At 36.0% G+C, this 250,108-nt stretch overlaps 9 protein-coding genes and 1 pseudogene across 10 annotated transcripts; 4 read left to right on the top strand and 6 right to left on the bottom strand.

Moving 5' to 3' along the window:
• Positions 1-12,205: 12,205 nt before the first annotated feature.
• LOC137404041 (ubiquitin-conjugating enzyme E2 J2-like) lies at positions 12,206-34,570 on the bottom strand. Of its 2 annotated transcripts, XM_068090195.1 has the most exons (6): positions 34,486-34,570; positions 28,447-28,653; positions 25,636-25,870; positions 20,451-20,498; positions 18,391-18,471; positions 12,206-12,652 (listed from the first exon to the last, which is right to left on the bottom strand). In XM_068090195.1, the coding sequence occupies exons 2-6, from the start codon at positions 28,581-28,583 to the stop codon at positions 12,578-12,580; spliced, it is 576 nt and encodes a 191-aa protein (XP_067946296.1). In that variant the 5' UTR covers positions 28,584-28,653; positions 34,486-34,570; the 3' UTR covers positions 12,206-12,577. The 2 variants fall into 2 exon arrangements, with proteins under 2 accessions (XP_067946296.1, XP_067946295.1); XM_068090194.1 differs by lacking the exon at positions 34,486-34,570 and having other exon boundaries at positions 28,447-28,663.
• Positions 34,571-34,914: 344 nt separating this feature from the next.
• Positions 34,915-38,866, bottom strand: LOC137404105 (riboflavin biosynthesis protein VVA0006-like). Its single transcript, XM_068090259.1, has 4 exons — positions 38,623-38,866; positions 37,778-37,907; positions 37,289-37,440; positions 34,915-35,906 (listed from the first exon to the last, which is right to left on the bottom strand). The coding sequence occupies exons 1-4, from the start codon at positions 38,752-38,754 to the stop codon at positions 35,691-35,693; spliced, it is 630 nt and encodes a 209-aa protein (XP_067946360.1). The 5' UTR covers positions 38,755-38,866; the 3' UTR covers positions 34,915-35,690.
• A 20,650-nt stretch (positions 38,867-59,516) lies between these two features.
• On the top strand, positions 59,517-96,794 carry LOC137405479 (tubulin epsilon and delta complex protein 1-like). Its single transcript, XM_068091756.1, has 9 exons — positions 59,517-59,630; positions 59,752-59,851; positions 63,081-63,304; positions 66,823-66,966; positions 73,088-73,276; positions 77,528-77,704; positions 86,341-86,466; positions 92,608-92,736; positions 95,746-96,794. The coding sequence occupies exons 1-9, from the start codon at positions 59,517-59,519 to the stop codon at positions 95,878-95,880; spliced, it is 1,338 nt and encodes a 445-aa protein (XP_067947857.1). The 3' UTR covers positions 95,881-96,794.
• Positions 96,795-96,842: 48 nt separating this feature from the next.
• On the bottom strand, positions 96,843-101,465 carry LOC137405480 (zinc finger MYND domain-containing protein 12-like). Its single transcript, XM_068091758.1, has 8 exons — positions 101,301-101,465; positions 100,856-100,997; positions 100,243-100,414; positions 99,614-99,783; positions 99,270-99,392; positions 98,729-98,849; positions 97,970-98,112; positions 96,843-97,148 (listed from the first exon to the last, which is right to left on the bottom strand). The coding sequence occupies exons 1-8, from the start codon at positions 101,405-101,407 to the stop codon at positions 96,960-96,962; spliced, it is 1,167 nt and encodes a 388-aa protein (XP_067947859.1). The 5' UTR covers positions 101,408-101,465; the 3' UTR covers positions 96,843-96,959.
• Positions 101,466-101,707: 242 nt separating this feature from the next.
• LOC137405481 (translation initiation factor eIF2 assembly protein-like) lies at positions 101,708-102,885 on the top strand. Its single transcript, XM_068091759.1, has 2 exons — positions 101,708-102,581; positions 102,720-102,885. The coding sequence occupies exons 1-2, from the start codon at positions 101,708-101,710 to the stop codon at positions 102,866-102,868; spliced, it is 1,023 nt and encodes a 340-aa protein (XP_067947860.1). The 3' UTR covers positions 102,869-102,885.
• A 7-nt stretch (positions 102,886-102,892) lies between these two features.
• LOC137405482 (large ribosomal subunit protein bL19m-like) lies at positions 102,893-124,023 on the bottom strand. The gene is made up of 8 exons (XM_068091760.1): positions 124,010-124,023; positions 121,213-121,309; positions 120,678-120,834; positions 116,805-116,929; positions 115,551-115,735; positions 112,508-112,645; positions 111,018-111,155; positions 102,893-103,258 (listed from the first exon to the last, which is right to left on the bottom strand). Exons 2-8 carry the CDS (start codon positions 121,283-121,285, stop codon positions 103,103-103,105), a joined length of 972 nt encoding a protein of 323 aa, XP_067947861.1. The 5' UTR covers positions 121,286-121,309; positions 124,010-124,023; the 3' UTR covers positions 102,893-103,102.
• Positions 124,024-125,182: 1,159 nt separating this feature from the next.
• Positions 125,183-134,435, top strand: LOC137403789 (vesicle-trafficking protein SEC22b-like). Its single transcript, XM_068089833.1, has 5 exons — positions 125,183-125,379; positions 125,632-125,741; positions 125,962-126,122; positions 126,653-126,799; positions 133,867-134,435. The coding sequence occupies exons 1-5, from the start codon at positions 125,305-125,307 to the stop codon at positions 134,019-134,021; spliced, it is 648 nt and encodes a 215-aa protein (XP_067945934.1). The 5' UTR covers positions 125,183-125,304; the 3' UTR covers positions 134,022-134,435.
• Positions 134,436-139,338: 4,903 nt separating this feature from the next.
• On the top strand, positions 139,339-212,673 carry LOC137405467 (uncharacterized). Its single transcript, XM_068091737.1, has 29 exons — positions 139,339-139,457; positions 141,554-141,752; positions 143,597-143,638; positions 145,179-145,301; positions 148,739-148,885; positions 151,276-151,393; positions 154,991-155,131; positions 164,345-164,391; positions 165,542-165,664; positions 167,213-167,309; positions 167,932-168,087; positions 169,174-169,372; positions 169,962-170,124; positions 170,610-170,796; positions 181,681-181,858; positions 191,132-191,261; positions 192,262-192,390; positions 192,667-192,795; positions 194,314-194,449; positions 198,087-198,206; positions 199,691-199,740; positions 200,637-200,841; positions 204,085-204,246; positions 205,071-205,156; positions 206,564-206,691; positions 207,745-207,913; positions 208,790-208,964; positions 209,594-209,775; positions 212,449-212,673. The coding sequence occupies exons 1-29, from the start codon at positions 139,440-139,442 to the stop codon at positions 212,541-212,543; spliced, it is 3,834 nt and encodes a 1,277-aa protein (XP_067947838.1). The 5' UTR covers positions 139,339-139,439; the 3' UTR covers positions 212,544-212,673.
• LOC137404090 (uncharacterized) lies at positions 159,070-160,577 on the bottom strand (annotated as a pseudogene).
• Positions 212,674-217,765: 5,092 nt separating the features above from the next.
• On the bottom strand, positions 217,766-240,057 carry LOC137403803 (mitochondrial ribosome-associated GTPase 2-like). The gene is made up of 8 exons (XM_068089859.1): positions 239,844-240,057; positions 233,470-233,609; positions 232,922-233,037; positions 232,364-232,527; positions 230,470-230,689; positions 228,954-229,090; positions 224,269-224,462; positions 217,766-218,051 (listed from the first exon to the last, which is right to left on the bottom strand). Exons 2-8 carry the CDS (start codon positions 233,604-233,606, stop codon positions 217,868-217,870), a joined length of 1,152 nt encoding a protein of 383 aa, XP_067945960.1. The 5' UTR covers positions 233,607-233,609; positions 239,844-240,057; the 3' UTR covers positions 217,766-217,867.
• Positions 240,058-250,108: the final 10,051 nt, after the last annotated feature.

Raw genomic sequence — 250,108 nt, 5'->3', positions numbered from 1 at the left:
ATAAAGTTCACTATCTAGTTGCAGTGCATTATTTGAAGGAGTTGGGAGGGGGAATTTCTGTCTTTAGGTTTGAAAAAGGGGGAATGGGGCAAAAAAGGTTAAGAACCACTGCTTTAAGGCGACTGCCTAGCTAGGTGGTTTAATCAGTACTGATGACTCATAATAGTCACACCTGGACTACCCATAACATTGCTGCAAGGTCACCATAGACCTATTAGTGGAGAACAGCCCATCATAAAGTGCTCCAAAAAAGTGATTTATTTTATATTAGGATGGATAAGCTGAAATAATGTTCTAGACCAGAATTTTATGCTGATTCTAAATATCTAATTTCTACACCTCTAAACTAGCCACCAGACTAATTATAATGCATTGCGTAATATAATAAATTAATAATATAATTTTTATAATGTACAAGTTTGATCAGTACAAAGCAGGACTGTGATACATCAAACTAGATCAAAATTTGTAGCTGATTTCAAATATCATATTATGAAATTTCAAAAATGCATGGATTTGAATTTATATTACTTAATAATATTATTATGTAAGTTATATGCGTAACTTGAAGTACATGTATGTATTAAATATGTTTGTGAATACCACCCACTTCCATTTGTTTTTGAACAAGACTTTGGAGCTTGTTCTGTGTATGTAATTGACAATTCTTTCAACTGGCCACAACATTTTTATAATATATTATGTAATACATGAATTTATTGATATAATTTCAAATTTCGCCAGTTTATCATTTGGGGAAAGCAAAGAGGTTGCAACACATCAAGATCAGAATTTGTAGTATATTTCAGCTTTAATATTTATATCTTTCTAAGTTGCATAGATTTGAAATTATACATGATATTATATAATATAATGGATTACATAATTTGTCTGCCTGTCGGTCTGATGTAGCACCGTGACTGTGTGTTATCTCCTACACATCTACAAGAAGGAAAAATGCGTCAAAAACTGTCACAGCTGTTTAAAGATTTGACCAAAATGTAGAATCTTTTTTCCTGTCTGTTTTCAGGGAAAGGTATCAGAGTGGAAATATTCTGCAAACTTTCAAAGATATAACCTGATACTTGATGTATAATAAACTACCTTCACCAGCATCCTCATCAGAATCTGTATTCTCTTCTTCAACACCAGTTTTGTTTCTACAGTCCTTGCACTGACACATATCTGTACATTGAGTTCAGCCTTCTGGCACTGGCATCTATTGGATGAACATCCTGTCTTACATCGACAAAAAATGTCTTTCATCACATCAAAAGGCGCTGAGTTATGTGTCATCCATGTGATTTTGAGATTGCCATTAGACAAAGTCCAGCCATGATTAGTGGGTAGGGGAGGATCAACTGTTGACTGCGCAGCTTTACGCCATATGGCTGCTTGGTAACCAGCTCTCATTACATGCAGCCTCAGTTTAACTTAGGTTGGAGGAAGGTTAGCTTGGGAATTCCTTAAAGGAGAGCAATAAACCGAATATCTTGCTTCATTTACCTTTTCAGTTGTGTCAATATTATAAAGCCTGCATATGAGTTTCTCTATAGAGAGCTGAGTATCATCATCGTCTACCTCAAACTCCAAGCCCAAAGAGCTTAATACGTTCATGAACTCAGGGTTCTGCTTGAGCAAATTCAGAAAGGATTTCTTTCCCTTTTGAATAAAATGTGCTGATACTATCGCAACCGCTGAGTGCATGTAGATCCAGAAGTGCCTGGCAGTAGGGTGGTGTTAGAATACCTGATACATTTCCAATGTGTATGTATCGCATTCGTTCTTTCTTCCCACAGAAGTAGTACAATTGATCTGTTGGAAGCTCATGTACCAAAGATATACAAATCCTAAACACATCTGTATCTTGACACTTTATCATCACCATACAGTTCGATCCTTTGTCTTCCATTATGTACTTTGTATGCGCTATCATTCTTGTGTCAGCTTCCTCATGATCTGATGCTAGACTCATTATATTTTTATTACTTGTTTTCCAATTAATTTGAAAACTGATCTTGTTGCACTTGGAAGAAAATGCTATGTATACATCAAGATTCTGTTTGATCTGTGCACTGCTCCACTCCTTACTCAAGAAAGCCACCAAAGCTTCTTTGTTAGCACCCTCTGCCACGAAGTCTGACCATTTTGGTACCATTTGATTTGGTCCAAAAAGTGTCACCTTTTGACTACCTTTCAATCCACGATGCATTCATTCTGTTGATTTGATGCTCACCTCAGGATAGCTATGTATCACAGACAAAATCCACCCGAAAAGAACCATATGATGTAGCGATTGAGCCTAGCATTTTTCATAGGACACTAGCAACCATTTCAAATGTTGCTGAGGGTTTCAAAGCTTGAATCTCAGCCATTCCATCAATGACCACAGCATCAAATTTTGGAAGGTTTTCAAATTTCGTGTAACATGTTGGATGTGGCGCTAGCTTTTTTTCCAATGCTGTCATAAGGGTAGACTTAGCTGTCTTCATCATCAATCCATCTGCATTTGCCAGGCTTCCAGCTTACATTGCCAAAAAAATAAAAAATTGCTTTTCTAAGATCGATGTTTTTCTGCTGACTGATTACAAGAAGATGGTTAAAGATGCATTATGTACACTGTAGACCTTTCTTACTAAAAGTTTTCTTAGCACTTTGACAAAGCAAAACCTGTCAGTTTGTTTGCCTTTAGTGGCGCATTGAATTCTACTTCTTGAGTTGTCATCCGTTTGGTGACAATATCTTGAAACTACTTTTCTCCGATCTGTCTTGCATTTTGTAAATCCCAGGCAATGTCAGTTGAAGCCTCCACTCCACTGACGATAGCAACAAGGTTTTGACTTTTGTGCTTGAATGGGTTGATTCGAGCTGATATGATTTCTTTGATGAGACATATTGTGTCTTCATCAGTTTTTCATGCTGATTCTGACAAACCTTGCTTGTCTGAGCTAGTGGAGTCTAATTCTAGAAGCTTCTTTATTTTTGTGTGCGCAGCTGTCCTTTGTGGATGAGCCATGGTCCATCTCTGTGAGACAGGTTGGGTTTTTGTGAATCCAATGAGACATCCTTGTGATATAAAATCACGATTGATGATCTGTTCTATTGCCATATCACAGGCAACGTTGGAGAATGGGCGGTGATGCTTATATTGAAAGGTAGAATAACCACGGTGATCTGCCATTGCTTGGTAAATTAGAGGGTGAGTCTTTGCCAGCTGCGTCATCTCCATATAGTAAAGTGTGCCATACCTTGCATAGTTGGAGTGGTCGTATGCAAAAAACCATGGCAAGAGTCGTTGTAGTTAGTTGACATGGAGGTTCCAATCAGATTCCCTTTTGGCTCGGACAAAACTTAGCAGCTGTGTCACCATTTCAATATACTTTACCCAGAATCTAAATGGGGGATTGCCTATTGAAGAGGTGACTATAAAATCTTGGAATGCCTGATTCATGTGGGTGAGTTCAGATTGATTACATTCAGTGGGATTTAAAACAGCTCTACTAACGTCCAAACTAAGAGAGTCAAGAGCACTAGAGGATTCAAGACTTATAGCGGGTTCATCCAACAATAGGTCATACGGTGCTTCTATGCAGAGTTTGTGCGCCATGATGGACCTATTGTAACTATGACCATTGATCACCCCTTTCAGGCTTCCATCAGCAATACATCGCGATTCTGTGATTATTTTGGCCCACCCAGCATCACCATACCTTTTGCCTATCACACCAAGGAAAGCCATCACTGTGTGGAAATCTCCTAATCTAGGAACAAGTCTTGGCATCAGAATGGGATTGAGGAATTGAATAGTTTGTGCTTTAAAATATATAGCTTGGTCAAACACTACTACTGCAGTTTCTATAGCAGACTTGTCAGCTTCATCGATACTTTTCTGAAGAACCCTAAACAAGGTTTCTCCACAATTTTCCACAAAATAGAAGACACACTCCTCATCATCCATGCTTTTTAACTCCAAACTGGGAAAACTGGTCTCATAGCAGTAATTCCAAGCAGGAAAATGGGGATTTTCTAAAATTTTAGAAGTTGTCCTCCTTCGAAATAAAATCGTCTTAGAACTTTCAAATGTGACCAGTTATAGGTGTAGAAACTATATCATTAAACTTAGCATGAAATTCTGGCCAAGAATCTGGTCTTACTTTATTCTCCATATTTATACAAATAAGAGTGAAAGATAGCTCGGGGCTGCTTCTCCACTATATTAACTACCTATACTATACTAAAAATTCTCCTGTGTCATGCAGCCCAAGACCAAAGTGTTAATGGAAAAAGAAAAGGTACTGCTGGTTGAGAAATGCAATATTAGCAGTCAAATGGCACTGCAGTGCAATAGGATAGCTGCAATGGTGGCTGCAATGGTAGCTGTAATGTACTGGGAGTTATTATGTACAACAAACAGCAATAATGAAAGAAAAAGATTATATGTTTATATCTCTCCCCTGCAATAAGAGAAATGCAATATTAGAAGTAAAATGGCAAGCTGCGGTGTAATATACACAGTTTGATAGTTGTTTGTGTTGAATGCAGAATGGTTTTGACGGCGATCTGTAACCAAAGTGAAAAAATGGTTCATGATCACAGAAACCGTAGTTAAGTCGGGTGTGTGAGATTTAGAGTTATCTACACTAGCAAAAGGAGAAAAATCTCAGCTATTTTGCAAAAAAAATTTGATTCCAGCTTAATTACAGCAGATTTATGGTCAATAAACTGAATGCATGTTTACCATAGATACATAAACCTAGATTGGCCAATAATAGCTATTCCCATCGGCTGCCTTGTCAGACTTAAATAGCATGACGCCACGTCATTGTATTGTACCTCATCCTTGACTGCACTGTTGTTAACAATGGAGCTAATCAAGAGAAGGTAACAAAATCACATTTATTTTCACATAAAAACCTTCTTGGATACATAATCCAGTAAACTAAAGCAATTCTGTGATAATATCTGATAACCACCATAGATTAAAACTAAAAAAGCTATGAACTGTTGCAAATAAATTATGAGCCATCAGGGCTTTATTTGCCACCCTCTCCTGTCCCCATTCTCTCTTTTCCTCTTCTCCAAAGAAGAAGTGAGAAGGGGAAAAGAGAGAAGGGGAAAGGAGAGGGGTGGGCAAATAGCCCACTCACTCAAAGAGCCAGACAGACCCTGGTTAGGTAAATAGACTAATATCTTGCTGAACTAAACATGACTAAATATGGTGAGTATGCAAGTATGTCTCAAGTCAAAAATGAGACAGAATGATTATTTTACAGCTGGCTATGTAGCTGGCTAGGTCACCAAAGCTGAAGTGTAATGATTGTTTCACTAGCATCGTGGATGTTACCAACAATGATGTGAACCAAGCAACGAATTCCCTAATCACAGATAAGAATCGTGGTGGCTTGACTTTGTCTTCGCCTGTGGTGATTGAGGTTTGCAAACAGACGGTGAGAAAGCGACGAGAGTGTTGCTTAGTAGTGCTGGATTGGTGAAAAACTTTCTCAGGCTAGCACTAATTGCCACCATGGAGAAGTTGCTGAGATTCAACATCATGCTATTGTTTAAGTGTAATTATCAAGCTAGTAGCCTAGCTCGTGAGATAGCAAAGAGATATATTCCGATTAGGGCGCATTATGAAGCTAAGAATAGAGCTGACACAGATAGCTCGTCTGGTCTTGACCCACCGGGTCAAAACCCGGGCACCTCTTGACCCACCGACCCGGGCACCTCTTGACCCACCGGGTCAGAGGTGCCCGGGTCAGGCCACCCAACCCGCGGGTCTTCCTATACAAAGACACGGGGAGGTTTATGGCTAAACAACAGCGGTTGTATATGGCTTTTTAAGTGCGATTGAAATTGAGTCGCATATAGTCCTAGAGCGGAAGGACCAGGCGAAATGAAACAAGGTGAATTAAGACTAGATTTTTACGTCTGCAACGATAGTTTTTGGACTATAGGTTTCACAATGTTTTTCGGCAAGAAATAATTAACATGTCGGTGGTCTGGGAGTTCATGAAGAAGCCAGTCACGAAAGGAAAATATCAAGTTATTTGTACAATATGCTAAAGCAAATTAAAGGTTGACTTGCAACAAAATTCACATTACAGTTATTTGGTATCATAAGATTCACCATGTCTTACTCCGTTGTGTTGTAGGTGTGAAATATATGGGAATGTGATTACAAGCTCTTAAAAGCTAAAAAACGAACAGTTAATCGCAGCCACACGAGACCGCCGTAGTTTGGAATCGCTTTCCAAAACGGCTCAAGCGGGACGTAGTTGTTACAGAATGGTTTCTGTTTACACTTTCATGCAACCTCATTCGTCGAAATATTTTTACAAATATACTTCACGCATTCGATAAAACCATGTCTATGGTTCTTATGCGTCTGTTTTATCATCATTGTAATGCTGTCACTTTTAGCACTGATATCTTATAGCTTACCATAAAAAATCGGTAAACTTTTTAACCTTAGCTCGAAGGAGTACATATCATTGTCTAATAATTATGATGAGCCTGTTGGTCACCTGTGATAATCGAAAAGTGCTGCAAAAATTATTTTCGAAGTATTGGGTCACGTGATCAGATTACGACTTGACGATTGAATAATGCCAAAACAAAACTATAAAGTAGCGAGCATCTATAATTTATACGGGGTGTTCGGTAAAACCCGAAGTGTTTGTCATAAACTAGTGCTACGATATGTTTTATATTGAGCTTTTTATTGGCTTTTCAATTCACGTGAGAACATCACGTGACAATACGATAACCAAACTGTAATGATTACGTCAGATAAATAAACAGATTCCAATCTACGATGGCTTTTCGTTTTTGAGCTTTTAAGAGCTTGTAATCACATTTCCACGTATTTGGCACCTACAACACAACAGAGTAAGACGTGTTGAATCTTTTGATACCAAATAACTGTAATGCGAATTTTGTTGCAAGTCAACCTTTAAGCTACAAAGAAGGGTCCACCTCAATACTATTGAGGCATTTACAATGAGGGCATCCTGAGGAATTTAAAAGCGTGTCTAAGAACCTTCAATCCAGCAAATTTATCTTATTTTCAGTTTCTTTCACTAATACCAGAAGTTTTAGGGAAGTGATGGATTTTTGCTTTCCATTATGCTGGGTTATCTATTTCTATATTTGTAAAGTATTTCTTAACTAATCTCTTGTTGATTATAATAGCAGTTGAAAATAAAATCTGTAATAAAAACACTAGCCAAATCATGCCATTAATCTATCACCCATTGAATAGCATTGATCCACCAATGTCTAGCCATAAATTGTAGATTGCATCTATAAACCAAGCCACAAAATATAATGATTGGTGTGATAATGATTTCTTTTAACTTAGTTTATTGATGTAACAACATTAGGCTGTAATGGAACTATCTCTTAACCTTAAATGAATAAAGAATCGCGCACCGTGCTGACCCGGTCCGCCCCGATTTTGGCCCTCATTGCTGACCCTGAGTCTGGTCCGACCCTGCATTCCTTGGTCTCGTTCCAGCTTTAGCTAAGAAAGCCATTGATTCCATTTCCCTGATCAGATCAAAACTTCACAGGCTCATCATATTTAGTAATGTTTAGTTCAGCATGATATTAGTCTATTCACCTAGCCAGGGTCTGGCGCTTCGGGTGGGTGGGCTATTTGCCCCCTCTCCTTTCCCCCTTCTCTCTTTTCCCCTTCTCACTTCTTCTTTGGAGAAGGGGAAAAGAGAGAATGGGGATAGGAGAGGGTGGCAAATAAAGCCCTGATGGCTCATGATTTGTGTGCAACATTTCATAGCTTTTATACTTTTAATCTATGGTGGTTATCAAAAATTATCACAGAATTGCTTTAGTTTACTAGATTATGTATCCAAGAAGGTTTTTATGTGAAAATAAATGTGATTTTGTCACCTTCTCTTGATTAGCTCCATTGTTAATAACAGTGCAGTCAAGCATGAGGTACAATACAATGACATTGCGTCATACTATTTAAGTTTGACAAGCTTTTTCCCTATTGGCCAATCTAGACAAACCTAGATTGGCCAATAGGGAAAAAGCCTGTCAGACTTAAATAGCATGACGCAACCAACCTCATTGTATTGTACCTCATGCTTGACTGCACTGTTATTAACAATGGAGTTAATCAAGAGATGGTGACAAAATCACATTTATTTTCACATTAAAACCTTCTTGGATACATAATCCAGTAAACTAAAGTAATTCTGTGATAATTTTTGATAACCACCATAGATTAAAAGTATAAAACCTATGAAATGTTGCACACAAATCATGAGCCATCAGGGCTTTATTTGCCACCTTTGGCTTTGTTTGCCACCTGTTTATATATCTATGATGTTTACCATTAGCGTGAAAACATAGTTTTGAGAAAACTGATGTTAAAGCTTGAGAAACAAAAACCAATGCACAATTTTGTTTACATTTCAAAACGTCATAGCAACCAATATCAAGAAGTTGTGATATTCATCTAGACTTTTGTATTTATATGCAAAAGGTTATGCTGAATTTAAAATTCTAAACAGATTTTAGTTGGTTGTCATAGAAATAGCTGTATATCTATAAGAAAGTGTAGGCATATAACTTACTTTTGCAGATATTAAAACGGCTTGGCAGTACTGTGAAATTGGGCACAGCCGCAGTATCATCAACAAAATCTTTAGAAAAATAATAACAGTAACATATTGTTCAACATCGGTCACTATATACTTTGACCTTGTAAATTCGAATGATTATTCTTATAATTAAATCTTATAAAATCTTATAAAATCGAATAAGTACATATTCTTATAATTAAATATTGTAATAATCTTATAAAAATCGTTAAAAAAATATTATTGTCATTTCTTTTACTTTCACTGCTTTGGACATCAGTTGGAATACCAAAGCACTCATTATAAGTGCCCAAAATGTCAGTGACTTTGAAATCGGCAAAACAGACACGATTACTTTTGAGTACTTCTATGTTAATTTCAGAAACCTTTGGCAATTGGACAATGCCATAGACTGGTAAAATGTACACATTTTTCTCGTGAAATGAGCACGACTTAATGGTTCTACTCTCTGTCGCATGGCCTTATCGGTGTTTCGTCGCCGGTCTTAATTTTGATTAAAAAAGGCTTGTCAAGTTTTAATGGCGATTTTAGGCCAAATTAATCTGTCTATTTATATATAATTCAATCCGATGAGTTAGTTTTAGGATATTGTCTACAGATTTCAAAGACTTGGTAACATATTTAAATAGGGTTATATGTGTTTTTTATCGTTATTATACTTAAATGACTCCATAAAAAGATGGTTAAATTTGTTGATGAGATTTGGGCACAAGGGTTTGAGACGGCCGTTCATGAATAATTTTCGTGAGTTGTGTTCACATATGCATTTATCATAAAGCTCCCAAACAATCGCTTCACTCGTGTTTGGTCTTGGGACTATACTATACAATATATAGTATAGTTAATAGGCTTATGAAGGTCACACATACTTAGTGCACATGTAACAACTGGCCAAGCAAATGATGCAAATATTTTTGTTTCAAAGACGTTAATTTTTGTTTCTGCATGCGTTATAAGTATGGTATGTCACTTGTTCATGTATATATATTTGTAGCATTTGATAGATTATTGTTATATAACTAATAGATTTGCAGACTCATAGCATATTATTTGATAGCATCATCGCAATAATCTAAACTCAGCTTACCATTGATCAACGCTCATAACTCCTTTTCTATTGCACATAAAAAGCTAGTTTTGGCTGCAAACTGTTGCAAACATATCAATGAGTGCAATGAGCTTTTATGCAACATTGTTAAATATAGGTATAAACTAAAATTATGTCTTCAAATTTATAAAGAATTAAAAATTGAAAGTTTCAACAAATTGTAAAGCAGGACACAGGCGATAATGTCATCGCTACTTAATTGAAAGCACTAGATATCAACTGGTAGAGGAATTTCTCGGCTTCTCCATACATATTTATTAAGAGATTTATTAAATTAGCAGGTGTATTGCATCGAAAGTGTTTAATATCGCTCCACTAGAAAGAGAGGGCAGAATATAGGCGACATTCGTTTTGCCTGTAAAAGGGCTAAATTTATATTTCCAAATATCTGATGAGCCATTTAAAACTACAACGCCAGCCTCTATTTAAACGCTACCTCTACATGACCACCACTATAAAGGAAGGGTTGAACAATAGAGTTCCATGGCATTAAATTAGAGGTTTTCCGGTGTATAAATCTGTAGGTCTTTATTTTTCCCGCCATAGCATGTTTTTTCCATAAAATACTATGTATTTGTGTAAGCCTAAGTTTTTCTCACCTCATGACGTTATATGTAAGTATTTTCACACACCCTACGTCCTACACACTCTACTGTAATACTATACTAATAAATACCTGCTGGTATTATTATCAGTCTGTGTAACAGCAATATGTATCGTCTGCATTTGTAACTCCCCAGATTAGCAATGCCCTACATCTGACCCTATTTCAAGCCTTCGAGTCCAGGCGTGTTATTCACAGGCTAAACGCTTTAGACCACTAGGCTATGGCAATCATTTTTCTTTTCCTTAAACTATGCCAAAGGGTAATAGACACAGCTATACCAAGCGTATGGCATGAATGAGAGTGACATGATGATTAGAACAAACGATAGTTTGAGCGTGAAGTGGGCAGGGGTGGTGGGGAAGAGGAGGGAGTGGCAAAGAAGATGTAGAAAAGAGATAAAGGTGTTTTAGGTGTTCTACATTGGTTTCACTATTAGCTAGATGTGTTAAATAGTTTGCAGAAAGCATGCATTAGATGTCACCTACTTCTATCACTATATCTCTCTGTTATCTTCCTAGTCAAATAACATAACATGATGTAACCAGATTCACAAAAAGCCAGCAAGTTGAAGCTAAACATTAATATTCCACAGCAAATAAAATATGGTAACTAACATTGCTTTAGCGCTAAATTTTGTGCTAATCACAGTTTGCAGCTACCGGTAATCGTAACTCCAGCATATACTGGTTACATAGTGACCTGTGAAAAGCTCCTAGGGTGCTGAAGTTTTTCTGCAGCTATTATGGTTTAAAAATTAGACAAATCTTCCTAACCAAACTCTGTCCTCGCTCATATCTCATTTTAAGAACTTCGCCTAACCAGAAAAAAGTGATTTCAATCATTTGCCAACAGGCAATACTGAATCATTAAGTCAACAGGCAATACTGAATCATTAAGTCAACAGGCAATACTGAATCGTTAAGTCAACAGGCAATACTGAATCGTTAAGTCAACAGGCAATACTGAATCATTAAGTCAACAGGCAATACTGAATCATTAAGTCAACAGGCAATACTGAATCATTAAGTCAACAGGAAATATTGAATCATTGAGTCAACAGGCAATACTGAATCATTAAGTCAACAGGCAATACTGAATCATTAAGTCAGCAGGCAATTATGAATCATTAAGTCAACAGGAAATACTGAATCATTAAGTCAACAGGAAATATTGAATCATTAAGTCAGCAGGCAATACTGAATCATTAAGTCAACAGGCAATACTGAATCATTAAGTCAACAGGCAATACTGAATCAATAAGTCAACAGGCAATACTGAATCATTGAGTCAACAGGCAATACTGAATCATTAAGTCAACAGGCAATACTGAATCATTAAGTCAACAGGCAATACTGAATCATTGAGTCAACAGGCAATACTGAATCATTAAGTCAACAGGCAATACTGAATCATTGAGTCAACAGGCAATACTGAATCATTAAGTCAGCAGGCAATACCAAATCATTAGGTAAACGCCACCAAAATCAGTATGTGAAGTAAAGAATGATTGACAGAAAAAAATGAAATGGCAACTATGAAAAACTTAACACCATACCACAAGTGTGAGTACTAGCAAAGGTGGAACCATAACACAAGTGCGACTACTAGCAAAGGTGGAACCATAACTAAAGTGTAACTATTAGCAGAGGTGGAACCACAACAGAAGTGTAACTATTAGCAAAGGAGGAACCTCAACAGAAGTGTGACTATAGCAAAGGTGGAACCATAACAGAACTGTGACTATTAGCACAGGTGGAACCATAACACAAGTGTGACTACTAGCAAAGGTCGAACCATAACACAAGTGAGACTACTTACAAAGGTGGAACTAGCAGTGTAAGAAGACAATTTCAATTCCCGCTTGTATTAACCATATTGTATATTTTTTTATCCATCTCAACGTGTATAACACACAACTTTCATTTACAGATGCACAAATAATTACATAATATAAAGGGTAACAAAATAATATGCATACAATTTTGTAAATAATCCACTTGATAATTGGTATTGTATATAAATGACACAAAAAACAAGACATGAAAAAGAGATAATGACAAAAGCATTTGACCTCTAACCTTCACTGAGATGAGTTCACCTAGTTACTCTAATAATACTTTGGACCAAAATGAAATAATACTTGTTGACAGCATTGCATTGGCAGCATTCGTCACAAGTACTAAAACTCTCAGTATTCTAGCAATATTTGCAAAACAAAATATTTCACGAATACTATGAGTTTGTTGGATTATTAGTGCAGTCACCACCTTGATGCACCTTCTTCTGCTTCACTTGTTCTTCAAGTTCCTAAAACCAAATGATGTGAAATCTAAGCTGAAACTAAAGGAAACCAGACTTTATTACTAATATTATAGTAGATTTCACTAATGTACCTGACCATTAAATTACTACTAGAGTAGATTTCACAAATGTACCTGACCATTAAATTACTATTATAGTAGATTTCACAAACATACCTGACCACTAAATTACTACTAGAGTAGATTTCACAAATGTACCTGACCACTAAATTACTACTAGAGTAGATTTCACAAATGTACCTGACCACTAAATTACTACTAGAGTAGAATTCACAAACGTACCTGACCACTAAATTACTATTATAGTAGATTTCACAAACGTACCTGACCACTAAATTACTACTAGAGTAGATTTCACAAACGTACCTACCAAAATCGCTGTTGTTAAGTCTCACAGCCAAATATTTTGAATAACACTGAATGTGTAATAGTCTGTTTATCACTAAAGACAGCGTTATGGGCTTGGCTAGGCTAGTGCTACGAATATGCAGTTGTTGAAAATCTTATATGTGTGCATGTAAACATAATTCCACAAAACTCAAATGGCAACAGAACTTGGAGCTTGAAAGGGTGTCCAGTGGGGTATCCAAACTATAAGTAGGTCTGGTAATGAGGTAAGAATGACTAATATTCTCAATGATTATTTGGAATTTTCAGCACTGTAATAAGTCTACGTGCACTGCACGTAATATGTGCACTGCACATAAATCAAAGCTTATTCATACTTAACAACTTGTTCAATAATTGCTCTGAAGTGAAACTAGAGCATATCACCTCACCACTTCAGACAGAGTGTCAATACTTTTACTGGCGATAAGAGCTTACTGGCGATAAGAACTTACTGGTGATAAGAACTTACTGGTGATATGAACTTACGGGCGATAAGAACTTACTGGTGATAAGAACTTACTGGTGATAAGAATTTACCGGTGAAAAGGGCTTACTGGCGATAAGAACTTACTGGTGACAAGAACTTACTGGCGATAAGAACTTACTGGCGATAAGAACTTACTGGCGATGAGAACTTACTGGCGATGAGAACTTACTGGCGATAAGAACTTACTGGTGATAAGAACTTACTGGCGAAAAGAACTTACTGGTGATGAGAACTTACTGGCGATAAGCCAATGAACAACAAATATGGCGCAATGAAATTTTATACGATTCTTTGCATAACCCAACCATAGGCAGAGAAGCTTGTTCACAGCGTATAGGGAAGAACACAAGGCTTTTTATATTAAAGATGTGGTTGCGTCAAAATGGTCGATTTAATGAAATTAAGACCAATAAAAGGCTAAAACATCAGCTACAATTTGATGCCATTTTTGTCTTTGTAGACCGATCCTGTCCAGAGATATATGCGTTTGAATGAGGCCATCTTTTAAAAAGCTCACATTCCAGCGGGCGCTTCATTCGTGACGTAACTAGTGATACACCCGAAAAGAGTCCACTAGCGATAAATATAAGGCCGCTTCATTAGCCAATCACCAGCACGAACTTTTTATATAGGTCGAAATAAATGTTATCACTCGTAAAACGTGTTGTCTGTGATCTCAAATTTAGGGACTTCACTCTATTATTAATTCGCATGGACATCGATATTTACTAAATTAATTATCATTGTTACTTTAATGAATTACTCGATCGACATATTTTATTGACGAACAACAAAATTGTAAAAATTACTGTAAAGTTACGGCAAAGGTGACTCCGAGTTTTCTGGGCATCAGGTGGTTAAAGTGCTACGGAAGAAGATAGGAGAATGGAGGTAAATTTATCTTTTACTTTGAGTCTCCTATAGATATACTGTTGAGTTTACATTCAGATTTTATTTCCCTGTTTGAGGTTATAATGTAATTTCCTGCGCGTGCGAGATACGTATGTACAGTGAGTTCTTGACGGCTTCTTCTTAATCCATAGCATCTAGCAATACAATGGCTTAGATTGATGAATATACTTAAAGGTTGATTTGCAACAAAATTCACATTACCGTTATTTGATATGAAAAGATTCACCATGTCTTACTCTGTCGTGTTGTAGGTGCAAAATATGTGGAAAGGTGATTACAAGCTCTTAAAAGCTCAAAAACGAATAGAAAATCGCAGCCACACAAGACAACCGTAGTTTGGATTATCTTTCCAAAACGGCTCAAATGTGACGTAGTTGTGAGAGATGCTTTCCGTTTACATTTTCATGCAACCTTATTCGTCGAAATATTTTCCCAAATATACTTCACGCATTCAATAAAACTATGTCTATTGTTCTTACGCGTCTATTTTATCGTCATTGTAATGCTGTCACGTTTAGCACTGGTATTTTATAACTTACGGTAAAAAATCGTTAAACTTTTCAACCTTAGCTCGAAGGAGTACATATCATTGTCTGATAATCATGACGAACCTGTTGGTCACCTGTGATAACCAAAAAGTGCTGCAAAAATTATTTGCGAAGTATTGGGTCACATGATCAGAGAACGACTTGACGATTGAATAATGGCGAAACAAAACTTTAAAGTAGCGAGAATCGATATTTGATACCGGGATCTTTGGTAAAACTCGAAGCGGTTGTCATAAACTAGTACTATGATAAGTTTTATATAAAGCATTGTATTGGCCTTTCAATTCACGTGAGAACATACGTGACAAGACGATAACCCAATTTCGTGGTTACGTCATCGAAATAAAGAGATTCCAATCTACGGCCACTTTTCATTTTTGAGCTTCTAAGAGCTTGTAATCACATTTCCACATATTTGGCACTTACAACACAACAGAGTAAGACATGGTGAATCTTTCGATACCAAATAACTATAATGTGAATTTTGTTGCAAATCAACTTTTATGGTGATAATTTTAGTACTCATTAATAGATGTCATAATTAATAAAATTATAACTTAATGCTATCACCAATCATCGTTATTATTTTTTATCGTTTCACCTAGCTATATTTGCGTTAAATTTTCTTTGGCAGTTTTATCTAATAAATTAGATTTATGATTTGACTTTAGATGTTCGCTTCTCACTTGTAGAAAGTGAAGAAAATCGATTGACCAATGCACATCTTTAACATCCAGAACCAAAGCTTCGAATCATTGGCTTGGCGTACTTATGCTTTATTCATTTTTAAAATTACACTCGCAATCTATCTAACCCCAATTTGAAAGCTTTCAGTAGATACGTGTTAGAATGACATATCTATGAACGAAATATATTTATTGCATTTGTTTTATTGATTACAGGATGTTTATGTGGCCCAGCTTTGTCAGTGTGGAAACTGCCATAAATGGGAAAGAGAGACTTGAATGTGTGCTGCATAAACCATGTTTTGTTTGAGTTTGTTGCAGTAGATGAGTTTGTCTTATTGTATTAGCTGGAACTATGTGAGTGGCCACGACTTGATGGATATTTTCAATAAAAGCTTTATGCTGAGGTGAGAATTTTTTGCTTGTAAAAATTATATAATAGAATAATATTGTTGAAGATAATGCAAAACATGATTTGCAGAACATTGAATATATCATAACACTGTTGACACCTGTGCTGAAATCTTTTCTGATAGATGGATTTATGAAGTGCATTCAGAGCTGCATGGACAGGCACTTTTGCATAGCTCGACCATTTGTTTAGCACTTGAATCAACTAATCAAATGTGACCAGTGAATTCTTTTCTACAAATTAATACCAATAATGACTCGATAACATTGACAGTTGACTACAAAATGTACATGAGTTGTAGGGATGTAGTTGGTTTCACCACATGTTCTTTTTAAAGACGCAGCTAACTTATTTTATTTACGGTAGTAAGAAACTAGTTTTCGGTGTGGGCAATGATATGCCGCCCGACCCCCAGGATAAGCGACGGGCATAATGAGGGCGGGGCTTTTGGGAGGCTGTATATCATTAGTGTGGGTAGCGACGGAACTGTGCTGATACAAAGACCTTACTCTACATAGTTTGCTTGGCAGAATTACCATAGACCGGTAGAATTGGTAGTCGGTACTAAGATGTTTACACAGAATTCAGAAGAAGCTAATATGACGTTTTTAATTTTCCTTGTTTGAAGCGTTTGAGACATTGTTAATAATGTATATGTAGATGGATTTAAAACTTTCTTCTAGCCAACACGAGCAAATACAAGATAAAATATATGCCAATAGAGCCGCGTAGGACTAGACTTTTATCGGATTTTAGGTCACTTACCCCCTGGCCACTTACCCCCTGGCCATACACCCCTGGTCAGTTACCCCCTGGTCACATACCCCCCTAGGCTATATACCCTCCCAAGTCAAGTACCCCCACACAACACATAATACAGTTTAACTTAAATCAGTTAATCTTTGGTTTAAATCACATGAACCACTTGCTAATTTGTCATGGCTTAATTACATGTAGTAGTTAATAATGAAAAATTAAAAATACACTTAAAAGTGAATGCATTTATTTACAATCTAATCACAAAATTTTATTTTAATACAAACAGACAGTAATTTACATGTATTTGCAAAACAAGCACATGTATGGACATTTATTTTTAGACAATCATGAAGTTACATTTGAATATTGTGTGCTATACCATTAAAGAATTCAAAAATTGGTCTATTATCATAGTCCGCAACTATTGTCTGTAGTCTCTGCAATACTGTATAGCTCGATATTTTGGCCTTTGTGTTGATGCCGGTTCACCAGCTATCAATTGGGTAATGGGGGACTTTATTTAGTGCTTGCTCTCAACGAAGTATGATCAAGAAATGCCAGAAGTTGGGATGGTAGGCACTGATGTTTGCTTGCATGTGTCTGTGCCATCCTTCAACATTATTGTTTGTGCGAGGCAAATTGTTAACAGCTTTTCCGTGATTACTCTACATTAAGTGAGGAAATCTCGGTTCACGTCGACCTCTACGTTGTTGTAGCCCAATGTACGTGTCTTCAAAATGGTCCACAACTGGTTGGGCGACTTCAGGTATGTTATCCGAAAATGTCTCAAATGGTTCCACGATGTCATTTACAGGCACGACTGTGAGAGCTGCCTTAGAGCGAATACACATCTTTATATCTACATCGTTCTGGTATTGCACCTGGAGGCCGTCATTTTGAACTTTCCTGTAGATTGCTTGTGATAGATGATAAAAGCATCCTTGTAATGTAGTATCGGGGAATGCAGTGTGAAGTGCATTTTAATAGCATTTTCAAAGTCTATCATTATGGATGTAGGAGGTAATTCCAGGTTCAATGCGTCCACCTGTCATTCACTCTTCAAAGATATCATGGAGAGGGGGTAAATGACCTGGGGGTATATAGCCTAGGGGGGTATGTGGACAGGGGGTAAATGACCGGGGGTATATGGCCAGAGGGTAAGTGGCCAGAGGGTAAGTGACCTGATACCTTTTATCGCAATAGCCGATGTGAATACAAGAGATAGAGGCAAGTTGTATCACGCGTTACATCATTTTGGGCAAGTCTGGGCATGTTTTTCCGGCCTGAGCGTTTTTACCGCGATCGAATTTTTTTGATTTTATTTTTCAAATATCTTGACAATGAGATCGTCTAACACAACAAACAACATATCAACTAATAGACAAAAAAAATACTTTCTTTTAAAATCAACTCAATTTTGACGCAACCACATCTAACGGGTAAAAGTTTTAAACTAAAATAACAATCGGATGAACTTGTGGGCACAACAGTAATTACAAAATGTTTACAACAAACAAACAAAAAACTTACCTTGGCAAGGTCAGGAAATAATTCCCAGAATTCACGATCTGCCAGGTTGAACTCTATGCTTTTTGCAGCAAAGTTCCTTTTCTGAAAGCAAGGTTTTAAATTCACTTTAAATTGGCCTTGCAGATAGAAACAAGCTTTTAGTTATAAAGCTTATTTAGTTTAAAATTCTATTTAAATGACGCCACAAGAAGAAAATATATGGCCAAACTTGGCAAATATTGATTAACACATTTTTTCATCTTTGAGCTGTTAAAAAACAGTTCAGTTTTATTAATTTGCTGACCATATCCAGCTAACACGTGGCCTCCTTCAGCTTGATGCTCTCCCAGGACTTAAACCGGTTTGCATGCTTTGTCGGCTCTTGGTTCCCACATGCTCAATTGTTTCCTATTTTCATTCCATCAAAGCTGGAAGTCTTTCCCACCCAGACTCACCAAATTTGTAACATCAAGCGATCTCTTGTTTTTTTTGCCTAATAATGTAAATCTCTAGTAGAAACTTTGCAACAATTGTCTTTATTCCTAATTAGTTAAAACTAGATTAACTGTTTTAAAGATGAACTGGCAACAAATTTTAATGATTTCCATCAGAAAGTATTTTCCAATCATTTCCAACTCTCTTTAATGTTTGAAGTGATTTGATTGTCAGGATGTCTCAAGATTAAAACTGGTGAATCTGGATCATAATTAAAACACACAGTTTAAGAATGTACGATTAGAATATTTATAGTTGTAAATAGTCCGACAGAATAGAGACGTGTAACGCTGCCACTCGAATGCAATAGCTAATATCAACTAATACAATGATATCAAATAGTGACATAATTTTGTATTTATGTTTCTTCTGGGCATTTAAACCGCGATCAAGTTTTATCGATTTTAATCACGAAACATCCTGGCAGTCAAATCACCTCAAACATCCAAAATAATTGTTAGCGATAGAAAAATACCGACACTTGGGTATAAAATCTACTAAATTTTTGTGAAGTTCATCTTTAAACCTAGGGTTTAACGATGGATATGGTGGCTACACGATGGTAAGATCTAACAATCGATCGAATATGCTCAGCCTCTTCATAATGTCCGACAGATGGTGGTCTCCTTGGCTAGGATTAATTTGATACAAAGTTCCTACCATCAGACAACCATCTGAATCACCTAAAATCTTGTGTTCTTGGTAAAGTGGTCTCTCCATTGATCTGCTCAACCTTTGAGCAAGTTTCACAGGCTCTGCTTCTATGTTGGAAGCGGAACGTTATCATTCATCTTTGCCTTAGTCTCATTTAAACCATATCCATCACACTTACAAGAATAGCTACAGTACCTTACAAAATCTCCTCTCAATGAATGGCTAGTATTCCTTACAAGAATAGCTACAGTACCTTACAAAATCCCCTCTCAATGAATGGCTAGTATTCCTTACAAGAATAGCTACAGTACCTTACAAAATCTCCTCTCAATGAATGGCTAGTATTCCTTACAAGAATAGCTACAGTACCTTACAAAATCTCCTCTCAATGAATGGCTAGTATTCCTTACAAGAATAGCTACAGTACCTTACAAAATCTCCTCTCAATGAATGGCTAGTATTCCTAAGCAATCGTTTAATAGAGCATTGATTGATTAATTGATTGGTTAATGTTGCGTGATATACTTTTACAAGAAGGTATTAAGTATTAAAATCCTGAGGGGAAATCCCTTACCAATTTCGTGTGGCTAGTCTGATGACATCACTAATGAAATGAAATGAATTTTTAGGATAAGCAGTTGAATGTCTAAAAGCAGTAAGAGTGAGAGAACAAAGAATATGAGAAGTGTTTGGAAGCAGAGATGTTGACCTTGTCGAGAAAGCCTCCTGGGTGGTCACTTCTTAGCCTTAGTATACCCATATAGCAATAGAGACAATTAATCTTGTTATTCTTGTTATTCGGTACTTTATGACAATTCTCACTTAGCGGAGAACCGACTATTTGGGTATCAAACATTTTTAAAACCAAAGAATAAAAACAGAATTTTTTGCTCTCAACACAATATATATTTAGTCACTGTATCAATACTTACGACTTCCATCGAGGATTTTAGACAGCCGACCGCTGGCTCATCTTCCAACTACAATAGTAGTACGAATATAATAGTAGTACGAGTATAATAGTAGTACGAGTATAATAGTAGTACGAGTATAATAGTAGTACGAGTATAATAGTAGTACGAGTATAATAGCAGTACGAGTATAATAGCAGTACGAGTATAATAGTAGTACGAATATAATAGTAGTACGAGTATAATAGTAGTACGAGTATAATAGTAGTACGAGTATAATAGCAGTACGAGTATAATAGCTGTACGAGTATAATAGCAGTACGAGTATAATAGTAATACGAGTATAATAGTAGTACGAGTATAATAGTAGTACGAGTATAATAGTAGTACGAGTATAATAGTAGTACGAGTATAATAGTAGTACGAGTATAATAGTAGTACGAGTATAATAGTAGTACGAGTATAATAGTAGTACGAGTATAATAGTAGTACGAGTATAATAGTAGTACGAGTATAATAGTAGTACGAGTATAATAGTAGTACGAGTATAATAGTAGTACGAGTATAATAGTAGTACGAGTATAATAGCAGTACGAGTATAATAGCAGTACGAGTATAATAGCAGTACGAGTATAATAGCAGTACGAGTATAATAGTAGTACGAGTATAATAGTAATACGAGTATAATAGTAATACGAGTATAATAGTAGTACGAGTATAATAGTAGTACGAGTATAATAGTAGTACGAGTATAATAGTAGTACGAGTATAATAGTAGTACGAGTATAATAGCAGTACGAGTATAATAGCAGTACGAGTATAATAGCAGTACGAGTATAATAGCAGTACGAGTATAATAGTAGTACGAGTATAATAGTAGTACGAGTATAATAGTAATACGAGTATAATAGTAGTACGAGTATAATAGTAGTACGAGTATAATAGTAGTACGAGTATAATAGTATTACGAGTATAATAGTAGTACGAGTATAATAGTAGTACGAGTATAATAGTAGTACGAGTATAATAGCAGTACGAGTATAATAGTAATACGAGTATAATAGTAGTACGAGTATAATAGTAGTACGAGTATAATAGTAGTACGAGTATAATAGTAGTACGAGTATAATAGTAGTACGAGTATAATAGTAGTACGAGTATAATAGTAGTACGAGTATAATAGTAGTATGAGTATAATAGTAGTACGAGTATAATAGCAGTACGAGTATAATAGTAGTACGAGTATAATAGTAGTACGAGTATAATAGTAGTACGAGTATAATAGCAGTACGAGTATAATAGTAGTACGAGTATAATAGTAGTACGAGTATAATAGTAGTACGAGTATAATAGTAGTACGAGTATAATAGTAGTACGAGTATAATAGCAGTACGAGTATAATAGCAGTACGAGTATAATAGCAGTACGAGTATAATAGCAGTACGAGTATAATAGTAGTACGAGTATAATAGTAATACGAGTATAATAGTAATACGAGTATAATAGTAGTACGAGTATAATAGTAGTACGAGTATAATAGTAGTACGAGTATAATAGTAGTACGAGTATAATAGTAGTACGAGTATAATAGCAGTACGAGTACAATAGCAGTACGAGTATAATAGCAGTACGAGTATAATAGCAGTACGAGTATAATAGTAGTACGAGTATAATAGTAGTACGAGTATAATAGTAATACGAGTATAATAGTAGTACGAGTATAATAGTAGTACGAGTATAATAGTAGTACGAGTATAATAGTATTACGAGTATAATAGTAGTACGAGTATAATAGTAGTACGAGTATAATAGTAGTACGAGTATAATAGCAGTACGAGTATAATAGTAATACGAGTATAATAGTAGTATGAGTATAATAGTAGTACGAGTATAATAGTAGTACGAGTATAATAGTAGTACGAGTATAATAGTAGTACGAGTATAATAGTAGTACGAGTATAATAGTAGTACGAGTATAATAGTAGTACGAGTATAATAGTAGTACGAGTATAATAGTAGTACGAGTATAATAGCAGTACGAGTATAATAGTAGTACGAGTATAATAGTAGTACGAGTATAATAGTAGTACGAGTATAATAGCAGTACGAGTATAATAGCAGTACGAGTATAATAGTAGTACGAGTATAATAGTAGTACGAGTATAATAGTAGTACGAGTATAATAGTAGTACGAGTATAATAGTAGTACGAGTATAATAGTAGTACGAGTATAATAGTAGTACGAGTATAATAGTAGTACGAGTATAATAGTAGTACGAGTATAATAGTAGTACGAGTATAATAGTAGTACGAGTATAATAGTAGTACGAGTATAATAGTAGTACGAATATAATAGTAGTACGAGTATAATAGTAGTACGAGTATAATAGTAGTACGAGTATAATAGTAGTACGAGTATAATAGCAGTACGAGTATAATAGTAGTACGAGTATAATAGTAGTACGAGTATAATAGTAGTACGAGTATAATAGTAGTACGAGTATAATAGTAGTACGAGTATAATAGCAGTACGAGTATAATAGTAGTACGAGTATAATAGCAGTACGAGTATAATAGTAATACGAGTATAATAGTAGTACGAGTATAATAGTAGTACGAGTATAATAGTAGTACGAGTATAATAGTATTACGAGTATAATAGCAGTACGAGTATAATAGTAGTACGAGTATAATAGTAGTACGAGTATAATAGTAGTACGAGTATAATAGTAGTACGAGTATAATAGTAGTACGAGTATAATAGTAGTACGAGTATAATAGTAGTACGAGTATAATAGTAGTACGAGTATAATAGTAGTACGAGTATAATAGTAGTACGAGTATAATAGTAGTACGAATATAATAGTAGTACGAGTATAATAGTAGTACGAGTATAATAGTAGTACGAGTATAATAGTAGTACGAGTATAATAGCAGTACGAGTATAATAGTAGTACGAGTATAATAGTAGTACGAGTATAATAGTAGTACGAGTATAATAGTAGTACGAGTATAATAGTAGTACGAGTATAATAGTATTACGAGTATAATAGCAGTACGAGTATAATAGTAGTACGAGTATAATAGTACCCTAGGACACTTATGTATTCGCGTCATCTAACTATCGCATTTTCGCGCAGGTATCCTCTGGCGAAAATTTCATGAGCGAAACTAAACTATCATAACGAACGAGCGAAAACGCGAAATTAAATAGCTTTGTTCATTGGTATTCACAATAAAATCGTCATATTAGAAATGCAGTTAACTTTGTGTGTGGTTGGGTTCATTGGGCATTTTCTGCTAAACTCATAGTTAATACGCCGACTGAGCAGCGTGGCAAAGCAAATTGAGATAACAAGTTCTTTTGGAAAAGCAGGCCTGTATTCCCTGGTTGCAAATTGGGGCAGCTCATATTAGGTGACTAGTTATGAGCATCTGGGGGTTTGGAGGGGCAGTATCAGCCACCTCAACAGGTTTATTTCATGTAGGGCCTCAACCGGGCATCTCACGTAAGTTTTAAAAGATTTTATCGGAAAGTATAAACATTTTTTCTATTATTTGAGATATGTTTGTTTTAGGTGATGTGACTGCCAGGATGTTTTCAGATTAAAATAGGCTAAACTTGACCGCAGTTGAAACGCTCAGAAAAAAGACATCTTTTTTCTTTTGAGCGTTTTAACAAAGATCAATTTGGCTGATTTTATTTTAAGTTCATCCGAAGGTTTTTACTCTTTCGTTGGGCCATTGCCAAACGGATGTTTGGTAAAACTTGACCTTTTGCAAACCTTTATAAAAGTCGTTAACAAAAATATTTTGCAGATCATGATAATAATGACGCCCAAGAACTATTAAAAGTTAACGTTTATCTCTATGGCTTGGAATAAAGTGATATTCTACAGCGATAAAAACCGTTCCCGTAGCCGTTGGGCAAATAACTGTTCGAGTTAATGATGTTGAGGTCGAGTTATCTATAGCAATTTATCATTGCATGGGAACGGACCAAACAAATCCGTTCGAGTTAACCAAGTGTTCGTGATAAAATTTTACATTTTATCCGAGGGCGAGTTCTCCGAGTTTGACTATACTTAACTGCCAAAAATTCCTAAAAAGTTGGGGCGGGTCAGCCGGCCAGCCGCCCCAGGGATAATGGGCCTGTGGAAAAGCCAAGACAAATGAGGAAGATGATGATATTAGTTTAGTCACTGAATTTGTAACTGATGAGGATGAAAGTCTGGTAGGGAAAGTCATAAAATTAAATAATAATTATTGTGGCGATGAATTTTATTACCAACCAAAAACAATAACAACCATGAGCATTGCCACCGCGTGCTATAAATACTTGAGATATAATATTGGTGCCACATCAGTCACGGCGACAAGGACCTAGACGTCATTGATAGTCCAAGAAACAAATAGCAGCAAGCGATCAAGTTGCATTGTCGATCTCGCCCACACATTTCTACCAGCAGTTCACAAATACAAACTAGTCCCAAATTGAAATTTTTTTTACTAGTGAACTGGACCTGAGGAATCTAATTATGTTTGCTTTACTGCATTTATTTTCACATCACTATATTTTCGCACTCATCAGATCCGCGAAATTAAGTTGCAGCGAAATTTTACTCTGTACGCTACTCACGAAACTAAATACTAGCGAAATATAAGTGTCTTAGGGTAGTACAGGTATAATAGTAATACAATAAGTTGATACAGATTTTATTGACATTTTGTGAGTGCTAGAGAGCAATGGGGAGGAGAAAGTGAAATCCGTGGTATGGTAGTTATGGTAGTTATAAAAGCATTCTGTAATACTTAGCGACCACAAATGAGTTGTCTGTACAGAATAGAAGCAATTTTTGCCAGACTTATAGGCAGTGCATGACAGCCACAAACTGTTGACAGTGTCAAAAGGCAGTTTCTCATCAATTTCACAGCTTGATTAGCTAGTAGGGCAAGAAGGTTAAAGTTCAAACACTCTCTAGGTGAAATTCTACCATTATGTTGATATATGTAAGGTATCAGGTTAAACACACTAACCTCTCCGAGCATTGACAACGGTTTACAACAATCATATATATAATTGTTGTAAACCGTATAGAAATAAATATATATATATATATTATAACAATGCCTATTGAGTTTAGCGATAGCTGAGTACACAGGGAGGGCTAGTTTGTGAAAAGGAAAAGAATCAATATTTATTTACCATGAAACTGAGGAGTCCTGTGAGTATAGTAGAGGTTGACCAAGATGGAATCCAGCTCTCAGGATGAAAGTCGCTCATCGACAGACAGAGTCTGACATTGCATTTGAATCGACCATTCGGTGTGATCATCAGAATGCTGGGAGGTTTGAACGGATATTGTTGAGGAAATACTAGTCTACCATGATAATAACCTCCCGCGAAGGGCGAGTCTTCTGGACCAGTGAGGACATAGTGCCTAAGTTAAAAAAGAAGGTTCCAAAACATCACTATTCAATTATCTTGTGAAAGTGCCGTCGGAATTCGTAAAACTGATGACGACGTTAAAAAAGTCTATCTGATAAAGAAAGAGGAATAAAAATGGGTGATGCTGAAACTAGCAACGCAGGCTAACATTAAAATATTGAAGATCAGTTATGACAGAAGGTTCAGAGCCAGGTGTTAAATTACAAGGAGCTGTAAATATAATTCTGACAGTTGAAATTTAAGAGTTTTTATGGCTACTGTTTGGTATGATATTAGCAATATGAGTGTTGTTGGGGTAGCTCTTAAGGGATTGATGATCAATTGCCTAAACTTGCTAGATGGTAAGCAGATCAGTTTCTAAACTTAGATGCTATCCAAAAATACTAGCTGCTCACACATCGCGTTAGTTGTGGTGAAAATAGGTATGCTGTTTAATCATTTTCGCTCTTTTTTTGGTTTTCATAAAGACGACATAGAATATTTTTAGCTTTTTAAAATAAAGGTGGAGTGAAAAATGAACTGTGTTGGGCAATGAGTGTCCTGAAGCTCGTGAAATAAAAGTAAGTTGGTCAGACTATGAAATTCTTTGCTAAATAGAACATCGATAATGAGACTAAGAAATTCCGTTTGCTAGACAAGCAAAACTGAAATTCCTCGACTTACAGCTTTTAAAAAACCAAACCACAAATTATCATCTTTTGAAGACTTAGACTGAAATTTAACCACAACATAAAGCAGCATATAAGCAAATAATAAGAACAGATAAGCAATTAACCAATTAACAAGTCATTCATGGCAGCATACCGTGTATTTCTGGATAAGCAATGTATGGCTGCTAATATTAGTAAACAAGTTCAGAAATGCATTTTTCCTTGTCAACCCTGTTTTATTTCAACCACATACATGTACATATCTATGCATATTTCAATCACATACATGTACATATGTATGCATATTTCAATCACATACATGTACATATATATGCATATTTCAACCACATACATGTACATATCTATGCATATTTCAATCACATACATGTACATATGTATGCATATTTCAATCACATACATGTACATATGTATGCATATTTCAACCACATACACGTACATATGTATGCATATTTCAACCATATACATGTACATATGTGTGCATATTTCAACCACATACATGTACATATGTATGCATATTTCAACCACATACATGTACATATGTATGCATATTTCAACCACATACATGCACATATGTATGCATAGTTCAACCACATATATGTACATATGTATTAGTGCTGGGCAGGAGTACTTCTTGGTCAACGAGTTTAGACCCGCCCCCTTCTGTTCGGGTTTTTCAAGTATCGGGTAGCTAGTAGTGCTAGGCTCGGTTATTTCTTTGTCTACGGGTTTTTCGGGTATCGGGTTTGTTGATATGGATTTTATGTTTAAATTTTCTAAACAGATATATTTTCAAATTTACAAAGCAATTATATTTATTTTCAATTTATTTATCATTTTTCACAGTTTTTATCGACTGACATTCGTACTCGCAGCGTTAACAGGCGGATTGTTAAACAGTCAAGATAGTCTGGGGCCACAGGGAATTTTCGTGTCAACAGGTGGCAGAAGATAGGGTCTATGGTAGCTTAATACTTAAGCATGTTCTATGGATTTCTCTGATTTTTTGTAGATGGTGCTCCAAATCTCATAAAAAACTTTATATTATCGGCTTTTTCCGTTAGTAAGGCTTGTTGGCTTAGTAAAACTTGGTTATAATGAATTATGTAATCCATAATAGCTAGCTGTGGTAATCAATTTAAACAGAGTTATTAAATTTTTACTGCTACTACTGAAGCTGATGACAGTTTCTAACAAGGCGATAGCGGAAACAGACTAAGGATCTATGTGTTATCGGTGAAAGCAAACACGCACCGTATTAAAAAAGGCATAGAATTGTTTACGAAGCCGATTTGGCTGATTGCGCAAATAAAATTTGATTTAAGTATTTCTACTCACCTTTTAATGACAAGTAATCACTGCTTGATTACAATATCTCCGGTAGGTATTGTAAATAAAGTACGGGATGCTTTATTCTATCTATTAAATTAAAGACTCGTAATACCCCATTGACGTGCCTCCTTAGCAAAAATGACACAGAAATGCCCTGTGGGCCCAGACTAAGAGCGCAGGGTGCAATAGACCGAGTTTTCGTTCACACTACCCGACGGATCCGTGTACCAAAACCCGAACTCGAAAGGCAAAACCCGAAGGACCGGAATACCTGAAATCTCTATTACCCGATACTCGAGAGAAGATAAACCCGCGAGTTCAACGAGTACTACTACCCGTGCCCAGCAATAATATGCATGCATATTTCAATTGACCTAAATTTAACCAGTGAATCATTTTTCATATTTTGTTATAGAAAACTCTCAACAACAATTTGGAATCTTTGTAGATATTCTTTATGGATGTTAACACAGCACAAATACCAGTTACAAACGTTTAAACAATCAAAATATACTAGTGATTCATATAGAAATATACTGCAACTAATACATAAAACACCGGCACCCACCAGTGTAAGAGATTGTCTGCCTTCGGACAAGCGATAACATATGGAACAGGGTCACTCATCAAGCGGAGATAATCTTTGCGCAGTCTTGCGTGAGCTGTTATAACTTGAGCCTCTTTTTTGGGAGTATTTGAAGCCATGTATGTACTGTATGTACTGCATCTACTGTATGTACTGCATCTACTGTATGTACTACCACTCCAACATGAACTGCAATAATAACTACACACAATTAAAACTGAATAAGATAACTCAGCAAGTCTGTTAATAATGTGTGTTAATTTATTCAGAAACGAATAACTCCCGACTAATAACAGAAACGAATACCTCCCGACTAATAACAGAAACGAATACCTCCCGACTAATAACAGAAATGAATACCTACCGACTAATAACAGAAACGAATACCTCCCGACTAATAACAGAAACGAATACCTACCGACTAATAACAGAAACGAATACCTCCCAACTAATAACAGAAACGAATGCCTACCGACTAATAACAGAAACGAATACCTTCCGACTAATAACAGAAACGAATACCTCCCGACTAATAACAGAAACGAATACCTACCGACTAATAACAGAAACGAATACCTACCGACTAATAACAGAAACGAATACCTCCCGACTAATAACAGAAACAAATAACTCCCGACTAATAACAGAAACGAATAACTCCCGACTAATAACAGAAACGAATACCTCCCGCCTACTAACAGAAATGAATACCTTCCGACTAATAACAGAAATACCTCCCGACTAATATCTGTGTAAAAATAGCCTACTAATAATCTGTGTAAAAATGGTAAAATTGTTTATGCTAACATTTCAATATCCTTGAATCAGCTCATAGCGAACACTAGAGTTAGTTCGCACCGCAACTTAAAACTTTTTACTGGTGATTATTTAAGATATGCTCATGTATATTTTATGTGAAACAAAAATGACATATTCTCTATGTTTCGGAGGTTTATGGCTAGTGTAAAGAACCCTACGAGTAATAGGATAAATACTTTACAAAGCCTTTAGAAAGTGAATATATGTACAAATAATAGGTGAATGCCCGGCGTTGCCGGGGTAGAAAAGTCGTTGCACAGAAAATTAATTTTTATTCAACATTTAACAACAGTTACCATTCTAACTTTTAAACTTCATATCATGAGAAAAGTGTTTTGTGCAGTTTAAATAAAGCGGAAAAATAAAACATTTGTTAAGGTTTTCAAACTTTGTCAAACAATTATAATTTTCAAACTTCATATCATGAAAAAAATGTTTTATGCAGGTCAAATAAATTAAGAAACAAAATGAAACAAATATAAAAGTGTTTAAATGTAAATATGAAATAATTTGCAAGTAATAGCTAAATTAAGCCTGTTTTGCTACGATTACAATAAAAGATGATTTGGTAATGATACAACTAATACGAACTGAGAAAACAAAATAAAAATCCTGAATATATTGAATTAATAGTACCAATTTGTGCATAGAAGTGTGTGTGTATAAAAAAGGTTACTGTTCCAGCAGAAACTATCCATCAAAACTTTGAATATGATGATACTGAGACCTCTCAATACTGGTGTAAATGTAAAAATGAGAAATTGGCTGCCTTTGTCTGGTACTTCGAGTGGAGTCTGACCGAGTGGAGAGAAAATGTAGAGGCTATTTCTACTCAAAATAATACAGTTGACCACGTAAAAAGTATTAGCCTTCACCACTTATTAGCAATTGAACCCATAGAGTTATCTCCCCCTAGAGTGATAACTGCGCATTCAACAACACGAGCGTTTCCGGTGCCAACAAGGAGCGTTTAGGCCACGCCCCTTTTTTGTGCTAGTCAATCGCAGTGATCGACAGAACAATAACGTCAGCCATGAGAATGATCATGAATTTCCAGTTAAGATAGTAATTATTGCTCATATTAAAGAAATGATGATTATAGTTTATTACTCTAATATATGCTTATTATTTAAAGCAATTCAATACCTACATGCATTGCAAAGGCACTGAATAGATGGTGTTAAGTAAATGAGTTAATGCAATCAGTTACTCCAATGATATACAGCCCCCACACATGAGGGGCTGTATATCATTGGTTATTCATAGATAAGATAGATAGTCATACTGGGGTTGTATTACATTGGTGTAATGGGAAGCTAATCGACTGCCATCAACTGAAAGTATTGACATTGTATGGTGATAGAGTGATTCATTGTCACCTCAGTTCACAAACAGCCCTTGCATGTAATCTTAGATTTCAATACATATCAATCAAATACATAGACTAGCTTGAAGCAAAGATGTCCACTAGTTAGTGGACATCTTTGCTTGATGTAAGCAAGCAAAAAGTTTGAAAGTTAGAGTAGTAAATGTTGTTATATGTTAGATAAAAATAAATTATACTTAATTATACTAAATTATAATTATTTAAAAATAAAATAGACTTTTTTATTACCTTATTTATTAAATAATTTTTCATTGTAATCATAGCTAAACAGATTATATTTAGCCATTACTTGCTAATTATTTTACATTTAAATACATTTACAGTTTTATTTTTTTTCCTAATTTATTTCAACAAAACACTTCTTTCATGATATGAAATTTAAAAGTTGTAGTTGTTTGAAAAAGCTTGCAAACCTTTAGAGTTGTTTTCTTTTTCCTCTTAATTCATTTAAACTGCTTAAAAATATTTTCTCATGATATGAAGTTTAAAAGTTAGAATAGTAAATGTTATATTAAAATAAATTTTCTGTCCAAATACTTTTTTATTACTCGGGCAACACCGGGTAGTACAGGTCATAGTTGATGGCAGTTGATTAGCTTCCCATCACACCAATGTAATACAACCCCAGTATGACTATGTATGTTATCTATGAGTAACTGCTTGCATTACCTTCACTTTCACTCACTATCTATTCAGTGCCTTGGCAAGTCATGTAGGTATCAGGGATTACGTGTATGTCACAATTTCCATTTTCATAATTCATTTCCATATTATTTCTATTTCCATAATGTTTCCCTACTTCATTTCCATATTATTTCCATAGCATTTCCATAATTCATTTCCATATTATTTCCATTTCCATAAAAGTTCCATAATTCATTTCCATATTAATTCCATTTCCATAATTCATTTCCATATTATTTCCATTTCCATAAAAGTTCCATAATTCATTTCCATATTAATTCCATTTCCATAATTCATTTCCATATTATTTCCATTTCCATAAAAGTTCCATAATTCATTTCCATATTAATTCCATTTCCATAATTCATTTCCATTTCCATAGCATTTCCATAATTCATTTCCATATTATTTCCATTTTCATACCATTTCCATACTTGTAAAATAAAATTTCCATATCCATTTCCTTAAAACTATGGAAATATTTATGTTTATGGAAATGAAAAAGTAAACATTTCCATAATATGTTTAGCAATCCCTGGTAGGTATTGAATTGCTTTAAATAATAAGCATATATTAGAGTAATAAACTATAATCATCATTTCTTTAATATGAGCATTAATTACTATCTCAACTGGAATTCATGATCCTTGTTTAACCCTTCTCATGGCTGATGTTATTGATCTAGTCAATCACTACGACTGACTAGCACAAAAAAGAGGCGTGGCCTAAACGCTCCTTGTTGGCACCGGAAACGCTCGTGTAGTTATCACTCTAGGGGGAGATAACTCTATGATTGAACCTTACAAACAACCTGGAAACACAAGTTCCCAAAAACACGAAAAAGCATTGTGTTTCATTGAGTTAATAGTTTCAATTAATATGCCATTTAGCATATGCAATCGAGAAAAGGTTATACAGTATATGATAAGAGCGATAAATTGCTAAGGACTGTATTGCACAGTGGTTAAATTCGTGGTTTGGAAACTTGCGGTTGCAATCACCGCAAAGTTTTATTTTACAGATACTTTTTTTGGTCGACTTGCACAAGAACAATGTTTATGGACATGTTGAGGACCATGAAGTGACATCAAGTGAATCATCACTATCATTTCTCAGAATCATCGCTTGTTTCTTAAAATCAATCAGGTTCATATCAAAAATATCGTCTTCTGTACAATCTAGCTCGTTTAGTATTCCCAATCCAGAAAGGCCTTTACGATTGCAGCAGAGCCTAACTGCTGCCATTCATCATATACCCACTTACACACTGTAACTAAAGAAAGATGGAGCTCTGAGGTCTTGTTCCCATTTAGGTTCCAAATACACTGCACACTGTCTTTAAATAGGTTGTTTATCCAGATATCTAAAGGTTGTAACACGCTTGTCAGACCTCCAGGGATGATTGCCCACCTGTATTTTTCCATCTACCAGCAATTTTTACAGATTCTACCATGTGTGTTTTAAACATGCCCTACACTAACGGAGACCACTTTTTTTGTAATCCTTCTGAACGACTAATCCATACTTTGTTAATTCAGAGGCTGAGTCTGTCCTCCTCCATCCACTAATTTGGATGACATTCACCAGTGCGTCCTTGGGAAGTTTTTCTTTTGACATTGTTTTGTGCTTGAAGATTAGCATGGGATTTAACTTTGCTTCATTTGACAAACAGCCAAAAATGACTGTTTATTTTGTCTTTGAGTGTTCTGCTGTTTTCACGAACACAGTTTTTTCTGATTTTGTTAACAGCTCCATTCAAGATCATATTGAGTGCTACAGGCGTTTCATCCATGCTTCCTGTGCACACTAGTGCATTCTTTTGACAACAAATTTGTGAAAACTTGTAACCTGATCAAGTTTTCTGGGCAAGCGCTGGGCAATTTTGGTGTTTTTGTTTTAAAACAAAATCATACCTTTTTATGAACTACGAGCACCAACAAGCACTGGCTTTAAAATATCTGATTTTTGCCTTCGAAGCTAGTTTAAGTGCGTTTAAACAAATAACATTCCTTTGTAACCATATAGCCATCTTGCTTACTTTCTTGGACCAAATCAAGTTTTACATTACACTATGCAGACCACATGTTAAATATACAGCTTTACTACTGGACACACCAATTAACAAGCTTGCCTTGAGATCAAAATGGTTCAAAATAAGGCAATCAGATATATATCTCACATAAAAGAGACAGTGTATATGCTGCAAGTGAAAGACTTGAAATTGACACACTTGCCAGAAGCCGCAAGAAAACAAGACATACCCTCCTACTTTGAATTCTATTTAACGAAGAGAAACACACTGCACTGTTAAGTTCATATGATGACCTGATACAAAACTGACCGGCATCTTTGGTTTCCACCAGAGCGATGGTCAATGGAGAACCACTGACAATACCAGCCAAGAACTATGCCCATCATAACAGCTGCCTATCATGAACTGTTAGAAAACTTAAATGAAAAATCTTTCACTAACCATGTACATAATAAAAAACTAACACTTTTAACACACTACCACTAACCTCCAACGCAATATAACTACCAAATGCTAGCTAATAACTTAAATTGTAGAAGCACACAGGCCTGCCAACCCAAGAGTGGGGCAATGCGTGAGATTTGGTTTTGGGGCAATTGATGTATCAATGATAGTATATATAAAATTGTGGAAATTGGGGCAAAAATCTCACGCCTTTTCATTTTTCCTTTAGGGTGATTGCGTGAGTCTCACGCCCAATGCGTGAGAGTTGGCAGGTATGGAAGCACACCACTTGTATTTGCTGTAGGCCTAGTGTGTTCGAAAAAAGAAGAGGTATGAGAAAAAAATCGAATAAAAATTAAGTTTTTGAAGTTGGCATTTCCTTATCGTCAATCACAGGTTAGAATAAAATGGGTACCCAATAAACAGATTACATTTGATAAATCTTTTGGAGACAGACAGTGTTTATAGTTGACGTGCTTCTCACACATACATAGTAGGCTATTTATGTTCTGAGATAATAGAGTTTATGGCATAACTAACAAAGAAATCGAACTTAAAATTACTTGGTGTTTTAATAATTATGATCACAACCGCAATTGAGCTAGGGACTTGTCTAGCTGACATTATAAAGAGCGAGAAAGCAAATCGCTCTTACCTACTCAGTAACTAAACGCATTTGCGAATCAAATACTATGAAGTTCAGTTACCAAAATGAATACTTTGTGCTTTATCACAAATGTATGTAACCAAATAATGTACTACTTCTACGCCATATACATATTGAATGACAATTTTTAAAACAGTCTCAACGGGAAAATCTTGGAAATGATGAGTGAAACTTCTAACTCGGAAATTTTCGTTTATAGATCCGTGAAAAGCAGATAATCAATGGAGCAAAGCCCGATTGAATATACCTATACGTGTTAGGTGTGCATGTGTTGAAAAAAACTCTATGATCGTGACTTTAAGACATTGGTCTATGAAAGGTCAGTACTTTCCTGTTCCGTTTTTTTTAAAAAGAAGACAACCTCTAATCAGACTACGAACCACGTGACAACTTGGTAAACTCATTCAATAAAGTTAATGAGCAAGAACATTATATTATATTACATTACATCACGACTAATGCAAGTAAAACATCTAAGGAATTTATGGCACCACTGGCAGAATTAAAATACAATAATATGAATGCGCAGCAACACAAATAGGTAACATTCACATATTTTTACTGTTTAATATCAAAATCCTAGTAAAAGGAGCTGATACCAGTGATATCTGGAGAAACTGAGAGCTTTCATGAATAAAAAAGTCTACGAAAATGTGTTGCAAATATAGGGGTATCAAAAATAGAACCACAAAGCAGAAAAAATGGTAAAATATGTCAACTGAAACAATGAGAACATAGTTCAACACGTCAATATACAACATGAGCATCTGCATAAATGATTGTAGTGAACTGTATACATTAATAAAGCTGTACTTTGGATTTGCTTTACCAAAATAGACTGCAAATGCCTAAAAATGACCTTGATGTCATATTACCTTAAAAAGTAACTATTCAAAGCTACTTAATCCTAATAAAGCACAATGGCAAAACACCTGTTAGTAGTTCAGCTCTACATTTAAAACATTAAGCCAAAGAGGTTTGTGGTGTCTGTGCTGTATCAGGTATGGTTGGTCTCAATGATTGCGAGTCACAGTTGGTTTGAATCTTAAAGAAGTACCATGCTACTTATCGATGAATTGAAACATGTAGAAATAGCAAGAATTTCAAAACTATTTTTCAAAAGGGGTAAAAACTGTGTGAAAATGTACAGAACAGATAGAAAAAATATTAATAATTTAGCAGGATGTTCTATCCTAGTTGGACGTGGAATTGTCTCTCATAATCCTCTCTCTAACTTGTGTCAGAGCTTCACCCAAATAATTTCTACCTTTCCAAGTAGCCCGGTTTTGTGCTAAAGGATTGTTAGCTCCCATACCAATCCCCCAAATTTTGTCTCTTGGACTCGCTTCTACCAGAGTTGTACCCTCTGTCGCAATTAGATGTGTTAACAGGTTTTTATTTTGAGTGAACTGTAACAATAACGTATAATAAACGCCTATAGAAACACTCTCATCAACATAGAGCATAGACAGCCTATACACTATCTCAAATATATTATTATACAGAATATTTTATAGTAATAACTGCTAGAGCATTGCAATGTATTAGAATAGACTATCAATAATATCACCTGCGCAATAGACGCATGCGCTTTCTTAGTAAATTTATGTTCCACTAGAACGCTCGAGCTCACACGTATGGTCTTGGTATAATGCATACTCAGCCCATATAAATAGTGCTGGCTAAACACTTGTTCATTGTACACTCAGTTTAGAGTGTATAAAGGTTCATCGATGAGAATAAAGCAAGAACAGTGAGCCACGTGATACCCAGGTTTCTTTTATTGTCAATCAGATAGATGAGTGTGGGTGCTTGAGGCGCTTGATGGGCTGGTTCTCAGGAACCAGTGTTTGGAAATCAAGTATTTTAGGTGTCATGACGGAAGTTATGGAGCGTATACGGGCAAAATAAATTTAGACGAGATGGTCTAAAAATTGTGGAAATGCATGGTGTTTACGCAGACTAACACACGGTTGGCACACAAGGTTGGATTTACTAATGTCGATACTTGAAACAAATGCGGACAGGAAACTGAAGTTTAGGAAGCTGAAAGGCCTCTTGTGTTATTAACAACTATAAACCTCATATGTAAGTAACAACTATAAACCTTATATGTAAGTAACAACTATAAACCTTATATGTAAGTAACAACTATAAACCTTATATGTAAGTAACAACTATAAACCTTATATGTAAGTAACAACTATAAACCTTATATGCAAGTAACAACTATAAACCTTATATGTAAGTAACAACTATAAACCTTATATGTAAGTAACAAATATAAACCTTATATGTAATTAACAAATATAAACCTTATATGTAATTAACAACTATAAACCTTACATGTAAGTAACAAATATAAACCTTATATGTAAGTAACAAATATAAACCTTATATATTATTAACAAATATAAACCTTATATGTAATTAACAAATATAAACCTTATATGTAATTAACAAATATAAACCTTATATATTATTAACAAATATAAACTTTATATATTATTAACAAATATAAACTTTATATGTAAGTAACAAATATAAACTTTATATGTTATTAATAAATACAAACCTTTTATACAAATCTTTAAGAAATACAAAAAAAACAAATACAAATCTTTAAGAATAAGATAAATGAGATAAACATTTGTTTGCCGTTATTATCATCAGTCATTTTCCATCTGAGATTCCCCTGATTTGAGAAAGACTGATTGTCCTTGAACTTTACCATCCGTTGAATTATGAAATAACTAGCACAAGTATGAGATTGCATCAATGTACGCAATACCTTTGCGTAGTTTCCGTTAAACACTACTTCGCGACACTGACGGGCCCAAACTTCTGGGTCAAACTTTTCAACTAGGCGTCCAAAAGACTTCTGTTGGGGAGGACTGGAGCTGGCGAGAATGCGCTTTGCCATTTGTGTATCTCCAAACATGACTAGAAACAAAAGCTGACCTTGTCTACATTCGGCATAACAAAGACACTACAACATACCTGAAGACAGCATATGATTTGCTATGCTTTTTAATTATGTTGGTTTTATGTAGAGATTTTTCAGATACAAACACATGTTCTAAATGATATTTCATGCAAAATATTAAATTGAACTCCAAAATTGCCGAATTACTCACATATAGCATCAATGTCCTACATATTTGAGATAACAAATTTTCATTATCTCGCCATGACAATAAGACTGTCTGTCGCATTCACGCAGTTTACCAACAGCCAAATAAGCTAGAGAAAACATATATTTATATAACAACAGTAATACCGGCTTTTTGATGCATCATGTACTGCTCAGCACAGTTGTAGGTCACTCCAGCCACTGTGAACTGACAAGAATGAAACTGGCTGAAAGGCGAATCTTTTTTGTAAAAGAAGGTAAATCTTTCCTTGGCAGGCTGAAACAATCACATATCTATACTTAGAAGAGAAGCTATTAAAATACAGAAAGCTAAACCTTACACACTTTCGTGATTTTTTGTGCTTTTTATGATTGCTGATTAATTGCATCAGGGCATTAAAAGTTATCATGGTTGTGTGAAATCACCTAGTAGCACAACAAACTGTATACTCCAGTATAAATTAGACCAAATAATACTTCATTCTAATCGGTATCAATCAATCGCAGTTTTTGCATCTGTGTTTTACATGTGGGTTGTGTTGTTACACATGGGTGTCACCCTTCTCTCAACATTTATTTTTACTGTAAATTTAATGTCGCAAAACTTAGGAAGTGCTTTCGGTGAGCTCTAAATGGCTGTCGTAGAATTGGAGATGAATGTTGAAAATTTTAATACAAAGAGAACCAACTCTAGTATTTGTGTATTTTAGCCAAGACTACATGAATAAGACAGACGACACAATACCTGTTGCCAGCAAATGAAGCTAATACTCTCTATCCCATCCCAATCGCACTGGACTACAAAGTTAGTGCCGTACGTAGCTGCATATGAGTTTGAATTGAGCTTCAATGTTACGCATTCACTTTTTTGTTGTTTGATAGAAAACATCAGCTTATAACTTATTCCATTGGTTTACGATATCACTATTTTTTTACTTTTTAATAGCACCTGTATGCCATTTTTATTTCAACAATACCACTTGACGACTAACCTCAAATACGTTGGCAGCATTAGAAGAGGAAGTTGATTCTCCAGAAGTACTTGCAAGATTCATTTGGGCACTTTTTCTTCTTTCTTTAGCGCTAGGTACTTTCACGGCCTTTGGTGCTGCTCGCTTAGGCATAATGACACTGGTCTTAGAATCGCAGTGTTATGCTTGGAAAATAAACTTACTAATTGATGGCGCAATTTACCTGTCCGAGCTGTGTCAGTGCTGTGGAGACCAAAACGGGAAACAGAAACGTTAGTTTCCCAACAGGCAGGCCAATTTTTTATACGGTAGGTTGGTTGAGCAACGGCCTATAGGGCGACAGACGCTTAGGCGACACTTGATTCAAAAGGCGACAAAGCGGACAGAAAAGCGACAATTCTGCCACTAATCGGCGACAACTTTGTTTGCTTTTTGTTTGAGGTAAATACTGAGAAGATATAATTAGTTTTTGTGCGTAGAACGGACATGTGTATAATGTAAAGCATGGGTTTGAGACTTGCAACAAAATTCACATTACAGCTATTTGAAATGAAAAGATTCACCATGTCTTACTCTGTTGTGTTGTAGAGGCAAAATATGTGGGAATGTGATTACAAGCTCTTAAAAGCTCAAAAACGAACAGTTAATCGCAGCCACACGAAACCGCGGTAGTTTAGATTTTCTTTCCAAAACGGCTCAAATGTGACGTAGTTGTGGGAGATTGTTTCCGTTTACACTTTCATGCAACCTTATTCGTCGAAATATTTTCACAAATATACTTCACGCATTCAATAAAACCATGTCTATTGTTCTTACGCGTCTATTTTTATCGTCATGGTAATTCTGTCACTTTTAGCAGTGATATCTTATAACTTTCCGTAACATATCGTTTAATTTTTTAGCCTTGGCTTGAAGGCGTACATATCATTGTCTGATAATCATGACGAGCCTGTTGGTCACCTGTGATAATCGAAAAGTGCTGCAGAAATTATTTTCGAAGTATAGGGTCACATGATCAGATTACGACTTGCCGATTAGATCAAGCCAAAACAAAACTGTAAAGTAGTGTCAGGGTTTGAAGCAATAGATGACCAAAAGTTAAAAGAAATAATAAATTGTTGGATCACCTAACACCACAACTGCTGCAAAACATTGCAGCAAGCACTGTGATGCATCAATAAGCAGACATGAAATATATGGCAATTGCTATGCTGCTGGAAATATTAAGCATAGGAGTTGTCCAACCAACCATTACAGCTGATGCAAAGCAATTATAAGGGACATCAGTTGGATTGGGAGTTGTCTGACCATTATAATGAAGAGCTTAATGAATGAAAAACAACATAAAATTGTTACTAAATCACGATTATTATTGATCAACACCACTTAATATGAAAGAGACTAACTGGCTACAACAATTATTAATGGATATTCAACGAAGCAAACAACTCTACAGAGTATCAGGCAAAAATGGAGGTATATCGCCAATATTACAGGAGCCAGCCAAATTTATGACTTGTTGGAGCGAAGAAGCAGCCGGCGTGCACCAGATCAGCAACCAGCCATCAGTGAAAGAATCATTTACAACACTTTATTTAGTATATTTAGTTATAGCTTATAACATCATTATAGTCTATAAAATGTTGTATTGTAGAGCAGTAGAAAAATATAGCATAATTATTCATTAACTCAGATATTGTATTTTATGAGAAAATATTGACGAAATGGTTGTAAAAAGAATGGCATAATATGATAATAGTTTCTCTTGCTTCATATAAATTAGCTAGCTAGTAGCGTCTTAAGACGAGGATTACTATAAAATTAATTTATAATGCTGCCACTGTTAGTTTTTGAGTTATGGCCAGTTTTGTACAATTTGTTACCGGACTTAGAATTTTTTTCACTTCTCGTTCACTTGTCGTCATGGAATCCCAACCACAGTAAGGAATTTTAGCTCACCGCAAGGAATTTGAAATAGAAATTACACAAAAGCTTACGCAAAGATCAAAAGTAAAACACAACCAACCAATGACATTCGACAATGGCTCAAGGTCAAGTATAAAAGAGGGGCAAAATCAAGGGAAGAGAGGAGAAGCTGGCAGCGAGCCAGACGGCAAAGGGGCGCCGCAAAGAAGAGCCAAGATAGGAGGATTAACATAAGCCCAAGATAGCCAAGGAGCCAGCAGCAACCAGCTCGCCGAGGATAGACCCAACAAACACGATTCACCCAAAAAGAGGTGGCAAGCCAGAAAGCCATAAAGCCCTAAGAGAAAAGAGCTAACTCAGCCGCCCCGGTTTACAGAAAGAGCTACTGCTACACGCCTAACAGATACTACTCATTTAACCTAGAAAAGGGCCATAACAAGATAGGATACACAGCATATTGTTATTTTTGCTTGAGTTAGTGAGTTTTGACAGAATAATTGTTATTTTGACCTTTAACGAAAATAGAGTTCACAGATCCGTGGAAACAAACCACTGGTGTGTTATTGTCGATTATAAAATAATTATCTGCAGACAATTGCAGATCTCACAATCCTAACACTACTTGTTGTGAGCATTGATAATTGGGCTCATTAATGGCAACAGTGTGATACTGTCAAACTGATTTCAAGGAAAATTATAGTAGTACCCATCCCCATTGATTGATTTGCTGGCTCAATTTTGCTTTATAGCAATGGTCCGATTTTTGTGGGGCAGAAGTGCCACTTAGTCTGCGGTCAAAATTTGTCTTGGGAGAAATTGAACTCAAGGTCCAAAGGCTAACCATTACACATAGAACCATAGAACCATTGTACTATTTCACTCAAAGGAAACTCACAAAAACAATACATTTATTATTATTTAAATATCAAATTATTATTATTAGCCTACTTTTTATATTCATTATTATAATAAATTTTAAATAAATATAATAAATTAAATTATTTAAAACTTCTCTCTTGACAGTAGCGAGCATCTATATTTGATACGGGTCTTCGGTAAAACCTAGAGCTGTTTGATGTCTACCTGCACTATGCATTCAGTTTCAGAGTGGCTTTCTCCTGAAAACCGAATGAAACCGAATCTTTATGTGTTACTTCGGTTTACTCATATGGGCATCATGAACCACATCGAACCAAGATTTGTATATTTATTAATAAATAGTAAACTAATAATTAATATTTGCAAAAAATGTTCAAGTAATGGTGTCATTTTCAATTATAATAATATTAATTAACCAATACGATTTGAAAAATGTTATCCTCTTTAAAATTTAATGAATCAACATCAAATTAATTTATTTAAAAACAATTGAATAAATATAAATAAAAAAATTATGATATGCTCAGGACAAATACAATCAATGAAGATTAATACCATAATAAAATATTACAAATATGAGTCTCTTAACTACAAAACATCACATGAGTTAATTTGGCAAAAGTCGAGACTATTGCTACAATTTGGATGAAAAAAACTCTAAACACATTTGCTGACCGATCAATGCTCAAACGAAACTTTGTTTAGGAAGCTGCTGCGTGGACATGCGCAAACACTGAATCGAATCGTGATGTAAAATTCGGTTCATACGCAGTTGTCTTCTCCCTCTGAATCGATGCATCGAGAGAATAACTATCGAAAAACCGAATGCACTCGAATCGTTATTCAGCACTAGTAAAACCCGAAGTGTTTGTCATAAACTAGTGCTACGATAAGTTTTATATTGAGCTTTTTATTGGCCTTTCAATTCACATGAGAACATCACGTGACAAGACAATAACCAAATTTCATGGATACGTCAAAAAAATAAACAGATTCCAATCGACGGCGGCTTTTCATTTTTGAGTTTTTAAGAGCTTGTAAGCACATTTCCACATATTTGGCACCTACAACACAACAGAGTAAGACATGGTGAATCTTTTGATACCAAATAACTGTAATGTGAATTTTGTTGCAAATCAACCTTTAACGTTTTATAAACTTTTTTTTAGAAATCGACATGAATAGTAGCACCAATTTTTTAAACAGCATTTATAAAGCTGTTGTTGAAGTCTAGCTGTCATAGTCTATATTGTTAGTTCTTTTAGAGAGAAATCGAAGATATCATGACGAAGGACTTCATTTTGCTTCTAAATAGCGCAAATGCCAAAAACGGAAGAAGGTATTAAAAAACACAAAGGGGTGTTTGTAATAATTAACACATAGACATAAACAATATCTGTAACACACGATGTGACATATACCAATGTCTATTAGCTACGGTTTAATGAAAGAATAAAATAGAGTATAGTCGCGGGCTAAGCAAGTACTAATAAGTGGGCACACAACTCCAAAATCTATTGTGGTATTAATATATACCATATAGCTGTCGATGTATATATTGACAGCTATTTAGTTTTACTTGATTATCTCTACGCCAGTTGCCCTTCCGTAAGACCGTAAGACGCGCCAGAATGTCCCTCACATTGAACTTGAAGTCACTCGAATTGTAGTCACGTGACTTATACACTGCTCGCGACATTTAATGTCTGCGCCATATTGAAAAGATAATCGTGTACTAAATGCGGGATCCAGTGATTACGCCTACAGGAGGTTACGTCTGCAAAGGATTTTGCCTCCAGGAGATTATGCCTACAAGCTGAGAGATTATGCCTACTATTTAGGATATTATGCCTATTATCTAGGAAATTATGCCTACTTTAGCTCTGTGAGGTACAAAATAAGGAATGACATGATGAATGCATGTTTTGCATGTGTTTATAGATGTGTTGTATATGTAAAGAAAATATCTTTACATAACTTTAGATATGATCCTATTATCCTTTCACCACAAAAAATACATCAATAAGTAAAGTACAATACAGCTACACAATGTAAGTATATATAAGTATGTATACTGTATATATATATATATAATTATACATATATACTCTATAGTATACAGCATATATAGTATATATATGCTATAGGTATACGAATATATGTATACACAGACACGCGTGCATACACTTTTAGGGTAATTAAGAAATAAAACACACAAATCAAAAATGCCAAGTATTAAATATTAAATAAAAAGTATTAAACTACATTACTTGCTCATGTAATGATGAGAATGCAGAGCTAAGTCGTTACTTAGCTTACCTAGGTCATCAAACAAAATATATAGATCTACCTAGAGTAGGTTATTGGGATCATGGTAATTTTAACAGCTGTTTATTTGCAACAGAGCAAAAACTTTTTTCCAAAGTTAAAATCCTATTTTTAATGAGGTATCAAGTAAAAATATAAACAAATGGATTTTTGAAGTTGTTAGTCTTATACATACAGACACGTGTCGACAGCTGAATATTCCTATATTCTATGAGCGGTCTACATTATTATTACAATGTCATTCGTCATAGTTGAATAGTATAGCATGTGCTGTTCGTGTTGAGGAGTTGTCAAGTCGTTAGTGAAACAACTCTCATGTGATCAAGTTAAATTAGGCCTATGGCTAGTACATGTATGCATGGTATGTACGCATGTTTTAAGTGGGTGGCTGCAGGTGAGAGGCCAAAGGTAGAGAGACCTTTACTCCTTATTAAGTCTCTGCCAGAGTAAGCTCTGGTTCTCAGACTATGAGTTGTGCTGTCTGACAACTAAATTGTTTCTAAAAAAGAAGGTTTGCTCAATTAAATGCTAGCGTTTCTATTTATACATTTTTAAATATAAAGCCAAATAAATTTAATTCTAAATTGTTTGCCCTTTACACTCACATGTAAAATGAAAAGGAGTTTTGGCAGTCAAATTTTGTAGAATTGTTTCATCAATAGCCAAAACCTTGTAAATTGAGGATATAAAAAATTATGTAAGATATAGTGATTATAATTATCATTTTAATGATATGTTACATTGTGTGTTACAGATATTACAGATACTAGAAATTCCACTGTCATACAGCCCACGACCAAATTGATATTGGAAAAAAGAAAGTGTACTGATGGTTGAGTAATGCAATATTAGCAGTCAAATGGCACTGCAGTACAATAGGATAATTGCAATGGTAGCTGTAATGTACTGGGTGTGGGTGTTTTTATATACAACAAACGGCAATAATGAAAGGAAAAGATTATGTTTATATCTTTCCTCCTGCAATAGGAGAAATGCAATATTGGCCAATATTAGAAGTAAAATGCACTGATATTATTAGAATAACCGATATTATTAATATAGTGATAATATAAAACCAATGCACAATTTTGTTTACATTTCAAAACGTCATAGCTAACAATATCAAGAAGTGATATTTATATAGATTTTTAGAACATCTATTTAAAAGAATGATTGGTCATGACAAACAGCAATTATGAAAGGAAAAGATTATATGTTTATATCTCTCCCGCTGCAATAGGAGAAACGCAATATTAGAAGTAAAATGCACTGATATTATTGAAATAACCAATATTATTAATATAGTAATACAGTAATAATAGAAAACCAATGCACAATTTTGTTTACATTTCAAAACGTCATAGCTAACAATATCAAGAAGTATCAAGTAGAATAGCCAAACTTATAATTAAATATCGTAATAATCTCATAAGAATCGTTAGAAAAATATATCATCGTCATTTCCTTTACTTACACTGCGTTGGACATCAGTTAGAATACCAAAGTACTGAAAATTGTCTAAAATGTCAGTTACTTTGAAATCGGCAAAATTGAAACGATTTCAGTACTCCTACGTTAATTACAGAAATCTTTGGCAATTCGACAATGCTATGGACTGTTGAAATGTGCACGTTATTTTTTCGTGAAATGCACACGACTTAATCGTTCTATTCTCTGTCGCTGGGCGTTTCAATGTCCGGTCTTAACTTTGATAAAAGTGAGGGTTAGCAAGTTTTAATAACGATTTTCGTGCAAATAAATCTGTCTATTTGTGTATAATCTGATCAGATGGGCAAGTTTTAGGATAATGTCGACCGTTTACATAAACTTGGTAACATATTTAAATAGGCTTATATGTGCTTTGTATCGTTATTATACTTTAACGACTCTACAAAATGAAGGTTAAATTTGTTGATGCAACTTCGAGATAAGGGTTCGTCTCATTGTTGATGAATAATTTTCAGGAGTTGTGTGCACATGTGCATTTATCATAAATCTCCCAACCAATCGCTTCGCTCGTGTTTGGTCGTGGGATAAGCTAAGAGTAATTGGCCATTAAACGGTGAGTAGTAATACATAAATAAATTTTTTATTCATCAAGCATTCAGTGTGGCATTTGCATACGACATACACAGCGAGTTGCTACGATGACTTTAATGGGTTTGCTACAGACCTATCTGACTGTTTGTATATGGTGCTCTGCGTCTCATAAAAACTTTAGATTATCGCCTTCTTTCGTTAGTAAAGCTTTGTTGGCTTATTAGCATGTAGACCTTGATTATAGTGAATTATGTAATCCATAATAGCTAGCTGTGGTAATCAATTTAACTAGAAGATGCTAAATTTTCGCTGCTACTAGTCAACATTGACGGCAGTTTCTGACAAGGCAACGGCGGAAACAGACTAAGGACACAAATATTATCGGTAAAAGCAACAAGCCCCGCATTAAAAAATTGCATAGATTTATGTTTACCTGGCTGATTTGACTAATTGCGCATGGCGCAAAGAAAATCTGATTTATGTATTTCTACCCATCTTTTAATGGCGAATAATCACTGCTTGACAACAATCTACCCGGTAGGTATGGTAAATAAGTTATGCAGTTATTCTTAGTTAAGCTTAGAATAACTGCATAACTATAATAAGATAGAATAAGTTAAGCTTTATTCTATTTATTAAACCTAAGACTTGTTATACCCCATTGTCGTGCTTCCTTGTGTCAGGGTTTGAAGCAATAGATGACCAAAAGTCAAAAGAAATAATAAATTGTGGGATCACCTAATACCACAACTGCTGCAAAACATTGCAGCAAGCACTGTGATGCATCAATAAGCAGACATGAAATATATGGCAATTGCTATGCTGCTGGAAATATCAAGCATGGGAGTTGTCCAACTATCACAGCTGATGCAATGTGAATATATGGGACATCATTTCGATTGGGAGTTGTCTGATCATTATAACGAAAAGCTTAATGAATGAAAAACAACATAAAATTGTTACTAAATCACGATTATTATTGATCAACACCACTTAATATGAAAGAGACTAACTAGTTACAACAATTATTAATGGATATTCAGCGAAGCAAACAACTCTACAGAGTATCAGGCAAAAATGGAGGTATATCGCCAATATTACAGGAGCCAGCCACATTAATGACTTGTTGGAGCGAAGAAGCAGCCGGCGTGCACCAGATCAGCAACTAGCCATCAGTGAAAGAATCATTTACAACACTTTATTTAGTATATTCAGTTATAGCTTATAACATCATTATAGTCTAGAAAATGTTGTATTGTAGAGCAGTAGAAAAATATAGCATAATTATTCATTAACTCAGATATTGTATTTTATGAGAAAATATCGACGAAATGGTTGTACAAAGAATGGCATAATATTATAATAGTTTCTCTTGCTTCATATAAATTAGCTAGCTAATAGCGTCTTAGAACGAGGATTACTGTAAAATTAATTTTATAATGCTGCCATTGTTAGTTTTTGAGTTATGGCCAGTTTTGTACAATTTGTTACCGGACTTAGAATATTTTTCACTTCTCATTCGCTTGTCGTCATGGAATCCCAACCACAGTAAGGAATTTTAGCTCACCGCAAGGAATCTGAAATATAAATTAAACAAAAGCTTACGCAAAGACCGCAAGTAAAACACAACCAACCAATGACATTCGACAATGGCTCAAGGACAAGTATAAAATAGGGGCAAAATCAAGGGAAGAGCAGGAGAAGCTGGCAGCGAGCCAGACGGCAAAGGGGCGCCGCAAAGAAGAGCCAAGATAGGAGGATTAACATAAGCCCAAGATAGCCAAGGAGCCAGCAGCAACCAGCTCGCCGAGGATAGACTCAACAAACACGATTCACCCAAAAGAGGTGGCAAGCCAGGAAGCCATAAAGCCCTGAGAGAAGAGAGCTAACTCAGCCACCCCTGTTTACAGTAAGAGCTACTGCTACACGCCTAACAGATACGTACTCATTTAACCTAGTAAGGCCATAACAAAATAGGGCTAAGCATATTGTTATTTTTGCTTGAGCTAGTAAGTCTTGACAGAATAATTGTTATTTTGACCTTTGGAGAAAAATAGAGTTTGCAGGCACTTAGAAACAAACCACTGGCGTGTTATTGTCAATTATAAGATAATTACCTGCACAGAGTTGCCTACAATAGATAGTAGGCCTCATAATCTCAATAATACTTGATACTTGGGCTCATCGATACAGCAACGCCTTACTGTCAAAACAAATTGAAAGGATAACTATAGTAGTGCCCATCTCCATTGATTGAGTTGGTATTTCAATTTTGCTTTATAGCAACGGTCTGATTTTTGTGGGGCAGAAGTGCCACTTTGTCTGCGGTCAAAATTTGTCTTGGGAGAAATTGAACTCAAGGTCCAGAGGCTAACCATTACACATAGAACCATAGAACCATTGTAGTATTTCACTCAAAGGAAACTCACAAAAAAACGATAAATATCATATTATTATTTAAATATCAAATTATTATTATTAGCATAATTTTTATATTCATCATTATAATAAACTTTAAATAAATATAATAAATTAGATTAAATAACAAATTTTTCCCTTGACACTTGGCATAAAAACGACATGAAAATGCCTTGTGGCCACCAGACTGTAAGAACAATAGACATGATTTTATTGAATGCGTTAAGTACATTTGTGAAAATATTTCGGCAAATAAGGTTGCAGGAAAGCGTAAACAGAAACCATCTACCACAGCTACGTCACATTTGAGCCGTTTTGGAAAGAGGATTCCAACTACGGCGGTCTCGTGTGGCTGCGATTAACTGTTTGTTTTTTTAGCTTTTAAGAGCTTGTAATCACATTTCCACATATTTTGCACCTACGACACAACAGAGTAAGACATGGTGAATCTTTTGTTATCAAATGACTGTACATTGTAATGTGAATTTTGTTGCAAGTCAACCTTTAAGTATGCTAATAAATATACTATACGGTTATTTAACAGAATGCTGACTAAATCATTAATGGATTGAAGTCTACAAGGAGAAAAAGTGTCATAGAGAAATCTTAATATGGATATCTCGTAAGTCAACTGTTTTAACATAGACTGTTAATGTATAATTTAGAAGAATTATGCTAATTTGACACTCACTCCAGTTCATATGCTAAATATTCATTTTTGCAGTATTTTCACTGGCTGAAGTTTTTACATTGCATCAATTAAGCCAGTAGATATATTACAAGTTTATGATATAATCTGTAAAAAATACAAACATCTAGTACATATTGTTTTGTTCAATTTTTTCATTCATCTTCAGTTATATTAGCACCATCGTGTCCAGGGTACATATTAAAATGGTCGCATTTGTATGTTCAATAGCACATCATCATATATCTTTCTGCTGACTGTTACCATCCTCACCCAATTAACAGATGTTCTATAAAGTAGAGTACAAAAAGAATGACATAAAAAAGCAATATGTTCTAGAGAATATCGAAAAGGATCTTTATGTAATCTATTTTGTCTAGCCTGACATGTCAGATAACATGCGTATTGCTATTACTATGATATTGCTATTCTTGCAATATTTATATATTGCAAAAAGGTTACTTCAACAAGCGAGCGCTGTTAAAATAACAGCATATTATAGCAAAATTTCAATAAACCACAGCTACATGAGAATATACAAACCTTTCGGTTTTAATAAACAAGGCAGATCAACATCACAACAAAAACTAATTCATTACTTGTCCAACAAGTTTATGAAAAGCTCCCAAAGCCACATATAATGAACTATCGCATGGATTCCATTGTCACAGACCCAAGCTGGGTACAGACATTAAGATTTGCTACTCTATTCAAAGCTAGCAGTAACATTACGAAGATCATCAAATTTCTAGCCTTGCCTATGATGCTTGCTCAACACATTGAAGAATCTTGGACCAGGTTGGCAAACAGATATGACAGACTTGCAAGATTTTGCTATCTGGCCACCCACCGCATGGTTTCAGTTCACAGGTCATACAAGAACTAGCAACAAGGTGAAAGGCTGGCAAGTGCACTTCAACCACATTGTATTTAGCAATGCTGCCCAAATATCGATAAATTAAATACATATTTATACAGAGAAGTTAAATTGACAGTAATCAATGCGAAACTCATATCAGCCAAAAAAATCACAAAAAAAGCTGAGAAATCATTTAAAACGGTTTAGGGAAGGCTGATGAAGCTACGGAATGATTATGACGAAAGTGATGCAATGACTGCCAGCCTAATGAAGGCATGTAGCCATCTTGTTTGTTATAATTATTTTGATTGATTCTAGTGCTGAACCATGAAAGCCGCTACCTAGGACTTGCAATTTAGATATTGCATTAGATATATGTAAAAGTGTATTGTACATACAGCCTGATACACGGCATTGCTCTTCTTATTTTACAGTTTTAAACCAATTTTAGCTCAAATGATAAATTCTTATAGCAGTGTTACCAATGTTTATCACTATTAACAATCACCAGCAAAAAAAAGTTTGAATTCATGGCTCATTTTTTTGATCAATCAACCAACACAAAATAATAAGAACCATTATATAATATAATATATATATAAAATATATATAACAAAGATATATATATTTATTATACTATTACTACTACTATTTATAAATTAGCCATAAATGAGACAATAAAACATACCACAAGGGCCCAGGAGAATGAAATAATTAAGTCCAATTTTACAGTCCAAACAACTCCAATTTTACAGATGTCCCATATCTTCACATTTCATCATCTGTGATGGTTAGACAACTCCCATGCTTGATGTTGTTATGCGTGGTTGTGGAGAAATACCCAGCGTTTCTACCAGAAATGTTATGGGTGGATATGGAGAAATTATGTTATGCGTAACTATCCAAATCCACATACAAAATCAGTGTTGAAATTGCTTGTCATATTATTCTATTTTGACTATGTTTAGTTTGTGCACTTTTGCTTAGCTTATTAGAACTAATTTGATTATTACTGGTTCAGGTACAAGTGAAGGTGTTAGCTGTTGTAAGGAATATTGATATTTACTAGTAAAAGTTAATTCTTTATTCTATAAGTCCAACAATTAAAATAAAATACTAACAAAATTTTAAACAATAATATTAGTGACAAAAGGTTAAGATAGCTAATAAACGTTACACCCTTACTCGAACGGTCGTCCATGTTTGTGTGCTCGGTCTACACGGCTGCGAGTTTTGATAGTCAGATGAGAGTCATGGCAGCCCTTATATGTTGAGGCTCTGTAGTTGATATAGGGAAGTAGAAGAGGATCAGCAGATGAGAGTCATGGCAGTCCTTATATGTAGAGGCTCTGTAGTTGATATAGGGAAGTAGAAGAGGATCAGCTGATGAGAGTCATGGCAGTCCTTATATGTAGAGGCTCTGTAGTTGATATAGGGAAGTAGAAGAGGATTAGCTGATGATGGCGAAGGAGGCTCCATAGTTAGGAAAAGGGTTGAGGCTCCATAGGCACAGGGAAGAGAAAGGGAGGCTCCAAAGGGGGGTGAGAGGCTTCTCAGTAGGCAGAAGAGAAAGCGTCCAAGGAAGCCGTCGGAAAGAAAGAGGGATGGAAATAGAGAAGCTGAGTCATTGGAGCTGTTCTCTTTTATAGATGTCTGGCATGTGAGGTGGCTAGCCTGTGGGAGAAGGTTGAGTGTTAAGGTTCAATGCTTTCTGTCAGGCGTGTGAAGATATCTTGTTTGCGTAAGTCTTCAGCTGATGCATGTGAAACAGACATGCAGGGTGGAGCTCGTTACTTACTCCTGGTGTCTAGGTCATGTTTGACAGGAATGGCAGAGCTGTATGTGACTCATTTGACTCATCTCTAATGTTTCTCTGATAGTTTTTTGGTGGCAGTGGTTGGTAGGTTTAATTGCTTCGACTTTCCTTTGGCATGTTCTCCATCTGGTGTTGACGCAATTTCTATGATTGATTCTTCCAATTCCTCCAATTTGGAAGTTTTTAATTTGCTTTTGAGTTTTTCTAATTGGATCTTTTGATGTGTTTGAGTGTCTTGCTGCTTGTACATATTATATGCTTATCCTGTGGTCTGGCTGCTATCCCGATCGGTATGTTGTTTTCGCAGTATTTCCATACAACAATGTTGCCAGCAGCATAGTAATTTTCCTAGATTTTCATAATTGCTTTTTGAGGTATTGTAGTACTTGCTGCCATGTTTTGTATCTGTTGTGGTATTTTACGATCCCACAATTTATTATTTCCTTTAACTTATCAGTCATTTATTGTTTTAGACTCTGAAAATATGAATATTGTCATCAGCCAGGGATCGCTAAACATATTATGGAAATGTTTACTTTTCCATATCAATTCCCATAAACATAAATATTTCCATAATTTTATGGAAATGTATTTAAAATTTTTATTTTAAAAGTATGGAAATGTTATGGAAATAGAAATGATATGGAAATGAATAATGGAAATGTTATGGAAATGGAAATAGTATGAAAATGAATTATGGAAATGTTATGGAAATGGAAATTATATGGGAATCAATTATGGAAATGGAAATAGTATAGAAGTGAATTATGGAGATGAATTATGGAAATGAATTATGGAAATGAATTATGAAAATGAATTATGGAAATGTTATGGAAATGGAAATAATATGAAAATGGAAATTGTAACATACACGTAATACAAAATATAAACAGAAGCAAGTTACACTGGCTAATATGTCTATATAGGTGTATATTTAAATGAAAGAACATTTAAAGTGCTAAGTGTATACATAAAACAAATAATAGGCATGAAAACAATGCCAATGCAGCGATAATCAGTGGTATTACATAAACTATTAAATAGGTTTGGAAAAAACTAACTCAAATTGTCTTTCGCTTGGTTACATGTACAGACAATGGTAACACACAAACACAGCTAACATCAGTGGTATTACAGAAACTATTGAACGGGCCTTGAAGAAATTAACTCAAATTTTCTCTTGCTCGGCTGCATGTGCAGACAATGGTAACACACAAACATAGCTAACATCAGTTCAGCTATTACAGAAACTATTAAGGGAATCTGAAAGAAACTATCTCAAATTGTCTCTGGCTTAGTTATAGGCAATGGTAGCATACAGCTTTGATGTTGCTTGGACCCTGAATAAAGTATATTAGCGAACAAATGTCATATTCATATTATGTATTAATAAATAAATCACATGTTCGGGAAGAGTTGACGATTGCACACCACTCATTTGGCATGCAAGCGCACACACATACGTACACACACTTTTGTCTTCAGCATATGTTGTAAACATGGGACGTCGAACACTGGTAAATTACAGCGACCATTATACATTTTCTGTTGACCCTTCTGGAACATACACAGTAATTTGTATACACTGTACAAAGAACTTGAAAGTTACTAATAAAACACAGAACTATTTATCTACACACCTGAAGGTATGTCAAATTAGGTTTAATTTGGATTACATTGAATGTTTTATTTTTACTCATTATATATTATGTGCAGATAGGATACATATACATGTACATGCATATACGCCATTTGTTCCATTACTAGACAGAATGTTTTTGTTGTCTCCATCTACGGTATTTGCTTCTGCAAACTTCCCATGCAACTGTAGCTGAATTTGGTGTGGTTCCTGTTGAAAGTCTATTGTAGTTTGTGGCCCCTGGGAAATGCGTTAGATAGCAGTTTCAGAAAATCGTGTCCGATGTTATCGGACACACACATACATACATGTATATTATTTATATATAAATATTTATATTAAACTATATTTAATATATATTATTGCATTATATTATTGCATTATTACATCATTATATTAAATCTATAATCATTATACTAGTTTTATTTCAAATTATAGGATTTTTTAAATCAGCTCATGTAAAAATGCAAAAGTACTATTGTCAGAGTCGCCATTGTCAATAAGAGATATGTTTTTGCAAAAGACTCTGCTGTCTTGCTTGTTTGTGATTCTCGTTTTGAAATTTGGTTTTCGACTTGTTACTCAGCAAAACTTTGCCAGTTTTGTAGCCAGTGCTTGTGTTGATCCAAAATATTGTATACGTTGTATATTAAAACTCCCCTAAACTATGAACTGCAAAATATACTTTCAGGCTAAGCATAAGAAGATATACAAAAGTGATTGCATAACAATCAGCTTCAACTAGCAAAGTTACTAATCATACAATCACAAGCTACCTAATGAAGAGTGAAGCTCATGCTAATCTTAAAAAGTTTGGTAAATACTACAAAAAGCAGAAAGAGATTGACGAGCGTACTATTGACTGGGTCGCGTGTGATTTGCCCCCTTTTGAGAAAATTCAATCCACCAAGTTCAAAAAACTTATTCACGCTTGTTAACCTCAATATAAGATTGCCTCAAGAGATAGATTTAGAAAGCAAATATCTCAAAGAGCATAAGCACCAAAAGTTTTTTCGAAAGTTTTGTTTGAGAGTGTGAAGTCTGTCTGTGCGACTGCAGACTGGTGGAGCAATAACCAGATGCGTACATATCTGGGTGTCATAGTGCACTGGATTACCGCGGATTAGAAACTGAGCTCTGCTATGCTGGCTTGCAGACGCTTCAGAGGCAGGCAAACTGGAGAAAACATTTGTGTTGTGTTTAATGAAATCATTCGAGAGCATGGTCTGCAGGACAAAGTGCAATCCGTAGTGACAGGTAATGCCAGCATTATGGTTAAAGGGTTTAGTTTACCGTCCATGAGTGAAGCCACTTTTGATTTGAATATCGAAATGCCAGAGGAGCCAACATCAGAGGAAGAAGATGATGATGACACGTGTGAGTCTATTGAACAAACAAGTGACAGTGAAGATGAATCTTCGTCAACTGTAGAACCGTCGGCCATTTCAATAGACAGACAGCATCAGTCATGCTTCGCACCTACCCTTCAGCTTTGCATCAAAGATGGATTTGGTGAAGCTGCAACTTCGCCCTATGAAAAGGTTTTGGCAAAGACTGCTCGTATTGTCAGATCAGTGAGAATGTCGATAGATGCATCTGAACTGTTAGAGAATGATGTTGGACAACTTAGACTACAAGCATCTAACGCAACAAGATGGAATTCCCAGCTCAACATGCTAAGGTCAATTCTGAAAGTATCAGAAAAGACTCGCTGAAGCTAGTGCTGGAACCTTGCTAACTGGAACTGACCGTGATCTCATTCAAGAGCTAATAACGATACTAACACCTTTTGAAGTCGTAACTAATTTACTACAGGCAGAAAACTCTGTCATAGCTAGCCTGATCATTCTTTGTGTTGAACAGCTGAAATCTTCGTTCTCTGATTTAGCAGATTCTGTTAACAGCCAGCAGGTAGGTAGCTTGAGAGATTCAATTAACAAACATTTAACAAAATATCTTGGCCTAGATGAAAATGAGTTTGCAACGTTTTTGGATCCTCGTTTTAAGGCAACGTTTGCTGAGCCTTCTGTGGTAAATAAGTCTCTTGGACATAGCCAAACTAACTTGTGATCCATCAAAGATTGAGGTAGGCAATGATAGTGGCGAACCAAGTCCAAAACGAAAGAAAGCTCTGTTTACAGTAATGAGGAAAAAACTGGTTCAGTGAACTCATCATGTGGTTCCAAGTCTAGGCTTGAGGTTGAATTTGAAAAATACGAAACAGAGGAGCTCCTTTCAGAAGGCAGTTACCCTCTTACCTACTGGGCTCAAAATTCTCTCAGGCTACCAAACACGGCAAAACTTGCTCTAAGGTTTTTGGCTTTCCCGGCATCTAGTGGATCTGTAAAACGTTTGTTCAGTGTTACAGGCAAAATTTTTAGACCGGACAGGTGTAGGTTAAAAGATAAAACATTTGAGGCTCTTATGTCTATACGCTGTTGTCAGAATGAATAAATAGATTGTGATATGAACAAATACTTGTGATGTACATGTGACATGTATGTCCTAGATATATTTTTATTTCCTGTCATTGTATTATTTCATTATTACCATACATGTATGTATACTAAATATACAAAGTATTTAGTTAAAATTTATTCAACTTTGCCACTACCAATGGTTTCATGCAGCAAGCAATCTTGTTGCAATCGTCAAGGAATTATAGGAATGGTATGTAAATGGAAATAATATGGAAATGAATTATGGAAATGTCATGGAAATGGAAATAATATAGAAATGAATTATGGAATTGTTATGGAAATTGTGACATACATGTAATCCATCAGCCACTATGTTGTTATATCTGTTGGCTGTTTACCAGCAGCACCTAGGGTTTTTTCTGCAAAGATCAAAGCATAATTTCTCAAAAAACCTAAACCAGAAGCTATTCGCAGATTCAAGTATCCATCAGAATTTGAGCTACATGTATATGCCAATTTAGGTCAAATTTGCGCTCGGATATTCTATCTTAAAATGTAAAATTATTGATATCATCTTGTAAGGAATTTGTTTTCTTTTAAATGAGTGTATAATACAATAATCGATTTTAAAACTACTAAAAATGAAACACATTTTTGTTTGTTCATGTTGTGGTCTCTGTATTAGAGATTATATGAAATGACCTTTTAGTTTGGAAACTAGCAATATTGTTTCCGGCTTTGGTCATGAAACTTTCTTCTACGCGCTTCCGCTACGAAACTTTACATTGATACGCGCCATTCGATAGATTTGTGTTAGCAAGAAACCAATAGCGATGACGGCAGCTAAAACACGTACCGGTGGTACTTCGATATAATATACATGTATTTCGTTCACTCGTTGGGAGCCAGTATAAACAGTTCAATGTTTTACAGCGATTCAAGTTAAACAACACGGCAATTGATTATTGGGCTGACGCGGTCTGATCAACAGAGCATTTATTTCATCTTCTCATAGTTCTTGACACTTATTTCACGCTGCATTTCTGTCGTCTGTATTAAGATATATATTACACAAAACTTCGGATTTCATTGTTAAAGTATGAGTTTACGGTAGCGGATTGCACACACGTCTTCGCTCCCAGCGTACCTTCTGTCTGTCGTGCCTAGCCGATTATACCATGCTGTGGCAGGCTTTTTATCGGTCACCTCGCAATTAATTTTGCAGCCAACTATGTCTGAAGATATAGCAAGCTAATGATTTAGTTACAACTATGCAAAAACAGTAAATGTAACTAAAATGTCAGTCTGGTTAGCTAATGGCTAATACACTGCTTGTTACAACCTCTTGTACTTCAGAGCCTGTTAAAAGTTATAAATTGATGATGGCCTACTTTCAGCTCACTTGAAAATATATTACTACAAGTAATTTGTGTTCATGTAATGGCTCATTTCGTGAACGCAGCAGCATCATTCTCAGATATTGTGATCAAAATTTTAAAACAATACGTCTATCGGAAAGCTTTTATGTTAAGCTTCTTCGTGGAATGAATTAGTCCGTGTTTTAATAAACTTCGCAATTCTAAAAGTTTAGTGCTATTTCAGTTGCAGCCAGTAGCGACTACAATCATAAATTTTATTGACAAAGTTCTGTAGCGTTTATATTAGCATATATAGAAGTGATAATAATAATAAGGATTTTGACAAATTGCATTAGATATGTAAAACGAATTGTTAAAAGGAAATAGTTAGTTTTTAACAGGCAAACTGCATGAATAGTTCTTAGTAACAATAAAATCATTGTGCTTTTACCTATAGTTAATCATAATCACCGGACAATCACCAGTCGTCTAATAATTATTGTTCGGTAAACTTTGCAGCATTTTTTTCACATCCATGCACGAGGCCTATATTCAATAGTATCATTTTCAATTAGTTTTTATAGAAGTCATTAATCAATTAATATTCATGGTTGCGGTTGCACTAGCAAAGTATTAGATAGGAAGTAACAGTTATGGATAATCGCCTAAAAAGCTCCATTAGTAACTTAATCCAATTCCTTAATTTTTTTGTGTGTCTATTCATGTTTTTGCAATTTTTCATGTCATTTGTCATGGAAAGTTGTGCCAAAAGCCTTTATAAAACAGAATACTGTGTCATCGAATTGAGTTTGGGAAGTTTGGACATGCATCAGTGTGGTTGGTACATATTAATTGAGTCTTTGATATGATTTATATCACAAGCCGCAAACATGCAGGCATTTTTCCTGACAAGCAGATGTATATCGTCAATGATATACAGCCTCCAAGGATAGCCGACAGCTCTCATATGGGCAGGGTTTAATGATGGAGCATTGTTGGGATGAACCCGAACACGGCACACGAACAAACAAATATGCTGAATAAAGTCCCTTGTAAATTTACAACTATTATGAACTATAGTGGTCATTTTACTTATCTGTTAAATTCATTTTGTTGTCAAATAAATATAGTATCCCAATGTTGTCACCATTATGATCAGTCAGTTGCCATTCACAAACATTCGTGATAATAATAGTCACAATCATAAAATAGCCCAAATTCGATTTTGTATTTAGATTTTGAGTATGAAAACTACACTGCACAGCTTTGCTTGTTGTCCCATCTTATTGGCCAGGTAAAACAATGTGACAACGATGAAAAACTTTGTCATTTTATATTAGGGGTGGCAAAATATTAATCAAAAACTAGGGAAAAAAGGCCGTTGTTCGGGTAATTTTGGGTAAATTATATTCAACTTGAAATGTTTATTTTGCATGGATCCATTATTTTGGTTAGGTGTTACCCCAACATTGTAGAAATTCAAGGTGTGCTATTGTGAACCGCGGGGTCTAGCGGCTGAATGAGCTAATAAAACAATAACGGCGAGTCGTGTTTTCCAAAACCTAACAAGGCAACGCGACTGCCCCGTGAGAATTGTGTTAGCTCCGAAACCCAGGCCAGCACAATCCTAACAGAGCTCGATCATTAAACCCCGCCCATATGAAAGCCGTCGGCTATCCTCGGGGGGCTGTATATCATTGATATCGTTAACTAAAACATTTATGGTATATGTCAAAAATTAAAAACGTGTTCAATCATTAGAGCTCAGTTACACTTCTGCAAGCCAAATAAAAAAGGTAATGAAGGAGCAAAGTCAGTTAAGGCAAGTTATAAATGTCAATTGCTTTCATGTTGATAAACGTAACATGTCATTGACAATTTGTATAAATCTTGCTGTAATCACATGTCAGTATGAGTCGGTGGGCCATAAGTAATATATCTTTTATAAAAATAACATAAGTGTATGCCCTTTGCAGGGAATTCTGGCAAGACATTAATTTTAAGTCTTTTGTTGAATGAACTCAATGCTTTAAAAGTATTATTTTTTGGAAACTTGATGATTTTCCATTGAAAAGTATTATGTACCGTCAGTATATTTCCGTATATTTGTAATAAAAATATGATCAGGTAATTGAATAAATTGTTCTGTGTGAAAATAGGCAAGAATTATGCTATGGTACAAGTCATTAAATGTGAATGTGCTTCGAAAATAGCATGTTTCTTGATGATTTAGTGAAAACTAAATTATTGTGAGCAAACTAACCATATTACAACTGTTTCAGCAGTTTATCATGCCTGAGTTTATCATGCCATGTGATGCCTGAGTCACTCCATTTCTAGTATATGACATTTTATACTCTCTTGCTTTGTCACTCTTTCAATTAGATAGCTTTCTTTCATGTCTCATGCAACCTATTTCCAAATATCTGACCATTGTACTCATCGGCGGTTTATTGGAAAAGTTTTTTATTGTGAATTTTGACCATGGCTCATTTAAGGATTCGAAATAGTTTTTTTTCGCACCTTTTATGTATGCAACAGAAAATGGCGCAAATCAAAGAAACTATAGAGTTGCTCACAAGAGTTCTCCGATACAATGGAATGTCCAAGATCAAATCAGAAGTGTTTCGACAAGCAAAGTTTGACAAACCAGAGGCAGTAAGTTTATGAAATTAGCAAGAGTAGTTGATTTATAGAGATACCATTTTGTTTGACATAATATTTAGGTGCCATTGCAATGATTTTCTTAGTTTTTAGTGTAGTGCTCAAAATTTTTCAGACGAATTCAATGTGGAAGTTGTTATTTGAAGTCATCTATTACCTCAAGCACCGCAAGATTGAAGATATCACAATACGAGCCTATTCAGAGCTCAGTCAAGGTATCACTTTGTGATAGGCTCTCCCTGAATGTTTTACGTTTATCTATAGCTTTTGTATCATCCTTGTTTTATTAATGGCTGGACCAGCACTGTTATAAGACTTGTATTTTACATGTTACATACCAAGACTTAATAGTTGTGTAGAGGTGTGTGCTAGTATATTACATACCAAGACTTAATAGTTGTGTAGAGGTGTGTGCTAGTATATTACATACCAAGACTTAATAGTTGTGTAGAGGTGTGTGCTAGTATATTACATACCAAGACTTAATAGTTGTGTAGAGGTGTGTGCTAGTATATTACATACCAAGACTTAATAGTAATGTAGAAGTGTGTGCTAGTATATTACATACCAAGACTTAATAGTTGTGTAGAGGTGTGTGCTAGTATATTACATACCAAGACTTAATAGTTGTGTAGAGGTGTGTGCTAGTATATTACATACCAAGACTTAATAGTTGTGTAGAGGTGTGTGCTAGTATATTACATACCAAGACTTAATAGTTGTGTAGAGGTGTGCGCTAGTATATTACATACCAAGACTTAATAGTTGTGTAGAGGTGTGTGCTAGTATATTACATACCAAGACTTAATAGTTATGTAGAGGTGTGTGCTAGTATATTACATACCAAGACTTAATAGTTGTGTAGAGGTGTGTGCTAGTATATTACATACCAAGACTTAATAGTTGTGTAGAGGTGTGTGCTAGTATATTACATACCAAGACTTAATAGTTGTGTAGAAGTGTGTGCTAGTATATTACATACCAAGACTTAATAGTTGTGTAGAGGTGTGTGCTAGTATATTACATACCAAGACTTAATAGTTATGTAGAGGTGTGTGCTAGTATATTACATACCAAGACTTAATAGTTGTGTAGAGGTGTGTGCTAGTATATTACATACCAAGACTTAATAGTTGTGTAGAGGTGTGTGCTAGTATATTACATACCAAGACTTAATAGTTATGTAGAGGTGTGTGCTAGTATATTACATACCAAGACTTAATAGTTGTGTAGAGGTGTGTGCTAGTATATTACATACCAAGACTTAATAGTTGTGTAGAGGTGTGTGCTAGTATATTACATACCAAGACTTAATAGTTATGTAAAGGTGTGTGCTAGTATATTACATACCAAGACTTAATAGTTGTGTAGAGGTGTGTGCTAGTATATTACATACCAAGACTTAATAGTTATGTAAAGATGTGTGCTAGTATATTACATACCAAGACTTAATAGTTGTGTAGAGGTGTGTGCTAGTATATTACATACCAAGACTTAATAGTTGTGTAGAGGTGTGTGCTAGTATATTACATACCAAGACTTAATAGTTATGCAGAGGTGTGTGCTAGTATATTACATACCAAGACTTAATAGTTATGTAGAGGTGTGTGCTAGTATATTACATACCAAGACTTAATAGTAATGTAGAAGTGTGTGCTAGTATATTACATACCAAGACTTAATAGTTGTGTAGAGGTGTGTGCTAGTATATTACATACCAAGACTTAATAGTTATGTAAAGATGTGTGCTAGTATATTACATACCAAGACTTAATAGTTGTGTAGAGGTGTGTGCTAGTATATTACATACCAAGACTTAATAGTTGTGTAGAGGTGTGTGCTAGTATATTACATACCAAGACTTAATAGTTGTGTAGAGGTGTGCGCTAGTATATTACATACCAAGACTTAATAGTTGTGTAGAGGTGTGTGCTAGTATATTACATACCAAGACTTAATAGTTATGTAGAGGTGTGTGCTAGTATATTACATACCAAGACTTAATAGTTGTGTAGAGGTGTGTGCTAGTATATTACATACCAAGACTTAATAGTTATGTAGAGGTGTGTGCTAGTATATTACATACCAAGACTTAATAGTTATGTAGAGGTGTGTGCTAGTATATTACATACCATGACTTAATAGTTATGTAGAGGTGTGTGCTAGTGAATTTCACAACAGCTGTTAATCACTCTAATGTGCGAATTGAATACTCATCAAACCTTTTATTAGATTTCTACACTTTTACTACAATTCTATTTGTCAACAGTTTTTTTTTTATAAATTATACCATAGTTGAGTCATTGAGTGGTGTTAGATCATCTTTTTAAAAGGAGATTGGATCTGTGTTCTTAGTTACTAACTTGCTTTTGTTACTAATCCACCTGAAACTGTGATAAGGATTGCTGTAATGTGCATCCGCCACAACTGTGTGCTTTATTTCACTTCCAAAATTATGTATTGACTGAAATCAGTCAATCTGAAACTTTTTCATAACATTGCTTTGATATTTATTTTTATTGTTTAGTTGAACTTTTTAAAATTTTTGCTAAATATTTTACTAACTTCATGCTACACGCAGGGTATCTTCAGCCTGGTTTCCATATGACAGCACAAGGTGCGCAACAAGGCGCACGACGTCGTGCGTAGGCCAGCTGTGATATGGAAACGTCAGCGCACGACGATCGCGCGACGCGCGTACGCTGATCGCAAGGATCCAACAGAATGGATCTTGGCGATGGGTGCGCGCGATGAAGTATCTCACAATATACTGCTAGACCTTTTCAACCTATACCACAATACAAGCGGAGGGCTGTGGCTCCGAAGAAATCGGTCTCACATACAAGAGAGTAAGCCTGGTTTTCATATGACAGCGCAATTTCGCAACAGAGGGCTGTTTTTTCGAAGAAATATGTCTCTCCTACGAAACAGTAAGGAAATTATCCACCCTGTCCAATGCAAGCATGACGCCTACGCGCGATATGGAAACACTGCATCGCTGCCCAAGAAATGCATTGCGCACAATCACTGGGCCGCGCACGATCATTGCGCTGTCATATGGAAACCAGGCTTTACTGTTACCATTTGGTGTTATGACTTTGTTTTGTAATTGAGACCCGTGAAAGTTGACCGTGAAATATTGCTTTCCTTCTTAGGACCACCCTGATCAGAGATTGCACTGGGCAGCCTCTGCGAGGTACCACCATGCTTTAGTAATTTCACACAATTTTTTCATGTCACCTAAAAGCAGTGTTTTTAGTAAATAAATATGCCTAATGCAGCAACTAAACTTCGTACCTCAAACTGAATGGAATTTCTGAAACTATTTTCCGTCTTCTCGAGTATGTCTATTACAGTTGAAAGTGCAGTAGTATACAAATACATAGATGTTATAAGTGAAGAATGTCAAGGTGTATAACTGGTATCATTGATATACGATTTTAGCGGAAGTTTGTATGTACGTGAAAACTGAGATGAAGATGCGCGGTTTCGTGTCACGCAGTTTTCACGAATTACCAAATGACATGTCGGAGGGAAGTCGAGAGTTGCTATTGGCATTCGGGTGGTTGATGTGCAGATCAGGTCTAGTTGAGATATTCATGGAGCAATGCTGCACCTTCTTAGATGGCTTGTCTGTTGAGGGTGACCTCGATGGTCTAACATCTCCAGTAAGTTATGTAAATTCTCTGCTATTAGGGGGAGCGCAGTTATGTGCCTTTTTTGTAGTGGACCAACACCTTTGTAACGCGTATGTGTCGTCTATAATGTTTAATGTTTTTAAATTTTCAATTCCTAACAATGACGGTGTGACAGCAATGTTTTGTGAAGCTCACCACTGGATCGTATCGCTTTATAACAAGCGACTTACCCTGGTAAGTCATCCAGACTTACTGCAATGCTAATCTACAATAATAGTGCTAAAAAGTCCATAGATTCTCCATTAACAAAGGTAAATGGGAACTAGTTTTTTTTAGTGAATATGCTTGTTATATTTACCAAATCATAAATCCAATTATTTATTTTTAAATCCAATCCCAAATCACTTTCAAATTTGTCCAAGTCAAATCGAATTACAGTCGACCCTCATTAAAACAGACCAATAAAGTTGTGTTGTCCAGTTTAGCCAATTGTCCCGGTTAACTGGTATGCCTATATATAGGTCTACTAGGTGAATTTCCTGCGTTACACGGGTAATAAAAAAGTTTTTCACCAAAAAATTATTTTAATTCAACATATACAACATTTACCACTCTAACTAGTAAATGAAGGTGTTTTTTATTTCTGTATGTGCTATAAGTTTAATTAAGTTAATGCTATTCATACTCAATATTTATAACATTTTGGGGAAATCTAGGCATGTATTGTTTTCTCGTCTTTACTATAGTAAGAGCTGTGTCTATCCTCCTGCATTAAAAAAACTTACATTTGGATGCACGGATATTAAGCCTAGCGCCCTACCATTAAACCATGCGGCCAGCTTGCCACTGCTTGGAATGATTGTACTTACAACTGTTACGCGTCATGATCTCTCATACCATCATGATCTTCAAATGTGCTAGTACTGACCAAACCATTATTCCATATTCATTCCCATAACTTTATCGCTATAACTGGACATACAACAAACCAACCAACAAACACTTAGCTTTATATATAGAAAAAGAATAATAATGCATAAATAAGAATATACAGTAGATATGCACAGGAAAAAATCACATGTAAGGTCTATACACATTAAACTATATATTGTGCACTGTCCTATACTGTGCACTGTCCTATACTGTGCACTGTTCTATACTGTGCACTGTCCTATACTGTGCACTGTTCTATACTGTGCACTGTCCTATACTGTGCACTGTCCTATACTGTGCACTGTCCTATGCTGTGCACTGTCCTATGCTGTGCACTGTCCTATACTGTGCACTGTCCTATACTGTGCACTGTCCTATGCTGTGCACTGTCCTATACTGTGCACTGTTCTATACTGTGCACTGTTCTATACTGTGCACTGTCCTATGCTGTGCACTGTCCTATGCTGTGCACTGTCCTATACTGAGCACTGTCCTATACTGTGCACTGTTCTATACTGTGCACTGTCCTATACTGTGCACTGTTCTATACTGTGCACTGTCCTATACTGTGCACTGTCCTATGCTGTGCACTGTCCTATGCTGTGCACTGTCCTATACTGTGCACTGTTCTATACTGTGCACTGTCCTATACTGTGCACTGCTCTATACTGTGCACTGTCCTATACTGGGCACTGTCCTATACTGTGTCTACATTAACTCTTTAAAGTCGAAATTAATTTTTTCAAAATTTAACATGGCCATATACTGTATAATCTGTCATAACTTGAGAAGTAATTGGTATAAATTCAATCTGAAAATTGTATCTGGTTCAGCACAGTATTTTCTTTTTAATGATAAATAGAATATCTAGATTTGTAAAATTCTTTTATTTCATAAAAGTGGGGAAAAAGATTTAGCGAAATAATTTTTAAATCGCCCTTAAAATGCAGGGGATTATTGGTAATAAAAACAGAAAAATATTGTTACACATATTGTGTGACCTCTCATGTTGGCTATGTCTATGATAGTGAGTACTGAATCCTTATCATCATAGTAGCTTTATTATTTTGCAATACAGAGGACATGTTTAGACATGCTAGAAGGAACGGTAATATTACCTCAATGGAAATTGGGAACAAAAAAATATATAGTCAGATGCACAACAAATTTTTCCAGTTGAAACTAAGTCTATGTTCTAGAACAATCTTCTGTACAAGACAGAAAACAATTTGTTTCTCGACCCAATACTTACTCAGAAACTTCCAAAATCAAACACGCCTGTAAAAAATTGAAAATTGGGTAAGCGTAACTATCCAGTCAGATCGGTTGATGAAAAACTTTGTTAAAATGCTTTTGATTGGTTGAAGCAGAATCGGAAACTCATGAAGATTTCACTTGACGAAATTCATGTTGATTGTGTTACTCGTTTCATAACAATGACAAAAATTAAACCAGATACTTGGCTTTGGCAATTTAGCCTTCATTTTTTATTACCCATTATGGAAAGATATAGAACGACTTATTGGCGATATAGGATTTCAAATTGGTTGTATCTTGTAGAGAATTCCGTGGAGAGCACAGCTACAAATTATTTGGCTACTGTTAGTGGTTGCCATGCAACAAGCAAATGAACAGCGCAATGTCAGAAAGCTGCTGGAAGCAGCTTGCCGACTTTGAAGAGTTAAAATATTTAGCCTGTGAAAAAATTACAGCTTAAATACAAAAAAATTAAATTGAATGTTAAACTTGCCTCTAGATGGCCTCATCAAAACATTTTGGAAAATAAAAGTCTGGATTATGTTTATCATGGAAATGTTTACTCTAAACACAGAGCACTAGCGTGTGAGCAGTTGCAAACTTTAGGTGAATAGAGATATCTACAAAATTAATAAGCGATTGAAATTTCCGATAAAATTAATGAAGGATAGACAACATCTGTAACGGGAAAATTAGTTGTGGGAATTTCGTTGTGTTGCAACCATTTGTTTAGTTACCATAAAATAAGTTGCTGTTTCAAACTGATTCAGACATACTTTGTGGATTTCTAACATTTATAAATCATGTAAGATTATATTTCACCATCAGGAAGTTTGAATAACATACAGATGATATGAATAAAAATACATTTTTATGAATAAAAGTGTATTCAGCGATTGCAAGTGCTTCGTATAAGCGACTCCGATAGACAAGTATTTTTTACTTTTAATAAATTTCACTGAAAATCATTATAATTCGATTATCAATTGTTTGAATATGACTGCGCATTGATTGCAGCTGCTATGCCAAAATCTGCTCTTTATTTGATATCTGGACTAACAGAGTTTGTTTCAATGAGTGCCGACTGTACATTTGCCCACACAAATCAAATGAAATTTAAATCACTTCAAATATGGTTTTTCCAATATTACAAATGACATTAGGGAACATCAGTGAACATAGCCCTACTTGCGACTTCTCTACTTTTTGTAGTTAAAAACTAAGCTATAAGTTGGAGTTTTTACTAAAACAGACAGACAGCGGGTAGTGTCCATGACACATCCTTTCTCATGTCTCTATATTTCTTTATTCACTTATAATAAGCAAAAAAATAAATAAGCTCTTTGCTTATAATTTAGCGTCGCAAGGCTGGCAGTGCTATGAACAGCAATGGAGAGAAATGTGACAAGGTCGCCTACCTTATTTGGTTAAACAGGAAGCTGCAGCTTAGTCTACGCAACATCAGCACTCTTGAAGCTCAAAAGGAAAAACTAACACACAGAGTAGGTCATTTTATCGGCCAAACTATTAGCTATCACTTGTGAGCCAATATTTGCTAGTGGTTAGTATGCTGTTGTTATACTAGCAGTCAGAGCTTCATATCTTTACTGTTGATAAGAACATTCAGACTCAGTATAATGTAGCTTATTGGTAAGGCTATTCATAAGATAAGGATCCCATATTCCATTATTACGTTTATATATACAATTTAGGTTCTAAAACATTCTGAAACAACCGGTTTATGAACCGGTTTATGGTTTTTAGAATGTCTCCTAGAATGCAAAAACTCATGATTAGTGTAGAGTAATCCCCTCCTACATTGCCGCTCTGCTGTATCATGAGTTTTACACTATTTGAGTTTCTTCACTTTCCTTTCACTCGTCATTTTGGTTTTGAAGTAGCTGAACTGAAGATTGTGTACACTGTACATCATTACGGTGTACAGCAGTACACTGTACAGCAGTACACTGTACAGCAGTACACTGTACAGCAGTACAGTGTATTTTATTGTCACTATGTGGCTCCAAGGGATTCTCTCCAATACACTGTCAGTGTTGGCAGAACCTACAGTCTAATGATATGACAGCCTCTAGCAATAAGCAGGTTGATGTCAGCTATAAAATAGAATCTGTAATACAAATAGCTTGAAATCGGTTTTTAGCTAATTAGTGGAATTTAGCCATATTTCTTTCGTATAGGGTGGCTCGCCGATGAGCGATTTCCATCGTTTTGCTATTTGCTATTCTGATGCTGATTGGTTCAAGAATATTTAGGATTGCCATTGCCTTTTTGATTCTTATCTCAGTCATGATTTCAGTTTATGTTAATCTTATTAAATTTCAGTATTGTACATGTATATCCCGTATACTATACAAGTGTGCCACATATAGAAGGACATGTATGTGCATGTATATCCCGTATACTATACAAGTGTGCCACATATAGAAGGACATGTACATGCATGTATATCCCGTATACCCTAGGACACTTATATTTCGCTAGTATTTAGTTTCGTGAGTAGCATACAGAGTAAAATTTCGCTGCAACTTAATTTCGCAGCTCTGTTGAGTGCGAAAATATAGTGATGTGAAAATAAATGCATTGGAACAAACATCATTAGATTCCTCAGGTCCAGTTCACTGGTACGAAATATTTTTCAATTTGGGACTACCGTACTTTTCGGACTATAAAACGCACCTCTATATAAGCTGCATCTGCTTTATTTTCCAAAAAACGATAATAAAACAATACATAAGCCGCACCTTAGTATAGGCCGCAGAACTAAGGACTATGCTTTTAACGTGGCAGCAACTTTGCCATTTAAAACGGAACAGTGCATAACGGCACAGTTTCGTATTATCCGACGCTTTTTAACTTAGTGCCTAACGGGACAGTACCGTGAGGCATTGTTTCGTTTTTTTTTCACTGCTAGAAGCGCACTAATTGGAGATTCCCGTTAGTGCACCCTAGCGGTGAAAGAAAAAGCCACAGATTAGCCGCACCCTTATATATGCCGCATGGCTCAAATCATCAGAAAAAAGTAGCGCCTAATAGTCCGAAAAGTACGGTAGTTTGTATTTGTGAACCGCAGGTAGAAATGTGTAGGCGAGATCAATAATGCAATTTGATCGCTTGCTGCCATTTGTCTCCTGGACTATCAATGACGTCAAGGTCCCTGCCGCAGTGACTGATGTGGTACCAATATTAGATTTCAAGTATTTATAGCACGCGGTGCCGCGGTGGCCATGGCTCCGGGTTGTTATTGCTCTTGTTTGGTTGGGAATAAAATTCATCACCACAATAATTATTATTCAATTTTATGACTTTCCCTACCAGACTGTCATCCTCATCAATTACAAATTCAATGACTAAACTAATATCATCATCGTCCTCATTTGTCTAGGCTTTTCCAAAAAAAACTTATTATCTTAATTCGTTTTGCCATGCTGCTCAGTGGGGGTATTAGCTATAATGAGTTTAGCAAAAATTGCCCAATGATCCAACCCATAGAGTTATCTTCCCCTAGAGTGATAACTACACGAGGGTTTCCGGTGCCAACAAGGAGCGTTTAGGCCACGCCCCTTTTTTGTGCTAGTCAGTCGTAGTGATTGACTAGATCAATAACAACAGCCATGAGAAGGGTTAAACAAGGATCATGAATTTCCAGTTAAGATAGTAATTAATGCTCATATTAAAAAAATGATGATTATAGTTTATTACTCTAATTTATTCTTATTTTTTAAAGCAATTCAATACCTACCAGGGATCGCTAAACATATTATGGAAATGTTTACTTTCCATAAACATAAATATTTCCCTAATTTTAGGGAAATAGATATGGAAATTTTATTTTAGAAATATGGAAATGGTATGGAAATAGAAATAATATGGAAATGAATTATGAAAATGCTATGAAATGGAAATAATATGGAAATGAAGTAGGGAAATGTCATGGAAATGGAAATAATATGGAAATGAAGTAGGGAAATGTTATGGAAATGAAATAATATGGAAATGTTATGGAAATGGAAATAATATGGAAATGAATTATGGAAATGTTATAGAAATGGAAATAATATGGAAATGAATTATAGAAATGTTATGGAAATGGAAATAATATGGAAATGAATTATGGAAATGTTATAGAAATGGAAATAATATGGAAATGAATTATAGAAATGTTATGGAAATGGAAATAATATGGAAATGAATTATGGAAATGTTATGGAAATGGAAATAATATGGAAATGAATTATGGAAATGGAAATGAATTATGGAAATGTTATGGAAATGGAAATAATATGGAAATGAAGTAGGGAAATGTTATGGAAATGAAGTAGGGAAATGTTATGGAAATGGAAATAATATGGAAATGAATTATGGGAATGGAAATTGTGACATACACGTAATCCCTGATACCTACTTGACTTGCAAAGGCACTGAATAGATAGTGTTAAGTAAGTGAGTTAATGCAATCAGTTACTCATAGATAAGATAGATAGTTATACTGGGGTTGTATTAAATTAGTGTGGTGGGAAGCTAATCGACTGCCATCAACTATGAGCTGTACTACTCGAGTTGCCTGAGTAATAAAAAGTCTTTGGACAGAAAATTTATTTTTATATAACATTTACCATTCTAACGTTTAAACTTCATGTCATGAGAAAATATTTTTAAGCAGTTCAAATGAATTAAGAGGAAAACAAACAACTGTAAAGGTTTTCAAGCTTTTTCAAACAACTACAATTTTTAAATTTCATATCATGAAAGAAGCGCTTTGTTGAAATAAATTAGGAAAAAAAATAAAACTGTAAATGTGTTTAAATGTAAAATAATTAGCAAGTAATGGCTAAATATACTCTGTTTAGCTATGATTACAATGAAAAATTATTTAATAAATAAGGGAATAAAAAAGTCTATTTTATTTTTATATAATTATAATTTAGTATAATTAAGTACAATTTATTTTTATTTAACATATAACAGCATTTGCCACTTTAACTTTCAAACTACATATTATGAGAAGTGTTTTGTGTAATTGAAATAAATAAAGAGAAGAGAGAAAATAAAAACCACTGTAAATGTTTTCAAGCTTTTTCAAACAACTACAACTTTTAAATTTCATATCACGAAAGAAGTTTTTTGTTGAAATGAATTAGGAAGAAAAATGAAACTCCAAATGTGTTTAAATGTAAATGTGAAATAATTAGCAAGTAATGGCGAACTATAATCTGTTTAGCTATGATTACAATAAAAAATTATTTAATAAATAAGGTAATAAAAAGTCTATTTTATTTTTAAATACTTATAATTTAGTATAATTAAGTATAATTTATTTTTATCTAACATATAACAACATTTGCCAATCTAACTTTCAAACTTTTTGCTTGCTTACATCAAGCAAAGGTGTCCACTAACTAGTGGACATCTTAGCTTCAAGCTAGTCTATGTATTTGATTGATATGTATTGAAATCTAATATTACATGCAAGGGCTGTTTGTGAACTGTGGTGTCATCGAATCACTCTATCACCATACAATGTCAATACTTTCAGTTGATGGCAGTCGATTAGCTTCCCATCCCACCAATGTAATACAACCCCAGTATGACTATCAATCTTATCTATGAGTAACCAATGATATACAGCCCCCCATGTGTGGGGGCTGTATATCATTGAAGTATCTGATTGCATTAACTCACTTACTTAACACTATCTATTCAGTGCCTTTGCAAGGCATGTAGGTATTGAATTGCTTTAAATAAAAAGCATATATTAGAGTAATAAGCTATAATCATCATTTCTTTATTATGAGCAATAATTACTATCTTAATTGTGGAAATTCATGATCATTCTCATGGCTGATGTTATTGTTCTGTCAATCACTACGACTGACTAGCACAAAAAAGGGGCGTGGCCTAAACGCTCCTTGTTGGCACCGGAAACGCTCGTGTTGTTGAAGGCACAGTTATCACTCTAGGGGGAGATAACTCTATGATCCAACCACACACGAAAATTGCCTGTGTTTCTAATATGACGATTTTATTGTGAATATCAATGAAGAAAGCCATTTAATTTCGCGTTTTCGCTCGTTCGTTATGATAGTTTAGTTTCGCTCATGAAATTTTCGCGAGAGGATATTGCCGCGAAAATGCGAAAGTTAGATGCCGCGAATACATAAGTGTCCTAGGGTACTATACAAGTGTGCCACATATAGAAGGACATGTACGTGCATGTATATCCCGTATACTATACAAGTGTGCCACATATAGAAGGACATGTACGTGCATGTATATCCCGTATACTATACAAGTGTGCCACATATAGAAGGACATGTACGTGCATGTATATCCCGTATACTATACAAGTGTGCCACATATAGAAGGACATGTACGTGCATGTATATCCCGTATACTATACAAGTGTGCCACATATAGAAGGACATGTACGTGCATGTATATCCCGTATACTATACAAGTGTGCCACATATAGAAGGACATGTACCTGCATGTATATCCGGTATACTATACAAGTGTGCCACATATAGAAGGACATGTACGTGCATGTATATCCCGTATACTATACAAGTGTGCCACATATAGAAGGACATGTATGTACCTGCATGTATATCCCGTATACTATACAAGTGTGCCACATATAGAAGGACATGTACGTGCATGTATATCCCGTATACTATACAAGTGTGCCACATATAGAAGGACATGTACGTGCATGTATATCCCGTATACTATACAAGTGTGCCACATATAGAAGGACATGTACGTGCATGTATATCCGGTATACTATACAAGTGTGCCACATATAGAAGGACATGTACGTGCATGTATATCCCGTATACTATACAAGTGTGCCACATATAGAAGGACATGTATGTACCTGCATGTATATCCCGTATACTATACAAGTGTGCCACATATAGAAGGACATGTACGTGCATGTATATCCCGTATACTATACAAGTGTGCCACATATAGAAGAACATGTACGTGCATGTATATCCCGTATACTATACAAGTGTGCCACGTATAGAAGGACATGTACGTGCATGTATATCCCGTATACTATACAAGTGTGCCACATATAGAAGAACATGTACCTGCATGTATATCCCGTATACTATATGAGTGTGCCACATATAGAAGAACATGTACCTGCATGTATATCCCGTATACTATACAAGTGTGCCACATATAGAAGGACATGTACCTGCATGTATATCCCGTATACTATACAAGTGTGCCACATATAGAAGAACATGTACCTGCATGTATATCCCGTATACTATACAAGTGTGCCACATATAGAAGGACATGTACGTGCATATAATGTAATTGTGGACGTTTAGAAAGCGATTTACGTTTTTGAAAGTGGTAAAATAATGGTTAATACTTGAAAAAACATTTAGTTCCTGTTTTGCAGAAATAGTCATCTGCTGGTTGGTAGGAGGGTTGGTAAGAGGGTTGGTTGGAGGGTTAGTAGGAGAGTTGGTAATAGGGTTGGTAATAGGGTTGGTAGACGGGTTGGTTAGAGGGTTGGTAGGAGGTTTGCTTTATTGGTTAATTAGCCACCAGCTATAAGGTATTGCCATGTTTATCTTGATGCAGATACACAACCTGACTAAAGGTGTTAGTATTGACTCAGTCATTCGGGATCATCTAACAGTTCTAGAAGTAATGATGCTCAAACACCCCAATCTGCTCAAAAAGAATCTCAGGCTACTCGAAGCGGATAACCAGCGTCTGGAATCACTCATCGCATGGCAGGACCACAACGACAACTTTTGGAAATGGATGGTAACTGTTTTAGTAATCTAATAGTTTTACAAGCTGTATTTCCTGGCCTTCTCAGAGTTAGTAGTTTGTCTATCTAGTAGTATTTTATAGTTGTTAGTTGTTTGGGTGGGAATGCTGTACCTGCTATGAATGGTAAACACATAGATATAGTAAGCCCTAGATATGCAATAATCAAAACAAGTGAGGCCTATAATAATTAGACGCAACGTCGTGGTTATGTGTAGAGTGAATCAGCTGATGTATGAATTCCTATTGACTTGGGCACTAAAAACTGCTCAATTTTTCCATAGTTTGTGCATGTGAGACTGCATATTTTATTGATAATATATAAAACTGACTTTGGACGAGAAAGGCAAGAATCTTAGACACGTGATAATGGATAATACCAATGGTTTAGAAGCTTCTATATCATTGATAATACAAAGAGTGACTAAATAGAAATTAAACTAATAACGAACTAATGAATCAAATGAGATTTAGAAGCAGTTAAGTTGGACCACCGTGTTAATTACTCGTTAGACATGACTGAAAAAAACTAGACGAGATAGCTTTTGTCTAAGGTTGGTTGAACTAGATTCCTGCTTTGAAGCGACATAGTGTATTCTGATTTTAATATAGCGATTTCCTATAGTTTTGAGTAGATTGGTGGCATGCACTGTGCATGAGACAATAATTCTCCTAGACATCCATCCACCGATTTAAGCGCTATATTGTTAAGTTTATTGTCCTTTTTCAGTATTGTGATCAAATTATTTTGAATCCTATTCCTCTGCTCCAATCGACAGACTCTCTGCTGTAGAGTTTTGATTCTTCTTTTAAATATTGAGATACGTGTGACAGCAGGCTGTTTAGGTCTACCACCACGTCGGCAGCTCGTTGTCGAGGCTGTAGGTGTGTCCTGATTGTCAGAAGCTGCAGGTTGCTCATCATAATGGATAGTAGTATCGCCAGGTGTAGTATTTTCAGGGTCAGGTATTATGGTGTTTGCTGCTGTCTGAGATGTTCTTCAACGTTTCGGCAGGCTTTCTGTTCTTATGGTTGGTGTCAGTATTTTCACAGCTTTTGGCTGAAGGTAGGTTGGATAAGCTGTAAATATTGTAGGTATTGCATCAGATTTTAGCATTGGTTTTCTTCCAATACCTGGTGGAACCTTGTAGCAGTCTTTCTCAACATGTTCACTGCGTAATGCAGAGCTTGATGTTGGAGTCCAATCCTGTCTTCGCACCGCCTTTATCCAAGCATTACGGGGTTTCAGCTCGTTTCTCGTTTGGAAAGCAATAAATTGCCAGATTTGGGCATTTCTCAAGGTTGCTTGAACATCCATAGGCACAGCACCAGCTGCGGCTTGACCTTTTCTTAGCCTAAACATTAACAATACATACATGTAGTAGAATGAATATCATTACATTACATGGAATGAGACACAAAAGGCATTCGATCAATCATGCCAAGCTAGATTACAACCCTATCAGCTGAAAGACCAGTTTGTAATATATGTTGTTGTAATCAGTCTTGACACTCTTCCTTTTGATAGTCTTAAGCATTCATTCACTTCACTTTCAATTCAGAATAATCATAGAAAGGTATGTTCGTTGTTATGAGAAAATGATAAGACAAGTAAGTTCAGTTGAATTGGTAGTTGGTTGGTTTCCAGTAGTTTCTTGCAACGTGAACCAAGGATAAAGTACCTGTGCAAAGGTTAGGTTTACCAAGTATTTAAAATTTGTATTGTGGGTTCACATACCTGGGGTGTTGTAGTCTCCTCTGATGACATTTCACTAAGAATTTGGTCTTATTGTGACGTTTATGACTTAAAAACTAGTAGGACAAGCATGCTTTCACTACTAAACTCATTGCTCAATAGAAGGCTCTGATGCTGTGATGCACATCACTGAGACATAACGTGATGTAAGAACAACAGCCAATTATAGGCCTCACTTTTGCTCCATTGTAATGATAGCTATTCCCAATCTAAGGTTTACTATATCTATGGGTAAACATATGTTTTCAAGTCTAACTTGTACTTTTTCTTAGAGCAACTTAAACTCCTTAAAGGAGAATATAATTTGGATTGTATAAACTAGCTGCTCTAGTGTTTATGTGTCTATGCTGATGTGCACGGTTTGTATAGACCATTAGTCACCTAGAGCAAGTATGTTTTTCGCTAGAATCACAGAATTCAATGCAACCTTATATATACTGTACTTACTTCTATAATGACTTCTAATCCTGAACTTACTTTCTTGGACTTGAAATTTGATCATCAGTCTTTCCATTGAACTTATTAATGTACTTATTTGTTTTCACACCAATTATGTATGAACAATTTTATTAATTATATTGTTGATAATATTATGACTAGAATAGTTGATAAAGTCTGAGTGAAATGATGAGGTCTGAACAGAAAATCTAATTGTAGGTTAGTTTATTTTTAGAGGCATAGCATTGTAGTTTTTATGTTATATGTTAATCGTGTTATTAGATACCATTAAGTTAATGTCAGAAATGAGATAGCGCGTATGAAATGAGATAGCGTGTATGAAATGAGATAGCGTGTATGAAATGAGATAGCGTGTATGAAATGAGATAGCGTGTATGAAATGAGATAGCGTGTATGAAATGAGATAGCGTGTATGAAATGAGATAGCGCGTATGAAATGGGATAGCGCGTAAGAAATGAGATAGCGCGTATGAAATGAGATAGCGCGTATGAAATGAGATAGCGCGTATGAAATGAGATAGCGCGTATGAAATGAGATAGCGCGTATGAAATGAGATAGCGCGTATGAAATGAGATAACGCGTATGAAATGAGATAGCGCGTATGAAATGAGATAGCGCGTATGAAATGAGATAGCGCGTATGAAATGAGATAGCGCGTATGAAATGAGATAGCGCGTATGAAATGAGATAACGCGTATGAAATGAGACAGCGTGTATGAAATGAGATAGCGCGTATGAAATGAGATAGCGCGTATGAAATGAGATAGCGCGTATGAAATGAGATAGCGTGTATGAAATGAGACAGCGTGTATGAAATGAGATAGCGTGTATGAAATGAGATAGCGCGTATGAAATGAGATAGCGCGTATGAAATGAGATAGCGCGTATGAAATGAGATAGCGCGTATGAAATGAGATAGCGCGTATGAAATGAGATAGCGCGTATGAAATGAGATAGCGCGTATGAAATGAGATAGCGCGTATGAAATGAGATAGCGCGTATGAAATGAGACAGCGTGTATGAAATGAGATAGCGTGTATGAAATGAGATAGCGCGTATGAAATGAGATAGCGCGTATGAAATGAGATAGCGCGTATGAAATGAGATAGCGCGTATGAAATGAGATAGCGCGTATGAAATGAGATAGCGCGTATGAAATGAGATAGCGCGTATGAAATGAGATAACGCGTATGAAATGAGATAGCGCGTATGAAATGAGATAGCGCGTATGAAATGAGATAGCGCGTATGAAATGAGATAGCGCGTATGAAATGAGATAGCGCGTATGAAATGAGATAGCGCGTATGAAATGAGATAACGCGTATGAAATGAGATAGCGCGTATGAAATGAGACAGCGTGTATGAAATGAGATAGCGCGTATGAAATGAGATAGCGCGTATGAAGTGAGATAGCACGTATGAAATGAGTTAGCGTGTATGAAATGAGATAGCGCGTATGAAATGAGATAGCGTGTATGAAATGAGATAGCGCGTATGCTTATCATATGTTTTCAAGCCGAATAATAAAACAAAAACTGAGTTCATAAATTTAATCCAAAATCTGAAGGAATTGGTAAGCAAGGGGTAAACAGTTCTGGGAAATCTCACGCGAACTGAAAATTTGAATATCCCTCGGTCATAAATTAATGTCGTGTAATTTTTCTAAACAGCTGTACCATATTTGTTCCTTAAATTTCGCATGTAACCAGCAGTCGATCTCAAAGAATGCATTCACAAAGTCAGTTTTATACACAACTTCTGCTCCAAAGTAGAAATTTCTTGTAAATTGTTTTAATGTTGTTGTCACAAAGACTGTTGGACAAAAAGTATTTTGTTGGCTTGGGTTGTGATTGCTCGGACAAAAAATGCAATTCGATTAGAGTCAGACGTGAAACTATTATTGAAAACATTCTATTTAGAGCTCTCATTGGCAACTGTTCTGTATCCAGCTACCATTAGGGTCTACTTTAATATGAAAACCATGTAATGTTTACCACAGGTTTAATACACGACTCTTTGTTTTATGAAGGAGAGTGTGCTGGATGCAAAGTTGGTGGACTCAGGCTGCATAGATGTAGTAGACAGTACGATAACTCCACGCACTCAGGCTGCTAAGGATCAAGTTGATGGAAAGTTGAGACTAGGAGAGTCAATAAAGGAATATGAAGCAATAGTCATGCAATTAGAGCGGGATCTGGCTGAGGCTGTATGTGTCTCAATTTTTCTATAGTGTGTGGTAACTAGAGATGCCCTGATTTCTATAGTGTGTGGTAACTAGAGATGCCATGATTTCTATAGTGTGTGGCAACTAGAGATGCCCTGATTTCTATAGTGTGTGGTAACTAGAGATGCCCTGATTTCTATAGTGTGTGGTAACTAGAGACACCATGATTTCTATAGTGTGTGGTAACTAGAGATGCCATGATTTCTATAGTGTGTGGTAACTAGAGATGCCCTGATTTCTATAGTGTGTGGTAACTAGAGATGCCATGATTTCTTTAGTGTGTGGTAACTAGAGACGCCATGATTTCTATAGTGTGTGGTAACTAGAGATACCATGATTTCTATAGTGTGTGGTAACTAGAGATGCCCTGATTTCTATAGTGTGTGGTAACTAGAGACACCATGATTTCTATAGTGTGTGGTAACTAGAGACGCCATGATTTCTATAGTGTGTGGTAACTAGAGATACCCTGATTTCTATAGTGTGTGGTAACTAGAGATGCCCTGATTTCTATAGTGTGTGGTAACTAGAGATGCCATGATTTCTATAGTGTGTGGTAACTAGAGATGCCATGATTTCTATAGTGTGTGGTAACTAGAGATGCCCTGATTTCTATAGTGTGTGGTAACTAGAGATGCCCTGATTTCTATAGTGTATGGTAACTAGAGACACCATGATTTCTATAGTGTGTGGTAACTAGAGATGCCCTGATTTCTATAGTGTGTGGTAACTAGAGATGCCATGATTTCTATAGTGTGTGGTAACTAGAGATGCCCTGATTTCTATAGTGTGTGGTAACTAGAGATGCCCTGATTTCTATAGTGTGTGGTAACTAGAGATGCCATGATTTCTATAGTGTGTGGTAACTAGAGATGCCATGATTTCTATAGTGTGTGGTAACTAGAGATGCCCTGATTTCTATAGTGTGTGGTAACTAGAGATGCCCTGATTTCTATAGTGTGTGGTAACTAGAGACGCCATGATTTCTATAGTGTGTGGTAACTAGAGATGCCCTGATTTCTATAGTGTGTGGTAACTAGAGATGCCATGATTTCTATAGTGTGTGGTAACTAGAGATGCCCTGATTTCTATAGTGTGTGGTAACTAGAGATGCCCTGATTTCTATAGTGTGTGGTAACTAGAGATGCCATGATTTCTATAGTGTGTGGTAACTAGAGATGCCCTGATTTCTATAGTGTGTGGTAACTAGAGATGCCCTGATTTCTATAGTGTGTGGTAACTAGAGATGCCATGATTTCTATAGTGTGTGGTAACTAGAGATGCCATGATTTGCAATACAATAGTCAGTTCAATGATCCTAGCTACACCCAACACACTCTACTTCATTGTGTGCGGTTGACTGTTTTTTATCCCAAAAAATGTAAATAAAATATTCGATTATTTATTTGTTAGTATTTAAGAAAAGAAAATAGTATATGAATGTAATGTCCTAGCGCTAATAAATGGAAATGTTGAACTACATTCCTGGTCCGTTACTAGTGATGATAATTTTTTTCGCTGTATATACTAAATACGACGCAAAATCAAGGATTAAAACAAGAACATTCTTCATCGGTTTTGTCAGCAGTTTTGGGTAAGCGTGGATGCAAGTAATTTCACTTGATATATTTGAGTGGAAGAAGCTTATTATCTTATGTTTGTTCGTGAGGCTAGATAGGTAAGATAAATCTTGTATGATTGTTAGTAGATTGGTGCTAGGCATCTATCTCTATCTAATTATATCAGAAGGTATCTTAAGTATATCAGAAGGTATCTTAAGTCTATCAGAAGGTATCTTAAGTATATCAGAAGGTATCTTAAGTCTATCAGAAGGTATCTTAAGTATATCAGAAGGTATCTTAAGTATATTAGAAGGTATCTTAAGTCTATCAGAAGGTATCTTAAGTATATCAGAAGGTATCTTAAGTCTATCAGAAGGTATCTCAAGTATATCAGAAGGTATCTCAAATATATTAGAAGGTATCTCAAGTATATCAGAAGGTATCTCAAGTATATCAGAAGGTATCTTAAGTATATCAGAAGGTATCTTAAGTATATCAGAAGGTATCTCAAGTCTATCAGAAGGTATCTCAAGAATATCAGAAGGTATCTTAAGTATATCAGAAGGTATCTCAAGTATATCAGAAGGTATCTTAAGTCTATCAGAAGGTATCTCAAGTATATCAGAAGGTATCTTATGTCTATCAGAAGGTATCTTAAGTCTATCAGAAGGTATCTTAAGTATATCAGAAGGTATCTTAAGTATATCAGAAGGTATCTTAAGTATATCAGAAGGTATCTTAAGTATATCAGAAGGTATCTTAAGTATATTAGAAGGTATCTTAAGTCTATCAGAAGGTATCTTAAACCATAACTGCCACGAACAACTTTTATCGTATTTACTAGGTAAATCAGACATGCTGATTCCGATTTTGTAATCAAAATAAAGATTAGGCCACTAACTTTCAGAGTAATAAAGGATTTTTTATAGCGTTTTAATATCGGTCTCGAAAACAACACGATCGGCATAACAAGCTCCGCCCATAAATACTTGACGTAACCTAGCTTTTTAGGAACAGAAGTTACGTAAAGATGTTTAGACCGATTTAGAATAATAGAGATGGGTGTTTTAAAATCTATTAATATCTAAATCCAGCTTTAAAAATAATATCAGTTTTTTCTGAAAGATAGATAAGCTATTCAGCATTGCGTATTTAAAAAGCGCGATAACAACGCTAGCTCGTGATAAAACCGCGCTTTTTGAGCTCCTTTTTCTCGGCGTCCAGCCCATTTAAACGTCATGTAACAAGCTGCGAGCAATTTTAAATAGTTTATATCCCTTTCATAAAAAACTGAAATTATTTTACAGGCTGGATTTAGACAATAATGGGTTTTAAGACACCCATCTCTATTATTTTAAATCGGACTAAACTTTCCTAACTTCCGTTTCTGAAAAAGCTAGGTTTCGTCACATATTTATGGGCGGAGCTTGTAATGCCGATTGTGTTGTTTTCGAAACGGATATTGAAACGCTTTAAAAAAGCCTAAATGACTTTGAAGGTTAGTGAACTAATCTTTATTTTGAGTACAAAATCGGAATCAGCGTGTCTGATTTACCTAGTAAATACAATAAAAGTTGTTCGTGACAGTTATGGTTTAAGTATATCAGAAGGTATCTCAAGTATATTAGAAGGTATCTCAAGTATATCAGAAGGTATCTTAAGTATATTAGAAGGTATCTCAAGTATATCAGAAGGTATCTCAAGTATATTATAAGGTATCTTAAGTATATTATAAGGTATCTTAAGTATAATATAAGGTATCTCAAATATATCAGAAGGTATCTCAAATATATCAGAAGGTATCTCAAATATATTAGAAGGTATCTCAAGTATATCAGAAGGTATCTCAAATATATCAGAAGGTATCTCAAGAATATCAGAAGGTTTCTCAAGTATATCAGAAGGTATCTCAAGTATATCAGAAGGTATCTCAAATATATTAGAAGGTATCTCAAGTATATCAGAAGGTATCTTAAGTATATCAGAAGGTATCTTAAGTATATCAGAAGGTATCTTAAGTATATCAGAAGGTATCTTAAGTCTATCAGAAGGTATCTCAAATATATCAGAAGGTATCTCAAATATATTAGAAGGTATCTCAAGTATATCAGAAGGTATCTCAAATATATCAGAAGGTATCTCAAGAATATCAGAAGGTTTCTCAAGTATATCAGAAGGTATCTCAAGTATATCAGAAGGTATCTCAAGTATATCAGAAGGTATCTTAAGTATATCAGAAGGTATCTTAAGTATATCAGAAGGTATCTTAAGTATATCAGAAGGTATCTTAAGTATATCAGAAGGTATCTTAAGTATATCAGAAGGTATCTTAAGTATATTAGAAGGTATCTTAAGTCTATCAGAAGGTATCTTAAGTATATCAGAAGGTATCTTAAGTATATTAGAAGGTATCTCAAGTATATCAGAAGGTATCTCAAGTATATTAGAAGGTATCTCAAGTATATCAGAAGGTATCTCAAGTATATTATAAGGTATCTTAAGTATATTATAAGGTATCTTAAGTATAATATAAGGTATCTCAAATATATCAGAAGGTATCTCAAATATATCAGAAGGTATCTCAAATATATTAGAAGGTATCTCAAGTATATCAGAAGGTATCTCAAATATATCAGAAGGTATCTCAAGAATATCAGAAGGTTTCTCAAGTATATCAGAAGGTATCTCAAGTATATCAGAAGGTATCTCAAATATATTAGAAGGTATCTCAAGTATATCAGAAGGTATCTTAAGTATATCAGAAGGTATCTTAAGTATATCAGAAGGTATCTTAAGTATATCAGAAGGTATCTTAAGTCTATCAGAAGGTATCTCAAGTATATCAGAAGGTATCTTAAGTCTATCAGAAGGTATCTTAAGTATATCAGAAGGTATCTTAAGTCTATCAGAAGGTATCTTAAGTATATCAGAAGGTATCTTAAGTATATCAGAAGGTATCTTAAGTATATCAGAAGGTATCTTAAGTATATTAGAAGGTATCTTAAGTCTATCAGAAGGTATCTTAAGTATATCAGAAGGTATCTTAAGTATATTAGAAGGTATCTCAAGTATATCAGAAGGTATCTTAAGTATATTAGAAGGTATCTCAAGTATATCAGAAGGTATCTCAAGTATATTATAAGGTATCTTAAGTATATTATAAGGTATCTTAAGTATAATATAAGGTATCTCAAATATATCAGAAGGTATCTCAAATATATCAGAAGGTATCTCAAGTATATCAGAAGGTATCTTAAGTCTATCAGAAGGTATCTTAAGTATATCAGAAGGTATCTTAAGTCTATCAGAAGGTATCTCAAGTATATCAGAAGGTATCTTAAGTCTATCAGAAGGTATCTCAAGTATATCAGAAGGTATCTTAAGTCTATCAGAAGGTATCTTAAGTATATCAGAAGGTATCTTAAGTCTATCAGAAGGTATCTTAAGTATATCAGAAGGTATCTTAAGTCTATCAGAAGGTATCTTAAGTATATCAGAAGGTATCTTAAGTATATCAGAAGGTATCTTAAGTATATTAGAAGGTATCCTAAGTATATCAGAAGGTATCTTAAGTATATTAGAAGGTATCTCAAGTATATCAGAAGGTATCTTAAGTATATTAGAAGGTATCTCAAGTATATCAGAAGGTATCTCAAGTATATCAGAAGGTATCTCAAATATATCAGAAGGTATCTCAAGTATATCAGAAGGTATCTCAAGTATATCAGAAGGTATCTCAAATATATTAGAAGGTATCTCAAGTATATCAGAAGGTATCTCAAATATATCAGAAGGTATCTCAAGAATATCAGAAGGTTTCTCAAGTATATCAGAAGGTATCTCAAGTATATCAGAAGGTATCTCAAATATATTAGAAGGTATCTCAAGTATATCAGAAGGTATCTCAAGTCTATCAGAAGGTATCTCAAGAATATCAGAAGGTATCTTAAGTATATCAGAAGGTATCTTAAGTATATCAGAAGGTATCTTAAGTCTATCAGAAGGTATCTTAAGTATATCAGAAGGTATCTCAAGTATATCAGAAGGTATCTCAAGAATATCAGAAGGTATCTTAAGTATATCAGAAGGTATCTCAAGTATATCAGAAGGTATCTTAAGTATATCAGAAGGTATCTTAAGTATATCAGAAGGTATCTTAAGTATATCAGAAGGTATCTTAAGTATATCAGAAGGTATCTCAAGTATATCAGAAGGTATCTTAAGTCTATCAGAAGGTATCTCAAGTATATCAGAAGGTATCTTATGTCTATCAGAAGGTATCTTAAGTATATTAAAAGGTATCTCAAGTATATCAGAAGGTATCTTAAGTATATTAGAAGGTATCTCAAGTATATCAGAAGGTATCTCAAGTATATTATAAGGTATCTTAAGTATATTATAAGGTATCTTAAGTATAATATAAGGTATCTCAAATATATCAGAAGGTATCTCAAATATATCAGAAGGTATCTCAAGTATATCAGAAGGTATCTTAAGTCTATCAGAAGGTATCTTAAGTATATCAGAAGGTATCTTAAGTCTATCAGAAGGTATCTCAAGTATATCAGAAGGTATCTTAAGTCTATCAGAAGGTATCTCAAGTATATCAGAAGGTATCTTAAGTCTATCAGAAGGTATCTCAAGTATATCAGAAGGTATCTTAAGTATATCAGAAGGTATCTTAAGTATATCAGAAGGTATCTTAAGTATATTAGAAGGTATCTTAAGTATATCAGAAGGTATCTTAAGTATATTAGAAGGTATCTCAAGTATATCAGAAGGTATCTTAAGTATATTAGAAGGTATCTCAAGTATATCAGAAGGTATCTCAAGTATATCAGAAGGTATCTCAAATATATCAGAAGGTATCTCAAGTATATCAGAAGGTATCTCAAGTATATCAGAAGGTATCTCAAATATATTAGAAGGTATCTCAAGTATATCAGAAGGTATCTCAAATATATCAGAAGGTATCTCAAGAATATCAGAAGGTTTCTCAAGTATATCAGAAGGTATCTCAAGTATATCAGAAGGTATCTCAAGTCTATCAGAAGGTATCTCAAGAATATCAGATGGTTTCTCAAGTATATCAGAAGGTATCTTAAGTATATCAGAAGGTATCTTAAGTATATCAGAAGGTATCTCAAGTATATCAGAAGGTATCTTAAGTCTATCAGAAGGTATCTCAAGTATATCAGAAGGTATCTTATGTCTATCAGAAGGTATCTTAAGTCTATCAGAAGGTATCTTAAGTATATCAGAAGGTATCTTAAGTATATCAGAAGGTATCTTAAGTATATCAGAAGGTATCTTGAGTATATTAGAAGGTATCTTAAGTCTATCAGAAGGTATCTCAAGTATATCAGAAGGTATCTTAAGTATATTAGAAGGTATCTCAAGTATATCAGAAGGTATCTCAAGTATATTATAAGGTATCTTAAGTATATTATAAGGTATCTTAAGTATAATATAAGGTATCTCAAATATATCAGAAGGTATCTCAAATATATCAGAAGGTATCTTAAGTATATCAGAAGGTATCTTAAGTCTATCAGAAGGTATCTCAAGTATATCAGAAGGTATCTTAAGTCTATCAGAAGGTATCTCAAGTATATCAGAAGGTATCTTAAGTCTATCAGAAGGTATCTTAAGTATATCAGAAGGTATCTTAAGTCTATCAGAAGGTATCTTAAGTATATCAGAAGGTATCTTAAGTCTATCAGAAGGTATCTTAAGTATATCAGAAGGTATCTTAAGTATATCAGAAGGTATCTTAAGTATATTAGAAGGTATCTTAAGTATATCAGAAGGTATCTTAAGTATATTAGAAGGTATCTCAAGTATATCAGAAGGTATCTTAAGTATATTAGAAGGTATCTCAAGTATATCAGAAGGTATCTCAAGTATATCAGAAGGTATCTCAAATATATCAGAAGGTATCTCAAGTATATCAGAAGGTATCTTAAGTATATCAGAAGGTATCTTAAGTCTATCAGAAGGTATCTTAAGTATATCAGAAGGTATCTCAAGTATATCAGAAGGTATCTCAAGAATATCAGAAGGTATCTTAAGTATATCAGAAGGTATCTCAAGTATATCAGAAGGTGTCTTAAGTATATCAGAAGGTATCTCAAGTATATCAGAAGGTATCTCAAGCATATCAGAAGGTATCTCAAGTATATCAGAAGGTATCTCAAGTATATCAGAAGGTATCTCAAGTATATCAGAAGGTATCTTAAGTATATCAGAAGGTATCTCAAGTATATCAGAAGGTATCTCAAGTATATCAGAAGGTATCTCAAGTATATTAGAAGGTATCTCAAGTTTAAGATTTATTTAAGAAAATATGAGGACCTGGGCGTCATCTCTAATTCTAGTATGAGCTGTATGTGGTTACCTCGATGATAGTAATGCCTGAGCAGACAGTTTCGGATTGGCATGCGGCAGGCTTGGAATTGTCTGCCACTTTGATATAACATGTTTGCACCCTTTACCAAGCTGCATACCCAAGATTCTTTGCACACCCATCTGATGGGAATATGTACTATTGTGTATAAGATATTGTTGAATAAATTATGATTATATATGTTGGAAATGGTTGCAGCCATACTGTTTTCATATTATTTAATATAAAACGTGTTCTTACTGGTACCTTCATTAGAGCCTAATACAACACAGATTTCAGCAGGAGTCTAATTTTCATATAGTTGAATATCTGCATAGCTCGATGCCCACATATAATTTTTTTTGCTATTATTACCTTGGACTTGTGGCTCTCTGATAACATAGGAATCCTGTCAATGACCTCTAAAATTCTGGTCTCTTCGAGGTGACTCAGTGATAGATTAATTCTCAGTTATTAGATGTTGTTATTCTGTAGTAATTAATAATACTATTCACAGATTAATTCTATCCCAGAATTTTTTAAATTGTGCCTCCATTTTGATGAGTCAGCATATCTCATTGTAGCCGTGAGTCATGATTTACTGCTTGTCACAATTGGTTGTAGTTGTGATTGAGAGTCTCAGCTAGTCTCTAGCCAAATTTCTTATGTAGAGTAGCAGTCATCACGTCAAGATGGATGTCATTGATGCCGCCCTAGCTGATATCAATTCAGAAATATCAACCCATCTAGACATTCTTCTGCCAGCGTCCAATGATAGAACACTTACTCCACCTCAAGTAAGTATAAAGACTACTATGTGCCTACTATAAACTTGCATTCAGTTGAACATTAAACTGAGGCCTTGAAGGCTGTGCACTGTGGAATGGTGTTGGACAAATCCTTTGAACGCCGTGGTGTACATTATTTGACACCATGGTAAAGAGCTACAAACATCCGCATGTGGTCATTTGAGATTTTATCATCGTTTGCTATGTAAAGCCACATGTAAAAAATTAATTCATCAACAAGCAACTTGATTCCAGGCTCAAAAACCACACAAGATGACACTTGCGTATCGTGTCAACAAGTCCAATTTAACCTGCCTGAAATTGTCATAAAGGAAGTTGGTACATTAATGGTTCTACGGTAAAACCTTTTGAAAGTTGTTAAGCGAGCGCAAAAAAATGCAAAATTTGAATCGCCAAACACCAAAACTCTTAGCAGTTTCTTTCATTGTTCGGCGTAAATTAGGCATGTTTGTTCACAAAATTGATCCTGATCTGCCTTATGACTAGCCTTACGACAAAGTATGATTACTCCTGCCAGCACTGATGACTAGCCCCATAGACATAGTAAACCCATAGATAACCCATACTAGCCCCATAGATATATAGGGTTAACTATATCTATGACTAGCCCTTAGACTTCATCCATGACTTAGCTCTGACAACAAGCACTGCTCTCCCGGGCAAAAAGTCCTGCTCTTCTTTACTCTTAGACAACCAGATCAGTTGTCATTGATGACAATTAGCCCTGCCCTCCTTGACAGTTAGCCCTGATGTCCCTGACAAATATTCCTGCTCTCCCTGATAACTCTCCCTGTTCTCCCTGATAACTCTCCCTGTTCTCCCTGATAACTATCCCTGCTCCCTCTGACAACTATTCCTGCTTTTCCTGACAGCTAGCCCCGTCCTCCCTGACAACTAGCCCTGCCTTCCTTGATAACGAGACCTGCTCTATCTGACAACTAGCCCAGGTTTCCCTATTAACTCGCCCTGCCCTCCTTTACAACTAGCCTTGCTTCATCTGACAACTAGCATTGATCTTTCTGATAACTTGCCCTACTCTTCCAGAGAACTAGCCCTGCTTTCCCTGATGATTAGCTCTGCTTTTCCTAACAACTAACCTCACGGAGCCTTACAAGTATCAAGGATACATGTATTCGGTAGTATCAGCCTTGACTTTTCATGTTTAGCACCCACCACCTCTGTGATTAACACTCATCTCCCCTACAACTAGCCCTGATCTTTCATTCCACAGTGATTCAGTTATTTGCTACATAAAAACCTTTATCATTGCTAAGCTCAGAAAATAGCAGCCAGTTGTTTCAATAAAACCAGCTCATCATAATGTGTGAAAATTGTGCTCAACTGTAGATCTATCATAGTAAAATGTATCTCCGTAGAATGTGTTTTCGTAGAATGTACAGGATCTCGGTAGAATGTAACTCGGTAGAGTGTGTCTGTGGAATGTATTTCGTTAGAATATATCTCGGTAGAATGTATCTCGTTAGAATGTATCTCCGTAGAATGTACAATGTATCTTGGTAGAATGTATCTAGCTAGAATGTATCTCGGTAGAATGTATCTCGGTAGAATGTATTTCGGTAGAATGTATCTGTGAAATGTATCTCGGTAGAATGTGTCTCCATTGAATGTATTTCAGTAGAGTGTGTCTCGGTAGAATGTATCTCGCTAGAATGTATCTCGGTAGAATGTATCTCGGTAGAATGTGTCTCCATAGAATGTATTTCAGTAGAATGTGTCTCGGTAGAATGTATCTCGCTAGAATGTATCCCGGTAGAATGTATCTCGCTAGAATGTATCACGGCAGAATGTATCTCGGCAGAATGTATCACGGCAGAATGTATCACGGTAGAATGTATCTCGGTAGAATGCGTCTCCATAGAATGTATTTCGGTAGAATGTGTCTCGGTAGAATGTATCTCGGTAGAATGCATCTCGGAAGAATGTAGCCCAGTAGAATGTACCCTACAGGATGAAAATATTCGTTGGTTCTGAAAATTCGCGATTTCGCGAACAGTCAATTCCGCGAATTATTAAATTCTGTGAATAATTAGTTCTATTTTTAATCACAAGAGAGAATAACTACTGCATCAAGTTAAAAACTAGCCGCTAGGCTAGATTTTAATGTAAATACTAAACGTAGTTGAGTTCCAAAACATTTTTAAAATCATTGCCTGGGCTTTGAGCTAACACCATTGCCAATGCATCACATTTCTTTACAAAATTGTTCGAGGTTGTCACAAGAAATGCAGAATGGCGTCATCGCAAAAATAGCCGCTAGGCAGAAGTACTAAATGTAGCCGAGTTCCAAAACTTCTTTAAAATCGTCGCCGGGCTTCGAGTTTTATTGCCATTGCATCAAACTTTACAAAATTATTCAAGGTTTTCACAAGTTATTCGGCATGGCTTCGTCATCGCAAAAATCTCTCCTAGTCTTTTTACAATGAAATCAACTCCATCAATCTCTAATACCGAAGTTGAGGACGATCATGATTCTAATCTGGACATTATGGTATGTATTTGATTTGCAGTGCAGATACGTTTTTCCATAATGAACTGCATTAGTTAATTCTTTTGTTTAAAAACTGATCGCTTTCATTAAATACTTCAGCCATTGTTTTTGTACTTCCTTAACACTTATTAATAATTTTTCTTCTTTTTTGTGTTTACTGCAGATTGAGAATGAAACAACCTACTCCGATTACGAAAACTAGAGACAAGTAGTAATATTCATCAAGGCAGGAATATTGGCAGAGAAGCAACCAGTCAACCTAGACCCCTTCATCGACAACAATTCCTTGATATCGCTGCAGCAAACATGATTAAATTATATATTTTATATCATGTATAGATATATTATAATTTATTACAAACTTGAGTGTACAAATAAAATATTTCAAATACAAATAAAATTTTACAAACGATGAATGGAGTAAATATAAACAGTTTAGTCCATATGGCAGTTGTCTAGCAATAAAATTAAATTGATACTCTTGATACGTGAATACTAGCGTGTAATGGTGCTCTCTGACTAGTTATTTTGGTAATAGCAGCTCTATATCGCTGTCACTGTCTTGGGTAGATGTTAAAGGCGATTCTCTCGCTACTACATGACTGGTAAGGAAATTATCATCAGAACTCTCCTCGTGGCTTACTATTGCAAAGTTCTGCCGGCTGGCCAAAGATTTGTGCTCGTAAAGGCGTTTTTGTTCCTTTTTTAAAACAGATATATTCTCCTGGTTAGCAGCTGCGGTCACTTCTACCTCAATTTCAAGACCTCCCTGAATGATTGGTGATCTTCTAAGAATGACATCCATCACCCTTGCAGTCATTGTGCTTCCGTATATGATGAAAGATCTCTCTCTCTCACACTAAAACAAATAACGAAGCGGTAGGGATGGAAAAAATAAATATTGCGTTTTACCCAAGAACCAAAGAAAAATTCAACTAATTTAGTAAATGGTTTTGAAAAAAAACTCATTACTTACCACAAATTGTTTGTTCATCAAAGGCCTCCAAATCTATGAATATTCATGAAAACCTCTGAACGCAGCAAAAAATTTATAGCTTAGCACGATCGGCACGTACGTGTAGTAGTTGTAAGCTAAATAGAAGCCGAAACACGCAATGTGCGCATGCATAGGGTTGACTCTATTGATAGACGTAATAGAGTTAACTCTTCATAGAGAGTGACAGTTTTCCGCCACAAATAAATTAATCCGCGAATATGCATGAAATGGCAATTTGCGCGAAATTTAACTCCGTGAATAAATTCATCCTGTAGGGTAATCTAGTAGAATGTATCTCGGTAGAATGTATCTCGGTAGAATGTATCTCGGTAGAATGTTTCTCGGTAGAATGTATCTCGGTAGAATGTTTCTCGGTAGAATGTATTTCGGTAGAATGTATCCCGGTAGAATGTATTTCGGTAGAATGTATTTCAGTAGAATGTATCTCGGTAGAATGTGTCTCGGTAGAATGTATTTCAGTAGAATGTATCTCGGTAGAATGTATCTCGCTAGAGTGTATCTCGGTAGAATGTATTTCGGTAGAATGTATCTCGGTAGAATGTATCTCGGTAGAGTGTATCTCGGTAGAATGTTTCTCGGTAGAATAGGCCTCGGTAGAATGTGTCTCTGTAGAATGTGTCTCGGTAGAATGTTTGGATTATTTTATTGTCATAAATTGTAGTAATAATGGTTTGAAATATAGTACACCCTCAGGATGCGATTTTGATTCGTTCTAGGGTTGGCATCGTATGGTAACAAATTGTATGTAGGAGTATAGAAACCATAGTAATTATATAATGCTAACATCACCTGGTAAAAATATTCAAAATTTTATATACGTACTGTACTTATTAAAAATTAGTAATAAAGTAGTATGTTAACCTTAGTAACTATAGTTACCTACAGTAACTTTAGTGTATTTATTGGTTATCTGCAATAATATGTAACATTATAATGTACCGTTCACAGTATACCAAAATCCGTAGGGAGTTCTTACTTTCAAGTCAGATGTACGTATAGCATAAACTTTGAATTCGCCTCAAATAATTTTAGCTTACTAAACACACACACACACACTTGAAGCTACGTTTTAGTATGTATTTTTAACTATTTTACTGAATTTCACCTTTTTATCGCTAAAATTTTATCACTAACTCGTTTCTGTCTTTGCTTTCACTATAAATTTTAACAGACCTGTTTAAAACCTTTTTCAACCTAATTCGGCAAGAAAACTTGAATGATGCCATTTTCGTAATGGAATGAAGTTTTGTTAGGACGTTAAGAGAAATTGTCTGACGACGGACCTTCTGTTTGGAGGGATCACAACTCCAACTTTGCTACTGGTTTTAAAGGGAAAATATTACCGTTTCACATACGAGAATTGTCGACCTGAGGGTAATCGGTCATCGTGTCGCTTTTAGGCATTGCAAAAATATTTTCGGTGAACAGCTTTTCGTTGTCTTTATTATTTTGACGTACGTAATAAGCAAACCGACTGCCAAATTTGAACTCGTGTGAAAATTTTGTTGATTTCGTATGATAAAATAAATTTCGTATGGCGAGGTGAAAAAATCATCATGTTTGACTTCCTAAGGTGAAAAAAATCATACATCAGAGTAATCATATCCTGAGGGTGCACTATACTTTACACAACTCCAATGTTCATCCGAATGTTCAATACGGTCAAGGGTTATTCTGTCATTTTCTGAGATAGCTAAAAGCGAAACTATTATAATAGAGACCTTGATATGCTGCTTTTGTCTTCTGCTCCCATCCGGCTGCTCATCTTGCAAACGTGTAGACTTTTCATTTGCAAATCATCAGCCATGATGATTCTTCATTCATGAATACGGTGCACGCCTGGGTTACGATTTCCCTGTTATACGATTTTTTTGCCTCATATTGCGATATATCTTTTCCGTCATCAAAATTTCTCTCAAAATTAAAATTTGGCAGTCAGTTGCTGAAAATGTCGAACTAACGAAGATGCCATATGCTATTTGCCAAAATCCGTCTCACCACTTTTGAAAGAGATGCAATGCTCACTCTCTCTCAGTTCAGCGTTATTTGTTTCAAGTTACCGGTATAGTGAAAATGAAACCAAAAACAGATTGGCGATAAAATTTTAGCCAATGACAAAGTTTCATTTAGTAAAATACATACTAAAACTTAGCTTTAAGTACGTGTTTAGTAAGCCAAATTCGTTAAAGTCAAGTTCAACATTTGTCTTATACGTCTGTCGCGAAGGTATGAACTCGCTATGGTGCGTACTGTATGTAGTACCATGTAATTTTACATTTTATTGCAGATCATAACCACTAAATGCACTAAAGTTACTGTGGATAACTATAGTATGTTATTAGTAGGTATAGTAGTATTTTTTAGTATGTACGGTGCGTAGATAAAATTTTGATGATTTTTACCAAGGGGTGTTTGCATTAGATAATTACTATGGGTTTCTATACCCCTCTACGACATTTTTGCCTTATAATGCCAACACTGGAATGAATTGAAATCGTATGGCGAAGGTCCACAGTAGATTTATTTTCTTTGAATAAGAACTAGAGCCTATGGTTTTTATCACGATTTGATGTTATTATGATTGCTACTTGTTGTGATGCAGGAAGCAGCGACAACAGCTCCTGAGCGTCTTCGGTTAAAGAGAGAGCGTTCAGACACGAGCAGCATGACATCTGTATCAGCAGCAGAGGAACAGATATCAGCCGTGGAGACCGAGTTGGCAAGACTGCAGGTGAGCTGCTGAGCATGTATATCAGGGTTGTCATTGTGGATGGGTGAAACACTATTCCCAGGACAACGGGAAAATCTGGGAATATGTGGGAAAAATCTGGGAGAAAATAGAGAAGAAAAGTGGTAATAAGTGGGATAAATAAGAAAATCGAATTATATCAAGAATTAGTTGATTATTTTTTATGATTGCAAGCAATTTGAGATGTTGTTGAAAAATACTTGGCAGGGTAGAATTTAGAGTGAAATTCTGAGTGGGTTATTAAGCAGCTGGATAGATTGAACCAGTCTGTGAGTTCTTCTTGAGCTGAGACTTTATTAATAACTGAACATGCCTATGCTCAGTTTAACTCCAATACATGTAGTTATTTCAAAGACAAGCTAATACAGTCAAACATGGATAACTCGAACTTCACGGGACCGCGCAAAAGTGTTCGAATTATCAGAGCGTTCAAGTTGTCAGAGCACTGTCACAAGTCCATGTATTTACTTATTTATTAGTAGATACATGTACATATGCAAACTATAATATAAATCAAAAGCACAAATGGCTTGTTTCAAATTAAATGCTTCTAATGTAAAGTTTAAAACGTTTTTATCAAAAAGTATAGAGATTTTTCTATCACTTGAGATTGGTTTGTTGTTTGAGGTGATGTTATTGCCAGGACGTTTTTTAGATTGACATTGGAAAAACTTGATCGTTGTTGAAATGCTCAAAAGAAAAGACATCTTTTTTTTTTGAGCGTTTTACCCACGATCAATTTTGCCAATTTTTCTTGAAGTTTATGCAACTTCAAGAAAAAGTTACCAAAGAAAAATCCCTTACTTTACCTGGGATTCGTTAAGAGCAACACTCCGAGGCAGTTCAATTAAAAGTTTTACGAGGTTTAACGGTACATTGTATATCACTCACGCTTTTTGAATGGACACTTATTGAATGTACACACGTATTCTGTGTTTAGGTCAAACGATGAATAGTTTTTTTAGCTAAGACAACGTATACGTTTAATAAAAACAATTTTTAAGACGTTTTAAACATTCAACATTCCGACGTTGATTCAACACGGAGTCAACGTCGGAAAACTATTCGTCACGGGCTAGCCGGGTCACGCACTCAAGGATTTTCGCCACGCACATACAAAACAACATGCTGTTTTTGTTTTGTATGTGCGTGGCGAAAATCCTTGCGCGCGTGACCCGGCAAGCCCGTGCTATTAATCGTATAGCAATATAAATCAAGTTTGACCAAACCTTTAGAAAAGTCGTTGACAAAATTATTTTGCCGATGGTGGTAATAACAACGCTTACGAATTACGAAAAGATGAGGTTTACCTCTATGGCTTTGAATAAAGTGATTTTCTAAAGCGATAACAACCGTTTCGGTAGCCGTTGGGCAAAAAACAGTTCGAATTAACAGTGTTGAGTTCGAGTTATCTATAGCAATTTATCATTACGTGGGAACGGACCAAAGAAACCGTTCGAATTAACCATGTGTTCGAGCTATCCGTGGACGAGTTATCCATGTTTGACTGTAATTGTTTTGTGTCAGAAATGCTGATATGTTTCACTCAATAGGCCAGCTTAACTTGTGAGAAGATGAAATATCATTTATCTAGATAAGATAAGAAATTCAGAGTTTAGTTAGAAATGCTAGTTTGCTCATCACAATAGTTTAGAGTAATTTTGGATGTACTGAAATAGTCTTTACTCAGTTACTGATGTTGAGATCATATAACACTCGTAAAAAGTTTTCATTTGCAAATCAACTTTCACTGCCTTGGGTATAGCTAAGTATTAAGTATATTATAGCTATGACCGTACTATAGCTGTGTCAGTACTATAGCTATGACAATACTATAGCTATGTCAGTACTAAAGCTATGTCGGTACTATAGCTATGACAATACTATAGCTATGTTGGTACTATAGCCATGCCAGTACTATAGCTATGACAGTACTATAGCTATGCCAGTACTATAGCTATGACAATACTATAGCTATATCAGTACTATAGCTATGTCGGTACTATAGCTATGACAATACTATAGCTATGTTGGTACTATTGCCATGCCAGTACTATAGCTATGTCGGTACTGTAGCTATGACAATACTATAGCTATGTCGGTATTATAGCCATGTCAGTACTATAGCTATGTTAGTACTATAGCTATGTTAGTACTATAGTTATGACAGAACTATAGCCATGTAAGTACTAGGCAGCCCAGTGGAAGCATTTGGGCACAATTTAAAAAGATCAGCGATGAGGATGGCAAAACTATTGGTGGGATCTGCAAAAATTACAAAGAAAATTTAAAAATTAGCGTTTCATTATGTACCTTATATCTATTGTACATTATATATATATATATATATTACTATATATGCATATTATTACTGGGAATAAAGTTTAAAATTCTTTTATACATCAATAGTTTTTTAATATATTCAATTTAGCAAACTATAGCTCAAGTTTTCTTACCGCTAACGGTAAATATTAATACTGTTTTCCCGCTTTATTCCAATTTTCCCCACTAAATACCTTTTTCCCAGGATGGTAAATACTGGTAAGTAGCATCGGTATTTACTGCACCGAGTATAATGTGCCAACCCTTATGGTTCTTTTAGTGAGAATCCAGAGTGCATTATTGCTACGTTTCATGCTATTCTATCAAACTCATATTTTTTTCTGATTAAAAACTCATAACCTGTTTATTGGATATTCAACCCCAACAATTTTTACAATTATGAGCACCCTAAAAGTAATTAAATACTGCTGCACGATTTTAGGAGTTATCTGCCCTTTTTCTTATGCGTATTTTTACATTTCCGCATTTTACAACTTTCGGTCTAAAAAATGTAACAGACAACAGTTCACTTTTACTACACCGCTGTCAGAATATTCCTGGAAGGTATTCAGCTAAGTTCACCAATTACCCTATTATTGCCTGCTTACTCTTTGTCAGCAGGCAATAATTAATAATAAATTTACTCAGTTTCTGCGTATGTTTCTATAGGGCCTTGTGGAGAGGCTGCAATCGAGTATAGACTACAAACAGATCCGGTATCAAGATGATCTCTCTAGTGTAACCAGCGGTATGGAATCTCTGTATGAGTATGTGACAAGAGGCCCTGTTAACTTCCAGCAGTAGTTTGTTCTCAAGCGTATCGCTTGCTTCACTTGTTTCAGCCATGTTACTGTGACCTTTGCGGCCGATGACATCACAAACATTGCTATTACCAACAATCACTGTTAAGGCAGTTTTTGATGACAAAATTCATGATAACATTGCCACTGATAGGCCTTCGGTGTTATTTATGTCATTATCAATAGTACAATCACTGTCACAGATGGAGTGCCATCACTGTCACAGATAGAGTGACATCACTGTCACAGATAGAGTGACATCACTGTCACAGATAGAGTGACATCTCTGTCACAGATAGAGTGACATCTCTGTCACAGATAGAGTGTCATCACTGTCACAGATAGAGTGACATCACTGTCATAGATAGAGTGACATCACTGTCACAGATAGAGTGACATCACCGCTTATTAATAGTGATGTAAGTATCGCGGCAAAACGGTCGCGATGTTTGGAATAATTACGCAACTAGCAGCGACATCATTGCTTTTTGAGTCGCTCGCGGTCATTACCTCATTGTTTATAAGTTCACTGGATGCAGCATTCATTCTGTTTTATTATCACCTGTAGTGCATTCCTAGACTTGCTAATTGCTATCCATTTTACACCTGTTGAAAGTAGTCAATGGTTTTTGCTAAATTTTTTCAGAATCTCAACACTTTATTTTGATATTTTGTGTATATTCATGTTGATCACAGTTGTATAGTCTGCACTAAACATTCGAGTCTTTATGTTTTATTATCCTCCTTTTCTGTCTGTTTTCTTCATCGTTGCACGATATATTAAGAGCAACAGTTATCATATAGAATGAAATAGGATCTATTTCAATGGATATGCATTTCTCAACATGGTTTTTGTATGACTTATTTTGATTAATAAAGAGACAATCCTAAATATAGCATACAAATGCACACACACTATGAGTGCAAGACTGTCATGTCATATGCACATTCTTGTTGGCAGAGGAGAACAGCTTGTTTGTACATGAATATAAATCATTTCTGCTGACTTTCACCTACTATTTCATAGATCAACAATGCAGATCAACACTGCTGCAAATGTAAAGTATATTATATAAAAGGCTGTCATTCTGGGACCGCAGAAGATGCTCGAGCCTTTTGCTTGCTTGCAACCTTTCGAGAGCGCCGCACACTGATGGCCGGTGTGAAGACCCAAGTTTGACAAATTTTGCTAAATTCCTCGACTCCTTGCGCTTCATCTGTCGTATCATCAGATCCAATTAGTTCTGTAGCTTTCATACAGTACTCGTTGCCCTACATGATGACAAATATGACTGTAAACATAACTGTAGCAATATCATTATCTTAATTTTTTCTTGTAGTAATACTGTATTTTTTAAGCCATAATTAAATTATTCGCACAACTGATTAATTTGGTTTAAAATTAATTTACCGGTAACTAATAAACAATTATTATTATTAATTACAGTTATTTATTAATTTGAGTTTTTAGCTGAAAATTTAATTTCTTTTGTAATAATGAGATATGATTCAGCATATTGTTGAACACTCTGTTCCGTAGATGCTTGAGAAGCCTCATTGCTTTTAAGTTTAAGTCTTCAAATTTAAGTTTTACGTTCAAATCTTTAGGCCGCCTTTTACCCTTAACTTTTAATAATTTTGATATTTTCATCTGTATAGTTTCAATTTTTTGTTAATTTTCATTTATAGCCACATAAACTATAATAGTAGAGCTAGTCCAAAAAATATATACAAACTATGTAGGTCAAATAATGACCTATTAATGGTTCGCACATCATTGCTCAATAGCAGAATAATTAGGGAAGAGTAACTGTTGATTACTTTACTTTTCGTAAACATCTACTTTGCGCCCTAGATCTTTCTTTATCCAATGAATTTTTAAATATTTTAAAATCATTACTTAGCGATTTAAGACTAATTGATTGTACACCTTAGGTAGGCGATTTGATAAATATTAGATACACACATTTTAACTACAGTCTACATGTAATTCGGTTTCCTTTGAAATAAAGAACAAGTGATCCTATCAAAATTATACAAAATTTGATTTTAAAGAGTGATATCAAAGCCGAATTGTAGTAACCATTTTGTACCTTTGCTAAGTCCTTGAACAAGAACTGAAGCATGGCCAATGCATGGAGTATTTTTATTTGTTCTTTGTTGTTGCCCGGTGATTGTTCTCTCATGTCAAGAATAGCGTTCAACACTTGCTTGGCTTCAGCTTCCTGCGCTTCATCTACAGCAAAATGACATATAATAGCGCCATTGGAGATCGAGTCCCAAGCATGCATTCAATGTGCTCTATCGGTGCTGCTAAAGCTGTTAATTACCTGCAAAATCATTATCTTGAGATGTGCCATAAAATATGTTCTATTGTAAAATAAAAGTCCATAGATGTAAGTTAAGTGCATGATGAAAGGCAATTCATATGCTTGGTTACTAATGCCAGCCTTTCGCTAAAAATGGCACTAGAATCTATGTTTTATTTTAAGGCAAAAATTTTTTTACATTGTTTGATGATTATCAGGAGTTAAAAGTTATTTTTATAACATAAATCAGTTATGTTAAGGGTGCACAGAAAGTACCAACTATAAACCCTTTACTATAGACCCCTAGCCAAACATATGTTTGAGAGCATATGTACACAGCCCGACTGTGTTGATAAGACGTTGATGAGTACAACTAGATATACACAGCAAAGAACAATCTCTAGTCGTACAGAGTTTTTAGACATGTAAAATTTTCAGATGGTGTAAAGATGGTACATAAAATTTAGTGGTAGCCTTTGATTGTTAGCTGTCAAACAGCCTTATAACGATGTAGCTATGTAGGGTGGACTAAGAGCTATGTACCTAGCCTATCCTCTTCCTCTATGTCATCATCAAAAACTGGCCCAGGTCCTCTCGCCACTAATGGTGTCTTTGTTCTCACTTTGATGATACCAGACAGGTGCTTGTGCCATATGTCTATCACCTGCCACATTGTAAACAATCCAATTAAAAGTTGTGTTAGTTATGGGTCCTCTCACAAACAGTGGTACCTTTCTGCTCATTGTATGACAGCAGGTATGCGCAAGTGCTACAGATCTACATACAAACTAAATTATTGCCAGGTTCCTTGCTATTAGCAGCACTTTTATTCTCATGATGATACCAGACAGAGACTTGTGTCATATGCTCGACACCTTTTACATAGAAAAACATTTCAATGAAAAGCTATGTCAGAAATTCATCTACCGCATATCTAATAAACTGCTAGTAGAAAATCTGTTTAATTTGTCAGTAGTATTATAACAGCAAAATTTCTTGCTTCTACACTCTACAGTATGTAAAAAAACAACATTCATTGGTTTATCACAAAAGTAAGAGTTGCTTCCCCAACAACATCGCTTACCCTTGTGTACAGTGAGTCAGCAACGGACATTTGATTCTTTCTAAAGAAAATGTTAGCCATGTGATAATAACCACCAGCAGTCTTGATGTCGTCTGTCCCAAACTCTTGGGCTGAATGGTAAATCTGCAAAACACACGGTTAGTCTATTGATGACTGCGAACCTTATACATTTTGTACAACCATTTCCTTGTGTTCAATGAATGATCAATATTACAACCACACAATCAATGATCAATAGTACTTATTTAGCCCTTATTTAGGTCTCTTCTAGCGATCAGAATTTTCATAAACTGATTGTAAGCGAACAGTCTCTGCACTACTTTGATGGCGTGCATTAGACTTACATCATCAGCGAGCTGACGCAGAGCCTCATTGTAGTCTCCCTTAGCAGCGTAAAGCAACCCAAGATTTCTGTAGAGACGGGATTTAATTGCATTAGAACATTCTGGAGTTTTGAGAACAGTCCAGTTAGCTTGCATAAGGTATTCTTCAGCCTGCTCAAGTCTGTTGAGACCTACGAAAGGAAAACTGTTCGCAAAATTCATTTTTAAATCGCATTCAAATAGAGGACTGAAAACATGGCTGTTTTATAAAAAAAATCTATAAATACAACAAAATTAAGAGATATTGCTTCCCATATTGAAATAATTATTTAAGCAAACTTCATACTATATTTTTTAAGATATCACTCACTTGTAGAACTTGTTCACTTTGCTTTTGTTTTTCAACCATTTAACCCAATATTTTGACAGGAATACTAAAAGTTTAATACACATTTCCATTTAACTTCACTTTCACCCTTCTGATCCATTTTAAATATTGATTTTTTCTTTATTTAGTATTTTAATCAACTAGCTTAGCGAATAGTCACCATTAACAGCAGCCTCTCACAGCGGCCTCTCACAGCAGCCTCTCACGTTTGAATATAGAGTTTTTACTAGCATGACATTCATAACAATGAGATTTTTCTTACCAATGCTAGCTTCTCCTAATATTAGATAGGATGGGACTAAGTTGATGCTAGCCAATCCATAAACATCAATAGCAAACTTGAGCGATTGAAGGGCTGCAGGCACTGCTTTTTCATGCTTGCCTTCGAACAACAGTTTTTGCCCGGTTGTCCTTGTCAAGTCGATCAAATCCATCTATAGAAAAGAAAGTTTGACGCGATGCTGACGACATCACAGCTCACCTCACTTTGACAACTGACTTTGTATGTTCATCATTTTTATGATTTACCATACTTTTTCGTAGACATTTGAAAACATTGTTTGTATAGCCATAATAATTGGCTGCAGGCACAAATAACATGCCACACATGTATAAATCCCGTGCACCATCAACCTCATGGAGTATAGCTTGTGCAGGTATGAACCACATCCACTATCAATCTCATAGAGTATAGCTTTTGCAGTTATAAACCACATGCAGTATCAATCTCAGATTACAGTAAACATAGTACAAATCCAGAACATAATTAATGACAGAAAAAATGAACTGCAGAGGTTAATAATAACCTAGATGTGAGAATATTAGAGTATAAAATTGGCCTATATCACATACATAATGCTAGCATTACTCTGTACCTTTTGTTGAAGCATCCATTGCTTGCGATTCTCCCTTTCTTCCTCAGAAGTTAGGAATGGCAATTGAGTTCGAAGAGGTATCAAAAGCTGGCATATTTTCTCATGTACCCCTTGCCAATCTGTTTTCTGATGCTCGATACCACTATATTAAATTTGGCATAAAATAAGGCTTGCACGTATTTGATGAAGCTTGTAAAAGATGGATATGTTGAGCATATCAAGTTGTGACGATTGTCCACAGCAAAAGCTAGACTGGCCATCAGCAGAATACCTACAGGTCTGCGCAAAATTTGTAAAACATTTGTTCACCTATTCATAAATAACCTTTAACAACAACAACTTATACGTAAAGACAAACTTAAGCAGATCATTTGTTTGATAGCATAGCAATATCAGTGAGTTGTCAAGCCATTTAATGCTATTAAATGTCTCTAAGGAAACTTACCAATAATAGGTAACTCTGCAGTCGGTACATTGTACAAATGCAGGTTTTTGACACAGTTCACATAATAGTTTAATGCCTTTAGGGTTAGATAACGGATTGATGCTCATAATTGTATTTTCAACCAAATTCTTTAAAAATGTTTCGATGTAAAAATGGCTACCAGCTCTAGTCGGTTGCTAGGGAGTGAACTCATGCGAAAACGATAAACCAATGCCGACAGAAGGTCAAGACCTTGTAGCCAAAATATGTGCAAGCCAGCGTTTGTGGGGGTAATACTTGGTCGCGCATAGTGTAATTGAACTTGGAGTGTTAACAGAGATTTAGTTTTCTCCATTTTCTCTAGATAAAACGCGACTACGATTAGTATCGGTGAGGCGCCCCTGCTGGCTTATCGAAGGAGTTGCAGTATGTCTGGTCAACAGGATATTTTGAATTGTTCTTTCTCACTATGGTACGAAAATTTTAAACAGGACACGGTAAAAAGTGTGGTGTTAAAGATGCCAAAAGCGTTTAAAGATTACCTGTTAATAGACCGTGTATTTGTTCCTAATGACGCCGATAACGAAAGGGAGGAACCAATCGGAAACTTATCACACTCACTCGATGAGCTCAAAACTAAAGAAATATTTACAAATGAAGAGTTTTTAGATTTCAAGTCACGAGTAGTAACCGCCATTCAGACTTTAGGAGGGAAAGTTTTTCCCAAGCTGAACTGGAGTTCACCCAAAGATGCTTCTTGGGTTGCAGTTAATGGAAGCCTGTGTTGTGAAAACTTTAGTGATATTTGCCTGCTTTTGAAAAGCTCCGAGTTCATTACACATGATCTAACAAACCCATTTAGGATACGAGATCAGGACGAAAATTCCGACGCGGCAGACATTCTGCACTTGGAGTATACATTGGTACTTCGAAAATGGTGTGATATCAACGCATCAGGAGAATTTAGATGCTTCATCAGGAATAAAGTGTTGATCGCCATTAGTCAAAGATCATTGCACCATTTTAGTTTTATCGATTTGGGAAAAGAAATGACCGTGCAGAGTATTCGCAGCTTCTACAAACGTCATATAAAGGATCGATTTCCTAATTCGTCTTATTGCTTGGACTTATATCTGCCAGGCGGCAATAGAAAACCAGTTCTTATAGACTTTAATCCATTTGTTGATGTGACCGATAGTTTGATGTTCTCATGGGATGAGCTTAAGGGTCACAAATCCATGGTTGAAATTGAACAGGGCCTAGCTGTTCAAGGAGTTGTTTTCAGAAGTGTTCCTACTGAAGGTAATGCCCATATTTTGTCGTATATTGCGCAATACAAGGTAAATATGTGCAAGATCATTTTTACTGCAATTCAGCCCTGTCAAATTTCATTCTTACAAATATTAACACTATCAAGTCATAATTAGTTTTGGTTTTCAGGAGTCTTGTCCACAGATATTCGAAACAGTGCATATCCATTGGATTTTCAACAACTAGCATCTGGGGAAGATCCTGCCAAGCTGATTGATTTATTGAAATTACAACAAAGAGCTTCATCGCTCACTTCATCTGACAGCGACTTAGATTAACATAAGATGTCATTTACTTTTCTGTATTGTTCTATTTTGATCCATACAGACTACACAAAACCTGCAGAAATAGTAACTTTCTCATGTTTGCCATTATAATCAGGTAAACGTAAAAAAATAGTGCAATCGATAAAATGTGATGTTGAAAGGTCATTTCAAAAGGCACATTAGTATAACATTCGTATCAAATGCGCTACAATGTTTAAAAGTATTCATGAAGAATGATCACTTGGTTTAAATAGTCTCCTGTTTGTGATGCACTCTCAGCCTATCAGCACGTATGTTTTCTAACTTCTTATGTTCTCTAATAAAGTGAATATAGGCTTCATCCTGGTCTTCCAAACAAACTGACTCCCGATACATTTTCATTAGGTCATATTTCTCCCAGGGCTACAAAAAAGAGCATCTGTCTATGCAACAAAAATCAGAATTTAAAAGGACATTATGACCAATTTTTTATAGTAGATCATTCAGGTGTTTTAAGCTATTAGAACTAAATGTGTGCAACGAAACTTGTACACACACTTGATGATTGACATACGAGTTGATTGACATACGAGTTGATTGAAATATGAGATGATTGACATACGAGTTGATTGACATATGGGATGATTGACATATGAGATGATTGACATACGAGTTGATTGAAATATGAGATGGTTGACATACGAGTTGATTGACATACGGGTTGATCGACATGCAAGATAAGATAGTTGACATATGAGATGATTGACATACGAATTGATCAACATGCGAGATGGTTGACATACGGGTTGATCAACATGCGAGTTGATTGACATACGAGTTGATCGGCATGCAAGTTGATTGACATACGAGTTGATTGACATGCAAGATAAGATAGTTGACATACGAGATGATTGACATACGAATTGATCGACATGCGAGATGGTTGACATACGAGTTGATTGACATGCGAGATGATCGACGTACAAGCTGATTGACATGCGAGATGGTTGACATACGAGTTGATTGACATACGAGTTGATTGACATGCAAGATAAGATAGTTGACATACGAGATGATTGACATACGAATTGATCGACATGCGAGATGGTTGACATACGAGTTGATCGACATACGAGATGGTTGACATGCGAGTTGATTGACATACGAGATGGTCGACATACGAGTTGATTGACATACGAGATGGTCGACATACGAGTTGATTGACATACTACTTGAATCATGGAACAAACGATACTTGTATCTCAGAGTTTGTATTACCCTAGGACACTTATATTTCGCTAGTATTTAGTTTCGTGAGTACCACACAGAGTAAAATTTCGCTGCAACTTAATTTCGCGAATCTGAGGAGTGCGAAAATATAGTGATGTGAAAATAAATGCAGTAGAACAAACATAGTTAGATTTCTCAGGTCCAGTTCACTAGTAAAAAAATTTTTCAATTTGGGACTAGTTTGTATTTGTGAACCATGGGTAGAAATGTGTGGGTGAGATCGACAATGCAACTTGATCGCTTGCTGCTATTTGTTTCATGGACTAGCAATGACGTCTAGGTCCTTGCCCTTGCTGCCGTGACTGATGTGGCACCAATATTATATGTATCTCAAGTATTTATAGCATGCGATGGCCATGGCTCAAGGTTCTTATTGTTTTTGGTTGGTAATAAAATTCATCGCTATAATAATTATTATTCAATTTTATGACTTTCCCTACCAGACTTTTATCCTCATCAGTTACAAATTCAGTGACTAAACTAATATCACCATCTTCCTCATTTGTCTTGGCTTTTCCACAGGCCCGTATTCCCTGGGGCGGCTGGCCAGCTGAGCCGCCCCAACTTTTTATGAATCTTTGGCGGCTAAGTATAGTCAAACTCGGAGAACTCGCCCTCGGATAAAATGTAAAATTTTATCACGAACACTTGGTTAACTCGAACGGATTAGTTTGGTCTGTTCCCACGTAATGATAAACTGCTTTAGATAACTCGACCTCAACATCATCAACTCGAACAGTTATTTGCCCAACGGCTACGGGATCGGTTTTTATCGCTGTAGAATATCACTTTATTCCAAGCCATAGAGATAAACGTTAACTTTTAATAGTTCTTGGGCGTCATTATTATCATGATCTGCAAAATATTTTTGTTACGACTTTTATAAAGGTTTGCAAAAGGTCAAGTTTTACCAAACATTCGTTTGGCAATGGCCCAACGAAAGAGTAAAAACCTTCGGATGAACTTAAAATAAAATCAGCCAAATTGATCTTTGTTAAAACGCTCAAAAGAAAAAAGATGTCTTTTTTCTGAGCGTTTCAACTGCAGTCAAGTTTAGCCTATTTTAATCTGAAAACGTCCTGGCAGTCACATCACCTAAAACAAACATATCTCAAATAATAGAAAAAATGTTTATACTTTCCGATAAAATCTTTTAAAACTTTACGTGAGATGCCCGGTTGAGGCCCTACATGAAATAAACCTGTTGAGGGGGCTGATACCGCCCCTCCAAACCCCCAGATGCTCATAACTACATGTAGTCGCCTAATATGAGCTGCCCCAATTTGCAACCAGGGAATACAGGCCTGCTTTTCCAAAAGAACTTGTTATCTCAATTTGCTTTGCCACACTGCTCAGTCGGCGTATTAACTATTGAGTTTAGCAGAAAATGCCCAATGAGCCCAACCACACACAAAGTTTACCTGCATTTCTAATATGACGATTTTATTGTGGATAATGAATAAAGCTATTTAATTTCGCGTTTTCGCTCGTTCGTTATGATAGTTTAGTTTCGCTCATGAAATTTTCGCGAGATAAATGACTCCGCGAAAATGCGAAAGTTAGATGACGCAAATTCATAAGTGTCCTAGGGTATATATTATTGTATTGTATTTATATTTGATTAAACGATAACTTTCAGCTATGCAATATAACTTGAAATGGAAGTTTTCCTTCCATAGCTCCCATGAATAAACACAGTAACTCGCTTTAAAAAACTTTTCATAAGACTTAAGTAATGAAATAGCATGTGGAGTTCTTAAAATTTAAAACGCAGTGTATTAATCACTCCTTATTTATTTCACTACACTATTAAATTACAATATAGGTTTTACATGTAGATTTATAGAATCAGTCTCACCTTGTAATTCTAAGACCCAACCTATTGATTTGCCAGAACTTACTAACTGTAGGTTTCATAAACTAGTATCATGTGTCAATGCTATAATTTTTGAGAGTAACTTTACTAAATGACTCTTATGAATTAAATAACCTCCAATAGTTGATACAACATAAGCAGCACATCAATTGGACAGTAATTATAGCTAGAGTAAAAAGCATATTGCGTGACCACATGCTTAATAGTATATTTTGTGCTGTACAATATTGGGCTATAAAAAATGCAGATTTCTGAGCTTTTCTATCAATAAGCATATGTTACACGCTATTAGATTTTAGCCGAATCTGCGCCAACCATTTTACAATAGTTTCCATTTGGTTGAGATAGTCATATTAGATAATAACCAGCGTTTGCAGTCCAGCATTCAGCTTCAACTGAACCACAATGAAGGAAACTTTCGTGCCAAATGCTAGGATCAGTGATGGCTTACTAACACATCGCTATCAGAGTAGGCCGATCGAGTGATCACAGCTTCTTTAAAAGTTGACTTGCAACAAAATTCACATTACATTTATTTGATGTGAAAAGATTCACCATGTCTTACTCTGTTGTGCTGTAGGTGCAAAATATGTGGGAATGTGATTACAAGCTCTTAAAAGCTCAAAAATGAACAGTTAATCGCAGCCACACGAGACCGCCGTAGTTTGGATTCTCTTTCCAAAATGGCTCAAATATGACGTAGCTGTGTTAGATGGTTTCTGATTGCACTTTCATGCAACCTTATTCGTCGAAATATTTCACAAATATACTTCACGCATTCAATAAAACCATGTCTATTGTTCTTACGCGTCTATTTTATCGCCATTTTAATGCTGTCACTTTTAGCAGTGATATCTTATAACTTACCGTAAAAATTTGTTTAATTTTGAAGGAGTACATATCATTGTCTGAGAATCATGACGAGCCTGTTGGTCATTTGTGATAATCGAAAAGTGCTACAGAAATTATATGCGAAGTATTGGGTCACATGATCAGATTACGACTTGCCGATTAGACCAAACCGAAACAAAACTGTAAAATAGCGAGCATCTATATTTGATACAGGGTCTTCGGTAAAACCAGAAGTGTTTGTCATAAACTAGTGCTACGATAAGTTTTATATTGAGCTTTTTATTGCCCTTTCAATTCACGGGAGAACATCACATGACAAGACGATAACCAAATTTCATGACTACGTCCGAGAAATAAAGAGATTCCAATCTACGGCGGCTTTTCATTTTTGAGCTTTAAAGATCTTGTAATCACATTTCCACATATTTGGCATTTACAACACAGCAGAGTAAGACATGGTGAATCTTTTGATACCAAATAACTGTAATGTGAATTTTATTGCAAGTCAACCTTTAAGCTTAATAATAAACCAGTAGTTGCTGCCAAATGACTGCGGATATATTGTTAATGAGACTTACCAGTTGCGTATCTAATATCACATATCTAATATCCACATATCTAACATCACTTATCTAATATCACATATCTCATATCCACATAACTAATATCACATATCAAATATCACAAATCTAATATCCACATATCTAATATCACATATCTAATATCACATCTAATATCACATATCTAATATCACATATAATATCACATATCTAATATCCACATATCTAATATCACACATCTAATATCACATATCTAATAGCCCATATCTAATATCCACATATCTAATATCCCATATCTAATATCACATATCTAATATCACATACCTAATATCCACATATCTAATATCCACATATCTAACATTACATATCTAATATCCACATATCTAATATCCACATATCTAATATCCACATATCTAATATCACATATCTAATATCACATATCTAATATCACATATCTGATATCCCATATCAAATATCCCATATCTAATATCCCATATCTAATATCCACATATCTAACATCACATATCTAATATCCACATATCTAATATCCACATATCTAATATCACATATCTAATATCACATATCTAATATCACATAACTAATATCCCATATCTAATATCCACATATCTAATATCACATATCTAATATCACATATCTGATATCCCATATCAAATATCCCATATCTAATATCACATATCTAATATCCACATATCTAACATCACATATCTAATATCCACATATCTAATATCCACATATCTAATATCACATATCTAATATCACATATCTAATATCACATATCTAATATCACATATCTAATATCCCATATCTAATATCACATATCTAATATCCCATATCTAATATCACATATCTAATATCATATATCTAATATCACATATCTAATATCACATATCTAATATAACATATCTAATATCCCATATCTAAAATCCCATATTTAATACCACATATCTAATATCACATATCCAATATACCATATTTAATATTACATATCTAATACCACATACCAGTATGCACACTCCGGATACAATTACCCTGATGTACGGTTTTTCACCTTACAAAGTGAAACGGGATGATTTATCACCTCATCATACAAATCTTGTTTCACCCTACGAATTTAACAAATTTGGCAGCCGGTGATGTGCTCATTATGTACGTCAAAATAACGAAGCCACCGGAATGCTGTTAGCCGAAAATAGTTTTACAACGCCTAAAAGAGATTTGATGACCGATCTCTATCAGTTCAGCAATTCTCGTGTGTAAAACGGTAATATTTTCCCTTTAAAACCAGTAAAAATGTTGGAGTTGAGATTCCTTCAAACAGAAGGTCAGTGGTCAGACAACTTCCCTTAAACTGCTAACAAAAATCCCCTTCAATGCAAATATGGCATCGTTCGGGTTTTCTTGCCAAATTAGGTAGAAAAAGATTTTAATCAGGTCCACTAGCAGTTATAGTGAAAGCGAAGACAGAAACTGACAGGTCCACTAGCAGTTATAGTGAAAGCGAAGACAGAAACTGACAGGTCCACTAGCAGTTATAGTGAAAGCGAAGACAGAAACTGACAAGTGATCAAAACTTAGTAATAAAAAATTGAAATTCAGTAAAATAGTTGAAAATACATACTAAAACATAGCTGTGTGTTTAGTAAACTAAATTTATTTGAGGTTAATTCAAAGTTTATGTGATACGTTATGTTATCTGTCCTGAAGGTCCGAACTCCCTACAGTACGTACCGCACATGGTACATTTTATTGCAGATCATAACCACTAAATACAATAAAGTTACTGTAAGCAACTATGGTTACTAAGGTTAACATACTATTTTGTTACTCATTTTTAATATGTACGGCACTCATACAAAATTTTGACGATTGTTACCAGGGGATGTTTGCATTATATACACTAATTACTATGGTTTCTATACCTTACGCAAGATTTTTTCACTGTGGGATGCCAATCACAATCGTCTCCTGAGGGTACACTGTATCTAGTATCACATATCTAATATCACATATCTGGTATCACTTAGCATGTATTTAATATCCACACATTGCTAGGGTTATCATTGACAGGGTGCATATAGATAAAAGACCAAGTTTAATGTGGTATGACGAGGTTGAACCAGCTCAGGCCTCAGTTCAAACCAATATATAGTGAAACCTTGGTTCTCGAACGCTTCAGTTCTCGACCAACTCAGTTTTCGACCAAAGATTTTGAGATTTGTTCGTCTCGGATCTCAAACATAAATTCAATCTCAACCAAACTGGAGCATGCGTATTGGAATTGGAACAGCTCTGGAAACAGCATGGAAACATTTGTAACAAACGGAGACGCAATTTACCCTTCATAAATTCTTTACAAAAAGAGAGGAACTATTTGGGACAACATCTCCTCTACCGAAAAAATTTGCTAGGGAGATAACTCCTCCAGACGAGTTATCCTAAATTGTTTTGGAGGAGGATCCTCCATCAATGATGTGAAGCAAACGTGCCATTGCTGTTTATATTTTCCTTTTCTTACGATTTTTGATGTAACTGATCTGCTGTATTTTCGTGCTGTATCGTTATCAATTTCTGCAACTATTGTTGTATCTTAACCTTTAATGTTTTGGATATTTTAAAAGCAAAACATACAAAATGTTTACTTTTGTTTTCTTTTTTCATCATCATAAATAGAAAACCTTCTATTAAAATTAAATAAGTAAGTAATGGCATGCTTCTGTCATGTAGTGACAATGCTTGGTAGTGTTTTCATGTTCTAGTAGAAAAACACCGCCAGGACTAGATTTTTAAAAGCTACGTTGAATGGTCCTAACACTTATCAACACTTCTGGAACTGTCAGATTAACCCAAAAGGATGCACTCTGCAACACGTCCAATCTGACAGAGCCAGGTAGCCATTTCACTTGTCCAATGTGCGAAGGACAGAGGTGGATCTTTAATGTGCCCACATAGTCAGTGTGGTACACGGGGCCTCCAAGTTAAGGTCTAGATCCGAAAGACCCAGCAATTTAGGTTTGAAAGCTTGATGAGAGCTTTTTGTCAGATTGGCATTAAGCAGGGCTCGAACCACCAACCCCATGGTTGATAGTCAAAGATGCTTCCACTAGGCCAGCCTGACACCCTATTAAAATTAAACACACTCTATATATACCCATTTTTATTTATAGTATGCAGTATACAGTAGTTTATGGCGTAAAATGTTGAAAAAAAAACTTTACCAAAGATGTTTTCTTGCCTTGGAACAGATTAAAATTTACATACATATACTCTAATGGTAAAATTTGTTTGGAATCTCGAACAACTCGGTTTTCGAACAACCTTCTTGCTATCACATAACAACACTGTACTTGCCTCTGATTACTCATACTGAGACTAGTTGAAATCGACTGAGACCAGATTTACCACAAAATTCACAAAGATCCGGCATTCACTCGCGACCATTTTAATTCCACGAATTCATTACCGGTGATGTGGCATCTAATAAAATTTTCCTACTCAGTAAAAAAAAGCCAAGATAGATAGAACACCATCTCGTTCAGCTGATATCAATATCGCATAGCTGAGTGTTATGCTCTAGGTTGATTACCTTTGTATTCTGTTTATGATATGTTCGCTTCATCCTCTTTTCTGAGGTTTCACCGATAATGCTGCCGATGTCAACACCTTTGAGTTTGTTTATATGTAGCTCCCATTTCACCCTCCACGGTCGAGGGTTTAGCAGCACCTGTAGTAAATAACATCGACCTTGATTTAACTGCATATTTATGTGGCTGTAATTATTTAACATTTGATGCTAATCGCGTTGTAGCAGTGGCATAGTTAAAGCATTTTTAAAGATGACAGACAACTTAATTTTAACCAGGGATAACTTGCTCACGGGATAATTTACAATCATTCAGTATGATTATTATGTACAAGAGGAAGAATGGGTCAATGACAGGAACAAAATATTGTAGCTACAAGTACACAGCTAACTATCAATTATGCTAAAAATATGTTTTGCTACGGGCATTGCAGTCATTTGCTTTTGCAAAACTATCTCTGGCTAGTACAGTAGTGGTAGAACTTTATCTATGGCTAGTACAGTAGTGGTAGAACTTTATCTATGGCTAGTACAGCAGTGGTAGAACTTTATCTATGGCTAGTACAGCAGTGGTAGAACTTTATCTATGGCTAGTACAGTAGTGGTAGAACTTTATCTATGGCTAGTACAGTAGTGGTAGAACTTTATCTATGGCTAGTACAGTAGTGGTAGAATTTTATCTATGGCTAGTACAGTAGTGGTAGAACTTTATCTATGGCTAGTACAGCAGTGGTAGAACTTTATCTATGGCTAGTACAGTAGTGGTAGAACTTTATCTATGGCTAGTACAGTAGTGGTAGAACTTTATCTATGGCTAGTACAGCAGTGGTAGAACTTTATCTATGGCTAGTACAGTAGTGGTAGAACTTTATCTATGGCTAGTACAGCAGTGGTAGAACTTTATCTATGGCTAGTACAGTAGTGGTAGAATTTTATCTATGGCTAGTACAGTAGTGGTAGAACTTTATCTATGGCTAGTACAGCAGTGGTAGAACTTTATCTATGGCTAGTACAGCAGTGGTAGAACTTTATCTATGGCTAGTACAGTAGTGGTAGAACTTTATCTATGGCTAGTACAGTAGTGGTAGAACTTTATCTATGGCTAGTACAGCAGTGGTAGAAATAGTGTCTAATCAGATAGGCATAAGAGGTTGGGCTCTTAGGATTTTGAAACCAGATATGTTTGGTAACATGTAGGAAGGCACAGAGCATATGAGTGTGAAGCTTGGAAGGAGTTGGGCAAAAACTTTGGAAATTCATGGCATTTATGCGGACTTAGAGACACACACTAACAGACTAATGACGATATTAAATAACGCATAAACAGTGCAAAAATGGAATATGGCTTAGAAATTAGGCCACGAAACACAAAGCTGAATGTGTTTCATATATAAATGGAAATACCGAAGTTGTTACAAGTAAAGGTTTGTAAAAATCCTTTCAAATAGATGACCCTAATTCTGTTCTAATTCTAATGGCTGTTCTGATCTTGCCTTAGTGGAGTTGATCGGTACAGGAGCACCCTTGGGGTGAGGTGTAACCTCAATATCAAATGGAACTGTGCTATAGATGTCAGGCGCATCTCGTAGGTATGATAGGTCATCATCGAGTCTTTTTTCTAACTTTAAAACCTGAAGACAAGAAAACTATATGCCAAAACTGTCATCAATCACTTGAAAATGTGAATCATTATAAAGAGGAGTAAATTATCAGCTAATATTGAGTTTTATAATTGGCAAATATTGATTTTTGCAAAAAGCTGCATCCCCTTTCCCACTGCAATATATAGTTCAACCTTGACATAGAAGGTTTATGCATTTCGATATTTACTTTAAATGTTAAAATGGTTGTGTTAAAACAAATATTCTTATAGGAATACGTTGTACTTAGTTTAATTTGTTCCAGAGCTCCAAATGCAATGGTAACCACTTCAAAGAAATGGGCATCAAATTAAAATGCATAAATATAAAAACTAGATGTAAAAAAAAATTTATTTAAGTAATAATCAGCAAAAAGAAGTTTTTATTGTTATTTAAAATTAGAAAAATATGTAGAGAAGCGTAGATAAGGCAATACTACATACTACATAGATTCGGTGATAAAGGTAGCAATAGAAATATGTGGCTTAACTTGCTATGAGTTAACAAGAGCTCAACTTGCTATAAGTTAACAAGAGTTTAACTTGCTATAAGTTAACAAGAGCTCAACTTGCTATAAGTTAACAAGAGTTTAACTTGCTATAAGTTAACAAGAGCGTAACTTGCTATAAGTTAACAAGAGCTCAACTTGCTATAAGTTAACAAGAGCTCAACTTGCTATAAGTTAACAAGAGCTCAACTTGCTATAAGTTAACAAGAGCTCAACTTGCTATAAGTTAACAAGAGTTTAACTTGCTATAAGTTAACAAGAGCTCAACTTGCTGTTATTGATATGATTCATACTTCGACACTTTAACTAATATGATTGAAATACAAGTTCATATTCACTTGAACAAAAAAATTATAAAATATGCAACTTATTTTTATTTTTTGTACTGTTACTTCCAATACTTCAATGTTTACAAAAATTTCGTAGTACAAATAACGTAAATATGACGCTCCTATAACGTAAATTCCAGATAATGCAAAAAATTTATGTGAGGTCTATGCTTCCTATTACATAAAAAATTCCATATAACGTAATGTTTCAAGTCGGGCGAGTTCTCTAATTCGATTGTTAGTTAATTAACTCTAATTAATATTAGTCTATCTCGCCGCATTTGCGGAAAAAGAATGACGTGCGCATAGCGTTATATCTATTATACATGCAACTTTCACAATATTCTAGTTCGTCGTAATAGATAGTCAAATGTGCCGACAAAACAGAGAATAGGATAGCTGCGCAGTTTTTCATAAATACTTAAAGCACATAAATTACATAATTTTTTTATTGTATATTTTAATACATCAGAGTCTTGGCTTTCGAATGAGCTACTGTTTGCCATGGTGAGACAGACATTGGTTGGTGTTTATAGGATTTCCCCAGAGCTCTACCGCAAAAAAGTTTACTGGCATAGTCTCGAAAATTGTGACGTCACAATTCTCATATTCGTTGTTGTGTGCTCTTACCGCTTATTTATCAACTACGATAATGACGCTAGTGGCAGGCGAAGGTAGCACAAATGAAGATGACAAAGGAGTCAGTGTCATTAGTTCTCCATGTACATATTATTGTTATGATAAGTACCTCAGACTCCAAGAACCATACTATATTTTCCCCGATGATATTATGCACTAGCTCTTTATTTTTAATGTGATGTTGAGGTTGACGACTGAGACTAATTAATTTCAAGCATTGCGTGATCTCACGAAAGTGTGATTGACATTTAGTCCTAGGGCCACGCAACAGCAGGTCATAATTTAATCGATGTGATTTCATTACCTTTATCAACGACAGTACATTTATTGAAGCATAACTAATTAACCCAGAACATGTGTTTGTATTGGTCAGCGTTAGCACGATCGCGGGCATTGTTGACTATCTAGAATCTTAGTTTATTATTAGCGCTCTTCGGGTTTAACAGCACCGATTGTCACAGAAAAACGCAGCCTCAATGGCAGCGAAAGGGATCGACGACCTAAGGCTAAATGAGAATTATGACATCACATTTTGAGTACCTAAACCAAGTGTCTTTTTTGCAGGACGGACTTTTGACACCCCGTTTTTCATAGTTCTATTATTCTTTGTGTATTGAATATAGGCTCATTCGAAAGCCAAGACTCTGATGTGTTGAAATAAATAATAAAAAGATTATGTAATTTATGTGCTTTAAAGGCGATCGAGTGGTGCAGGTGTTGCAGCCTCGGTCTACCAATCTGAATGTCACAAGTTGGAGTATCGTCGAAAGTTCTCTTTTATCCTAACCTTGACCCATGGATACAGATCGACAACGAACAGGTAGATCTGTTTTCTATTAAACAAAGATTTTGTTATTTTGCTTTATTGTAGGCGTATAAAATATTTGTTATTAGTTTTACTTTGCAGAATAGACTTTATGGTTTAGAAAAAAATGATGTGTCCATCAACTTATTGTAAAATCCTCACAATCGTGGTCTATAAAACCAGTGAAATTGATCATAAAAAGGAGAAAGTTGTTGATGCAAACTAATAATACTGCAGTTATGGTACAGCCAGCAAATTTAAGTAGTCAAGTCAAGTTTCCTTTTTGCACGGCCAAAGAGGTGAGTTAGTAAAAATCTTGGAATGGATTATGCAATTTACATGTATTTTACCGTTCTTACAAAGTAAATTCCCAATAGCGTAAATGTTCCTGGAATGGATTATTTATGTTGTAGGAGCCCCTACTGTATATGAGAATTACTTCGTATGTCAAGCAGACTTGCGGTCATACTTTATGTTGTATGCTGAAAAACTCATATGTAGAGATAGTCATAGGTCGATGTTTGACTGCGTTACTACTATAGAATTGTGAAGAAAACAATGCATTTCTCAACATTCATTGGATATAAGGATGAAATGGAAAACCAATGAAAGTACCTCTATCTTCTTGATGGTCGGGTTATACAATTCGTACATAATTTCTATGCCTTGCTTGTCAATGACATTTCTAAGGGTAAAATTGTGTCGCAATCCGTAACTATTGCGCTGAATACAAATTCCAACGAAGCGTGATTCGCCGCCATCAGCATAGGGGTCAGAGAGAGTGGTAGCCATGAGGGTGCCTGAGGAAAGAAGAATATACATTAAATGTCTAGCGTTGTATGATAGTGCCCCTAGATATCGAGTTGCTGCAGAAAACGCTGCCAAGCTGATGTAATATTGTACTAGCCTCTCATCAAAAAATTAGATTTTAACTTTTATTTGGTCTTCACCGAAATGCTTACAAAAACATATTTTAAATAATGAGTTGTTTAGCGCGATATTGCGATAGCTAAACACTAAATTTGATCTCATATGCAACAGATGATTGCAGCAGAACATAAACCAGAATCAATAGCGTCAATGCAGCTGGTACTTAAATTATATTATTATTAGCCTATATATAATATGGAAGAGTTGCCAACAAAAAATTAGTGATACGTAATAATAATCAATAAATAATTGTATTAAATTAACATTCCTATTAAATTAACAACTTGAAAGGCATAAAAAGTAATGGCAATTGATGAATGAAATGATCAAACCTAGTTTACTTCTTTTTGCAATAGATAGTCTACAGTGTCTATGGCTTATCGGTAAATAGATAGTCTACAGTGTCTATGGCTCATCGGTAAATAGATAGTCTACTGTGTCTATGGCTCATCGGTAAATAGATAGTCTACCGTGTCTATGGCTCATCGGTAAATAGATAGTCTACAGTGTCTATGGCTCATCGGTAAATAGATAGTCTACGGTGTCTATGGTTCATCGATAAATAGAAAGTCTACCGTGTCTATGGCTCATCGGTAAATAGATAGTCTACGGTGTCTATGGCTCATCGGTAAATAGATAGTCTAAGGTGTCTATGGCTCATCGGTAAATAGATAGTCTACGGTGTCTATGGCTCATCGGTAAATAGATAGTCTACGGCGTCTATGGCTCATTGGTAAATAAATAGTCTACTGTGTCTATGGCTCATCGGTAAAAAATCTACATTAGAGATTTGATAAAGGAAACCTATAATAATTATAAATGCATGTGAAAAATCGGCACCAAATACATAACAATATCTGAACATGTAAGTTCCTAAATTTGAGGTGAACCTGTTTTGGTGCAGCACCCAGTCAGTCAGTTCATGCCGAATATACTTACCAACATAAAACTCTGGAATTTCTAGACTTGCTCTCCGTTTAATCATATCCTCACGTTCCAATACTTCTCTGACGGCATCTCTGTGTTCTGGTTCCAAAGGAGGCATGAACTCTGGGTGCATATATCTATGTTCAACAGAACGATAGGATAAGTTCTTTCATCACTTAATCATACTTGGTGTTCAAATTTGGAAACAACAACAAACAAAATAAAATATACATAACTAGCTGCATTACCCGTGTTCGGGAACAGATTTACGTAAAGCAATAGTTTTATTGAGAGTTGTCTTTCATACTGTAAAACAACTCCAAATATGCATTCTACTGAATTTTTTGTGCTGATCTGACTGCATACACATATGCAGTTGTACATGTCAATAATGTTGGAGAGACCAATGAAAATATGCAATGTGTTTTACAGCTAGTCTACAATGCATCAGTCTTGAACCACTCAAATCGGAATTGTCCTAATTTTGTACACAGAACTGATAATGAAATTGACATTGCTAGGCAAACTGACGTTCTTCAAACTGGCAGTATTGAAAAGTTTTACATACTTTAAGAAATTCTAGAAAATATTTTGCTATTGCACTGCTTAGCTATCGCCAGCATTTATTGAATTGAGACTTCTGCATGCTTGAAACACTAATCATGACTCACCAGTTCTTCGTCTATAGCCTGTGTTTTGACATGGTATATACAAACTGTGCAGCAGTAATGCGTTTGTTGATAAAATTTATTATCAAAAAAATCTACCACATAAACTACATATATGGCCTCTCGCCTTTCCAACGTAAGGCATTACATCTGGGGCAGTTTTGGACATTCGTCCCATAAAAAAATTCAACCCTATACTGTGTTGCAGGACTGTAGTCAAGTGTGAAGTTTTCTGTCCATACACGGCACCTGGTAGCAGCTTTTGTAGCTAGTGCATCATGTCTTGTCGCCGCTGCATCTGCTCAGAGGTTTATGCACGTCTGGCCGATGTAGCGACTGCTCTGAGCCGTTTGAGTTGCTGCTGGGGTTGGTTCAGTAGTTTCTGCACTTCTAGCAGCTGCAGCATCTATTCTGGCCCACTCTCGATGTACCTGTGTTTGTTCGGCGGTTTCTGCTCTTCTAGCAACTGCAGTAGCAGTTCCGTTTCGTTGTGGGCGTAGCTGTGTTTGCTTTGCAGTTTCTGCTCATCTAGCTGCTGCTTTGCGAATTCGGTCTCTTTTTCTATGGGAATCAATCTGTTCTTGCGTTTGAGCAGTAGGCTTTTTGGAAGGCATTGTACTGCTTCAAGCATTTCTAAAATTGAATGAGATGGTTTGCTTTTTTGTAATATACGCTGTTCGCTTTCTTCTCACCGTCGCCTATCGCCAGGCTCGGAGTGCCCGTGCAAGTTCTGTAGTAGCTGTAGTTCTGTAGTACTCGTAGCTGAAAAAAAAAGTAAAAGTAACTCAGCTGCGGAAGGAAATGAACATGTTTATTATCACAAACAGTGGCAAATCCAAAGTTTTCAACCCTTTCACTGAAGTAGACTCACTCATGCATTTTTTATGGTCGACCGCCATAGACACATTTTTGTGACTTTCCCAGCAATTGCTAGTAACTGAATTTTATTATTCGTTGATAACATAACCAACGATCTTTAAGACTTGTATGGAGTGACAGTGTTGTCCAAAGAGTTCTCTATAAAATTTAATTTTAAATCTTTGTTTGAGAATTTCCAACTTAACCACTTCGGGTGCATGCGCCGCTATAGCGGCTTCGAGTATATTCTTCTCATGTTCATCAGCCAGTTTTTAGGCTTTGCGTAGTTGCATTACTCATCCATCTATATTTAGAGCCTGCTTACAGTTACACTATATCTACAAAGCTAAGCATGACCTTCAGACATGTTTGCAGACATTGGACTGGTCAAACAGCTATGGTCAAATGAAAGAATTTCGAGTAATTTGAGTTCAAAGTTCAACATCTCGATCAGTTAGTAACAACGCGTAGTAGCTAGTAGTTGATGCGTATAGGCTTCAATTCAACGATAGAAATGGCAGACTTCCAGTAGAGTGGTGACGAAGATAGGTTAACAGCTATGGAAGAGACTGTAGATTGCATTGTATACACAGTATAATGTTTTAATTGTTTGTTATTATATATACTTTTATACATTTTCATGCTACCCTTATTAGTCAAATATGTTCGTAGAACACGAATTTTAATAAAACTGCTATTTCATGCTACTTTTAATATTTATTATTTTCAATTGTTGAAATAAGATAATACGATCAGATGCAGAATTTTCTCTGCTTTCCAAAAAGTATAGGTGTTCTATGTAAAAATGTGAGTGCTGCTACGGTTAAAATGACATTTTGTTGACCCATGTCATAATCTGTAGAGCATCATGATTTAATCGTACCTGAACACGAAATTGGATTATGTAATTGTACCCGAAGTGGTTAAAAGCAACCATTTTTGTGTAAGTTTTGAAAATGCCAGAGTTAGAAAACAATTACTTATGTTGATGACATAGCCGATTCAAATTTGTGTGATTACACATATAATTAAAATAGCAATAACATAGTAAATAGCAATAACATACAACAATACTAACCTTTTTGATGTAGAAATTTAGTAGGTAAAACGCAGTAGCAGTACCCGTGCAAGTTCTGTAGTAGCTGTAGTACTCGTGGCTGGAAAAAAATAAAAGTAACTCAGAAGGAAGTGAACATGTTTACTATCACAAACAGTGGCAAATCCAACGTTTTCAACCCTTTCACTGAAGTAGACTCATTTATGCGTTTTCTAAGGTCAACCGCCGTAGACACATTTTTGCGACTTTCCCAGCAATTGCTAGTAACTGAATTTTATTATTCGTTGATAACATAACCAACGATCTTTAGGACTTTTATGGTAGTGACAGTGTTGTCCTAAGATTTCTCTATAAAATTAGCCTAAAGTTTAATATTTTAATCTTTGTTTGGGGATTTCCAACTTAAAAACGAACATTTTTGTGTAATTGATCAAAGGCGTCCGAGTTAGAAAAAAAATAACTACTTATGTTGATGACATATAGCCGATTCAGATTTTTGTGATTACACAGATAAAACAAACATTCTAGATGGAGTTTCAAATTAAAAAAAAATATCATGAAGCATTATCGGCAAAATGGCTGGCAGTAGGCCGATAGCTAAATTTGTACATGGACGCAAGTGAAAGGGTTATGTATTGAAAGTGTGGCAATTCATAGACAATACAACATTGAATAAGAAACACTTACCTTTTCAATGTGGAAATTTAGTAGATGAGAATTGCGCTTTTCCAGTGGCCGCAAGAAACAAACGTTTACTCGACCTTCTCGGTACACGTTGGCAGTAAATATTAATTGCGTGTAAATTACTACGCGCTAACCGGACATGAAGTGTTTGTGTAGAACGATGATGATTAGGTTATGTATAATAGAGGCGTGTATTAACCGGCGATTCCCGTTAAAGCGCCCTAGATACCTAGTAGCGGGTAATAGTCCGAAAAGTACGGCACTCTATAAGGCGGACAATCAATCACACAGATACACAGATACACAGACAACGATTGCCGTTTATATAGTAGATTAAATTTGAAGGAAATGAAATGTCTTGCTTAACAACTCTGTAGATTTTATACAAATCTGCTCTCATAGCAAAGCATGAAGATGCTTGGAGGACACATATATGTAGATGCATAAAGTAAGATTACAGCAGACATAGAACTACTAAGGATGATAGTTCTTTGAGAAATGCACTTGAATAAGGTTCATCAAGGTTTGCAAAGCTCTCACAACCTCTCAGTAGAAGGGACATTGCATCCGATTTGATATCGAATAGTGACACAAACAGAAAGAACTATGAATCCATACTTGTACTTTTGTGCTGTAGCCCTCTCTTCTTCAGTGTATGGTCCAATAAATGGAGACTGTTCCTTAGCCGAGATCTTACTTGTACGGTAAGCGGCTAAAAGTTCCTTGGATAAAGCCTGTCGTTCATGCTGCTTCAGGTAGCCTCTAATACCCCTCACTGAAGCCGTAAGGTAACAAGGAAAACAACAGCTACATGTATAAGCCATGACTTCAGCAGTCACTAGGCAGACTTAATGTCACTTCCTTTGACAGATAGCAAATCTTATTCATAATTAATGTTAGCCTTTTCATGGTATTTAAAAGAATTTAAAAATCACATTTCTCCCAAGTTTGTAGCGATTTCTACATAATGATATTTTTTCAAGTTCAACACAAATTTCGGTCATTTATGTAAATCTTGTAAGATGATATAAAAATCTGGCCATTAGATGAAATCTATAAAGGCTGCAATGGTCCCCTATATAGTATCAACCATCACTTATCATAATCATTATTTAAAATAATGTACCAATGCAAGTTAACGCTGAGTACTTACCACATGACTTGGCTACTGTACACCTAGTGACCTTAGTTCCAATGATCACGGTCAAACCTTGTCGTAGTGCCATTATGAAGTACAGAGGAGAAAACCTCTAAAATATATTGAACATAATTGGATTAATTCCTATTAAAAGAATTAGCTTTAAAGCTCAACCTGCACTTCTATTCATATGCAGCTTATTTGTCATATTTGTTTGGATATTCAGTAATTGCAGTAAAATTGATGAGAAGATGAACACTTAATGCTCTAGTTAGATTTAGCCATTAGACTTTCTACATACAACTAGTGCCAGAGCTATCAAAATAGAACTGCTCATTTATGGTAGTTTAAACAGCTCAAACATTAATGACTTTACTGAGTTTACACCAAAGATAGGTTCAACCTCTTATAAACAAGCGCAATATGAAGAAAATATAAATTTTGTATTTCTGGTAAAGTTAAAGGTTGACTTGCAACAAAATTCACATTACAGTTATTTGGGATCAAAAGATTCACCATGTCTTACTCTGCTGTGTTGTAGGTCCAAAATATGTTGAAATGTGATTACAAGCTCTTAAAAGCTCAGAAACGAACAGCTAAAGAAAATGGCAGTCGGTTGGAATCCCTTTATTTTGAGGACGTACTCAACTCTGGTTATTGGTTTGGCACGTGATGTTATCACGTGCAATGAAATGCCAATAAAAGGTTCAATATAACACTTCTTGTAACACTAGTTTATGACAAACACTTCGGGTTTTACCGAAAAGCCCGTATCAATTAAAGATGCTCGCTACTTTACAATTTTGTTTCGGCTTAGTCTAATCATCTAGTCATAACCTGATCATGTGACCCATTTTTTCTGCCAAATGGCGCGAACAACTTCTGCAGCATTTTTCGACTATCACAGGTGACCAACAGGCTCCTCATGTTTATCGGAGGATGATATGGACCCCCTCGAGTTAAGGTTAAAAAATTAAACGAATCTTTAGACTAGGTTTTGAGATATCAGTGCTCAAGGTGACGGCATTACAATGATGATGAAATAGATGCGTAAGGACAATAGACATGATTTTGTTGAATGCGTGAAGTATATCTGTGAAAATATTTCGACGAAGTTGCATAAAAATGTAAACAGAAGCACACCGTGATCAACTATGTCACATTTGAGCCATTTCGAGAGGGATTCCAACCGTGATGGGATTTTCGTGATGGCTGCAATTAACTGTTCGTTTTTGAGCTTTTAAGAGCTTATAATCACATTTCCACATAATTTGAACTTACAGCACAGCAGAGTAAGACATGGTGAACCTTTTGATACCAAATAACTGAAATGTGAATTTTGTTGCAAGTCAACCTTTAAATTATCTTAACAATTAACTATTTTAAAGCTGCTAGATTGTGTTTGTATTTTCATAATATCTCTGAATGTCCAGCTACTAGTCATTCCTTTAGAAAAATTATTTCATGGTTTTTGTTATTAACTAGTAGGTTAAACATAGTAGATGATTGACTGATTAGTCATTCGAGTAAAAATTAACATTTGGTCCAGCAAGGCTCTTCCTTTATACAATGTAGCCCCTGACAGCAAGTAATTGTTGATATTTGAACACCTTAGTAACAACATGTTAACAGACAGAATGAAAATTTTAGGACTAAGCTCTAGATCAACCAGTCTTTCAATCAAGTGAAGCGCCTGGTATATCAGTCTAAAGTGCTAGCAGCTTAGTTGTATGGTGCTGAATGATTGACTGTCTATAGTGCGCAAACTGATTGATTGTCTATGGTGCGCAAACTGACAAGCTGTGAGCAGGTGTCGAGACATTTATAATCAATCATGGTTATTCCGTGGAAGGATAAGGTCCCTGATACTGAGAAATTGAGCAGAACAGAAATACTATCACTCATGGCCATCCTTATTCGAATGAATTTGAGATGGCTTTGGACATGCTGAGAGGACGTATCACAATCGCCTGCCCTGAAAACTATGATACTGTGGCGGACGCTGGGCCATGAACTTATTTCTGACATTATATTCTCATAGTATTCGCATATAATCACTCTTACATATTTTGCATTACTTTTTGTATATTGTTTCTGTCTCTATTATATGTTTATATCGCTAATACTTTTTAATGCTTATAGTTTGGCCGTAACTAAGCCAACATATTAGCAATCACATCAATTATCTTTCTTATACGGTTTCCGGTTTGGGTTCCATTATACGGTATGGGGGAAAATACATACATATAGGGAGCGTTCTCGCTAGGAGAGCCCAGTAGTCGTGGCTACGCCACTAATGGAATTCCTGCAAATAAAACGAACGAAACCATTCACACTTTTCTAGCACTTTAGATCGTGCCTGAGTAAAGGCCAGCAATCAGTGAAGGCCTAGATTGAAATTTTAAGGCATAATATTGAAGACTATGAATATAGGCCATACCAAGTGGCAACTGCTGGCAAGAAATAATGCAGACTAAAAATTTTTTGCATTAAATCAAAGGGAAAACAGTTATTGTCACACCGACAGACTGCAATAATGGGAATATAGTAAAAAAAATTAACGTAATAGTAGGTAACAGAATTTAAATACATGTATGTTCATTATGGTAAAATTAAATGTTATAACATGAACATGAACAAGAAAATCAATGTTATAACTCTTTTTACAAAATGGTAATTCGCTTTCAGGCGCACTAAACTGTATCACATTGCATCATCAAGTAGAGGTCAAAATGAATATCTTTGATTCTCAAAACCAAGAAAGACCTTAAACTATATCCAACCCTGCTTGGTTTGTAGCTGTCCAGCTCACCTAGTTGCTGCCCATCAAAAACAAGATGACCACACAACTTGGTGTTGAGCAAACGAGTTGGGCATACTCGCCAACTCTCACGCATTGGGCGTGAAACTCACGCAATCACCCCAAAGAAAAAATGAAAATGCGTGAAAAATGTGTGAGATTTTTGCCCCAATTTCCATAATTTTATATATACTATCATTGATACATCAATTGCCCCAAAACCAAATCTCACGCATTGCCCCACTCTTGGGTTGGCAGGCCTGGAGTTGGGGTAGAGCATGATTAATAATAAAGGATAAATCTGGTACAGTAAGATGTAAGAAAAGGTACTCATTTTTATCTCAGCATCCTCGAAACTAACTAACAATCATTTGGCTACTAACAATTTAAGACTACACAATACCTACTAGATATCTCAATAGATTCGTTAAAAAATATATGCGAACATGCTTCCGGGAGCTGCCGATGTTGCCTAAAGACGTAACTCTTGGACTCAAATGCCTGCGAGAGGCTGTTTTGCCGGAGCTGTTGGCAGCGGTGAATCATAACCATTTAAGTTCAAAAGAGCTTTCTGTCAGTAAGTAGAAAAAAGGATATCTGGTAGAGCATGTATCTAACAAGCTGCTGTTGCAATGACTCTCTAAATCTAGATAGTACTTCATTTACAAATCGCTGCTTGTTGCAATGTTGATCACCTAGCGTGCGTAGAGCTACTTGTACTAGTGAATTTTGCCAACTTTAGCGATACAAAAAGTGTAGCTCGCAATAATCCGTGTCTTTTAGGCCATTTTCGATCAGCATATCAAACTGATTATAAACTTGTCTGCTCAAGTGGGATAACACGGCCATGCGCACAACATCTAGGGTGACTGGAATAAGTAAGATACTAAATTAAGGGGCTAGATGTATTTACAAAGTTCGGTGTACAATTATATAATAGTTTTTAATAATAGATGATATATGTATATGAATGAAGGAGTACTAAATCACTCGACACCATAATTCGGGGACTTCAAAAAGTCGTTTCAATTGTCCTTGAAATGCTGCGTGAAAACGAAGGTAACAAATATTAAAATAGAAGTCGGCTCATAAAACCGTATTTAGCATATGTTCTCAATGCTCAATCAGCTGCGGACGGAACTTTTACACCTCGTCGAGAAGAGACTGAATGCTGGCAACAAGACACGTCAGAGTCCAGCAAAAAGGTTCCACATCATGTTTCACATACTCTGTCACATGTTCCTACAAAGGTAGACTTTTTAGTTACTGTGTTTGTAAACGAAAAGGTTGTTTTAATAAAAAATATCATGATTCTGATAACATATATCGCTCGTGTAGTTGATGGACTGGCTCTTGCAGCGTCAATCCAAGAAGACGAGAATGTAAGTTCTAAAATTGTTGTGATAACGTTTTTTAGATCTAACAAACACGAGATCGTGTTTACATTAACTAATTGCTGAATTGAGCAGTTTCTTATTGAGAGTATGATGCTTGTTTTTTTGCATTTAAAGCTATAATAGCTGCACTTGTCTCTTAGTTTAATATATATGTATCTACGTTTTGCGTTGAATCACTTTCCTAGCAGTTCTGGTTTGACGTCTATTATTTAGTGAACGTAGTTTTTGCAATTTTAGGCCGGCAGGAGTATTCAAGAGTATCAAAACAAGGCAAAGCAGCTCTGTCGGAAGCTGAGTAGTCAGTCTCCTTCACGATGCAGCTTAGAAGCAGGACCATACATGTTTCAGTAAGTCACCAGTGTTCTCGGCTTTTTTATATTCTCCGTAAAGACAATTATTATTTTGTTTTAAGAAGGCTCATTATATCACTATATCATTTTAAAAATATATTTCGCAATACTTCCATATTATTTATAACTATCCTGTTAAATACTGAAAAAAACTTTTGTTTTATACTCCTTATTCTATAAGCTGTGTTAATCTCTATTGCTGTTTTTTTTATTTTAGCTACGCTATCGAAAGAAATATTTGCTTCTTAACTCTTTGTGACAAAGCATTTTCTAAGCGACAGGCATATGCATACCTAGAAGAGATACAAAACGAATTTATCTCCCAGTATGGCTCTAAGGTTGATACTCAGACTCGGCCTTATAGCTTCATAGAATTTGGTAAGTCTGCTCTAAGTCGGCATACTATTTGAAAGCAAAAATATTTTGGCCAAAAGTCAAGATTGCGATGTAGTTCGTAAAACTATGTTGACACTGAGGTTTCTTGAAGTATAAACTACTACTTAAATTAACTCAATAAAATGTTTGATACATGTTTCCATAGAGTATATGAAATATGTGTTTTTGAAAAAAAACTCATATTCCGTAATTGAATGTATTTTTGTTAGATTCTTCTTATATATCTGCAATCGATGGCATTTGAAACATCTTCATGTGTAGATGGTGTTTAACAGCGTTTGAGTGAATTCTATCATATCGATGTTTCTGAATTACCCTTCGAAGATAGCCATATGGAAAGTTTACATAGACAGGTTTTACTATTGAAGTGCGAATGAAAGCAGGTTCTATATATTCCAACAGGTGATGCTGTACATATCATATAAGATGTTAGGGTATGAAAATCAAGAATGATGGTAGTGTTCATGAGATGCGCAGTCATTTCTGAAGAAAGTATGAATTTTGTCCCGCAGATACGTTTATACAGAAGACCAAAAAGACCTATGAAGATTCCAGAGTTAGAAGAAATCTTAGCAATATAAATACCGAACTACAAGACGTCCAGAGAATTATGGTTCAGAATATAGATGACGTGCTACAGAGAGGAGACGCCTTGGGAGGTAGGTTTTTACTATAGTCATACCTCTACATACGAGTGTCCCCAAACATGAGAAATTGAGGTACGACAAAAATTCAGAGCAAATTTGTGTCTCAACATACGAGACAAAATTAAGATATGAGATCGATGTGGCTCGGTGACCGAGTATATGAGAAGCCGCTTACAAGAACAGCATTGTTCAGTCTTCTCATTGGATTAATTTGAAAAAGTTGTAAAAAAAGGGTGGCTAAAAGTGGAAGGGAAAAGGAGGCGAAAAGTGAAACAAAAAGATCCCAACCCGGAAGAACCCGGCTGCCCAACCCGGAAGAAAGAAAGCAAAAAGCTGGAAATGAAAACCAAGTTGCGATACACTATGTTTCCATGATGCGCAGTGCTTCGATGCAGCCCTCTCCGAAGTCGAGGGGATTGTACGTTTACATGCTGGGCAGCGGTTTTCAGCAAATTAGCCAGAGAAGAGAAATTGTATAAATCGAATCGCTGGATGGATACATGGAATCGATCATGCATACCGAACGTCAGAAACGGTCTTTTTATGCTTTTGTCATCATTATACTTTTATTTACAATACACTTTCACAATGTTTTACAAACCTTAACACAATTTTTACAAATAATATATTTTTAATAAATATTTATTGAAGTAATAGATTATTTAAATTTTACTTTAGGACTTGCCACCTATTTTTCGAAAAGTGTTGGTATCGATAACAAAGTCCAAGAAAGTAATCACTTATTATCCTCGTAGGAGCAGAGCATAATTAAATTTAAGCGAAAAAATATCGGAAAAATAGCAAAAACAAGATAAGCAGGATAACTTTTGTGCGAAGTTTATGGCGCTCGAAGAATCTGTCTCCACGGCATGAGAGCTATGCGCAGCCATTGCGCAATTGCTGTTTCCTTGCTGCGAATTTGCACTGGCTTCGCACTGATCAGTACGCAGTGATTTCAGTGCGAAGACGCCGTTTCCATGATTCAGAGAGAACGCAATTCCGAAGTACTGCGCATCATGGAAACTGTGATTAAAGATGTGGTTGCGTCAAATTTGAGTTGATCTTAAAAGAAAGCATTTTTTTTCTCTATCAGTTGATGTGTAGTTTGTTGTGTTACGCGATCTCATCGCCAAGATATTTGAAGATTAAAATCGAAAGAATCTGATCTCCGTAAAAGCGCTCAGGCCACACAAACGTGCTCAGACTTGCCCAAAATGATGTCACGCGTTGTACAACCTGTCTCTATCTCTCGTATTCACATCGGCTATTTGCGATAAAAGTCTAGTCCTACGCGGCTCTATTGGCATATATCTTATTTTGTATTTCCTCATGTTGGCTTAAATTAAAATTTAAATCCAGCTACAGATGCATTATTATGAATGTTTCAAAGGCAGCAAATAACGAAAATTGAAAATTTGTTCTACTCACTTTCTCCAATTGTTGTGTAAACATTTGGGTACCGACTACCAATTCTACCGGTCTACGGTAATTCTGTCAAGCTATGTAGAATAAGGTCTTTGTATCAGCACAGTTCCGCCGCTACCCATACTAACGATATACAGCCTCCCATAAGTCCCGCCCACCTTATGTCCGTCGCCTATCCTTGAGGCGGGGCTGTATATCATTGCCTACACCGACTACTAGTTTCTTACTACCGTAAGCAAGCCGTGTCTTTGAAAAGAATATACATAGGGATAGAGTTTTAAGGATGAGAAGTCTGCTGCAAACTGGATTTGAACTCACATTCTCCAGTTTTATGGACATCCATATACCATATCCAATTCACTACAATATTCTGCAAATCATGTTTTGCATTATCTTCAACAATATTATTTTATTATATAATTTTTACAAGCAAAATTATTTTCATCTCGGCATAAAGCTTTTATTAAAAATATTCATCAAGTCGTGGCCACTCACATAGTTTTAGCTGATACAATAAGACAAATTCATCTACTGCAACAAACTCAAACAAAACATTATGGTTTATGCAGCACACATTCAAGTCTCTCTTTCCCCTTTATGGCAGTTTCCACACTGACAAAGCTGCTTCGGCTGGTGGGACGACATAAACATTCTGTAATCAGTACAACAAATGCAATAAATATATGTCATTCATAGATATGTCATTCTAAAGCGTATCTATTGATAGCTTTCAATTTGGGAGTTAAATAGATTGCGAGTGTAATCTTAAAAACGAATAAACATTTAACAAAGGCACAAGTACGCCAAGCCAACGATTCGAAGCTTTGGTTCTGGAAATTAAAGATTTGCATTGATCAATCGATTTTCTTCACTTTCTACAAGTGAAAAGTGAACATCTAATGTCAAGTCATAAATCTAATTTACTAGATAAAGCTGCCACAGAAAATTTGAAGCAAATGTAGCTAGGTGAACCGATAAAAAAATATAAAACTATGATTAGTGATAGCAAAAAGTTATAATTTTATTAATTAGTACATGTATTAATGGGTACTAAAATATTACCTTTAGTATATTCATCAATCTAAGCCATTGTATAGCTAGATGCTAAAGATTAAAAAGAAGCTGTCAAGAACTCGCTGTACATACGTATCTCGCACGCGCAGGAAATTACATTTTAGCCTCAAACAGGGAAATATAATCTGAATGTAAACTCAACAAGAAACTCTATAGGAGACTCAAAGTAAAAGATAAGTTTACCTCCATTCTCCGATCTTCCTCCGTAGAACTTTAACTACCTGATGCCAAGAAAACTCGGAGTCACCTTCGCAGTAACTTTACAACAATTTTACAATTACATGTATGTTGTTCGCCAATAAAATTTGTCGATCGAGTAATTCATTAAAGTAACGATGTTAATTAATTTAGTAAATATCGATGTCCATGCGATTTAATAATAGAGTAAAATCCCTAAATTTGAGATCACAGACAACACGTTTTACGAGTGATAACATTTATTACGGCCTATATAAAAATTTTGCGCTGATGATTGGCTAAGGAAGCGACCTTATATTTATCGCTCGGGGTTTCTTTTCAAATATATTGCTTGTGACGTCACGAAAGAAGCACCCGCTGGAACGTGAGCTTTTTAAAAGAGGGCCTCATTCAAACGCATATATCTCTGGACAGGGTTGGTCTACAAAGACAAAAATGGCATCAAATTGTAGCTGATGTTTTAGCCTTTTATGGGTCTTTAATTCATTAAATCGAATTTTTTGACGCAATCACATCTTTAAGTTTAGTTCAAGGTAATACTTAAACTTATTTTTAAGTGTGTATAGTAAACTATGTCTTATCAAATTAAATTTAAAGTTAATCCGTTGTGTCACAAAAGTGTAGCTTACAAAACATGTTGCAATCAAGTCTCTCTTCCCACCATCGTTAGCTGCTGTTATCGATCTTGAAGGTCTTGAACTCCAAACAGTCCTGTACATAACAATGTTACATTTCATTGCAGAATATAACTACTAGATGTGGTTATAATGATCAATGACCAGATAGATGTTTGTTACTTTGTGACTATAGGCAGTGAATTAGAATTAAAAACACATTTTCCATTGTAATACAGTCATACCTCTACATGCGAGTGCCCCAACTGGCGAGAAACTTGAGATGCAAGCAGACTTTCTGGCAAGTTTCTTCCTTGAGGCATGAGTAATCTTTAAGATACGAGCATACAAGCCGGTTCTCGATGGCCACTAGACTATATGGCCAAGTATGCGAGAGGCCACTTTCGAGAGCAGCATCGCTCGATCTTTCTCTCCTTTTTTCACGTGACAAATTGTTTTAAAAGGTTGGCTAAAAGTTATATTGAAGGCGAAGCAAAAGCACCTAACCAGAAACAAATACTAAAAATTTGATGACAAAATTAAAGTAAGTTTAGTATAAGATTGAAACTTAGCTTCAAGTGTGTGTTTAATAAACTAAATTCATTGAACTTAAATTCAAAGTTTCTATTACGTAGGGTCAAAAATTTGGTGTACCGAACACGTTGCTCTAAAGTCTCTCTCTCAGACGACCGTTATCCACGACATCTGTCTCAAAGGGGAAAACTCCATACATTCGTGTACATAGTGATGTTACATTCTATTGCAGATTTAACAGCTAAATAGGCATTGGTTACTTGGTTAGTGTAGGTACTAAATTATAACAATTAAAAACCTGTTTTTTGCTGTAATATCCTGTTTAGTTGGTTTTTCATGATATGGTAACAGACCAATTTATACTTAGTTATTTTGTATAGAAAATAGTGTCTTGAGACACGAATAAATTGGAAAAATAGGGAAAATGATTTGAGATACGAGAGAATCATTATACGAGCTCAGAACAGATCAAGTTCTGTATGTCGAGGTGTGACTGTACTACGTACATGTAATTGTCAAAATAGTCTATCGTTTTCCACTCCGTTTGGAGTTATCCTCTCCTCATTCCAGAATCCGTGAACTTCTGATAGGATAACTCCAAAATTATTAAGTTTTGAGATTTTTCACAAATGATTGGCAGATGTGCTGTTGTATAGTGTGGATAGGATGGGCAGTACAAGGCTGTAATAACAGTATCTAGTTTCAATCGCTCCAACATACTGACTTTTCACCATACAATGTAAAGATATTACAAATAGTTGACTCGGTACCTGAAGAAACATTCCAGTTTCATAAGTGAAGAGGCTCGTCAAAAATTGAAAATTAGTTACTGTATAAAGTATATTATATAATAATGAAAAAATGATCAGCTATGTTTGTTTAGACTTTAGCTAGTCTAAGTTATCAAGTTGTGTCTCTACCTCTGAACCCACTGATGACGAGTCTACACACATTTTATTTGTTGTCTCCATCACTCTCAGTCTACCTCTGAACTCACTGATTGCTGAGCTTATGCACATTCTATGCCTGTGTCTTGTTGGTAATCTAATAATAAAACTAGTGTTGAGCACGGGTAATAAAACTCGTTGAACTCTGGGTTTATCTTCTTCGAGTCTCGCGTAATAGAAATTTTAAGCGTTTCGAACTTGCTGGTTCGGGTTTTGACCTGTGAGTACGGATTTTGGTAACTGAATCTGTCGAGTAGAGTGGACAAAAACTCGGTCCATTGTGCCCTGCGCTCTAAGCACTGTTCAACAACCCATCTGATAATCCTTTGGTTGAGGAAACAACAAAAATGTCATTTATCGGTTGCGTGGGGAAATGACGTTTATGTCGCTTTCGATAGACGTTTTTAACGTTGTCACCTAGTAACGTTAAACAAAGAATATGAAAGCTAGTAAAATTTAAATATCATCAACAAGATATTAGTCGATAAATTACAATATGAAACGATTACCTGAGAGACGTTGCCTTGTGCTAAAAGCTAAAGAAATCTTGCCTCGGAAAAAATGGAAGTTGGAAAAACCAGTCAACATCGGCTTGACGTTCGAAACGATAAAATAAAAATTTACTTGATCCTGCGATCGCTTGTGATTTTCTGTCTGATCAGTAGAAAAATAATTCAGATGATAGAAGTGATGTAAACTTCTAGGACTTTTGAATATACAGAGAAAAGTGATTGTTATGGTAGCTCGCACGGCTACGATTTAGCGTTGAACTCTACCGAAAAGAATGCTTTCAAGCATTTCATACAGGGACAACTGTACATAGCTGTAGCTTTTTCGTAGTAGTACATATGTAAATGAATGTTTATGTACATAAGATTTTTTAATAGAAATAAATTTCAGTTTGAGCTATGCATGTTCATAAAATACCGATCTTAGTAAATTTTCAAATATAAATTACACGACTTTCGAGTGTTTCTGCGGGGCTTTAACTCCGGCCAAAGGGTTAATGCCGCGAGCACGAATATCGGTAGATAGAAAATAGTAAAAATAATAAATAACTTGACTAAAATTATAATTGCATTGTAAATTTTAAAATATTTCGGATGTTTGGAAATTTTAGACATAAAACCTTATTAACAAACCCGATACCCGAAAAACCCGATGGCCAAGGAGTACTCGTGCGCTAAATATAACCTTCATTCTTCTTATTACTTTATTTTTTTCTATATAATAGACTTGTTTTTACTAGTAGTTTTTTATACAGCACATTTGTTTAACGAGTACATGTAGTTTACTTACAGTGTGTATTGAGAACCTCTATACTCTATAGGCTCTTGTGCTATTGATTTAGAGAGTATTCTCATAGGAATAGCTTCTGCATCAAGTGACGTTTTGAAGTAAATGTCAGAACAAATATACTTTCTATGCGAAAGTTTGACTGTAAATCTTACATCTATATCAATCTCGGTGTTTGTTCGTCTGTAATTCAGTCTGTCCAGCTATAGCTATTAAAATCTTGGAATGAAGAACTAGCGAGAATGAGAATCTTTTGTGATCTTGGGAAGTTCCGAGATCACAAAAGATTTGATCTCGGAACTTCCCTTTCATCAAGCATTGAGCTAACCAATTGAGCTACGCAAGATGCATTGGATTCATTGGGCGATTTGATTGGTTATCTAGGTTAAAATACGCACAGCGACTGCATTACATCACGGTGCAACACCACTAAAGCTTGTTCTCACGGCTCTTATTAGCAAGTTTAGCAATACGAATACTAGCTTGCTCAAATTAGCCATTGGTAATGTGCCAGACTAATGGCAAGTGGCAGGCAACTACATAACCTGCCACTGTTTATAAGCTGTTTGTAATACCGCTGCAACGCCAGATATTCTGCCAGTACATTATCTTTATTATACAGATATTACGGATGTAAATAATATGTCTGAGCTTGATCGTCTTTATTTGTTTATAGAGTTGTGTACCTGCTTGAGTTCTAAAATTGTAAATGCAATGTTTCAATTTGCAATATCCTGTTGATATCAGCCTGTTGATATGAGCCTGTTGATATGAGGCGTCAACTAATCCCCCAAACATTCATATGGCAAAAGGTCTTCAACTATGAATCTTATTTCATCTGCTCAGATATCTTATAATGAAGCTGGTGATGGTAATTAGTATGGGGAACAGCAAGCGCTCACACATCTAGTAAATAACTTTTCATGCCAGCCAATCTATGAATTTTCTTGCTAATTCTTTTTCTTTGATATGGTAATCTTTTTTGTTTCAGTTCTTGATGATAAGGCGCGGGACCTGAGCATGCAGTCTCAGAAATATCGGAAGGATGCTAGGTATTTGAACTTGCGATCGTCTTACGCCAAAGTCGGTGCTATCTGCCTAGTTCTTGTGCTCTTTCTCCTTTTTCTAAGGTATTTTATATTCTAATTAAGGAGCTAAAAAGAGAGTACTTGCTGCTGCTCAGCAACTAATCACCTCCGTAGACCCAAACAGATTTGACAGACTGATAGACGTTCTCTATTCACGTTCCTAGCATAGGGACCCATGCCTTCCGGTAATCAGCATGCCTACGTCGCAAAACACAAACACTTCTTTTGTATCTCATAACCTGAACAGACAGGCTGAGGGAATTCTGCCGTACCAGGGTACACGGTCTATGATTGCTGAGGGAACTCTGCCGTACCAGGGTACACTGTCTATGATTGCTGATGGAACTCTGCCGTACAAGGGTACACGATCTATGATTCTTGCAGTTCTCTTGTTTTTCTTTTTTGTTTCTATTCCCTACATTTGAGCACATAAGTGCTCAGTATGGTTTAATAAATTTCTTTACAATGTTGATTTGTCCTCTTTACTCGATTGTAATATCTGGCGATAGATTTATAAGTCACATGTATTCCTATTATGCCTGTTTATTAAAACTAAGCGAGTAAGCAAAAGTGCAAGCTGGGCTAAGTCCAACAAGCAATTCTGTAGTGCATCATGTTTTTGCTCTACAGAAGTTGTGCAATATTTAGTAGCAAAGTTGATGAATACTTGCACCTGAGTATGCTAGAATGTGTGATCTTTATATTGTGTTTTTTGCCTAATGTACCATTAGGCAAAAAAAAGCTAAAAAATGCTACCAGAGTAACGATTTATTGAAACTGCAGTTTGCACATCTTGTATACATTTTATTAACATGCATTCCACATGTACCTCTGAACACCCTAATGAACAGTTTTTTCTAAGATTTCCATGTTAAATCGATGCTCACAAGGAGACCTACTTACTGTGCATATACTTGTTTGTTGCCTAGTAATTGCTGCCTCTGCAATGAGAGAAGAACGTGTGAGTTTAGGCAATGCAACCGGAGAGAATACATGACTTGTGTTTTTCGAGTAGAAATTCTGAAATGTGTCTACTGTTAACCAGCATTGATGATATTTATTATAGTAAAATTTAGTATTAAACCACGATTTAATTTCAACAATCTTTAAATTTTTTGAAATTGATTTAAGTTTTTTATTTATTTTATCAGTTTGAAAAAGATGTGATTTGAAGTTGTTAGATATTTGAAACTCTGTATCACTGGCAGGGTTGGCAAAAATATTGATATTTTTCAAAATATCATATCACTGATATACATATCATGATATATCATATCATGATATTTATGATATTTATTGATATTTATGATATTTATTGATATTTATGATATTTATTGATATTTATGATATTTTTGAAACAAATAACATCTTTGAAAAAAATTTGAAGCTAGGTTGAACTTGTATGGTGTTGACACTGTGATTGGTGTATTTTATAGGTTGTATGGGACCAGTCAGCAATGTTTAATACCAAAAACTTGATTTATTGTAAGCCTAGTATAATAATAATATTTATAAATATGAAAATGTTCGTCAAATACTGGATTGGAAATCATGACATGAATGCAAAGTGCAAACAAAATAGTGCAAATAGTAAATACACACTATGATAGTCCAAGCATTTTCTAATGTCCTACTCCTGTCTAGTTTAGGTATTTGTAAACAAACACCAGCTTGCCAGCCTTGACCACACCGAGACGATTTCTCGACTTGCTGTGAACCAGTCCACATGATGAAAACACACACTCAACACTAGCAGTCAGAGTTATATCATCATATTTATAGATTTTATACTGAGCCAGAATCCTTTGAAGCTATTCGTTGAAAGATTTTTACAGAAAATGATGAGATGGGTTACTCTGTCTCCTCAGTGAGCCACTGTAATGTGCTTACAATTTTGTTTCTTGGTGTCAGATTGTTCAATTCAAAATCATGGTTCAAAGGTTTTTCAGCAGGCTGGTTTTCCATTAAGGCAATAAAATATAACAGTTTAACATGTGATAATCAAGTTAGGGAGACAGTACTGGGATGAACGAATACCATAGATATATATACCTATATATCCTATATATATATAGGTATATATATCTATGACGAATACATTTTAGATCTGAAAAACTCTTCTCAGCTCAAACACAAATTTATTGGTCTAGCTAATGTCACCGCCTTAGTCTAGCTGTCTTTGTTTGTCTGTGTTGGGTAAGCCTAATAGGCTCCCTATGCAAGTATTTGATGATTTTAGGTAGTTTTTAGCATTTTAGGCTGTTATCAATAGCTGTAAGATGAAAACAGAATGATAAAATGGATATTTTTCAAAAATATCATATTTATCGATGATATATATCTAGTGATATATATCAAACCAACCCTGATCACTGGCCAGCGTTATAGATATTATATAACATTATTACATAACAATTTTAGGTAAATTCAACTTAAATTCAATTTCAGGTGATATTTAAATTATCGTCAAATGCGTACCGCTTTTATTTTTAGTTTATATTCCAATGCGCAACAAACTTGAGGGACGATATCCGCGTGCTGTAAATTATATTGAATGCTAGATCTGAACCTGTACAATAAGAAGTTGTCTTTTCCTGCTGTTTTCAATCATTTCCAACCAGCAATGCTTTAGCAATAAATATGGTTGAAGGCTTCAGTATTTTAGTACATACTAGTTTCTTATAGATGAGTTAATTTTTTGCTTTATGGATGTACTGTAGTGTATTTATAGAGTCCCTCTGACTCCTGACTTGGAAGCTCAGGCTAAAACAACTTATTGACCACACTGCCTTTGGTTTTCAGTCTCAACATTGCTATAATACATTAATTTGTTTGCGTTTTTAGAATATTTATTTATAGGGTTTTTCTTTCAGAAATCTATGTTATAAGTGACAAACATCACGGCAAAGGTTATACATTTACAAACAAAACTAGACATAGTGTCTCTGTGGATATCAACTTGATACACTGCACTACTATAGATATTCTAGATTACCTGGTAAACTCCTGCTTACTTGTTACGGCGAATTAAAATCAGACAATCTTTTCAGCAGAGACTGTACAAGGTGCCAGACTTGTGATTTTGAGGAGGTGTTGCCAAACTTACAGCTCTTGTAGATTCTGCATTTTTTGGTGGATGGCAGACAAGATGTGAACATAACATAGAAATCATTGATAAGTTAACTTCATAATTACAAGTTCTTTTTTTTCCAAATGCAGGTGTTTAGGAATTGATATACAATGTATGTTCCATTATATACCAGCTCCATTCGATCGAATCTATCATACAGTTTCATCTGATGACCCTACAGTTTATTAATATCAATAAACCGATGGGTAACATCGCTAACAGCTTGTTTGTGCTGACAAGTATATACACTGTGCATAACTATAGAAATAACTGCTCTGACCAACAGAACTGGTTTTTATTAGAGGCTCATGATTTCTAAAAGTCACCAGATAATTTGATATTGCAAATAGATGATTTGTGATATTATAATGTAAAAAACTTGTTAATTTTTGTAAATATTTTTTGTACATTTCAACTTGAAAAGGAACTGTTTTGTGTTTGTGGTACTTGGAAACATCCATTTCATGAATGTGTGTTTGTGTGTGTGTAAGGCTATGGAATGAGCTTATTATAAATGTAGAGGGTCCGTAAGTTTTAGTTCCAGTATCACTCACATATTCAGTCATGTTTTCTTCTGTCTTATTGGCTGGGTGTAATGTGATGTGACTCGGTGCTAAACAAATGTTTGTTATGCTCCTTTTCATTGGTCGACCGTTCTGTCATGTTCTCTCTGATGAGCTGGGTACTCTCTTGGTTCATGTTCTCTTAGTACTGTGCTCATGTTCAGGTACTCTCATGTTCTCTTAGTAAATGTTCTGTTATGCTCTCTTTTATTGGCTGAGTATTCTGCCATAATTGCTCATATTGGTTCAATGATCTGATCACACTAATAATCTCTATGGCTTTTGGCAATCGCATTTATGTATCTACCAACATCAATAGCCTATTTTATTTCACAGACTTTCTTTCTCACCTGACCGTCGTATGTAAAAATTGAAGGTGTGACGGCCTTTGATAGGTACTGCTATTGACTAAAATGTTAAGTAACTCCGTGATAACAGGATATGACTATTATTAACAATAACTTAGTAATTTAGTGAACTGATATTATTAAAACATTAGCTACTCTATGAATAATATTATTATGTAGAGCCTAACTCTGGCCGCTTGACAGCTTGTTATTAATTACTTCCTTTCCACTATCATAGAAGACTTTACCAATATATCTCTAGACCTCTAGTCACCTGGTCAATGCCTGCTTCATCTCCTTTTTCCTACAAAATTGTACAGCATAAAAACTTTAATTACCTTCATAAAGAAAGAGGGTAATTAGGGTTACACACCAGTTTTTGTAACTTTTAAGGCGTTTCATCTTCAAGTCTAATAACCATGTAATGACAGCATTTTAATTGGGAAAGCTGATAAATAATCTTTGAAAAGTCTGACACAATTTTTATCCTAAAGCGATAAAACTAGCGCCAAAAACCAGATGGCTGGAGCATGAGTATGCCAAAAATGTCTGATGAAAAGATATGAATTTTAGGGTGAATGAATGGCTTTGAGCAAGTTTCATAACACCTCCTTTCAACACAGCAAATGAAACATACAGCAATGGTTGGCTTGGTATGCTCCATCACATATAATCAACCCAATTGAAGGCATCAGTTTCATAGATTATTGAATACTACGGTAGTTTGTTAGGAGATATGTTGTCCCAAGAATGAATGCTCATAAATGATGCAATGCGATGTGTATTCTACCAAAGTTTGTGAAATTTGCTGGTTTGTCTATTTGTGCTAAGATGGCTCATTAAAGTTTGTGAATTTTCGCTGGTTTTGCTTTAGCCAAAATAACCAGTCTGGGCTTCTCACCTTTGTTCAGCAATGCTAACTGCGGCTGGTTACTCTTTCAATACTATTTGGTTAAAAAGCCAAAAGAGATTTTTAAATCTTTCTACACTCGCACTCTATTACCCTTCACGATCAATATGGTCAACCCTTATTCGGTGTCATATGAGTTGGTTTTGCCGGTGGCCCTCATGCCGCTCACCTCTGGCACTGGTCAACATTCGGACAAGCATGGCAACTTCATCCTCTTATCTCATATATATTGTATCTGAATACTGAAAGATAGATTGACTAATTCCTATCATATCATGATCAGTTTTAGACAAATTACACTTCAACACACTTACTGACCACTTTTTTGCTGGACCTTTTGTTGGAAGTCTAACATGGTAATGAAGTTATCGTCATGGTAACGGGATGATTAATGTGAGCTCATGACTGACTGACTACTCATTCCAACAACATCCAACCATAAAGAAACGTTATTGAGTCGTGGCACTGCACATTTTGTTCTTCTTAACCGTTACTGGATGTGTGTCTCAGCAAAGATAGTTTAACAATGACTTCTGACTATGGGGTACGTATAAGATATAAATTATAGCTTTGCTTATCATTACTACAGGGAACAATTATATGTAGTATCCAGTGAGTAATCCTCATGTCTTTACCAACGTTTTCAACAGTGAAACCATCTTGGTCGCTTAGAGTTTATCGTTTTCAGACAAAGACCGAAAGCTGAGTAACCTATGAGTCGATGAGAAAAGCCCCTAGGAGCTTTTATAAAGATACAAACTCTAATTAACAGGTTTAATGTATGTTTAAAGCTGTTCTTCAGGAATAATTACCAGGTATTGAGTAAACTCTTTCATAATGAAGTGAATAAAGGCAAAAATCAAAACAGGTGGTAACTCACTTCTGTTTTAGTCAGAAACTGTCTTGCCACCAAAACAGCATACCGATTGGCTAACAACAGCAAAAAGCTCAACATTTTTGAGAGAATGAGGCGTAACATGGTTTACTAAATAAAAACCTGACATGCCTTTTAATTGTAGGTTTTCCTATGAGTTTTCAACAACGATCTCATTTGATGTAGCTATCTGTATTCTAAGTATATTCACCTCGCGAGGCTTTCTGAAGACATTCCAAAACCACAGAATTTGGTTTTCAGTCAATAAAAGGTGGTTTTTTTAAACTTGTTTATTTCTTCAACTGCTAACATTATCAGCTAAAAATAAGCGAGTAGTATGAAAAGTATGACAATAGAAGTCGCAGAAACATAACCATAGTTCTGCACACAATAGCTTCAGTTTCAATGCGCTCGGTACTTGTCTTTAGCATCTGAAAATTTTTGAAATACAAAAACTCTAATTTTAGTAGTCTATTTTAGTATAAGATATAAAATAAATACGTTATGTTTATGAGCATATATAGAAATCCCTAAGGTTAGAGATCATGCTGAGGTTTTGCTTTACACAAAAGGCTATGCAGAGTAAAGCTAAGTTGTTATTTTGTTACAAGTGTAAATTGCTGGAACATTTCATAAAGTGTATGAACACTAATTGTACAAGTACAGTAGTTGATCGGTTTGGTAGCACTCTTACAAAACCGGTTCATTCCTGTAAATGAGGAGTTTTCTCAAACTCGATTTTCAGATAACCTTCTAGTCGTGAGACATTGTACGTAGTTAGTGAAGGGTGAGATATTCCACGCTTGTCAACAATTGGCTCAATTATTGAAAGAGTAAGTTGTGCATCAGAGATTGAATGCTTCAAGACCCCCAAAGGACACATTTTCAAGTTTTACCTATTGCTACTAGACTTTGTATCAGAATGTTGAACTCCTCCTGCATACAAGCCATATGAGGAAGAAACCAACCAGTTGATAATATCATCAAGAATTTGCTCTCGCGCCTCACCAACGTTCAACCTCATATTCGTAAAACATTAATAGTGTCTAACATTGCTATCAGTTTCCAATCTTCTCCATCATTGATTTTGAGATGAGTGTACCATTTTTTCCACAAGATTAACTCAACCTTTGATATAAGGAGAGTGCATAAACTTCCATGCCAACCAAACTAGCCATGCTACTGAAACAATCTATGTGGTTGATTCATCAGGAGCATGAACTTTCCATGATTGTCACAACGGTCTTAGTTTATTATTTAACAACATGAGATGATCGCTGTTTGATGATTTGCTAACCGCATGAAAGTTCTTAAATGTGGTGGCAAAAATGAGTTGTAAAAGAAGTGCGTGGAATTAGTGATGATCAGATTAGTCAGAATTAGTCATGATCAGGTTAGTCAGAATTAGTCATGATCAGGTTAGTCAGAATTAGTCATGATCAGGTTAGTCAGGTGTTTTTGGGCTGCAAACTTATCCACCGCTTGAGTAAGTGCAAAAAAGTGCTAATTCAGTAGATTCTCAACTTTATGTAGAATTATATTTTTAATGCATGTATTTTGAAATATGATGAAACTATTTTCAAATTTGCTACTATTATTTTTCTTAATGATGTGTTCAAACCCTGCCAACTGAACATTTTTTCTGCTAACTATGCAGTACTTAATATGAGCACAGGTGAATGCATAGTGTAGATAAATGAAGCTCGTGATGCAGCAAAGGTAGATGATACTCTAATCGTTATAATTATTATTTTCCTTTGCTGTAGACGACACCAGAGTCACGCGCTCAGCTGTCCGGTTACTTTGATGTAAACGACGAAAATGTTACCATCAACAAAGGATATCAAATATTTGGTCCTTGTACCAAAAAGAAGAAATGCTGTGCTATTGCTGCAATGGTAGTCACCATATTGGTGCTCGTGGTCATTATAGTGGCAGCAGTTGCTGTTAGAAACCATAAAACTAGTAAGTGGGTCTACTTAAACTAGCAAATGGTTCTACCTAATTTTGCACAGCTGAAAATGCTTCGTCTTTTGATTAAAATTTATAGGTATTTTCTCCCCATATTTTTACCTTTCGTCTCTGTAGAACTGTTCCATCCCTGTAAGACTTTATTGTTACTAAAATTTGTTTGATTGGCTTCTGCGTTTATGTTGTGTTAGGTTAGTTTTGTTTTTTCACATTGTGTAATATTTTATATTGTTCATATAATGGCTCAGACAAGTATATGTGACATTTATTGCTTCTTGCTTTTCCATTACGCAGGATCAGGCTTGCATTACCTTAAGCGCAATCTAAAGTAGTTGGTGTTTGTTTTGAATACGTTGAGTTGAGCTGAGGTCGTTCTGTGCTTTTGTTCATTCGCGATACAAGCTGTGTATAATCACTCATTCTGATCTTTCTTCATTCTACGCACAACATTCACTCTACTTTGTCTACTCATGTGATCTTCTGTTTTTATCTTTCAATTAATTGCTCCATAATTTTACTCTCATTTCTCACTGTTTTCTCATAGCTTTAATAGACAATTTTGTATCTAGGAAAACACATAAAAACTAATCAGCTGTCATTATCCTTTCATCGGTTGTCGCAAATATTTTTGTTTTTAGGTGTTCTTTTAAAAGACTTCCCTTGAAATTTATGAAATCTTCTGTGATGAGTTGAATGTACCACAGTACGCAGCAAACGGGCATCCTTTAGTGATAACCCTGAGATGTTTACTGTAGACTCTGTTGATATAGGAGATATGAGTAGAGTAGATATGAGTCCTTTAGTACAGTAGATATGAGTACAGTCCTACAGTAGATATGAGTCCTTTAGTACAGTAGATATGAGTACAGTCCTACAGTAGATATGAGTCCTTTAGTACAGTAGATATGAGTACAGTCCTACAGTAGATATGAGTCCTTTAGTACAGTAGATATGAGTACAGTCCTACAGTAGATATGAGTCCTTTAGTACAGTAGATATGAGTACAGTCCTACAGTAGATATGAGTCCTTTAGTACAGTAGATATGAGTACAGTCCTACAGTAGATATGAGTCGTTTAGTACAGTAGATATGAGTACAGTCCTACAGTAGATATGAGTCCTTTAGTACAGTAGATATGAGTACAGTCCTACAGTAGATATGAGTCCTTTAGTGCAGTAGATATGAGTACAGTCCTACAGTAGATATGAGTTCTTTAGTGATAACCCTCAGCTGTTTAGTGTAGACTCTATTGACATACAGTAGATATGAGTACAGTCCTACAGTAGATATGAGTCCTTTAGTACAGTAGATATGAGTACAGTCCTACAGTAGATATGAGTCCTTTAGTACAGTAGATATGAGTACAGTCCTACAGTAGATATGAGTCCTTTAGTACAGTAGATATGAGTACAGTCCTACAGTAGATATGAGTTCTTTAGTGATAACCCTCAGCTGTTTAGTGTAGACTCTATTGACATACAGTAGATATGAGACACGAGCTTCTACGGGCTTAGGCTGCTTCTTATCCTCTTTCGCATTGCAGTAATTACAGTAATTAATTAGGTGCTAGTACATTCTGTTTCCAGCACCCAACAACTTTTTTTGCCACACAGCTGAATAGTCTTTCAATCTAAAATATGTTTTATATCTTGCACAACTATCAGTGAACCAAATAAATTTATGAGCAGCCAAACAGTAGCAACACTTTCCGCGGAAAAGACTGAAACGACATAAAAGTCATCTGTCGCGTTTTCTTTGATAGCAGGCTTTACGGCAGGCCTTCCGTGAATATTAACTTCGCTGTTACATTCTCTGAAGGGTTTACAATTGCATTGTAGATGAGAAACAAGGGACAATAAGCTCTCTGAAGTCTGGTCAAGGTATGTCAAATTGTATAAATTTAGCATTGCATCATGAATATATCATTATAGTTAGTCAAATGTAGAACGTTACATTTGAATAACTATATGGAATGTTTTTGGATATTCAAAAACTCGTTCATGGAGTTTTTGAATCCCATTTCTTCAGGTATAAATTGCCTGCCTCTGATGCCAACTGGACTATTAGCGGTCAAACGCGTTGATCTATAGAAGGGGGTCGACTTATACCGCTGGTACATGCCAAGGATTGTTATACCAAACTTTAAACCTTGACTTATACGTCGGGTCAACTTGTATTCCAGAATTTGTGGTAGCAGATTATGTATTTAAATAAATATATCTATATTACTTTATACCTGTATGTTTGAATCTGACAAAATGGCTTGACTAAATATCAATTAATCATCACGTCTTAGCAAAGGCTCAATACTTTGATGGCACGAATTGCACCATTTTACATATTACCTTTATAAGTCTTTTACTTTTTGAAGGTCCGCATTCTTTGATTTCCTTTTGGCACGAATTCTTTTAAGCGAATCTCTTGAAGTGTTTGACTTTTTGATAAACTGTTTGGTTTGCTTGATATTTGTGTTACAGCAACTTTAAAATAAAAGCTATTTTTATGACTATTTCAAAGCATTATTTTTTACAACTTTTGTTTTGGAAGGTTTTTTGCACCCACAGTTTAGTTGCAGAACATTAGATACAATACAAACAAGATACAATGTACAAAAACGGCAATAAACAAAAAAGCAAAAAAAGTAATAAATTTATAAAAAAAAATATGGACAAAAAACAACCTTCCAAACAATAACAACCAACAAAAACATTTATAAGGATAGTACAATTGAAAAATTGGAAACAAAAGCAATAACAAATAAAAAATGACGATAAAAAAAATCTTGTTTTGTGATCATTTGTCATTAATCTATCCCCATAATTATAATCATGTTTTTTTTATTATATGCAGTTTTAATTCTAAAAAAAATGCTTTTCTTTTTCCCCACTACTATTTTTCACACTAGTCTTTTCAAGATTCATGACTAAAAACCAAAAAGGCTTGGAATAAAAAAAGTTAAAATTGAATAAGAAGAAACAGGAAATATTAAAAACCCATTTCTAAAGAAATGTTAGAAACAAAATTCGATTAAAAAAGTATCTAATAAATGAACAAACATTTTTTCAAAAATAGAATAAAAGTTACAATTAACAATAAACTGTACAATAAATTCTAATTTATTGTATAATACAATAAATTTGTACCATAAATTTTTTTTAAATAAAAAAGCAAAGAAATAAAAAATACTTAAAAAGAACAAACAAAGAATTAAAAGAAGTAAAAATAGGGCTTATATTAAAATAAAAAGTGAGAAAAAAATAAAGATCAACACTAACACAAATTAAATGATAAAATAACAAATGAAAAAATAAAATAACAAATAAAAAATAATAAAAAATAAAATTCTACAAATAAACAAAGCTTTAAATAATGTTTAATTACGTTTAAGTACAACAACATCATTGCTAGTTTTCTGTTCAGTTTGCACAGGAGATAAAGACTTACAGAATCAGTGTAGCTCTGGAAAGTGTATACAGAAAATCTTTATATGTGATGGGTACCGTGATTGTCCAAGCGGGGAGGATGAAGTAGAGTCTCTTTGCGGTGAGTGAAACTACAATTTTTTAGAAAAACAGCTTTTAGGCTACTATTTACCCTTTCATTAAAACACCTTTCGAGTTGTTTTTGTGAAACACTGCGGATCGGCTAGCAACCGTGTAAATACAAAAATGCAGATTTTAGATAAGCTTAATTCAATGCTAGCCAGAGTCACATAGGAACCCGTCTATTAAAGGTTGGTTCACACTATATCGCCGTATCTCGGCGTTGATGCCACAATACTTTGGTGATCATCGATGATAACGATGTTTACACTATCACAAACCCATCAGCATTTGCACCAGGAAAAACACTGACGTAATGTTCTCATTTTTCTTTTTAAGTTTTCGCGAAGAAACCTCTACATTTTCGCGTGGTGAAATCAAATACTAGTCCGCAGAGACTATCACAAACAGAAATAAATCATGCTATCCCCGACCGTGAATTACTATCGCCGACATGGTTCACACTTGAAAAGCAGTCATCGATGCTCGGCGAAACATTGGTAAAGTTTGACAGCTGCAAACTTTGCCGATGGGTCCGCGATGCTTCGTCAACCCTAGAGCTGTCTGCATACTCTAGACCTGATTACATACCCCAAGTTAATAAAAGAAACTCAATCAAGGATGAAGAGAGGGATGAGAAAAATAGCAAAAAGGTGGAAAGGAACTGAAAGAAATGTGAAATGATAACAAAAAATGAAGCAAGCTAAAGATGTTTAATTAGGCTGAAGTAAAACTAGTCATTGTCATGTCGACCGACTGCTACGATGTCGACCGACTGCTACGATGTCGACCGACTGCTACGATGTCGACCGACTGCTACGATGTCGACCGACTGCTACGATGTCGACCGACTGCTACGATGTCGACCGACTGCTACGATGTCGACCGACTGCTACGATGTCGACCGACTGCTACGATGTCGGCCGACTGCTACGATGTCGACCGACTGCTACGATGTCGACCGACTGCTACGATGTCGGCCGACTGCTATGATGAGAATGTTGAAATTCTTTACTCTGAGTTTTTTGGCACAAACATGACACGAGTGAACACAATCTGTCACTGCTGATTCGATAATTTTAAAGATTGTTTTAGCAACTTCAGAGAATAATCATAACAACTAGCTTAGCAAAAAATCCAGCTTTCAGGTTTAACTCATAAATTGTGAGCTATAAGAATATCATACCATCTAACCTTTTCTCCAACAAAAAATGTCGCATTACGTGCAAAAAAACATTTGGTATGGCCTGTAAATAGCTTTGTATATGACTTATAGATCATTATCATAGTCTTGTTTACAGCAATGCCAAGCATCCTTCGTTCCATATTTTACTAGCAGTAGTCACCATACAGAAATATTTCGCCAGCAACTTTATGTACCACTGACACATCGAGCTCATGGTCCACATTCTACTGTTGGGAAACAATGACCGTAGAAACTCCTGTAAGACTAACCTGTCTCAAGAGATAACTAGGATTAATAGTGTTGTTCCTATGGTTCTTCAGCCAAAATTCTATGTTGTAAAAACTACATGTTCAAACGTAAAGTATTTGCTCTGTACATCCACCCTTTGAGCTGGTCAACTAAAATTATTTGATAATTTAGAAACCATTGAACTGCCTTTATAAAATGCTTTTATAAAAAATGGTTGTGACATCTTTCAAAGAGTGTTAACAGCTGCGATACAAGGACTTACTGTGAGATAAACTCTGGGTTCAGAAAAAGGAAGTACTTTGGTGAAATAGGTTTGGCATCAATATTTTTATTGGCTGACGATTTTAGCCAAAATGTCATGTAATACTTTCTATATACAAGTAAATATGATCTTGTAATGCCAGACATCTTCACAATTTTTAGGTGAGGATCAGAAAAGTCTCAGGCTAAAGGTTTCCTTATGAGGTCAAGCGTATCACTGGTCTTGTAATTGTACTGGGCAGATTCTAAGATGAGGTCATAGATTATTGCTTTGAGGAGCCTTAAATATTTCCTATCAGTACCAGAACTGATCATGTATATCAGTATATATCAGTATATCATGTACATGTATATCAGTTTATAGCAGTTTATTGCAGTTTATATCAGTATATCAGTTTATATCAGTATAACAGTTTATATCAGTATATCATGTACATGTATATCAGTTTATATCAGTATATCAGTATATATCAGTCTATCAGTTCAGAGGCGCATTAGGTGAGCTAGTCATTGAAGCCAACAATAGGAAGGGAGATCTGCTGATGATAGGGCTCTATAGGAAGGGAGGTCTGCTAATGATAGGGCTCTATAGGAAGGGAGATCTGCTGATGATAGGGCTCTATAGGAAGGGAGATCTGCTGATGAAAGGGCTCTATAGGAAGGGAGATCTGCTGATGATAGGGCTCTATAGGAAGGGAGATCTGCTGATGATAGGGCTCTATATGAAGGGAGATCTGCTGATGATAGGGCTCTATAGGAAGGGAGATCTGCTGATGATAGGGCTCTATAGGAAGGGAGATCTGCTGATGATAGGGCTCTATAGGAAGGGAGATCTGCTGATGATAGGGCTCTATAGGAAGGGAGATCTGCTGATGATAGGGCTCTATATGAAGGGAGATCTGCTGATGATAGGGCTCTATAGGAAGGGAGATCTGCTGATGATAGGGCTCTATAGGAAGGGAGATCTGCTGATGATAGGGCTCTATAGGAAGGGAGATCTGCTGATGATAGGGCTCTATAAGAAGGGAGATCTGCTGATGATAGGGCTCTATAGGAAAGGAGATCTGCTGATGATAGGGCTCTAAGTATGCCAGTCACAGTTTCAGTTATAAAGCACAAAAACGAGAGATGATTTCTTGGAGAATTCGACGCCGAACCCGATGATTTGTAATATAGGATTGTGTTTATTTGTGATAGCGAATGACTAGCTTTTGGAAGCTAATTTTAGAGAAAGTTTTGCAAAGTTTACAAGCTGATAAGAGCCATGCTATTGAAGCACTGATTTATTTAGTTTGATTTCACTACAAACGATTGATAAATATAACGATTCACATTTTGTACTTTTACTAAAATGTAGAAGACTTTTCTTAGATCCAAACAAAAGCTCTCATCAATTTTAAATAAATACCACACAAATTTTCGAGTAGATATATTTGTCAAGAAAATTTACTTGTATCAAATTTTAACAAAGTATTTATTGCATTTTTACAATGAGATTCTTCAACTGGTGTTTGATTGGTCTAGAAATATTAAAAACATACTAAAGTGACAGGGGAACAAAAGTGGAAGCAATGGAAAAACTATCATTTGAAAAATACATTCCACTTGAATTGAGTAACGGAGCAATATTGTTACTCAAAAAAAAACACAAAAACATACAGACACACTCGACATATTTGTTGTGTTGATTTTATAAAGGTTGTCTGTCTCTGCAGAATAAAACATGATATGATATTTTGTAGATGAGTATAATCGAAAGCTTCCGTGTACAGAAACACAGTTCAAGTGTTTGATTTCCCGAGACTGTATTGATAAAAAGCACAGGTGCAATGGAAAGTACGATTGTGGTGGAGCATCGAATGGAGACTACAGCGATGAGAGGAACTGCTGTAAGGGAGTACAGTAGCGAAATATCAAAGCTTTCTTTCTGAAATGAAAGGCCTTCATTGTGAAATAATTTTAACAAAATTGATGCAGGAAGGCATACTAATTAAGAAACTTTGTTCACACAGCAATAAATATTAATAAATTATATTTTATTGATGCATATTTTAAGTAATCTGATAAAGTAGGTAACTGATAGTACGTAGGTAAAGTAGTGATAGAGCTACTCCGGACCTTGGTAATACAGGAGACTGATAGTACGTAGGTAGAGTAGTGATAGAGATACTCCTGACCTTGGTGATACAGGAGACTGATAGTACTTAGGTAGAGTAGTGATAGAGATACTCCTGACCTTGGTAATACAGGAGACTGATAGTACGTAGGTAGAGTAGTGATAGAGATACTCCTGACCTTGGTAATACAGGAGACTGATAGTACTTAAGTAGAGTAGTGATACAGTTACTCTTGACCTTGGTGATACAGGAGACTGATAGTACTTAGGTAGAGTAGTGATAGAGCTACTCCTAACTTCGGTAATACAGGAGACTGATAGTACTTAGGTAGAGTACTCCTGACCTTGGTGATACAGGAGACCGATAGTACTTAGGTAGAGTAGTGATAGAGCTACTCCTAACCTCGGTAATACAGGAGACTGATAGTACTTAGGTAGAGTACTCCTGACCTCGGTAATACAGGAGACTGATAGTACTTAGGTAGAGTACTCCTGACCTTGGTGATACAGGAGACCGATAGTACTTAGGTAGAGTAGTGATAGAGATACTCCTGACCTTGGTAATACAGGAGACTGATAGTACGTAGGTAGAGTAGTGATAGAGATACTCCTGACCTTGGTGATACAGGAGACTGATAATACTTAGGTAGAGTAGTGATAGAGATACTCCTGACCTTGGTGATACAGGAGACTGATAGTACTTAGGTAGAGTAGTGATAGAGATACTTCTGACCTTGGTGATACAGGAGACTGCTAGTACTTAGGTAGAGTAGTGATAGAGCTACTCCTGACCTTGGTAATACAGGAGACTGATAGCACTTAGGTAGAGTAGTGATAGAGATACTTCTGACCTCGGTAATACAGGAGACTGATAGTACTTAGGTAAAGTAGTGATAGAGATACTCCTGACCTTGGTGATACAGGAGACTGATAGCACTTAGGTAGAGTAGTGATAGAAATACTTCTGACCTCGGTAATACAGGAGACTGATAGTACTTAGGTAGAGTAGTGATAGAGATACTCCTGACCTCGGTGATACAGGAGACTGATAGCACTTAGGTAGAGTAGTGATAGAGATACTTCTGACCTCGGTAATACAGGAGACTGATAGTACTTAGGTAAAGTAGTGATAGAGATACTCCTGACCTTAGTGATACAGGAGACTGATAGCACTTAGGTAGAGTAGTGATAGAAATACTTCTGACCTCGGTAATACAGGAGACTGATAGTACTTAGGTAGAGTAGTGATAGAGATACTCCTGACCTCGGTGATACAGGAGACTGATAGCACTTAGGTAGAGTAGTGATAGAGATACTTCTGACATCGGTAATACAGGAGACTGATAGTACTTAGGTAGAGTAGTGATAGAGATACTCCTGACCTCGGTGATACAGGAGACTGATAGCACTTAGGTAGAGTAGTGATAGAGATACTCCTGACCTCGGTGATACAGGAGACTGATAGTACGTAGGTAGAGTAGTGATAGAGATACTCCTGACCTTGGTGATACAGGAGACTGATAGTACGTAGGTAGAGTAGTGAGAGAGATAATTTAATTTAAAATGGTTATTTAATTTTTTTCGTTGTATTTTCAAACCTTTAAAATTTTTTTCATTAAATTTTTGCCGGGCTCACTCAATTTGGGCTTCCTTTTTTTCAGCATTTCAAACCACGGTGTTTTGAAAAATTTTGGTGGTGTGTTAGAAATTACTTCAATTGTGGAGTCAAATATTTAATCCATCGCACATCATATGACTTTTGTGTTAAGGTGATTGTAGATCAAGCTTTAAATGTAATAGCTTGTAATGGATTGTTAACTCAATGAGAATAGTAATAATAATAATGACATAAAATAATAATGTTTTATAAGTATTTTGTTTATTGAGCCTGTCAAAAATGCTGCTCAGTAAACTAGAAGTTCGGTTTAAAGAATTTTATAAAGATTTACTCCAAGTTAAATTTCTGAGAAATATTCGAGTTACACCTATTATGAAAAGAATAAGTATTATTTATTATAGTTATAACTAGAATATGTCTTTATTATAGTTATAACTAGAGTATGTCTTTATTATAGTTATAACTAGAGTATGTATTTATTATAGTTATAACTAGAGTATGTCTTTATTATAGTTATAACTAGAGTATGTCTTTGCTGGTTTCAGTTAGTATAGACCAGGATACGGAAATTGTAAGCGTAATGAAACATGGGGATCTCTATCCGGTGAAGGCATCTATTGACAGTGAAGTAGCAGAACTGATATGCCTGGACATGGGCTTCAAGTAAGTACAGCCTCTACAGGCTATTGCTGTTTCATAAAAATAAATAAATTCAAGAATTGTTGATTCGTTGCATTTAGTTGTTTATAAACTTTTTTAAGTTTTCAAATTAGCTAATTTATACTTCTGTTACTTTAGACTGTTTTAAAATAACAGAGATTTGAATATTAATGTTAAACAATAGTAACCAGCACATAGTTTAGAAGTTTGCTGTTCAGCTATTCCAGTCCATAATACATACTTGATATATTTGTTTTTGTAATTATTTAATAAATCTTATAGAACAAACAAAATCCTTTATGAAGTCTTTTTGAAACTTATGCTATATTTGTTGTGTTATGCTGCAGGCATGACAGCGCAGTGTGCAGCTGGCTAATGAATTAAAACTAACAGATTGAAAAAAAGAAAATAAAACACACTTATTTACGCTCACAACCGAATTTAGCCTTTCATACGAATCTTTTAAAAATATTTCTTAGCCCTTGTAAATTTTTTTGTTCAGAAAGACATTGGCAGGACTAAAAATGTATTTTGTCTATGTCACTGCAACTTTTGACTTTTAGGTTTCAAGATCCATTGTTCAACAGTCTATTATATCTGAAACTAAAAGTTGTGAGCTTAATTCCAGTTCATAGCAGGTTTTTCACTCTTAACATTTTATCGCTATAGCTGGACAGACAGATGTACAGACAGACAGACAAACAATGAGATTTATATGTATAATAGATATCTGTAGCTTTAGCTTCACCAAATATTGTCATAGAGGTAGAAAACGTTGCAATGCGATCAAAAGTTATATCACTGTTTGTATTAGTTTGTTAAAATTTTATTGTAAAACTTTGAAAGAATTTTCTATTTCTTTTCAATGTCAAACAATGAATACATTCTTAACAAATAGTTTAAAAGAAATTACTTCAAGTTTCAAGTAGCCATTATCCCGATATTATGGAGATGCAGATCTAGAGCTGTCTTAGTTATTCCTTCCTAAGGAATAACCATAGATACATTACATAAACCTAGATTGGCCAATAGGGAAAAAGCCTGCCAGACTTAAATAAATAGCATGACGTAATGTCATTGTATTGTACCTCATGCTTGACTGCACTGTTGTTAACAATGGAGCTAATCAGGAGAAGGTGACAAAATCACATTTATTTTCACATAAAAACCTTCTTGGATACATAATCCAGTAAACTAAAGCAATTCTGTGATAATATCTGATAACCACCATAGATTAAAAGTATAAAAGCTATGAAATGTTTCACACAAATCATGAGCCATCACGGCTTTATTTGTTACCCTCTCCTATCCCCATTCTCTCTTTTCCCCTTCTCCAAAGAAGAAGTGAGAAGGGGAAAAGAGAGAAGGGGGAAAGGAGAGGGGGGCAAATAGCCCACCCACCCGAGGCGCCAGACCCTGGCTAGGTGAATAGACTAATATCATGCTGAACTGACTAGATATGACTAAATATGATGAGCCTGTGAAGTTTTGATCTGATCAAGGAAATGGAATCAATGGCTTTCTTAGCTAGAGCTGGAACGAGACCAAGGACTGCAAGGTCGGACCAGACTCAGGGTCAGCAATGAGGGCCAAGATCGGGTCGGACCGGGTCAGCACACGCGATTTTTTATTCATTTAAGGTTAAGAGATAGTTCTATTACAGCCTAAGGATGTTACATCAATAAACTAAGATAAAAGAAACCATTATCACACCAATCATTATATTTTGTGGCTTGGTTTATAGATGCAATCTACAGTTTACGGCTAGACATTGGTGGATCAATGTTATTCAATAGGTGATAGATTAATGGCATGATTTGGCTAGTGTTTTTATTACAGATTTTATTTTCAACTGCTACTATAATCAACAAGAGATTAGTTAAGAAATACTTTACAAATATAAGAAATAGATAACCCAGCATAGTGGAAAGCAAAAATCCATCACCTCCCTAAAACTTCTTTTTTGAGCTTTTAAGAGCTTGTAATCACCTTTCCACATATTTCACACCTACAACACAACACAGTAAGACATGGTGAATCTTATGATACCAGATACCTGTAATGTGCATTTTGTTGCAAGTCAACCTTTAACTTGCTTTTGCATATTGTACAAATAACTTTGTATTTTCCTTTCGTGACTGCCTTCTTCATGAACTCACGGACCACCGACATGTTGATTATTTCTTGCCGAAAAACGTTGTGAAACCTATAGTCCAAAGACTATTGTCGCAAACGTAAAAATATAGTCTTGACTCACCTTGTTTTATTTCGCCTGGTCCTTCCGCTCTAGGACTATATGCGACTCAATTTCAATCGCACTTAAAAAGCCATATATAACCGCTGTTGTTTAGCCATAAACCTACCTGTGTCTTTGTATAGAAAGACCCGAGGGTCGGGTGGCCCGACCCGGGCACCTCTGACCCGGTGGGTCAAGACCAGACAAGCTACCCGTGACAGCTCTATTCTTAGCTTCATAATGCGCCCTAAACAAAATATCTCTTTGCTATCTCACGAGCTAGGCTACTAGCTTGATGATTACACTTGAACAATTGCATGATGTTGAATCTCAGCAACTTCTCCATGGTGGCAATTAGTGCTAGCCTGGGAAAGTTTTTCACTAATCCAGCACTACTAAGCAACACTCTCGTCGCTTTCTCACTGTGGTTGCAAACCTCAATCACCACAGGCGAAGACAAAGTCAAGCCACCACGATTCTTAACTGTGATCAGGGAATTCGCTGCTTGGTTTACATCATAGTTGGTAACATCCACGATGCTAGTGAAACAATTATTACACTTCAGCTTTGGTAACCTAGCCAGCTACATAGCCGGCTGTAAAATAATTATTCTGTCTCATTTTTGACTTAAGACATACTTGCATACTCATCATATTTAGTCATGTTTAGTTCAGCAAGATATTAGTCTATTTACCTAGCCAGGGTCTGGCTCTTTGAGTGGGTGGGCTACTTGCCCCCCCCCCTCTCCTTTCCCCCTTCTCTCTTTTCCCCTTCTCACTTTTTCTTTGGAGAAGGGGAAAAGAGAGAATGGGGATAAGAGAGGGTGGCAAATAAAGCCCTGATGGCTCATGATTTGTGTGCAACAATTCATGGCTTTTTTAATTTTAATCTTTAGTGATTATCAGATATTATCACATAATTGCTTTAGTTTACTGGATTATGTATCCAAGAAGGTTTTTATGTGAAAATAAATGTGATTTTGTCGCCTTCTCTTGATTAGCTCCATTGTTAACAACAGTGCAGTCAAGCATGAGGTACAGTACAATGACGTTACGTCATGCTATTTAAGTCTGACCAGGCAGCCGATGAGAATAGCTATTATTGGCCAATCTAGGTTTATATGTTTATGGGAATAACTAAGATAGCTATTTAGATCTGATAGATAGTGAGACAACTCCTCAATGTACAAGTCAGTATAGCTAACCAACTAAAGTTGAGGCTTTATCTAACAAGGAGGTAAGTTTACCTTCTAGCTAATTACATAATTATAATTGGCATGTATTTACGGTTCAGAGATGATGTGATATTCATTTACAGTTCCGAGATGATGTTGTTCTTAAAGGTTCTCATTGTGTGTCTTCTAGATCACTTCAATACATAAATCCTTCTGCGGGCTATGAATATGATGAAATACCTCAATTATGCGCATCCTTGAGCCCGAGTTATGAGCCAACCGATGAGATTAGTTTTGAAGAAGATGAGGTCGTCCGCAACATGAAACTCGGGTAAGCAACAGTTTTTCTTACCCTTTGCAGCTTCTGAAAAGAAAGAAATTGTAATAATTATTTGGTATACACAGTTTTCAAAAATTATACAGTGTAATAGTTATTCAACGAAACATCTTAGACTCAGCTAAAATAATATATTTAATAATTATTTAATTAATACATAGCCCTTGATAGTACATAGACCTTGATAATTCATATACCTTAATAACACATAGACATTGATAATGTATAAACATTGACCATAATTATATAGACATAAATAGTACTTCAAAATGAACACCATGAACCACGCTTTCTTTTTCTTATACTTGCTCGCTGACTTGACTGCATTTTTTCAGTTTCACACTTTCATGTTCTATCATGTTCTATTATGTTCTATCATGTTATATTCTGTCATATCATGTTATATTGTGTTATATCATGTTATATTCTGTTATATCATGTTCTATCATGTTATATTATGTTATATCATGTTATACTCTGTTATATCATGTTATATCATGTCATATTCTGTTGTATCATGTTCTATCTGTTAGATTATTACAATTAGATAAAGAACACAGCTTGTCTAAATGCTCAACAATTAATAAGTGTCTTTTATAAGTCACAGACAATAGAAAATGAGTCATTAGAATCTTCCAGAACAGTGGGTGTGGTTAACAACAATATAAGCATAGGGGTAGACAACTCTTAACAATACAACATTCCCCTTCAAGCTCTAAACAAGAGTATAATGATTGTACTTACAACAAAAATAAAATATAATAAACTGAATGATAATTATGTAAGAACTGTTTGTTTGTCATAGAATACAAACAAATTGAATACCATCAATGATTGTCTTTGTTATTCATGACCAGTTGCCTCAAACTTTATTGGAGACTTTTGATTCTCTGAGATCTGCGTAGGGGTGCATTTGGCTCCATACTGACGACATGTGACGTTTCTGAGCAATCTACCAGCTTCTGTCTCAACTATAACTTTCCATGTACTATTGTCAGATGCAGCGATCACCTTTCCATTTCTTTGTTTATCTCTGACCCACACATCGTCTCCAGAGTGAACAGGTGGTAGAGGTATTACTTTACAGTTACTATCATGGTTCTGCTTCATCCTTGACTTATATTGTTCATTTGATGCTATGAATCGGGCATGATCTGGTTGTTTGGGCAGCAAATCATCTGGATGAGTTACCACAGTGGTTCTAAGTTTCCTTCCTATCAACAGCTCTGCAGGGGAGCGCAGGCCAAACTGTGGTGAAGAACGGTAAGCCAGCAGTGCTAGATATGGGTCCTCTTCTTTAACCAGCATTTTCTTGATGGTTTGCACTCCTCTCTCTGCAGCTCCATTTCCTTTATGATATTCTGGACTGCTTGTAATGTGACGGAATCCATACTGGATGGTGAAGTCTGCAAATTCTTTACTAGAATACTGCGGACCATTATCAGACATTACTGTCTCTGGAATTTCATGGCGAGAGAACATAGACTTCAGATGCATAATAACTTTCTTGATGAGAATTCTCATGCACCTAAAAGAGCTAATTCTGGATAGCGAGAGTAATAATCAATGACTAAAAGGTAAGTCGGACCCTTGAAGTGTAAAAGATCGGTGCCAAGCATTTGCCAAGGTCTATCTGAAGTAGAGGTTGGCCTGAGAGGTTCCCATTGTTTGTTGGAACTTACTCTACAGTCATTACAGTCTCCTATCATCTGTTCAATGTCTTTGGGCATTCCTGGCCACCACAGGCTGTTCTTAGCTCTTGATTGACATTTGGTGACTCAGAGATGTCCCTTATGAAGGTCCTTCAACACTTGTTTTTTTGGCTTACAGGGATGACCAATCGGGTACCAAGCATCAGAAACCCTTTACTCATTGACAAAAGAAATTTTCTGTCAAAGTAGGGTTTTAGAAGTGTGTCTTCTGAAGACAAGTAGACAGGCCACTCTCCTTCAACAAATCTGATCACCTGGGAAATAGTTGTGTCATCTCTCTGATCAACTTTCAATTGCTCTAAATTGGAATCTGAGCCATTAGGAGATACATGTACAACTACAGTGAAACTCGGATAACTCGCCTTCGGATATCTCGAACACATGGGTAACTCGAACGGATTTGTTTGGTCTGTTCCCACGCAATGATAAATGGCTTTAGATAACTCGACCTTAACTTCGTTAACTCGAACAGTTTTTTTGCCCAGCGGCTACCGAGACGGTTGTTATTGTGTAAGAATATCACTTTATTCCAAGCCATAGAAATAAACAACAACTTTTAGTAGTTTTTAGGCGTCATTATTACCACCATCAGCAAAATATATTTGTTAACAACCTTTCTAAAGGTTTGCAAAAAATCAAATTTTACCTAACATCCGCTTGGGGATAGCCCTCCGCAAGCAAGGAGAAGCGAAGTAAGCATCAGATAAACTTTAAGAAAAATTGGCAAAACTGGTTTTTGTTAAAACGCTCAAAAGAAAAATAGGTTTTTTTCTGAGAGTTTCAACCACGATCAGGTTTTGCCTATTGTAATTTGAGAACGTCCTGGCAGTCACATCACCTAAAACAAACAAACGAATCTCAAATAATAATGGAAAATATTTATACTTTCTGATAAAAATTGTTAAAACATTACATGAGAGGTCCCTTAACTTGCAACAAGCAATCAATGCTTTTGATTTATATATAGTTTGTATATGTACTGATAAATGCAATAATACATGCACTTGTGACAGTGTTCTCATAACTTGAACACTCTGGTAACTTGAACACTTTCTCTCGGTCCCGTGAAGGTCGAGTTAGCCGAGTTTCACTGTAAATCAACATAATGCTTCATTTCATCCACTCGTGCTACACCAGAACCATTTGGTTCTGCAGAGGTATATCGAGAGAGTGCATCTGCCGTAATATTCATAGCTCCCTTGATGTGTTTCATTGTGTACTGAAATCTCTGTAGACGAAGCTTAAATCCCTGAAGTCTAGGTGGCAATCTATCAAGGAACATATCTCCAAATAGTGATACCAAAGGTTGATGATCAGTCTCTATTGTAACATTTTTCATACCTAGGAAATAGGGAGCAAACTTCTCCCTAGCCCAGCAGACTCCTAAGCCCTCTTTCTCTATAGTTGCATATCTCTGTTCTGTCTCTGTCAGAGAATGACTTGCAGCAGCAACCAGCCTCCGACTTCCATCATCTTGAACTTGTGTGAGTGTAGCACCAAGACCCACTTTGTTTGCATCTGAGGTTATTACAGTTTCTTTCTTTACATCATATATAGCGAGAACAGGTGCATTAGCAAAAACATTTTTCAGCTTTTGGAATGCTGACTCCTGAGGCTCTAACCACTGCCATGACCCCTTGATTATCGCTCTCAACAGCTCTGTAATGTTGACAAGCTCAGATGAAAATTTAGCATATTGGCTTACCATGCCCAGAAAACTTCTAATACCATGAACATCAACAGGTCGGGGGAAATCCGATATTCATTGCAGCCTTGGTCCTGCATGAATTCCCTGCTCATCAATCAAATGTCCATGATTGATGATGTCAATCAGATGTCCATGTCCATGTTGATGTCAATCAGATTGTTTAAGGTCATACCAGCGTCAGCAATCTTGTCCAGAACTGCCTGTAGTCGTTCATCATGTTGCTGTTAATTTTTCCCAAATACAAGCAAATCATCCATGTGTATGACAACACCTTTACAATCTTCAAGGATTCTGTTCATCTCAGCAGAGAAGATTTCTGGGATACTGGATAGGCCTTGTGGAAGTCGAAGATATCTAAACCATCCTTTATGAGTGAGGAAAGTGGTCAGATAACTGGAGTCTAAGCCAAGTGGAATCTGCCAAAAACCACTATTGGCATCTATTTTAGAAAACACTGTTCCTCCATCTAACATAGCTAAACTCGCATCCACTGATGCCATAGGATGAATTTCTCATTGGATAAACCTGTTAAGCTCTGTGAAGTCAGATACAATTCTTACTTCCTCCTTATTAGCTTTCGGAACCACCACCATTGGAGCACACCATGATGTAGGTTCATTAGGTCCAACCTTCTTGATGACTCTATCTGCTACCATCTTATTAAGCGCTCTATCTGCTTTGTCTCTCAGAGGAAATATCGGTCTTGGAACATGTATAGCATAAGGTACCTCTTTCTCTTTCAACCTGATAGAATATTCCCTGCCAACTTTTCCAAGTCCTGAAAACAACTTAGCATTGATATTGACACTTCCAATGTGGCATTGATCTTCATCAGCCTTGATTAGCTTCAACTCATCACAAGCTCTTCTACTAAGTAATGGCATTTTCTGGTTTGGAACTAGGTAGATATATTCCTCAGTAATCTCACTCTTGGCAGTCATCTTACACTGATTATCCCAATACAGTTTAGTGGTGTGTGTCCGGGTCCATATAACTTTTTGTCAGAAGGCAAAACATCACCAGTTAACTGATTTGGTCCACATACACTCAAAGCAGCTCGTGTATCCAGTTTAAATCTGACTCGCTGGCTTTTCACAGCATTTGTGTGTACTCGTAAATCTGCATACCAGGAGTCAGTCATAGAGGAGTTAATAGCATTTATGGTGTTTATTTCACCCAGATAAACTTCTTCTGTAACATCATAATCTTCTGTTTCATTTATATGAGTATCTTGTCTACACATAACTGCCCAGTGATTAAATTTTTGGCAACGTTTACACTGCGTACCATATGCAGGACATCTCTGACCCTTATTGTGATTCTTCCCACAATTCTCACATTTCTGCTTGGAAAATCCATGTTTTGCTGATTTGACAGGTTTCTCTCTTCTAAACTGAGATACTGCATTGACATCTTCAGATTTTTCCTCAGCTTTTTGGTGCTTCAGTTTTCCTGACTTTTCAGCAATTCTCAATGACTTGATCACATAGTCACGAGACAACTTTTCATCTGATTCTCTCATAAGCTTGTCTCTCTCTTTTGTATCATCCAAGCCAAAAAGCAGTTTGTCTCAAATCAAGGAATCTCTCTGATCACCAAATTGACAACCCTCAGCCAACTGTCTCAGTTTCATCAAAAATACATCCACAGTGTCACCACCTTGACTACTATTGTGAAACTTAAATCTACTCACTACAACACCTGACCTGAGATTGCAATATTCGTGAAATCTTTTGATAACATCATCCAACTTCCTCCCAGCAGCTCCCTCCTCTAGCTCTTCAGTATTGCCATCATCATCAGATTGTGATTTGAACTCCATCTGCGAATAGACTTCTCTTACATCGTTACCCCCTGTATGCCTGAATAAGGCCAGCTTTCTCTTTTCAGCTGCCTTAGTAGTTCTAGTCAGGTCAATTGCCAAGAGGTAGTCACTGAAAGCCCTCTGCCAACGACGCCATTCACCAGACATGTCCTCACACCTTAAATCCAGCTGCTGAGGAGGCGAAATTCCCTCCATAATGATTAATATGTCACTGTTATACTGAAAGTTCCAAATATAATCTTGCTATCCACACATTTACCACTGCCACCATGTTACATCATTACAATTAGATAAAGAGCACAGCTTGTCTGAATGCTCAACAATTAATAGGTGTTTTTTATAAGTCACACACAATAGAACACATGTGTCAAACTCACGGCCCGCGGGCCACATCCGGCCCGCCTTGTAATCTTATCTGGCCCGCAAAATCATTTTACATTATTGCTATCCATGGCCCATTGATATGAAGCGCTGACAGGCCCATATTCCCTGGAGCGGCTGGGCGGCTCAGCCGTCCCAACTTTTCAATGGTTTTCGGAGACTAAGTACTAAGAATTGCAGTCTAAGCGCATTCACTTGCAATTAGCATAATTAGTTCGTTGCTCACTTCATCACTCTCGCTTCTTTGCTCTGAGCTCATCGCTCCACTTCATCGATGAAGTGGAAAAGCTCACTAATCTACCCTAGGGCACTTATGTTTTGCTAGTATTTAGTTTCCTGAGTAGCATGAGTGTAAAGTTTCGCAGCAACTTAATTTCGCAGCTCTGATGACTGCGAAAATATAGTGATGTAAAAATAAATGCAGTGGAACAAACATAATTAGATTCCTCAGGTTCAGTTCAACGATAAAAAAATTTCAATTTGCGACTAGTTTGTAATTGTGAACCGCAGGTAGAATGGTGTGAGCAAGGTCGATAATGCAATTTGATCGCTTGCTGCCATTTGTTTCTTGGACTATCAACAGGCCCGTATTCCCTAGGGCGGCTGAGCCGCCCCACCTTTTTGGGAATTTTTCACGGCTAAGTACAGTCCAACTCGGATAACTCGCCCTTGGATAAAATGTAACATTTCATTTCAAACACAAGGTTAACTCGAACGGATTTGTTTGGTCAGTTCTAACGCAATGATAAATAGCTTCAGATAACTCGACCTCAACATAATTTATTCGAAAATTTACTTGCCCAACGGCCATGGACACGGTTTTTGTCGCTGTAGAATATCACTTATAGGCGAAGTAGTTTAAAGGTTGACTAGCAACAAAATTAACATTACAGTTATTTGGTATCAAAAGATTCACCTTGTCTCAGTTTGCTGTGTCGTAGGTCCAAACTCTGTGAAAATGTGATTACAAGCTCTCAAAAGCTTTTAAAAGCTCAAAAGCGAACAGCTGATTGCAGCCATCATGAAAACGGCCATAGGTTGGAATCCCTCTCAAAACGGCTCAAATGTGATGTAGTTGAACACAATGTGCTTCTGTTTACACTTTCATGCAACCTCATTTGTCAAAATATTTTTACAAATATACTTCACGTATTCAGTGAAACCATGTTTATTGACCTTACGCGTCTATTTCATTATCATTGTAATGCTGTCACTTTGAGCACAGATATCTCAAAACCTAGCCTAAAAATCAGTTTAATTTTTTAACCTTAGCTCAAGGGGGTGCATATCATCTTCTGATAAACATGAGGAGCCTGTTGGTCACCTGTGATAGTCGACAAATGCTGCAAAAATTGTTTGCACTATATAGCGGAAATTTGGTTCACATGATCAAATTATGATTAGATGATTAGATCGAGCTGAAACGAAACTTTCAAGTAGTGAGCATCTATATTTGATAGGGGCTTTCTGGTAGAGCCCGAAGTGTTTGTCATAAACTAGTGCTACGAAATGTTTTATATTGAGCCTTTAATTGGCATTTGATTTCAAGTGATAACCTTATGTGTCAAAACAATAATCCTGTCGAGTTGAATACGTTCTCAAAATATGGGATTCCAGCCTACAACCACTTTTTTAGCTGTTCATATTTGAATTTTTAAGAGCTTGCGATCACATTTCCACATATTTTGAACCTGCAAAATGGCAGAGTAAGACAAGGTGAATCTTAAGATACCAAATAACTGTAATATAAATTTTGTTGCAAGTCAACCTTTACGTTTTAAGTTTGTTTCAGAATAATGTTCCTTGTCTGTTTTTATTCGTATTTATGTTCCAAAAACATTTAGTTTTATTGTGTTAAATAAATTTTTATCCTGTTCGGCCCGCGACCCAAAGTATGTTTTGAATTTTGGCCCCTTTTACAAGTGAGTTTGACACCCCTGCAATAGAACATGAGTCATTAGAATCTTCCAGAACAGTGGGTGTGGTTAACAACAATATAAGCATAGGGGTACACAACTCTTAATAATGCAACACTATCATGTTATATTCTGTTATATCATGTTATATTCTGTTATATTCTGTTATGTCATGTTCTATCATGTTATATCATTTTATATTATGTTCTATCATGTTCTATCATGTTATATCATGTTATACCATGTGATATCATGTCCTATCATGTTCTATCATGTTCTATCATGTTCTATCATGTTCTATCATGTTGTATCGTGTTGTATCATGTTTCATCATGTTCTATCATGTTATATCATGTTATATTCTGTTATAGTCTGTTATATCATGTTATATCATGTTATATCATATTCTATCATGTTCTATCATGTTATATTATTTTATATCATGTTCTATCATGTTATATTCTGTTATATCATGTTATATCATGTTCTATCATGTTATATTCTGGTATATTCTGGTATGTCATGTTCTATCATGTTATATCATTTTATATTATGTTCTATCATGTTATATCATGTTATATCATATTCTATCATGTTCTATCATGTTATATTATGTTATACCATGTTCTATCATGCTATATTCTGTTATATCATGTTATATTACGTTATATCATGTTATATTCTGTTCTATTCTGTTATATCTTGTTATATCATGTTATATCATGTTCTATAATGCTCTATAATTCAAATCTTTAAACATTAATCCTTACTATAATAACAGCCATGTCTGCTCATTTGTATGTCCAAAATTGCGCTAAGAGCATTAGAAAAATCAAAAATCTAAATCTGAAATTCTACTTTCTACACTACTTTCTGGACTATATTTAAGAATAATTATACAGACATTTATACACATGATGATCTCTCATGCCGCACAGGACTGTCAGCCTACTAGTACTAATGCATTACTTATTTGTAATTTACAAATAAGTAATGCATTATTACTAGATTGTAAAATCAACAATCCGACAAGAGCAAATAACGCATAGAAGAAAATTTGTGAGATAATTTTTCTTGATTTCAAACATGCTGTTTTTACAAATACAACTTTTTGTTTTTAATTGAAAAAAACTAATTTGCTGCTGCAAACCTCGAAGAATAATTTTATAATTCTGTTTGTGTATACATGTTTGGTATAAACAATACACTACATCAATCTCACTTTCTTGCTTAATCAACAAAACAACTATTTCCACATTTTCAGGTCATAAAGTCATAAGGTCAATATATATGAAAATTCAAATTTTCTTAAATGCTTTGTTCATTTTTCATTTGAACTAGCAATAGGCTTGAATTAAACAGCAATAAACATTTGGGTAGATGTGTCATGTTTTAAGTATTCTCGAGCCTAAAACCATTCTCTACGATAAAGACCTTAGAAGGAGTAAGTGTCTTGATTATAAGCTTATCTAATGACTATAATGTGAGGAACAACCATTGAATGTCTTTGTTTTTCATGCTCTTAGCTCTATAATATTTTTGTATGGTTGCTAATACTTCTCCTTTATTCAGTTGTTAGGCAGAGCATTAGCATGCCTTACTAATATAGCTGTAAATAATAATAGAGGTATTCATGTAGTCTTAACAGGTGTAACACTTTTACAGCCACGGATGCAGTGAAGGATCTCTGTCTATGACATGCGATTATGACTGTGAGTTGCTTACTCTTGCCTTTCATAGTCTCAGCTCCTATAGTTGGATTGAATTTGAAGCTTTTCCGTCTTTATATATTATTTATACATTGCATACAGGCGGTCAGAATGTCTGTGATTGAGCACTACTTGTAAACATGCATTTAGTTGTAGTACATTAATGTACTACAACTGCCATAAGAAATAGCCATGAACGGGGAGTTTGAACTGTTGACCTTACAACCAACAGTCCATAACCTACCCATCCACACCATTCTGACCAACAGTCTCCAACCACACCATTCTGACCAACAGTTCCCAACCACACCATTCTGACCAACAGTCTCCAACCTACCCATCCACACCATTCTGACCAACAGTCCCTAACCTACCCATCCACACCATTCTGATCAACAGTCTCCAACCTACCCATCCATGCCATTCTGACCAACAGTCCCTAACCTGCCCAACCACACCATTCTGACCAACAGTCTCCAACCTACCTATCCACACCATTCTGACCAACAGTCCCCAACCTACCCACCCACACTATTCTTACCAACAGTCTCCAGCTTACCCATCCACACCATTCTGACAAAAATCTAGATCAATAAGATCATATTAATAAATACATATCATTGTTCAGTAGCCCTACTTCAGTAGTCCTACTTCGGTAGTTCTACTTCGGTAGTCCTACTTCGGTAGTCCTACTTCGGTAGTCCTACTTCGGTAGTCCTACTTCGGTAGTCCTACTTCGGTAGTCCTACTTCGGTAGTCCTACTTCGGTAGTCCTACTTCGGTAGTCCTACTTCGGTAGTCCTACTTCGGTAGTCCTACTTCGGTAGTCCTACTTCGGTAGTCCTACTTCGGTAGTCCTACTTCGGTAGTCCTACTTCGGTAGTTCTACTTCGGTAGTCCTACTTCAGTAGTCGTACTTCAATAGTCGTACTTTAGTAGCCGTACTTTAGTAGCCGTACTTTAGTAGCCGTACTTTAGTAGCCGTACTTTAGTAGCCGTACTTTAGTAGCCGTACTTTAGTAGCCATACTTTAGTAGCCGTACTTTAGTAGCCGTACTTCAGTAGCCGTACAAGCGCACTATAAACTACTTCTAGATTATTCTAATTTTAATGGATGGTAGAATAAATACTAAATGGAACTGTTATATTTTAGTCTGTGGAGTATTTGGAAACAACACCGGGCCAAAAGCCCCGTATACGTGGATCTCAAAAGAGATGACAGAGGAACTAAAAAACAGCAAAACAGAATTCCCATGGGTTGTGGACATATTTAAAAGTAGGTTGTCAGTTGAAATATATTTGGGATGTTTTAGCTGGTTACTGAGCACTCATCAAGGCCTCTTCCATCAACCGGAAGATTATATCTTGAAATACTTTCTCTTTAATGAGTTAGATTCGCTCCAACAGTTACAGACAGATGTAGTTTGGTTTATTGGATATGATTATGTCTGAGCAATCCCAGTGTTTGCTCCATAGACCTATTAACTATACTCTCTTTACAGGTATATAAACTATAGTATAGTTAATAGGTCTTTGGTTTGCTTCAGGAAACATTGTTGCACAGATATTGGCTCTGTGATCTTGCCTGGACATGTCTGAGTTTAGCGGCAAGCGGATATGAGTAATATTAGTGATAAGGCTGTTAATTTCAAGTTGTAAGTCTTAGAAGTTGTCCCTACCTTCAGTTAATAATATTGTGTTTTAGTATATACGAGTTGAAAAGTTCAGAAACAAACTATCATTGTTAAATCTTGACTATATGATCTTTTGTGTCTAAAAATGATTCTATAATAATATACCAACATAGAAAAATTTCATGACGAAACAACAGGAAAGATATTTTGCTGATCAGAATATATAACCACGTACATATTAAATACAATTGATGGAGTCTCTTCTCTTTTTGTTACATAATCACAATTTTTTAAATAATATTATTTACTAGCAGGTAGTTCAAATGGAGCCATAAAAGTTTTTTTTTAAATTTTTTAAAAAGCCAACAAGATAGTTTTTATGGCTGTATTCTACTCAAAATGTAAAATGCAATGTTCAAATACAGTTTTTCAAAGTTATAATCAATGATGATGAAATTGTGTGTTGCCAAACAATAGACAAGTCAGCTCATAATAATCTAGCCAATCATTTCCTTGCTCATAACAATCGGACCAATCACTTCCTTGCTCATAACAATTTGTCCAATCATTTTCTTGCTCACCAGAAATTTTAAACAAACAATATTTTATAGCCTTTGACATTCTGTTGATGCGGCTGACTTTTGGCATGGCAAAGAAATCTTTTGAAAACCTTTCTAATAGAAAATAACATAATTACAAAATTAAATGAAGAACATGTTTCATTTTATATTTCCTTTTAAATGGCTCATTTTGAATGTTTTTGTGACAACTAAATCAATAAAATATACATGTATTTGTGTAGAAAGATGCCATTATTTATTGTTTTTCACTGCAGCATTCTAGCAGTAAAAACATTGCTATTAGCCTTGCAGCATTCTATCAGTAAAAATATTGCTATTATCAAAGTGCTGCACACTCAGTTTTGAACTTCATCAAGGGTATGAAATTGTACTTAGCTCAAGCGTCTTGTCTCTGTAACTGTAGCTATGGGGTAAGAGGAGTTAGCTGTATGTTTATAACTGCTAATCTACTTACTGCCAGACCATCTACCTTCATTCAATGTCTGTGCGTTCTGTCTTCAGAAAAATAAGCATGTTTTGTTTACAACTGAATGTGTTATGTGTATATATATTGTATCCGAAGTGTCTATTTACTAATAATAATGAAACCAATATCCGTTATATTTACAGATAAAGAGCAGAAGTGCAAGGGTGTCATAGTCGCCAATGAGTGGGTGCTCACCTACCAACACTGCCTCAAAGATGACATGTTTTATGGACCAAGTTTGTTAGTGTTGTCATGTGTTCTCACATTTTGTCTCTCAGCTCCTATCATTTCTTACAGCTTTGCGCTTTAAAATTTATTTGATCGTGCATTTACATTCAATATTTGAGAATGATAAGTACGCCGAGTTGCTATTGGTTGAACTGGGTTGGTTGTGTGTTATTATTGGTTGACCTAGGTTGGTTGTGCGTTGTTATTGGTTGAGCTCAGTTGGTCATGTGTTGCTATCGGTTGAGCTGAGTTGGTTGTGTGCTGAGCTGAGTGGGTTATGTCTTGTTATTTCATTTATTTGTTGACACATTAAATATATCTCAGATATCAAGACCCATATAATATATACCATATAATATATCGAGGCCTATATCTCTTTGTGTTTATAAAATCACTGACTAGTATTAAGCCTTTGCTCCTTTCCTAGTTAGATTAGTATAGTGAGAATCGTAGAACTCAGTCTATATTAAAGAAATGAGTTTTTAATACAAAGCTACCTATCTAATGCTCTGATCAGCACCTGACAAATATTGGAGTCATTTCAGGTGCTATTTATTTTTAAAAATTCAGTAAATGCTAAAACAGAACAAGAAAATAAATGTCACAAAATGTAATAGTTTTTTTTGCTTGTCAGAGAGAGTGCGTGGAAGGTAGTTGCGGGAGAGACAACAGGCTCCTCACAAGAACGGCTTATTACCAAAGTCATGAAGAATCAATTTGAAGCAAGTTTGGGCAGAGAGTCATCTTCAAACATTGTTGCGGTTCAGGTTTTTCCTCCCTTTGACCTCAAGTAAGTATTAATAACAGAAATAATTTAACAATAAACTGTACAGATTTGTTTTGGTCCTAGGAATTATTTTTATCTGATAATAGGATATCTTTTAGCATGCTAAGCATAGCCAATTCTAGAACTGCCTTTTACCCCAAAAGAGGGCGAGTAACACAGTTTTCTACGTACACCAACTTGGTTGTTTCGGTTCAAACATTAAATTCAATTTTGAAGGCTCTTGCATGCAAGTATTTGAAATAGCATATTATATCTACAGAAAACCATAACAATTTGAGTGGTTGGGGCTGACCTAGTCTATTTCAATTGATCGACACACAACTTAAAAAGATACAATATCACCAATAATGGCAGAAAATAATAAACTTGTTAATTCAAATAGTGCAAATGTATATGTTTAAGAAATATAGAATACTATACAGTTGGGGAGAGTTGGCAGTACCACTTTTTTGCAGCAGATTCCTTTTAGGAACCCATAGCCCTATAGCCTATAGAACCATAGCTGGGTGAATTGTTTATTTGGCAGAGACATGTCAAGGTCACATAGTCTTTCTTTTTTAAAGTTAAAACCCAGCCTGGTGTTTATAGATCAGAATGCCTACCAAGCTGCAAAGTCCGTCCTAGAATTGTCGCTTGTCACTAATAGCATTTGATAGTTTAAAATTTGGAGTTTTTTTCTTGTCTTTCGAAACTATAATGGAATGACGAGAATTGAATTTTTGCTACTAACAGCGCTTTACAGTAAAATGCTTTGGTTACACAAATGCACTTTTTCAAATGGTACCTCTGAGCTCAAAGTTTAAACTTTCAGTATAGCTTTTAGTTCGTATTTTCCAAGCCAGCCTTTGGTTTGAGGAGAAAACAGCATCATCCATGAGCAGATGAGAGACAGTGATATCTGTTAATACTCCATACTTGCTATTGCAATAAACTAAACACTAGTAGCTCTGCTCTACGCTCTGCTCTTCCGCTAATAAACTAGGATCTATAATAGAGCTTTCTGCGGAGGATCTTGCTAAGTTTTTAGTCCTGTCTATTTAAACAAAATGCAATCATGTTATATAAGATTTTCCTTTATATATATTCTAGTGACAAGGTGCACCAAGTGTGTCTTGCTCAGCCCGCTGTTCTCCCTCATTTTACCTGCTTTCTCTCTGCCACGCCTAAACTTGGCTCCGAGCCTGTGGAGCATGTAAGAATTATCCTCAAGGACAATTCTGATTCCTGCAAAGAAAACGGAAGCTTCTGTTATGAATATCCACATGCTGGAGATGAGAAGTCTTGCTTGGTAAGCACTAGACAATACAATTATTGCAAATTTTATGTGCAAAAACAACTGAGATTTATGTTCTCATTACAAAGCTGCTGTTTTATTATTGTTACAAGCTATTGTAAATACAATATTTAGGTTATTACAATAACCAGCCAGTCATATTTTTAATCTCAGTTTACGCTTAGCACAACTGCACTACACACTACTGCACTATGCACTACACACTACTACAATATATACTAATGCAGTATGCACTAATGCACTATATACTACTGCACTACACACTATTGTACTACACACCACTGCACTATATACTACTGCATTATGCACTAAACACTACATACTGCTGCACTACACACTACTGCACTACACACTACTACACTACACACTACTGAACTACACACTACTGCAGCATATGTTTTATTTTTATGTGGTTGATGTAACTATGAGAAAAGAACACTTCAAACTGTAATATAGACTAGAGTGTCTCGATTCGTTTACTCTGTTCCTGTACTCTTCCGAAAGTGTACTTTGCTTGAACCCAGCATACAAATATCTTTTTGGTCAACTGACAATTTTTATGATATGACCTCAATGTTCTTAGGACGGAAAGGGAAGTCCTATTTCATGCTTCGATCCAGCAAAAAATAGTTGGACACTGGCTGGAATAAGCACAACAGATATAGGCTGTGGAATTGATGATAGACTCGCAACTTCAATGTCTGATCAATACAATTTTTATTGGGCTGAAATTGTCACCTCCCCACGTAAGTTTATCACCATTTGTCTCATACTACTGTTCTTCTCTCAAGCCTATTCCATAAGTTTATAATGTTTTAAAGTATTATAATAACTTTGTATAATATTTTAGTATTCTATGAGTATATTGTATAACCAAATCTATGTCTGCAAGTATCATAGCCCTTTACAATTGCTTTTGCATACACCCATGCACTATTATTGTAACTACTATGCTGGAAGTCCTGTGCACCGTGAGAGATCATCATGTGTTATAAGTATGTGCACAGATATTCCATGATGCTCCAAAGCAGTTTAGTGGTGCAGTTGGTAATATAGCAGTATATTAATCCTGTTAGTTGAAGCAGTATATTAATACTGTTAGCTGAAGCAGTATATTCAAAGCAAAACTATTCTCGTGCAAAGTCTAAAAATGGTTCAGTGTACTACTTTTAGAAAAGGTGTATGTAAGTAAATTGGAAAGTTTTTGAGTTTTAATTTTGTGTTATTACAGCAAATTTAGTAATTGAGGCATCAGAATGCAGAAGGTCTTCAGAGTTTCAAAAGATTAGGTTCCAAAGTGGCAGTCGACAGGGAGAGGTCTACCTAGATGTGCTTGGCTGGGGCGCACTCGAGCAGTGGCACACTCTCTATAACATATCCTCTGGTTTGAACATTCTTGTGGAAAGGGTTGCTCTATCGTACGTACACATCCTCTAATAAATGTCAGCTTATTACCTAGGCTATACTTTCTTTGGGCTTGCAAAGCTTACTAAGAAAGCAGATGATGGTTTATGCCCGAGTCTTCAGCTCATTATGGCGGCTCAAATTGAAAACACATTCGAATAATTCAGTGCTTCCAAATTCTCATTCTCAGGTTTGCATAACAAAAACAGATACTATGTTTTTATAATTTGTTTTGCTAGTTAATATAATTTGTTGCACATCAGTGAGGAATAAAGGACTATTTACTTTTTAACGCGCCCTATTATTTTTACGAATTTTCCAAATATGTGAACTTTGTTTACATTCACCGTAAACAAAAGCATAAACATTTGATCGTGTTAAAATGTTTATTAAAGCATCTAAAGTATCTCAGTTCTATAGATGCTCATTAGAAAGGTTTCTGGTAAAAAATGGCAAAGGGTTTGATACAAGAAGTAAAAAGTTCAAATTCAAAAAAGTCAAATTTTAATCTGGTTTTGAAATCTGGTGATTCACATAATAAAAACTCGTACTCTGAGTAGATTTATCAACTGTTGCCTTTGATATGGTTATTGTATGGCATAATTTAAAAAACATTTTTGTTTCAAATAAAATTATTAAAAAACAAATAATAAAAAATAATCCAAATAATATGAATAATATAGTTAATATTATAAGTGTCGAGTTTGGCAGCAGAATACATTTTTAGGCTCCAATTTCTTTTATACATTTTATCAATCAACTTACTCACTTAAAGCACCAATTATTTAGTTGAATATATAATAAGAAAGTATCTAAAAGTAATGTGGTTTTTTACAGTTGGTGCAATTGAGGGCTAGTAAACAAGCTGCACAGTTAAAATGCTTTACAAGGATGACTCTAAGAATAGATGGTAATTTTTAAAGTTACAAATGAATAAAAATAACTTCCGTTTGCAACGCCTGGTGTGCCTGCCACAGGTAGAATTTTCCTATTTTCGTGTTGCAGACATTTGATCTGTCAACCTCTTTGTATGAAGTCATAAAGTTGTCAACCTTTTTGTCAACCTCTTAATATGAAGTCATAAAGTTTGTTTGTAATAATGGACTTCAAGTTTATCAAATTATATATTGTTGTGGAATGTGATCCACTGAGAGCTGAGCCTAGGGCTGAGTCGAGCTGGGCTGTGCTCAGTCAGGCAGAATAACGAGGTGAGAGCCAAGCCGAGCTGAGTAGAGCTAAGCCGATCTGAGCTGAGTAGAGTCAAACCAAAGCCGAGCCGAGTCAAGCCCAGCCAAGTAGAACAAGAGGCGGGGCCTACCCGCTATATAAGCCTGAACATTTGTGCTAGAGAGCAGAGCTGTTCTGGGCCTGTTCATTGCATGTGCTTGACTATTCTTGTACTCTTATGAACAAAGCAGAAATACGTGTATAAACTTATGCATTTAGTTTTATACTGGTGGAGTGAGTAAGGGTGGCGCAAGACCTTTACACTGATGGCAGCAGTGGGATAACTACGATCCCAAGAAACACTCCACCCCGAAACTCGTACTGGATCGCTGGATTTCTGGATGAATTTTTTACTGCCTTGAAAGTGGCAGCAAGAAGAAACTTAGGCAACAAGGGCCTGCCTAAAAAACGACAGCGGTGCTGCTACTGGAAGAACTTCCTGGCAACAGGAAGAAACCCAGAGAGTGCTGCGTAAAACCCTACGAACAGGAGTGGACTCAGTAGATACACTGCTCTAGGAGCAGAAACCTACTGAAGGCTTTGACAGGACTTGCCTGACAAGGCAGCACTGCTTCTACTGGAGGAACATCCTGGCAACAGGAAAAAACCCAGAGAGAGCTGTGTAAAACCCTGCAGCAACGGGCCCAGTAGATGCACTGCTCAAGAAGCAGAAACCTACTGAAGACTTGAACAGGACTTGCCTGAGAAGGCAGCACTGCTCCTACTGGAAAAACTTCCTGGCAACAGGAGGAAACCCAGAAAAGAGCCGACGGCCACGGACTCAGTGGATGTACTGCTCTGGGAAAGGAGCAGAAACCTACTGAAAGCCCAAACATGGCCAATAGAAGGGCACGAAGCACCGATCCGGGACTCGACCGACTAGTCGAAGCACTAAAACGGGTGCTATTGATGCCAAGGGCTCAGGAACCGGCACCGCGCTTCAGGACTCCCCAGTCCACAGGAAAGGGGGATGTAGAATATTTTATTGTCCGCTTTCTGGAGGTAGCCGACGCCAACCAGTGGACGGAAAGAGCAAAACTGTTGCACCTCCGAGAAGCATTGGGCAAACAGGCAGAGGACTGTGGACGGGCCAAGGACTAGGAGACCATCTTCAATGCCCTCCGGGCAAGATTCAGGCTATTCGCCAGACAGGTACTAAGCCAGCTTAACGTCCTCAGACGAGGGGAAGGAATGTCACTTCAGGAGTATGCTATGTCGGTCGAAAGGCTGGTACGCATTGCGTATGGAGACCTGCTGAACTGTCACTGGAATAACATGGCCATGGAGACATTCTGTAGCTTGCTAAAGGACCCTGCCCTGCAGCGACATCTGTTGGCCATACACACGCCCACACTAGGTGACGCTGTATGGGCCGGAAATGACTACCTCTAGATTCAGGGAGGTGAGCGCAAACCTGCCTGTTCTTTGGTGTGAGCCCTAGAAAGAGGATCCCCCACCAAGTAAACTCAGCCGAAAACGACGTCTTCGGTCGATTAGTCCGGCTAGTCCAATCTCTCACGGAGAAAGTGGAATGACTCCAGGAGCAAGTTCACACGCACACTGAGAGAGGAAGCCAGCCAGCTAAGTATTGCTGGGGTTGTGGCCGGCCAGGGCACCTTCGGAAGAACTGTCCCCGCTACTCGAAACCGACTTCGGGAAACAAGAGGAGGCCACAGCAGTAGCTCCGGCTGCTGACTGTGCCAAGACCAAATAACCCCAGAGACGTACCAAAGCCACACGGGATTTGGTGAACTCTGACAGATGGTCTCAACCAGCAAGGACTAGACCGAGGGAATTTCATGCACAGGTAGAGCCTGTGGAGACACGAAATTATTATCAGTCCTTGAATGAGGCTAGTCCCAACGCTTTTCCAATCCTGAATGCCGCCTACGCCCTTCTGAGCGAGCGGCAAGGACGTAACCAAAAACGTAGGAGAGTGACTACCAAATCCCCTTCACCCAAGACACTGAGGACCACCCCACAGGACGGGATAGTTGGAAGCCTGCCTTAAAAGCGACAGGGCCGACACCTTCTCCGGCTCAGGAACGACGACCTCAGGAGCCGCGAGTCAATCCCGGATGCGGAGCGGTTCCAACGACTAACTTTGCCCGTTGCAAAGGGAGGCTACTTCAAGCCCCTCAGAAGATGTCCTGGAGATGGTGCAAGCCCTCAGCCGACCTCACTCCACCAGCTATTTCTTTCCAGAAAGAGTGGAGGGGTAGTCCATCCAGTTTCTCTTAAACACGGGGTGTACCACGAACCTGCTAAATAAACAAGTATTTGCCGACTACCTGGAGCCGTACGAAACCAGCTCAAGGAAAGCGACAGCCACGGCCTACTGGCTGACGGGATACGGCTCCCCTTCTATGAAATAATCCGGTTGACAATTCATCTGAGGGACGTGAGGACGGAGGAAGTTTTTGTAGTCAGTCGTCTAAGCGAGGATGCCATACTGGGAATGCCATTCTTTGTGGCCCATCAGTGTTCTCTCGAGTTTGAACAACCAGTGGTCTGAGTGGATGGCAGGCAGCTAGTCTGCACGGACTGGCATGGACGACTGCTACAGAGCAAAGTGAAGGTAATCAGGGGGATGGTGGCTCCAGCCCAGACAGAGATTGTGATACATTGTCGCATCACCACGCCGACTTACTGTCCCATGGGGCTGATTGAGGGATTTCTCGGCGGATCTCTATTGGCAAGTAGCCTAAATCAGCCGGAACCCAAGGGACAGGTCATCATCCGCTGTATGAACACAACGGAGCAGCCATTGACCTTCCGGTCTGGAGCCACCATTGGCACATACACAAGGGTGAATACCCTACAGGTCGAGGAGGATGACCCCTTACTATACGAAGCCGGTCCGACTCCAGCCAATGAAGTGCCGGTTCACCTTAAGGAGTTGTTTCAGTCGGTCTGACCGCACTGTGAAGAGGCGAGTCAGACGGCAAGGTTAGCCTCCCTGCTGAGTTGGTATGCCCCCATGTTCAGTACGGGTGATGACGACGCGGGGAAGGACCTCCGAGGTGGAATACTCCATCCCACTCAAGGAAGGAACTCGTCCGATCCGGCAGCCCCCACAGGCTCAGGCCGGACAAGGAGGCAGAGGCCGAAAGGCAGGTCCAGGACCTACTCAAAAGGGCCTCATCAAACCAGCTAGAGGAGCCTGGAGCTCACCGGTGGTGCTGGTCCAAAAGAAGGTCGGGAAATGGCAGTTCTGCATCGATTATCAGTAGCTGAATGCCGTCATTGAGCAGGATGCCTATCTCCTACCCAGGATGGACGCGCTGTCTGAGAGTCGTTACTTCAGCACGTTGAACTTGGTGAGCGAGTATTGGCAAGTGCCACTGGATGCGGAGGCACAGGACAAGCCAGCCTTCTCAACACGATCTGGATTGTGGAAGTGGAAGGTATTACCCTACGGATTGACATCCATCCACCCCAGCCACCTTCTAAAGTCTTATGGAACCCGTCTTACATGGCCTCCACTAGAGAACGCTGTTGCTATACCTCGATGACATCATAGTCATCGCACCGAATTTCAACACACACTTACACCAGCTGGAAGAGGTCTTCTAGAGACTCCACAAGGCCAGATTAAAATTAAAACCGTCCAAATGCAACCCCAGCTCTGCTACCTGAGTCACATAGTGAGCCAAGACGGAATCTCTATGGACCCCGACAAGGTAAAAGCAGTCACGGAGTGGCAGAACCCGTGCGGAGTGAGGGAACTCCAAGGATTCCTTGGGACAGTCGGCTACTACCGACAATATATCCTGGAGTTTGCCACTATAGCGCATCCCTTGCACCGGCTGACTGCCAAGGGAGAGTCCTGGAGTTGGACAGAAGAGGAGCAGATCACCTTCAACAAACTAAAGGACAGTATCAGCACCGCCCCGATCTTGGGCTACTCGGACCCCCGAATGCAGTAGATCCTGGGCACGGATGCCAGTGGATGCGGAGTATGAGCTGTATGCAAGAGAGTCATTGCCTATTACAGCAAAACCCTCACCCCCTCAGAGCGCAATTACTGTCTCACTCGACGAGAATTGCTCGCAGTGGTCAAAACGGTGAAGTACTTTCAGCCTTATCTGTATAGACAAAAGTTTCTTCTACGGACAGATCACGCTTCACTCCGGTGATTGTGTAGGCGGAGGGAACCTTCGAACCAGGTGACTCGAGATCCTGGCAGAGTTCCGCTACATTCTTGAACACCGGTCAGGAACTCGCCACGGAAATGCAGATGGGCTGAGTAGGCAAACCTGCGAGGACTGCCGGCAATGCGCGAGCATTGGACAAAAAGATGAAGGTCCCTCGTGGAAGGAGTTGGCATGGAGCGGGATCAACCCTAGGCAACGTCGCATACCCCGGGGTGCCGACTGGCAGCTTGCGTGGGACATCCGCTTCAACAGTGGCGGGATCAAACCTGAGTGCCGGTGGTACCCCTGAGTGGCTACCATCTCTGCCAGGGAAGTCAGGACAGAAGGGCGAGCTTGCAATGCTACAGGCCACCAGACAGTGACCGGTGGCCATTATGTACCTAGCCTGTCTTGACAAGCTGTTGTTTTTGCGTAGTTGTCCCCCCGTCGAGCGGCGAGCAACAACAGCTTTTCAAAAGACGTACTGCACCTGGTGCATCAGCTACACTTATAAGGAGTTATTCTCTTCCGTCTATGCGGCTTGGTTGCGATGTTATGTCGGTCGCTCCATTGGTAATCATAACGAATTTTGCACAAAAATTTATGTAGAAAAAATAAGATTATATCGTTTAACCAGCGACCAGTCTCTGCGGTAAACTTTAGTAGAACTTGAGAACTTAGGCAACAACAGCGACTAAACATGTCGTTATATGTGCGCTCAGTCAGTTTTATTTCTATTTTTGTATCAGTCAGTTTTATTTGTTCTAATGGATTTTATTTTAAGTTTATTTTATTCTTAAGTTCTACTAAAGTTTATCACAAAAACTGGTCTTTGGTTAAACGTTGTAATCTTGTTTTTTTCTACATAAATTTTTGCATGAAATCCGTTTTGATTACCAATTGAGCGACCGACATAACATCGCGGCCAAGCCGCATAGACGGAAGAGAACAACTCCCTATAAGTGCAGCTGATGCATCAGGTGCAGTACGTCTTGTGACAAGCTGTTGTTGCTCGCCGATCAACGGGGGGACAACTACGCAAAAACAACAGCTTGTCAAGACAGGCTATTATGTACCAGGCAATCGCCACAAGAGAATAGATATCGGCGGAACACCTGGAAGTCGGAAACAGAGAGCTGGCTATACTGTATCACATGCAGGGCGCTTTGCGAATACAACAGGACGGCGTGCTGGAGGCACGCGTGGCCCCGCAGGGCCGTGCTAGATTGTGTGCCATCTGCCGGCCGGTCACACGGGAAACCGCGGCATGGCAAACACACGCCCTTGCCTAGTCTGGGGTGGGAAGGACGACAAGCTGCCTCCAGCTAACCTGGTACTGGCCCGGACTGACGTCCACAGTCAGATGGCTCATCAAGAGTTGCGAGGTGTGCCAGGTCGCAGAGCATGGAGGGACAAAGACGGCTGGAGCAAAATGGAGGCTCTACACCAGAAAACCCTGGCAGAAGGCGGCCATGGATTTTGTCAGGCGATTTCCGGCCACTCCAAGAGAAAATAAGTGGGTGCTGGTCCTCACTGACCACTTCACCTGATGGCAGGACACGCTGGCGCTTCCTGACGCCACGGCACCGGTGGTCGCGAACGCGCTACATGGGCGGGTGTTATGCTACTTGGGCCCTCCAGAGCAGATCTACACAGACCAGTGTGCGCAGTTCAAGATAAGCTCCCATCGCCCTAGGCCCAAGAAGAAGAAGCGTCCAAGAAGAAGACCCACGAAGCTCAAACATGAAAGGAGCGAGGCCAATTCAAAATGAGAAGACACAAATTGACTGAAGTTTCCTGACGTGATATAGTCACTGCCAAGACCTCAGAAAAACACAAAGATTACAAAAAGTCCTAAATACAACAAAGGAGCCAGAAGGACCAACAATTTTGACAACCGGGGCTGTCACATGAAGATTGGAAATCTTGATTTCCACACCAGGCTGTGCCACCAAGTCCGGCACCAGAGTATGTTCGACACAATCTCAAGCCACCCCAAATTGCCAGAAAGGTTACCATGGAGTCATGTATGCAGGGCAACAACATAGTAATTCGATGTAATTAATTATTGACGCAGCAAAAAAAGTTTGATCAAACCTGCCTATGAGCAACTAAACATTCACGCCTTGAGCACTAAATACTACACACTCACCTTCACGTGCCATGAGCCAAACATCTTTACTTGTTTTACTACAAGAAATGAAATTAGAAGAATGAGGACAGTTTTTGAAGAAGGATAGTACAAAGCCAGAGGAGAGACGAGCCAAGCCAAAAAATGTAGTAGCCTATAAGGCCAGTAGTTTGGAAGGGATATAGCCAATCTCTCTACAACACCAGTGCTACTGAATGTGCTACTGGAATCATTCGATGAGGGCAATTGGTTAGAAGATGAAGTGGTTCGAGCAAAAGTGACAAAGATGCGGCTTACCTTTAGCCAGCTTTACCTGCCTTAAAACTGGGAGGTAAGAAAGGAGCAATGCAAGCCAGCTGAGGATTTTGCTAGCTCTACCACTGGTCAACAGTTAACCTGTGCCTGCCTTAAAAGTGGTGGCACAAACTAACCCAGAGTCATGATGGGCCACTAATATACAGACTCAGTTACCTATCAATCAAGGAGCCAACCATTCGCCTGCCAAGAAGAAGGGACAAACAGGATAAAAAGAATGTATACCATCCGATATGTATTGGTGGGTACCACTTGTCAGATTGCTACGACCCTGAAGGAGCATATTAGCTGATGTAGTACATGCAGATACACTACCAGCCATAGGAAAAGCAAGTTGCGCTCACTGCAGCACTTTGCTGTAGTTCTATGCCAATACAAATTTCAGCACACTTATCATGACCAAGTCAGGCTCCACCAGAAGGCAAGACATGGAGACGGGTCAGGAGCCGGTCGTTTACTTAGTAGAGCGGATGGAGTAGGGCCAGGTCCTGGTCAAAATGAAGTGAGAATAACAAAAAAAGATAGGTCCCTGCACCATCTCACTCATAAAGGAACACAAGCTGTTGCAGAATCAGCAAAAGCGCTCTACCTCTACCTCACCCTGCTTGATTATTCCTGGGCTAGATGGACAACCTCTGCCCTTTCACTATATGACTGATGGAGCTACTAGGATGCCGGCCAACCAGCATGGTTTTCTAAGAAAGTCTGCAGATGCCCCACCAGCTCCAAGAAAACAGTGACATATGGAGTGATGCAGCACAAGCTACCTTTATTGTCATCAGCCAATCGAGTCTTAGCCAAGGGGGCAAAGGCTTGTTAGCCCAAGAGGTGGCTCAGCTGGAACATGATGCCAAGCAACGCGCCCTCTGGGTCCAGCTGGCTCTTACCCCAAGGATGAACAATGATGGAACTAGCCTCCATAATGGAAGAGAGGGTGTGGTGAAAGCAGCTGAGCCGCCATCGAGGAAAGCAGATACAAGGAACACGCTCCCTAAGTCCACTGCCAGCTGGACGTCATCCAAGCGAGCAAGAAAAAGAGGAGGAGCCTAACACGAGAATATTTGTATGCAAGACGATGCTTGTCTATAGACAGGCAGATTAGCTGAGCTTGTGTTTTAACACTTGTGTTTTTGCGCTGTGATATTATTTGTATACAAGTGTATCTCATTTTAAGCTACAATCAGTTGTTATTGCTCATAGAGATAGTAGCAATAAGTACCGTGCCTAAATTTCTAATTGGGCCGAGCTGCAGACTGCCTAGAATATAGCTTTTTCTAGAATAATTAGTAGTTTATAGTTAACAACTGTGGCAGCAATGGCTTAGTGGTCTAGAGTCTCTAGACCACCTGACTTGCGAACTAGAGTTTGGAATTTGATTATCAGATACGGTCAAAAAGGCATACAATCATGTACACTGAACTCTCTGCCAAATCGACCTTGCAAGTTATTCTGACAAAAGAATTATTAATTTAATATTTATTTAACATAATTTTTACTAAACTAGCAGACTGCTGGTCAGAGTATGTAACATATATGTTTCAAACTAATTGGTATATGATATACAACTAGGAAGCGCATTTCACTCATGCATGTAACTAGCAAGCATATGACACAGATACTTGTAACTAACTAGCATATGACAGATGTACATGTAACAGGCAAGTACATGACATACATACATGTAACTAGCAATCATATGATGTACATGTAACTAGCTAGCACATGACACGCATACATGTATATACATGTATGTCTATCATAGGTCTATCATGGGTTTATCGTATGTCTATCGTATGTCTATCGTAGGTCTATTCTAGGTCTATCGTATGTCTATCGTAAGTATATTGTAGGTCTTTTGTATGTTTGTCGTAGGTCTATTGTAGGGCTATCGTAGGTCTATCATAGGTCTATTTGAAACATTGATCTTCAATTTAAATTACTACAACATTCAATGATACAATTTATGTAATATGTTGTCAAGGTACCGTTTGCCTCGGTTGCAATGTTAACAAATACTTTATTTAATTCCAATTCAAAAACCGAATATTCAAGAAGTATATCCTACAGACATGTAATCACGTGAGATCTCCACAACAATTTCATGATGTTGAATTTACACTGAACTAGACTTTTCTAAAATTAACAGCCACGTAGCAAGGTTAGATAAGCTCTGTGCATGTGTGCACCTTGTTTCAGCATGAACAAGTCATATGTAGTTGTAACAGCTAGCCTTGTTTCAGCATGAACAAGTCATATGTAGCTGTAACAGCTAGCCTTGTTTAAGCATGAACAAGTCATATGTAGTTGTAACAGCTAGCCTTGTTTAAGCATGAACAAGTCATATGTAGCTGTAACAGCTAGCCTTGTTTCAGCATGAACAAGTCATATGTAGCTGTAACAGCTAGCCTTGTTTAAGCATGAACAAGTCATATGTAGTTGTAACAGCTAGCCTTGTTTAAGCATGAACAAGTCATATGTAGCTGTAACAGCTAGCCTTGTTTCAGCATGAACAAGTCATATGTAGCTGTAACAGCTAGCCTTGTTTCAGCATGAACAAGTCATATGTAGCTGTAACAGCTAGCCTTGTTTCAGCATGAACAAGTCATATGTAGCTGTAACAGCTAGCCTTGTTTCAGCATGAACAAGTCATATGTAGCTGTAACAGCTAGCCTTGTTTAAGCAATGACTTTCTTTAATACTTTGTTGGCTATAGATTCAGTTCAAACCAAATATTTTCCAAATTATGTCATGAAAGTGTCATAAAAAATTGTGCTTTTATAGAATTTGTTGCTGCTTTATGTTTGTCCGTAGCATAAAACTAGAACGAGATGGGGTGTGCTATTATTCTCTCAAGTCCAAAATTCATCGTATTGGTTTGACACTGAAACGGTTTCTGTCAGTCCCGAGATTATTCTGATAAATTAAATAAATTAGTTAAACTGAAAGTGTTCTTATTTAGTTGTGGCTGCCTGGCATCAATTTTCCCGTATAACAAGTTGAATTTAAAAACTTCAGGTAATGCTTGCTGACTAAGAACTCTGCTTGTTTAGCATAATTATAAGTGAACAGCCACAGACTACTTATTGCAGAGCCAACTACCCAACGGTTCGGGTGGCCAACAACTCTGGAATCACCAGTAAGAGAGTGGCCTTCCTTCGCTGCCCAGCTGAAGCCAGCTCCATCTGCTCTTGCAAGTTTGACTATCGTTCCTTCTCTCCGCAGTACGCAGACGCACCAACCTTGCATTTTATTGATGATGCTAATGAGGTAATATCTTCTTCTACAAATCTTAAAAATTCTTTTTAATTCAGTTTCATTAACTTTTCAACGGTTTAAAAGTTGACTGTTCTTTTTTATGTTTGTGTAAAGGAAACTGCCAGTCCCATAGATATAGTAAACCCTAGATATGCAAATAATCAAAATAAGTGAGGGCTATAAATAGCATGACGCGACGTCATGGTGATGTGTAGAGTGAATCAGCTGATCTATGAATTCCTATTGACTTAACGCTAAAACCTGCACAATTATTCCATAGTTTGTGCATCTGAGACTGCATATTTTATTGAGAATAAATAAAACTTATATAATGACTTTGGATGAGAAAGGCAAGAATCTTACACTCTTGGTAATGGATAATACCAATGATTTAGAAGCTTCTATATCATTGATAATAGAAAGAGTGGCCAAATAGAAATTAAACTAATAACAAACTAATGAATCAAATGAGATTTAGAAGCACTGGCTTTAGAATTAGAAGCTGGACCATTGAATTAAATGCCCATTAGACATGACTGAAAATAACTGGACGAGATAGCTTTTGTCTAAAGTTGGGTGAACTAGATTCCTGCTTTGAAGCGGCATAGTGTATTCTGATTTTAATATAACGATTTACTATAGTTTTGAGTAGACTGTTGGCATGCACTGTGCATGTGAAACCTTGATTGAGGTTATGTAATAAGACACATATGTTATTGTCTGTGATGTTACTTGTTTAAAAGCTCTCTGTGTGATACGATAGCTCTCCATGTGTGAATGTAAGCACTTTTCTGCAGCAATACATATTCGGCCTATCAATGGTGTCACAAATCTTTCTCTGTTTTTAACTGAGATTAGGGTTACCGGTATGTCATTACTACTTCTACTTCCACTATTTCTACATTGGTCAAGAACTTGATACAATCATCACATTTGAGTTAGAAAAAATTCCTCATCACCGAACTCCTCATTTTCACCTCCCTCAGCTTTTGTCTCTTCCTTCTTTCTAGCCAGAGAATGTAGCAGGAGTTGGCCAGTTTTTTCAGCCCTGCTCACATCCAGATTAATACAATTAGCGTGTCTAAGGTTGGTTGAACTAGATCCATGCTTTGAAGTGGCATAGTGTATTCTGATTTTAGTATTGCGATTACATCCAGATCAATACGATTAGCATTAGAACTTGGTGTGATATCTGCTTTTATGAGCAGTGCTCAAAGTGCGGATCTAAAGCACTGCACATCTGAGTTATTGTTATAGCCACCCATAGATGTATCTTGGAAAACAGAGTCTCAATGTGATCCTGGTTGATCTTAAAGGTTAGGAAGTAGTTGATGTAAGGGTAGTTGCTGAAAAGATATTGAGCAATATCATGTACATATTTGGCTGCTGACTCAAAACCAATGATGAAGGTTTTCCTATTATTTCCCACTAGCAGCTTTCCGCTTGGTGTCTTTAATTGGCATAGATAGCTTATGATACTGTTGAGAACTTCTTGTTTTGAGTTGAAGTTCTGTCTTGTTATGGGCAGTTCAGGATATACCTGGGGTGTTGTAGTCGCCTCTGGTGACATTTCACTAAGAATTTGGTCTTACTGTTACATTTATGACTTAAAAACTAGTAGGACAAGCATGCTTTCACTGCTAAACTCATTTCTCAATAGAAGGCTCTGAAGCTGTGATGCACATCACTGCGACGTAACGTCGTGAAAACAACAGCCCATTATAGGCCTCACTTTTGCTCCATTGTAATGATAGCTATTCGCCAATCTAGGGTTTACTCATAGATATATAAACCTAGATTGGCCAATAGGGAAAAAGCCTGTCAGACTTAAATAGCATGACAACGTCATTGTATTGTACCTCATGCTTGACTGCACTGTTGTTAACAATGGAGCTAATCAGGAGAAGGTGACAAAATCACATTTATTTTCACATAAAAACCTTCTTGGATACATATTCCAGTAAACTAAAGCGATTCTGTGATAGTATCTGATAACCACCATAGATTAAAAGTATAAAAGCTATGAAATGTTGCACACAAATCATGAGCCATCAGGGCTTTATTTGCCACCCTCTCCTATCCCCATTCTCTCTTTTTCCCTTCTCCAAAGAAGAAGTGAGAAGGGGAAAAGAGAGAATGGGGATAGGAGAGGGTGGCAAATAAAGCCCTGATGGCTTATGATTTGTGTGCAATTCATAGCTTTTTTAGTTTTAATCTATGGTGATTATCAGATATTATCACATAATTGCCTTAGTTTACTGGATTATGCAGTCAAGCATGAAGTACAATACAATGACGTTACATCATGCTATTTAAGTCTGACAAGGCAGCCGATGGGAATAGCTATTATTGACCAATCTAGGTCTATGTCCCTATATAAACTATATCTAACTATTTAAACTATATCTATGGCCGGTCCTCTTTACTGCTCCACAAGAATCAAAACCACCGACTGCAAGGCAATAAGACAAATATATATTTTAAGAATATGTATGAATACATATAATCAGTGTGTGTGCATACAACAGAACAACATGTAAAATACTACCAGCCATCTCTGTCTTTCTTGGCTCATCCGGCCTCTCTACACATCCTTTCTCTCTTAGCTGGCACCGTCTCCTTTCCGCTCGCTCAGTTGGTCTTGCATATGTGACTAGGTTTCAATATACATATAAGCCATAATGTGACCGGCTTGCGAAAAAAAATTTCCCAAACAGGTTTACATACGGCAGTAAAATCTTGGCTTCCGATTGGTTTTAGTATTTGGATTCTAGTCACTAAAACCTACATCATTACATTAAAAATCAATAGTTATAATTAGAAAATAAAAGTAATAGGTTTTAACAGCACTTTTTGAATGATAACATAATTTTTACTACGTCATTTGGAATTTTGTGCTCCTTTCTAATTACAACTATGTATTAATTTTTAATGTAATGATGAAGGTCTTGGTTACTAAAACTCAATTACTAACACCAATCAGGAGCCAAGATTTTACTGCCATATGTAAACCTGTTTGGGAAAAAAAATTCGTGGCTGGCTTAGCCGAGTATGGCCGTGATAGCCAAGCTGACTTTGCACTTAACGACAGAGGTGGTCCTAGTCGTGCTGCTACGGCCTGTTAGCCGAGCTGGCTATTATGCAATCTGCTCAGCTGAGAGTGTATGCCATAGAGTTATCTCCCCCTAGAGTGATAACTGTGCCATCAACAACACGAGCGTTTCCGGTGCCAACAAGGAGCGTTTAGGCCACGCCCCTTTTTTGTGCTAGTCACTCGCAGTGATTCACAGAACGATAACATCAGCCATGAGAATGATCATGAATTTCCACAGTTAAGATAGTAATTATTGCTCTTATTAAAGAAATGATGATTATAGTTTATTACTCTAATATATGCTTATTATTTAAAGCAATTCAATAGCTATATGCATTGCAAAGGCACTGAATAGATAGTGTTAAGTAAGTGAGTTAATGCAATCAGTTACTCCAATGATATACAGCCCCCACACATGGGGGGGCTGTATATCATTGGTTGCTCATAGGTAAGATAGATAATCATACTGGGGTTGTATTACATTGGTGTGATGGGAAGCTAATCGACTGCCATCAACTGAAAGTATTGACACTGTATGGTGATAGAGTGATTCATTGACACCACAGTTCACAAACAGCCCTTGCATGTAATATTAGATTTCAATACATATCAATCAAATACATAGACTAGCTTAAAGCAAAGATGTCCACTAGTTAGTGGACATCTTTGCTTGATGTAAGCAAGCAAAAAGTTTGAAAGTTAGAGTGGCAAATGTTGCTATATGTTAGATAAAAATAAATTATACCTAATTATACTAAATTGTAATTATTTAAAAATAAAAAAGACTTTTTTATTACTTTATTTATTAAATAATTTTTTATTGTAATCATAGCTAAACAGATTATATTTAGCCATCACTTGCTAATTATTTCACATTTACATTTAAACACATTTGCAGTTTCATTTTTCTTCCTAATTCATGTCAACAAAAAACTTCTTTCATGATATGAAATTTAAAAGTTGTAGTTGTTTGAAAAAGCTTGAAAACATTTACAGTTGTTCTTATTTCCTCTCTTCTCTTCATTTATTTCAATTACACAAAACACTTCTCATAATATGTAGTTTGAAAGTTAAAGTGGCAAATGTTGTTATATATTAAATAAAAATAAATTATAACGTACTTAATTATACTAAATTATAATTATATAAAAATAAAATAGACTCTTTTATTACCTTATTTATTAAATAATTTTTTATTGTAATCATAGCTAAACAGATTATATCTAGCCATTACTTGCTAATTATTTTACATTTAAACACATTTACAGTTTTTTTTTCCTAATTTATTTCAACAAAACACTTCTTTCATGATATGAAATTTAAAAGTTGTAGTTGTTTGAAAAAGCTTGAAAACCTTTACAGTTGTTTTCTTTTTCCTCTTAATTCATTTGGACTGCTTAGAAATATTTTCTCATGATATGAAATTTAAAAGTTAGAATGGTAAATGTTATATAAAAATAAATTTTCTGTCCAGACTTTTTTATTACTCGGGCAACTCGGGTAGTACAGCTCATAGTTGATGGCAGTCGATTAGCTTCCCAACACACCAATGCAATACAACCTCAGTATGACTATCTATCTTATCTATGAGTAGCTGAATGCATTAACTCACTTACTTAACACTATCTATTCAGTGCCTTTGCAAGTCAAATAGATATCAGGGATTACGTGTATGTCACAATTTCCATTTCCATAATTCATTTCCATATCAATTCCATAAAATTTCCATAATTTATTTCCATATTAATTCCATTTCCATAACATTTCCCTATTTCATTTCCATAGTATTGCCATTTTCATAACATTTCCATAATTCATTTTCATATTATTTCCATTTCCATAAAATTTCCATAATTCATTTCCATATAATTCCATTTCCATAACATTTCCATAATTCATTTCCATATTATTTCCATTTCCATAACATTTCCCTACTTCATTTCTATATTATTTCCATTTCCATATTACTTCCATTTCAATAACATTTCCATACTATTTCCATTTCAATAACATTTCCATATTTCTAAAATAAAATTTCCATATTTCTAAAATAAAATTTCCATATTTCTAAAATAAAATTTCCATATTTCTAAAATAAAATTTCCATATCCATCTCCCTAAAATTATGGAAATATTTATGTTTATGACAACAATGATATACAGGGGGGCTGTATATCATTGGCTGTATATCATTGCTGTATGGGGCTGTGGGGGGTCGCATATCATTGATGGAAATGGATAGGAAAAAGTAAACATTTCCATAATATGTTTAGCGATCCCTGGTAGGTATTGAATTGTTTCAAATAATAAGCATATATCAGAGTAATAAACTATAATCATCATTTCTTTAATATGAGCATTAATTACTATCTTAACTGTGCAAATTAATGATCATTCTCATGGCTGATGTTATTGTTCTGTCAATCACTACGAGTGACTAGCACAAAAAATGGGCGTGGCCTAAACGCTCCTTGATGGCACCGGAAACGCTAGGGTAGTTATCACTCTAGGGGGAGATAACTCTATGGTGTATGCCACTAATTGTTGACCTTTCAGCTGGAACACTCCGTGCTAGCGCTCAGCCCAGAGCTGATACTCTCCCCTAAAAGGCCCATTAGGATCGGCCCAAAATCACGTTTTAGAGGGGTTTTCAGACCATGGGGCACTGTCAGTGAATTTGCTACTTTAGAGGGTTTCCACAGCCAAGCCAGTAAAAGGGCCCATGCTCATTAAGGTTTTATTCAGCCAAAGTAATACCAAGAAATTGCACCGAAATTCCAGTCTTCATTTTAATGCGGATTGCATTAAAATCTGCATGGTTGCTGACGGGAACGTAAGGGAAAAGAGACAGTCGACACTGCATCATCTTAGCAACCCTTTAGCAATATACTCAAAACGAATGATATGATATTTCTTTCATTGATATTTATTATGTTTTCCTTTGTAAATGAAAATGATGATCTGATGGTTGATGTTTGGAATCAGTTTTATTAACCCTTTTGCGAGATTGACGATAGTGGCAGAGAGACTATTATGTCGCCACACGAATGGTTTTTATAAATTGATTTATGGTTAGCTAATTGCCTGTTTTGTTTAATTTTTTACCAATAGTAAACTACAATATTGGCCTCTGTTAGCAACAAAAAATAAGCCGTTTGCAGACGAAAAAAACAACCGTTTTTGCAATACTAAACAAACGAAAAATCCGAAATAAAAACGTATTTAAATAAAATTGGGAATTCTGTTTGTAGTTTTTTTTCTGCTTTATTAATGCATGAATCATATTGGCTGTTTAGCAGGCGTGGAACCTGGGCTTTCTAGGGAACTCCCAGTGTTTAGGGGGTGTATTTCATATTGACCAACCACGTGATTGGGGGTACAATATCCAAATTGTAACAATATATAAAATACCAAAATAACAATATACAAAATACAAATTGACAAAACCAGGTGATTGGAGGTACAATATCCAAGTCTGGGCTTATCCAGGTGGGCGTTTCTTTCAGAGTATCAGCCCTGGGGCGCTCAGCTGGCTTCCACCATGTTAGTCCCAATAGAGCCACGAAGTGGCCAAATATACAATCAAGTAGAGCTATTGATTTTACAAGTCCACGACTCTATGTGTCTTATTCATAAAACAAAGTAGTTCAATATTACATTTAAATCTGCACTTAAATGCTTATCAAAAGTATCAATTTAAACATGAGCTTTTTAAAGTAAGTATTTTGGGGTAAGTATTTTAGAGTTAGTGTTTTAGATTAAATACCTTACAGTAAGTATTTTAGAGTCTGTTTTTAGGGTAAGTGTTTTAGGGTAAGTGCTTTTAAGTAAGTATTTTAGGGTAAGTGCTTTTAAGTAAGTATTTTTAGTAAGTAGTTAAGAGTAAGTATTTCAAAGTGAGTACCTTAGAGTAAGTATTTTAGAGTAAGTATTTTAGGGTATATATCTTAAAGTAAGTATTTTTGAGAAAGTGTTTTAGAGTAGGTATTTTTGATAGACTTTATCAAAAGCTCTACTGCTCAATCTCTTTTTTCTTCATCTTTGGACACTTTATTAAAAAATGTCAAAAGCCAACTAAATGCTTCGTCTTTTTTTGCTAATTTATCTACATTTAGACTTTATTGTTAAAGGCTTAGTGTGTGTCAAAGATATTTTGGCTCACTTAAAAGAGATGTTAAGATTACTCATCCAGTCTGAAGTATCGTATGTTGAGAATGAAGAAGGACGTCTAAGTATAAAAAGTTATTATTTTTTCAGAAGATTTAGTAGCTTAGCAATAGCAGTGGGCGGTTTCTGATAGGTTCTATCAAGTTACTGCAGCTATAGCATCCGTAGTAATCTTACAAATTTAGTAGCGTTTTTGTATTAGTTTCACTGAACACTACTTAAAACCTACAAATATTGCAAAAGATATAAACTCCCAAATCTAGGCTGTGAGGTTGATAGCTGTGACATCCCAAATCTAGGCTGTGAGGTTGATAGCTGTGACATCTCAAATCTAGGCTGTGAGGTTGATAACTGTGACATCCCAAATCTGGGCTGCAAGGTTGATAACTGTGACATCCCTAATCTAGGCTGTGAGGTTGATAACTGGGACATCCCAAATCTGGGCTGCAAGGTTGATAACTGTGACATCCCAAATCTGGGCTGCAAGGTTGATAACTGTGACATCCCAAATCTGGGCTGCAAGGTTGATAACTGTGACATCCCAAATCTAGGCTGAGAGGTTGATAACTGTGACATCCCAAATCTGGGCTGCAAGGTTGATAACTGTGACATCCCAAATCTAGGCTGCAAGGTTGATAACTGTGACATCCTAAATCTGAGCTGCAAGGTTGATAACTGTGACATCCCAAATCTGGGCTGCAAGGTTGATAACTGTGACATCCCAAATCTGGGCTGCAAGGTTGATAACTGTGACATCCCAAATCTGGGCTGCAAGGTTGATAACTGTGACATCCCAAATCTGGGCTGCAAGGTTGATAACTGTGACATCCCAAATCTAGGCTGAGAGGTTGATAACTGTGACATCCCAAATCTGGGCTGCAAGGTTGATAACTGTGACATCCCAAATCTAGGCTGCAAGGTTGATAACTGTGACATCCTAAATCTGAGCTGCAAGGTTGATAACTGTGACATCCCAAATCTGGGCTGCAAGGTTGATAACTGTGACATCCCAAATCTGGGCTGCAAGGTTGATAACTGTGACATCCCAAATCTGGGCTGCAAGGTTGATAACTGTGACATCCCAAATCTGGGCTGCAAGGTTGATAACTGTGACATCCCAAATCTGGGCTGCAAGGTTGATAACTGTGACATCCTAAATCTGAGCTGCAAGGTTGATAACTGTGACATCCCAAATCTAGGCGGTTTGGTTGATAACTGTGGCATGCCAAATCTAGGCTGTGAGGTCGATAACTGTGACATCCCAAATCTGGGCTGCAAGGTTGATAACTGTGACATCCCAAATCTAGGCTGCAATGCACGTTTCTTCTTTTTCCCACTAACCTTGTTTCTGTCTCTATATATATATTAGTCGCACTGTTAACAGTCTTACAAGTCTTCAGAATGAAGAACAGTTTCTGTCACCATCTGCTTGATCTCCCAATCTTCTTTTTTTCTTATACTCAAGTTTTTGTTAAAATATCTATGTTCAAGTGTATTATTTTTTCACTTTTTGCATCTCGAATGTAAAAAATTGCAATACGAATGTCAGAGACGTACTCTACAATTACACCAAATCTAAAATTACAGTCAGTTGACACCAGTTTATTGGTTACTGCAACTATACTTTGCTGTGTAATCATGATGATGATGATTGTAATGCATTTATTAATAAAAAGTAATAGTATTATAACCCTCATTTCTTAGATATTATTATAGTTAAAAGTTTTACAGTAGTGTTTGAACTATAAAACTGCTTGCTATAACTCTCAAAGATTTTGGTGAGGCTTTGCTGAAGTTGAACTAATTTTTAAAGCCCAAAATCTTTACAAGATATTACCTCAATCAAATTTGATTCTGGGTTTGCTCCTTTCTTGAGTTCTAACCATCTAGATTCTAGACCATAGTCAATAGTCATTCTCAGAATAGTCAATAAAGGCGTGGTAACATACACGATGGTGAAGAAGACAAGCTGTTAGACAGCAAATTACACGTATTGTTCTGACTAGACGGTCCACACTTTTCAGAATGGAAGACTCGACGCGTATGATTATGAGTTTGAAAACTGGGATGTTGATGACTTTGAAGACTTAGAGCAAGAGTACGAAGATTATGAATATGAAGAACCAGTCAAGGTTGCTGATATTTTTCCTAAAGGTAGGAGTTTTCTTTCCAATCTTGTAAATTATTATAAGTAGCTCATCATGCTAAAGTAACCCTCTTATTGAATGTTTCAGTAAATCTTGTTACGCTACAGATTTCTTTGCTGCCTTATAAGTATTCATTTTTAGATAGCCGATCTATGTACTGACCAGAGCATACAAGAGAGTTGTTAACATCCTAACATATCTATGTCATACACACTGTTGTTAACATCCTAACATATCTATGTCATACACACTGTTGTTAACATCCTAACATATATATGTCATACACGCTGTTGTTAACATCCTAACATATCTATGTCATACACGCTGTTGTTAACATCCTAACATATCTATGTCATACACGCTGTTGTTAACATCCTAACCTATCACATTTACTGTTGCTATCATACTTAGCTACATGTATCTATGCAATTTACACTGTTGCAAATATACCAAATCATGCTCTTAAAACCATGTACATAGTGCAGCTTGTAGTATAACAGGCTTGTGTGTTATATATACTGCACTATATATGTATTATCTGTATGTTGTTGTATAACAGGCTTGTGTGTTATATATACTGTACTATACATGTATTATCTGTATCAATGTAGTATAACAGGCTTGGGTGTCATATATACTGTACTATACATGTATTACCTGTATCAATGAATCCTACGTTGTGCATCATTTTTAATAAATTTGTTTGACGCAATTTAATTCTCATCAAAAAATACAATTCAATATGCATATATATATACATGTATATATATATATATATATATATATATATATATATATATATATAATATGTACATGCATGTATAATATATATATACATGTATATTATACATATACATGTGCAATATACATTGAATTGCATTCCGAGCAAGGCTCACCAAATTTCCAAAATACTCTAACGTTTTCAATAAACATGTATATAAAATATACATGTTATACTTGTTTATATACAAGTAATATAAAATGTTTTACTTTTGTTCTACTACTAGCTTGTGAAGAGGCCGGCAAGTCGGAAGAGAGACAATGCTTGAATAGTACAGGCTGTGTGAAGAGTGATTACATCTGTGATGGACTTGAGCACTGTATAGATGGCAGCGATGAATATAGAGCAACATGTGGTACGTCCTTGAAATGGCCTCCAGCTATAGTAGTCAAGAGCAGTTATTCCTAAATAAGTTGCACTTGATGTTAAATTAATTCTGCTTGACAATCTTAGTTTGAAGTCACCTCCTCGGAGTTATCTCGTCTTTCCTAACATGTGATGATGAGTTTTCTCACAGAAAGAAGATAATTCTTGCTTTTTAAATAACAATCAAACACATTGACAGAGTTATACTGAATTCTACTAATTTCCTGAGTTCTACTGGTGCCCTGAGTTCTATTTCTTATTGCAGAACGGTATAAGCAGGTTAGATGCCCGGATCATTGGTTTAAATGCCGTACAACATTTGACTGCATACCCAGAGGAGCTCGATGTAATGGCATCAACGATTGCAACGATTTATCTGATGAACGAGAATGCGGTAAACTAATAATAATACAAAAAACATTAAAAGTAAAGCAAATATTACAGCGACGTAATATGTCACATGAGCACATGTCACATGAGCATATGTCACATGTCACATGTCACATGTCACATGTCACTTGAGCACATGTCAAGTAATTGAAAACAAAACTTTGTGACCAGAAATGGTAAAAGTTGAAGGTTATTTTAAATTTCAAAATTCAAAGATGTTATGATGAAAAAATAGTATTTACATAATATATGTTTCAAATTTGAATGTTTTGTCACAACATAACTATGTTTGTATTGTCTCTATATTGTTTACATATCATATTAATTAATTTCTTTACTTTTCTTTAGTTAAGTTTTCATGACAATTTTTTGACTGTCACATAACACGATGCACAAATGTTTAAAAGATATCCTGTCTGTCTATAATATTGTATTTAACTAGTGATAAACTTAACTAGTGATAAACTTAACTAGTAGATAAAATAACAAGTTTAAATTATATAAATTTTCCTCTGTGCTGTTATAAACAAAACCTAGTCTGGCACACCTTGTTATTGTTATTGTTATTTGTTCATTTATCGTTATAAAATATTTTCCGTCTTTGCTAAAGCAATTCCTGGCTCTAGAGAATGTATTAAAGATAGTTCTTTTTTGGGGTTATTTATATTACTGTGGGAGTGACTTGTGCATAGATTCGATGTGAGTTATGGCACCACAGATCTACAGCGTGTGGATTCCGTGTTAGTTAAGGCTTCACAGATCAACAGCGTGTGGATTCCGTGTGAGTTAAGGCATCACAGATTGACAGTGCCTAGATTCAATATGAGTTAAGACATCACGGATTAGCCAGTGGGTGGATTCAATGTGAGTTAAGGCATCACGAATTGGCCAGTGTGCGGATTCAATGTGAGCTAAGGCATCACAGATCGACAGATCACAGATGACTCATACCATTCTGGAGTTTTCAGCTTTTGATATTGCCAGGTGTGATGAAAAACTTGTTGCTGAATTGCACAGAACAATGAAAGGTCTACACAATTATGGTTTATCACAGTCTATCATTTGTTTTAAAATCAGATTAATTTTAGAGCTGCAGGTTTGATCATGACTGTCCTTGATGTTGAACATACCAACTTGAGCATATAATATTATAAGCTGACTAGTGCTGACTATCGCTGACTAACGCTGACTAATGCTTACTAGTGCTGACTGCGGATCCTTGTTGCCTAAGTGTTTTCTTTTCTAGTTTTCTTTCAACTTATTTCAACATTTCTATTATTTGAAATGCAATCATACCGAAACATTATGAGTCTATGAGTCTAGTCTAAGTTTTTTTTTCCTTTTATAATAGTGTTCAGTTATTGACTCTAAATCATAAAAAAGTGTTTTTTTCTATGAGACTATCTGGTGAAAAATATTTCTGGCCTGTGTAAATCTACCGTACTCAATTGATTATGTGCACTTTATTCTATAAATAGCAATTAAGGATGGCATTAGACTATCTAATTACATTTGCTTGTAGTCGCGGTGCTAGACAACAACATTGTCTTCATTGAACAGCGTGGCTTGCCACTACCACTAGGTGGCATGCTTCCACAAACTTCAAATGACGCTGAGGATTACCTTGCCTCTGCTCTTTGTTCAGCTATGGGCTTTGGGTGAGTTTATTGCCTTCCTGTGTTCTACACACAAGCATATTTGCATAGATTTGATTTAGGTATGCATGTCTTAAAGATTTAAGTATACATGTCTTACAGGTTTAGGTATACATATCTTACAGGTTTAGGTATACATGTCTTACAGGTTTTGCAAACTGTAGTTTCTAGCATGCTGATAGAACTCAGAAGCCATATTCAGTGTGACATCAGGCTTAAAAATCAGGCTTAGAGTCTCATGCCAGACGTAGCAATCCGAATGCCGTAGCAATTCGAATGCCAGGCGTTGCACGGGTATTGAAATACAGCTTATAAACAATGGCAGTGCCATTAGCCTAGCGCTTTGCTAATGGCTAATTTGAGTAAGCTACTATTCGTAATGCTAAACTTACTAATAAGAGTTGTGAGAGCAAGCTTTAGTAATTATGTGTAACGCAATGGGTTAACCGAGATAGTAACCGAGATAGCGACTCATATTGCCTAATGAATTCATTGCATCTTACATAGCTTAATTGGCTAGGTTATCACTTGGTGAACGGAAGTTTCTGAGATCAAATTCAGCGTGCAGCGGATCGTTTATTCCTAGACTTTAATAGCTATAGATGTTCAGGCCGAATGATAACAGACTTTGAGATTTATATTTATAACAGCAAGTTCAACAGGTTTTTATATATATATTTATATATATATATACCTATATATATATATTATACCATCTATTAACCAGATGGTTATATACATCTACTAATGGAATGCCCGGCATTGTACGGATATTAAAAATCAGCGTATAAACAGTGGCTGGTAGTGTAATTGCCTGCCACTTGCTATTAGCTTGGCATATTGTCAATAAGTAATTTGAGTAAGCTAGCACTCTGAGTACATACTAATAAGAGCCATGAGAATGAGCACAAAATGATGTTGTGCTGTGCGGCGCAGGATGCCAATTTTCACCCACATAGCAACATATATTGCTTAAGTATTCAAGGCATTTCGTGTCGCTTAAGTAGCAAGATACTTGCCTGGATAATGAGAGGTTCTGAGATAAAATCCAGCATGAAAAGGATATTTAATTCCTAAACTTTAATAGCTATAGCTGTACAAACCGAAAGACACACACAGAAACTTTGAGATTTATATATATAGATATAACAATCTGCTTGTTATATATATAACCTGGTAATACTAGGTGAAGGCTTGATGTTGCATGGGTAAATACAAAACAGTTTATAAACAGTGGCATGTAATGTAGCGCTATTGGTTAAGTTGGCTAATTAGCCAATAGCAAAATTTGCAAATTGTCTGTTATGAGTAACTTGAGCTAGTAACTCAAACTTGCTTATATTGCTAAACTTGCTATAATAAGAACTATGACACCAGTGAAGCACCATGAGCAGTGAAGCCAGTGAATGCATAACTTTGCATGGCATTCAATATCATTATGCATATTTTAATCGATGTAACAACTATCTGAACAAGTATTCTATTTTATCACAAACAGCCTCTGTGGCTTGTGTCGAAAAGTCTACCTGCAGACCTGGAGGTTATGAGTGCAATTCTACTGCAAAGCAAATGTTTTGTACCTAAAACTTTATCGCTATAACTGACACACAAACACTTAGATTTGTAAATGTAAGATATATATATATGCAGTATATATATATTATATATATATAATATATATATTATATATATAATATATATATATATTATATATATATATATTACCTTTTAGCATTAATTTCATTTCAAACAGAATGTATTTCAAATTATGCCATACAACAACCATGAAAAAAGAAAAAAGGACAGCAATTAGCCAAAATATTAAATAAATGGTTTGACGTATGTTTAAAATAAAAAAGCGGATATTAGTTGGAAGAATGTTAAAAGAGCTAGCAATGATATTTTAAAAATAATTGTTAGATGTTATATGCAATTCGTTCATTGGATATACATATTCGATTAATGCATTGATCAAAAAATTGATGCATGCATTGCGCGATCAAGTTTTGTTGATTTTAATCCTGAACCATCTTTGCAATCAGCACAACTCATTCATCTAAAACAAATGCAAATGATCATAAAAACCTGATACTTTCTAATAAAATCTACTAAAGTTTTTGCTCATTTTAAGCATAAACTAAACCTTTCAGATTAATATATAGCAGAAGATAGCACAAAATCAACCAATGAAGTCCAACAAATACTTAAATAACAAACCACTTAAATACTGATGGTTTGGCCTGCCATTGCAAGTGTCTGTGTAAGGTTACATATATAAATCTAGCATCTATACCGACAGAAAATTTCTGTCTAGATAATCAAACATTCTTTCACATAACAGAGAGAAATTATATCAACGTTATAGATATGTTCTTCATTTAATCAACAGCATGAGATGCCCTACAATACAATGGCATGAAGAAAACAATTGGGAGGGTATAGACTTGCGGGGTCAGCGCAGCATGAGCCCTAGTAATGTGTAAAACTTTGCCTTTACTGTAGAGCGAGTAGGCATGATTAAGGAAACTGCAATGAGCGAAAACAAAAGTTATCTCAGTAGTGAAGGTTTTGGAGTCATCAGATAATAAGTCAGAACTACTAAAGATTGGTAGAAAAATGATGTTTCTCTTGTCGGTTACAGACAGTTCTTGAAATTAAGTGTTATTTACACACTATTATTGCTGGCAGCTCTGTGAACGGTCGTCATGTGTAATGACGCACAATCATTCCACAACACAGGAAGGTGGTTGGGCGCAGATACATGTAGTAAAGTGCTTGATTAAGAAGCTTCGTATTTGGACTCAATTCCCTTGCAGTGCAACTTTTTTCTTTTAGCTTGTAGTGGCTTCGGACAGACAACCGGACGAGCAGATACAGTTTTTATTATAGCGAAGGTTATCATAGTAAAGGTTGTTGTATAAGAGTCTTTTAACGCTACCAGAACACAACACCAGAATGTCTAATGATTTGGGGATTGCTCATTAGCCTGTAATGCTTGTGTTTATATGTCAGTATTAGTCAGTAATTCCAATAGTTAGTCATGTTAATTAGCCAATAGAAGTATGCATAGAATAGTTGGTCATGTTAATTAGCCAATAGAAGTATGCATAGAGTAGTTAGTCACGCTAATTAGCCAATAAAAGTATGCATAGAATAGTTAGTCACGCTAATTAGCCAATAAAAGTATGCATAGAGTAGTTAGTCACGCTAATTAGCCAATAAAAGTATGCATAGAGTAGTTAGTCACGCTAATTAGCCAATAAAAGTATGCATAGAATAGTTAGTCACGCTAATTAGCCAATAAAAGTATGCATAGAATAGTTAGTCACGCTAATTAGCCAATAAAAGTATGCATAGAGTAGTTAGTCACGCTAATTAGCCAATAAAAGTATGCATAGAGTAGTTAGTCACGCTAATTAGCCAATAGAAGTATGCATAGAATAGTTGGTCATGTTAATTAGCCAATAGAAGTATGCATAGAGTAGTTAGTCACGCTAATTAGCCAATAAAAGTATGCATAGAATATTGTGAAAGTTCTAGATGAGTGTTAATGCATGTGTTACATCTGCTATTTTGATCTCGTCATTGTCACCAAAAGCACGAACTTATCAAACATAACTTTGTTCTAACAAACTTTCAGACCTCAACACAACTTCTCTTCCTCCTACAATGAAAATGTTGACTTCTCTCAAGGCTGTTACAAACTCAAAAGAGAAAGCCTCAGAGACCCGAGTCTCACACCCGCAGATTTCACCAAACAGTAAGTATGCCCTGCCAACATGCCAACTTCAAAAGAAACATTTTATTAATACCTTTTATCATAACTAAAACCTGATTCAAATTAGTCACTGTTAAAATGCCAAATGCGTATGATACAAGTATTTGGTCAAAAATCTACCATGTATGTCTATATCATACATCTTTTGCATATGAAAAAATTAATTTGAACCAAGTTTTAGAAGCGTCCAGACATGTAAACCATACTATTGTCATTCACTGAGGTAATTTGTCCTCAACTGACTTATTTTCATATATTTTTTTCTTGGTAGTTGTTTAACTCTAGCAATAGACAGTAAGTGCAAACCAGGTTTAGAGAACATTAAATCTTTTTAATTTATACTCTTTCGATAATTGTGTATGTAATTTAGAGCAAACTATACATGATACAAACCCATCATACTTTCAAATGCTAAATTCATCAGAACTGTTGTCAGTCTCTGATTGGCTGGTTAAAAATATCTCTTCGAAAGGTCCTGTTATAACTCATTTGTCTACAATATTGTCTCATTTGTCTCAAATATTTGAATAATGTCTTGCAAAACATGTTTATGAACAACCTTTTTTGTAATACATGTAATTTGATATGTTCAACCATCTTAGCATTTGACAATAAAAGCAACCGCTTCTGGAAGATCCGCTAGATAGCCGCACCAGATAGTCTGCATTGTTGGTCTAATAAAAAATAATTGAGGCTATTACTGCCAACACTAGCTGCTTTTTTTGCAAAGATTGAGCTGCAACTTATTGTTCTCAGGTCAGTTCCAGACCATTAGGCTGCTCCTATCTTAATTCACTACAATACTTCACCAAATAGACTGTCCTATAGAAACCTGGTCAGTACGATAATATAAGTCATAGCATTTAAATATCAGCAAGCGTAACACATTGAAGTCTTCTTGTGTAATCACAATCATCTAACAGTTAATGTCAACAACTGCTTCGAAGACAGCTAACAGAGGGTCAAGGTCCCTCTTAACAATGCTAACAGAGAGTCAAGGTTGTCCTTCTTAACAATCCGTTTCGTGGTTAGAAAAATATTTCCAAGTTTCCAAAGCCTCAAATTGGTTATGGATTTATGGATTTAATCAAATTTTGTAAGAAATGTAAAAAGTTAACCTCAGAAGGCAACAAGAACAAACAATTTAATTAGTAAAACCTTTTATTTTCCTCTTCATTTTGTTGTAAGATATTTAGCCTTTGAGATTACTCAGTATTTGCAGCTTAAAAAAATTGAGTTTAAACTGATATTTTTTCAAAGTTTTATTTTGAAAAAATATCAGTTTAAACTTGACGTTGATGTAGAAGCTATGTAGGAGTTATGTGCCACTTTCTCGGCTGGCTATTAATTTGTTGATATTTGTATAAATTTATTAAATTATTTTACTTTGACTATTACATCAATATAATATGAGTTAATCTCAAACATTGCATGCTTTACATCTGTTTTCCTTTATCAATATTTAGCCCTAAAACTGACTGCGATGAAGCTCTGGCTCTAATATGCAACCCTCCAGGTTAGTCGTACATGCACCACAACTAATTTACAGCTAATCCACAGTTAATCCATATCTGCTCTACAGCTAATTCACAAATAATCCACATTAGTCAATAGTGAATCCACATCTAATTTATTGCTAATCCAAGGCTAATCCATAGCAAATCTACTGCATTCACAACATCTTTGCTATAATAATGGCAGTGACCATCTGCGCAATACCATGCTAGACGATTTACAACAAAAGATTACACTGCGCAAGAATCGAACCCCAATATTCACATTTCTAATCAAGCTACTAACTGCATCATTCCGCCACCTTGCTGCTCAACAGAATACTTATGCATATAGTTATTCACGGCGCATGAGACTGCCATCATACTAGTCCGTTATGACTTGTACTAGAAAGAGTCTTTATTTCTAGACCTTCTTACACACCCAGAATGCCTTGTTTTCTTATGCGGTTGCTTTTCTATATAACAATTTGCGAATTATTAATACACTTCATTGGACCTCAAAGATAGTTGTCTATTCTTACACATGCTTGTGTTCTAGTGTACTGAACTGAGTGTACAATGAAATGTTAAAATATATCTCAATTGTACATATTTAGAGGGCTTGATAGCAAAATAGCTTTAGTAGATTGTGGAACAAACTTTAGTAGCCACATACTAGTATGCTAAAAGCTCTAATGCAAGATTATGCACTATTACAGGCGTAATAATGTTTTTGTAGTGTGTTGTAATTTTCTAGCATATAGTATATCTGTGTGTGAATGCATGTGTGTGTTATTCCTTACCTACTGACCTCTGTTTATTATATGGCATCCGTTATTTTTTCTATAGATGAATTCCTATTATGCGAATTAATCTGGTGTCCCAAGAATGCAATCACAACAATTGTTCTACTGTTTAGGCTGCGGTGTAACAACTGCCAACCCTGGACCAGTGCCGCCAAGTGGTTGGCCTAAGCTACAAAATGGAGATATTGGAAATAAAGACTATCCATGGGTGGTTCATGTTATGGAGGGAGAAGTTTCAAAATGTGTTGCTACTGTTGTTGATACTAACTGGATAGTCACCACTTTTGACTGTATTTCAGATGTTCCAGAAGTTATAAGGTAAAAAGCCGTATAAAATCACTTTTGATTAGTATCACTGGATAAATAATAATAGTAACACTGTGTAAGTAATAATAGTAACACTAGATAAGTAATAATAGTAACACTGTATAAGTAATAATAGTAACACTAGATAAGTAATAATAGTAACACTGTATAAGTAATAATAGTAACACTAGATAAGTAATAATAGTAACACTAGATAAGTAATAATAGTAACATTAGATAAGTAATAATAGTAACACTAGATAAGTAATAATAGTAACACTAGATAAGTAATAATAGTAACACTAGATAAGTAATAATAGTAACACTAGATAAGTAATAATAGTAACACTAGATAAGTAATAATAGTAACACTAGATAAGTAATAATAGTAACACTAGATAAGTAATAATAGTAACACTAGATAAGTAATAATAGTAACACTAGATGAGTAATAATAGTAACACTAGATAAGTAATAATAGTAACACTTGATAAGTAATAATAGTAACACTAGATGAGTAATAATAGTAACACTAGATAAGTAATAATAGTAACACTAGATAAGTAATAATAGTAACACTAGATAAGTAATAATAGTAACACTAGATAAGTAATAATAGTAACACTAGATAAGTAATAATAGTAACACTAGATAAGTACTAATAGTAACACTAGATAAGTACTAATAGTAACACTAGATAAGTAATAATAGTAACACTGTATAAGTAATAATAGTAACACTAGATGAGTAATAATAGTAACACTAGATAAGTAATAATAGTAACACTAGATAAGTAATAATAGTAACACTAGATAAAGTAATAATAGTAACACTAAATAAGTAATAATAGTAACACTAGATAAGTAATAATAGTAACACTGTATAAGTAATAATAGTAACACTAGATAAGTAATAATAGTAACACTAGATAAGTAATAATAGTAACACTAGATAAGTAATAATAGTAACACTAGATGAGTAATAATAGTAACACTAGATAAGTAATAATAGTAACACTAGATAAGTAATAATAGTAACACTAGATAAGTAATAATAGTAACACTAGATAAGTAATAATAGTAACACTAGATAAGTAATAATAGTAACACTAGATAAGTACTAATAGTAACACTAGATAAGTAATAATAGTAACACTGTATAAGTAATAATAGTAACACTAGATGAGTAATAATAGTAACACTAGATAAGTAATAATAGTAACACTAGATAAGTAATAATAGTAACACTAGATAAAGTAATAATAGTAACACTAAATAAGTAATAATAGTAACACTAGATAAGTAATAATAGTAACACTGTATAAGTAATAATAGTAACACTAGATAAGTAATAATAGTAACACTAGATAAGTAATAATAGTAACACTGTATAAGTAATAATAGTAACACTGTATAAGTAATAATAGTAACACTAGATAAGTAATAATAGTAACACTGTATAAGTAATAATAGTAACACTGTATAAGTAATAATAGTAACACTAGATAAGTAATAATAGTAACACTAGATAAGTAATAATAGTAACACTGTATAAGTAATAATAGTAACACTAGATAAGTAATAATAGTAACACTGTATAAGTAATAATAGTAACACTGTATAAGTAATAATAGTAACACTAGATAAGTAATAATAGTAACACTAGATAAGTAATAATAGTAACACTAGATAAGTAATAATAGTAACACTGTATAAGTAATAATAGTAACACTAGATAAGTAATAATAGTAACACTGTATAAGTAATAATAGTAACACTAGATAAGTAATAATAGTAACACTGTATAAGTAATAATAGTAACACTGTATAAGTAATAATAGTAACACTAGATAAGTAATAATAGTAACACTAGATAAGTAATAATAGTAACACTGTATAAGTAATAATAGTAACACTGTATAAGTAATAATAGTAACACTAGATAAGTAATAATAGTAACACTGTATAAGTAATAATAGTAACACTGTATAAGTAATAATAGTAACACTAGATAAGTAATAATAGTAACACTAGATAAGTAATAATAGTAACACTGTATAAGTAATAATAGTAACACTAGATAAGTAATAATAGTAACACTGTATAAGTAATAATAGTAACACTGTATAAGTAATAATAGTAACACTAGATAAGTAATAATAGTAACACTAGATAAGTAATAATAGTAACACTAGATAAGTAATAATAGTAACACTAGATAAGTAATAATAGTAACACTGTATAAGTAATAATAGTAACACTAGATAAGTAATAATAGTAACACTAGATAAGTAATAATAGTAACACTAGATAAGTAATAATAGTAACACTAGATAAGTAATAATAGTAACACTAGATAAGTAATAATAGTAACACTGTATAAGTAATAATAGTAACACTGTATAAGTAATAATATTAACACTGGCTAAGCATTAATTTTATATAATTTAATTAGTCATGTTCAGGTAAAGGTGCGCAGGTAAATATGATCTGTTTTTGTGTTCGAGATGAGAAAGGTGGGAATACTCCAGGCTCCTAGATGAGGCTGACTAGGCGGTCATTTCTGTTTATAGTAATAATTCTGCTAGTCAGTGCAGCACTGCTGAAAGTTAGTTACTCCTTTGAATTTTGCTGCCTTCCCTATGTCTTTAAGGTTGTCTGACCAATCTTATATTTGTACTCGGCGTCCCGTCAATGAAGGACCTTGTAGCGGCGTAATGCTTTGCTTAGTGTTTTGTCATTTAGGAAACCATAGTAGTTTGCTCATGTGAACTGCGTAGCAAATTGTTTTAAAATACATTCATTGAATACATTTGTTTTTATTTCAAATTAAATGTCATTTATATAGTATACTTTGAACTGTGCTGAATACATCAAACAGTTGCACCATTAACAATAGAGCAAGTAAGGAAATGGTGCAAGCATTCCAAGAAAGGCTTTCGTTTTCATGTCAAAATATTCTTACCTGTATCTGAGATTTAATGTCATTGAATCAGAGACTAAAAGTGTGACAATATCACGGCTAAATCAGAGGCTAGATCAGACGCTAGATCAGAGGCTAGATCATAGGCTATATCATAGGCTAGATCAGAGGCTAGATCAGAGGCTAAATCAGACACTAGATCAGAGGCTAAATCAGAGACTAGATCATAGGCTAGATCAGAGGCTAGATCAAAGGCTAGATCAGAGGCTAGATACCAATTGACTGTGTTTAATGCCTAGCACACGCCATGAAGTTCTCATACCCTCTTTTCAGTGGACTGACAGCAAAATTCACAGATTTATCTGGAGAAAATAGAACCACCCATAATATTATCAACAGGGCCAATCATCTTTCTACTAAGGTAGACTCGCTAACGGGAGAGCCTATTGAAAAAAATATTGCAATGTTTGAAATCTACCCTCCATTTGAAAAAAGGTAACTATTTGCCTGAGTGAGTTGAGAATATTGCAAGCAGAACCTCTTGTGGACATTTTCTGTCTGAATCTATCTTCTTGCTGTATAGATATTGGAACAGAACAATACTTATAACTCTTGACCTCTGCTTTATTTATTCAGCTTTTGTGTCAGTAGACTTCAAAGTAGTATTAAAGAAAAGTGAAAATTGTTAAAGATAACAAAAAATTATAATCTTTGTAGTTACGTGTAGGTAAAGTTTAATATTTACATGTAACAATCATGGAATATTGAATTTTTTTGTGATAACGGGATTGTATGATTATAAATACATTTCTAAAATTGCTTTTCAGATAAACAGAAATACACATATTAGAGTTCAGCCATTACACTAAAATAGAAATGGCTAACTAGATATTATTTAATAAAATAGAGTAGAACTAGAGATGCCTAGTGATAGTCATAGTGATGTCATAATGATAGTCATAGTGATAGTCATCGTGATAGTCATAGTGATAGTCATAGTGATAGTCATAGTGATAGTCATAGTGATAATCATCGTGATGGCCATAGTGATGGTCATAGTGATAGTCATAGTGATAGTCATAGTCATTGCGATAGTCATAGTGATAGTCATAGTGATAGTCATAGTCATTGCGATAGTCATAGTGATAGTCATAGAAAACAAAACGAGGCCGTAACCCTTCAAAGTGTGCCGTTAGGGCCAAAACCTCCATTAGCTTTTTATTGTGTTAAAATAGAGAGGCTGAAAAACGCTTTCATGTTAGTCAGCGCATTTTTGGCCTCACTCGTCTACTTAGACATATTCTATGGTGTTCTTTTAGTGAAGTCTCAAACCCGCTATGTGTTTTGCCTCCCCTATATATAGAAGAGTCTCGCTGTTATGTGTCTGGCCATGACAAGTCGGGAGGTAAGTTATTATACGACCTCATGTATTATGTATTACTAGTACCTGCAATATAATGTTACACTACCTCATGTATCACTACCTGTAGTATAATGTTATATTACCTCATGTATCGCTACCCGTAATATAATGTTGTTCTGCCTCATGTATCATGTGTTACTATTACCTGTAACATATTGTCATACTACCTCATGTATCATGTGTTACGATCTGTAATATAATGTTATACTGCCTCATGTATCATGCGTTACTACCTGTAATATAATGTTATGCTACCTCATGTATCGTGTGTTACTATTACCTGTAATATAATGTTACACTACCTCATGTATTGTGTGTTACTATTACCTGTAATATAATGTTACACTACCTCATGTATTGTGTGTTACTATTACCTGTAATATAATGTTACACTATCTCATGTATCGTGTGTTACTATTACCTGTAATATAATGTTATACTACTTCATGTATAATGGGTTAGTACTACCTGTAATATTATGTTATACTACCTTATGTATCATGTGTTACTAGTACCTGTAATATAATGTTATACTACTTCATGTATAATGTGTTAGTAGCCTACTACCTGTAATATAATGCTATATTACAGGTTGCTTATGTGGTACTACTATGGCATTGAAAAGAAGTCTGTTGTATTTGCTTGAAGTGTCAAAACTGTAGCAACTATTTACCTAAACTCATGTTTTATTTTGTTAAATATGTTTTTTAGTCTTAAAACCAGTAAGAATATTTCAAGTAGTCGATTATAGCTTTCAAACAAAATGATCATATAAAAATAAAACAATGTCAAAAAATAAATCTAAAAAATTTGTGTTAAATCTTAAAATCATTGTAGTAACAAATACAATGAGTTTGTTATCAATACTTTACTTTATCAACACGTGAGCAAAAGCCCAGGCCCAGCAGCAGGCTGAGCGATAGAAATATAAAGCATACCTTACTTTATGTTACACTAAATAAAGTTTTGTCATCAGGATTCATATATCTTTATAAATTTTATATTTTACTTTCAATATTTTTTTAAAAAAACTATAATACTTTGAAAAAATTTTGACGCTTTGCATTTGAAATTACTCTGCATGTAAAATAGATAACATGCAGAGATAACTGTGCCTCATAAATTCTATGACACTGCAAAGTTTTGCAGCAAAAAGGAAGATTTGTCTTTCTTTCTGCCAAAAGGAAGACAAATCTCGTACTATTAAATTGATGCAACCAGTTCTGGAGGTTGCCATGTCAACAAAAATACTTGTCTTGTAATATTTTTATGAAACAATCTAAAATAATTTCTTAATGCATTTTTAATTTGTTGCAAGTAATTTTTCTACAATGCTTGTACTATGCTAATGTTTGATTGTAAAGCAACATAAAAACATTGTTTTTACAGCCTTACAACATGTGAGGGTCGTGACTCGTGAAGCTGAAGTTTGCGAGGATGCTGGTTTGCCTGTATCAAAAGCTTTTGCTGATGAACAGTGTATTGAATACCTTGATGGTTCAGATGACACGTGCATTGTAAGTTGATCAGAGGTTTGCAGAAATGATAACCTTGCCTCAGACTACTTACATTAAAGACAAACTCCTTGGCTGGCCTTGGCTTCACTTTTGTAAAGGGTCATCTATGGTCAATGTTTCTAACATTGACCATATTTGTTGTTTTAGCAACAAATTCATAACAAAATATTTGTTAGAAACAACAAATATTTTGTGTTAAAATATTTGTTGTTTCTAACAAATATTTTAACACGAAATATTAAAATAGGGCTAATGTTTGAACATTTTTTAAAAGCTCTCTTTTTATGGTAGATCTATTCTGTTGATAATTCATATCAACAGAATAGATCTACCATAATACATAATTCATATTACTGTATTCAATTTACTGATAATTCATATCAACAGTAAGTTTCTTGACATGTCTATATTTATAGCAAACCCTGAGGTTATCTAGTAGTGCCCAAACTCTAAAGTTATCTAGTAGTGCCCAAACCCTGAGGTTATCTAGTAGTGCCCAAACCCTAAAGTTATCTACTAGTGCCCAAACCCTAAGGTTATCTAGTAGTGCCCAAATTCTACAGTTATCTAATAATGCCCAAACCCTAAGGTTATCTGGTAGTGCCCACATCCTAAGGTTATCTACTAGTGGCTAAACCCTAAGGTTATCTAATAATGCCCAAACCCTAAGGTTATCTGGTAATGCCTAAATTCGGGATTCTGCATAGGAACTAACAAAAACTAGTTTCACTTACTTTGGATAGTTTCAACTGTTTGTGTTAGTCATCGTACTAGTGCTTTATACTATTAAACAGTTTAAAGTTTTATTAAATTAAGTAGAATATGTTAGCAGCGCTGACAAAGTAGATAACACATAAAGTTAGCAGCAGTGGCCAAGTGAGTGAGAGAGAGTTTGCAGTGCTGGTAAAGCGAGCTAAAGAGGTAGAAGCTACCATGAAGCGAGGGTTAGCTGAGCTTTAGATGAATGGATAGCTTGGTGTAAAGTGTGTGCTCTCTGCTATCCCACTCTGACCTAACAGGTCTTAAAAGAACTCGGCATATATTACACTTCAGAAAGCACGAGGGGGCGCATTACAATGCCTTGATGCATTGAGGAACCAATGGAAGTTCACAGCAATAATGACCACAGATATTGGCAAAGGGTGCAGCAAACTTCACAAACTTGCAGTGGCTACAAAAACTGAAATTTTTGTTCCTTGGATGTTCGACATGCTGAATGAAAGTAAGTGTACTAGACAGCATGTTCATCTATTCTTATGTTATATACTGCTTACTATATATTCTATATTATATACTGTATATTATATATCGTATATTATATACCGTATATTATAAACCGTATATTGTATACCGTATATTATATACCATATCTTATATTAAAGGTATTCATACAGAATATGAATACTGCCTGAGAGTGTTCTGCGTGCAATTCTATCATTTGATGCCCCATTTCAATACCCTTCGACATTTGGCCTGCTTTAGTGCCCTATGTACATGTGCATGTTGGCCTGCTTTAATGCCCTATGTACATTTAGGCCTGCTTTAGTGCCCTATGTACATGTTGACCTGCTTTAGTGCCCTATGTACATGCTGGCCTGCTTTCATGCCCTATGTACATTTAGCCCTTCTTTAGTGCCCTATGTACATTTAGGCCTGCTTTAGTGCCCCATGTACATTTAGGCCCGTTTTAGTGCCCTATGTACATTCAGGCCTGCTTTAGTGCCCAATGTACATTTAGGCCTGCCTTAGTGCCCAATGTACATTTAGGCCTGCTTTAGTGCCCTATGTACATTTAGGCCTGCTTTAGTGCCCATGTACATTTAGGCCTGCTTTAGTGCCCATGTACATGTAGGCCTGCTTTAGTGCCCCATGTACATTTAGGCCTGTTTTAGTGCCCTATGTACATTTAGGCCTGCTTTAGTGCCCAATGTACATTTAGGCCTGCTTTAGTGCCCAATGTACATTTAGGCCTGCCTTAGTGCCCAATGTACATGTTGGCCTGCTTTAGTGCCCTATGTACATGTTGGCCTGCTTTAGTGACCTATGTACATTTGCCGATTTAACTATTGGCATTATGACCACCGAGACTAATTTTTAGTCAGTGGGGAAATGACCTTGACATGTAAGGGAGGTGACCTAAACAAGGATATAGAGATAAGCTACAGGAAGTCCAACTACGAAATTGAGTGGTACTTAATGACAACTGAAGGGAAAGCCATAGACTGGGCAGGAAATGAGTCAAGTTTAGCATTATTAACTCAGCCTTTAGTCAGGTGAGTGCACCCAAACATGGCACAGATCTTATAATTAGTAAAATCTCTTAAAAAATGTCGTACTTTGATAGTCATTTGTTCATATCATACTTTGATAGTCTGATGTTCTTATCATACTTTGATAGTCTATTGTTCATATCATACTTAGATAGTCTATTGTTCATATCATACTTTGATAGTCTGATGTTCATATCATACTTTGATAGTCTATTGTTCATATCATACTTTGATAGTCTGATGTTCTTATCGTACTTAGATAGTCTATTGTTCATATCATACTTTGATAGTCTGATGTTCATATCATACTTTGATAGTCTGGTGTTTATATCATACTTTGATAGTCTGGTGTTCATATCATACTTTGATAGTCTGATGTTCATAACATACTTTGATAGTCTGGTGTTCATATCATACTTTGATAGTCTGATGTTCATACCATACTTTGATAGTCTATTGTTCATATCATACTTTGATAGTCTGATGTTCATATCATACTTTCGTAGTCTGGTGTTAATACCATACTTTGATAGTCAGTTGTTCAGCCTGTGCTTCAAAGTTTTGCTGAGAAATATCTGTAGCCAAGCTGAGATCAAATGTCAAATTTAAACAAAATCTAGTTCATATTACAGTTTATATGGCGCATTCAAAGTCACAAGTGGCAGACCGAGTGAAGACATTACAGCTGTTACAACTATAACAGTGAGCGACTGTGAGATAGAAGGTCCAAGCTGTAGATGTAGTCTACCCGAAACACCAACACCAAGAGCAGTTGAAAAGTTTTTCCTCATTTCTGTGGATAAAAGAAAAGAGGGTAAGCAAACATTTTCAATTTGTCCGCTTTTGCTGAATACATAAAGTATAACGCGCTTACAGACAATTATAAACTAGTAAGTTGAATAATCTAGCAACTGGCGGTTGATTCCTAACAAATCTTGATGGCTGTAGAGTTGAATGGCTATAGAGTGAAAGAAATGGAGACTAACTCTATAGATGTTAGATACAAACTCTATAGATACAAACTCTATAGATACAAACTATCTGAAGTCATCAAAGATGAGTGGTAGACAGACAAATGTTGACATAGCTAGAACATACCTACTCATTGTGTTTTTCCATTTAGTTTAACACCGCTCAATTTGTTCTAGCTTTAATCATACCAATTGCATGAGAATTAATTCCTGCATTTTTGACATTAGCTTTATGCTAGTTTATGATAAAAGGGCCATCTAAATACCAAATAAGTAGTAAGTCCTGGAGGACTTGATTGTGATTACAAGTATCATAGATGAATGACCCAGAATGACTAACATATGGCGCCTTACAGTGCCTCGCGTTGCGCGCTCGAGTTGTGAACACGCAACGCGACTTTTCAAAAGTAAGGTGCAATATATTGGTATTACAGTAGCATAACCGTATATCTGGTTATATTAACAATGGTATATCAATAGGCACCCATTGGCTAATAGAAATTAAACTATGTATGTACTGTAAAACTAGAGCTTATAGCGAATTATACTGCGCAGAGTTTGCAACTCGAGTTGTACAACTCGAGTTGCACAACTTGAGTTGTACAACGCGAGTTATATTTACCAACTCGAGTTTGTAAAAATAACTCGAGTTGTACAACTCGAGTTACACAACTCGAGTTCATCAAAAATCCAGGCCAAGTTCAACAACTCGGCTTGAGAACATCTCATCATTTCATTTTCTCTAGCTATATTTTCTATATATGGAATTTATTTTGGTGCATCATTAAACGCCGTTGAAATAATTTCTATGTTCATTTTCAGTGTTCATTCAGCTTTTTGTCAGGTTCTAGAGAGATAACTCTTTTTTCATTTGAAAAAGAAGTGGCCTACCTCACACATAGATTGTTTTTTTAGTTTGCTTTTTACATTCTACAATTGTTTTTGTCTCGTTATATTTATAGAAATAAATATGCGCAAATATCCCCAATATATATATAATTTAAATGTGTATATATATTTAAACTATTATTATTAAATTTCTGTAAATGTTCCGTAAATGAGACACCCCAATTACTCACTTTGCTTTTTTACAAACTCGTGTTAGTTTTGCGTATAACACAACTCGAGTTAATCATAAACCCAGGCCGAGTTGTACAATTCGGCAACTCGAGTTGGACAACACGGCAACTCGAGTTGTATAACTCGAGTTGTATAACTCGAGTTGTGAACGCGCAACGCAAGGCACTGTAAGGCGCCATACTAACAATCCTACAAACAAACACCTGCACAACCTGTAACTCCTACAAACAAACACCTGCACAACCTGTAACTCCTACAAACAAACACCTGCACAACCTGTAATTTCTGCAAACAAACACCTGCACGACCTGTAACTGAACTCGGATGAAAGATCAACATTCATTAACTGAATGACAAAATAAAATTGTAGGTATATCAATTCAGCTAATGTTTAAGCCAGCCTGTCTACGGTAACATTCTAATGTTCATTTGTCATATTGATAAAATTGTGGAGCAAAATATTAACTCAAATTATGAAACGCTGCAATCAACCATGAGGGCAGGGTAATAAAGGTAGTAATTACGCAAATTCACACTACGTACTTAGGCATATGTATAAGGGAGTGTATTATATGTATCTCTATGTATTATAGGGGTATCTTTATTATATATATACTAAAACTCTGACAGTCTAGTGTGATATGAGAGATGGTAAGGGGTGCTGATGAAGCACTGATAATAAGTAGCTACACAATTATTCAGGAATACTTCAAGGGGTTGATTAGTGCATACGTTAGTGTCTGTCTAGCAATCTGAATCCCATGAATTACAGGAATCGTCGAAATCAATCTTTCATCCTAACTTCTAACCTTGGATTCAGACAAATGGACAGACAGACACAAAGTGTATAGGTTTTATTGTAGTAAATATATATTTTTGTTTTACTTATTTTAGACATATACAATACTTTTATATTTTTCATAAAACTTGCTGTCTAGAAAAAAGAATTGATTAAAGTTGACATTGAAAGCGTGCGCTCCCCTTGGTTTAGTGTAAGCCTACCCTAATCATGAACTCATAAACCAAGTGAAAGTGATCAGAAAGGAGAAAATTTCTCAATACAAACCAACAACATCATAGTTATTGCACAGTTATTAAATTATAAGGTTATGTATATTTTCTCTTATTTGAAGGCCAAAGGAGTGAATTTGGGATGATCATGGAACAGAGTAGGCAACTTATATGTATTACACGATTCTTCGTATAATTCCTATGACATAAAATCCCTGTAACATAAACGTTACTGTAGGAGTATTTACTGTATTGGTTTTATAATATGAAAACCAGTATACTCAGTATACTCAGTATACTCAAGCCACAAATACATAACTGTTAACATTGCAAAACTTACCACAGCCAGTTCGTATGTTATCAATTGACAGTCAACAGGTCTGACTCACTTTGGAATGCCTAGCTTGTGGTTACTATGGTTACAGCTGAGATAGAAAGAACATTTGAAGAGGAGAATGTGATAGCTGACTATGACTACTCCACTCCATTCTACAGTTCGACAACCGCTTCCTCCAAATAATCAACACAGAGATAAAGCAAGGAGACAAAGATTACGCTACCATATTGTTATATTCCTTTTCATGTTATTTGTTTTTGTTACTAAATCACTTGCCTAGTAAATAATAATACATTACTAGTAATATATTCAATTTATGTTTGAACAATTTACATATTCATGTAAAAAGCTGCAATGCTTTATACTTACAACCCAATCATATCATTTGCTGTATATTTTCCATGATTACAAAAGTCACAATACGCTTGCTCACTCACAATCATCCCTGAGTTGCTTTTCCAACCCTTTACATCACTCCAGAGTTGTCTCCTCAACCCTTTACAAACACTCCTGTATTGCCTCCAGCCATTCACAATCACTCCTGAGTTGCTCACTCTTGAGTTGCCTCCTCAATCCTTTACAATCCCTCCTGTGTGGCCTCTTCAACCCTTTTGATGAACTTATCAGAATATTAAGAAGATAAATTTAACCCTTTTACACACGAAGTGATGCTAATGTCATCTATATTTTGTGCCCTCCTTCAGGCAGATTGACATTACCGATAATCGGACACTAGTTAATCTTAGCATTTTTGCTAAACAGTTGGTTATCTACGTCAAAGTATCAGACCGAGTTGAACAAAGAGTTAATTTGATTATAAAATATTTGTATGATACAGTAACAAAATATTTTAAAAGGGACACTTCCAAAGTTTAAAATGGAAGCTGTAAAGCATTGGAGTTAGAAAATGAACGTGTTTTTTAAATTTTAAAGACGTTTTCAACATTTTAATGTTAGAATACGCCATAACAATGACATCTGATTGAATGCCATGGTTCTTCATTTTCCAAACCTTCCCCTATAGTGGCATTTTATTAAAGGTGACACTCAAATATACGCCGCTATACTTATATTTGAGCACCATGTGGTGTTCCTGAGGAGGATTCTCATTGTTCATAAAAACGCTTGTCTTCAGGTAAGATTACAAACCATATGAAGGAATCTTAAAACAATGAATATGATTTAGATTTTAGTGACTTCAAATCAGAATGTAGTTCTGATAATTGTAATGATCGATCTTCTCAGATACACTGTCACTAAAACCATAGCAATCGGCACAAGGATAGAATTAACTGTTATTGATGTAGCGGAGGCACAATTAGTATCATTCTGTGGACACTTCTCTAGGGAACACTTTCTATTACAGGTGTGTAAAGATAAAAAAATGTCAAAATGGCAGGCAAATAGAGGTGACGTTCAATTAAAGGGTGGTAATCTAATTTTCAACCCTTCTTCGATAGTGGCGTTCTATTAGAGGTGGCATTCAAATAGAGGTTTTACAGTAATTTCAACATATTCCAGTAGTCCCTCGCCATATGATTTTAATTCATTCTAGTGTTGGCATCGCAAGGTGAAAATTCTGCACATAGAGATATAGAAGCCCATAGTAAATATCTAATTTACAAAAATTTACTAAATATTTACCCCTTAGTAAAAAACATCAAAATTTAATAAACATAAAGTAAATATTAAAAATTAATAACGAAATAGTATAAATGACATAAGTAGCTATAGTTACCTACAGTAACTTTAATGTATTCAGTGGTTATGACCTGCAATGAAATGTAACGTTACAATGTAGTATGTGTAGTACTCACCATAGAGAGTTTTTACTTTCAACTTATAAAATAAATGTTGAATTCAACTTAAATTAATTTAACTTACTAAAAAATATGTGACGCTAAACTTTCGTATGCCTTTTTGACTATTTAAGTGAATTTCAACTTTTTCACAACTAAAATTTTATCACTTTTTTGTTTCCGGTTTCATTTTCACTATAACTATATAATGCCAAACTAACACAATAACTAATAATGCCGAACTAAGCGAGATTGACCATCGCATCTCGTCCATATATTTAATCAGCTATCTGTTTTCAGTTTTGTTTTTACAAAACTAACCGCAAACAAAGCCTAACTGAGTGAGATCGAACATCACGTATCTTTTATTCGTTGTTAAGGGGATTTTAGGGAATAGCATATCAGCATATTTGTTATGCCGGCGTAATCTGCAAACCGGCTACCAAACTTGGATTTTGAAATTTTGAAAAATCAGCGTGTTCTACATCGGAGGGAGAAAAAGTCGTATAACTGGGTCAGCGTAACAAGAGGGCACATTGTATACTGTGTGGTCAGCAATGGTAGACTTATAAATTCCTTAACAATGAGTACCTAAATAAAATTATTGTTTTATAACAAAGCGCTATTTTGCCCATAGCATCAAGTCTCTAGGTTAGTCAATCATTGATACATTGTTCATATTATCAAGTCTCTAGGTTAGCCAAACATTGATACATTGTCCATATCATAAAGTCTCTAGGTTAGCCAATCATTGATACATTGCCCATAGCATCAAGTCTCTAGGTTAGCCAATCATTGATACATTGTCCATATCATCAAGTGTCTAGGTTAGCCAATCATTGATACATTGTCCATATCATCAAGTCTTTAGGTTAGCCAATCATTGATCCATTGTCCATATCATCAAGTCTCTAGGTTAGCCAATCATTGATACATTGTCCATAGCATCAAGTCTTTAGGTTAGCCAATCATTGATACATTGTCCATAGCATCAAGTCTTTAGGTTAGCCAATCATTGATACATTGCCCATAGCATCAAGTCATTAGGTTAGCCAATCATTGATCCATTGCCCATAGCATCAAGTCTTTAGGCTAGCCAATCATTGATACATTGTCCATAGCATCAAGTCTTTAGGTTAGCCAAGCTAATAGTCGGCTACAAAGTTGTAAGAACAACTATTTGCCATTGCCTTTAAGGCTGGTTCACACTATATCGCCGTAACTCGGCACTCATGTCGCAATACTTCGGTGATAGTCGATGATAACAATGTTCACACTATCACATACCCATCTGCAACTACATCACCAAGTACTCTGTGATGTAGTGTTCCCCTTTTTTTAATTCTTTCGCTGAGAAACCTTTTTGTTTTTGCGTGCTTGAATCAAGTTCTAGTCCAGCAGCAACTATCATAAATGGAAATAAATAAATCATGCTATCTGCGACCACGAATTACCTGTACTATGGCTGAAATCGTTCACATTGTACAAGCTCTCGTCAATGCTCAGCGAAATATTGGGAAAGTTTGGCAGCTGCAAAATTCCATTCACATAGTCTATAATGAACGCCAAAACGAACAGCTCGTGTGTGAACCAGGCTTTAGCCGCTTATGCATGGCGACTGATGAAAATGATTCTGCCAAAAGAATACTTTGGATTGAAAGAGTTAACTGGTCAATAAATGTTCTCGCTACATTCCTGCTTCCTTTGCTACATGAGTCGGCGCTAAACAGTCCGCCTAACAACACTTTGTGTATGCACATGAAGTCATCATCATGAAGTCATCAAGTTTAATTACAAGACAAAACACATACTTACTTCATATTTTGTTTCTGTCAGAAGTTGAAAGTGTCTGAGTGTGTTTGGTCAGGCAGCACTGTCAATGCCGGTTGAGAGGTTGATATGACTAGTGTGTATACTAAAATGATATCGGTAAAGGTGCTGTTGGGACATGTTCAGGGAAAAACAAGCCATTTATACCATAATGGTAAGTAGAGCCTTTTATGTGAAAACATCAGATTTCGGTCACTTGAAGGACCAGTTTGCTTGTAACTGGCTAAAATGTACATGCATATTTAGAGACCTAAAAACAACCACGGTCTTGACCAGTCATTCGGTAAGGTATAAAAAGAATTGTGTTATTGTATATAACATCCTAGTGAGAGAAATCATAAATGCTTTAAACAGCTATGATCTATTGTCGAAGCAATATCTTTGCTATCAGCAAAAGCAAAACATTTCAATTTTTCATTCTTGCAGGCAATGTTTAATGAAACTACTACAAGATTGGACTTTGAACAACCAACTCTACCACAAAACACTAAAATAATTGACTCATACAAGCCCATGGCGGTATTAAAAGAGTGATTTTATGAGAAAGGTGATCAAATCAACAATCAAAGGGGATGCGTGTGAAGGAAGTCCTTTATTTGTCCTGACAAGCTGATTTAGCTTTTTTCAATATAACAAATAAATTCAGTTTACGTTAATTCACTGGTCAGCTACTCTAACAATATTGCCCAATTATTTTTACAGCTCAAATGAAATTGTTTTTTGAGCCATGACCAAATAGGCCTGTACATTTTAGCACAGTTACGCAAAGACTGATGCTTCAAGGAAGCTTTAGGAAAAAAATTGTACAGAACAGGAATCGAACCCGAATGTTCAGCTTCACAGCCAAGAACACCTACATGTACCTCTACACTACTTGACAGTCTTGCTGCTGCGCAGAATAATTGTGCACATAATTATTACTCGTCCTGATCTTTCACTGGCACACGTGGCTGTCAGTATACTAGTTCTAGATAGAATACTGCTTATTACCATGGTGTTAACAGGTGCTTATTACTATGGTATTAACAGGTACTTATTACTATGGTGTTAACATGTGCTTATTACCATGGTGTTAACAGTTGCTTATTACCATGTTTATTACCACGGTGTTAACAGGTGCTTATTACCATGGTGTTAGCAGGTGCTTATTACCATGGTGTTAACATGTGCTTATTACCATGGTATTAACAGGTACTTATTACTATGGTGTTAAAATGTGCTTATTACCATGGTGTTAACAGTTGCTTATTACCATGTTTATTACCACGGTGTTAACAGGTGCTTATTACCATGGTGTTAGCAGGTGCTTATTACTATGGTGTTAACATGTGCTTATTACCATGGTGTTAACAGGTGCTTATTACCATGGTGTTAACATGTGCTTATTACCATGGTGTTAACATGTGCTTATTACCATGGTGTTAACAGGTGCTTATTACCATGTTAACAGGTGCTTATTACCATGGTGTTAACATGTGTTTATTACCAGACAGTATCACCTCAACACGTCTCAACAGGGCTTCAAATATTCCATGTATATATATATGTAATAGCTGGATGCCATCTTAAAGGACTATGTCACTACAGCATCTCGTTGTATCTACTTGTTTGACATCTTAAAGGACTATGTCACTACAGCATCTCGTTGTATCTACTTGTTTGACATCTTAAAGGACTATGTCACTACAGCATCTCGTTGTATCTACTTGTTTGACATCTTAAAGGACTATGTCACTACAGCATCTCGTTGTATCTACTTGTTTGACACGCAACAAACATGGATTTCAAATAGTATTGTCAAACCAGTGACCAACAAAAAAAAGTAAAAATAAAATTTAATTAAGTGCAATATTTAGATTGTAATTCTTGCAATCTCATTTATCCTTTGGCTGCTTGACCATACGCTTCATACAGTCTCAGTATTTCTTTCCTTAGTGCTTCCATATTGTGACCTTCTTTACCAGAGACTTCTATGACAGGGAAACTGACTTTTGATTTTAGAATTTCCAATTTGTCAGCCATCCCTGGAAGGTCGATCTTATTAGCTATGATGGCGTGTGGTCTGCAACAACCAAGCGTTAAATTCAGTGTTAATCTACCGAACATCAGCACAAAAATCAGCTCAAATAAAGATAAGATCAGATAAATTGTTAATATTTATCTCCTAAACAAAAGAAGCTTCGATATACTGTAAAGTTAACCTTAAATCTATGCGAGTCAAACACATATTTTTGTACTTCATACATATACAAGGTGAAGGCCTGGCTTGTCACGAGGAGGAACCAAATATTGGAGCTGGTAATACGACATTTGAAATCGAAAAGTCACAATTGAAAACTGCAGATTAAAAACATTGGTAATGAACTTTGAAATGGCTTTTAAAATTCTTTACAAAGCAAAACAAATGCAAAAAGTAATATTAATTAATAATAAAAGTGCATACCCATTTAGCAATAAAAATACCGTAGATGAACTATATAAGAATGATAAGAACGGTTAGCATTGTGGTTAGGTGCACGTGTTTGCAAACTTGCAGTTGCAGCCTTCATGAGTATAAATCTAGTACGAAGCGCATTTTTTGTTCCTAAAATTTTATCGCTATAACTGGACAACGACGAACTTTGAGATTTATATATAGATGTATTACTGTATATATAGATGTATTACTGTATATATGGATGTATTACTGTATATATGGATGTATTACTGTATATATAGATGTATTACTGTATATATAGATGTATTACTGAGTTCCCGGGTCATAAAAACAGTCTTTGCACAGAAAATTTATTTTTATTTAACATATAACAACAGTTATACTTTCAACAGTCTAACTTTCAAACTTCATATCAAGAGAAAAGAATTATGCAGAATTATGTAGTTGAAATGAATTAAGAAAAAAAATAAAACGGCTGTAAAATTTTTCAAACTTGTTCAAACAACTGTAACTTTTAGATTTCATATCATGAATAGAGTGTTTTGTGCAGTTGAAATAAATTAAGAAAAAAAAAAAACAACTGCAAAGGTGTTTAAATGCGAATATGAAATACTAGCAAGCAATGGCTAAATATAGTCTGTTTTGCTATAATTACAATGAAAAATTATTTGGTATACAATTATATGATTTGATTTCGTTTCAGTGTTGGCAATATAAGGTGAAAATATCATATAGAAGTATAGAGTTGTATAGAAATATCATATAGAAGTATAGAGTTGTATAGAAATATCATGTAGAAGTATAGAGTTGTATAGAAATACCATATAGAAGTATAGAGTTGTATAGAAATATCATGTAGAAGTATAGAGTTGTATAGAAATACCATATAGAAGTATAGAGTTGTATAGAAATATCATATAGAAGTATAGAGTTGTATAGAAATATCATGTAGAAGTATAGAGTTGTATAGAAATATCATGTAGAAGTATAGAGTTGTATAGAAATACCATATAGAAGTATAGAGTTGTATAGAAATATCATATAGAAGTATAGAGTTGTATAGAATATCATATAGAAGTATAGAGTTGTATAGAAATACCATATAGAAGTATAGAGTTGTATAGAAATATCATATAGAAGTATAGAGTTGTATAGAAATGTCATATAGAAGTATAGAGTTGTATAGAAATATCATGTAGAAGTATAGAGTTGTATAGAAATACCATATAGAAGTATAGAGTTGTACAGAAATATCATATAGAAGTACAGAGTTGTATAGAAATACCATATAGAAGTATAGAGTTGTATAGAAATATCATGTAGAAGTATAGAGTTGTATAGAAATACCATATAGAAGTATAGAGTTGTATAGAAATATCATATAGAAGTATAGAGTTGTATAGAAATATCATGTAGAAGTATAGAGTTGTATAGAAATATCATGTAGAAGTATAGAGTTGTATAGAAATGTCATATAGAAGTATAGAGTTGTATAGAAATATCATGTAGAAGTATAGAGTTGTATAGAAATACCATATAGAAGTATAGAGTTGTACAGAAATATCATATAGAAGTACAGAGTTGTATAGAAATACCATATAGAAGTATAGAGTTGTATAGAAATATCATGTAGAAGTATAGAGTTGTATAGAAATACCATATAGAAGTATAGAGTTGTATAGAAATATCATATAGAAGTATAGAGTTGTATAGAAATATCATGTAGAAGTATAGAGTTGTATAGAAATATCATGTAGAAGTATAGAGTTGTATAGAAATACCATATAGAAGTATAGAGTTGTATAGAAATATCATATAGAAGTATAGAGTTGTATAGAATATCATATAAAAGTATAGAGTTGTATAGAAATACCATATAGAAGTATAGAGTTGTATAGAAATACCATATAGAAGTATAGAGTTGTATAGAAATATCATATAGAAGTATAGAGTTGTATAGAAATGTCATATAGAAGTATAGAGTTGTATAGAAATATCATGTAAAAGTATAGAGTTGTATAGAAATACCATATAGAAGTATAGAGTTGTATAGAAATATCATATAGAAGTATAGAGTTGTATAGAAATATCATGTAGAAGTATAGAGTTGTATATAAATATCATATAGAAGTATAGAGTTGTATAGAAACCCATAGTGAGTATCTAATGAAAATACCCCATGGTAAAAATTCGTTAAAATTCTATATGCGTAGTGTTCATATTAAACATTACTAACAAAACAATATGTTAACCTTAGTAACTATATTTACCTACGGTAACTTCAATGTATTTAGAGGTTATGATCTGCAATAAAATGTAATATTACAATATTACTACATGCAGTACGTACCATGGGAAGTTTTTACCTTTGAGATAGACGTATCACATAAACGTTGAATTTAACTTAGATGAATTTAGCTTATTAAATACATACTTTTTAAAGCTAAGTTTTAGTATGTATTTTACTAAACTAAATATTAACTTTGTAATAGGCTAAAATGTCATCACGTATCTGTCTTCGGTTTAATTTTTACTATAACTTATAACGAATACCGCTGAACTGAGATAGTGAGCATCGTGTCTCTTTCAGGCATTGTGGGGAGTATTTCGGCGAATAGCATATCGGCATTTGCGTCATTTCTTTGTAATCAGCACACCGAATACTGACACTGTACACACCTGACTACTTATCCACTACATGTATTGTGCATATACATATATTGAATATATACATACATTGTACATACATGCATTGTATATACATACATTGTATATATAAACATTGTAAATATATACATTATATATATACATACATCGTATATATACATATATTGTATATACATACATGGTGTATATATACATGCATGGTGTATATATATACAGTGTATAAATAAACATTGTAAATATATACATTATATATATACATAGTTTGTATATATACATATATGGTGTATATATATCCACAATGTATATATGTATACAATGTATATATATATATACATTGTATATATATATATCTATTGTTAGAAACGCTAGTTGCGTAAAGAACAATAAAGAAAAAGCACTCGATGAATTAGGGTTTAATATAAAATATAAAGAACACTTAGCCGTTAGTCAATCACTACAAACTTGTTTTGAGCGGATATACTAAAAAACCTGTATTTGAACGCCACCTCTATTTGAGCTTCACTTCTATTTGACCACCATTAATTGAAGTCTTTGATTTTTATGAACCCATATTATCAAGTGATCAGTAGAAAAATGTCCATAAAAATGTACTAATAATTATTCAATTACATCAGTAATAGTTTATTAGTTCGTTGTATCTGTTCGTATCGAAGTTTGTTTTCCAACCCACAAGTTTTTATTTTTTTATTAAAAATTCGAAGGCAAAAATCATTAGTAACTGTATCAGACTAGTAGTACATCCTTTTTAAACACGATCCTGATATCTTGATGTATGTGAAAAACGTTTTCGCATTTACGATGGAATATGGGCTGCTACGTATTTTGAGGCTAAAATGTTGAGCCTATTTTGATTCTCCGCCATTTTTCTTTATTTGCGCTAGGAGTGTCTATTCAAAATGGCATCACGGAAAAGTTTTGCTCCGCTAAAAAATTGTTCAAATGCTAATATCGACTAGCCCAGCTGTGCAGAAACCTGGTTGAGGTCATAAGGCACTGTGGAAGGTAACAGCAGAAGCAACAATCAGAACTCAACTGGACAAGCAGACGACCGATAATAATTTTGTTTTAAAATGTTAACTTTTGTTTTTGAATGTATTATAATAATGGTTTATGCCACATATTCTTAAATATATATTTGTAGCATTTGATAGATTATTATTATATAACTTATATATTTGCAGATTTATAGCATATCATTTAATAGCGTGATTGTGGTAATCTGAACTAGGCTTACAACAGATCGACGCTGTAACTCCTCTTCTTTTGCACATAAAAAGCCAGGTTTGGCTGCAAACTGTAGCAAACATATCGATGAGTGCGATGAACATTTATGTAACTTTGTTAAATATAATTATAAAATAAATTCAAATTTAGAATGAAGTAAAAACTTGAAAGCTCCAACAAATTGCAGGCAATAAAATCATAAAAGGTTATTTTGCAAGCAATAGATATTAGCTGGTTGAGACATGTATGCAGATTTATTTAAAAAATCGACAACAAGTTTCCTACATATTTGTTTCTAGATCCATGACAAGTTGGAGGTAAGTTAGCAAATTTCTTGCATACAAAGGGGTTGATGTTGCACCGCCTGAAAGAAAGCTCAAAATATTGGCGACATTCGAATTATCGAATGTTAAATTTATTAAAGGGTTAAATTTATCTTCTCACTATTCCGACGGTGTTTAAAAAATACAACGCCCCACTTTATTTGTATGTCACTTCTAAAGCGCCACTCTAAGGGAAGCGTTGAAAAATAAAGTGCCATGGCATTCAAATAAAGGTTTTACTTCAAAGATGAAATTCAAGTGAGTGTGTAATTAACTGATAAACCAATTCTAAATGGTCAATGGCAATCACCATCAATGAATGGGAACTGTCTTTGAAAATGGCGAGCAGATAACTCCTAGCATAGTTGCATGATATGCGCATTCATTGTTTTCATCTAACGAGCACTGGTCTGCTGATCATCATTAACTTTTCCAAAGGCCAAACGTTGCACCTTTTTCTTGTGTTTGAGTAGGCTTTATGTTGCCCAACCTTCTTCCATTTAATAGTGTACACATATGCTTTAATAGTGTACACTGCCCTTTAGTCTATTAGTCTTCTAGTCTCTCCGTATGCTTGCAAAGTTCAGTCTAGTTTCTTTGACTCGCGTGGTGCATCATGCTTTGTGTTGGTTGTCCTAGCTTCAAAGTCCTCTTTATGTTGATGTTCATGTTCATGTTTGCTGTAGTCACTGTTGCTTGACACACTATGCTTTGTCTACAGTTGCAAGTTTTTTCGGTTTTAGCTGTCTTGTTTTTGGACTTTCCGAGAATTGTTTTGTTGTGTGCATCAATCTTTGTTTTCATGTTTGGCAGATAAAAATAGCTAAATCGTGAGGTATGTGTGTTAACTATCTTGTGAAATATGGAGTTCTTGGGAAGCATTGTTAAATTGATGGGTTCTTGGGAAGCATTGTTAAAATGATGGGTTCTTGAGAAGCATTGTTAAATTGATGGGTTCTTGGGAAGCATTGTTAAAATGATGGGTTCTTGAGAAGCATTGTTAAATTGATGGGTTCTTGGGAAGCATTGTTAAAATGATGGGTTCTTGGGAAGCATTGTTAAAATGATGGGTTCTTGAGAAGCATTGTTAAATTGATGGGTTCTTGGGAAGCATTGTTAAAATGATGGGTTCTTGGGAAGCATTGTTAAAATGATGGGTTCTTGGGAAGCATTGTTAAATTGATGGGTTCTTGGGAAGCATTGTTAAAATGATGTTGATAAAACTCTTGCCAACATTGGTTTTTACATTTGCTCTGTATTGAGAATTGTGCCAGATTATTTATTTGTGTCGCTTTATTGGTTTTTGCAACTCCAATTTTTGTTTGAATGATGATTAAACAAACTTTGTTGAAAAAGAACAAAAAACTGACATGCTATAAACTTAGAGGAATTCAAAATATGGCAACATAACGACCATCTAAACATGAAATATAAATAATTTTAAAAAAAATTAAGCTAAAATATTTTGGCTGTAGAGGAAATCACATCTGGTTATGGTGAGTATGAACAATTAGTGTTAAAAATGGCGCATGGATGTTACCATGGTTACCACAAAACGACATGTGTGGGTAGAAGTTTTGAATAAAACAGAAAAGATAAAAACCTACCTTTTTGATAAGTACTTCATGTACTGTTCCAACTCATATTGCAGCTGTTCCAGCTGTTGCCAGGGCTCAGGAGCCGACAAGTCCAAAACATATAATAAACAGGCACACTTTTCGATATGCCTTAAGAATGAAATACCAAGACCACGGTCCATATGTGAGCCCTCAATGAGACCGGGGATGTCTGCAACCGCCACCTAACAATGAAACCAAATGTGAGTTTACAACATAACATCAAGAAAATATTATGCTAGTGTTTATTTTTCTGTTTAAAGTAATTGGCAGAGCAGTTTAAAGATGTGGTTGCGTCAAAACATTCGATTTAATGAAATTAAGACCCATTAAAGGCTAAAACATCAGCTACAATTTGATACCATTTTTGTCTTTGTAGACCAACCCTGTCCGGAGATATATGCGTTTGAATGAGGCCTTCTTTTAAAAAGCTCACGTTCCAGCGGGTGCTTCTTTCGTGACGTCACTAGTAATACATCTGAAAAGAAACCACGAACGATAAATATGAGGTCGCTTCCTTAGCCAATCATCATCGCGAAATTTTTAAATAGGCCGTAATAAATGTTATCACTCGTAAAACGCGTTGTCTGTGATCTCAAATTTAGGGATTTTACTCTTTTATTAAATCGCATGGACATCGATATTTACTAAATTAATTAACATCCTTACTTTAACCCATTCAGGACTAATTAGTTATTGGTTGACTGCTCCCCCAGCCTAATTAATTTTTCAGTAGCCTTACAATTAAAATAGAGCTACACAAAATTGAGTATAACTAGAGTTCTTTTCAAAATAATCTTGATTTGTTTTTTGCAGCTTAACAAAGACATTCCAGGCTACAATTTGATATAAATTTCTGTGCACCTTTACAAATTCTACTAACCACAATTGCTAAAACTTCGGTGAACTTCTTTTGATCAAAATTACTTTTTATGTTTCATAGCAGCTCACAAGCAGTTTTTTGGTACTGACATTGTTGGACCTATGTTAGATTGATAGCAAACTTTATCCGCAGCAAATAAAAAAAAGATTTCTCAATTCCAAGCAATAGAACAGGTGTTACTAGCTTCTAACCAACACTACGTCACTGACAGTTTTATCAATTATATAATCAAACAATTTGTTAATTTATATTGAAATGCATTGCAGAGGTTATTATGAATATATTATGCATAAAAAAGATACTCAAGTTACTAGCTAACAGACAATCAATCACCAGCAAAAAAAAATATGAGTAAAATTACAGTAAAATATATTGTAAAAAATACAGTAAAAATGAATATGCATGAAAACGAAACAATGTATAATACAATGTATGTACATGTATAATATGGGTGTGTTCATAAAAAATGATGACACAGTGAGAGTTATTTGATGCCAACTACACATGCATATTTGCTCCCATTATAAGTTAGTTGATGCAGTATTCATCAGATATTGGTGTTGAAGCCCTAGGCTCATCATCAATGGCATCATCACTCACAAGCCCTTGACTGTCTTCACCTACATGTAGCAAATATGATCCGTAGTAAGCAACCTATTTGCTTTCAAACATCTCGTACAGCCTAGAAAAAAATGTGCTTTAGTAGCTTTTCAGGGTAAATACCTGATAAAAAATTGAAAATAAGTAGTCTACTGCAGCTAACAATTGGTAATACAAATTGCAAATATTTTTTGATACTGTAGATATAAACACAGAAAGTCATGAAGATGATTACTGTGGTAAGTGTCCCCTATCAACCAATATTAGAGCCTAGTGGTTGGGGCTAGTTTATAGTAGATGTTGAGGTTGAGAACTATATGCTTGACTAACAGTGGGTTGAACAATTGGATATAAATGAAATAAGAAATTTTTATTATCTTGTAGTTCAACAAGGAAATCATAAAATTATTATTTATTATGGGGTAATAGAGTGATGAGTTCATGCTGCAAAAAGATCTAAATTTTATTGGATTGAAAATGTTATAATCATGCGTATCATGAAAAAATCCATGTCTTACACTGTTAGAATAAAGTTTGTTAGAAATTCACAAGAAAAATTTCGGCTTTTTATCGTTTTTTCCGGAAAAATTCTATAAATAGCCACATAAAACTTACCTTCATCCATCAGAAAATTCTCATTTTCTTCTTGAACATTACTTTCGTTGCTATTTTCTTCCCCTGAGCTGATTACCACATCTAATTCACTTAAAAATTTTGCCATCGTTCGAATAAACCTTTTTCAAAATGGCGATCAACAAATTTTCAAAACAGTTGATATCTATCACGTAATTTGTTAGTTAAAACTCTCTTGTCCAAACACATATTTGGTATCAAAATGATGCCCAGACTCTTAAACTTCAGTTGGTGAATGAATAAAACCGATGTAACTAAACAGCTAAGCAATAGAGCAAATCAAAGTTTAACCCGGAGACTCCAGGAACGGGCCCTGGAGAGCACAACTTTTCCCGTAGTAACCGGGAACAGTCCTGAATGGGTTAATGAATTACTCGATCGACACGTTTTATTGGCGAACAACATAATTGTAAAAATTGCTGTGAAGTTACTGCGAAGGTGACTCCGAGTTTTCTGGGCATCAGGTGGTTAAAGTTCTACGGAGGAAGATCGGAGAATGGAGGTGAATTTATTTTTTACTTTGAGTCTCCTATAGAGTTTCCTGTCGAGTTTACCTTCAGATTATATTTCCCCGTTTGAAGCTGAAATGTAATTTCCTGCGCGTGCGAGATACGTATGTACAGTGAGTTCTTGACGGCTTCTTTTTAACCTTTAGCATCTAGCAATACAATGGCTCAGATTGATGAATATACTAAAGGTAATATTTTAGTACTCATTAATACATGTACTAATTAATAAAATTATAAGTTTTTGCTATCACTAATCATCGTTTTATATTTTTTTATCGGTTCATCTAGCTACATTTGCTTCAAATTTTCTGTAGCAGTTTTATCTAATAAATTAGATTATTTATTCGTTTTTAAAATTACACTCGCAATCTATCAAACTCCTAATTTGAAAGCTTTCAGTCGATACGCTTTAGAATGACATATCTATGAATGACATATATTTATTGCATTTGTTTTACTGATTACAGGATGTTTATGTCGTCCCACCAGCCGAAGCAGCTTTGTCAGTGTGGAAACTGCCATAAAGGGGAAAAAGAGACTTGAATGTGTGCTGCATAAACAATGATGTTTTGTTTGGGTTTGCTGCAGTAGATGAATTTGTCTTATTGTGTCAGCTAAAACTATGTGAGTGGCCACGATTTGATGAATATTTAAAATAAAAGCTTTATGCCGAGATGAAAATATTTTTGCTTGTAAAAATTATATAATAAAATAATATCGTTGAAGATAAAGCAAGACATGATTTGCAGAATATTGTAGTGAATTGGATACGGTAAATGGATGTCCGTAGAACTGGAGAATGTGAGTTCAAATCCAGTTTGCAGCAGACTTCTCATTCTTAAAACTCTATCCCTATGTATATTCTTTTCAAAGACGCATTTTGCTTATTTTACTTACGGTAGTAAGAAACTAGTTTTCGGTGTGGGCAATGATATACAGCCCCGCCCCAAGGATAGGCAACGAACATGTAGGCGGGACTTTTGGGAGGCTGTACATCGTTAGTGTGGGTAGCGGCAGAACTGTGCTGATACAAAGACCTTATTCTACATAGTTTGCTTGACAGAATTACCGTAGACCGGTAGAATTGGTAGTCGGTACTCAAATGTTTACACGGCATTTGGAGAAAGTGAGTAAGACAAATTTTCAATTTTCGTTATTTGAGGCCTTTGAAACATTCATAATAATGTATCTGTAGCGGGGTTAAAAATTATATTCTAACCAACATGAGCAAATACAAAATAAAAAATATGCCAATAGAGCCGTGTAAGACTAGACTTTTATCGCAAATAGCCGATGTGAATACGAGATATATTGACAGATAAATCACGCGTGACATCATTTTGGGCAAATCTGGGCATGTTATTTTGGCCTGAGCGTTTTCACCACGATCCGATTTTTTCGATTTTAATCTTCAAATATCTTGGCAATGAGATCACCTAACACAACAAACAACACATCAACTGATAGAGAAAAAAAATGCTTTCTTTTAAGATCAACTCAAATTTGACGCAACCACATCTTTAAGTACAAATGAAAGCTATTATTTGTTGCATAACAGCTACTGGTGAGGATGGACATGATATTATTTCCAACACAAACCAAACAAGAAACATGAACTATACCTGGAAACAAGCCACAGGTTAGACAAAAGGAATGGCAAGAGATGAAAGGGTATACGATCAAATATCTTATTGCCTTATTTCCGCTTTTTTTGGTGGAAATTTACAGGCTAGGCAATTTATCTATAGTTATGAGAAGACAAAAGATCAGTGATGAAGCAGCTGTAAGAGGAACAGCTTTAGGAATAAAGATCACAAACTATATTAATAGAAGGAGTGTAAAGCTTCCAAACCAACTTAAAGCTTGTCATTTTAACTCTAACTAATCATTACAGCTAAAGTGTCATCATGCAAAAACCTTATATTCTGTGGACAAGCTATATGAAATGGAGAGTTTTCCGCTGTCACATATCCTTCGAACAAACAGTATATACTAATAATCGATAAACAACTGGTAAACACAGAAAGATGGTGAGATAACAGCACTCAAACCTGTATATTGTCTCGATATTGCACCATCCCGATGTGAGGGTTGAGAGTGGTGAAAGGATAGTCAGCAATGGCGGGTGTGGCTCGTGACAGTGCAGTGAGAAGTGTAGATTTACCTGCGTTGGGAAATCCTACAAGCCCTATAAAAAGAGCTAGCAATGGAGTACAATTCCTATGTACAATGTACATGCTGAAAGGACTTAAATGGTATTAGAGAGACAGAGAATTAAAATTTATATATGAATCTCTCTCGCCAAAGTCCGTGCAGAAGGAATGTTTAAAATTAAAACATCAGAAGATCCTAGTACGTATATAAGACGAACTAACTGCTCAGGATAGATATGTACAATACTAGCAGAATGCCTGGCATTGCACAGGTATTAAAAACAGCTTATATAAACTGGCAGGTAATGCAATTACCTGCCACTTGCCATTAGCCTGGCACATTGCCAATGACTAATTTGTGTACGCTACTATGCTACTATTCGTAATGCTAAACTAACTACCCTAGGACACTTATATTTCGCTAATATTTAGTTTCGTGAGTAGTGTACAGAGTAGAAATTCGCTGCAACTGAATTTCGCTGATGAGTGCGAAGATATAGTGATGTGAAAATAAATGCAGTGGAACAAACATAATTAGATTCCTCAGGTTCGGTTCACCGATAAGAAAATTTTTTTCAATTTGGAACTAGTTTGTAATTGTGAACTGCAGGTATAATTGTGTGGACGAGATCGATAATACAATTTGATCGCTTGCTGCCATTTGTTTCTTGGACTATCAATGAACAAAGCTATTTAATTCCGCGTTTTCGCTCGTTTGTCATGATAGTTTAGTTTCGCTCATGAAATTTTCGTGAGAGGATGACTCCGTGAAAACGCGAAAGTTTAATGAGGCGAATACATAAGTGTCCTAGGGTAATAAGAGCCGTGAGAGCAAGCTTTAGTGATGTTGCGTAACGCAAGTGTTATGCATATTTTAACCGACATAGCAACTCATATCGCCTAATGAGTACATTGCCTCTTGCGTAGCCTAATTGATAACATTATTGCCTGGCGATTGAGAGGTTCCGAGATCACATCCAGCTCCAAGCAGATATTTCTTTCTGAAATTTTAATAGCTATTATAATAGCTGGACACAGCGAATGATGGACTTTGAGATATTTATATAAAAGACTATGGTGGGCACCTAGATGCCAGCGGAATAGATATGTAGAATATTGTGGTGGGCACCTAGATGCTAGCAGGATAAGCGCCACGTAGCAGAGAAGATCAAGTGAGCAGGACGACCCAAAGCGTCGGGGACAGAGTCTACGGCGGAAAACCCGTGATTAGAGACAAGGTTCAAAACCTATTAGACACGAGGTTCATAACCTATTAGACACGAGGTTTATAACCTATTAGAGATGACCTTCATATCATATTAAACACCAGGTTTATTTCTATCCATCGCATGTTCGCTTACAAATAATACTTCCAGTACAGAGATGAAAACTAATCAACTGTTGTCAAACTGACCGACATGTGCTGAGACCTTCAATTCCAAAATCACTTGTCTGTGTTCTCCCTTCCCGCCCTCCTCAGCTATTGCTGGAGCCCTCATTTCATTGGATAAATAGAAATGGTTACCATGCCCGCCCGCTCCACCTCGACCTAAGATGTATGATTTGCCTTCCTGGGATAGATCTGCCAACAGCTGTTTAGTGTCAGCATTCTTCACTAGTGTCCCAACAGGTACCTAAAGATGACACGGAATCAGCATTGCAGCTATTAATAAATGCTTTCAAGGAATCGTCATCACTCATAGATAGTTATTAGCAGAATTCATCTAGTCTTTAGCTACTATAGAAGTGACCTAGTAAAAATCCAGCAATACAAAAATCTTCCAGCCACACTCAATAGAGCAAGCATATCTCTCTCTAACTACACGAGGAGTGCTGGTAAGTTACCATGTTACAACTCTTTAACTACACAAGGAGTGCTGGTAAGTTACCGTGTTACGACTCTCTAACTCCACGAGGAGTGCTGGTAAGTTACCATGTTACAACTCTTTAACTCCACGAGGAGTGCTGGTAAGTTACCGTGTTACGACTCTCTAACTCCACGAGGAGTGCTGGTAAGTTACCATGTTACAACTCTTTAACTACACTAGGAGTGCTGGTAAGTTACCATGTTACAACTCTTTAACTACACGAGGAGTGCTGGTAAGTTACACACGACCACTTTGAATAATGCCTTCTAAGTGGTATCTAGAAAAGAAACAAAGACAATGTCACCTCGTGAAAAAATGAAAGCTTTTTGCTGTTTAAACAAGTTTAACACATTTATTTATTTTCCATCAAGCCCTCTTTATTATTATTATAATCATAAAGCTTAGCTCTGCATCTCCTACTTGCACTGGAGAATACAAAAGAGGGAAAATGTAAAAAAGAATAATATCTGCACTTTTGCAGTTCTAAAACTGGCTCACTGTTAGGAATATTATCATAAATCCTTCCAAATAACTATCACCCGTTTCACCAAAGGAAGTTATCTTATCCCTGGCTACGCTTGCGTACACTTATTATACTGGTAACTATCACCAGTTTCACCAAGGAAAGTTATTTTATCTCTGACTACACTTATGTACACTTGTTATAACTATCACCCGTTTCACCAAGGAAAGTTATCTTATCTCTGGCTTAACTTGCGTACACTTATTATAATTATCACCCGTTTCACCAAGGGAAGTTATCTTATCTCTGGCTACACTTGCGTATATTTATTATAACTAGCACCAGTTTCACTAAGGGAAGTTATCTTATCTCTGGCTACACTTATGTACACTTATTATAACTATTACCCGTTCCACCAAGGGAAGTTATCTTATCTCTGGCTACGCTTGCGTACACTTATTTACTACAACTCTGAACATTCCATACTTTTTATACTTTTCTTAGCCCTCCATACTTGTAACCTCTGGCTTAGTTCCAGAGGGTGCAGACATCTTGGTCTGTAATTCTCGTTTTACCAATTATCTAATTTGAAAGAATCGTCAGCTTTACATGTAGAGATATTTCCTATGAAGAGAGCTGGTCATGAAAACAACAGGAAGTAGCTAAATGCCACCATATAAAACTCCGTAGAAACCTATTACAAGTGTGAGCGTTAAATATTGTCTATGTAAATAATAATATTAACTGGCAAACAGCAGGACCTTCTTATGAATTTAAAATAACAACTTGCAATTGATGATGCAACTATTTGTCTTGAGAGTATAACTTTGAGATCACTTTGATCCATTTATTAAAATATAAAACTGCTGTATTAAATGTTTTCTCTTGTTGCTGTCATTAGTAGCTGCGCTGACCTTCAATACTCAGCTCAAACTAAGATGTACGAACTTAGTGTAAGATGTCTGTGAACAACTTACCCGTACATTGGTGTGCTCAGCATTACGGCCATGTTGACATTTAGCCCTCCCTTTGGTGCCGTGTTTTCCAACAAGTACACTCGCTACATGTGAGAAAGAGTTGACATTGTGACACGCGGTTATGATGACATGACCACCGTTTCCTCCATCACCTCCATCAGGGCCTGCGAGAAATTCCAAAAGAACCTCAAAACAAAATAGTGGCACACGGTTGATAAAACATGCGAGTCAGACTGAGATACGACAGAACATTGTAAGAAAAAACATCTAGCTCTCACATTGGGCCAGAAATCAACCACCAATACAACCATATTGAGTCATTTTTTCTCTTACAGATGCTCAGCACCTTAGCAACTCTCTCATATCCAATCCTGAATAGTTATACTCAAACACAAACTATACATATCTAAATTTACTGTCTGATTCAAATAAAAATTTGAGATGAAACTCTCAATTCATTTATTTATCATCAGATTAAATAACTAGTGAGGAATACACAGCTTGTCCAAGTGCTCGACTCTCCTATTCACAGTATTACTCAGTCGTAGACTGTTATACCTGCCCACTCTTTACAAGGAAGTGAGGAGAAGCCAATCATTCCATTCCCTCCATCACCTCCTTTTACGGTCACCAACAGATAATCCACAAATCTCCGACTTAGCTTCTTTTCTGAGCTACGAGTAGATAGGATGAAATATTTTGTTGCCAAAGTCTAATAAGCAATGTAAATCATTTATTCATCAAGAATTATTGATAGACCGAAAGATCAACATCAAGCACCTGAAACTCTAGCAAAACACAATCGATAAAGAAAAGACATCAAAATAAATTGAGCATTCTTCAAGCAGCAAACTTAGTGAGAGAGACCAAACAAGACAACATTGATGTGATATACATGTATGTGTAATATAGCCTATGTACAGTACAAACTGCTGCGACAAATAGACAGTATAGAGAGGCTAAGATCTTAAAGCTTGAGCCAACCTATGGCTGACGACAAGAATAAGGAAATAAAGATAGTTGACGAGGTGGAGATAATGTCTACATGAAAACAACAGTAAAGATGTTTGATGATTAAAGGGAGGATGATACAATATAACACTTACACACGTTCTCGTGGATAAACAATTCTTGGTTTTGTTCGCCTGTTTGCTGAATAACCACTGCATTGGATCATCAGAGCAGATCGACAGCAGCATACCGACTGTTGGTGGACCTGGTTAAAAATCCTGTATAACTTCATGCTCTGTAAAAACAACAACAGCCCATTTTACAAAACTACAATAAAAGTTTAAAATGATATGAGCTTCATGACTTAGCAAAACTACCCATCAACGACTAGATATGCTATATCATATATGATACTAGCTGCATTACCCGCCAACAGGAACAGATTCATGCGCAGCATAAGGTTTATTGAGAGTTGTCTTTCATACTGTATAGCAACTCCAAATATGCAGTCTACTGAAATTGTTGCCCTGATGTATTATTAGCCTATGTAAATAGTCTACTGAAATTGTTGCCCTGAATATGCATACACATATTACATGTCAATAATGTTGGAGAGAATAATGGAAATCTGCAATGTGTTTTACAGCTAGATGCGTGTAAAATCTAGTAAATATTCTAGATTCATGTGTCTAGATTCATGCGTCCATCCATACCCGTCTATATTTGCAGTTGACGATCGCGCACTTCTGCCGCCAAGCCCCTGCCTTGGCTGACCAGTCTTTACTCGCCTCGCAGTTGACAATCGCACTTTTGCACTCGCCTCGCAATCAATCGCTTCGCACTCGCAATCAATCGCTTCGCACTCGCAATCAATCGGCCCGCACCCGCCTCGCAATCAATTGCCTCGCACTCGCCTTGCAATCGATCGCCTCGCACTCGCAACCAGTCGCCTCGCACTCGCAACCAATCGCCTTGCAATCAATCACCTCGCAATCAATCTCCTAACACTCAATCGCTTCGCAATCAATCGCCTCGCACTCACCAACTCATTCAACCGGAAAGCCGCGCCTGGATGCTCTCGCTGCACTCGGGGCGAAAAAGGTCTCTCTCGCATCCCCGAGTGACGCCACGGCCCCAAACCGCTAGCTGCATTACCCGTCCACAAGAACAGATTCATGTACAGCAAGAGATTTATTGAGAGTTGTCTTTTATACTGTAAAACAACTCCAAATATGCAGTCTACTGAAATTTTTTGCCCCGATCACACTATGCATACACATATGCAGTCATATATGTCAATAATGTTGGAAGAACAATGGAAATCTGCAATACGTTTTACAGCTAGTCTACAATGCATCAGTCTCAAACCACTCAAATCGGCATTGCCCTATTTGTGTACAGAGAACTGATAATGAAATTGACACTGCTAGGCAAACTGAAGTTCTTCAAACTGGCAGTATTGAAAGTTTTGCATCTTCTAAAAAATTACACAAAATATTTTGCTATCGCCAGCATTTATTGAATGGAGACTACATGCTTAAAGCACTAATCATAGCTCACCAGTTTTACGTCTATAGCCTGTGTTTTGACTTGGTATATACAAACAGTAATGAGGTTGTGTCGATAAAATTTATATGTATAACAGCACAGACAGTCTGATGTCAAAGCAGATACAGCATTAGCACCTTACAATAATAAAACAACGCCAACATGATAGCCTTTTTATGAGATACAATAAGGATAATGAATGCATGAAAATATATATATACTTAAAAATATGTTAGAAAATGCTGCATGTGGTATAGCAGAACATGAAGAACATAGCATGACATAACAATAACACAATGTTAGTTCAACGCAACACTTGCGGATAGACAACATCTTTCGTTTTTCTGTCGGGTGTATGAACAAACAGTTTTCGGCTTGTGCCTACTTTTTAGCAGGCGACGTACAGCTGGTCATGGCTAAAGCAGGGTGACAGTAAGTCGATACCGGCTGCTCGCTTTCTTTTCACCATCGCCAATTGCAACCCTCGGAGTACTCATGCAAGTTCTGTAGTAGTAAGTTACAGTAGGCCTACTCGTACCTGGAAAAAAAATTAGTAACTCAGCTACTGAAGGAAATGAACTTGTTCAACTATCACAAACAGTGGCAAATCCAACGTTATTAAGTAGTTGAGGTGTGGCAATTTATAGGCAATACAACATTGAATAAAACGTACTAACCTTTTCGATGTAGAAATTTAGTAGGTAAAACGCAGTAGCAGTACTCATGCAAGTTCTGTAGTAGCTGTAGTTCTGTAGTACTCGTAGCTGGAAAAAAGGAAAAGTAACTCAGAAGGAAATGAACATGTTTACTATCACAAACAGTGGCAAATCCAATGTTTTTAACCCCTTCACCGAAGTAGACTCATTTATGCGTTTTCTATGGTCGACTGCCGTAGACACATTTTTGCGATTTTCCTAGCAATTGCTAGTAACTGAATTTTAGTATTCGTTGATAACATAACCAACGATCTTTAGAACTTTTATGGTAGTGACAGTGTTGTTCTAAGATTTCTCTAGAAAATTAGCCTAATGTTTAATATTTTAATCTCAGGGGATTTCCAACGTAAAAACGAACATTTTTGTGTAAGTTCATCAAAGGCGTCCGAATTAGAAAACAAATAACTACTTATGTTGATGACACTATAGCTGATTCAGATTTTTGTGATTACACAGATAATTAAAATAGCAATAATAGCAGCACTGACTCTGATGGCGATGAAAGTAATGGTTTTGTAAAAATAAGGAACATTGTAGAGGATCGTTTTGCTTTGTAGCTTCACATCGCTTTATCAATGCACAAAGTATAGATACAACAAATTTTTTGTATAGCAGTGCTTGTTAACATGTTGGAAAAATGAAATATATAACCAAAACAAATGTTCTAGATGGAGTTTGAAATTGAAAAAATATTGTATACATATTTTAAAAGCAATATCGGCAAAATTGCTGGCAGTAGGCCGATAGCTAAATTTGTACATGGACGCAAGTGAAAGGGTTATGTAGTGGAAATGTGGCAATTCATAGACAATACAACATTGAATAAGAAGTACTTACCTTTTCTATGAAGACATTTAGTAGGTGAGAACTGCGTTTTTTCCAGTGACCGCAAGAAACCAACGTTCGCGTGACCTTCTCGGGACACGTTGGCAATAAATATTAATCGCATGTAAATTACTATTCATTAATTTATTTTATTTAATGATTAGTACATTTGTATAGCTGTATAAGCACCTTTGTATAGGCCGCAGAACTCAGGAAGGTGCTTTTTAATGCGGCAGCAACTTTGCTGTTTCAAACGCACCAGTGTCGTTGGGCACCGTAAAGAGGCCCGCTAACCAGAGATGACGTGATTTTTGTGTAAAAATGATGAATAGGTTATGTATAGAGGCGTGTACTAACCGGAGATTCCCGTTAATGCGCCCTAGATACCTAGTAGCGGCTAATAGTCCGAAAAGTACTGTACTCTATAAGGCGGACACGTACACAAATACACAGACAACGATTGCCGTTTATATAGTAGATAGCATATATGATATGCTATAACTTGTTCTATAAACTGTTCAATTGAAAGTTTTAGTATATTAGTTTATTACTACGCTAGACAAAGGTTTCCCAGTTACGCTTCAGCAGAACTACCTAATATACAGTCTAACCTGTACATAAGAAGCTAACACCCTGTTCGCTTAGTAGATCATTGTTCCGTTTGTTTTTTTTGTGTTCCGTTTGTTTCTTTGTGTTCTCTTTGTGTTTGGTTTAAAGTTTTCTATTTATATTTTACTAAACTATATTATAACTAGCTGCATTACCCGCCTACAGGAGCAGATTCACACACAGCATAAGGTTTATTGAGAGTTTTCTTTCATACTGCAAAACAACTCCAAATATGCAGTCTACTGAAATTGTTGTCCTGATCAGAGTATGTGTGCACATATACATGTCAATGTTGGGGAGAACAATGGAAATTTGTAATGTGTCTTACAGCTAAATGCGTGTAAAATCTAGTAAAAATTCTAGATTCATGTGTCTAGATTCATGCACCCGTTCATACCCGTCTATATTTGCAGTTGACGATCACGCACTTCTGCTGCTGAGCCCCCGCCTCGGCTGACCAGTCTTTACCAGAGGAGCAGTTGACAATGGCGCTTTTGCACTCACCTCGCAGTCAATCGGTTCGCACTCGCAATCCATCGCCTTGCAATCAATCGGCCCGCACCCGCCTCGCAATCAATCGGCCGGCGCGCCTCGCAATCAATCGCCTTGCACTCTCCTCACGATCAATCGTCTCGCACTTGCCTTGCAATCACCTCCCACTCGCCTTGCAATAACTTCCCACTCGCCTTGCAATCACCTCCCACTCGCCTTGCAATCAATCACCTTGCACTCGCAACCAATCGTCTCGCTATCAATCGCCTTGCACTCAATCGCTTTGCAATCACTCGCCTCGCACTCGCCAACTCATTCATCCGGAAAGCCGCGCCTGGAGACTCTCGCTGTGCTCGGGGCGAAAAAGGTTTCCCACGCATCCTCAAGTAACGCCACGGCCTCAAGCCTAGCTGTGCTACCCGGCGTTGCCTGCATAGTAAAAAAAGTCTGCACACAAAATTGATTAGTATTTAACAGAAAACAACATTCGTCATTCTACTTAAAAACAATTGTAAAGGCTTTCAAACTTACTTTCACAAACAACTTTTAAACTTCATATCATGAGAAAAATGTTTCGTGCAGGTCAAGTAAATTTTAAAAATAAAACGACTATAAAAATGTTTAGATAAGTGTATAAAGAGTACAATATCATTAACTACCCAGTGACTCTGGGATGGTCTCAGTGTAATTATACCTAGACCTTATAGGCCTAGCTCACGTTTGAATATGATTCATTGTGTATTGTGGGAAAAGATCGCTGGGCCCAGGGCCAAGAGGATGACAGCTAGATGTTACCAGGACTGAGCCCCAACCTTCAGTCGAGCTACCAAGTCGCCCATTGGGTTGGCCCCTGTGAATGAAGGGCGGGGCTTATCACCTCGCAAGAGCTATATAAAGACGAGCTTAAGCGATGAAAAGAGAAATCATCTGGCAGCCTCTTGCATGCAGTTTTGTTGTTTGTGCAAAATATGATACAAATTATATATTTGCAAAATATGTATTTGCCTTGTACTCAAAGTGGTATGGTTCTTATGGATCAGTAAAGGGACACAGCGGTTTTCTCAACAGTAAGTAACACTCCCACAAAAAAGTATCACTGTACAAGAGAAGTAATGCTGCCACAAGAGAAGTATCGCTGTCACAAGAGGAGTAACGCTGTCACAAGAGAAGTAATGCTGTCAAAAGAGAAGTAGCGCTGCCACAAGAAAAGTATCGCCAAAATTTAGGACACCAAAGTAAACCTACCATCTCCACAGTTTAAGGCCTGGGCACAAATACTGAAAGTTGCATATAAGTATGAAAAACAAGTTACAATCAAACTATGAAATAGAAAATGTACATCAGTGTTCTCGAGTTGTTTAAAAACTTTGGCTAATAAACCAATCCTGGTTTAAACCTACAAGTATTTCTGTTTCAACTGTTTTTCCAGGCGGTAATTGGTACTGTGATAAATTGGACAGACCGCTGCGCAAACCGTTATGCGTGACTGCGATTGAGTAATGTTCAACTTGTCTGAAACGTTGAAATATCGGCTCATGTCAAAATGACGTTGCGATACTGGATCCCGACTAGAAATTACTACCCAGTAGGGATAATGGAAGGCAGGAAGGAAGTACTCTTGGCTACCAGCCTCGATCAACCCGATGGGGTGGCAGGATTGTGATTAGGCGTGTGAACCTATCAGATCAGCTATTGCGAATCACTGCTGGCAAAACGGTAGGGAACTACATGAGGATAGAAGAAGGTGAGATAAAAGCTCTTGAGGCAGAGCCTCCTCAAGAATCAGTCGCGACGGTTCTGAGAAAGAACAGATCTGTAAAGATTCCAGAGTATCTACGGGAACTGTATTGGGATGGCTGTCGTGGTAGGCAAGATGAGAAGCTACAACAGCAGTTAGCTTGGTTGCTAACTGAGTACATCCAAGTGTTCAGCTACACCAATGACGATGTGGGACATACACCTTAGTAAAGCATTCCATTCCCATCACAGCGGCAGCACGTTCTGTGCGAAAAGCACCATAAAGATTGGACTCCCAACAAGAAGCCACAACTAAATGACAAGATCAAGATCTGTTAGCAAAAGAACTGATTGAGCCTGCGAGCGGTGCATGGGATTCTCCCATGGTCTTGGTGAAAAAAAGTTCCTCAGCGCCAGGACACCTATTCGATTCCCCAGATCGACGAGAGCTCAGACGCACTGTTGGGTAACCAATATTTTAGTACATTAGACCTAACCAGTAAATACTGACAGGTGCCGCTACACAAGGATGCAAAGGAAAAATCTGTTTTTGCAACACGCAGAGGACTATGGCAACGGGAAGTCCTACCCATCGGACTCACCTCGGCTTCAACCGCATTCCAACAGTTGATGGAACAGATTTTTGAAGGTTTCTACTGAAAGACTTTGTTGCTGTATTTAAGCGATGTAGTGGTGGTGGCACCCAATTTTGAAACTCGCATGAGTCGGCTCAAAGAGGTGTGCTGGATCGTCTGCGTAAAAGTTGGACTAGAACTCAAACCGTAGAAATGCGAGCTGTTCCGTTCTGAGGTACAGTTCCTGAGTCACATAGTCGGCACATGGTCAGTGTCGAAGGGATGGCAAGAGATCCGGAAACAATTCGTGTGGTAGAAGAACGGCCCATACCCAAAAACTTGGCTGAACTACAGACTATATTAACATTAAATAGCCTCATTTCTTTATCTGCACTAACCAGAGGTTACCCAAGCACCACCCGACATCTGTTTAAGCCTTTGATTGACGCGTTATTCATTTCACCAAATGCTGAGGTGCCGAATTTTTTTCATTTCACAAACACCGCAATTGGTTATAGATCTTGATTTGTTATTACTTGGTTTATCTAGCTCAAATTAACAATAGATCATGAGAACTCTTTATAAATACAATTAGTATTTACATTTGTTCCTCTATAAATTAAAACAACATTAGTCCTACTACTTTAGTTCATAGTTGCAGCACGCTGTGTTAGTTCATTCAATGATATACAGTCCCCCATCGGGGCTGTATATCGTTGGTTCATTCAACTGGTTTACTAGTCAATGTGCCATTTCAATTATGCCATTTCAATGTAGTTATGCAGTAGTTATTCAACTTCGTTCACTTTTACGTATCTTTAAACTTTTTCGTTTTAAGATAAGATAGACACACCACGTATTTATACGAACATTATATGCTGGCTATGCTATAAAACTAATCTCGACCATATTATGGATACTAAACATTTTCTTCAAATTCACAATAGGTTACGCACTTGAATAATTTAATATTTTTCTCTATTTGTTAAAAATAGTCTGCGTAACCAGTTTAATGTTTTGTTGTAGCAGTGAAATGTCTTCAGGTCGACGTGGTGTTCTCTCCTGTGCCGCAGCTAATTGTGAAGAGACCAAACATCTACTTGCTTGGCCTTGGGGAAGGACATCAACAGATGTACAGCAAGCCAAATGAACAGCATCTTTGAAGAAGCATGTAGCAAATTTTCAATATAACAGCGCATCTAGAATTTGCTTCCGGTATTTTAGTGAGGAATGTTTCAGCAACTACCACCAGTACAGGTACCAGCAAGAAGAAAGTATCCGGCTCGTGTTAAAGAAGCACTCGGATATAACTCCCACACGAAACATTCACATTAAAGCTGATTCTGTTGCTACCCCGAGGAAGCAAAAGCCAACTACCCTTTTGTCTACAAGAGAGCGGAGAGCAGTGGTGCGAGGCTTACTCTCTGATGCGTAAGTGGTGTAAGATGTGATAAAGCATAGTACTAGGAATCCTTGAATTTCACAAGTTATGAGCTTCCAATTTGGAAATATAAAACAACTTGTGTTTTACGGAAAAAAATTCTTGTCTGTACATTGCAGGACAGCAACCCTTTTTCCTCATTCACAATCTAAAATACCAGTTCGTAATCCTCAGCCTGCTGAGTCCTTTGGACCTGCGAAATCCTCTAAGGTTGACAAAGGGGTGCAGCTACGGAACTGTCTTCACCGGCCTAAGTATCGGTCGATTTCAATCCAGACCGATGCTAAACAGTGAGTACGGTTTACGTGTTTCGTATGATTGGAAAGGATTCTTTTTTACAATATATATTGATAGTCTATAAACATTTATTCACAGGACTGATCTTCCAGCCTCACCTCCATCTAAGAGAAGAATGCCAGTAGTCGATGAAGCATGGCATCAAATTGTAGCTGATGTTTTAGCCTTTTATTGCTTTTAATTTCATTAAATCGACTTTTTTGACGCAACCACATCTTTAATGGCAGCCATCACAAAAACGTTGTAGTTTGTAATCTCTTTATTTGGCTGACGCACGCTAACAGTTTAGATATTGTTTTGACCCGTGATGTTATCACGTGAAATTAAAGGCCGATGAAAGGCTCGATATAAAACGTCTCTTAGCACTAGTCTATGACAAACACTTTAGGTTCTACCGGAAAGTTCGTATCAAATTTAAATTCTCACTCCTTCACAGTAACATTTCAACCTGGTCTAATCATCTAGTCGTAATCTGATCATGTGACCCATACTTTCTGCCAAATCGCGCAAACACTTTCTGCAGGTGACCGACAGGCTCATCTTGTTCATCAGAGGATGATATGCACTCTTTTGAGCTAAGGTTGAAAAATTAAATGAGTTTTACGGTAGGTTTTGAGATATCAGCGCTCAAAATGACAGCATTACTATGATGATGAAATAGAAGCGCGAGGACAATAAACATGGTTTTGTTGAATTTGACAGCTCAACATTTGAGCCGTTTCAGAAATGGGTTCTAATCTACGGCGTTTTCGTGATGGCTGCTGTTGTGGAAGTCAGCGCTGACTAGCCACTTGCAAGTGGGTTCTGCGTACAAGTTTTCTTATATCGAATGGGTAATAGCTCTCATGCGCAACTGTAATTGTTGCAAGCAAGAATTGCAACAATTTACTAGACAACAAGCAAGCATTGTTGTCTAGTGAATAATGGCTCTTTATTTACACAAGCTCTATAAACATGAAAAGATAGAACAATTAGATACAATTCACTACAATCAAGCGTAATGCTAAAATGAGTTACAAATAAATGATCAAAAGAGTTACACTTTTAAATGTAAGAATGTTTAGATATATATACAAAGGTAGGTTAATATTACTACGCTGTTCTTAATGAAGATTAGGAACGTAATTCGCAATCCGTCGTTTGTAGTCTGTATCACATGCTCTGTGCTCTTTGTTCTCTCTTCTCTTGTTGCATATCTTTACCCCTCCTGCTTAACACTGGAGCACATTTGCTTATATAGCAAGGGCTGGGTGTTAATCCATGGGCTTTCTGCGCAAGCTGGCATTTGGGCTAATCCAAGAATAGATGTATATCTATTCTTGGATTAGCCCAATAGGAGTCCAATCAGTGCAATAGGATAACTGCAATGGTAGCTGTAATGTACTGGGTGTTATTATATACAACAAACAGCAATGATTAAAGGAAAAGATTATATGTTTATATCTCTTCCCTGCAATAGGAGAAATGCAATAGAAGTAAAATGGCAAGCTGCTGTGTAATATACACAGGCTGTGGGGGCTGTGTATCATTGGTCATAGCAACCAATATCAAGAAGTTGTAATATTGATCTAGATTTCTGTATTTATATCTAAAAAATTATGCTGAATTTAAAAATCTAAACAGATTTTAGCTGGTTGTCATAGAAATGGATGTATATCTATAAGAAAATGTAGGCCTATTACTTAACTGTGCAGATATTAAAAACGGCTTGGCAGTACCGCAAAATTGGGCACAGCAGTAGTACCATCAACAAATCCTTAGAAAAATAACAACAGTAACATATTGCACTCCATTGGTCACTATATACTTCGATCTTGTAAATTCGAATGATTATTTTTATAATTACAATGTAAATCTTATAATAATTGTATAAAATCGAATAATTATTCTTACAATTGAATATTGTAATAATCTTATAAGAATCGTTAGAAAAATATCGTCATTTCCTTTACTTTCACTGCTTTGGACATCAGTAGGAATACCAAAGTACTCATTATATGTCTCCAAAATGTCAGAGTCCAGTAGAATTGGCAAAAAAGAAACGATTACTTTTCAGTACTTTTAGGTTAATTACAGAAACCTTCGGCAGTTGATCAATGCCATAGACTGGTGAAATGTGCACGTTTTTCTCGTGAAATGCGCACGACCTAATGGTTCTACTCTCTGGTTCTACAAAGGCCTTATCGGCGTTTCGTTGGCCGGTCTTAATTTTGATTAAAAAAGGCTTGTCAAGTTTTAATAGCGATTTTAGGCCAGATAAATCTGTCTATTTATGTATAATCCGATCAGATGGGTTAGTTTTAGGATATTGCGTCAACTTTTCAAAGACTTGGTAACATATTTAAATAGGTTTATATGTGTTTTGTATCATTTTTATACTTAAACGACTACACAAAAATGGTTAAATTTTTTGATTGGATTTCGGTACAAGGGTTTGGTAACGGCCGTTGACGGATAATTTTTTGAGAGTTGTGTGCACATATGCATTTATCATAAAGCTTCCAAACAACCGCTTCCAACCTCCCACTACCAAACAACCGCTTCCCTCGTGTTTGGTAGTGGGATAATCCTCAATATGCTTATTTTCTACTACTACCATACTCCGAATCCTTCTGGTTTCTCTTTCGCTATTCAGCATTATTATTGCTAATCCCACTCATAGATGACAACTGGTCATTATATATTGTGAGATGTATTGGGTAGGTAGTGCATAAAGTCAGATTGATGTTATTATCCTGTAACCTTTGACTGTATGGTCTAATAATATCGTTAGGATTGGTATTATCTGTCCTATTGAGGCTACAGCGCCTGTGAGACCTAGATTGATTTAAGCCGCTAAACCTCGCAGGTCCAATATGTATATATATATTATAGAGTTAATAAACCTGTTGAGATCAGACGCTATCAATCTCAAGGCCGCAATTCATGTCAACCCAGACACCGATATTGTAGTAAACGAGGAGTCATGCAACTCTCTCACAATTGAATTTTTCAGTGGAAACGTGTTCATACTACAATACAGCAATAATTATGATTCACTTGTACTATAGATCATTATCTTTAATCCTACAACAGCAACTCAATAGAACTACAATACATATTGAGATATTACAAATCAAATTTCGTAGGGGATTTTGATTGTTTCCCCATCCTTGTAACGTATATTGGTTTAGGTACTGAAAGCTGTGTAGGGATCCTCCGAGGTGATTTTCTTCTCTGTCTAGCTATCGAACTCCTAGTGTTCATTTCTTGTCTTCCGTTTCTAACCTGGCTCTCTGTCTCAGGTATTGATTCTTCTTCTTCTCTGGTTATTATTTTCGGTGACCGATTTTTTGTACCCTGGTTTTAAAACACTCTCGGAGATGCTTGCATTCTTTCCAATGCTGCGCCTTTGTCACCTCGAGAAGCCTGCACTCCTCTTGATTCTGCACCCTTATCACCTAAAGAAGCCTGCATTTCTCTCGACTCTGCACTGATATTTCTCCTGCCCCGCACTTGAGCTCGGTTCTTCTGAACAACCTATCACTTTCACTGCTTGCTACTATTTCACGGCCACCAGTAGCTACTACTGTGCCAGGAATCTGGTGACCATCTGAGTTATTTATAACTACTGGTTGGTTGACTGTCAATTCCTTTCTATTCTTCATCACATATCGTCAGTTATACCATGTTCTTTGTTTTTCCTTGACTATCTATTTTTATCTACAACTTTATGTAAGTCAATTCTTCTGGCATAATTCCCATCGAGTTCAAGGACCTTCCAAACAATAGCTCTGCCGGAGAATACCCATTTCCCAACGGGGTATCCTTCTAACTTTCAAACTGCATATCATGAGAAAACTGTTGTCTTATAAACAATGTGAAATATTGAGTGCTGCTCGCTATTAGCCAGCACGTTTAATAATGTGAGCAACAGTTTCTCGTGACATTATGCTGTGACCCGCGTCGTACGCAAATCTGTTTGGTATTTGCTATCGTATACTGACTTATATTGGCAAGGTAGCAATTCAATTTCTGTGGTCTAGTGGATAGCGCGTCGGTCTGACAAATAACAGGGTTGGAGATCGAATCTTCTTCGGTACGGAATCTTTATTCCAAGATTTTAAGATCTATAGCCGGAATGCGTACACACATACTTTTGAGAAATATATATACAGACTAGCTGTGCCACCCGCCCGTGTAATAGAAGAGTCTTTGGACAGAAAATTGATTTGTATTTAACATATAACAACATTTGCCATTATAACTTTCAAAGTACATATCAGAAGAGAAGTGTGTCGTGTAGTTGAAATAAATTAAGAGAAAAATAAATACAACTGTAAAGGTTTTAAAACTTTGTCAAACAACTGTACCTTTCAAGCTAGTAGCCTGGCATATTGCCAATGTAAAACTCCACTAAGCTAGTTAATAAGGTTAGGCTTCCAATGACGGTAAGCCATGACTTTGAGTCTGTATTGTTGTCCAGAACGTTGTTGTGCTACCCCGCAACGCGGGGTAGCACAGCTAGTATTATATTTCTAAACAAGAACTATTTACTGCTAGAGCAAGATTGAGCTAACAGACAGTAATTTTACCTGATCAAATGCTTATTCTTATGCTTACCCAATTGTAGTTTAATGTTACTCCAATTTGTCCTTAAAAACTAACTATAGCAACTTATTTGGTCCTAAGCGAGATTCTTTCTTTGCCTACACGGGAAATAGCATTCTGAGGTTGTTGTATAATGAGCTGCAGACCAACAGTTTTTAGCCTTTGTGCTTGGGAATAATCCACATGTGTTTGGTACATCAGTCTAGTCTCAACCTCGTCTCGCAATTAGCTTCATTGTTTCGTATCACTTAGCTACCATAAAACCTTTATTTGAGAGCCACTATGGAGACGGGTTAAAAAGTAGACTGTCACCCTTCACTTCTGTTTGAACGTCACTCCTATTTGACCGATACTGTCAGACATTCTTAATCTTTTTTGAACCCATAATAGCACGTGATAAGTAAAAAAGTTTCCTCAAAAACATGCTAGTAATGACTTGATTATATCAATAACAATTCAAATTGTTGCAAGTCAATCTTTAAGCATCTTTATCAAAGCACATAGTACACACTGACAGCAAAAAAATTTTTGCAATAAAATAACTCAAAATTTTTTTTGATTTGGATACTTGTTTATTAGTGTTTGGTAAAAATATTTGAAATTCACAAGACTTTGAAAGTGTCATTTTTGGTGAGAAGCTGTATTAAACTTATCCTGGTCAACTAAACTCAAACAAAATGGTAGCAATCAAAGGACCATGCACAGTCCGCTATCATGTGACTAACTAAAAAGAAAGATTCGAAATCTGATGAGTTCTTTGCTTAAACAAACTTTGAAAAATACTAGGCAACTAGTTAATTTAAATTGGAGCTAGGATTTGTTATATCAATGCTAATCAAATACAATACAGAGCGCTAATTTTGTAGCCCTTTTTTGAGCATTGGCCTTGTGTATTCTTTATTTAGTAATCCTGCAAATTTACACAGAAAAAGAGAGCGGCACTAAAAACTACACAAGGCTGGACTATCGCTATTACTGTGAAAGACCGGTGAAGTCGCGTGTAAGCAGATATAACAGCAGGATACACGAAAAGCAATGGCTGTCAAAAAAGCTCTAGAGCTGTCAGGGATTAAACGGCAGCATGCGTTTGCCAAATTACAAAACCTTGGCAATTTTAAGCACAGTACCAATATATTTACGCATAAAGTCAAATATTACTGTAACTATGCTACACACATCTGTTATGGCCAAATATTGCTAATGAATTGACAGTTGGCTTTGAGGTAGCAAATCCTTTGAGCATATTATTTACCAGTTGTATCGGTTATACCACACAAACATAAATATAAACTGACATTGCTTTTATAGTTGTTTATATCCGTCATAGTATTGAGGTTCTGCCAAAGCATTGCAGGGCCTAAAATGCATGTCTAGTAACACCTTGTCGTTTCAATTGACCATATGAACACATGCAGTAAATAATGATTTTGGTTTTAGGTGCTGAACAATGGGGAAGGGAACTAATCTAAGTATGGTGGCTGATGCGAAGAATAAGCTCATCAAGCAATGCTTTGCAGCCATTGTTTTGGTTTTTATGTGTCGCAATTCTTAAAATTCCACCTGAAGACTTGCGCCTTTCATGCGAAGAATGATGCAGTAAGCTCTGTCGCTGCGAGCAGATTGTACGTGCAGCCATGCTGCCTAAAGCAGCACTGATGGACGAAGACTTGAAGCAACTCCTCAGTGGGCTATATGAGACAAAAGCTAACCCAGGTATGTAAACTCTATCTGCCTCAATGTTTGGTCAGTTAACTCGGCGGTTGCAGGTCCAAATCTCTGAAAGTAAATTGTTTGCGACACAGCTTTGAATATTCTCTCTGCTTTCTGGTAGCTTTTAAAATCTCTTTACATGCTCAATTCTCCTAGAGTTTCTTACACAGTTTAAATATTTATTTGACATGCAAAAACTATTGATAGGCTTCTGACTTTTTCATAATAAAATTGAGAGTATGCTGACTTTTATGAAAAAAGAGCGCCAAAAATATAAAATACTTCTCAGCAAAAATAATAACAATTATCAGTTTGTGACATTCAAGAAATCAGACAGCTGCCTAAAATTGTCAGTAAAAATTATTATTCGAGTTATCGTGCATTTTAGGGTTGCTGAAGGTAATTAGAAACGACCAACTTATTCATGAATTTCCCAAGGGACAAATAATGAGACTGGGAGATCAGGAGGTGAGATGGCCTGTACGTAGTGATGTCAACCACATGAGAACCAAAATTTGAACTTTAGCTAGAGCTCTAACATCAGGACTTGAACGTTTTGATGAGCTCCTGCTACCACGGAATTTCAAGAAACTGGTAGATACAAGCAGAGAACTTTCAGTCCAAAATCCTCAGTTATGGCTGACAGTTGGAAGCTGCTATATTAAGCGAATGAACTTGCTGGCAATAGCTAATTCGTTAAAGACTGGCGACACACGACAACAATAAGGTGAAAATTTCATCTTTTTATTAAATGGCATGTCGAATAATAGCGTAAGTTCTGTAGCAGGCAAACGACAAAAAATTTGGCTCTAAAAGCCTCTACAGAATTGCCTTTTGCCGGAGTGGCGATTTACAGAAATTGTTGCATTATTTGAAAAACCAATTAGCTATGTATGCTCTACTAGACAAGCAACTATTAGCCAGCGTAACTTTGGCATACCTAATTCTGTTCAACAAACGCCAGCCTATGGAAGTTGCTGAGATTCAAGTAGCAGACTTCATCAGTGAGATGAAAAAGCCGGCATCGGACTGCTAGGAGATCATCGGACTGCGAGGAGATCATCGGACTGCGAGGAGATCATCAGACTGCTAGGAGATCATCGGACTGCGAGGAGATCATCGGACTGCTAGGAGATCATCGGACTGCTAGGAGATCATCAGACTGCGAGGAGATCATCGGACTGCTAGGAGATCATCAGACTGCTAGGAGATCATCGGACTGCGAGGAGATCATCGGACTGCGAGGAGATCATCGGACTGCGAGGAGATCATCGGACTGCGAGGAGATCATCAGACTGCTAGGAGATCATCAGACTGCTAGGAGATCATCAGACTGCTAGGAGATCATCGGACTGCTAGGAGATCATCGGACTGCTAGGAGATCATCGGACTGCGAGGAGATCATCGGACTGCGAGGAGATCATCGGACTGCGAGGAGATCATCGGACTGCGAGGAGATCATCGGACTGCTAGGAGATCATCAGACTGCGAGGAGATCATCGGACTGCGAGGAGATCATCGGACTGCGAGGAGATCATCAGACTGCTAGGAGATCATCAGACTGCGAGGAGATCATCAGACTGCGAGGAGATCATCAGACTGCTAGGAGATCATCGGACTGCTAGGAGATCATCGGACTGCGAGGAGATCATCGGACTGCGAGGAGATCATCAGACTGCTAGGAGATCATCAGACTGCTAGGAGATCATCAGACTGCGAGGAGATCATCAGACTGCGAGGAGATCATTAGACCGCTAGGAGATCATCAGACTGCGAAGAGATGGTGAAATGGCTGAATCCAGTAGAGCGAGCCCTATCCGCAAGGTATGTTACCAATTTGCTATTTTTATTTATATCATTTGTTTCGATGTACAGATAATGACTTGAAAGTTTTTCACAACTTCAGGATTTTGAACTAAAAATGAATAGGCTGGAATTTAAAATAAAGTAAAGATTAGCTATAGGTAGTAAGATTATGTGACACTAAACATTTTTTCTAAATAATTACTCACTATCGAATAAATTTTCACATATAATTTAGGTTTTGAAGTATTATGTTTGATTAGTTTTACAAGCCACATTTTTATGGATGAAATATTGGTCCTATCACACATTTTTCAAGTTGACAAACATTTGTTCCAACAGTCTCGTTAAGATAGACTACCAGAAGTATTGAATTGGCTGGTTAAAATGGCTGTTGCGAGTCGTTTTCCTTAGTAAAGCAAAGTAAATGAACAATTTGTAGTGCAATAAA

Source organism: Watersipora subatra, chromosome 9 (genome assembly GCF_963576615.1).
Source record: "Watersipora subatra chromosome 9, tzWatSuba1.1, whole genome shotgun sequence".
Lineage (NCBI taxonomy): Eukaryota > Metazoa > Bryozoa > Gymnolaemata > Cheilostomatida > Watersiporidae > Watersipora > Watersipora subatra.
Note: the sequence above shows the minus strand (reverse complement) of the source record. Positions and strands in the feature narration are given on the sequence as shown.

What these genes read in the sequence shown, in the direction of transcription:
- LOC137404041 (XM_068090195.1), bottom strand. Translation starts at nt 28,583, where the DNA reads ATGGCTTCAAATACTCCCAAAAAAGAGGCTCAAGTTATAACAGCTCAC. An exon ending in GCAGACAATCTCTTACACTG is followed by an intron (nt 25,871 to 28,446) that starts GTGGGTGCCGGT and finishes TTTTTAACTTAG; the next exon opens with GCACTATGTCCTCACTGGTC. An exon ending in TATTTCCTGACCTTGCCAAG is followed by an intron (nt 12,653 to 18,390) that starts GTAAGTTTTTTG and finishes ATTTGGTTTTAG; the next exon opens with GAACTTGAAGAACAAGTGAA.
- LOC137404105 (XM_068090259.1), bottom strand. Translation starts at nt 38,754, where the DNA reads ATGCCTAAGCGAGCAGCACCAAAGGCCGTGAAAGTACCTAGCGCTAAA. An exon ending in ATGCTGCCAACGTATTTGAG is followed by an intron (nt 37,908 to 38,622) that starts GTTAGTCGTCAA and finishes TGATTGTTTCAG; the next exon opens with CCTGCCAAGGAAAGATTTAC. An exon ending in TTAACGGAAACTACGCAAAG is followed by an intron (nt 35,907 to 37,288) that starts GTATTGCGTACA and finishes TTATTGTTACAG; the next exon opens with TTCACTCAAAATAAAAACCT.
- LOC137405479 (XM_068091756.1), top strand. Translation starts at nt 59,517, where the DNA reads ATGGCGCAAATCAAAGAAACTATAGAGTTGCTCACAAGAGTTCTCCGA. An exon ending in CTATTCAGAGCTCAGTCAAG is followed by an intron (nt 59,852 to 63,080) that starts GTATCACTTTGT and finishes ATACGATTTTAG; the next exon opens with CGGAAGTTTGTATGTACGTG. An exon ending in CCGAGTTGGCAAGACTGCAG is followed by an intron (nt 92,737 to 95,745) that starts GTGAGCTGCTGA and finishes ATGTTTCTATAG; the next exon opens with GGCCTTGTGGAGAGGCTGCA.
- LOC137405480 (XM_068091758.1), bottom strand. Translation starts at nt 101,407, where the DNA reads ATGAGCATCAATCCGTTATCTAACCCTAAAGGCATTAAACTATTATGT. An exon ending in ATTAGGAGAAGCTAGCATTG is followed by an intron (nt 99,784 to 100,242) that starts GTAAGAAAAATC and finishes TTCCTTTCGTAG; the next exon opens with GTCTCAACAGACTTGAGCAG. An exon ending in TGCGTCAGCTCGCTGATGAT is followed by an intron (nt 99,393 to 99,613) that starts GTAAGTCTAATG and finishes TGTGTTTTGCAG; the next exon opens with ATTTACCATTCAGCCCAAGA.
- LOC137405481 (XM_068091759.1), top strand. Translation starts at nt 101,708, where the DNA reads ATGTCTGGTCAACAGGATATTTTGAATTGTTCTTTCTCACTATGGTAC. An exon ending in CAGAAGTGTTCCTACTGAAG is followed by an intron (nt 102,582 to 102,719) that starts GTAATGCCCATA and finishes TTTGGTTTTCAG; the next exon opens with GAGTCTTGTCCACAGATATT.
- LOC137405482 (XM_068091760.1), bottom strand. Translation starts at nt 121,285, where the DNA reads ATGGCACTACGACAAGGTTTGACCGTGATCATTGGAACTAAGGTCACT. An exon ending in GCTACAGCACAAAAGTACAA is followed by an intron (nt 116,930 to 120,677) that starts GTATGGATTCAT and finishes TGTTGAACATAG; the next exon opens with ATATATGCACCCAGAGTTCA. An exon ending in CGACCATCAAGAAGATAGAG is followed by an intron (nt 112,646 to 115,550) that starts GTACTTTCATTG and finishes TCTTGTCTTCAG; the next exon opens with GTTTTAAAGTTAGAAAAAAG.
- LOC137403789 (XM_068089833.1), top strand. Translation starts at nt 125,305, where the DNA reads ATGATTCTGATAACATATATCGCTCGTGTAGTTGATGGACTGGCTCTT. An exon ending in CAATCCAAGAAGACGAGAAT is followed by an intron (nt 125,380 to 125,631) that starts GTAAGTTCTAAA and finishes TTGCAATTTTAG; the next exon opens with GCCGGCAGGAGTATTCAAGA. An exon ending in GAGAGGAGACGCCTTGGGAG is followed by an intron (nt 126,800 to 133,866) that starts GTAGGTTTTTAC and finishes TTTTTGTTTCAG; the next exon opens with TTCTTGATGATAAGGCGCGG.
- LOC137405467 (XM_068091737.1), top strand. An exon ending in TATGACATGCGATTATGACT is followed by an intron (nt 164,392 to 165,541) that starts GTGAGTTGCTTA and finishes GTTATATTTTAG; the next exon opens with TCTGTGGAGTATTTGGAAAC. An exon ending in TACCCTCCATTTGAAAAAAG is followed by an intron (nt 204,247 to 205,070) that starts GTAACTATTTGC and finishes GTGTTCTTTTAG; the next exon opens with TGAAGTCTCAAACCCGCTAT.
- LOC137403803 (XM_068089859.1), bottom strand. Translation starts at nt 233,606, where the DNA reads ATGAAGTTATACAGGATTTTTAACCAGGTCCACCAACAGTCGGTATGC. An exon ending in CTGAGCACACCAATGTACGG is followed by an intron (nt 230,690 to 232,363) that starts GTAAGTTGTTCA and finishes TGTCATCTTTAG; the next exon opens with GTACCTGTTGGGACACTAGT. An exon ending in GAAGGTCTCAGCACATGTCG is followed by an intron (nt 229,091 to 230,469) that starts GTCAGTTTGACA and finishes CTCTTTTTATAG; the next exon opens with GGCTTGTAGGATTTCCCAAC.